Raw genomic sequence first — 288,358 nt, forward strand, 5'->3', positions numbered from 1 at the left:
TTAGAAATAAAAGGAAAAACAATGTTAGCTCGTTTTGGTGGCAATCCCCTCACTTCGCTCCACACAACCTCTCTTTTTTCCAATCTCAGATTACCACCTTGCACACCCTTACTCCTCTCAATTTTTTGTATCTCATAAGCATTTGGTTTGGAGTAAGTATTCACTTTTCTTTGCGGCTCGGGCAACATGTATGTCACGAGGTGATTTCCCCACCGGTCTCTTATAGCATTAGGCCAATTTGCACATTTGGAACTCTATGTTGTGCAAATCAATCGGCACCTAAGCATACATGACCGTATGTCAATGAAAGAATATCGTACCACACCTCCTCATGGTATTCAAATTGGGAGAAGACAACTTTGACCCTTTTGGTAACCTTAAACCCGTCCAAGAAATATAGAACAAGTAAAGACTCGCGAAACAACCCCAAGTAGTCAACCATGGATGGAACGATGTAGTTACTATAGTACCTATCATTTAACACAATGAGGCAGCTCGGTATCCCACAAATGGTTACCTATCCGGAGTGTACACTCCTTGTTGGATCAACATTGTAAAGAACATGAGTACCCCTCAATTTTGGAGATGCATACCCTCTTTTTCTCGTTGGACAACCTCCACTAGAGCTAGTATAACCATTCACACTATATCGACCTTGATAAGAAGTACTACAAGGTGGAGAATATGAATCTTCACACTCCTTACGTGAACTCTCATCATAGCTCTCATAAGCTTGGCAAACGAAAGGGTTATACCTAACACCAAATCTAGGTTTGGAGTGAGAAGTGTAAGACTCCTCATATGCCTCAATGTCATCATAAGATCCATCACGAGGTCATACATCATCTCTAAGTTCACCATAAGCACTAGGCACTTCATTCACCTCATTTTCTCTCTCAAAACCGTAACTCTCAAATCTTTCCAAGTTTTGATCATGGCTATTTTCATAGCCTCGGCAATCTCCCTCAACTTCATAGCTATAAAGCCCCTCACTACAATCATAGTCTCCCATGTTGTAGTCACAATAATCCCTGGCTATCAAAGACATGTTCTCGTTATATAACCTTTGTACCTACACAATAAACAAACAAGATTAGTAGAAAAAGCTCCTCACCAACACTCGTATACACCCACCTTTGTGATTCTCACAATTGGAGCGGCGAATATTGAAAGTTGCTTATACTCCGGTCAATAGGATGTCAATTCTACTTGGCGGCACGAATAGATTCTTGTTTGATCGACTCAAGACACAAAAACAAAATTTACTTACAAACTTGAAAAAAAGAAAATACTATGACTTATAAATGAGAAAAGCACAAAATACAATGCTTAACACGAAAGAAAACATACTCAAAAACTAATCTACAATCTAGAAGGTGTTTACTAGTTTGCTAATTAGTATGAGAACTAACAAAATGGAAACCAATAGAATCAAAAAAGTGAAACTAGGAATTCCAACGTTCTTGAGCTATTGATGATGTGGTACTCGACTATTGGTCGATGGACAAAAAAAAATATTGTTGAAGTTGAAAAATTTTGTTCCACAATTTTGGTTGTTCAAATTTCACAAAGATGGGGGGAATTTCAATTTTGGTAGGTTAACAAACAAGACTCTAAGTCCTTTTTTTCAAAATTCAAACCTTGACCAACTTTCACCTTTTTGGCAAGACAACCTTTTAGAGGTCTTGTCCCCCTTTCCTCTTTTGTCTTGTCTAGAAAAATGAACTTACTCTTTTTTGGTATTAAGACTTTTGGGAGGTATTTTGTTCTTTTTCATCTTTGGTAATGTCTTGAAAGTTGTTTCAATACTAACAATAACCCACACTCTCTTCCCTTTGAATTTGGATCAAACAATAACCTTTTACAAGACTTCTTCAACACAACACAAGAACTTTAACAACAACAACAACAAAACCATCCGCTCTTCCCACAACAACTTGCAATTTTTTTTGCTCAAGAATTTGGATTAGACTCAAGTAGTGTTAGAGAAAAAGAAAAAAAAACACAATAAAAAACAAATACAATAAAAAAAACACCTAAATCTAGACACAAATTCGGCCAAACAACAACAACACTTAAGCTAAGACACCAAACCCGTAGAATAACTTTTTTTTATGAGATTTTTGACCTTGGACACCTCTTCTAATGTTAGGAGACAAAGATCTAACACTAGAACACACAAAACACATAAAAATCACAAGAAAACTAGGCTTCAAATTTCGGCCTAAACACAAAAACGTGGACAGATTACTATTTTTGAGTTTTTTGGCTTTTCAATAATTTTTTTTATTTTTGAGCGAACAAACCTAAGATTGATCTCGTAGGAACGAAATCAATGATGAATATGATACCAAATGATACAAAAACAGCCTACCAAGATGCCAAAACAGTCCACTTAATGTGTGAAGAACAAGCAACACAAAGGGATACAAGATGACAAACACAAAAACACATGGAATTGCAAAATAATGAAAGGATAGACAGTGAGACCAAGATCATTACAAGATTAAGAACCAAGTGTATTTCAACACTAACCATAATTAATGTAATAATAAAAACCACACTCTTACGGTGACCACCAAGGAAATCAACTCACCTCAAGATCCACCATTTCCAAGCAAAGCTCAATATTGGCTTTTCCAAGCCCTATACTAAGGATGGATTTTCCAAGCCCTAACTAAGACTACACTAAGGTGGTCTACTCTCAAGAGAGATGATTTTCAAGTGTTTCATACATTCATCCTTCAAAAAATAAAGATAAAAGACCTAATAAAAGGCTATATAGCCTAGCTTATTACATAGTATAATGGACCAAAATACCCTTAATGAAAGGGGAGGTCATGGATTGTTTCTTTAACATGTGAAAACCCCAAAATACCCTTAATTAAGGGTGCTTCTTCAATGCTACAAAACCATGGGGTCACACTTCAGAACTTGTAGTCTCGAATTGTCAACAAATGTAAGCCCCCATACAATCTTCCACACATGGATTTGTTTAATGGCATGCCCAAATGGGTCCTCCATGCATGTTCTCGTATCCTCAAGTTGACCAAGTCTTAAGCCTCTATGTATTGGCCTCTAAAGATGTCATGGAAAGATAAGATGGCCATTTGTCCCATATCAATTCCACCATTCGGATTCCATTATCAATTTGAATTGATTTCATTGGAATAGGTTCAACATCCTTAGGTAAATAGACGAGTGAATTTAGACTCGCAACATTAAAACTATAATCTAGAGGTTTCAAAACACTCTTTCCATGATTATTAATAGGAGCGACATTCAGAGAAAGTGTTTGAGAAGGGGGATTAGAAAATTAACCAGCCAAAATAGTTGGCGGGTTGGAGACCTAACCGCCCATTCAAACGTAGATGAGACCTAGGGTTTATCGGTAACCATAAGTGACGTTTTCTCCTTTGTTTATTATCCGTTCTTTCAAATGTTTTATTAACCTGGTATCTATGTGTTCTATCTAATGGTATGTGCTTATAGATCTGATAGTTTCAACAACAAACTTTATTTATTTATGTGCTTATGGTTGTGAAATTTGTAGGTCTATCCAATTTTTTCTTTTGTATTAAAGATTTTCATCAAAAAGTTGAAATGGTTGAAACATTTGTGTTAAAGTTTTTCTCCGAAAAGTAGAATTGTGAATTTTGAATTCCTTTACTTTTCTGTGTACTGGTGTTTGTACTTTAGCTTTGGTAGCTTCAAAGGTGAACTTTGTTTCTTTATATGATTATTGCTATGAAATATCCGGGTTTGTTTTAGAATTCTTTTTAAGCACATATATGTCAAAAATTAGTTAAGAATAGACGAACTACAGAATAAGGGTATCCTTATCTATTATTTATGACAATATATCAACTAATGATTTAGCATCTGTACCAAATCACTGATAGATTACTTAGCATTCAAACATTCCCATGTTGGGGCATGGAACAAAGTAAATTTTTCCTTTTTAGAGGGATCTTGAGTTTTATTAACTATGTATTAGTAACAAGATTGGATGAGTTATTTTAGTATTTAACTTCATCCTTCCAATTTTTTTACACAACACTAAAGCCCCGCAACTTATTTTTTTGCGTGGTGAATTCTTCCCCTTATGTAAGCCCTTTGCAATTGGTAAAACGCCAATATCGACAAACTCTCCCAGTTTAGTTTTAATTGCAAATATTCCATTAGAAGTTTTTTCATTACTTTACTCTATCACGTGTTGCTATTTAATCTGTACCTTCTCCTACTATAATGAAACAAAGGTTGCCATAATAGATAAGAGGCTTCTTGTGGATGCCATCACAATAGAAACTAAAGACTGGACCTGTAAGGTTCAGGTAGTAGACAAGTTCTGGCCTCACGAGAGTAGATACTAATTTGTCCATTTTCAAACAATACTTGTGCAGGATGAAAGTGTAAGTTTACCTTTAAATGAAGTTGATACCCTAGACGTTATTATCTATGACAACTTTATAAACTACAAGAAATTTGTTACGACTTCAAAAGTATAATTGTGAGTACTGAGCAAATTAAGAAAATTTGAATTCATACCTCATAAAAAGAACAACTAAAATTTCTAACAACTTCCTCTGTAAATTATACTCGCATACATAAAAATTTTTCTCCTTTACTTGACTATAGGAACAACAGGTTTTGATAGTACTATTCGGTGATGACATACAGTGACAACATTTCCAAGTACAAGAAGTTGTTTGTCCTTTATGAGACATATTTGGTTTTCTATGTGAAAGTTATATAGCCCTGTGGTTACTCAATATGGGTCGGTATGTATGAATTGGTGGTTGAAAAATGCAGAATCGTTGAGGTAGTTACCAATAATGATGGATTGGAGGCACCACTGCATACTCTAAGAAAGTTGAATGCATTTCCTTTTTCAACTATTGAACACCAACATCCAGGTGTTGAATTTGGTAAGCTTTCAATTTACATCTTTGTCTTTTTCCCTATCAATTAACTAGACCCTATTAATTAAATTAACTACTAACATTTTATTTTTCACTACACCAGACTTACTAGCAGTAGTAGCTAATTGCAGCGCCATACAGTATATGACCGATCAAAGAAAACACTTTCAGAAAGCAGTTGTGATAGACTATAGGTGAGTTACTCACCCCTTACATAAAACTCACCTAACTTTTTATTTACTCGTTAAAATATGCCTGTACTATAATAATTTCTGCATCGGTTATATTAATCAGCAAGAAACCCTTCCTATTTACTATATGGGACGACTTAGCAGACAATGAAGGAGCTACATTATTACTTCACTTGCTTAAATATACTATCATTCTTGCCAAGCATATAGACATTACTGAATTTCATGGTGGTATGTTGTTTACACCATCCTCTGCAACTCTTCTGTTTTACTTTTTACTTTTCTATATTGAATTAAAAATTCTCTCCACCTTTCACGTACACAGCTCTAGATTGTCAATAAGATATCAATCAATGATCTTAACAAATCCTCAGTACGTGTAGGCTACTACACTGATGAACTGGTATACATTGGCTTACTCCCCCTTAATAACGTTGTATAAAAATATTTTCACTATTTAACCTAATCTTTTCCAGGGTGAAGAACAATGAACAAATATTTCTATCATAAACTTTAAGAAGCTCATCGTCATCACCCTCCACTGAATTTTGCACCTATTGAAGATTAAGTACTATCTATATCCACTATTCTAGAGTTGTTATCTATGATTAATCTATTCCACAATATGTACATATAGGTATTAATTATTTTTGTACCCAAGAAAAAATGACTAACCTTACTTATACAACACACACACAAGAAAAAGTCTATCTCTACAATAGCGTACACATAAAAATCAATAGAAGAAACATCAATCAACCAACTAAATTTTGGGGTTACCACCCCTTCTAAAAAAAATCACAAACCAAACCTGAACATATGGGTATTTCAAAATTGTAGTCCAACGTCTTATCACAATACCTTCAAAGAATTTTCTAATGTTATTGTACATTAATGCTGCAGGTACAATCTTTTATGTGGAAGCCAAAATATGACTTCTTGACCATTCCTAGTTATTTTGCTTGATCGCTTGCTCACACTGAAATCACTTTATACGTACCAAAACAAAAAAATTGGTTTGGTGCTTCAACTGTAAGCTACACTAGGTATTAGTCCATAGGTAACAACTACTTTTACTATATCTTATAGACTCTCTATTGTGCACTTTTTTTTTCCTCCCTTCTATAAAAAATTTAAAAATTGTTATTTAAATTAGGAGTGATGTAAATCAAACTAACTCAAAACAAAACCATTTAGGATAATTTCATGAACTATTTTAGAGTTGTATGTTTTTAGGTTAAAACTGTTGAGTTCTGTCCAACCCGTCGGTCTTTCCTTGACAATTTTTGTAGTTTTATTTCAAAAACTACTTTGATGTTATAATCCAAAAATTATCAATGGGGCCTCTAATTATGTATATAGAAAAACAAATGAAGAATAAAAAAGATTGAAAATACTTAAATACTACTTATTGTCAATACACATTCTGTCATGGGTGGAAGTTGCTTATTTGTTGCACCGTTATGTTGAATGAAATATATGAGAACCTTCTTCACATAATATTCATATAAAGTTGTTGCCAACATGATTGTAGAAGCTTCAAAATATGAAAATTCATCAACTATTTGTTATTTGACTAAGGATAAATGTACCATCTATTTTTCGTAAGGTTAACAAGTAAAGTGGTTCAAAGGGACTAACTTGTCACCCTCTGATTGTGCTACTATGAATAAAAATACAAATTATATTATTATCTAGGTAATAAATAATAGTGGACTTGAATGCGCCAAGGAAGCACTGTTTTCTGAATTTAGTGTTGAATTAGCTGGCCACCAAGTTTTAATAATAAGAAAATCATCTTTTATTACAAAAGATGATTAGCTACCAAAAAAAATAATTGAAGTATTCATAAGGTATAATCTTTCTCAAAGTAGAGAGGTCTATCAGATGGTAGTAATGTCCATTGATATTTCTGCAAGATTTCTTTGGTAGTAAACCGTATGTCCTACTCTTAACTGTGAATTTGTTTTTGTTCCATGTTGGCATTCATATTGGAGAAAACTCTCTAATAGTTGTTTAAGTTATTTGCTTAGATATCAGTGAATTTGAACTATGATCTCTACATGTCATCTACATGTTGTTCTTGGGTTCTCTTGATATTGAAGTGCTTGTAGTTGATGTAGGACATAGACACATTCTTTCTTAATCAAGTAAATTCACTATGTGAATGTCTCTACACGACTGAAATTTTGGTCCTGCTACTTTTTACCTTTTTATTTTAAAAATCTGCTACGTATTTTAGTGTGCTTCTATTTTAATCACAGGTGCCACTTTAAGCTTAACATCATGGATGCCAGCGATACAATTACAACAACAATCTCAGAAATATTGGGAGAAATAATGTTGTCCCTAACTACTAAACAAATATTTTAAGGTGTTTCTATCTAGGTACACAAATACATACTACTAACAATAGGAAAAACGCATTTTCTTAGAATCCAATTCTATCGGTAAATAAAAATACCACATTGCGTTGACTCCTACTTAATGTGCTATCTTTTTTCCCTTTTCACTTATAAACAACCACTGTCTATTGCCCGGATAAATCACCAGTTCTCTCATAAACTTTTTAAGCTCCAGCTACAAAAGCTAGTCTTCAGATTTCCAGCCCAAAAACTTGGTATGCTAGCTGTTGCGTCCTTTATTGAAGTAGAAACCCTTGTTTTTGCAACACCAACATTATCCACGGCTCCCAGAGAAGCATTAAAGAAGAAAACAATTACACCACCCACACCAACGAAAAAGATTAGAGGTAACAATACTTTCAAGTTTTGTTTGCTACTGTACTCTACTTTCTCTTAATTGAGCTCTAACAGTTATTCAACTATTTACATAGAGGTAACAAATGTTGTAGTCATCATGCCTATTTATGTAAATTGATTGTCTTAGCATTATTTCACATTTCAACAAGTTACATGGAAGTCTCTCATTTTCTTCATAATTGAAATCTAATACTGGTAGCAAATAGGCAGGTCTAAAATATAGATTATACGAAATTCCAATAACTACTTTGAAATTTCCTAATGAGGTGAAATTTATTGAAGTATGTATAGTTTCAAGAAATTACATTTTGTTTCCTACATCCATAGCATCTCAATCTCAATAGGTAAATATAATGCTCATGATCCCATTTGTTACATCTATCTACTCAAAGTAATTAGATAAATAGAATGATCATGCTCCCCTTTATTACACCTTCTCAATGTACTTAAATTTCTATCAAAGGTGGTAACTACCCAAACCTGATTGCGGTCGAATTCACTCAGGTGGTGTGACATGTACAACTTGATTTTGGTTGCTTGTACTAGCGTCATCACATGGTATAGTATGTACAAGTGGATTTTTCTTTCCTATACCAATATCATATAGTCAGCTGCATCAACAAACTTTTTGCATTTTGATGTAAATGATAATCGACATCCCCATTTACAGCCAAAGTTTAGCGTGCCAGACCTACATGCTGATAGTTTTTGTATGTAAATAGCTCATAAATGAAAATTAGCTATGTTTCTATGAAACACTTACATATTATTATTTAACGTCTTTCTTTCAGTGATAAAAATGATGGATTTCACGCTTATCATTGAGTCTGTGCTTACACGGGCTTCTCCATCTAGTGTTATATATAAGTGTGATTGGGTGAAGAGTCAAAAAAATATCCAACATATTTATTTTTAAAAATTTTTGAATTGTTTTTAAGTTTCTTACTTGAACTATCAAAAAATGTGAACTTGAATTATTGGTTATTAGCGAAACAACAACAATAAGAACAATAACATATACCAATGAAATGTCACATGAGGTCTGGGAAGGGTAGAGTGTGCGCATACCTTACTACTACTTGATGGAGTTAGATGGACTGTTTTCAAAAGACTCTCAGCTTAAGTGCAGCAAATCCGGGTACAAAAAAGATGGAAATACTGAAGCAAATAGAGCGACTAGAAAGGAAACCAGTGCAAATTCTACAAGAAGAAAACAAAAACAACAACAAAATAATGCGACAATTGAAACACAAAAACAATATACTATGATAGATTACAAAAACTACTAATACATATAAATATCATAAACAATAACTATAATAATACAAGTACAGTAACAAACACCAACCAACCGGAGCAAGATAACACTTTACTACCTACTAATCTTCACACTTTACTACCTACTAACCTTTACCCAAGTACATGTCCTACACACCCTCCTATCTAAGGTCATGTAGTCGGCAACCCAATGCTTCTCCATATCATGTTTAATCACCTCTCTTCAATGCTTCTTCAACCTATCTCTACCTTCCTCTCACCTTTTATAACAAACCTCTTACACCTCCACATTAGTGCATCTATGAATCTCCTTTTCATATTTATTCAAACTATCTCAGTCTCACTTTTCTCATCTTATCCTACACGGAGGACACTCCCACCTTTTCCTAGATATCCTTATTTCTAATCTTATCGCTCCTAGTATGATCATACATCTACTTCAGCATCCTCATCTTCATAATATGATGGACATAGAAGTTGTTAACTGACCAACACTCTACCGCATACAATAAATAAATGTCTAACCAACGCTCTATAAGAGTTATCTTTGAGTTATGCAGTACTATTTTATAACATGAGACTCTAGAGGCAATTTTAAATTTCATCCACGTTGCACTAATAGGATAGATGATAGCATCAGAGATATCCTCACTTCCCAAGATTATAGACCCAAGATACTTGAATATGTCTCTCTTGAGATAGTCTGTTTGTCAAGCCTCACTTTCACACCTACCTTATGCATCACATCACTAAATTTTCACCCCAAATACTCTATCTTGGTCCTTCTCAACCCGAACCCTTTAGTCACTAGATTTGTCTCCACAATAAACCTCTAACTTGGTATTAGTTACACTGTGTCTCATCAATCAATTTTATGTCATCTGGAAATAACATACACCAAGGCTCCTCATATTGAATGTCTCACATTAATTTATCTATCTCCAAGGTAAATAGAAACGGACTAAGAGCTGATTCCTAGTTATCCCCATCATCGAGTCTCCACCCCCCTTCTAACCCGTACTTTAGCTCCTTTATTCATGTCATTTATTGCCTTAATGTATACCATCTATATAACTCTTTCCCCCCAGAAATCGACATAGGACTTCTCTAGGGACTTCGTCGTAAGCCTTCTCAAGGTTAATGAACACCATATGTAAGTCCCTCTTTCTTTTTTGATATTTCTCCATCAGTCTCCTCACAAGATGGATGACTTCTGTTATTGATCGCCCTGAAATGAATCCAAACTATTCTAAAAAATAGGCATACCCCTTCCGACTCTCATCTCCATAACTCTCTCCCAAACTTTTGTAGTGTGGCTTAGCAACTTAATACCCTAGTAAGTGTTGTAAGTTTGGATATCACCCTTATTTTGTACGACGGGACCATTCTACTCCACCTCTATTACTCAGGAATATTAGCTGTCATAAAGATGGCATCTATTTCAAGTATGAATAAACTTAAACAACTGATATTTCATGTGTATTTTGCTATACATTATGATAATTTAGGTGGGAAACTCTAACAGTTGATAGTTTAGACACGAAACTCGAAAAATGATACTTTAAGTATATTTTACACTTCTTTATCAAGTATTTTAAGGAAAAATAAAAGTGATTATTAATCTTTTATCAATTTTTATTGTTTTGAGTTCCTAAATAAGTGATGTTTTTAGCTTAGGCACACCCTTTATTAAACTGTTCATTCCTAGAAAACAAAAGGTATTTTTACTAACTTTCCATTAATAAATACTTTGAAAAAAAATAAATTCTTTAGTAGTTTCTTGGTTACCTATTTATTTAAACAAGGGCTAATATTGAACAAAAAAGCTCTTTAGTTTCTTCTTGATTATCTAAAACACCATTTATTTAGGAATAAAATAAAAAAGCTAAAACATCTCTTATTTTGAAACACAAAAAATAACTAGTAGAGTATTAATTAAGTGAGACATTTAATTTGTAAAAAATAATTTAGATAAATAATATTATAATAAGATTATTAAGTCTTTTTTAATTAAGTGATGTGCAAAGATTATAAAATAAAATTAATACAATCAGACGAAGTAATAAATAAGTACTCCTTCCATTTTAATTTGTTTGACATATTTTAACTTGGTACTTCATGATCCAAATTACTAGATCGTGCCGACATCTATTTAAATCTAAGTCGATAGGAGAACCCCTTACTACTTAATTTTTTTTAAGCAGAAGTTCTTGCAACAACATTATTATAATAGGCAATTATTGTCATGACACTTGTCGCTGTAAGCCTTGAAAAGTAAGCCTATCACCCAAACAGATATAAAAAGAAAAATCAATAATAAGAACCCAAGGCAAGGCTTCTAGAGCAAAGCCGAACCACACAAACATGATAATAGCAAAATACAATCAAGATACAAAATCAAATCCCAAAACCTGGTGTCACAGTATAAGAACTACTAAATACATCTCGAATTTCAAAGGTATAATAATAGTCCAAAAAGGAACAAAATTTGTCTCAGAATATTAAATAAGACAAATTTGTCAACATAGGCATAGGCCCATATCTCCTCTGTGCACATACAACAGATTGGATATTGGATATTGGTTGTACGTGGTATTGAATATTGGTTGTATTGGTCTTCATATTGCCAAATATTATCAACATAGGCCCCCATACGGGCACATAAATTACCTAAACACATTTTCCATGATACAACCCCATACCCATATCATGGTTTTACATTATTATTAACTACCCAACCTAGTCTGAAGTAAGCCATAACCTGCCTCGAATGCTAAAATTGGAATAAATAAGCCTTTATCACCGAGCTTTCACCTCATGCACGGCCCAGAATCAGCTAAAATACACAAATATAGAATCTACGTGTCAAAAGAAAGTCAACGAAACCCATACTGCCTATTTTTTAATCGGGGTCAAATGGACCCCCGAAACAGTTTTTTCAAAAAAGAAGGGTAAAACCAAAATTTTTGTCCAAAAACATATTTTTCAAGATTAAAGGAACTCATAGAAGAAAACCCAATTGAAAACGGGGTGAAATTGGGGTTTGAATCAAAGAAATATTAATTTGAGCCTTCCGAGCCAAAACCCCCAATTTTCACTTTTAAATTCGAGTTTAAATAAAATTTAAATGATGAAATCGAAGAAAACTAGTTGAAAAAGGAGTTTGGAGCTTATCCAAGCTTGGAAATGGATAAAATTGCCTAATACCCCTAAAACTCGAAGCTCCAAGTCTAAAAAATATTGAAAAAAACAAGAAAAGAATTTATATACCTAGGTTCCAGGTGCCGCTAAAGTGGTCAAGTGGCCGCTTTAGTGGTACCCATTTATTATGACAGTCTGCTAAAGAAGACAAGGGCCTCTTTAGCGCCCTCCACTAAAGCGGACGAGGTTCGCTAAAATGCTCTTGCCTAGTTTGTAGACAACCTCTAAAATGGCCAAGTGGCGCTTTAGCCCTATTGTTAAAGCGGCCAAAGTGACGCTTTAGCAACTGCATCAGCTGAGTCGTGCACCATCTGTGGAGACATGAAAAATTTCAAGTCTCCGCGGACCCTTTGAGATTCATCCAGAACCCCAGAACGCAAACTAACTATGCTACCCTATCAATTTCGATGCTCCAAACTTAATAGCGATATCAAATTTTTATAAAAATATTGTTTTCAGAGAATTGACCCCTAAGACCTATTTTCACAACATCTTGAATCAAAGGTCAAAATAAGATATAAAAGTCGTAAAACCACACCGACTATGTTACCAACCTAAAATCCACGTTTCGGATCTGCTGGCACAGTTCGTTTTGCCATTTGATGCACAGATCAAAAGATGTTGATCAAAGTCATGTAATAAGCAATTTATACCACTAAAGATCACAATCTTGCATAAATCACACCAAAATATATTGGGAACTATGGTAAACATCCACATACCCCAGAAGTACCACAATGCAATCATCGAGAGGGGTAAAATAGTTAAATAACATAGAAATGATTATTTCACACAAATCACCAGTAATCAGGTCATTACATCATCCACCAGTAAGAATCCAGTTTGTCCTCGAACTAAGGGCAGTAAAAATATTAGAAGCAGCAAAAAGTTGGGGATAACTACTATGCATATCAGACTCGACCTCTCAAGAAGATTCATCTATAGGTCGATGCCTCAACTGGACTGTAACAATGAGAATAACACTAGAACGAAATTATCTAACATTCCTGGCTAGAATCAAGATATCCTCCTCAATAAAAGACAACCGCTCATCTATGAACTGAATTCCAACTAATGATATGAGCCTTATCTGGCATATAATGCCGAAGCATAGAAACATGAAAAATGGGATGAATAACTGATAAATAAGGAGGTTATGCTAACTCATAAGCCACATCCCCAATGGCAGGAAGGATCTCAAAAGGTTCAATATACCTGGGAAAAAGTTTGCCCCTCTTCCCAAACCTTATCACGCCCTTCATGGGTGACACCCAAAGGAAGAAACGATTACTAACAACGAATCTCAGGGAACAAAGTCTTTGATCCGCATAGCATTTTTGCCTACTCTGAGCCCCTCGAAGTTTATCCTGAATGACCCAAACTCTATCCAAAGACTCACGAAGCAAGTCTGTACCTCGAGGTCTAGTCTCTAAAACCTCAAACCAACCAATTATATAGCGACAATGCCTACCATACAAAACCTCGAAAGGATCTATATTACTACTGGAATGGTAGCTATTATTATATGCAAACTCCACCAAAGCTAGATGCTACTCCCATTGACCTCCAAAATCCATAATGCAAGCACAGAGCATATCTTTTAAAACCTAAATAGTTCACTGTGACTAACTATCAATCTAGAACCCAACTCCTCCTAAAGAGTCTTCCAATGTTGAGATGTGAACACTGAAGCTCAATTTGAGATGATAGACATTGGTAAACCATAAAGAAAAACTATCACATGAATATAGATACAGATCAATCTCTCAGCACTGAAGAAAACCTAAACTGGAATGAAATGTGTAGATTTTCGATCAATCAATTCATGATGACCCAATTACTATCAGAACCACGAGAAGTATGAGGCAACCCAGTCACAAAGTCTATAGTGATTTGTTATCATTTCCACTCGAGAATGGTAACTTCTAAAGGAAACCACTATTCACTTGCTGGCAACATAGGAAATGAGCTACAAAGTCTGCTATATCCTTTCTCATACCACCCTACCAGTAATGTTATCTCAAATCATAATACATCTTAGTCACTCCTAGATGGATGGTATACTTGGACCAATGATCCTTCTCCAAAATTAATCTAATCCAATCACCTATTTTCGGCTCACAAACTCAACCTCCAATCCTTAAAACATCATCTGGATCAAGTGAGGCTTTCTTAGCCGCACCACTCAACTCCTTATCTCAAATCACTCTTAGCCCAGCATCATTAAACTAATGACCCCAAATTTGCTCTATCAAGAAAGACCTAGCCTCCACGAAAGACAAAACATACTCAGGTATCAAAATATCAAGCCTAATCATCTAGTTAGCCAAAGGTTAAACCTCTAAGAACAAAGGCCTCTCCTGGTTCAAAAGATGCACCAAGCTACCTATGCTTTCAACTTTTGGCACAAGGTATCCACAATCACATTAGCCTTGCCAAATGATAATAAATAGATAAGTCATAATCCTTAAGCATCTTAAGCCAATGATGCTTCCTCACATTAAGATCTCATTGGATGAAAAAGTACTGAAGGATGCGACGATCTAAGAAAATCTCACAATGGATTCCATACAAGTAGTGCCTCCACAACTTCAAAGCAAAAATAACCGCGCGTAACTCTAAATCATAAGTAGGGTAATTTCTTGCATGAGACTTTAACTGATGAGAAGCATAAGCAATTACCTTATCCTCCTACATTAACCCAACACCCAACCTAACACCAAAAGCATTACAAAAGATGGTAAAACCCATACCCTTCTAGAGCAAAGTCAAGATAAAAGCTAAAGTACAATATCTTATCCCTCAATATCTAAAGTACAATCCACAAATGATCTTCATGATCAGACTTACTCTTGGAGTAAACAAAGATATCATCTATTAATACAATGACAAAAATGTTAAGATATGGTAAAAAACACAGTTTATGCATTCCATGGATGCGGCTGGGGCATTGGTCAAATCGAAGGACATGACCAAGAACTCATAATGATCGTACCAAGTCTAAAAAGTTGTTTTCAGAATATCCCAAGTTCTCATCCTCAACTAGTGATACCCAAACCTCAAATAAATCTTTGAAAAAACTAAAGCACCTTGAAGCTGGTCAAACAAATCCTCAATATGAGAAAGAAGATACTTATTCTTAACCGTCAACTTGTTCAACTGGTGATAATCAATACACATATGCACAGACCCATTCTTTTTCTTCATAACTAGGACAGGCATAACCTAAGTTGATACACTAGGTCGAATAAATCCCTTATCCAATAACTCCTACTTCTAATTCTTAGATTCCTTCAACTCTGTTGGGGCTATCCTATAAGGAGAAATATAACTGGGCTTGGTTCCCGTCTCAATATCAATAACAAATTCAATATCATGATCTAGAGGCATACTAGGCAAATCCATAGGGAAAACATCCATGAACTCACGGATAATAGGGATAGAATCCAAAGAAGGAGGAGAAGCAACTCTACTATCACGAATATAGGCCAAATAAGACAAATATCCCATCTCTACCAAGCAATGAGCCTTAAGGAAATATATGACTCTCTTGGGACCCAAATGAAGCACACCCTTCTAAGCTAAAGTCACGGTCTTAGTATAACAATCTAGGACAACATGATAAGGAGCAAACCAATCCATACCCAAGATGACATCAAAATCTACCATATCATGGATAATCAGATATACCCAAGTCTCACGCCTAGTAAAAGTCACAACACAGGATCGGCATACCCAATCCACCACTAAAGAGTTTCCTAGGAGGTAAATATATGGACAGGCACATCAAGAGGCTCACAAGCAGAATTAAAACCCAAAGCAAAATATGTAGACACATAAGAGAAAGTTGATCCTTGATCAAATAACATAGATTCAAATTTGAAATTAAGAAAGACGATGCCTATGGTGACAATATCAAAGGTCTCTACCTCTGTCCTGGAAGGTATAACAAAGTACTGACCATGTCCACCACCCAATTAAGTAGTACCGTGATCACCACCACGGGCACCGCTACTTGTGCCTCTTGCATCCCTATTAGAACCTTTACTTTTTATAGTTGATATAGGAGTAGCTCTATAAACACGGTGGAGACAGTCTTTGGCTAAATGGCCCATCTTATCACACACAAAAAAAATCTTGTAGCCCAATTCAATGGAAGAAGGTACTACTAAAATAGGATGACCACTTAAAGCTGCTAAATTAGAAGACCCACTACCTGAACTCTATAATGCTGCCTACATTGGTCTACCATGATACATATAAAAGCCTCTAGAATCTTTACCTCGAGATATGTGACCTTTGAACTCTCTCTGACAGTTCACCTTCTGTGCACCTCCCTGAGACAATCAAAGAATAGACTCAGTCATTTATCATGATCCCTAATACTCTAAAACAATGCCCCATACACTACCATTAGAGTCGTAGCTAGATAAAGAGAAACATCCAACCCTTTCATAAAATTTTAAATCTTCTCAGACTCAATGGTAATGCTGGCATAAAAATATTTAGACAAGGCATAGAAATGTGCCTCATACTCTGTAATAGCTATGGAGCCTTTCTCCAGGTAATCAAACTCATCTATTATCTAATCCCTCACATTAAAAGGCATAAACCTATCCAAGAAGGCCTCTGTAAGCTAATCCCAAGTCATCTCTGGCAAACCAAAAGGTCGGCAACCAACAAGTGACCTCTATCAATATCTAGTTGCATCTCTCAACTTAGAAGAAGTGTAAAAAACACCATGCGACTCAAGCAAACCAAGTTTATGCAACTTTTTATGAAAATTAATCAAGAACTCATAGGCATCCTCATCTACAACACTATTTAACTAGGATGGACCCAAATGAGTGAATCTCTCAAACTTCTTCTGATCCTTAGAAGACAAAACTATACTTACGATAATAAGAGGCATAATGAATCTAACTTATTGAGATCCCACCTGAGAAGGAAGTATAGATGAAAATTAAACTCTTGATATCAAAATACCATATTCAGGTGACTATGCAGAAAGGAGTGAAACACTATTTAAAACAGAAGGCACGAAAGATCTACATGATATAGAATGAAATAAGAGAATTTTCCTAAAGATATCTTATAGCCTCTTAAAAATAGATACAAATATCTGCGTACTGATCTGTGAGACTCTACTAGACATCCTATCTTACATTAATGAGACCAATGAAAGCTAGTTGCTCTGATAGTAATTTGTCACACCCCAAAAACTAAGGTCATAATGGCACTTGTCGCGGTAAGACTTAATAAGTAAGTCTATCACTAAAACTTACATAAAATGGGAAATCAATACTAAAAACCCAAGGCATGTATTCTAGAGAAAATTTGAACCATACAAATGTGATAATAGCAAAAGTACAATCAAGATATCAAAGCAAATCCCAAAACCTGGTGTCACAGTGTAAGAACTGCTAAATACATCCTAAATATCAAAGATACAATAATAGTCAAAGAAGGATCAAAATTTGTCTCAGAGTACTAAATAAAATGAAAAAATAGATACGAAGGGGTAGTAGGTCAACTCTTGAAGCATAGGATGTCCGCTACCTTAAATATACTCCAAATACCACTTGAGTCGGCCATTCATGAGGTGTACTCATACTTGGATCTACCCAAGAGGGCATAGTAGGGATGTGTATAGTACACATGTATTCAATAGGTATCATAGATCGATGAGTAAAGTAGAAAATAAAGCCTACAAACACAAACTATGGGCATGTCACCTGCAATTAAAAAATATCTCAAACGGTAGCTCATACCGTCTCCACTAATAGTTTTATTATATACACATATAACATATACGTATAGGCAAAAGAAGAACAAATATACATGTACACCAAATACAAGTATAAAAGAATAGTACAAATGGACAGATATCAAGTCAAGAACAGAAAGACAATCGTAGAATAAGCATAATATATGGAATACAATAAAGATGATGATGTGATGCTTGAGGTCATTGTATAACCTACGTATACACCTACCATGTGGTACTCCCAAGGTAGGATCCATGGAGGGTTCATCAAACCATATACAACCAATATCAAATACCAATATCCCTATCTCTTCTCCGGCACATACACAAGTAGAGGATTTTTAAAGAAGTCATATTTTTGGTTAGAAAAAGCCAACATTTCTAGAATTTCAATGACAATACCAATGTTAAATAAATGAATATGATATGAGGATATATAGCTCACAACCTGATGATAGGCGAAATTACGCGCCTATATCAATATATTTTGCCCATATTTTAGCCTAGTTTCGAGAACTAATTATCTATTTCGTACACTTTTAGTCCTTTTTCCTGTAAATGAGCTAACAAATGTGATTAGGAAAGTTTCAGGTATAAATGATGCAAAATACAGCAATTTATGGCTTACTTGACGCAAAAGAAAGCTCACAAACGAGATGGAAAGGAGCTGGACGCATAAAGGACTAAATCTGCTGCATGGAAAATCTGTCCCGGGCTAAAACAGCATTTCTGAAGACTTTGGGACTTACAGACACAAAGCTGGATTTTTGCCATAATACATTAACCTAGTGCAATTAGGTTATGTGTTTCATCATTCTATTTGGATTATAATTTTGTAACCTTACCCTAGTACAATTGGGTCAAGGATTTCATTAGTATATTAGGATTTGGTTATTTATTTTATTAGTTTAGTAGGAGTAGGATAGGAGTATTATAAATACCCTATCATGTTAGAGATTTTAGGGAGGAGGGGAGACATTCTGACAATTCATTCATCTCCTTACAATTAAGACATCTTCCTACAACCCATTCTCAATTCTTCATTCTTCTACTCTTAAATTCCACAACAAGAGAATCGTTACTTGCTACGGAATCACTAAAACCACACGCCAAACACCTACTATTCACGCCATCCACCATGCAAAACGTGATATCCTTCGCATTCATGGGTAACTAAATCTCTTAGTTGGGGTTATGGAAGCCGAATGAGTTACTATCTATAGCTATGAGTTTGTGAGTTCAAGACAAGTATATTGCTTATATCATTATTCTCTTCATCTTAAATCTACATTCTTTGCGGTTCAAACACAAGAACACGCCATTCTAACATCTAACCTGTTCGAGAGAAAGGTTATTTGTCTAGAAAAGAAGACGCATAGACCAACGCCAGTCTAACATCTGACTTGTTCGAGAGAAAAGTTATTTGTCTGGAAAAGAGATAATGTCAAGGTAGTAGGACACCCTTTCCTATTAAAAAGCTAGTGCCGTACCTGGACTAACTTCTTGGAGAATTCGTACCGTTAGTCACGCTTTAAGCTCGAGAGAGTTAAAGTGAAATAGTCCTTGTTTAGGTCGAGAGACGCTTGGATTTACCATCGACTACAATTCTCTATAAGCAATTACATGTCAAGACTCTACACACTCATAGCCAATAGAGACGTATACCTCAGAAGGTGGACATAACCCCAACGCCTCAATTCTCATTGTTTACAACACACGTGACAATCTCTCTTTATTTTGCTATTTTCAGTTCTTACATTCTTGTTTTGGTTACATACTACAATCCCCCCTTTCCTACGAGACTTGCACTAAAAGTCTAGTAATTTCTCTTGCTTGTTGGCCAAGCTATTCTCTGTGGGATCGATACCCAACCCAGGTTGGGTTCTATATTTGCTAACGACCGCTTTACACTCCCACGAGAGCTGTAGATTGAGCGTTATCACAACCAAATAAAATGAGAATATCCAATATCCAACCATTATACCAACCATGTGAGCCAAAAATTCACTCAAATCAACCGACCATCTAAGATCCAATATAATCAATAAATCATCAAGTGAAAAATGCAAGGAAAAGGTCACCGATACCACATAAATCCTACAACTAGGATTTTATACCAAAAAAAAGTGGAACCAAACATTCATATATCAATACCAGTCTAACAATATCATATAAGACCAACCACGATCACACATAGAAAATAATGTCTCAAAATTGCAAAATATTATTCACATAGGCCCTTTTATGGGAACATAAATTACCTAAAGACATTTTTAGTATTACAACCCCATACCCATAGCATGGTTTTACATTAATATTAACTACCCAACCCAGTCTTAAGAGGTTAAGCCATAACCTATCTCAAATGCAAAAACTGGAACAAATAAGCCTTTATCACTGAGCTTTCATCTCACACACAAATCTAGAATTAGCTAAAACACATAAATATAAAATTTATATGTAAAAAAAGTCAGCGATACATATATTGTGCACTTTCGAATTGGGATTTAAATGGACCCCATAAATGGGTTTTGAAAAAGAAGGGTACAACCAGAATTTTTGTCCAAAGGCATATTTTTCAGGATTAAAGGAACTCATAGGAGAAAATCCAAGTGAAAATAGGGTGGAATTGGGGTTTGAATTGAAGAAATGTTAATTTGGGCCTTCCGGGCCAAAATTCCTAATTTCAACCTTTAATCTGAGTTTAAACAAGATTTAAATGATAAAATCTAAGAAAAGTAGTTGAAATAGGAGTTTGGAGCTTACCTAAGCTTGGAAATGGAGAAAGTTGCCTAAAACTCCTAAAATCTAAGCTCTGAGTCTCAAAATGGTGAAAAAATAAGAAAAAAATTTATATACCTAGATTCTAGGTGCTGCTAAAGCGGTCAAGTGGTCACTTTAGCGGTACCCACTTAGTGTGCCAGTCTGCTAAAGTAGATAAGGGTCGCTAAAATGCCTTTATCCAATTGATAGTCGTTCGCTAAAGTGGCTAAGTGGCTCTTTAGTGACTGCACCAGATGAGTGGTGCACCAGTTGTGGAGACTTGAAAAATTTCAAGTCTCCGCAGATCCCTTGGGATTCATTTGGAATCCTGAGAACACAAATGAACTATGCTATCCTATCAAATTTGATGCTCCAGAGTCAATAACGATATCAAATTTTTGAAAAAAATTATTTTCATAGAATTGATCCCCAAGACTTATTTTTACTACTTTCCAAATCGAGGGTCAAAATGAGATAGAAAAGCTCTAAAACCATAACAATTATGTTACCAACCTAAAATTGATATTGTGGATCTACTAATGCAATCCATTTTGCCATCCGATGCACAGATCAGAAGATGTTAACCAAAGTCAACTAAGCCTTTTAAACCACCAAACATCATAATCTCACATAAATTATACGAAAATGTATTGAGAATCCTACCAAACATCCCCACACTTTAGGAATACCACAATGCAACCATAAAGAGGGGTAAAATAGCCAAATCACACCAAAAATAAATGTTTCAGACAAATCCCCAGTAATTAGGTTATTATAATTATGTTGAAATCTATTTTTAATTCGATATCCTTCATTCTACACTAGTCTTTAGTTTAGAAATTGTAACCATTCCTAAAGACTTAATTTATATATGTACAAGAGCTTCTAATATAGAGTAATGAAAAGGAAAATAAAACACATAACTTTTGTATAAGGAAAAAGATATGCAAAAGTTGGTAAAAAATATTCATCACTTCAATCAACTTGCAACACATCTACACTCCAAAAAGGGTATAGCAAGAGTATTATCAATACACCACATGTATATTTGGTGGTCATCATCGATTGACTAAGATTAGTCCATGCAACATCATAAAATAATTAACAAAATCAACAAAAATCTCATACCATCACTTCATACTAAAGTTCACACCACCTATAATTTTTCCCAATAAATTTGAAGATATCAAATAATCTTTCTTATTTTGGTTAAAACTATGGTAAGTATTTCTAAGAGTTCTATATTATTATGATGAGTTCATAAAAACACGATTACTTACACTTAGCATCATCAAGAGTAGGTACACCCAATATCATTATTCGATAGTTTAACCATTATTAGAGATTATTCTGAATCACCTATAACTATTTATGATTTGTCACCCACAAAACAAATTAACCCAGCAATAAAAAACAGTAATGCATGCCTTAATATCAAAAGACAAGGATATAATTAATGTTTTGACCAACCAATAAAAGGCATATTCATGTAATTATAGTTACTCAGCAGCACAAGAAATTAAATAGCCTACATGACAGCTAGTAATCAAATAACCTAACACCTCAAGTCACCCAACCAAAGACATATAATTCACCAAAAAAATATATCAATATCAATAGTAAAAGGCATATAATTCATCAAATCAAACATACCAATATCTACAATAACAGACATATAAGTCATCTAATCAAACATATCAACGTTAGCAACAAAAAACATCCTATCTCATCAATTATATATATTATTGTCAACAATAAAAGATATATAAGTCATTCAGTCAAACATATCAATGTCAACAACAAAAGAAATATTATCCATTCGATCTCATCCAATAAAATATATCAATGACAATAATAAAAAATACATGATTCATCTAATCTCGTCCAATCAGATATATAAATATTAATAATAAAAGGAATATAAGTCATCATAATTTTTTTTATTATAAGAAGTCACATTATTAAGCATGGATCTTGTCCATACTAATTTCTCAATTATATAGCCTTTGAATTTCATCAGTTTTACTCAATCATATTACGACTCTCAATAATCACTTGCTTATATGCACGTACTAAAAAATATTGTTTTTGTCCAACTAGTCATGACCTATAGGTGTAATGACTTAATTTTTGTAAATTATGCATTTTTATGCAATTTGATCATTTTACCCCTCCCAGTAGTTGCTACATGATATTTTTGAGGTATGGGGACGATCAGCTTTCCAATGTATTTCTGTGTGATTTATGTGAGTTTGTGGTATTTGTAGGTTAAAAAAGCATTATTGTTGACTTTGGTCAATATTTTTTATTCTGTTCATTGAATGGTAAAACGAACCACGCCAGTAGATCCAAAATATTAATTTTGAGTTAGTAGCATGGTTGGTATGATTTTATAGATTGTATATCTTATTTGACTCTCAGTTTGAGAAATTATGAAATTAGGTTTTGGGGGTCAATTCTATGAAAGCAACCTCTTTTAAAAAATCTGATATGCTATTGAGCCTGAAGTGTCGAATCTGCTAGGGTAACAAAGTTTGTTTACATTCTCATAATTTTGGATGAATCTCGAGGTGTTGGGGAAGACTTGGAATTTTCCAAGTCTTCAGCTAGTGACATCAACTTATTTAGTTGCATAAGCGATTCTATGGTATCTTAAGCATGATCGCTTAAGCAACCAAAATGCCGCTTAAGAGGCCAACTGATGTGTTCCTAGCCGCTTTAGTGATCACCTGGTTTCTTAAGCGATGATTACTTAAGTGATTATTTAGTCTCTTAAACGATCATCACTGGGCATCTATATAACAATTATTTTTTCTCATTTTTATATTATTTTTGAGACTTTGAGGTTTGAGTGTTAGAGTTTTTGAGAGATTTCTTTCATATTCAAGATTGGGTAAGCTCTAAATCCCTATTTGAATTATTTACTTTGATTCTTGTAATCTAAAGCATGTTACTACACGATTTTAAAAGGGAAATTTGGGAATTTTGGCCCAAAAGGCCAAAAATAGTTTTCTTTAACTTTAAACCTCATTTTAACTCATTTTCAATTGATATTTATTCCATGGCTTCCTTGAATTATGGGTAATGTATTTATAAACAAAAAAAATCTGGTTTTACCCTTCCTTTTCAAAAATCTATTTGGAGGTCCACTTTGACCTCGACTCGAAGATGGTCAATATAGGTATCATTGGCTTTCTTTTGATGCGTAGATTCAATATTTAAATATTTTAGTTGGTTTCAAGGTCATTCGGGAGGTTTTCTACATTTGAAGTAGGTTATGATTTAACTTTCTTTAGATTGGGCTAGGTAGTTAATACTGATATAAAAGCATGTTATAGGTATGAGTATTAATCATAAAAAAAGTGTCATTCCTGTTATGTACCCGTGTAGGGGACTATCATGTTGTTATTGGTGGTTTGAAATATTATTTTCTATGTGTGACCCTGTGGAGTCTTATATGATGTTGTTGGCTTAATATTTATATATTTGATTGTTTTCTTCTTGGTGGAAATTGCCTAAGTTGGGATTTATATGGTATTAATGACATAATATTACATATCTTACTCTACTGGTACATAGACTATATTTGAACATGAATGGTTAGCTTATTGAATGGATTTTTGACTCACGTGCTTATGTATTGGTAGTATTTTGAAAATTCCTATTCTTTTTAGGTTGTGAGCGTTATATCCTTATATCATACATACATTTATGAGACATTGGTACCACTATGGAAATACAGGTTTTTCTAATAGAAATGTGGCATCCTTAAAACCCTCTGCTGAAGATCATATTTGGAGAGGAGTTATGGATATTACATTGGTATTGATGGTGGTTATTGGATTGTTTAAGGGTTGAGGAGACCCCCATGGGTCCTACCTCGAGATCAATGCTCGATAGGTGAATATGAAGGTTATGCGACAACCTCAGACTTATCACACCATCATCATCACCATCACCATTATTATTTGTATTGTATTTCATACTTTATGCACCTCCTATATTGTAATTTCAAATTTGATTTAATGTCTATTTTTGGTGCTTCTTTTTTGTACTTGTACTTGATATATGTGATGATATTTAGAACTATTGTGGAGACGATGTGGGCTATCATTTTGGAAATTTTCTAATTGTAGTTGACGAGCCCATAGTGTGTATTTTATATATTTATTTTCTACTTTGCTCAATCGTCCCATGATACCTACTGAGTACAAGTGGATAGTACTCATTCCTACTGTGCTCTTTGGTACAGATCCAGGTATAAGTTCTCCTACGACAATTGATTTTTGATGGTGATTGGATACTTTCAAAGTACTGGTCGTTATATGCTTTTAGAATCGGTCTCCTTCCCCATATTATCTAGTTTATGTCTCATTATGTTTCAGAGACAAACATATGTTATCTTTCAAAACTATCCTTTGTATATTTTTGACTTCGAAATGTAGTTAATTGGTTCTTACACTATGACATCGGATATTAGGGTTGATTATGGTATCATTGTTATGTATGCTTATGCTATTCTTGTATATGTATGGTTTAATTTTGTTCTAGAAGTCTTGCCTTTGGACTTTGGTATTGTTTTCTCTTTTTATATCAGTTTGGGTGATTGAAGCCTTGACAAGTGCCATTATGATCCTTAGTTTTTGGATCGTGACAAATTGGTATCAGAGTATCCAGGTTCATTGGTCTTATTAGAGTAAGCAAAGGGTGTTTAGTAGAGTCTCATGGATTGGTACGTAGACATCCATATCTATTTTCAAGAGGATATAAGATATTCTTTGAACACTCACTTGTTTTGCTCTTTATCATACGGATCCTTTATACCTTGTGTTCTAAACTATATTTTACCTTTTTTTACACATATGGTGAGGACTAGATCTCAAAATATTAGAGATGCTGAGCCATCATCCAAGAAGAGTGCCCAAGCTAGGGTGTGAGTTACAAGTCGTGGATGGACTCAAGGTAGAGGATGGGCACAAGAATTTGCCCTTTGTAGAGGTACTACTATGGGTGACACGATCTGCTTGAGGCCTTATTGTAATGGGCATCCCAAGTCTGATATGCTAAACCTTAACTTGTTGACACACCATGCACTTGGCTACAAAATCAGCCACATCCCTCTTCAGACCATTCCACCAATAGATCTCCTTGAGATCATGATACAACTTAGTCGAGATAAGAAACATAGTGTGACTCATGCGCCGCAGCCAAAATCCTTTGTCGCAAACCGTCGACATCAGGAACACCCAGCCTTTCTTGGTACCATAAAGTACAGTCACCACTGATCTCAAATACTACTACCTTTTGTCCACCAAAATCACTCTTGATTTTAATTAAGATAGGGTCTAGCACTTGCTTCTTCTTAATCTCCGCACCAAGAGATGATTGACCCACTTTTTACACCACCATACCACCATCCTTGGAGTCCAAGAGGCGAACTCTAAGATTAGCTAAACAGTGAATATCCTTCACTAATTCCTACTTCCCTTCCTCCACATAAGCCAAACTCCCCATGGATAACCTGCTAAGAGCCTCAACAACCATGCTAGCCCTACCTAGGTGGTAGTGAAGACTCATATCATAGTCCTTGAGAAACTCAAGCAATCTCTTATGCCTAAGGTTAAGATCTCTCTGAGTGAACACATACTGTAGACTCTTATGATCAAAAAAGATATCAACGTGAACACTATACAAATAATGCTACCATATTTTCAAAGTAAACACAATAGCCAACAACTCCAAATCATGAGTAGTATAATTTCACTCATGAACTTTCATCTGCCTGGAAACATAGGGATTACCTTTCCATGCTGAGTCAAAACACAACCAAGCCCTACCCGAGATGCAACACAATAAACCACGAACCCATCATTGTCTTTCGACAATGCTAGAATTTGAGCCGAAGTTAACCTATTATTTAACTTCATAAAACTCCCCTCACAAGCATCTGACCAAGAAAACTTGCACTTTTTCTGAGTTAACTTAGTCAAAGGAGTAGCTATCGATGAAAAGTTTTCTATAAACTACCTATAATACCCTGCTAAACCCAAGAAGCTCCGAATGTCGAATGGAGTCATGGGTATAAGCCACCTCTTCACCACTGCAACCTTTTGTAGGTCCACCATGATCCCCTCACTAGAAATAATATGACCCAAGAAAGTTACAGTTTTGAACCAAAACTCACACTTGGAGAACTTGGCATACAACTGATGTTCCTTTAAGATCCGCAACACCACTTGGAGGTGATTAGCATGATCCACCTTACTTTTTGAATAAACTAGAATGTCATCAATAAAAACAATAACAAAGAGATCCAAATACTGATGAAAAACCCTATTCATCATATCCATAAATGCCGTCAAAGCATTAGTAAACCTAAATTACATCAGCAAAAATTCAAAATGCCCATACCAAATATGAAAAGCAGTCTTAAGGATATCCACCTCCCTAACTTTAGCTGATGGTACGTAAACCAAAGATCTATCTTAGAAAAGAACTTGGCACCTTGCAATTGGTCAAAAAAATCATCTATCCTTGGAAAAAGATACTTTTTCTTGACTGTCATCTTGTTTAACTGCCTATAGTAAATGCACATCCGAAGGGAACCATCCTTCTTGTACAAAAACAACACCGGTGTACCCAATAGAGATACAGTAGGACCAATAAACCCCTTATCCAGAAGATCCTTAAGTTTCTCCTTGAGTTCTCTCAACTCAGCCGAAGCCATTCTATACGGAGTAATAGAAATTGGATGAGTGTACGAAACTAAGTCAACACCCAACTTCGTTTCCTTATCCTGAGGAACACCAAAAAGATCAATTAGAAATACCTTTGGAAAGTCATTAACTGCTGAATTTGACTAGAAGGACCTTCCGAGTTAGAATCTTTAACCCAGACCAAGTGATAAAGAAAACCTTTGGAGATTACCTCTGATCTCTAAGATAAGAAATAAATCTCCCCTAGGAGCTAAATAACCACCCTCTGATTGTGTAACCAGTTCACAAGGGAACCTAAAGATAACCCTACAGGTCCGACAATCCAAATATGCATAACAAGAGTGTAACTAATCCATCCCTAGAATGACATCAAAATCCATCATACCAAACTTAAACGGATCAACCAAGATCTGCTTGCCACCAATAGATAACACACACCCCCTATAGACTTTCTTAGCAATAATCGAGTCACTTACTGGGGTAGAAATAAAAAGAGATTCGAAATAACTTCCGAATCGAAACCAAAAAATACAGCGACATAAAGAGTCACTTAGGAGAGAGTGGACCCTAAATTAAGTAAGCAATATACGTCATAAGAAAAAAGTTATAGCGTACCAGTAACGACATTAGGCGATGACTCAGATTCTTGTCAGGACGTTAAAGTATACAATCTATTTCGACTAACACTAGAACCAGGAGCAGTAGCAGAAGTACATGCAACACCACCAGGTGTAGAAGCAGAAGATAAAGCCACAAGAATCTTATTCGCCCTGTAGCAACCTTATTAACTGGACAAAACCTAAGCTAATGGCCTGTCTTGCCATACTTGAAGCATTATTACCTTCCTTTATCCTAATAACCTTGATGAGGATAACTACAAAACCGACAAGAAGGGTATGAAGAAACTGATTGACCTCCACTTGCCTGAGATTGGGCACCCTGTGCCCAAAAATTATCACCACCTTGATGACACTCGTCGCCCAATTGGTAAGGATAACTAGTAGGAGAGAAAGAATAAGAACTCCCCCATGTCTTTTTTTGCCATTTTCCATTATCTCGACCACCCAGAGACTGAGCATCTCCCTGGTCAAAAAATTAGTTTCTCTTACCCTGTGTATCTCCAAACTCTGCCTATTTTCTCTTGTCATACTCTACCTGCTCCATATGAACAATCAACCCAGAGATGTCCATCTTTTTAATCATCAAGTCAGTCTTGCTCTCTAAAATCAAATCGCGATTTAACCCAGGAGTAAACTTCCTCATTCTCACATGTATGTCAACCACTAAATTAGGAGCATACCTTGACAATTGGTGAAACTTTAAGGCATATTCCTTGACAGACATCCTTCACTGCTTGAGGTTCACAAAATCCTCTATCTTTGCTTCCCTCAACTCTTAGGGAAAGAACCGATCTAAGAAGGCCTTTGAAAAAGCATCCCACAAGGCTGATTCTTCCACATCCCCCCTATCCTTGTCCCACAATTCATACCAATGATATGCAACCTCTTTGAGCTGATAAGCTGCAAAGTTTACACCTTCCACATTAGTAGCCTGCATCACCCAAAATATCTTTGCCATTTCATCCAAGAAGCCTTGTGGATCCTCTCCTACCATCACTCAAGAAAATTTTGTTGGAACCATTTTCATAAATTGGCCAACCTTTTTGGCCTCAATAGACAAAGCACCAGTCGCACCCCACTCAGCCTAATCAGTGACCATTTGAGCAATAACATAAATTGACTGACAAAATTCTTCATTAGTTACCTCACCTTAAGGAGGAATAGTAGAAACTGCTGAAACTCTAAAACTATTAGGGATTGGACTATTTGATCAGAGATAAACCCAAGAAATAGGATACACCCTTTCAGCATTACCCCCAGATGGGATAGAAGAATTTTCTTGTGTTCTAGATCTATGAGGGATGATTTGAAAGATAACCAAACAAGGATTAGAGAAAACTCCAAGACTGAGACTCCAAACTTAAAAATAGAATACCAAGAAAGTGAAACATTCCTAAATGCCTTGTAGACTCTCCCTTATGAATGTGGCATGCTACACACCCTTAAAAGAGACTCTACTCCACACAGCTTTGTGGTCTTCTAATTGATCATGAATCTAGGCACTGATACCAACTTGATACAACTCGATCGGGAGCCTTGTCTTAATGGGAATCCTAAGTTTTACTAGGACTGGAACCCACCCCCATAACCCAAATCAACCTCTAGTCGCCTACCCTGAGTGGGAAGAATTTTGAATATGTAACAAGATACTGTAATAGCTCACAAGAAGACTCTGGGATAGGATCATAATCGTGACCAACCCAATCGAGTCCAACCATCCCATACCAAAAATCCAACCATACCAAACCAATACCAAAATAAGGGCCAAAAATCAAGCTATGGACAAAGGTGTTCCAAAACATAGTATATTTAAACCCAAAATAAAATATAATGGAAGAGTGAGAAATTTTTTCCGATGATACGAGCCTCAATACAAATACCAATGCTAAGGCGGACACCTATATCGATCCTGCCCATTCCAACCCATAGAAGTACCACAAAGACTCTAACCAAAAGAGTAATAAAATCTGGTTGGGACATTGCCCTAACCATGGCCAAAACCAATATCTAAAATAAATCAAAGTGTCTAAAAATATCCATAACATGAAATGGATCCTTTCAAAAGGATGGAAGCTTACCACTTTAGTACAAATATTGTTCCCCGAGTCAATCACTATGTAGGAGGAGTAGAATGGTCGATTCCTTATAGTGTGGGTATTCAGCCGCTAGTAGATGCATTAGCAGGTTAATGCTAGCATGATCTCAGGATTAGGATAAAATAATGCCATTTATAAAACCAAGTAAAACCATCCATATGCACATAACCATACATATATATATAACCATATCGGCAAAAGGGGATCGAGTTTAGCTGCCATTAAAGCCTTTACCTGGGTTGTATAACTTTGCCGTTCTGAACCACCCATGGGCTATATGGGTTCATCTCCACTACTGAAATAGCCCCATTGTGTGTAGCCACACGACCAAGGAAGAAAACCTCAGATGACTAGTACATCACCTAAAATATAGTGTGACATCATGCATACGGTCACCATGACCAACTTCACATCAGCAAATATGAGTTTCTAATTTTGGTCCCCCTCAAACCTCTACCTTCCATAACTTTGCTACACATCCTGCCATTATTGCCCAATTAAAAACATTATCAAGCCACTAACCAATCCATGTACCATTTATTAACAAACGCCATTTAGTGGTAGTATTTTCATACTAACCATACTTGGAAAAACTATCCATAGCCAACCACATATAGGTTTAAGGAAACTTTTGAGTGCCCTTCCATTTACCATATTAAAACACTTGGAGAATTCCATGTACCCCTAAAGCATAACTATTTAGCCATTTACCTTTCCAGTCCATTTAAACCACACATAATTCCTTTACCAATTTTGAAACAAGCAAGAGTTGCATTAAAATACTCAATGCAATGAAACTATTATTATAGGCATTTCGTCAAATATTTAGGGGGCATAATATAACCAAAACCAATTTCTATTACCATTAAACTATTCCCATGCAATCCAATTATCCAAAATCACCATTAATGCACTTAAGACATAATTAAAACCATGGAAAATCATAATCAATCATTTAATACCAAAACCCCAATTCATATTTGGAAACAAAAATCATACAGTAAATGAAGTCATGAAAATATTCAAAAAACCCATGCTTCTAGTTAAAATTAACAATGAAAGAAGAGAGCATTCCTTAAACCAAGATTATGATGGAAGGAAATCACCAAGACAAGCCCCAAATCAATTCTCTAGTTAAAAGCCTAGCTTTCCTTACCTAAAAGTTGTTGAGAGAATTATAGAGTATTTTAGAAGAGTTTCTAAGTGTTAATGAATGGAATAATAAGGTAAATAACCTTCCAAGTAGGTTAAAAGTCGTGGGACCTTATTAGTATAAGTGGGAAAATATATAGAATACCCCTACTTAAGTTGCATAAAATATCATCCCAGGGGTATGACTGACCCTCATGAGTCGTACCCTCCAATACTATTGGTGCCCACCAATCGTATCCTAGCCCCAACCTTTGGATCAAATACTATCTAGCATATGACTTATCCAACCAATTTGTATCTAAAGAATACGATCCGTACTCTTTAACCGTACCCCTGGTAGATTTAAACCCAAGTAGAATTTAGACACTGTCCACCATACGAGTCCTGGGTCCAACTCGAACCCTGGCTTATGGCTTATGGTAAGAAACTCATACTTAGATCCAACCTAAGTAACCAAGTCTATGATTATGTTAAGGAATCAAATGAGTCGTAACCATTGTTATGAATCGTACCTCTAAGTCGTATCCATTCTAGTAACAAAAATCCATCCTACCAACCAACACTGCTCGACATATGATGGGACCTTACCATTCGTACCCCAACATATGGTTCATTCCTTTAAGTCATATTAGGTCCAAAGACTAGAATTCCAAGAAATTTTCTAAGGTCCAGAAACCAGGATGTTTCACTTGGGAGGCATTTTTTGTAAATGGGTTGAGGATAAGTTAAAAGAAAACTTTTACACTCTATTGTATGACATGAATAATGAAAGAGGTGAGACTTTTCTAAAATGTTTCATAGCCTCTCAGTCATAAGTATGGCATACTTCACACCTATAAACAAGACTCTACCTAACACAGCATTTAGAAAACCTATGGAACTTTAAACCTGATGCTTTGATACTAAGTTTGTCACGATTCGAGGTCGTCCCTTAGTCATAACACAGTGTATAGAGTTACAAGTGACCCCCAAGGTAATCCATGGCCTAGAATAACAATATGAGTACTGAAAAAATTAAATACTAAGCAGAAGATAAACTATAATAATCGGGTAATAATGAAAAAAAATTTTATAGTGAATAAGAATATCAAAACTAGAATTGTCTAACAAACCAACATACTGAAACATAACTAATTGTCTATTCAAAAGCCTCTACTCATATAATTGTTGGTACATTCCCCCAACTAGCTCCTACTGACTAAAACTAAAGAAATATTGAAAATAAATATTGATAACTAGTTGTCAAATGATGGTGACTCACCAAACACTGATGTTGAATAAGGTAACTAATGTGCTATAGAAATATAACACTTTTAATGCTTAAAATGATGAAAATAGGCAAGTTTCTTAGGTTGTTTTGTTAGATATGATGTGTTTTGGGTATGTTTTGTAGGAAACTAGGTTTTGGATGCTATGTTCAAGAAAAAGATGAGAAAATGGAGCTTTTGGCTACTTACTTAAGCATTTTTTTGGCATTTGTGGCTTTTACCAAGTGTGTGTGACCAAAACATGTACCATAAGTTGAAGTCCAGAAGCTTGCTTGCAAGAATTTAAAGATCGGAACTTACCTATGTCCACATACAAACCATATATAATAGTTATGGTCTGTATGTGACTAAGGTAAGTACCAAAATTAAAGATCCAGAGAGTGCAAGAGCTGTAGGAAAATTTTGGCACTTACTTATGCCTACATGCGGATTGCATCTAGTACTTACAGACTACATGTGGGTAAGGTAAGCACCAGAAGTCCAAAGTCCAGAGAATGAATAGTGCTGGAAAATTTTATGGCACCTACCTAGGTCTAATACGGATCACATGTGGTACTTGAAGACAACATGTGGCCCAAGTAAGTGGCCATCGACCCCCTTTATCCTTTTTCATTTGGGCTTTGATTTTTAGGGTTTCCTCATGTACTATAAATACCCTTTACGTGTTTTTAGTAGAAGTTAGGAACTCTATATATTTACCAATATATTTCATGATTCTGAGATCCCATTTTGGTCTTGGAATTATTTTTGTATTGATTTTGATTACTAATTCAGTTGAAGTTATGGGTTTTCAATTGTGATTTTATCTAATTCTTTCAATTATGAATATCATTGATTACTTCACAAGAATGAGTGACTAAAAAACCTTAGCTAGGGCTGTGGAAACCTTGGCGTATTGATAAAGCAGGGGAAGTGCTATGTTGTTCCAAACCGATACCTATGCATGTATTGTATTATATTCACTTTAATAGATGTCTTAGCGTTTGCAAACTTTACGATCCCATCTACATTATTGCCACTTACTCCAAAATAGGAGTAGTGACTAACAAAAGGTTATTACAATAATAATTTGAAATTTAACTATCGATCCATGCTAATAAGTATTATCTAAGTAAGATGGTTAACTGTTGTCTAATAACTAGAGACTCAAAAATTAATAGTTAACTGAGATCTAGGATAAGGGTTAGTAAGGAAACATCCCAATACTCAAAAGGTAAAGAGTGAGATCTGTCATATAGTCCAAAAGATAGTTGGTTTTACATAACTTATCAGATTCATGCATATAGGGTATCAAGTTGGTTCAATAAATCACGATAAGACTACTGAGTTAAGAAAACAAGGGGAACACAATCCTAGTGTTCACTTACGATTGATTACGACCAAAGTTGATATTAGCTGCTTGTTCGATATTGTTACTCTAAGCCCCCAATTTACTTTGCTAGTTCTTCTTATTGATTACAGTAACTGAGAGCCGTAATTCCACGTATTCCCTTGGGATTCGACCCTAAACTTTGTTGGGTTACTATATTTTATAGAAATTGCATAATATTTAGATTGAAGGTATAACTTAGGTGTTATCAAGTTTTGGCACCGTTATTGGGGAGTAAGATGTTAAGTTGTGAATCAAAGTTGTTACTGTTTATAGGTATTTGTGTTCTTGTTCTAAGTTGGGTATATGTCGGTGTATGCCTAGCATACGGAGTAGAGGCAATTCCTTACTCCTACTAAATCTGAATCTAGAGAAGATCCTACAAATGCCTAGTAGGATGTTAGAGTTGAAGAGAGATAATATTTCTTAAGGGGTTCAGAATAATACACATCGGGTGCCTCCCCCTCCTCCTGAAGGAGTGTAAGATATTGTCAACTAGTAGATTGGGGTGCTATTAGCACAAGTGTAACACCCTGCATTCTTAAGCTATAAATCAAACCATCGTTTCTATGTGTGTAAACTCTAATTCCATGTATAGTAGAATAAATGTGTCATGATATTTATCCTAGTTTTTAAAGTGCTTATAAGGTAAAAAATCTTCATAGGAATCACTTAGAGTAAGTTTGAGCTAAGAGCCTTTGATTCAGCCAAAATTTTGTATTTAATTTTACAAGGGTGAAATTTGAACATGTCTAACTTTTTATATATATGGAATTTTTTATATCAAGACCCACAAAATTATAGATAATTGAATTAGCTTTCTAACGATACCATATTTATCTTTATCTGATACCCGAGCAAAAAGTTATGATTATTTTTGTCAGAACTAGTAAGCTACCGCGATAGTGCCATGATGCAAGACTAAGTTACTGTGACTTGCTCCATGACATGTAACACCCTGAATATCTATCCCGAGACATCACACAGTGCTTGGAACTATAAATGATCCCAAGCTAACCTATGAACTAGCATACTGTTAAGCAACTGAATTATCACATAATAAATAACTGTTTTGTTGTGCAGAAACATAGTCATACTAAAGATCTAAAATAGATACAACATTGATGAAGCTTTACAATCTGATAAATTTGAACAATGAAATTGAAATTTACATAACTGACTTTGACTGACATCTATGAAGCCTCTACTATACTGACTATAGATAGTTGGGATATGCCTCCAACTACCACTAATTAATACACATAAAAGTAAATAAATTGTACATGAACTAAAACTGTCTGGAGTTGCCAAAGTAGGAGAACTCATCACCTGCTGGCAAGAATTTGCAACTGTTTGATCGGGATGTGTAACCTATAATTGGTACCTACATTATTAGGAAATATATCCACATAGACATATATATAGATCAGTACTTTTGGAATGTACTGAGTATGCAGGGGTGAATGCAATAAGTAAAATTGATTTCATACGTAATCGTAAAATATGCATGCTAAGTGTAAGTGGACACACTAATAATCTGGAATAAACTAAAAGATGAAAACATCTTTAAACATGAGAAATAAACATGATCTGATAAGCTGGTGAATCTCTACACTTAGTTTCTATAAAACTTACTTTAATGATATAAGTATAACTGAAGCTGAATACTGGACATGTGGAACTGGACTGTACTTAGTCTGAATAATTGGACTGAAACTGCAGAGTATTATGCATATGAGAAAGGGACTGACTAAGTAATATGATGTAACTGAGTATGAATTCGTGAAGACTGTATTATCTGAGAATGTAAGACCAAGTGTATAACATGACCCTAAAAACGTTTGTAAACTGAGCTACTGTAATACTGATAACTGAATAACTGATAACTGTACGCTATGGTCAAGCAAACTTAAAACTTAACTAAGTTACTGATCTGATTATCGAATTGGGAATGGGACTGAGACTATAACTAAGACTATAATTGAGACTGTATACTGAGTTCTAATAACTGATTAACTGATATTTGAGTTTACTAATACTATATTACTGATAAATGGGAGACTGTATCTAACAGTCCTATTTCTGTGGAACTATACTGAGTTCCATGCTAAGCTGAGTGATTGTATCTGCAGTCCTGAATATGTAGAATTGAACTTAGTTCTGTACTGAGTTTGAAACTAAAACTGCAGGAAGTAATTATCCAACCGATATGCCCCTCTTTGAACTGATTAGGGTCTAACCTATAACCTTAGTTGGAAGGTGTCAGTATCGTGCCACGGGTAAAAACAACTGAAGAGATACCTTCATCTGGAAGGTACTCTAATAAGAATGGTGAAACCCTCAACTGACAGGTTAAAACACCTCATCAACCCTCATCTGGCAGGTTAAAACACCTCATCAACCCTCATCTGGCAGGTTTGATATCTCAACCTACGCTGGCTATTTAGTTTTGTAATAAAAGGATTGCTTCTAAGGATCACACCCTCTACTGCTGAGTGAGTCCCCATCCTTGGGTTCACTTATTGCTGAATCCTACTCCCAACTGAATAGTCACTAAATTTTCCTAGTTTACACTAGGCTTGACTGAACTATTACTAATCATACTATTTAACTAAGCTAAACTGAGTTCACTAATTTCCATTGACTGATGAAAATATTACTGAATTCTGTTAACTGACTGAACACTACAGAGGTCTGAACTAAATAATGAATATTATTGAGGTCTAAACTGTATACTGATTGCTACTGAGATCTGAACTGAATACTGAATGCTACTGAGGTCTAAACTGAATATGAATGCTGACTACTGAGGTCTAAACTGAATACTGAATACTACTGACGTCTGAACTGAATACTAAACTAGACTGATATTGAGTTTATTGAGTTTTCTTGAGTTCTATAACTGGTTGAGTTCTATTGAGTTTTATAACTGACTGAGAATACTACTGATCGTGACATAAATGAGACTATTCTTTAACTGACATTGGCTCTAGGTAAGACGCTAAATTGCTGGGTATTAAATACTCCCAAGACTCGATAGCATGAAAGTAAAACATGGCATGATCATAATAGTATAACAATAGTCAATTGTCAACAATGCTTTTGTTTAGACATTTTGTCAAACACTTGGAGGTTATGGACTTGTACATTGATGAGAACACATGGTAACATGTCATGATTACCCTATTCAATTCATATGGGCATTCTATCAACCACATGGAGATTAATACTTGGACATGGGAGTATCTTAAAAACATAGGAGCATAGCATGGTTTCATAACTAACACCGTGAATTAGGGAAATTACATGAAATTCACTTGAAATATGACGTGCATTTCATCACAACATGTAAGGATCAAATATGTAGAAAACATGAACTTAAAATAAGGAGTTGTTTCTAATTACCTTGAATATAGGATCAGCCATGGAATCAAACTAAAACTCTAAGGACATGATATATAAGCCTTTGTTCAAAATTATTCTTGTAGGCATTTCATCAAACACTTGTAATTTATGGTTTAGGCTAAGCATGAGAGTAGTTAATAATAGTAGTAATAGAATGATTCCATCTCTAGAATCATCAATTAGGATATAAATTTAGCAAACAATACCATTCAAACATGTGAGGTTTAATATCACCCATAATTTCATGGAAACATGATATAAGCTTGAGATTCATGAAAGTTTATAAAAATAATTCATGGGAACATGTAAAGATTGTGACTTTAAACTTGAAATTTGAGTTTTGGGCTCCATGGGTGAAAGAGGACCCATGGATGAACTCCCACATACCTCAATTTTTCTTGAATTTTGAAGAAATCTTGAATCTTGGAATCTTGAATGATATAATTGTGAAAGAAACTTCATTCTTGATTTTTCTTGAAGGTTTATTAAACTAGGAAACTTTAACCCTTGGATTCTTGAAGAAATATTGAATTCAAAACTTAAATCTTTGTGTTCTTGAGAGAAAGTTGATCTTTGTTCATGTTAGAAAAAGAGGAGGATTTATGTGAGTTTTGATGATGAAAATTGGGCAAATAATGCCCTTTGGGGTGTTATAAATCTTCCATTGGACGTTTGGGGTTGAGGGGAAAGGACCAAAGTGTCCCATACCTTTTAGGAACTTAATTAGCATAAAAACAGCTTTGGATTTGCGTCAGTTTTTTCGTGTTAGGGGGCAATCGACGTGACACGTTGAGATAGCATCGGCTTACTGCCTCACACAAAAAATGCCATAGCTTTTTACTGAGTTATTGGATTTTGGCAAAATTGATATCGTTGGAAATCTAATTCAATACTACAATTTGGGGGGTGGGGGTGGGGTATTGAGATGTAAAATTATATGTATATAAAAATTTATACACATTTAAAGTAGATCCTTATAGAATCAAATATCAAATTTTTGATGAATCAAATGATCTTAGCTCAACTTGGCTCTAAGTGATTCCTATGAACATTTTTAACCTCAAGAGCACTTAACACACTAGGATAAAGATCATGCACTTATATTTACATGGAAATCACTTGGATTATAGCTTATGCACGTAAGAATGATGTTTCATAGACTAGCCTAAAAATGCAGGGTAGACGCAGAGTAATGTTTTTTCTTGCATCCATAAATACATTCCCAAAGGGTGTTTTAGGGAAACACCAAAAGGGAATTATTTGCCAACTTTTCATCATCAAACCCTTATGTAAACTCTTCCCTTCCCAAGAAAAAAAACCAAACCCTTTTCCCCAAGAATCCAAGCTTCCAAGTTCAAGAATCTTAAATAAAACATCAAGAATAGGGCTCCTTTCACAAGTTCATCATTCAAGTCCTAGGATTCAAGCTTTCTTCCTTGATAATTCAAGGGTTCAAGTTCCAATTTTAAGTTTCTTCAAGAATTTGTTCAATTAATGTATGTGGGTTTTCATCCATGGATCTTTCTCACTCATGGAGCCCAAAAAACTTTTTTTGATTCAAAAATATGAGTTTTCCTTTATTATGAAGACACATAAGTTCAAGATGAGTTTAATTCATGTTTCTCCTGAGTAGATTCCATAGAATGTTTCTCCTGAGTAGATTCCATAGAAAGTTAGGTTATATCATGTTTTAAGTTTCAATTTCCCATGTCATTTTCAATTGAATTTCATGTTTTATATTCAAATTCACATGTCATAATCAATCGATTTCATGTCACAACCTCAAATTATGAGATAAACTATGCCAAGATATTGTTTTCCCATATTTTAAGACTTTCCCATGTTCAAGTTTATGATTCTTATATGTTTGATGAAATATCTATATTTTGGGTCTTTGAACCATGATTACATACTATAGTATTTCAAGTAGATATTGTATTTTTATAATCATTAAGTACTGGCTGGTTATGAACACCTAATACCTATATATTTGATATGATTTCCATTTTTCAAGTAACAAAGTCAAACCATGGTTTTAATATAATATTCAGAACACTATGGCCATGTTTAGCATTATCAATTTATGTGTTTATAATTACCTTAAAATTCATATGCACTATTATTTTTAGAATACCGTGACCTGATCTTATTAGTTATCAGTTATCAGTGCATGCACTAGTTAATATTTTAGTGTCTTTCAATTAGGAGTAGGGTTTAGCCCCGAGTGGGAAGTGTGGGTTCAGTGCATCCTACTTTCCCAGAAAATATGTTCCACCATATGTTTAGGGGCCTCACCCAAGGGTGTTTTTCCTTGACTATTATGGGCTTAATTTAGTGATCACTCTAGTTCAGTTTAGGTTCTATTTTGATGGCAAGTATAGAACAACCCTACTCAATATGGGTCAGAAGTTGGAATCCATGATAGCTCATATGGTTAATGTCGGTTACATGATAGCTCCCACAATTTCAGTTAGTATTCAGTATGTCTCAGCTCAGGTTTTCTTGACTAAAGCATACAGATTTTTAGTTATTCAGTTGTACAAATTTTAGTCTTTCAGATTATAGATTATCTTAAAATCATGTTTATTCTTGGTCGTGCATTCTCATTTTTATATATTTATGTTATTTTTCACATTTAGTACCCATGCATGATCCTCAGTTCAGTTTTACACTCTACTCAGTTTTATATGAGATTTACATACAATATTCATGTTTGAACACTTCCCATCTCTAGTTCTACTTGTTCTACAAAAGTAAAGATTTAAGTAACTAAGTAAAGTGATTCACCATCTTATCAGATTATGTGTGTTACTCATGATTTAAGATACTTCACCTTTCAATTTATTTCAGTCTCTTAGTAAGTCTACTTGTACTTAGCATACATGCTTTAAGGTTATATATGAAATTAGTTTAACTTATTGCACTCACCCCTAATTAGTCAGTACATTCCAAAGTACTGATCCATATATATGTCAATATGCTACATTACCTCATAATGTAGGTACCTGTTGTAGCCTACACAATATAATTAAATATTTTACAGCTTCCAGCTAGTAGGTGATGAGTTCTCTTGTGTTGGAGACTCTAATTAGTAGTAGTTCATGCAATTTTGTTTGATTATTCATATGTATTGAGGTGTGGTAGTTAGAGGCATGTCCCAGCTATCTACAGTTAGTATAGTAAAGGCTTTATAGATAGTCAGTTAGAGTCATAGAATGTAATTCACGTTCTTTCTATAGATTTTATCAAATTGTAAACTTTATCAGTTATATACTTATTCAAATTTCCTTATGATCATGTTTCCACTCATTTAAAAATTTAGTTTTTACTATGCCAGTTCATGGGTTAGCTTGGGATCACTTATGGTTCCAAGCACCATATTACAACTAAGGGGTCATATCGGGTTGTGACAAACTTGGTATCAGATCCCAGAGTTCAAGTGTCCTAGGGTGTCTATGAAGTCGTGTCTAATAGAGTTTTGTGGAACAGTATGGAGACATTTTTACTTTTCTTCGAGAGGCTACAGGGTATTTAAGAATTGATTCCCTTCTTTCATGTCTCAGATAGTGCAGTAAAAGTTTTCTCTAAGAAACTTATATAGATTCTTATGTTTAATCCATTTGTTCCATCTCTGCCTTATACTTAAGGCAATAGATATAACCAGCTTAAATTCTTACTGATAGAATTTTCTCAGTCAGCCCCTACATATAGTTTTGGGATTACATGCAGGCTCAAGAGTATCCCATCTGTGGTTTTATGTTCCAAAGTTTGAAAGATATCATTCATGTTCATGAAAATCATGCCCTAAGCTAAATTCATATATGCCCTCAGATCCCTTCTTAGTATCCTATGATAGTATATGATATAGAGTTAGAAGCATGATCTTAAAAGTTTAGCAGCAGTAAAGTGGGGATAGTGTTTATCTGGATATAGTAGATTATGTATCCATGGGGCTAGTTTTACGAAAGGTGAATCATTAGGCTTGAAATAGTGTATGTAAGAATTTAAGTTGTTGATTTGAAATTAAGTAATATGATGTGTGTATAATCTAGAGGTGTACCTAAGGTGTTATGGGACTGTATTATTTCTAAGTTTTAATAGTGTGTGTGCTTAGATAGTACCCTTGAGTTGTTAAGTGCGAATTAGGCTATATAGTATATGATGTTCTTATCAACTAACTTATGGGTTATAAGTTGATGATGTTGGGTATGTTGGTGTAATGATATTTCTTATTGTTTAGGGAAAATATAAGTTTAGAGATGTGATATTAGTAGGATATGAAGGAAGTTAGTATGGTTTATTAAATATTTGGGGATATCCATGTTAAGTGTTAGAATCTAAGTTTGAATTATGGATGGTTGAGCTAATAGAAAGGAGAGTTGCAATTCTAGATAGTGTGAACTCATGGTATGGTGATACTCTTGAAAATTCTAAGTTATTAGTGTTTAAGTTATTGTATAGTGACTATTAGGTCTATAGAAAGTTAAGAGTTTATCTCAAAAGGAAGTATTAGCAGTGGGTTTTACACTTTCAAGTTTAGTCTTTTAGGGTGATTTTATTATTTATGTGTATTGTTATATCTTGGACTCTAGAGTACATTGGTTGAAGTTCAGTTCAGAGTTTATTTAAAATGGGTCCACAAACTTAGAATGATGGCTTAAATCTAAGAAGGAGATGATAGAACTAGTAACCAAGTCAGGCTCTCAGATTCTAGTAGTGAGGCTAGTATGTTGTAGAGCAACAGTAGGGGAGGAAGATGTCCGACTCATTCTTATCTCAACGTAAAGTTTTGTACTTTGGTCATCATGATATCTATTCATGTCTTACATGTCAACTTAATGATCATAGCTCATATTCACGCACTTTCTATAGAATCATGTATGCTCCTAGTTCCTAGTATAAGGAGTTCTAATTCAGTCAGCAGTACAAGTTATATTCCCTGAAATTATGAAATCCAAACTCAGGTCATGCAGCTCATGACTCATGTACTCATTCTTTACAGAATGTTCAGTTCCAGGTACTCATGCTACACCCTTAATGACAAGTGAAATTCAGATTATGTCATGTATATCCTCAGTTTTGATCTCTATAATTAATTCATCTTGTTGATATTCTATTCCTCGGGCCTTAATTAAGTGTCAAAGTTATCCTTTTATGCTTCAGGTTCTTATTTTCTAACTTCCAATGACCTCTCCTTATGTAAAGAGAGTGGTGATGGACAATTGTTTAGATGGGAGAGAGTAAATGTTTCTTGTGGAGGAAAAATTATTGTATGTTTGTTTTATGTAAGGCTATAAGGTTGAAGAAAGATTGGGGCAAAAGTTTTGGTATATGTCATGGTTAGTTAAGAATTCTAGGTGCGCCTTCTTAAGAATAGTGCAAGAAAGTTATTATTGATATACGTTTAGAGAAAATGAGAAAGATACTTTTATGGGTATTTTCCTAGAAGTTCATAGGTGGTTATAATGATAGGCTTGAATGTCATGTTGGTATATATGTGGATGAGTGCATTGTGCACTAGTAAATTCCTAGTAAGAGGCTGAATTTAGTTGTTGAAGTGGTAAGAAGAATGATTCTTGAGATGAGAAGTTATAAAAATGCATGGGGTATTGAATTCATAGTTCAGAATACTACTATGGTGTTATGTACAGTACCTTGTAATTTTGAGTTAGGCTTGAACATGGTGAGAGTAGGTAGTTTAACTCAGACTTTGGCTTGAGTAATTATATGTACCCATGCGAGTATTTAAGAAGTGAGGCTAAGCTTGAATTGGATAGTTGCATTGCCTAAGGCCTAGAAATACTATCCTAGTTTATGTTTCATAGGCTTGTGTTCCATGTTACAGAGTTATAGCCGTATCAAGAGTCCTTACTCATATATCTTATTCAGATCATGCCCAAGTTCTTTGCTCCCTACTATTATTAGAACTTCTTAGAAAGAGAGTTAATGAAATACTCTAGTTGACTATAAGCTTTCAACATAATTCAGTTCGTATAGCTATCAATTCAGTTTAGCAGTCAGACAAACCAGTTCCTATGTTTTTTTCCATCTTTCAATCTAGTCTTACTATCTCAAGTTTCATGAGTATGGCCATTTCAAGAGGTAATTTGTTTGCATCCATGTAAATTTTGAATTCAGTTCAGTTCATGCATCATGTTTTAGATTTAGATATTCAGTCATGAGTCAGTTCGTGTCTCGTGCATCATCTTGGTCTATCCTTAGTATTTCAACAAAGTCAGTATCATTCAGGGGATGAATGATCGTAAGGGGGAGATATTGTAATACCCTAAGTTTTCATGTCATAAACCTCGTAACTTTTCTTCACAAAACTAGATCCAGCCTGAGGTAATGGTTACTCATTAGTTAACTCTCTCATTTATATCTCAACCTTATAGCCATTCTCATGTCATTTCATGTATGCCCAAAATTAGTTCAGTTTATGTTTCATGCTTAGACTCAGTTATCCGATCATGTTCCAAGTCATGCTTGTTCAGTATATGGTCACAGTTCCCTTAGTATTCTCAGTCTAACAAATCTTATTCTAGGATAAATAATTCCAAGGGGGAGATAATGTAACACCCCATATTCTTGAGATAAAAATCAAACCATCATTTCTACATGAGTAAAATCTAATCCCATGATTTATATTAGAATAGATGTGTCATGATTTTTATCCTAGTGTGTGAAGTGCTGAAGAGGTGAGAAATCTTCATAGGAATCACTTAGAGAAAGGTTCAGCTAAGAGCCTTTGATTCAGCCAAAATTTTGTATTTGATTCTACAAGGGTCAACTTTGAAAGTTTATAGATTTTTATGTATGTGAAATTTTTAAGCTCATGATCCACCAAATTAGATATTTGAATTATCTTTCCAACGATATCAATTTTGCCTTAATCCGATACTTGAGCAAAAAGTTGTGATTATTTTTGTTAGAAACAGTAAGCTGCCATGATAGCGCCATGACGCGGGACTAAGTTACTACGTATAGCTCTGTGATATGGAGCAATGTTTTTCTGCATTCATAAATACAAGCCCAAAGGGCGCTTAGGTCATTTTTCCCCAAGCACCTAAGTGATGGATTAAAACACCAGAAGGGCATTATTTACCCACTTTTCATCTTCAAATCCTTATGTAAACTCTTCCCTTCCCAAGAACAAACAATCCAAACCCTTTTCCCCAAGAATCCAAAAATTCAAGATTCCAAGTTCAAGAATCTTAAAGAAAACATCAAGAATAGGGTTCCTTTCATAAGTTCATCATTCAAGTCCCAAGATTCAAACTTTATTCCTCAAGAATTCAAAGGTTCAAGTTCCAATTTCAAGTTTCTTCAAGAATTTCTTCAATTAAGGTATGTGGGTGTTCATACATGGATCCCTTTCACCCATGGAGCTCAAAAACCTTTCTTTGATTTAAAAATATGAGTTTTCCTTTATTATGAAGATGCATATGTTCAAGAAGAGTTTAATTCATGTTTCTCCTTAGTAGATTGAATCAATTCATGTCCTAGTATGATTCCATAGAAAGTTAGGTTATCTCATGTTTCAAGTTTTGATTTTCCATGTCTTATTCAATTGAATTTCATGTTTTATATTTAAATTCCCATGTCATGATCAATCGATTTCATGTCACAGCCTCTAATTATGAGTTAAACTATGTCAAGATGTTGTTTTCCTATGTTTTAAGACATTCCCATGTTCAAGTTCATGATTCTCATATGTTTGATGAAATGTCTATGTTTTGCGTCTTTGAACTGTGATTACATACTATAGTATTTCAAGTTGATATCGCATTTTTATAATTATTAAGTGCTGGCGGGTTATGAACACCCAATACCTATGTGTTTTACATGATTTCCATCTTTTAAGTAATAAGTCAGTCAGACCATGGTTTTAGTATCATATTCAGAACACCATGATCATGTTGAGCATTATCAATTTATATTCTTATAATTACCTCAAAATTTATACGCACTGTTATTTTCAGAATACCATGACCTGAGTTTACCAGTTATCAGTGCATGCACCGGTTAGTATTTCAATGAATTTTAGTTTGGAGCAGGATTTAGAACCAAGTGGGAAGTGTGGGTTCAACGCATCCTACTTCCCCAAAAATTATGTTCCACCGTAGGTTTAGGGGCCTCGCCAGAGAGACTTTCCCCTTGCCTAATATGGGCTCAGTTTAGTGATCACTCTAGTTTAGTTTAGGTTGTATTCTGATGGAAAGGATAGAACAACCCTCCTCAATATGGGTCAGACGTTGGACTCCATGATAGCTCACATGGTTTATATCGGTTACATGATAGCTCCTACAATTTAAACTAAAACTCACATTTAGAGAACTTGGCATAAAAGTGCTGTTCCTTTAAGGTCTGCAACACCACACGGAGGTGATTAGCATAATCTACCTCACTCTTCAAATAAACTAAAATATCATCAATTAATACAATAACAAAGAGAACTAAATACTAATGAAAAACCCTATTCATCAAATCCATAAATGCTGTCGGAGCATTAGTCAACCCAAATGACATTACCAAAAACTCAAAGTGCCCATACCAAGTACGAAAAACTATCTTAGGGATATCCACCTCCCTAATATTTAGCTAAAGGTACCCAGACCAAAGATCTATCTTAGAAAAGAACTTGGCTCATTTCAACTGGTCAAATAGGAGGATAATTGTTCTTGACAGTCACCTTGTTCAACTGTCTATAGTCAATGTACATCGGAAGATTACTATCCTTCTTGTACACAAACAACACCGTGCACCCCATGGAGATACACTAGGATAAATAAACCCTTATCTAGAAGATCCTTAAGTTGCTCCTTCAGTTCCCTCAACTCATCCGGAGCCATTCTATATAGAAGAATAGAAATTGGACAAGTGTCTAAAACTAGATCAATACCAAACTCGATTTCCCTATCCCGAGGAACACCAGGAAGATCATCCCGAAAGACCTCTGGAAACTCAATAACCACTGGAACTGACTAGAAAAAAAGACCTTCTGAGCTTGAATCTTTAACCCAGACCAAGTAATAAAGACAAATTTTGGAGATTAACCTCTGATCTCTAAGATAAGAAATAAATCTCCCCCTAGGAGCTAAGGAACCACCCTCTTATTCTATTATCGGTTCACCAGGGAACCTAAAGATAACCCTACGGATCTGACATCCAAGGATGTTTAACAAGAGTGTAACCAATCCATCCCTCGAATGACATCAAAATCCACCATACCCAACTCAAACAGATCAACTAAGATCTTCTTGCCACCAACAGATAAGGCACACCCCCTATAGACTCTCTTAGCAATAACCGAGTCACCTAATGGGGTAGAATTACAAAATGGATTTGAAATAACTTCTGGATCGAAACCAAAAGATACAACAACATAAAAAGTCACATAGGAGAGAGTGGACCCCAAATCAAGCAAGTAATATACGTCACAAAAAAGAAGCTATAATGTACCAGTAACGATATCAGGTGATGACTCAAATTCCTATTGGGACGTAGAAGAAGAAGAAGAAGAAGAAGAAGAAGTAACAAAAGTACATGCAACACCACCAGGTGTAGGAGCAGAAGATGAAGCCACAAGAATATTATTCTCCTCCATAGTAACCTTATTAACTGGAAAAAACCTAAGGCAATGGCCTGTCTGACCACACTTGAAGCATTTGTACCTTTCTTCATCATAATAACCCCAATAAGGACGACCATAAAACCAAAAAAGAGGGTATAAAGAAAATGACTGACCTTTACTTGCCTGAGGTTGGGAACCTTGCACCCAAAAATTGTCACCACCTTGATGATGCTTGTTGCCCGACTGGTAAGGAGCACTAGCATAAGAGAAAAAACAAGACTCCCCCACTTATTTTTCTGCCATTTACCATTATCCCAACCACCCCGAGACTGAGCATCTCCCTGGTTAGAAAACTAGCTTCTCTTACCCTGTTTTTCTCCAGACTCTGCCTATTTTTTCTTGTCATTCTCTACCTACTCCATATGAAAAGTCAGTCTAGAGATGTCCATCTTTTTAATCAGCAAGTCAGTCTTGCTCTCTAAAATCAATTCGTAATTTAACCTAGGAGCAAACTTCCTTATTCGTGCCCGCATTTTAGCCACTAAATCAGGAGCATACCTTGACAATTGGTGAAACTTCAAGGAATATTCCTTAAAAGACATCCTTCCCTGCTTGAGGTTCACAAAATCCTACATCTTTTCTTCCCTCAACTCTTAGGGAAAGAACCGATCTAAGAAGGCCTTTGAAAAAGTATCCCACAAGACTAATTCTTCCACATCACCCCTATCCCTGTCCCACTCTTTATACCACTAATATGTAATATCTTTGAGCTGATAATATACAAAGTTTACCCCCTCCACATTGGTAGCCTGCATCACCCAAAATATCTTTTCTATTTTATCCAAAAAGCCTTATGGATTTTCCTCCACCTTCACTCAAGAAAAGTGGGAGGACCCATCTTCATAAATTGGCCAACCCTTGTAGCCTCAACAGACAAAGCACCAATCACATTTCACTCATCCTGAGAAGTGACCATCTGAGCAATAACATAAATAGACTGACAGAATTTCACATTAGTCACCTCTCCCTAAGGAGAAATAGTAGCAACCGGTGAAACTCTAGAATTATGAAGGATAGAACCATGAGATCAAAGATGAACCCCAGAAGTAGGATGCACCCCTTCAACATTACCCCTAGATGGGATTGAAAAATTTCCTTATGTTCTAAATCTAGGAGGCATGATCCAAAAGACGAACAAACAAGGATTAGAGAAGATTACAGGACAGAGACTCCAAGCTTCAAAATTGAATACTAAGAAAGAAAAACATTCCTAAATGCCTTATAGCCTCTCCATTTTGAGTGTGGAGTGATACATACCCCTAAAAAAGACTCGACTTAACAGAGATTTATGGACTCCAAATTGAACATGAACTTAGGCTCTGATACCAACTTGACATGACCTACCAGGGGTCTTTGTTGTAATGGGTCTCCTAAGTCCAAATAAGACTGGAGATCACTATCGTTACCCAACCCAACCTCTAGCCGCCTGCCTTGAATTGGCTAAAGTTTGTGCATATTATAAGATAGTGTAATAGCTTATATGAAAGACTCTGGCATAGAATCACAACCATGACCGAACTAACCGAGTCTAACCATAACATACCAAGCATACCAAAGGCCATAAACTAGGCCATAACTAAGATTATTCTAAAACATAATATAATTAATCCCAAAATAAAATATGATGGAACAACCAACAATATCTTCGAAGGGTGTAATCCCCAGTATCAATGTTAATGCCAAGGCTAACACTCATACTGATCCCACCCATTCCAACCTATAGCAGTACCATAAAGTCTCTAACCAAAAGAATAATAAAATCCGATGGGACATACCCCTAACCATGGCCAAAACTAATATCCAAAATAAAATCAAAGCATTTAAACGTATCCATAACATGAAATGGAGCATTCCAAAAGAATGGGATCTCTCCATTTCAGTCCATATATTAATCCCCAAGTCAATCACTATGTAGGAGGATTAGAACGGCCGGTTCCTACATAGCATAGGTATATAGACTCTAGTAGAATGCTAGCTAGATGGTGAGTAGAATACTACCATCTATATGCACACAACCATGCATACACACACACATACATATATATAAAACCATGTCAAGAAAGTGGACCGGGCTTAGCATGCCATTAAAATCTTACTTGGGATGTGTAGCTTTGCCATCCTAAATACCCAGGGGCTATATGCGTTCAGCTCCCCCTACTGAAAGAGCCCCAGTGTGTGAAGCTGAACGGCCTGGGAAGAAAACCTTGGGATAACTAGTAAATCCCCCAAAATATAGTGTGACATCATGCATATGGTCACTAAGACCAACCTCACTTCGGCAAATATGAGTTTCTAGTTTTAGTCCCTTCGCGACCTCCTCCTTCCACGACTTTGCTATATATCCCGCCATTATTGCCCAATTAAAACCATTACCAAGAAATCAACCAATTTATTTACAATTTATTAACCAAGGACATTTAGTGGAGGTATCATCATACTGACCATACTTGCAAGTACTATCCATAGTCAACCACATATAGGTTTAAGGGGACTTCCAAGTACCCTTCCATTTACTATATTAAACAACTTGAGGGATTCCATGTACCCCAAAAGCATAACCATTTATCCATTTGCCTATTTAAGCCATTTAAACCATGCATAATTCCTTTACCAAGTTTTAAAACAAGCAAGAGTTCCATTAAAAGTACTCAATGCAATGAAAATATTATTATAGGCATTTTGTCAAACACATTGGGACATAATATAACCAAAACCAATTCCAATTACCATTAAACAATTCCATACAATCCAATTATACAAAAACACCATTAATTCACATAAAGCATAATTAAAACCATGGGAAAACATAACCAACCATTTAATATCAAAACCCCCAAATCATATTTTAAAACCAAAATTATACAATCAATGAAGTCTTAAAAACATTCATAAAAATCATGCTTCTAGTATGAATTTGAAACAAGGGAATAGAACATGCCTTAAATTAAGATGATGATGGAGAGAAATCACTAAGACAAGCCCCAAATTAATCCTCTTGTTGAAACCATAGTTTCCCTTGCCCAAAAGCTTTTAAGAGAATTATAGAATGTTTTGAAAAGTTTATATGTGTTAATGAATGGAATAATAGGGTAAATAACCTCCCAAGTAGGTTAGAAGTTATGGGATCTTATTAGGTAAGTGGAGAAATATCCTGAATACCCCCACTTAAGTTGCACAAAATCCCATCTCAAGGGTAAGACTGACCCTCATGAGTCGTACCCTCTAATATGATTGGTACCCTTCACTCATATCCTAGTCTCAACCTTTGGATCAAACACTCTCCAACATATGACTTATCCAACCAATTCATACCCTTCATTCGTACCCCTGGCAGATTAAACCTAAGAAAGATTTAGACTCTATCCATCATACGAGTCCTGGATACGACTCGTACCCTAGATTATAGCTCATGGTGGGCCACTAATACTCAGATCCAACCTAAGTAACCAAGTCTAAGATTACATTAAGGAACCAAATAATGCGTACCCACTAATATGACTTGTACCCCTAAGTCGTATCCATTCCAGTAATGAAAATCCATCCCACCAATCAACACTGGTTAACATACGAACAAACCTTACCATCCGTACCCCAACATATGGCTCTTAACCATGAGTAATATTAGGTTTAGAGACCATAATTCCAAGAAATTTTCTAAGGGTCAAAATCTAAGGTGTTATAATAGGTAATTCCCTTGAGCCTCGAGTAGAGAATGCTAGAGATATGAGACTTACTCAAGTTTTATAGAGTTTATCTACCTCAGTCTTAGAGGGCTTGTTGATTTGTTTGTTGACTTATTTTGAGGGTGTTCCTTTAAGTGCACTTGGTGTTCCTCTATATCCAAGTATTATACCTCCATATATGTCAAAGCCTACTTATTGTGTTTCTCTGGATCTGAGTGTGGATCCTCCAGTGATGCTAAAAGTAACTTATGGTACTCCAAAAACTCTGAGTGTTGTTTTTCTTTTTGTGCCTGTATTTGATTATGGTATTTTGAGATTAGGGGTTCATCCTTAATCTATGTTAGCCCCTCAGGTGGTGTCTCGACCAGCCATATTTACTATGCCTCATATTATTATGAGTATAATTATGTCTTATAAGGATTAAATGAGGTTTGAAAGATTCATTCATTTGGGCCCACCCAAGTTTAGTGGTACTATAGGCAAGGATACTTATGAGTTTTTAATTAATTATAGTGAGAAATTGCATAACCTTGTATCGCTTGAGTCGCATGGGATTGCTTACACTACCTACCAGTTAAGAGATGCAGTAAGAGATTGGTGGTGGTCACTTGTTAGTTGCAGAATAATGGATTCTCTAGAGATGACTTAGGATTAGTTTGTTGAGGCCTTTTTGGATAGGTTTGTGCTATTCAATTTTAGGAATCATATAAGAGATGAATTTTATCACTTGGAGTAAGGATTCATGACTATTACAGAGTATGATGTATATTTCCATGCCTTGTTTAGATACTTTTTTTCTAGTATTGCCTAAGTCTGATAAGATTTAGAAGTTCATGAAGGGATTGGATGTTTTACTTCAGTTTGCTATTACCCAGATGGTAGTGTTAGGGACATCATTTTTAAGTATAGTAGATCATATAAAGATGACAGATTCTATTCTTTGAGCTTCTTAGGGAGGTTCCAAGAGGGTATGTTGTTACGGAAAGTTTAGTAGTTGCACTCTTGAAGGTAGAGATTTTAAATGTTCTTGTAGGTATCATGGTAGACCAGTTATAACACCCCATATTTTTTAGGCTAGAATTTGAACCATTATTCCTATGCATATAAACTCGAATCTGATAAATCCTATGTAAATATAAGTGTCACGATTATTTACCTAGTGTGTGAAGTGATTTCGAGGAAAAGAATGTTCATAGGAAACACTGAGAGCAAAATTAAATTAAGAAATTTTTATTTGACCGAATTTTAGTATTCGATCCTATGATGGTCAACTTTGAATGTGTATAACTTCTACAATATATTGAATTTTAGGGCTTAAGACCTACCAAATTAAATATAATTGAGTCCTCTTTATAACACATCTAATTTTGCATTAATCTAATACCCGAGAAAAAAGTTAAGATCATTTTTGTGAGAAACCAGTGAGGGTCTGTAATTTTGACGTGGCACGGACCTTGTGCTCCACGAATTTACTGTGGCATAGACCTATTTTCAAAAACTCTAAAATTGACATTTCTATTTATTTTTCAAGGGTAAACTATCCTATAACTGATAGTAACGTGAATTCATTATCCCATAACCTTAAAACATACCAAATACATAATCCCTCTTATCCTAAATTCTCAAGAACACAAATTAAGGGTTCTTATCAAAAAATTCAACTTCCAAGGCTTCAAATTCAAGTTTCTTCCCAATGTTTTCTCCTTATTTTTTCATCAAGGATATAGTGAATGAACTCAAGTGTTCATATCAATCCCAAGCTAGGGTTCTAGCTTCAATGTTTCGGATTCAAGCTTTTCTCTAAATTACTTTTGTTAAAAGGCATGTTACTCTTCCCCAAATCTTATTTTATTAAAAATAAGTGTTTTAAATAGTTATTCATATGGTTTTGGATCATGGGTAGAGAGTTTTGAATATTTGTTTTTAAACAATATTTCCTATGGTTTACATATGATTGTTCATGCTTTATTCATGATTTTAAACTTGTGAGGTGCATGGGTATGGTGAATAAACTAGGGAATTGTGATTTTCCCTAATTTGTGACTATTGACATTGAAGTGATAATGACCTTAACCCAAATTGGTTTTGAAGATGGAAAGTATGCATATTGAACTACTCTTGAACTATTGCTAATGTGAAAAGCTAATAAAGCATAATGATTTTGAATTGGACCTTATAGGGTTCTGTAATTCTCCAAGATAATGTATAATTGAACCCATAGGTTGTGAATTTCCTAAGGGATGATAATTGGTTTGGCATGTTGATGTTACCTTGCAAGTGTAGTTGCTATGACAATAACAATAGTGTATGCCTAAATGTGTATTATGGTTCAATGAATGGAAATATGTGATAAATGTTTTAATGGGCCTTAAAAGAGGGTTGTATAGCTAGGCCATGTAAGTGGAGGTCCCGAGGGATCAATATTGGAAACCGTGTCTGCCGATATAGGGGTCTAAATAGCCAGAGGTTCGAGTCCCCTTACTTATGGTCGAGTGGTTCTAGTCCCCCTTATTATATGATTGGGAGGTTCGAGCCCCCCATATTGCATTACTTAATTGGGTGCTTAAGTTACCTTAGTATATGATTGAAAGGTTAAGTCCCCCATGAATATATATATATATATATATATATAATTATTCTCTATTTTGTTTTTTGGCTATACGTGCAGGGACCCAACCCGAGGGTGAGAGCTGGGGTCCATATAGCCTGTGGGTACTATATATTCGACGGTTAAGCTACAAAATCCAGGATAAAGTTGTAAAGTGCATGTTAATCCTTGTTCCTTATCCCGACATATGATATGTATATATATCCATATATGTATATGTATTAATTATGTGCATTGGATTTGAATGATTTTGAATTGACTAGATCATGGAATTAGTTTATGCCTTTCCTGAGTTACATGATAGTGCTCATCCCACTAACCTTCTTCGTACATTGTATCCCTATGCGATGTAGGGTACAAAGGCACTTTTGTTTTTCTTGCATAGTAATAGATTTCTGGGTTGTCATTTGTCATCTTTAAAGTGGTGAGCTTTCATTCTACGAAAGGGTTATCATTTTAAAGTCATGTTTCTTTTGTTTCATAGACTACCATTTGGTTTTTATGGGCTATCGCCAGGGGCATGTATCAAACTAGATTGATGTTGGATTCGTAGAGGCTTTGTTGATTATTGTAAACTTGGATTGGTTGTTGAATTCTTTGACTTATTTTGAGTCATACTTATCTATCTTGTTTTTGTTTAGAATTCCGTTGCTATACTTATATTGTGTTCTATTTGACTAGGCAAAGGGGTGGTATCTGGTCTTTGTTGGACTTGATTTACCTATCACGGCTAGGCCCTAGTTCAAATCATGTTAAAGTTAGTATCAGAGCCTAGGATAATGGTCAATTGGGTGTCCATAAAGCCGTGTCAAGTAGAGTCTCTTTTATGGTGTGTAGCTGAGATACTATAGAAATATAGTACATTCAACACCTAAAACAAGGAAAATATACATGTTTGTGAGGCCTTTTGTTAGATATGATCCATTTTGGGTATGTTTTGTTGGAAACCATGTTCTGAATGCTAAGTTCCTGAAAAAGGTAAAAAATGTGTTTTTGGCCACTTTTGGAGCGATTATGAATGTTTGGGATGTTTTTCAGCTTAATTGTGATCAATCCATGTTTGAGAGTCGATGAAGAGTTGAAGATCTGACTGCCGACACTTACTAAGTCAATATACATGTCGCATATAGACAAAGAAAGTGCTAGAAACCTAAAAATCTCGAGAGCTGACTTGCAATAAATTGTCCATCCGCAACCTGCGCTCTGCACCTGCGCCCTGAGCCAAACCGCATATACTACATGCATTTGTGCTAGACCGTAGGTACAGAGAGCAGGTTCCTCTGATCCAAATTTCTCCTATTTTGTTTGGTCTTTATTTTAATAGATTTTTCATGTACTATAAATATCCCTTATGTACTTTTTAGTAAGAGTTACATACTTTTAACACTTAGAAATATATTTTGATTTCAAGATCCATCATTGATCTTGGTATTTCCTTGTATTGACTTTATTGATTATTCAGTTACTGTTGTGGATTTTTATTCATCTTATCATTGTGATTTGATCTATGCTTTGTATTATGAATGTTAATGATTTTTTCATAATCATGAGTGGCTAAAATCCATAGCTAGGGTTGTGGAAACCCTGGAGAATTAACAAAGTAGGAGAAGTGCGATTATTGATTTGAACCAATACCATTGGCATGCATTGCTTTATCTTCGTTATGATTGATTTCTTAATGGGTGCACACATTATGATCCCGCTTAGATATTGATACTTTCTCCAAAAGAAGAGTAGTGACTAGAAAAAGATAAAGACAACAGTAATTTCGAGTTTAACTATTGATCCACGCTTCTAGGTTTTATCTATGTAAGATGGTTAGGTTTCATCTTATAACTAGAGACTCATAAGGTAATAGTTAACTGAGGTCAAGATAAGGGTTAGTAATACGACACCTTGAGACTCAAAAGGTAATGGGTGAAATCCTTTTACTTGTCCAAAAGACTATTGAAGGTACTTAACTTATCAATTCTGTATGCAATGTATTAGATTGGTTTAATAATGCACGATAAGCCTATGGAGTTGAGAAGCCAAGGGGAACACAATCCTAGTGTTCACTTATAAATGATTTTAACCAAGTTAATAATTTTATTGGAGTACCTCCACCTGAAGGAGTAAAGGATATTGTTGATCATTATACTGGTAAACCATTAGCTCATGCTAAAGCTGAAAAGAGGGCAATAGAAGAAGCTCAAAGAGTAGATAGAGAGGCAGATCTTGTTGAGCAAAGACAATCAACAAACAGCCAAGCAGCACTTGGTGGAAACCATAACAATGCTAGAGGTTCTTGTGTTCAATAATCCCAACATACCAGTATATACAACCCCATATATATATATGATGAAGAAGATCTGGGATATGTTAAGCCGACTGAGACTAGAGCCTTAGTACCTCTTTTTTTGCCCCTTAGCATCAAATTTGACATTATGAGTGCCATGATCCAACTTTTGAATTTGAAGGGTGTATTTGCAGGATTGCATACCGTTGATGCAAATTATCAGTTGTAAATTTCCTTGGGATATGCACTTTGGATACTATTCCAGGGGTAGACTAGGAAGCACTTAGATTGAGGCTTTTCCCCTTTTCACTTATAGGAGAAACATCTTTATAGTTGGGGGAATTTCTAAGAGGATCTATTATGACTTGGAAAAAGTTCTACAGGCAGTTCTTAAATAGGTTCTTTCCTCTATCAAGGATGTTGTAGCTCAAGGATGAGATCTATAATTTCAGGCAACTGCAGTTAGAGTCCATGTACGAGGCTTGGTTTTGATTTAAGAAAATGCTAAGCATGGTGCCAAATCCTTAGTTTTCAGGGATGAGCTTATTAGAGATATTCTATAGAGCCCTGACCATCTGTTCTAAAGCCATGGAAAACACCTTCTCTTAAGGAGATTTTATGAGACTATGTTGGGAGGCAGCGTTAGAGATGTTAGATAGGATCTCACTCACTAATTGAGGGTGGAAAACTCAGGAGGATGAGAAGGGATTTGGTACTAATGCTATTGGTTCCTACCGTGACCAGAGAGTAACTGATAATACAATAGTGCAAGAAATTACATTATTAAGGATTGATTTAGGGGTTCTATAAAAGAAGTTTGCAGCAGCGACTTCTAAGAAAGCAAATACAGTAGCAGCACAAGGGTCAGCTTCCAAAGTGTACGAGTTAGAACTTGAAGAGAAATATAATTATCTGGATTGTTAGATGGCAGGTTTTTGAGCCCAAGGTAAGGGGAACCAAGGTTGAAACTACTATGATAGATACATAGATCGTAATAGAGAGTAAGATAATGACGGAAGGAAGAAGGATGACTACAAAGAGAAGGTAGATAGGTACATTCCACTTGGTATACACGATGCAGAATCCAGAATAGAGAAGATACTAGATAAGCTTGTAAAGGTTTAAGAAAGTTAGGAGACCAGCCTTATGGAGATTAAGGTTGACATTTCAAGGGAGACCTAGAAGGTTTAGTCACATGCCACTGCTATCAAGCAGTTGGAGCACTAGTTTGGGCAGATGTCAACAACTCTAAACCAAAGGTAGCCAGGTACCCTTTTGAGAAGCATAATACAAAATTTGAGAAACGATGGTCACATACTTGCTATTACCACGAGGAGTGGTATCATTTTTATGAATCCCCCACTACCTGTTACTGAAGTTGTTGATAATGAGACACATGCTATTGAGTCTGAGAAGGTAACACATGATAAAGGTGTAGTTTCTGAAGATAAAGGTAAGGATCCAGTCATTGAGCCAGAAGTCGGATGAATTCTGAGACCATCCCGACCTTTTCCTCAATGATTGTGGCAAAAGAAAGAAGAAGGTAAGTTCAAGCAATTTATTGAGATTCTAAGATAATTGCGTTTGAACATACCTCTTCTTGAGGAATTAGAGCAGATTCCTGGATACGCCAGGTTCTTGACATAATTGGTCACAAGAAATAAAGGACCAATGCTTGAGGATATTGCTGGTGTGCATCACTGCAGTGCAGTCACGACTAGGTCCTTGGCACAGAAAAAGGGTGATCTTGGAGCATTCACTATATAGTGCACCATTGGGTCATCCTAATTTTCTCAAGCCTTATATGATTTAGGGTCTAACATTAATTTGATATCGCTGACCATATTCAAGCAATTAGGCTTGAATCCTCCAAAATCGACTTTGATGCGACTATTGATGGATGACCGTACACTGAAAAAGCCTGTGGAAATCTCATTTGATATGATCATGAGGGTGGATACTTCATTTTTCTGGATGACTTTGTCATCTTGGACTGTGAGGTTGACACCGAGATACCCATTATATCGAGAAAACCATTTATAGCTATAGGTAGAGCTATGGTTGATATGGAAAAAGATGAGCTAAAATTACGAGTCAATGATTAGGAGGCAACATTTAATATCCAAAAGTCAATGAAGTAGCCAACTGATATGAGGGTAGTATCGGTGATTGATTGTATTGATGACACTGGAAAATATTCTTATGGGTATCTTGATGAATTCTGAGTAGTCGATATACCCGCATCATGCTGCAACGTTAAATCAAGGGCTGTATGGGAGGTAAACCATGGGCTTCTTGGTGAGTTTGAGTAACCAACATAGCCACGTCATTCTGCAACATTAAATCAAGCTCTGAGTGGGAGGCAACCCACTATTTTAGTGTTCACATTTTTGTTGTTTTTGTCTTTTTAAAGGTTTTTAGCTTTTGGACCTTACCCAGAACATAGTAAAAATTGCTACATTCATTGATTTTCAGGTAAGGGGATTGTGTGATCAGCCTATCATGGTCACAAGTCCCATACAATAAGTTGAGTAATAAGTTGAAAAGTTGAAAAGTTGAAATTTAGAGGATACAAAATGCTAAGTTATGGACTGTGGCATTTAATTTTACTTTCGAGACTTAAAACTTAGGTTGCGGGACCATATGTATTTGGAAAAATATCAAAAATTCAAGTTTGGGTTGCAGAAAGCGAGCCAAAAATTTTTGCCCGATACCTGTACCCGCAGCCAAATCGTATGTATGGAGGCACGGGTTAATACCCCGACTAAGTCACTTTGTGGGCCTAATTTTTAATTTAAATGTTGGGCTCACCAATATTTAAATATGAGCAAAAATAGCCCCCCATCTATATAAAAACAATCTTATCCACATTCTAACTTATTCAAATCCTCAAAACTTCACTTTTCTCTTTGAATTTAAACTTCCCGGCTAAAATACCAACTAACCCGACACTTGAGTAAAGTCTAGATTGACACTTATTTGTGTACCAACTTGTCCCAACACGCTAAAAACAAGTTTCAACCTTGGTTTTTCTTTAGTTCTTCATTATTTTATTTCGGCTATTCCTATAAAAGGTAAATTTTTCGGTTTCTAATGGTTATAGATTGGTTTATCTATTGTTTAAATAAGTTGATATATGTATTTCATTGAAATATATATATAAAATATCATGCTTGTATGTGGGAGTCTTGAAGTAGCCTAAAATCATAATGTAGGGCCATGTTTTGAACTAGAATTCTAAGTTTAGGCCCTAACCGAAAGTTAAACTTGAATGAATAAAGTAATACCACGGGTTGAATATAATTTTTTGCTTTGAAATTCATGATTATTGATTAGTCTGTACACATTGGATTTGTTAGGATTTCAAATAGGTTATAGGGATGAGAAAATTGAGAAATAATTTGAACTTTTTGAATTTTTAGTTTTTCTTTGACTTTTTCTATCCCTTTTGTTGGAAACTGACACTTGGTTTCTTAGTTACATATGGAACTTAAAGCAGTCAAGAATACGAAGGACGATACTTCAAGGAGACGGGCAAAGTCTCTTGAGCCTAGAGGATTAGTGGAGAAGTACCTAAGGCACAATGTAGAGACACTGTTATTGGGGTCATGTAGAGTCACGAGAGGACATACTCACTGAGCTGCTTAGTCAGCTGCAGCTTGATCGAGGATAATGTTCACACGGATATTGCACCCATAGACTCCTACACCCAGTGATGATGATGATAAGGAGGCAGAGTCTGAGACTACTCCACAGGTTGCTACTCAGGAGCCTTAGTTTGAAGAGGGGTCCCAAGATTCATTAGATGAGTTTGAGCATGAGCAGTTGATGAGTTGTGAATTTACCACTAATTTGCACTAGATATTCATGCACATTACCATGTTTTGAATGAATAAAAGAGACATATGTATGATTAAAAACACTAATAACCATATTTTTCAGGCATATAGGTTAAGATATGGAAAGATGTGGACTTGAGCTAAAAAGGATCAACTAAAGGGAAAGAAAGGGCAGCTAGAAAACCTGGAGCAAAAATAGGCCCCAGTTATCGCAATCACGCCCAATTAAGATGATTAATAACCGTGATCGTGGTAGCTACGATCATGGCGAATCTGGTATATCTGAACTAAGTTGTAAATTAGTTGTAGGTTGTGATCTATTTGTGTACATGCTAGTTAGATAATAATGGGTTATACTATTACTTGATTAAATTAGTTGGGATTCATGGGTGAAAACCCCAAATACCTATATGGGTTTATGGGTGAAAATCCCATGCTCTTGAAAGCCTAAACCATCCTTGGAATAGGGGTTTGGGTGAACTTTAGGAACCTTCTTCATCCTTGAAAAAGGGATGTAGGAACCAAGGCATTAGTATATAATTATTAGGTTTAGTTTTCTCATTTTCACTATCTTATACATGAAGGGTGACTTTATAGTTGACTTTACCTTGGGTATCATCCTAGAAATATGGATGCCTATATTAAGATAGTGGGTGAATATGATTCACACTTGGTAGGTAGCCTAAAGGGTCAACAGGTGAAATCTTTGAGGTTTTATTGACAAATTAGCCTCAAGGGTCCTACACCTAGCCTACCACATTAGTAACTTACTAGAATGTGCATCAAATCTTACACACCCATACCTAAGTTGCCCTTAGGTAGACATGATCCCAAGATTCTTCAAATATCAAAGTTAAATTAAAGTTGTTGCTTAGTTTGTGAAATCAAGTCACTAGTGACATACATTCTCCCTTAACCAAGAACCCCATTTTTAATTATGTCATTTACTTTACTAGCATTTGGTGTATTATCTTAGCAGGATGTAATTACCCACAAGATTAGAACTTTATCTTTCACTCCTTGTGGATTTATCCTCAATACAAGTTGGGATATTGACAATGATCGTCCTCTACCACTTTAAATGGTATAGGCAAATGTTATCAAAATGGAGCCGTTGCCGGGGAGTGAAATTTAGTTTTCATTTGTGTGGTGTTGGTTCTTACTTAGGGTATATCCATAGTGTGGGTATTTATTTTGGCTGTTGATTTTGTTTCTTTATAGGTGATCTATGTAGCATACACGGAACCATGGACGACAATTCTAGTCGAGCTTTTGAAGTCCCTCTTGATGATGAGGGGCAAATAAATGACGTTGGTCATTCAAGTGCCAGCCAGATCCCACCTACACACGGGAATTGTGTCTTTCATATCATAAGCATCATGTTGAAAATGAATGGACCTTTTTGGAAGCAAGTTTATGAGGACCCCAACCTTTATTTAAAGAATTTTGTAGAGGTGTGTGCACCCTTTGATATCGCACACATAACCCAAGAGTCTTTCCAGCTTTGCATCTTCCCATTTTTTCTAATGGGAGAGGAGGTATTATAGCTTCGATCTCTTCCGACTGGGTCTATCACTTCATGGGATAAACTTACCATGACCTTTCTTGACCAGTATTTCCCACTATCCAAAATGCTTCAATTGAGGGATAAAATTATCAACTTTAGGCAATTGAATAGAGAGCCTTCATATAAAGTATGGGAAATATTTAATGGAAAATGAATACAATGTCCAAACCATGAGGTCTCGGAGAAGATGCTTCTCTAAATCTTCTACCATGCTCTTTACCTACTCAACAAAACTATGGTGGACAATACAACGGGGGGCTCTCTTGTGAAGTTGCATTATCATGCAGCAAGAAATTTGCTTGAGGAGGTTACTAAGCAAACTTGAAGATGGCATACCTAAGATATCAAGGTTCTTAAGAGTTCTCTTACTACATCCTTAGTTGACAAGGAACAAAGGAAACAAGATGAAGAAAGAGAGGACAATATGGTTAAGATAATGATATAACTAGAGCTTTTGACAAAACATGTGATGGGTGCACCCACAAAAACAGTGAATGTCATGGAATGAAAAGCCTATGAAGATAATGAAGAGGATAAAAATTATGATGAGGAGATTCAGTACTTGGCAAACTATCTTGGGGTTCCCATCCCGCCCATCAAAAGCAAGGTGGAACCAAGGTTGGATAGACCGTAAACATGACCGTGATTGGAGGGATAGAGATCGTGACTGTGAGTGCTATGTGACTCCCTACGATCAAGCAAAGAACAAAGAGCCGAGTTCCATTGACATCAACAGGTACAAGTCTAAAGATATTTTGGAAAAGATCTTGATAAGAGTGGAAGGAATAGAAAAATAGTTCGTGAAATGAAAGGTGATTTTTCGCAACTTAGTTAAACCGCGGTGTCTCACTCCGCCTTTATTAAGAAATTGGAGACTCAAATTAGGAAAATTTCCACCCAATTGAATGCTAGGCTAAAGGGTGGTCTTCCTAGTGATACTATTGTGAACCCAAAGAATGAGGTTTAAGTTTTAGCAATAGTTACTAGGAGTGGGAAAACCCTTTGTGATCACTTAAAAGAAGAGTTGGGTGACAAGATGCCTAGCTTAATTCTAAAGAAGCACCAACAAAATCTCAAGATGAAGATGATAAAAAGGAACTTTGGAAGTTGATGAACATGTGGTGGAAAATGAGAATCACAAAGCGATGTGATGCTTACAATACAAGTCCCTCCCCCGTTCCCTCAAAGTCTTCAAAAAAAGAAGAGGGTGATAAATTCAAGAAATTCATCGCCAATCTTAGCATCCTCTCTATTAATTTCCCATTGCTTAAAGCAATCCAAGAAATCCCAAGATACGCTAAGATTATGAAAAAGTTTATGTCAAAGAAAAAGCTCATCGAAGGTGATAAAATTTAAGTCACCCATAGTTATAGTGCTATCATAAGTAGTAAATTTGCAGAAAAAAGGGAAGACCCCAAGGATTTCACCATTCCTTGCTCCATCAAAATGCATATGTTCGCAAAACCTCATGCTTTCTCAGTGCAAGTATAAACCTAAAGCCTTTTTCCATCTACACAAAGCTTGGATTGGATACTCCAACTGCAACATCTATGAGGTTGTTAATGGCGGATTGATTTGTGAAGAGACTGGTCAGGATTTTTTTTGATGTTCTAGACAATGAGGACAAATTTATACTTCCAGAGAGCTTTGTGGTTTTGGATTATGAAAAGACCAAGAATTTCCAATCATTCTAGGTCGACCTTTTTTGTACACCGAAAGGGCCATTGTTGACTTAGAGTTGGGTGGAATAAGGTTTAGAGTTCATAATGATAAAGTCTATTTTTGAGTATGCAAAGCAAAGAAGTAACCTTGGAACTTCAAGTAATATCCATGGTTGAGGTTGAAACTGAAGAAGTGAATAAGGAGGGCCTAGAGGACCCATCTTAAGAAACAAAGAAGGAAGACGCCATGCCACAACGATATCTAAGGCACTATGTGAGAGGAAACAGATAAATTCCACAAAAATGGATCGTGTACTTTATTTCTGATTTTGTAGTATAGATTTTAGTTTTGAAAATTGAATAACCCATGAATTTGTGTCACTATTGAGTGTGTTAGAGAAGCTTGGAAAGGGGAAAGTGTGAAATTTTTTCACTATGAATTGAACAGAGGAAAATCTGTCAAATTATGAAATGAGCTGAATAGAGGTGTAGAAATGCCCTCAGTTACTGCAATTGTGGGACCTAGGATACGATCACAGTCACCTGCGTGTCCGTGATTATGGGAGCTTAACCGTGATCATGGTCGCCTTAGCTACATAACCATCTGATTCCCCTATTGATGTGTGAAAAGATGGTAACACATTTGAGGCTTTTAACTGAGAATAATTATAAAGTCTTAAGCAACTTTTGTCATTTTTGATTGTTTTCTTTTTGATACTGCAGTAAAAGTTGAGATACAAGAGAATCAACAATTATGAGAGTAAAAGAGTTGATTTCTGAGCAAGTAGAGAAGGAAGAGTAGCTGACGACTTGTCTGATAAGTCGTTAGCCTTGTGATAAGCTATCAATGTTACTGACAGGCTTAGATAGAGAATGGCCTTGAGGTAGAATGTATGAAGGCATCTATGATAGGCAGTCAAAAGTGTGACAAGCCGTCAGCTTAGGCAGGGAATGGATTTTGAGGTAAAGAAGTGATGACATCTCTGATAAGTTGTCATATGTTTGATAAACCATCAAGCCTTATCGTCATCCCAAGGAAGAGATTATCAAAGGGAAGAGGAGCTGACGACATTCCTGATAAGCCATCAGACTCCTAATAAGCCATCACACACGTCGTCACCTGTCTAAGAAAATACTGCGATCTATGATTTTGTTTCCATAATTAAACAAAAGTATTTAAAGAATATGTTAGGGTTTTCATTGAGGATCTTAGACATCTGGAACTCACTTTTTGAGCACTTTTCTCTCTATCTTCTGACTTTAATTCTTTAGAGAGATTATTACAATTGTTTTGGGATTTTTGTACTGGATCAAATTTGAGAAACACTTGTTGCTATTCATCTTGCTTTAAGATCATCTATCTAATCATGAATGCAACTTGTTGTCTTATTTATTTTATTATGAGTAGCTCAATTCCCTTAACCCGAGTTGTGGGATCAATGGGTTTGGGTTTGTAACGTAACTAAGTGTTCAAGATTCGAACGGTGGTAGGAACTTCTTATTAATTCCATTATTTTTCATGCTGACTATTGGTTGAAAACAATAGACTTTGCTTATATGTGATTTGCTTGAGATAAGAAATCAACCCTAGAAAGAAGTGATTTATCAACGAGGACTTGGAAGCATTAAACTTCCATTTAATAATTAATGCTATAACAAAATTAATTAACTTTTGGATAACATCTTGTTATGAAATATAAATTCCCTAAGTTCAATAGAATTAGATAATTAAATGTCTAAATAGGTTGAGAAACATTTAGACATAATTTTGATAAGGATAGTCTGTTGTTCCTACCTACCACAAAAATCTTGAACCGTTCTAGCATCTGTCAAATCCCAATACCCATAGTGAACATAACTCTAGTTTTCCTTAGCATATTGATTTCAAATACTGAACTGAGAAGTAATTATTTGTTACACTTCCAAAAATCCCATTCATAGGAAACTGGTAACTATCAGTTGTTTAACTCCCAGATAACTCAAATTCACACCCTATTCCCTGTGGGATTTGACCCCAACCTAGTTGGGTTATATATTGACAATGATCGCTTACATTATCATAAGAGAGATGTAGTTCGAGCATTATAAAAAATGACACCGTTTCCAGGTAATACAGTTGTAAATTGAAGTTTGTGTGCGCTAATTGACTATTAGTCAAGTTTCCTAGTTTTATGTTTATTTGTTATTTTTATTTTCTGCAGGACTTTATGGTGTATGCCAAGAACCAGAAGTTCCAGAGGACCTTTATTACCATTTAATCCAGAACTGTAATTAATCAGCAGAATGGCAGACCAGTAGGAGACTGACAGGTTAGCAGCCTTAGGTAGAGCTCAGGTGAATGTGCAGAATGTCGATCAACAAGTACGGCATCCAAATCCTGAGGATGAAGATTTGGGAGATGAGGAGTTGCTGAACCCTGGTAATCCAAGGCGTGCAGAGAAAATAGCTGCTCCAGTGCAGCGTAATGCTAATAGGAACCGTCTATTCCGAGGAAGGCAAGATCTCCAACCGATCCAGTATGACCTCAATAATGATGATGATGGAATGGATGGCACAGGTGCAATTAGTATAATTATTTTTCCACCGTTATCATCTGGGGAAAAATTCAACATTACGAGTACCATGATTCAACTCCTTAATCTAAAGGGGTTGTTTGGTGGCCTTCCTGGGGATGATCTAAACTTGCATCTGGTGAACTTTGTCACTATTTATAAATCTATTGATAACCAAGGAGTGGGTTAGAATGCTATTCGTTTGAGATTATTTCTGTTGTCTCTATCTAGGGAGGCAACATTGTGGCTTAATGAGCTGAGACCCGATTCTATCACCAACTAGAGGCAGTTGAAAGGAACTTTCTTAGAAAGGTTCTTAACACCTTTCAGGAGGGTACAATTAAAGGATGGGATCAGTAACTTTAGACAGCTCCCAATTGAAGCTTTGTATGAAACCTAGGAGAGATTTAAAAATAAGGTGACACAGTGTCCGAACCATAATATGATGGATATACACCTGATATAGACTTTGTACAGGGCTCTTAACTCGGTGACAAAATAAATTGTAGATAATGTTGCTAGTAGTTCATTTGTTGATCTTACATTCCCAGAGGCTTCATAAATACTAGATTGAATGACCAAATAGAGTCGGGCATGGTATACCTGAGACTCTATGGTAGAAAGCCCCACAATTTCTGTGGGTATGACTGCAGAACAACGCAGAAGAGGAGAGGAGCATGATCAAGACATGGCTTACCTATAAACACAGATGGACTTGCTAACCAAGTATTTACTATTATGTAAAACTAAGAAAGTAAAGGTTGTGGGATCATAGAGCAAAGTGGAGTCTGACTTAGAAGAGGAGGCAAACTATGTAAATAATCAGGGGGTTTCCAAGGCAATAGCAAAGGAAATCAAGATCGAACTTACTATAAAAAGGCTGGATATAAGAATCCAGAGCAAGGAAGTTAAAGGAGTAATAATGATAGGAACGGGCTATACGTCCCTCCTAGAAATCGTGAGGCTGCTACAACAAGTTCTGAAAAGATGTCCATGGAGGACATGATGGCTAAATTGTTAAAGGGAGTGGAGGCTACCAAGTCATGGGTGACTACCATAAAGACCAATCTATATTCTATTAGTCCATTGGTAAACTCGCACTTCACTGCGATCAAATAACTAGAACAGCACATGAGCCAACTCTCCATAGCGCTAAACCATAGGAAGAGTGGAACATTACCTAGTGATATGGTCCAGAATTCACGGAATAATGGCTCATGTATGGAAATTACCACTAGAAGTGGTAAGATATTACCTGGACCTTCTGTGGGCAAAAGTTTGATTGAAGATGTGATTGAAGCAGAAATGAACCCCAAAAAAAATGTCTGGTGGAGTCTGAGAAATAGGATGGTTCAGATAATTCTATGGAAAAAGAAAAAGAGATGGAGAAGGAGGTAGTGGTTACCACTATTCCAAAACCATCACCTCTCTTTCCACAACAATTGAAGAAAAAAACTAATGATGTAAAATTCAACAAGTTCATGGAAATGCTCAAGCAATTGACAGTGAATGTGCCATTGGTTGAGGCACTGGAGCAAATGCCAAGATATGCTAAGTTTATGAAGGATCCGTTGGCGAAGAAAAGGGCAGTAAGCTATGAGCCGGTGGATAATCTCCACCAATGCAGTGTCATTTCTACACTATCCTTAATGCAAAAGAAGGCCGACCCTGGAGCTTTCACTATTCCATGTACAATCAGGCCTCTCAATATTGCTAAGGCCCTATGTGATCTGGGGGAGAGCATAAATCTGATAACACTAGCCATGTATAGAAAGCTGGGTTCGGAAGAGCTGACCCCGACAAACATACGGCTGGTGATGGAGGATAGGTTTGTAAAGAGGACAATAGGAATACTACATGATATATTGGTAAAGGTGGCCAACTTTATACTTCCTACTAATTTCATAGTCCTTGACTGTGATGTGAACTTTGAAGTACTCAGTATTTTGGGTAGACGATTCCTCGTGACTGGGACAATGATAGTAGACATAGAGCTAAATAACCTGAAGTTCAGGCTGAATGACAAAGAAGCAAGATTCGGAATGCACTCACCCATGACATAGCAAAAGGAGATGAGTATTTTCTCAATCATGGATGTATTTATGAAGATGGTAAAGAGGTATCAACAGGTTGTCTTGACGAAGTCTGAGTAGTCAAGATAACCGAGTCGTGCCACGACACTTAATCAGGTGCTATTGGGAGGCAACCCAAAATTTTTATGTTTTCAAGAAAAGTATTTTTATTTTTGTAGTTAGGTTCTAGTACAAAAAAAGTGAAACTGATGTAGTCAGCTTAAGAAAGTTGAGACATGTTCTGTTAAGGTTAACAACGTTTGTCATGGGCTATCACACCTATGATAAGCAGTCAGAGATGGTGTCAGAGAATTCAAAATGAGGTAACATACTGCCTTGAGCTGACGACATCATCAATGACTTATCAAACTTCTGATAAGCTGTCAGGTGAAATTCGGGCCCAAAATTAAAAAAGGATCCAACCCAGCCCAGTCAACCTTTTCACCTTCCCGCATACTCCTTTTTCTCTCCTTTAAGTTTTATTTCCTTCTATAGATAGTTTATTACCTTCCTTTTTCAAAAATATTTCCAAGTAAAATAAGAAAAATATCCTTTTTTGTGAGAGTGGGTTTGAATTCAAACAAATCAAGGACCGTCTTTCATCTGCGAACTCTTCTTCACTTGAGTAACCAAGTGAAAATCGTTCATCAGGTATGCTCAAAACTTAACTCTTCTATACATTTGGTAAGTGATACAACTAATGTAATTCTTAGTTTCAAAGGGATTGAGGCAAGCATAACTTGATATTGTGTGAAAAATAACATCTAGGGTTTATAGCACTGCATTGTGCGAAAGAACCCAGGGCTTAGCTTAAGAAGACAACTCTATGTGATTCTAAAAAGAAAATGGTTTGATAATCAAGACTAAAACTGAGCTAGAGGTTACATTTTGATCTAACTACGTGTTTGATAAGTTATTGCGCATGTGATGGCTTGGCAAACTATGTCGTCGCAAGCCGAAAAAAATAGGCCTGTTCTATTTAAGGCTAGCGATATTCCTGATAAGCTATCATGAATGTGATCACTTATAAGACTATGTCGTCACAAGTTAGGAAAAATAGGCCTGTTCTATTTAAGGCTGATGATATGCAAGATAAGCTATCAGGAATATGATGGCTTATCAGACTATGTCATCATAAGTTAGGAAAAATAGGACTGTTTTATTTAAGGCTAACGATATGCCTGATATATGCTTGGTAAGCTATCACATTTGTGACAACTTATCAGAACACGTCATCACATATTTTCTCTAATACAATTGTGAACCTCTTTTGAGGGATGTGGAATTATAATAACTGAACTTCTTGAGTTGTATGATCATGAGTGCTAAATGATTGCTTTATTTTGTTACAAGTCTTATAATGGCACCTAAAGGAAAGAGCATCAAGCCTATAAAGAAGGAAGTATACCTTATATACTCTTCGACGAGGGATCCAATTACGAGGAAGAGGAGCCACTACCCAGGAAGAAAAGGAAAAAGAAAAGCCCATAAGAGCCTTTTCCACCTCCACCAATTGAGGAGGAAGAGAGTGAAAAAGGTGATATTGAAGCAACAACACCACCTGACAGTATGGCTTCTGAGCAACCTAAGTCTGAGTATTCTGAGTTTGGGGAGCCTGAGTCAGAGCATACTGATTCTGAGCAACCTGAATTTGAGGGACCATTATCTGAGTCCCTTTCTTCTGAGCAATTGGATAATAAAGAATCTCCAATTCGGGAAACTCTGGTTAAATGCAAGAACCTCGGGGTTCGAAATAGTTCTAGGTTGCAAATTCCCAAGGCATAAAAAATCTTTTATGATGGGCTTCTCAAAACTAAAAGAAGAACTGTTAAAATGCCCATTTTTGAAGAAAAGAAGATCATCACTACTGGGTCGAGAAAATATCCTGAAGTGGAGAAGAAATTCCAAGATTATGACTTGGGATGGCCCGCAAAAGTAGGAAGCTCATTTTGGCCTACACTAGTTTGGGAGTTCTATACAAACTATTAGGCTCGACTGGAGAACTTGTGCAAAGAAGGAGAGAAATCAGTGGATCAACCTTTTTTGGATAAAGTTCCAGTACGGGGTATGATGGTGGATCTCTCAGAAACAACAATCAACAGATTTCTTTATGGCCCCAAATTCACTCCTCAGGCTACTTCACCTACATTCTATGCTCGATTGAAGCATCGTGCAAATCAGCGGTCTTGGTTAGCCACTCTCATAGCTGAAGGAAAACCTGAATGGATGACTAACCCAAATGAAAGGATTTTTAAAGACTCCCTAACTCAAGAGGTAAGGTTCCGATGGGGTGTAGTGCACACCCATTTGATGCCTACTGAGGGAGATAACATCATTAGAGATGATAGAGCAATACTGGTACAATTCTTGTGGCTAAACTCGGTTTAAACTTTAGAGAGATCATTACTAAGGATGTTTGAATGATGTTGTGTCAGGATAAACTCGGCTTGAATGAGGTTGTGTGAGAAAGCCAATGTACCTGAAGTTGCAGCAATAGACAATGAATTTCCTGCCAAGAAGACCCATAACCCTATCTAATGTGATAAAAATCAGCCAAGGCTAACAGTTGATAGAGGAGCAGGGGTTGAAACAGATCTGCCAATTATAGGTACCATCTCAGCACCTAATGTAGCGGTGCCGAATTCTGAAGCTGCAGCACTGACATCCTCAGCAATAGTAGAATCAGTGCCTAGAAATGAAATAAATCCATCAGCTGCTGTGTATACCACAAAATTTGCCTTTAACCCGATGAATTTTAGGAGAGTGGCAAAACAAGTCAAGTGGTGCGAGGCTCAACTGCAACTTTTTTTCCAAATAATTTTCCTCTACGGTAGACAAGAGGATTAAGGTTGCACTGGAGCCCTTCTGGGCCTTGCCCCATCAGATTGATGAGTTAGAAAACTATTTCAATACATGGGTACAAGAAATTTTGTGCTCAGACCTTGCACAATTTAGAGAAGCCCTAGACAAGGTAAAGATAGATGTTGGGGTATTATAACAGTACTAACTTATGGTGTCGGCAGATCCAACTATTGATGAGTCTGAAGATAAAATTCCATTAGTTGATCTCATGGGGAACCAGTAAAGAAAAAAAAAGAAGAAGGGTGAGAAAAAAAGTAAGGGTAAGAGAGAGAGGCCTGATAGTGATGAAGAAAGAAAAATAGAGAAAAGGGCGAGAAAAAATACTAAAAAAGAGGAGACGAAAAAGGCAATAATCGAGTCCTTTGTTGACAATGAGAAATGGGAGGCAACCATCCAAGCAAGAGCCATAGGTGCCTCAACTAGTAGGCCTCCAACAACTGCTGGTCCAGATGTGTCAGAACAGAGAGAGACTCCCGATAGAGATAAGGCAGTTGAGGATACAGTAGCAGGGTCAGGGACCCATGATCCCTAAGCTTAATCTACTCCAGGTATACCCTAACCCTTAGTTCAATTTTTCTTTGATGTTAAGTTGAGGGTGTAGGATGAGTTGTTATTATAACATTTATAGTTGACTATGAGAAATACAGGTACCTAAGGCAGTTAACATGGTTTTGTTATTTTATGAACACCTCTCAAATGGTCTAATTCTTTAACTATGTGATTTGCATCTAATTGTGACCACTGTGTATCTTTGTATGGTGTTAGTTCTAGTGACTTGATAACCATTGCTAAATAATTGCATGAACTGGATGAGTAGTAATTGGTGATATACTTGTGTGCCATGTGCGTGTGAGATTTTACTTAGTTCTCTTTATATGTTGAATCCAGAACTTGCCTGGTTAGTCTTACCTAGGTTGAAGGATAGGGGTTAGGAAAGGATCATAGGCCATTTTGATGTTAGCCCACTTTAGCCTAAATGACCTTCCCTGTATGCAATATATCCCTTGATCTCTGTTTTAAGCCTGAATAGCCTATTTCATTTTAGGATACCTATCACCGTCCCATTTATATCATAATGCACCTATTTTGGACTTGGTCCTCCTTGGACATTATGTACCTTGACTTAGAAAAATGGCCTAAGTTGAGGATGGCTATCATAGGGGTGCATGATGTAAGATGAGTATGAAGAAATGTAGAATAAAAAAAATAAAAAGTTGGGTGCGGTGGAAAAGAACAAGAAAAGAAAAGTTGTGAAAAAAAAGAAGTGATTGTAGAAAGGACCGCACCCACCCTGAATATGTGTGATCAATAAAAGAGAAGAATAGAGAAAGGCTAATGAGTGAGACCACAACAGCTAGTATAGTGTCAAGGAGTATTAGTCACTTTAAATATCATCGAGTATCATACCATCCCCTAGCCTACATTAAAAGCCAAAGAGAATACCTATAGTGATCCTAGATGACCTGTCTAGAAATCTTGGTAATGAAAATAAGGGCAAGCCTATGGTATTTGGCATACACTGATTGAAACCACATTTTGAGAGTGAGTGCCTTTTTATAGTCCCCATGGTTACATAGGTGATTTCTGATATAAGTGAAGTGCGACTTCTTTGCAGTAAGGGCATACTGGTTACATTATTAAGTGCTAATTTGTTTGGATAGTGTAGTCTTGGTACATGCATGGTTGTTGTTGCTGAACTGATGCCATCTCTTGATTCCTGTGTGTTACATTGTGTTCTTCAATAACATACACAATTGTTTTTAAATTGATTGACCTTAGAGATAGTGAAAATGTTTTGAGATAATATGGATGGTTGACTGTTGAATGTACATTGTATCCTCTTGGTTGTGTTTTAGTTGCTTGAGGACAAGTAATTGTTTTAAGTTGAGGGTGTTTATGTATGAGCAGATGCTAAAACATTTGAGGCTTTTAACTGAGAATAAGTACAAAGTCTTAAGCTAATTTTAATTGTTTTCTCTTTGATATTGCAGTAAAAGTCGAGATATAAAGAATCAACAATTATGGGAGTAAAAGAGTTGATTTCTGAGCAAGTAGAGAAGAAAGAATAGCTGATAACTTGTCTGATAAGTCATTAGCCTTTTGGTAAGCTATCAAAGTTGCCGTCAGGCTTAGACAGAGAATGGACTTTAGCTGAAATATGTGACGACATCTGTGATAGGCCATTAAAAGTGTGATAAGCCATCAGGCTCATTGTCAGGATTTGGCAGGGAATGGATTTTGAAGTGAAAAAGTGATGACATCTCTGATAAGTCATCATATGTTTGATAAACCATCAAGCCTCATCGTCATCCCAAGGAAGAGATTATCAAAGTGAAGAGGAGCTGATGACATTCCTGATAAGCCGTCAGATTCCTGATAAGCCATCACACACGGTGTCACCTGTCCAAGAAAATACTGTGATCTATGATTTTGTTTCCATAATTAAACAAAAGTATTTAAAGAATGTGTTAGGGTTTTCATTGAGGATATTAGACATCTGGAACTCACTTTTTGAGCACTTTTCTCTCTATCTTCTGACTTTAATTCTTTAGAGAGATTATTACAATTGTTTTAGGATTTTTCTACTGGATCAAATTTGAGAAACACTTGTTGCTATTCATCTTGCTGTAAGATCATCTATCTAATCATGAATGCAACTTATTGTCTTATTTATTTTATTATGAGTAGCTAAATTCCCTTAACCCGAGTTGTGGGATCAATGGGTTTGGGTTTGTAACGTAACTAAGTGTTCAAGATTCGAATGGTGGTAGGAACTTCTTGTTAATTCCATTATTTTTCATGCTGACTATTGGTTGAAAACAATAGACATTGCTTATAGGTGACTTGCTTGAGATAAGAAATCAACCCTAGAAAGAAGTGATTTATCAACGAGGACTTGGAAGCATTAAACTTCCATTTAATAATTAATGCTGTAACAAGATTAATTAACTTGGGATAACATCCTGTTATGAAATATAAATTCCCTAAGTTTGAGAGAATTAGGTAATTAAATGTCTAAATAGGTTGAGAAGCATTTAGACATAATTTCAACAAGGATAATCCGCTTTTCCTACCAACCACAAGAATCTTGAACCGTTACAAGCGTCTGTCAAATCCCAATACCCATAGTGAACATAACTCTAGTTTTCCTTAGCATATTGATTTCAAATACTGAACTGAGAAGTAATTATTTGTTACACTTCCAAAAATCCCATTCATAGGAAACTGGTAACTATCAGTTGTTTAACTCCCAGATAACTCAAATTCATACCCTATTCCTTATGGGATTTGACCCCAACCTAGTTGGGTTATATATTGACAATGATCACTTAAATTCTCGTAAGAGAGGTGTAGTTTAAGCGTTATCACCTATTTCCCTCACACTCTCTTTTCAAATTTACTCTCTGATTAGACCCATTTCTGGCTAAGATTGTGAGCTCTCCAACAATGTCCTTGCATCCTTCTTGCATCACTACCTGATAGGTGTTTGGAATCTATCCTTTGATTGTTGAAAATAGGCCATCAAATGTATGTTGTAGAGAAGGCCTGAATCTTTGATTTTAATGCTTTATTATTTCATAAATTGTGCTTGTGTGGTGTTTAACTTCAATATTATGGTATGCACATAAGTGAGGAAGTCTTGAGTACCCAAAATATGTGTGGAAATGGAGACAAATGAAGAGTACACACCAATTTCTCATTATAATTCCCAAATGAATGCTCATTAATGGTTTCACATTTTAAGGGGTTTATTAAGTACCTTGTAGGCTTGTTTCATGCTGTTAATGTAGATTCTTCATATTGAACATGCTCTTGGCCTAAATTTTGAAAATTTTGAACATGGAAAATGGGTTTTCAACTAGTTTCAATTACTGTAATTGTTGCTCCATGACCCGCAATCGCGGTAACTGAGTGTGATTTTCTGCCCTGCACAAAAATTCTGCACATCAAACTCTTGCGTAAAAACACCACCAAGCAACTATCTAATGGTATTTGGTAAGCAACATAACATACCTTGTGCATAGAAATGTCAATGATGATTGTGTGTGTTGTATGTTACTTTTCAGGATAATCTCATGGACAAATATGACCACATCCGATTCATGGCATCTCAGATCCACCCTTAAAGAGGCATATGTTTGGATAATATGCTGGAAAAGATCTCAAAATTGCATGACAGGCTTGAGGCTATAGGGTGGCGGTGTTTTGCCCTAAATTCGTGCAAGGCAAATGAGTAGTCGGTCCGTGAATTATACTCCAACCTTAGCATAGTGTCTTTCTTGGACCCATCCAACATGACTATTAAGATTTTGGGGAAAATAGTGAATTTTAGGTATAGAAAATTAATGATATCTATGGGCTCCCAAATGCAAACATGGGTAAGTTTGAAGAAAAAGGGTGTGAGCTGGAAAGCTGGTTAGTAGAAAGATTGTGTCCCGAAAAGAAAATATCGTGGGTGTAAACAAAGAGTAACATCCACATGAATGATTTCAGTTCTGAGGCTCGAATTTGGTCGAACATAATATGTTGCCGAGTCTCCCCTTGCACCCATATGACATTAGTCCTAGATTTTAGGGCCCAGATGATCGCTTGCATTCTAGATGACATTTCTTTAAATGTTGGTTAACTTGTGGGTTCTGATATAAAATTCTTCAAGAACTAAGGTGGTACACATCTCTTCTTCCCCTCTGTGATTACTGTGCTTTATAGGAGATCTGGGGTTGAAGAACACTTTAGAGATACTTAGGTGCGCCCTTGTACCCCCATCTATCCTTTGAGAATTCAAGGAGAGGGTGAACCAGGTAAAAGCAAGAAGAGAAAGATCAACTTGGGAAAGTTAACATGTGATGAGCCTGAGTCTTATAGGCTATCCACCACTAGGCCTCTTGAGGAAATTTGAGTAGATATTGAGGCCATGAAGGATCTCATGTCAAGTTTACCCCAGGGATCGGGAGAGCCCTCTACCTTGCAAAGTATCAAGAAGACCAGAAGAAATAGGGAGATACTATTACAAGGATTAGGAAAACCTACTCATCCTTAGCAGTATCACATCGTGATCTCTGAGTTGCACATGAAATGATGGTCATAGGGGAAAAGAAGAGAGAGTTTCTTTAATAAGATATGGCAGTGGGTGAAAGGACTTTGGAAGGTCCTAAAACACTATGATTGAATTTTTTCATCCCAAGTGAAGAGTGATGATGAGGCCCCAGTCGAGTGTTCTGGTCTTGAAGAGGTCGATGATGATACAGAGTCTGAAAGTGACAACAACTCTTGATGTGGTTTCATGGAGCACCCTTATCTCTCTTTATGCTTGATTAATTATGTAGTGAGGACACTGCCACCTTTTTAGTTGGGGGGTGCCTTTCCTGATATTTATTTGATATGGGCCTGTATTATTGATATTTCTTAATTTGATATTTTTTTTAATGACTTTTATTTTTTTATTATTTGGGTTGTAATATTCGGATGCTCTGATGGTGCCCATATTTGAATGGATAAGTTATTTTGTTCTTAGATTTCTACTTTTTCCTTAGATTAGATGAGTTTTTTCCAATGATAGATTGAGTGATGACATTCTTAAGGGGAGAGCGTCGTGTTTGGATTTGGAGCCATGGATGTAGGGGAAGTTAGAGTACTCGTGGCATCAAAGTGACAAATGCTAGGGAAGTCCGAGGACCTGTAGCATTTTGGATTTTGGGATCGCATTTATACCTAGAGTGAATATCGAGTAGCCATATGCTGGTTGGCTCATACGAAAACCACAATGTGATATTAAGGCTTGGGTTGGTTCCATAATTAGAAAATTATGCGTGGTGCCCATTAAAATTGAACACCCCCTTTTGTCCAAAATTTTCCAAAAATCAAGGGCATGGACGTGAGTATCCTTGTAAAAATTCTTTTTCTCTTTCTGTCTCTGAAATTTTGACTTGTGAAAATGGGGAGATACTCCATTTTTTATTTCTTGAGGAAGGGGAAATCTAACCTCCTTGGCAAATTTACTTGCCGTGTGTGGTGAGCTTATTTTTCTAAATCTCATATGTACTTGTACCATCTATAGCTTGCCCCATTAGTCTCTGAAGGCTAATTTTGATTCTACTTGGTTGGGGAGATGATCTTTAACAATCTTTGTGACACTAGAAATCCATTTTAGCCTAAAAAGCCTACCCTTGCATAGATGTTATCCCTAGTCACCTATTTTGAGCCTTTATACCTTTCTTTGGCAAACACATTACTAGCTCTGAGCCTTTCAATCTTTATCCTTTTTTTAAACCCTACCCTCCTTGAACTTAAAATCATAACTTGAGGCTAAAAGCCGAAGTTAGGGGTGGTGATGATTGAAAAAGGTAACTTTGGGACAAGCAGTTATGAATGAGTGCCTATTAGTTTAAGTATTGAGAACACATAAATAAGAAAAAAATGATTTAACAAAGGAAAGAGAGTCACAAAGGGTGCAAGAAAAAGAAATAAAAATAAAAATGGGTGAATGAAGAAAATAAAAAGTAGGTACATGTGTAAAGAGTGAAAACAAAAGAAGTGTCCCATGATCAAAAGTTGGATGGAATAGTGTGATGTAGATATTCAATAAGGGTTTAGCTATGTTGTTCCTAAAAAGATATCCTACCCTACCCCGAACCTACGTTACAAGCACAAATAGCCCTTCGTGATTCCCAACCTAGTATTTTCATTGTAGTAACAATTGAAAAAGGGGCAATCCTATGGCATGATACTGTAGCATTGATAGTTCTTGGAAGAGTAAGAGTGTTCTACACTTAAATTCCTTGTTGCTTCATTGATGACTTGGCGTGTGAAATTTTCTTTCTTATGAGGATTTTTATAAATAAGTCAAGGTGGGTAATTATGTCATGTCCCTAAAAATGGGGCAAAAAGGAGTATAATGTAGTTGGGGTATAAATGGAGTTAATTTTGAAGTATTAGTAATTATTACATAGTTTCTCTTTAAAGAGTCTTGCATCCTTGAAAAATCATATTTTATGTTGAGGGGTGTTGTGAAAATAGTTTTGTCCATGTTTGAAGAGCTAAATTGTGGTATCAACTAAGCTTGAAGTCATTATGATCATTTAAGTCATTCAATATGGGCATAAATGTGCATAGTCTCATGGTAAAGGGCAGTGTTTCTTGAGGACAACCAAAGCTTTAAGTTAGGGGTGTTGATGACCGGTGAATTTACCACTCATTTACACACAAAAATCTTGCATATTACCATGTTTCAAATGAATAAAATAGACATATGTATAAGTAAATGCACTAATATCCACATTTTACAGGCATATAGGTTATGATATAGAAAGATGTGGACTTGAGATAAAAAGGATCAAATGAAGAGAAAGAAAGTGCAGTTGGAGGACTTGGAGCAAAAACAGTTCTCAGTTATCATGTTTGCGGATTAAGGGCTGCGATCATGGCCAGTCAAGATGGTTAGCAACTGCGATCGTGGTGAATCTGGTGCAATCGTGAATTTGGGAGAAGGGAAAGCCTACGAGATATATTTATTAGGATCGCTGGATCGACTTATTGGGGCTAGAGCGAGTGCCACAGCTATAGGTAGCATTTGATAGATATCAGCTAGAGTGGATGACCAGACCACTCAGTTCATACAACCCGAATATGGTACAGAAGTTTGATGCTTCCTATAGAGCTACTGTAGTCCTTTCTATGTTCCATTATCTAGGCTTTATCATATTTACATGGCAGCCATAGATTGATCATACACTGGTTAGAGGGGTAAGAGTTGACATATCTGTAGAGGCTATTCATAAAGTTGAATTTGACACTCTTGCATCTATATCTAAGTGCGACCACAGACTGAGGATCATATGGAATCGACATATCATGCAGGATGCTGAGTATCATCTAGAGAGGGTTGTGATGGCTAGGTGGATAGGAAGTTATATTTCACCACTGGGTGATGTGACTCCATGGATTGAGGGGAAAGCTGTGATCAAGAAAGCTTTTAAATTGAAGGCTAAGTTCTGGTGGTTGTTGATTAGAGATAGAATGACACCCATTACTTCAGATAACACATTGACGAAGGAGGGAGCAATACTGGTTGCCTTTTTGATGGTCGATTATGACATTAATTTTCCTGCTATTCTGACACATGAGTTGCATGACATAACCTTTGATGATCTAACTAATTTTCCATTTCCTTCCATATTCCAGAGGCAATATGATGAGGCTGGAATGCCTGAGTTACTAGGTATTGATGAGAGGTTACCTGCGATCGGACTGCACAAACGAGGACCTTGAAGGGTCAAGCATCATCAGGTACTTCTAGGAGATCGAGACAGTGGGAAGAAATACCACAGGCTAAGTCTGAGGGGCCAACAGTTTTTTTACAGAGCCTGATGAGGTACATACAAATGATGTAGGTATTGGTATTGACTTGGAGATAAGAAAGAATAGATATTCTCCAGATTTGAGTACACATAGAGAGGGGACATATGCTATTTCTTCTTCAACCCCTGCTTCGACCTTAAAGCTAGTTAGTGCATCTACAGAGCCTGCTTACCAATCTGCTATAGCTTCTGCAATAGGTATGATTACTGTATCCAGTGAGTTTTTTAGAGCTTAGTGGATAGCCAAGGGTCACATCTACTTGGTTGAAGGTTATCGAGATCACAAAGACCACCCTCTTCGGGCAGATGAGATTAGGGGTTAAGATGAGATTTGAGTAAGTTGAGGCTTGATACGAGGATACTCTGAGGGCCACACTATCAGATTTACATAATGATTTTTAGACACGGATAACTAAGATGGAGAAATGGGTTACATCCTGATATGAAGAGATAGGTGCACCAAATCTAGTTCAGATGGCAAAGGATATTAATATCCTTTGAGAAGTGGTGCACTTTTTTGTAGAGAGACGTTTAGCAGTTACTCCCTCGATTATACCCTCTGTGGTCCAAATATCACCTCTACATGTGTTGAGAAACTTTGAATTCTTTATGAAGGATGATGAGGAGGTCTCAGTAGTTGGGACCAAGGGAGGTCACTTAGACGATTTACAGGATCATGATTGACAAAGAAGAATGTCATTAAAAAGGCCCAACACGATTCTTTAGAGACTATATTCATAGACATACAGAGGCGTGCATTTATAGAATAAGGTGCATTAACTAGTAGTACTTCACCACCACCGCCGCCTCTGCCAACTGATATGCCTCCATCTAGGGATGCTTCTGACTCCGGTGCCTAGTACATCCCAGGTGTGTTCTCACTTCCCTATGTTTTGCTTTGTTTTAGTTCATTAAGGAAAGTGTGTATTTTTTAGTTGGGGGTGGGCATACCATGCCTCTATGGGTTTTTATTGCCGTTATTCTTTTCTTGTTGGTCGTGGTATGATTTTAGAACCGACATGTCTAGCATAATTATGTGTCACATTGTGTTTTTCTTCATATTATGTTGTGTTTTGTGTAATTAGGAGATTTTAAGTATTTATTTTTTGACTTATTTTTCATACCCCTAAAAACTTTTAAGTTTTTAGAAATGTGTTGATGTATATATATATATACTTTGTGGATCTCATTATGGCATTAGGATTAGGGACATGATAACCATTTGCTGACAATTGCATTAACTGGATAGGTAGTACTTGGTGATATTGACTCTGTACTTTGTGTGTGTGAGATACTACCTACTTCCCTTTGTATGTCGAATTCAGAATTTGCCTGGTTAGTCTTGTGTAGGTTGAAAGATAGTGGGTTGGGAAAGGATCGTAGGCCATTTTTTATTTTAGTCCACTTTTAGCATAAATGACTGACACGACCCGAAATTAGGCCTTGTCATATGGGCATCTCGAGCCTAACATGGACCGAATATTGCCACGTTAACCTAACCCAATTATCACATCATTCCATAAGTGTCAGATGAACCCCGACTATATAACAAGATAAGGAAAACAAGATGAATAATAATAACATAAGAAACGCTGAATAAATCCATTAATATCAACATACCGAACTGACATACCCAAGTCCACAATCATCCATGAGGCCTCTACAAATCCGATGTATAAATATGTCGGGACATGGCCCCAACAATAGCAAAAAATCAAGTCTAAAACAAATCTATCACATAAGATAGACAAACCATGAAAGGAATGCCTTTCAAAGTATGGAAGTTCACCACTTCAAAGTCTACTCACGAACTTCTCGAACACTTGGTTACTGCACAAAAAGAGAAGAAGAAGCTCCGACCCTTGTGTCATGTGGGGACACAACGTCCAAAGACAATTAGCAGTTAGAGTGCTAGCATGTAACTCAAGGGTAAGGATAAATGTAACGCCTCAAGTCTGGTACCTGGAATGCTACACGGTGCCCATGACCCCAAAGGACCACAAGCTAACCTATGACTGATATCTGTAACTGGGCACTGCATGATTTACTGTATAAATGCAGAATATACGTTTTAAGGCCGTAAGGTTCAAAATTGTAACATGTCTGATAAAATAATATCTGAACGGGGTATAGAAATACCCAAAACTGAAATAAACTGTATGAACATACTGTAGTCTGAAAACCTCTAAACTGTCTGAAAACTGTGGAGTTAATGGGACATGTGCCCAACTAACTCCGAACTACTAAAATAAACTAAGTACTGAAGGAATAAAATAATCAAATAATAACATCCTCGAATTATGAGGACTCACTGTTGACTCTGACTGCTAAAACTGGAATGCTACTAATACACTAGAGCTTGGCTTTTGAACCTATGGTATAAAAACACGATAGCACAAATGCGTCAGTACGATTGAATATACTGTTATGCAAGTGAAGAAGGCTGAATGTAAAGGGTTCATATGCATGAACAATACTAACTGACTGTATAACATGAACATGAGAATACATGCATGGATAAGTAACTGAAACTGAATATGTGGTAATATTGACTACTGAGTTTGAATACTGATAACATGAGCTGCTGATAACTGAGATAACTAATATTGAGTGACTATATCTGACAGTCTAGATTCTGATTAAACTAGCTGAGTTCCGTACTGTACTGAGTGACTGTATCTGAAAGTCCTAATTTTGTAACTGAAACTGTGGGAGAATTCATCTAACCGACATGCCCCTAATAAGATATTATAGATAAGTTGGGGTCTAATCTGTAACCCCAATTGAAAGGGTGTTAATACCGCACCACTGGTAAGGACAAGCTGTGAGTGATCCCTCATATATCAGGTACTCAAAGGAGAATGACGGGACCGTCATATAATAGGTTAAGCCACCCCATCTACCCTCAAAATAGCAGGTTTGATGTCTCAACCTACGCTAGCTACATAATTCTGGAGCACAAGGACTGCTTCTAAGAATTACACCCTCTAATAATAGGTGATTTCCCATCTTTGGGCTCACTTGGTGCTAAATTCTACTCCCATCCGAATAGACACTGAACATAATTAAATGAACTGAACTGGACTGAGTTCCTTGGGTTCCGTGGCTGATGGAATACTACTGAGATTTACTAAATTACTGAGCTTTCTAAGATTACTGGGTTACTGAGTTTTCCTAAGTCACATGACTGACTGAGTTCTATGGTTCATGGCTTGATTGAGAGTATCTTGAAAAACTGACACTGGCTCTAGGCACACAACTAAATTTTAGGGTACAAGTACCCCCAGGACTCGATAGTATAAAACTAGCAAGACATGACACTTCTTGACATATGACCATAGTCAACAATTCATAGTACAATTATTGGGGATTTCCATAAAGTATTTGCATGTCATAAGCTTACACATGAATAAGAATTGCATGTTATCATAACGTAATTTCATGAATCCATACTTATGAACATTCCACTAAATCAGTACAAGTCAAAGATTTAGCATGGGAGTCAATTTGAACATGTGGTTGTATCATAAGTTCATCATATAAATCACAAATAGGTCATAAAACACAACTCTCATTCACTTAAGCATTTTAACAAACACATGGAAGGCATAACCTTTTTGAGGACATAACTTGACAACTAACACATGATGGCTATATCAAATACTTCAATTTTTAAGGATTTCAATCCACATACTAACATGATGTCATGAGAATTCAATAAAGATTCAATATTGGAAATCATATCATAACATAGACATGCGTACAATCAAACCCACAATATGAAATTCAAAATTTATAATTGAAAAAGGTTTGTTGAGCTTCATGGGTGAAAAGAACCCATGAATCAACAATTTACATACCTTAGAACATAAATCCTTAAGGGTTCTTGAAGAGATTTCTGAGCCTTGCCCTTGAATTTTGAAACTAGGGTTTCCTTCCTTTTGAGAGAGAATGATGAACTTTGAGGTACCTTGAGTAAAGAATGAGATATTTAGGTCATTTAGGGATTAATTTCGTGTTTGGGAGTGACCTGGCTCGTGGGAAAATAACCTCTTTACCCTTAAAGATGCGACTATTTAATGACTAAAAATCAGGCATCGACGCTATAAGCAATGCGGCACGTTAATGGCATCGATGCGATACCTAATGCGTCGCACCATGATCGAGCCGAGCCTTAGTACTTTTTGCTCTAGCAACCTGCACCAATGTTACCCAATGTGATTGGCAATGCGGTGCCACCCAGATCGCGCTGGTCCACTTTTTTGGGACTCCGAATGTGGTTTATATGAGTTTAAAAAAATCCAAAACTTGTTCGGGGACACTTATTGACCTTCTTGATCATGAATTCTGCAAAATATAGAACATTTAAGAATATTAAGGTCGCAAAATGAGATTGCAAACTTTTGAAGGCTAAAATAAACTAAGTCTGGAAACTTAGCTAGAATTTTCTAAGTATGGGACCCCCTTTACAAGCATAAATGGACTGAATCAAGCTTAGGATTTTGCAGGGTCTTACAATAAAATAATGTCATTATTCAAAATCTAGTCAAACCGTCATAGTCACCCATATTTATATACATAGGTACATATATAGATATATAGATACATCAAGTATCAGGAAAGGGAACAAGACCTTAGCATGCATCTCAAAACATCCAATCTTGCAAAATCAAGTGGAGGACTCTAACCTTCCATTCGTGTACCTTAGGAAGTTTGAACTTGCCAATCATATTAGAGGACTCAAATCTCAAGTTGTCTTACAAAGAATGTGGACTCTAACCACAAGCCATTTTATTAGACATGGGACTCTAATCTCAAGCTGTTTCATTGGGCAAGGGACTTTAACCTCAAACCATTTCAATAGGAAAGAGACTCTAACATCAAGTCGTGGCGACTATTTTCATTGACATAGGGACTCTAACCCCTTTTCCATGCATTAACATCCATTCAATTCAACACGTGGGGACTCTAACCCACTCAACCAATTCAAGACGTCAAGGCTATAACACACCACACATGACCAAAAGGTCTTCACGAACCCTTTATCAATCAATCACTTTAGTAGGCCAAAACCTTTCTTTCAAACATCCTTCAAGTCAATTTAATGTCATTAATACCTATACAACACCACTCATTCTTCATTAGCATTCATATACCAAACCTTAGTTCAAGACACAATTTATTAGTTCAAGATACAATTTAACCTTATGTTAGTGAATCTAACCCCCTTTAACCAAGCAAAACACCAAAGTCATCAATTCACTCCTTACATAGCCAATAAGGCGTTTAAAATACCATTTACCAAGCATTCTTGCTCATTAAGCGATTTCCATAGTTCAAAACACTATTAGCATGTAACTAGTTATTTCTCTTAGGTATTTTCACAAACACCTTGAGGGCATATATTTACCATGACCAAAACCCAAGTTAAAACCATAAAGATTAGGGTTAATCATGATGCAATTGTTAAACCACAATCAACAAGCACCGACATATGCAAATCATCACCAAAATATGTATACACACAAGGTTAAACAAGAGTAAACAATACTCATCACTATGTATCAAAACCCTCAACATTTGATTTCAAAACCACCATTTACAAATCATAATCAAGGTTAAAAACACATGATATTTGAGAAATTACAATAAAGAAAGAGTCACATGCCTTATACAATGTGGTTCATGGAAAGAACTTGCCCGATTCTAGCCTCCAGATAAACACTTGTGGAATCCTAGCCTCCAATCTTCAAGAGTGAGAAAATATTTTTGGGTGAGTTTTGATCTTCTAATAAGTGTTAAGAGAGGCCACAACCTAGTATATAACATGGGGACTTGAGGGTTCTAGGGTGGGAAATGTTTGGAATACCATCAACTAAAATCTGAAATTTGAACCCAAGAGGGTACGACCACCCTATATGAACCGTGCCCTAAGGTATGTGTAACTCATTCCCTAGACGTCACTAGGACCCCCATACTGACCAACATGTGAACATACATGTCCAAGTCATACCCTAAGGTATGAGAAGTACCCTTGGAGTCGTACCTTGGTCAGAATCAACAAGATCTCCTCAAAATATCATAGACTTGGAAACATACGATTGGTACGCTAACATACAACTACAGAGAGGTAAAAACCATACCTTGGATAGAATGCTATCAACCTAGACTAATCAACATACGAGAGAGTCGGTACTAGTTGTAACTTATCATACAAGAGGTATACTCAAACCATACCTTACTCAGAACCTCAAACTTAGGAAATTCTCTAAGGGTTCAAAGCCAAGGTGTTTCAATTTTCCCTCACTTGGAACATTCATCCTCAGAAGATGGGTAAGGCAAGCACAAGAACAATTTAACACATAATATCGCGTCATGCTAACCTTAAAAAAGTAAGAAACAAAGACATACAACAAGGACAAGGCATATGCCATGATCATTATCACTCAACTATTCATCCAATTGACTTTAGGGCTCGAACCCATTATCTACCAAAACACTTGCTCAATTCAAAGTTTAGGGACTTGAATCCATTGCCTATCAAAGACATAAATCAAGGTAAAAGTATTAACATATACCTTAAGCACGAGTTTCTAGAACTGAAAATAAATATGGATACTTGGATTTCATATTCTCTTTTGTCCCCCAAATAGCTTTCTCAAACTTTTGGTTCCTCCATAGAACCTTTACCTAAGCTACTTATTTTGTTTGTAACCGGTGAAATTGTCGATCCAAGATCCTCACCACGACCTCCTTATAGGACAAAGAGTTCGAAACACCAACACACTCTAAAGGAACAACCAATAAAGGATCGCCCATACATTTTTGCAACATGGACACATGGAATATGGGATTGATGGAGCTCAAAGCAGAGGGTAACCTCAACTCATAGGCAATATTACCAATTCTCTTCGAAATCAAAACCAAGGAATAAGTTTCCCCTTCTTACCAAACTGCATCACTCCCTTCATAGGAGATACCTTCAAGAATATCCAATTGCTAACATTAAAGTCCAAATCCCTATGCCTCATATACACATAGGACTCTTGGCGACTTTGAGCAGCTTTTAACCTATCACGAATCACCTTTACCTTTTCCAAGGCTTAGTGAACCAAATTAGGGCCAAGCAACTTACCCTTACCAACTTTATACCACCCAATAGGAAAATGACATCTCCTACCATACAACGCTTCAAAAGGAGCTATACCAATGCTAGAATAATAACTTTAATTATAGGCAAATTCAATCAAAGGAAAATGGTTGCACCAACTACCACCATAATCAATCACCTAAGAACAGAGCAAATCTTCCAATGTTTGGATAGTCCTCTCCGCTTGTCCATTTGTATATGGGTGGAAAGTGGAACTAAGCTATACCTTAGTTCCCAAACCTTTTTGAAATGACTTCCAAAAATGAGATGAGAATAGAGTACCACAATCTGAGATGATAGAAATCGAAGCACCATAAAACTTCACAATCTCTGCAAGATACAACTAAGCATAATCTTCCATCGAAAAACTAGTCCTTACTAGCAAGAAGTGAGTGGGATTGGTCATTCTATCCATAATGATCCAAATAGAATCACATTGATTCCTAGACTAAGGAAGAGTGGTGATAAAATCTATATTAATTACTTCCTTCTTCCATTTAGATAACTCTATCTCTTGATACAAACTGCTGGGTATCAGGTGCTCAACTTTCCCTTGTTGACACACCATACACATAGCCACATAGCTAGTCACATCTCGCTTCATATTTTTCCACCAATAAAACTCCTTAAGATCATGATAAATCTTCATAGAACCGGGATGAATAGACTAAAGAGATCCATGAGCTTTGGCCAAAATCCTTTCCCTCAATCCATAGACATCTAGAACACATAACATACCTTGGTACCTCAAGAGACCATCAACACCAATTACAAAATCAATAACCTTTTTGATTACCCATATTACTCTTAATCTTCATCAAATCAGGATCTAACATTTGTTTTTCCTTTATTTCAACAATAAGGGATGACAACGATACCTTATGCACTAATACTCCACTATCCTCAGAGTTCGTGAGACGAACTCCAAGATTTACAAAATGGTGAATTTCTTTCATTAAATCCTGCTTATGCTTGTCCACATGTGCTAGAATCCTCATGGATAACTTGCTAAGAGCATCATCAACAATGTTAGCTTTACTTGGATGGTAGTAGAGACTCATATCATAGTCTTTTAGAAACTCAAGCCATCTCCTCTGTCTGAAATTGAACTCTTTCTGAGTAAAGACATACTGAAGGCTCTTTTGATCCAAAAAGATGTCGACGTGAAACCCATAAAGATAGTGACACCAAATCTTCAATGTAAATACCACGGCTAACATCTTTAAATCATGAGTAGGGTAGTTCTTCTCATTAATTTTCAATTGCCTAAAAGCATAAGCTACCACCTACCATGTTGCATCAATACACAACTGAGCACAATAAAAGAAGCATCATAATACACTGCAAAACATCATTACCCTCGAGCAAGGTCAAAATTGGAGCTGAAGTCAAATTATCCTTCAACTTCTTAAAACGGCCATCACATACATTTGACCATAAGAACTTGACCTTTTTTTGGGTCAATTTAGTCAATGGAGTAGCTATCATAAAAAACTCTCCACCAATCTCCTATAGTAACCAGCTAGACTCAAGAAGCTCCAAATATCAATTGGAGTCACAGGTCTAGTCCACTTCTTAATCGCCATAACCTTTTGTGGATCCACCATGATCCCTTTGCTAGAGATAACATACCAAGAAAAGTCATAGACTTCAACCAAAACTCACACTTAGAGTACATAGAATACAAACGGTGATCCTTCAAGGTTTGCAACACAGTACAGAGGTGATTGATATGATCCACCTCATTCTTAGAATAGACCAAGATGTCATCAATGAAGACAATGACAAGCAAATCTAAAAATGGATGGAAGACCCTATTCATGAAGTCCATGAATTTCATGGGAGCATTGGTCAATCCCAAAGAAATAACTAGGAACTTAGAGTGACCATACCTAGTCCTGACGGAAGTCTTAGGGATATCCAGTTCCCTAATCTTATGCTGATGATAACTTGAACTAAGATAAATCTTAGAGAAATACTTCGCACCCTGAAGTTGATCAAACAAATCATCGATCCTAGTAAGAGGACATTTATTCTGTATGGTCACCTTGTCCAACTAATGATAATCAATGCACATTTAAAAGGAACCATCCTTCTTGCACAAAAACAATATCGGAGTACCCCAAGGTAACATACTAGGATGGATAAAACCTTTGTCTAAGATATCCTTTAATTGCTTCTTAAGGTCCTTCAATTCAGTCGGAGCCATTCAATATGGAGGGATGGAAATAGGATGAGTATCAAGAACAAGATCAATCCCAAAATCAATTTTCCTATAAGGAGGAATACCAGAAAGGTCATCAGAAAGTCCTTGAGAAACTCATTATCCATGGGAACAGATTTTAGAGAAGGACCTTACGAGTTAGAATCTTTAACTCTGACCAAATAATACAAATACCCTTTAGAAATTAACTTTCAAGCTTTAACATATGAGATGTACCTCCCATTAGGCATGAAATAACTCTCTTCCCATACAATGATCGACTTATTAGGAAATTTAAACATGACTGCATGAGTTCAAAAATCTAAGAAAGCATAGCACTAATGCAACCAATCCATCCCAGAATAACATCAAAGTAAACAATGCCTAACTCAATCAAGTCTACTAGAGTTTCTTTACTACCAAAAGCTACCACACACCCTATAGACTCTCTTAAAAGCCACAGAGTCTCCTAATGGGGTAGACATAACAAAAGGAATCAATAGATATCAAGGACCAAACTAAAATGAACAGCCATAAAAGGGGTCACATAAGATAGGGTGGACCCAGGGTCAAGTAAATAGTACACATCACAGGAAAAAAGTTTCAACATACCCGTAACAACATCGGGAAATGCCTTAGAATCCTGGTGAGATGCAAGAGCATACAAGATTTTTTTGGCCAATGGGTACCGGTAACAGAAGAAGAAGCAAAAATAGAACCTTTCGGTGCAGGAGCAGATAAAGTAGCAATAGGGGCTTTATTTTCCTGAGAAACAACTAGAGAAGGATACTCTTGTTGTATATGCCTAATTTGACCATATCTAAAACATCTATTCCTCTCTTTCTCATACTAGCCACAATGATGCTGATCACAGAATCTTTAAAGAGTGTAGGATATAGCAAACCGAGTCCCACTAGCCTGATATTGGGTACCCTATGCCTGGAACCCACAATCAAACTGAGATCGACGATCAACCAATGGCATCGGGTAAGGAGACTAACTTAGGATAAAAAATTAAAGCTCCCTTATTTTTTCCTTGGCCACTTACCACTATCTCTACCATTTTTATCAAAAGGCCAAAATTTCTTTCCTTGCCTTTCACTAAACTTAACCTGCATCTTTTTCTCTTTCTCTACTTCTTTTATATACATAACTAATCTAAAGATGTCCATATCTTTGATTAAAAAACCCACCTTGCTCTCAAGGATTAATTCATGAGTCAATCCTTAATCAAACTTATGCATTCTATCCCTCATGTTAGAAATCATCTTCGGAGCATACCAAGATAATTAATGAAACTTCAAGGCATACTTCTTTACTGACTTCTTTCCTTACCTTCCTCCGCCTTTTCTTCCTTCAACTCTTAAGGAAAGAAGCAATCTAGAAATTCATTAGTGAAATTTTCCCACAAAGATGAGTTATCAATATCACCCCTCGCCTGATCCCATTCTTCATACCATTGGTACACTATATCCTTCAACTAATAAGCCACAAGCTCCACCTCTTCCATATTTGTGGCATGCATAACTCTGAAAATCTTTTCCATCTCATCCAAAAAACCTTTAGGATCCTTCTTTACCTTAACACCAATAAAGGTCAGAGGACTCAACCTCATGAACTTGCCAACCCTTGAGGCCTCAGAAGATAAAGTAACAAAAGCACCATGCTTAGCCTAAGAAGCTACCAATTGAGCAATCATATGAATCAACTAACGAAACTCTATATTTATCACATTATCCTTAGGAATAAGAGGAGGACCATAGGGAAATGGTGAAACTCCAGAACCATCTAGAACTAGACCCTTAGACCGAGTATGGACTCCATAAGTAGAGCAAGTCCCATAAATATCATCCCAGTTGGCATAAAAGATATTTGGTAAGCTTTAGATCATCGAGGTGGCATGATTTGAAAATAAGCAAATGAAAATCAGAAAGATCCAAGACCTTAGACTCTATTTCTCAAAATAAGACAACAAGAAAGTGAAATATTCTTAAATTCCTCTTAAACTCTCTCTTATAAGTATGACACTCTACATACCCTTAAAAGAGAGTCTACATAACATAATCCAGGCTCTAATACCAACTTGACATAATCTAAAATCAAGCCTTGTTGTATGGTCATATCAAGCCCAACAAGGACTAAAAATTACCCCATTAACCTAACCTAATCATCACATTAATCCATAAGTGTTGAATGAACCCCGACCATATACAAGATAGTGGAAACAAGACTAATAATCATAAATTAAGAAGTGCATAATCAATCCATTAATATCAATTTACCAAACCAACATACCCAAGTCCATAGTCATCCACAAATCCTCTACAAATCCAATGTCTAAATATGTCAGGACATGCTAGCCAAAAACCAAGTCTATGACATAAGTTAGAAAGATCATGAAATATATGCCTTCTGAAGTATGAAAGATCACCACTTCAATGTCAATAAATGAATAGCTCAAACACCTGATCACTGTGCAGGAAAAGAAGAAGAAGCTCTGGCCCCTTTGTCACATGGGGACATAATGTCCAGAGATGGTTAGCAGTTGCAGTGCTAGCATGTAACTCAAGGGTAAGGATAAGACAATGTGATTTTTCAAAATGAATTAAAACCATTATAAGCACCCACATTTATATACATAGTCACATATATGGATATATAGATAGATCAAGTATCGGGAAAGGGAACAAGACCTTAGCATGCATCTCAAAATATCCAATCATGAAATATGAAGTAGGGGACTCTAACCTTCCATTCACGTAGCTTAGAAAGTTTAAAAATACCAGTTATATTAAGAAAGAAGACTCTAACCTTAAGCCATCTTACAAAGTATGTGGAATCCAACCACAAGACATTTTATTAGGTAAGGGACTATAACCTCAAGCTATTTCTTTGGGTAAAGGACTCTAACCAAAAGCCATTTTATTAGGCAAGTGACTCTAACCTCAAGCCGTGGTGACCATTATTCTTCGACATAGGGACGCTAACCCTTTGTCAATGAATTAACATCCATTTGATTAGTTATTAATTCAAAATCTCAAATTTTTGAAATTCTCTAAGGGTTCATAGCTAAGGTGTTTCAATGACCTTCATGTGTGAATGATATCCCTTGATTTCAAAACCACTATTTACAAATCATAATCAAGGTTAAAAACACATTATATTTGAAAAATAAAAATAAGGCAAGAGTCACATGCCTTATAAAAGGTGGTTCAGGGAAAGAACTTGCCCTCTTCTAGCCTCTAGATGAACACTTGTGGAATCCTAGCCTTTAATCTTCAAGAATGAATAAGAGAGTATTTTTGGTGATTTTTGATCTTTTAATAAGTGTTAAGAAAGGTCACAACATAGAATATAATGTGGGGATTTAAGGGTTCTAGGGTGGGAAATATTTGGAATACCCCTCAGCTTAAAAGCTAAAATTGGAACCAAGGAGGGTACGACCACCCTATATGAACCGTACCCTAGGGTATGAGTGATACCCTAAATCATACCCTAGAACTCACCTAGGACTCCTATACTGACCAATATATGAACATATAGGGCCAAGTCATACCTTATGTAGGAGAAGTACTTTTAGAGTAGTACCTTGGTCAAAATTATCAAGATCTTCCTCAAAACATCATATGACTTTAAAAAATATGACTGGTACCTAATATACAACTAGGGAGAGACAAAACTATACAATGAATAGAATGTTATCAACCTAGACTTATTATCATACGAGAGGATAGGTACTAGTCGTACCCTATCGTACGAGAGGTATACTCAAACCGTATCCTACCCAAAATCTCAAATTTTTGAAATTCTCCAAGGGTTCATATCTAAGGTGTTTCAATGACCTTCATGTGTGAATGATATCCCTTGATACCTTTTTTGAGCTTTGTAAGCCTATTTTTCTTATTTCACCATTCATGTTCTTTTTTGTATTATAATTTATCAATTTTGGCCTAAGTCCTCCTTGGACATTGTGCACCTTAACACAGGAGAAATGACTAAGTTGAACATGGCTATAATAGGGGTGCGTGTGTAAAATGGGTATAAAGACGTGTAAAATAAGAGAAAAATTTAGAAGGGCTGGGTGTGGTTGAAAAAGAAAAGAAATAAAAGAAAAAAAAGAGAAAAAAGAAAAAGAAAATAAAAGAAAGAGTTGAAAAATAAAGAGTAAAGAGTTAAAAAATAAAGAGTAAAAAGACCACACCCAACCAGAATGTGCACAAAAGAATAAAAGAGAGAAATAAGGGTGGAATAAAAAGGAATTTGGTTAGTAAGTGAGAACCAAAAGTTAGTGTAGTGCCAAGGAGGCTTAGTCACTTCATATGTCCATATGTACTATACCAGCCCCCAAGACTACATTACAAGCCAAGAAAAGTCCTATAGTGATCCTAACTTGACCATCTGAATGCTAAGGTAAAGAAAATAAGGGCAAGCCTATAGAATTTGACATGGATTAATTAGAACTTCTTTTTTGAGTGTGAGTGTCTCTTGACCATCCTTGTATTGATATGCATTATTTCATATAAATGAGTGATATATCTTTGTTGTGAGAGCACTTGAGTCATATTTCTAGTTTTTTTCTTATTTGGGTAGTGTAATTTGTATATATAAGTGGTTGTCTGTAGCTAATGTAATTGTCATAACATGATCCCATTGTGTCACACAACTGTTATTAATGTTCGTTCATAGTTGTTTTGAAAATTGAGATTAGAGGGGGAGGTTGTGTTTTGAGTTTAAGTGTTGACTGAATGCCTTGAATAACTTAGTTTTTCCTAGTTAAGCATCATTTTTGTTTTGTTGTGTTTTTGTTGTTTGAGGAGATACAGATATTCTAAGTTAATGGTGTTGCTGTTCTATAGAAATATAAAACTTTCAATGCTTAAAACAAGGAAAATATGTAAGTTTCTAAGTCCTTTTTGTAAGATATGATCCATTTTGGGTATGTTTTACAGAAAACCATATTTTGGATGCTAAGTTCATGAAAAAGGTGACAAAAGGTGTATTTGGCCACTTTTGGAGTGATTATGGATATTTGGGATATTTTTTGGCTTGATTGTGATCAATGCATGTTTGAGATTCGAAGAAGAGCTGAAAAACTGATTCCCGGCACCTACTAAGTCAACCTATGGACCACATATAGACCTACAGATCATATGTAGACAAAGCGGGTGCTAGAAACCTAAAATACTGAGAGCTGACTTATAAGAAATTGTCTATTCATAACCTGCAATCTGCACTTGTGTCCTGTACCAGACCGCAGGTACTACCTGTATCTGTGCCAGATCGTAGGTATAGAGAGCAGGTAACCACCAACTTGGTTTTATCCTATTTTGTTTGTGCTTTGTTTTTAGGGTTTTCTCATGTACTATAAATACCCCATATATACCTTCTAGTAAGAGTTACACACTTTTAACACTTACAAACATATTTTGATTTCAAGATCCATCGTTGATCTTGGGATTTCCTTGTATTAACTTTGATTGATTATTTAATTATGGTTGTGTATTTTTATTCATATTATCATTGTGATTTCATCTATGTTTTCTATTATGGATGTTATTGATTTTTTCACAATTATGAGTGGATAAAACCCATAGCTAGGGTTCTGAAAACCCTAGAAAATTAAAAAGGTTAGGGAAGTGCGATTGTTGATTTGAACCAATACCAATGGCATACATTGCTTTATCTTTGTTATGATTGATTTGTTAAGGGTTCACACATTAGGATCCCACTTAGATAACAACAACAAACCCAGTATATTCCCATATACTGGGGTCTGGGGAGGGTAGAATATACGCAGTCCATACCACTAACTCCGTATAACTAGAGAGGTTATTTCTGATAGGCCCTCGGCTCAAGACACATGACCGTATATTTACATCGCCAACATGCAACATGATAAGAATAACAATGATACAACAACCACAGAAATGCAGTACATTAACCATCCAAAGACACCCTTATCCCCCAATCCTAGCATTACCAATGAAGCTACACCAAACTCTCCTAACTACAGCCTATGACTTGACCACACTACCCTAATACTCTTCCTCCAAACCTTCCCAATGAGGGTCATGTCCTTAGTGAGCCATAACTACTCTATGTCACGTCTAATCACTTATCTCTAGTATTTCTTCAGTTTACCTCTACCCTACATGAAATCATCCAGAGCCAACCTCTTATACTACAAATCGGGGCATCTGTGCCCCTTCTTATAACATGCCCAAACCATCTCAACCTTACTTTTCTTATCTTATCCTCCACTGATTCCACTCCCACTTTCTCCCAAATAATCTCTTTCCAAACCTTGTCAGCCCTCATAATCTACACATCCAATGCAATATCTTTCTTTTCGCCACCTTCAACTTTTAGACGTGAGAATTCTTAACATGTTAGCACTCTCCTCCATACAACATAGCTGCCCAGACTGCAACTATACAGAATTTTTCTTTAAACTTGGGAGGCACTTTCTTATCGCATAAAATTCTTGAGGTGAGCCACCATTTTGACCAACCTGCCCCAATATGGTAAGAAATATCCTCATCAATCTTTCCATTCCCCTGAATCATAGACCTAAGGTACTTAAAACTATCCCTCTTATGAACCACCTGAGACTCCAACTTCACTACCACCTCATTCTCTTACCTCGACTCACTAAACTAGCACTCCATGTACTCTATCTTGATCCTACTCAACCAAAAACCTTTAGCTTCTAGGGTTTGTCTCCAAACCTTCAACTTATCATTAACACCTCGACGTGACTCATCAATCAAAACTACATCTTTCATGAAAAGTATACACTAAGGCACCTCACTTTGAATACTTTGTGTCAACACATCCATCACCATATCAAATAAAAATAGACTAAGAGTTGATCCCTGGTGCAACCTTGTCAAGACCCAAAAATGCTCAAAATCTCCTCCCATAGTCCTTACCAAGTCTTTTCCCCCTCGTACATATCCCTAATCACATGAATGTATGCTACTGGGACCCCTCTTACCTCCAAGCATCTCCAAATAACCTCTCTAGAGACTTTGCCATACGCCTTTTCCATGTCAATAAACACCATGTAAAGATCCCTTTTCCCCTCTCTATACTACTCCACTAGTCTCTGCACTAGGTGAATTACCTCAGTCATCAAGCGACCAGGCATAAAACCAAATTGATTTTCTAAAATAGAAACTATCTTTCTCAACCTCCGCTCCACCACCCTCTCCTAAAATATTTATTGTGTGACTCAACAACTTAATACCATGGTAGTTGTTGCAAATCTTAATGTCACCCTTGTTTTTATATAAAGGTATCATTGTTCTCTATATCCATGCCTCAGGCATCTTAGCAGACTTAAAAATATTATTGAACAACTCAGCCAGCTACTGTAAATCGGCCCCACTAGAAAACTTCTAAAACTCCATTGGTATCTCGTCGAGCCCCGTCGCCCTGCCTCTTTGCATTTTGTGAATAGCCTTACAAACCTTATCTACCTTAATACGCCAATAATAGCCAAAATCATGACAACCTTCGATGTGCTCTAACTCTTCTAACACAATGCCTCTGTCCCTCTAATCATTCAAGAGCCTATGAAAATACGACTGCCATCTTTTCTTAATAAGAACATCTTTCACCAAAACTCTACCGCCCTTCCTCTTAATGTACTTAACCTGGTCCAGATCCCGACCCTTATGCTCCCTAGCTTTGGCAAGCCTAAACAACCTCTTTTCCCCGTCTTTCTCCTCTCCCGTATATAATCTCTTAAACACTACAGTCTTAGAAGCTATAACTGCCAACTTAGACTCTTTCCTATCTAAATTTTACTTCTCCCTACTTACCCATCTCTTCTCTTTATCCTTACACTCAACCAACTTAATGTAAGTCGCCTTCTTCGACTCCACCTTCTTCTTAACTTTTTCATTCCACCACCAATCTTTCTGATGCTGGCTAGACCAACCCCTTGAGACACCTAAAACCTCTCTATCCATCTCCTTAATGCAACCCAAAATCGTATCCCACATGCTATCCATGTCCCCCTACACTTCCAAGCCCTCATCTCCTCCAACTTTGCCCTAATCTCTAAAGCACTAACTGGGGTCAGGCCACTCTACCTAACTCTACGTCAACCCTCCCTACCTTTCTTTTCTTTTCTATCTTAATAACCAAGTCCATCACTAGAAGTCTATGTTGGGTCATAAGATTTTCACTCGAAAAGACCTTATAATCCTTACATAAGGCTCTATACCTCTTCTTAAGCAGCAAAAAGTCAATCTGAGTCATGGCTAACCTACTACAGAAAGTAACTAAATGTTTTTCCTTCTTCAAAAAGCATATAAAAAGAGCAGTAGTGACTAGGAAAAGATAAAAACAATAGTATTTTAGAGTTTAACTATTGATCCATGCTTCTAGGTTTTATCTATGTAAGATGGTTAGGTTTCATCTAATAACTAGAGACTAAAAAAGTAACAGTTAACTAGGATCAAGATAAGGGTTAGTAATATGACATGTTGAGATTCAAAATGTAAAGGATGAAATCTTTTTACTTATCTAAAAGACTGTAAAAGGTACATAACTTATCGATTCTACATATAAGGTATTGGATTGGTTTAACAAAACATAATAAGTCTGATGTTGAGAAGCCAGGGGGAACACAATCCTAGTGTTCACTTACGACTGATTTCAACTATGTTAATATTATTCTTTGCTTGAGATAACTACAAACAAAACCCTATATACTTTTGTTATTCTTCCCATTGACTACAACTACTGAGATCTTCTACGCTAAGTGTTCCCTTGGGATTTGACCCTAACCTTAGTTGGGTTACTATATCTTGACAATGACCATATCATTATGTAAAAGGAGATATTGCCCATACATTATCAATAGCGTGCCACACTTATAAGGGAAAGGATATTAGATATTTAGGAAATGTTTTTTGTTCTTCCATACTCTAAATTGTGCAATTGTGTTATCTATATGAAAGTTGACCAATTTATTTCCTTGCTCTAATTTATGGGATATGTCTCATTGTTAAGGCAATACGAGTGTGAAGGCTTAGCTTCATAACAGTGTGGTCCTTTCTGAATGAGTTATCAAAAGTTGTAAATTAGTGCAAGGACTTAAAAGGCATCCATTAGTGCATCAAGGCATATTAATTCATGCGTATACCTCTAACTTCATGAATCATGCTTGTCAGCCTGAGTTAAGATGTGTAATTTATCCATTTTAAGAACCTTATTGTAGATGTCTCATTGAAGGAGAAAGATTTGTATTCAAATATTTCTATCCTAGAGGTAGTATAAATTAGGGTGTTATTACCTATAAATAGTAAGGTAATTCTAAGATTAGTGGTATGAAGTTTTATATTTAGGAGTCCAAGTGAGGGTAAATTTTAGTAAAAAGAGATAATTGTAATTGCATGACCTTTAAATGAGTGCTGGGGTTAGTATGTTTTTATGGTGTTGGTGAAGTAATATGCTATGGTAGTCGGTAAAAGAGAGTGGTTAGTTACAATATTTGCATCTTTAGTTGAAATAAAAAAGGATCTCATGAGGACTAGATATTATAGTAGTAAAATAAATCATAGGTTGTGAATGGATGGATTGGTCGACTAATAATTTACTAATTTAGCATTCACTTAGGGAGATCATAGACAGAGGGAACTCGATGGTGTTTATAGAATTTTAAAGTTAGTTGGGGTGTATACATGGGTAAGTGGATGTAGTATGAAGAAGTGAATGTTCTATAAACCATAATGGTTTAGGTTATAAGATTAAGATCAACTATCTTTGTTATGTAGCTATACCCATTAACAATTTTTCTCTAGTAGTTGTAAACTAGAATAGTATGAGAAGATGTGCAATGGATCTTAAAGTATAGTAGTAACGTTCTAAAGAGGAATGTACTTATGATCCGTAGTTAAGTTAAACAAGAAATTTAGGTGGATTTCTCTATTTGATAGACTAGTATATTATGCGGGATTTTCGTTGGTGGTACCTTATTATTTCTAGACCCTAAGTTTGAACTTAAGATGCTAATTGTGGTCATGAAAATGTTAGCTGGACGAGAGTGATGCAAGATTTATGGGAGTGAATTAGTAGGTTTGATGTAATCTGTGAAAAACCTTTGGTTGATTACTTATGAAATATTAGAGTGTGTGATTTTGATATATGTATAAGGTCTAGTGTCGATCTAGAAATGGTAACTAAACCATTAGATGGATAAGAGCCTTAGGTTATAAGGATAAAGTGTACTCAACCATGAGTTATGAGTTCCATGTATGCCTAGCTTATGTTCTTAAATTTCTTAGTATGGATAAGTATATGAGTTGTTATAAGGTGTTATATATAGCTAAATTGAGGGAGAAATAGATGGACTATGTGAATTCTTGGCGCATTTTTAAAATTTGATTAAGCTATAAGGTTCTGATGTAAGAGGTGCATTACTAGCATCCTAAGGAGTTTAAAATGGAGAGTTAAGTGTTTAGAAGCACAAATGTCTATACCTAAGAAGTGTTAGCTATAGTGCGATGACTTTGAGGGTTGGAGGGAGTTTAAGATTAGTATCCCTGAAGGAGGTGTCCTAGAAAGAATTTAGTGTTTTTATGTTAAAGTTGTCAAGAGGAGTTTGTGTTCTTGTGCATAGTGATACCCCCCAACTATGAGGAGTCTTGTGCGATATATAGATTTAATAAACGGATATACTTTAAAAATTGGGATAGTGACCACTGAGCTAAGGGGGAGATGATGCAAATATTAAATTTTCTCATGGTGGTGAGTTTCAGGGATGAGTCAAGATACATCTATTCTTTCTCTAGTAAATTCCACCAATTTTTGTCTAATAGGACATTCTACCAATATCTTACATATTTAAATAGTGTCTATGCCTAAGTTTCTAGTTCTCTATACAATCTATATCCAATTTCGACCCACTAATTATGATCTAAAAGTTTTGATGTATGAATTCCTTCATACTTAATGGACTTATCTTATGTCACAGACCCACCTTGAGTAGTACAAAAAATATATGTTAGAATTGAATACTGTCACTCCTATTTTTGAAGCTCAACTCTGGTCCCTCAATTACTCTCTTTGCGTCAGTACAATAATAGTTATGGAAGAATAGTAATGTTTTACATTAGAGAGTGGATGATCTTTACTATAAAATTTTGGTGTGTCTTCTCGAACTAAGGTTATAGATAAAAAGGGAGGAGTGAGATAAAACTTTTGTTATGTGAAATAGTTAGGAGAAATATTTATGGTGAAAATCCCTCTAAAGGAAATAGAGGTTGCTGGATTTTGGTAGAGGGATCAGTAAAGTGGGTGAAGTAAAGATATACTTGAATGTTGCGATTGATAAATACACAATCCATTGTGTTATATGGATAATACTCATTGATTAAGACATTATGTTGTTTGACTATTGTGATAGGACAGAGTAGTTTTCTTGAAAGTATGCAGATCATAGGGTCCCATAGCTTAAACTAGTGCCTTTTAACTCTGGATTAGGCTTTAACATGTAAGTAATGTATAGTTAGACTCACTCTCTTGTAGTGATACATTTTGTGAGGAAATTTTAATATTGAAATGGTAAATATGTTATTTGAAGATGAATTTATAGTTAAGGAGTATTGCTATATTTAAGGGATACTAGATGTATCATTGGAGGTGGAGAACGCTTTTATTTTTATGTCTTGATAAATCTTATTTCGTGTCTTGTATCAATATCAATCAAGCTGAGGATTCCTAGAATAATTCATGTCTTATGTTGGTATGATAATATTTTATATAACTCATGCCCATTCGGGATGTTACAAAAAGAGTGTCTTGCAAAAATTTTGGAGTTTTTGGAGGGGGTTCAGAGCTATTTTTGGATTTCAAAGAAGTAAGCCTCCATGATAACGTCGTGTCAAGGAAGCTACTCTCCATGATAAGAGGCGTGGCACATAGGTTTGCCTCCGCAATAGGGGGAACACCATGCGGAGGTGTAAAATTTCATCCAATTTTGATTTTCTCACTTGAGCTGAGGGTCTTTGGGTCTTTTACCCCTTGTACGACCTTAGTCTCGTTGTCTCATGATTCATGCTTTCATAATTTACTTAGTGATGCCATAAATCTCTTTTTTATTCTTATACGTGTTTTGCTGAGGGAGAATTCTTAATGTGAAGTTACATACTTTTTTCCATACTTCTAATGCTTTAAAAGATTCCTATCTATCATTTGAGCACGAATGATTCCAAGGGAGAGATAATGTAACACCCCACATTTTTGGGCTAGAATTTAAACTGTTATTCCTATGTTCATAAACTCGAATCCAATGATTTCAATGCAAATATAAGTGTCATTATCATTTACCTAGTGAGTAAAGTGTTTTTGAGGTGAGGAATTTTCATAGGAAACACTTAGAGCAAAGTTGAGTTAAGAATATTTGATTCGACCGAATTTTGGTATTTGATCATACAAAGGTCAAATTTAAACATGTATAACTTCTAGAATATATTGAATGTTAGAGATTAAGACCCACCAAATTAAATATAATTGATTCCGTTTTCTAACACTTCAAATGTTTCCTTAATCCACTACCTGAGCAAAAATTTAAGAGCTATTTCATGAGGAAACAGTGAGGATTTGTGATTTCGACGTGGCACAAACCTTATGCTCTGCGATATCACCGTGGCATAGACCTATTTTTATAAATTCTAAAACCAGAATTTCTTGTTAATTTTTTGAGGGTAAACTGGTCATTTATGTACTAAACTATCCTATAATTGATAGTAACGTGAATTCATCATCCTATAACTCCGAAACACACCAAATACACAATCCCTTTTCTCCCAAATCCTCAAGAACACCAATTAAGGTTCTTATCCAAATATTAAACTTCCAAGGCTTCAAATTCAAGTTTTTTCCCAATATTTTCTCCCTAATTTTGTCATCAAGGGTATGGGGAATGAATTCAAATGTTCAAATCAATCCTAACCTAGGGTCAAGCTTTAAAGTTATAGATTCAAGCTTTTCTCTAAATCACTTCCATTAAAAGGCATGTTACTGTTCCCCAAATCTTATTTTATCAGAAGCATGTGTTTTAAATAGCTATTCATGTGGTTTGATGATGGTTTTAGATCATGGTTTGAGGGATTTGAATGTTTATTTTTGAACAATGTTTCTCATGGTTTACATATTGTTCATGATTTATTCATGGTTTTGATCTTTTAGGGTGCATGGGTATGGTGAATAAACTAGGAGAATATGTTTTCACCTAATTGGTGAATTGACCATTGAAGTGATAAAGACCTCAACTCTATATTGTGAAATTGGTTTTGAAGAAGGAAAGTATGCACATTAAACTACTCTTGAATTATTGCATATTAATTTTGAGTTGAGCCTTATGGGGTTGTGTAATTCCCCAAATAATGTATTATTGAACCTAAGGGGTTGTGAATTCCCCGAGTGATGATAATTGGTTTGGAATGTTGATGTTACCTTGCAAGTGTAGTTGGTATAATAATACAAACAGTGTATGCCTAAATGTGTATTACGATTTAATGAATGGGAATATGTGATAAATATTTTAGTGGGGCTTAAAAGAGGATTGTTGTAAGACTCCGCAAAATTTCTAATCTTAATTCAGTCCTTTAAGATTGTCAAGGGGTCCCTGACTTAAAAATAAAAAAAATTCTAACTAAGTTCCCAGACTTAGCCTATTATTGGCCTTCGAAAGTTGGTAATCTCATTTTGCCACCTTAAAATCCTTTAATGGTCTGATTTTTTTTAATTCATGATCAGAGAGGTCCATAGGTAGTTCCAGACAAGTTTTGGGTTTTTCGAACAATGTTTAGACCACGTTTGGAAGCCCAAAAAGTGGACTAAGGCAATCTTGGCGTGCCGCATCGCCAATCACGTTGGTTGATATTGTTGCACGTTGCCAGGGTCAAAGTACTGAGACTCAACATGATGATGGCATGACACGTCAACTATCACGTCAATGCCATCGCCGCACCGCATCGATAATAGCATCGATGCCTAGTTTTAGCCATTAAATATCCATATTTTTAAGGGCAGAAGGGTCAATTTCCCACCCCTATACAAGTCGAAAACATGGGATTTAGCCCCAATCCAACCAAAATATAGTGTCTCTCTCAAGTTTCTCTCAAGAACAAGTTAGGGTTTTCAGTTAAGGATTCAAATTCAATATTCAAATTCAAGAATCTCTCCATCAATCATCATAAAATCATGAACTAACTTATGTCAAGTTTTGATTTATGGATTTCTTTCATCCATGAAGTCCAAGAACCCTCTTCCAAATTATAAAATATGATATTTATGTTATGGACTATTTGTGACCATGTTTATCTTGTTGTATGATTCTCAAGTTGGAATCTTTATGTGTTTCTTATGAAACTACGTTAGCATGCAAGTTGAAATCCATGAATTGAGTTGTTTATGATGTGTAAGTTGATGATTGCACCTATGACTTAAGTTATGTATGTAAGGTGTTTTACTAAATGCCTAAGAGAAAAGAAATTGTGTATTATAGCTCAATTGTGACTCAAATAATTAATGCATGCTTTACCCTTAAGATCAAGAATGACTTCCATGATATTTTGTACATTATGAGTATTTGATGGACTGTTCATGAGATTAGGTTGATGAAAGTATGACATGTCTATATGCAACTCCATCCATTTACAACATTATTATAACCATGTGCTTCATGATATCCCCAACTTATTGTATTATGAGTTATTGATATTGGTCACGTGTTCAAGAAGCGTCAAGTCTTGTCAGTTTCATGCTATCGAGTCCTGGGGGTACTTGTACCCGACAATTTAGCTATGTTCCTAGAGCCAGTGTCAGTTTCATGATACTCTCAGTCAAGCCATAATCATTAGAATTTAGTTAGTTACATGACTCAGAAAAACTCAGTAATCTTAGTACCCTCGGTAATCTCAGTAACGTCAACAATCTCAGTAATCTCAGCCAGTTATCAAATCTTGGTAGTATTCCGTTAGTCAACAAAAATTTGGTGAACTCTATTCCAATCAACTAAAAAATACTATTAGTAATAGTTCAATTCAGTTTAAATCAGTTCAGTGTCTCTTTAGTTGGGAGTAGGATTCAGCACCGAGAGAACCCAAGGATGGGGACTCACCTATTAGCCAGAAGAGGGTGTAATCCTTATAAGTAATCCTTGCATTCTAAAACTACGTAGCCAGCATAGGTTGAGATGTACCCTACGATTTTAGGGATTATACACCTCATCTGAGTTTACCTAGTAGGATGGGTTGACAGAAGAGCTCCCTATCAGAGAGGGTTTACTCACAGCTTGTCTTTACCCGTGGCATAGTACTAACACTCTTCCAGCAGGGGTTACAGGTTGGACCCTACAAATTCAGTTTCGGGGCATATCGATTAGATGATTACCTCCCATAGTCATAGTTTTAGATCCAGTATCAGTAATAAAACTCAGTTCAATTTTGTTGTTTCAGGACTGTCAGCTACAGTCACTCAGCTCAGTATAAAACTCAACTAGTTCAATCAGAATCAGGACTGCCAGACACAATCACTCAGTTAATAGTATATTAATTATATGAAATTCATGTTGCCAGTATTTAGATTTTAGAACAGTCAGATACAGTCAATCAAAACTGTTAGAAACAGTCATTTCTTTTCTGTAATATGATATCAGTTCCTCAGTACTTAATAGACTTATTCATTCAATATCCCAGTATTAGTGCTCAGATATCAGTAAATCCACATTATCAGAATTCATGAGTCAGTGTTATCATGATATCAGTTACAGTTACGTATTCATGTGTTTATTCTTACATTCATGTTATTTAGTTAGTTAGTATTGTTCATGCGTATTAACCATTACATTCATCCTACCTCACTTGTATACCAATACATTCAATTGTATTGATAAATTTGCGCTATGGTGTATCAGTAGCATTCCAATTTCAGCAGTCATAGTCAGTAGTGAGTCCTCATCATTCGAGGATGTTATTATTTGATTATCTCATTTTTTTAGTACTAAGTTTATTTTAGCAGATGGAGTTAGTTGGGGGATTGCCCCATCAACTTTTTATTCAGATAGTTCAGTTTTAGAGGCTTTCAGACTACAGCATGTTCAGATAGTTATTTTAGTTATTTTGGTAGTGTTACACCATATTTTCAATTATGTATCAGTATTGAACCTTATGTCCTTTCAGTTTATGTTTTTGTATTTACGATATTATTATTATTATTATTTAGTGCTTAGTTACAAATATCAATCATAGGTTAGCTGATGGTCCTTCAGGATTATGAGCACCGTATAGCATTTCGGGTACCAGATTTAGGGTGTTACAAACTTATTATTATAGCCTAAGGTTCAACAATGTCCTAGGAAGTCTGAAAAGCCACATTTAGCAGAGTCTTGTTCATGGGTGTGTTATGCACCACACTTATATGGAGGAGGCTATGAGATATTTTAGGAACAATTTCCCTTCTTTCAGTATTTATGTCGTGTGAGTGAGCATGAGCTCCAGCCAAACTCTCAGTTCAATCTCTTATTCTCTTCCGTTTATAGAACATGCCTCCAAAGGGGACTCAGAAAAGAGGAACGGGAGATCAGCCAGCCCCTCAGCCCGATCATCCTAACCCTTTAGACGAACTTGTCTCTCATCCAAAATTTAGGAATGCATTCACTATTCTATCCAATTCAGTCATAGCTCAGAATGACCAGCCAGCTGCTGTTTCGGCCAACCTAGTGGCCAATTCTGCTGCAGTCAGGATTCAGGACTCTACCCGAATAAATCCTCCTCTATTCTCTGGTTCTAAGTCCAAAGAGGATCCACAGGAGTTCCTCGATCAAGTTAGAAAGTAACAGATATCATGGGAGTGACTTTCAGTGAGAGTGCAGAGTTAGCTACCTATCAGCTACAAAATATAGCCCATACGTGGTTTAAGCAGTGAAAGGTAGATAGGGGTGCAGATGCAGAGCCCATAGAGTGAGAAGAGTTTGGTACGACCTTCTTTGGTAGATTCTTTCCCCTGGAACAGAAAAAAGCCAATGTGTTAGAGTTCATCAACATCAGACAAGGTAGCATGAGTGTAAAAGAATACTCCCTCAAGTTCATTCAGTTACCCAGGTATGCTCTCCATGTAATAACAGATAGTAGATCTAGAATTAATAAGTTTGTGTCTAGGATATTAGGTAGAGTGTTTAAGGAGTGCAGGACTGTTATGTTGATTAAGGAAACGGACATATCTTGGCTTATGGTCCATGCTTAACAGATTGAGGAGCATAAACTTAAAAAGAACGAGAAGGAAAATAAGAGAGCCTGAACTGGTAGTTATAGTTTTTCTCAGCTTGGCTCATAGGGAAGTAACCATTCTCAGCATAGACAGAAGTTTCCAACCTCAATTCTATCTTCAACTAGTGCACCATTACCAAAGATTAGAAATGATCATAGAGATAGGGTACCAGTCTCCAAGGCCCATGGTAGTGAGGGCAGGGTTTTTACTCATCCACTTTACAAAGAGTGTGGTAAGAATCATAAGGGTATATGTAGAGCTAGAAGTGATGTGTGTTTCAAATATGGTAAGGTAGGTCACAAGGTTTGAGATTGTCCTAAGCCTGGCCCTAGAAGCAATCACGGTCATCCTTCGGCTCAGTCCGATCGCCCAAATTAGCAGGGTGCTAGTTTCAGTGCTATCAGTGAGCAACGCCCAAATAGAATCTATGCACTTCAGTCCTGACAAAATCAGGAAAGTCCTCCTGGTGCAGCCACCGGTATGTACAGGTCCCTCATTTATATGTTCATGTTCTTTCAGATTCAGGAGCTTCTTTTTTCTTTTGTAACTCCTTTCATAATAGTCAACTTTAAGGTCAGACCAAATATTAATAGGGCCTTTTCTAGTTTCTACCCTAGTGTGTCAGTCTAACACAGCCCGACAAGTATTCAGTAACTGTCCAGTTATGATATCTCAGAAAGTCAGGCCTTCAAATTTTAGTAGTATTGTCAGTATGTGTAGAAAATCAATAAGGGAAGATGATTACCGATCCATTCCTACCTCAGTTCAAAGTTTTGTACTTTAACTCTCCTGATAGTTATGTATGCTTTACATTTTAGTGTCACGAATACAGCTTATATCTATGCACTTTTCATAGAATAGTGTATATTTCAAGTTCCTCGTATGAGGAGTCCAAGTTTATCTAATGTTGTGGATCATGTTCCATGAATTCATAACTTCTAAACCCAGTTTGTGCAGCTCATGACTCATGCACTCATGTCATGCTTTACAGTATGGTTAGCCCACACAATTCATGACTTCACTCCAAGTGTTTAGTCAAACTCAATTATGCCATGTATAACCTCAGTTTAAATGCCTCGGTTAATCTGATAGAGTTAATGTACCATCCCGCAGGCCTTAGTTATAGTGTCAGTTCAGTAATCAATATTCAGTAAAGGACTCAGATAGTCCTACAGAACCATGGCTTTCAGCTATTAGTTACTTAGCCATCAGAATTCAGTACTCCCATACTAGTCTAACCCTCAATTATAGAAAACTAGTATTCAGTCTTAGTTACAGTCTTAGCTACGATTACAGTCTTCATTACCATCTTAACTACAATCTTAGTCCTAGTCCATGTCTAGTCAGATCAGAAACTCAGTCTAGTTTCAAGATTTCCCAACCATATCATATGGCCGTCAGTCACTCAAATATTAGTATTTCAGTACCTTAGTTTACAGAATGTTCTCGAATCATGTTAGATGCCTGGTTTTGCATTCCGTAGGTAATACAAATTTTCCTTACTCATGTTTAATTACCTTATGTTACCCAGTCAGTCATTACCTTCTATGCATAACACTCTATAGTTTCAGTCTAGCTATCCCAAATCAAGTGCAGTTTAGTTTTACATGTCCAGTATTCAGCTATCAGTCATTCAGTTAATCAGATAAATTAGTATATCCATGCATTCGTGCTCAGTGCCCATGTGAATCTCTTTAGTATTCTTAGTTGCAGTGCATAAGGTTGAGTCACCTTGTCTTAGATGATGTTTCATAGGCCTCGCCTCCTAATACAAAAAAACCCCAGCCATGTTTTTGTGATCTCCTATTCAGATGTCTTACTCAATATGTTCTTTAGTTTATCGTTTTTTCTCCCCAGCCAATCTCATTCAACGATGAATATTCCCAAGGAGGAGATATTGTAAAATCCTACAAAATTGCTAAGCTTAATTCTGTCTTTTAAGCTTGTCAAGGGGTCCCAGACTTTAAAAAAAAAGTTCTAACTAAGTTTCCAGACTTAGCTTATTATTGGCCTTTGAAATTTGGCAATCTCATTTCACCACCGTAATGTTCTTTAATGGTTCATATTTTTTTAATTCATGATTAGAGAGGTCCATTGCTGGTCCTAGATAAGTTTTGGGTTTTTCAGACCATGTTTAGACCACATTTGGAAGCTTAAAATAATGGACCAACGCGATCTTGGCACTCAGCATTGCCAATCGTGTTGGTTGATATTGTTGCAGTTGCTAGGGTCAAAGTACTGAGACTCGACATGATGATGGCGCGATGCATTGACTATCGCATCGATGCTATCGACGTGCCGCATCAATAATAGCATCGATGCTTAATTTCAGTCATTAAATGTTCACGTTTTAAGGCCAGAGGGGTCAATTTCCCACCCCTATATAAGTCTAAAACATGGGATTTAGCTCCAATTTAACAAAAATATAGTCTCTCTCAAGTTTCACTCAAGAACAAGTTAGGGTTTTCAATTAAGGATTCAAATTCAATACTCAAATTAAAGAATCTCTCCATCAATCTTCATAAAATCAAGAACTAAGATATGTCAAGTGTTGATTTATGGATTCCTTTCATCCATGAAGTCCAAGAACCCTCTTTCAAATTATAAAACATAATATTTATCTTGTGGGTTATTTGTAACCATGTTTATCTTGTTATATGATTCCCAAGTTAGAATCTTTATGTGTTTTTTATTATGAAACTACGTTAGCATGCAAGTTGAAATCCATGAATTGAGTTGTTTATGATGTGTAAGTTGATGATTGCACCTATGCCCTAAGTTATGCATGTAAGGTGTTTGACAAAATGCCTAAGAGGAAAGAAATTATGTATTATAGCTCAATTAAGACTCAAATAATTAATGCATGCTTTACCCTTAAGATCAAGAATGACTTCCATGATATTGTGTACATTTTGAGTATTTGATGGAATGTTCATAAGATTAGTTTGATGAAAGTATGACATGTCTATATGCAACTCCATCCATTTACAACATTATGATAACCATGTGCTTTTTGATATCCCCAACTTATTGTATTATGAGTTATTGATATTGGTCACGTGTTCAAGAAGCTTCAAGTCTTGTCAGTTTCATGCTATCGAGTCCTGGGAGTACTTGTACCCGACAATTTAGCTATGTGCCTAGAGCCAGTGTCAGTTTCATGATACTCTCAGTCAAGCCATGATCATTAGAATTCAGTTAGTTACATGACTCAGAAAAACTCAGTAATCTTAGTACCCTCGGCAATCTTGGTAACATCAGTAATCTCAATTAGCTACCAGATCTTAGTAGTACTCCATTAGTCAGTGGAAATTTAGTGAACTCTATTCAAATCAACTAAACAATAATATCAGTAATAGTTCAGTTCAGTTTAAATTACTTTAGTGTCTCTTGAGTTGGGAGTAGGATTCAACACCGAGTGAACCCAAGGATGGGAACTCATTTGTTAGCCAGTCGAGGGTGTAATCCTTAGAATAAATACTTGCATTCCAGAACTACGTAGCCAGCATAGGTTGAGATGTACCCTAGGAGTTTAAGGATTATACACCTCATTCGAGTTTTCCTACTAGGAGGGTTTGACGGAAGAGCTCCCTGTCAAAGAGGGTTTACTCACAGTTTGTCTTTACTTGTGGCATAATACTAACACCCTTCCAGCTGGAGTTACAAGTTTGAACCCTCCAGCTTAGTTTCGGGGTATGTTGATTAGATAATTATCTTCCACAGTCTCAGTTTTGGATCCAGTCTTAGTAATAGAACTCAGTTCAGTTCTACAGTTTTAGAACTATCAGATACAATCGCTCAGCTCAGTATAAAACTCAGCTAGTTCTATCAGAATCAAGACTGTCAGACACAGTCACCCAGTTAATAGTACATTAATTATATGAAATTGATGTTACCAGTATTCAGATTTTAGGACTGTCAGATATAGTCGATCAAACCAGTTCTTCATAATCAAAACTGTCAGAAACAGTTATTCCTTTATCAGTAATATGACATCAGTTCGTCATTACTCAATAGACTTAGTCATTCAGTATACCAGTATTAGTACTCAAATATCAGTAAATTCACATTATCAGAATTCATGAGTTAGTGTTATCACGATCTTAGTTATAGTTACATATTCATGCATATATTCTCATGTTCATGTTATTCAGTGATTTAGTATTGTTCATGCATATGAACCATTGCATTCAGCCTACCTCACTTGTATACCAGTACATTCAATTGTACTAACGTATTTGCGCTATGGTGTTTTATACCATAGGTTTAGAAGCACGCGCTCCAAAGTATCAGCAGTATTCTAGTTTTAGCAGTCAGATTTAGCAGTGATTCCTTATCATTTGAGGATATTATTATTTGATTATTTCATTTTTTTAGTACTTAGTTTATTTCAGCAGATGAAGTTAGTTGGGGGATTGTCCCATCAACTTTTTATTCAGATAGTTCAGTTTTAGAGGCTTTCAGACTACAGTATGTTCAGATAGTTATTTTAGTTGTTTTGTCTTTGTTATACCATATTTTCAGTTATGTATAAGTATTGAACGTTATGGACTTTCATTTCATGTTTTCACATTGACGTTATTATTATTATTATTATTACTATTCAGTGCTTAGTTACAGATATTAGTCATGGGTTAGCTTATGATCCTTTAGGATTATGAGCACCGTGTAGCATTCGGGGTACCAGATTTGGGGCATTACAGTTGTGTAGCTAGGCTATGGCAGTAGAGGTCCCGAGGGACCAATACTGGAAATTATATTTTTTGGTGTAGGGGTCTAAAAGGCATGGGGTTCAAGTTCTCTTGCTTATGATCGAGTGGTTTTAGTCCCCCTTATTATATGATTGGGAGGTTCATTTCCCCAATATTACATTACATAATCAGGTGATTTAGTCACCTTAGTATATGATTGGGAGGTTCGAGTTTTCCATGCATATATATTTGATTATTCTTTGGTTCGTGCAACTACACGGACTGGGGCCCAACTTGGGGTGAGAGCTGGGGCCTATATATACCATGGGTACTATTAAATGATGGTTAAGCTACATAATTCAAGATAAAGTTTTAAAGTCCATGTTAAGCTGATATGAGAATAATCAAGGATATGGAGTTGTGAGAGTGCATGTTGGACCCTGCCTTGGTGTGTGCAATTGAAGTGTAAAAGGGGCCCAAAATTAACACTAAAACCGTCCAAACATCACACTTAATCTACACTTGATGGGCGCCCTTAATAGAGGGGCCTTTCGGTTTTTTTTTGTTTCTATCATGCAATTTACTATTTAAGAAACATTCTATGGTTTCTTTAGTTAGATTTTTGAGAATGTTGTAAGTCTTAAGACACCAAAATCACACAAGTCCTCTCTTTAAAGAGTCTTGGCCAAAACTAGGACAAGATCTAGTGTGGACTCACTAGTCATTGTATTTTTCTTGGAAACGTAGATGCTAGAGAGGTGGAATCCGATCTTATGTCACATAAGAGATAGGTAAATCATTTTGTGTGATGTTAAGTGTCCAAGAGTGTAATAAGCTCTTATACCTTTGTGTATTCTATCTATCTATCCCTTTAACTTATTGTAATCTTGTAATCATGTAGTTCTTGTTTTATTGTAACTCAAGCCGTGTCTCTTGTTGTTGTTATCATATTGTTCTTGTTTCTTCATATTAATGTTGTAACTTAGTTTGGTTGGCTGATTTGGTGTCCAAACACCTTGTTATTCTTTCCATATTCTTGTTGTTCTTGTCTTATTGCAAAGCTGAGACTTATGTGTTGTTTAGCTCTCGGGTTTGGCTTGAATTAGTGGACTATTTTTGTGCTGTTTTTTGTGTTTCCAAGTTTATAGTATCATTTGGCATCAGATAATGGCTTAATCTTGTCACTACAAGATCAATCTTAGGCCTTCTTGTTAGAAAAATAATAAAAAAGAAGTGTTCTTGATCTTAATCTTGTCCGAGAAGCTTGTAGTGTTCTTGTTGTAGTCTTGACCAAAATTAGTCAAGTCTAGGTCTAGTATTTCCTTGTTGTTATTGTTGTTTCTTGTGTTAGTTTCTTGATTCACTAACACTAAAGGTATCTAGATCTATATTTGAGCTTAAAGTTGTTAACGTTGTGTTATGAATAAAGGTCTAGGCCGAAATTTTGTGGTTTGTTGTGGTGATTGGCTCTTGGATGTATGGATATTATTTTTGTTATTGAAGGTTATTGTGAGTTCTTGTTGTTCTGCATCCTTTCATCTTGTGTTAAAGCAAGAAAAGTGAACTTTAGATCTATAAAAAGTGAAAGACAAGTTGTAATATTTGTTAGTGAAAGGACTAGTTCACATCACTCATAGACCTAACATCAACTTTTCAACCACTTTTCTATATTTCAAGGACCTTGTTTTGTGGAACAGGTGCAAGTCAAGTCTCACTTTTGAGATTTGGATTTGAAAAGGATTCAAGACTTGTGCTTTTTTGCACAAAATCTATTTCTTCCATTCCAAAATTGTAAGGACAAAAAAATTTCAAAATTGGTGATTAAAACTTGTGGGACTGTGGCCAATTAGGATGTGACACATCATCAAATTACTGTTCACATGATAATTTTTGGCTCAAATTTTGATTTCTTAGTTTCATTTTGTGTCTTTAGTTTTGTTTGTTGATTCCAAATCTAACTTACAAGCTAGTACTAGATTGTAAGGTAGTTTTGAAACTGTTCTTCTTGTATATGTTCCTTTGTGTGTCTTATTCTCTTTGAAGTCATTGTAAACATTGGATTCACGTCTCAACATTTCTCGAAGTACAAGAAAGCTTACAACATTTGTGAGATTGAGTGCCAGGGATCCGAGAGATAAGAAATAAAATGAGAGAGTGAGGATATTTTTGTACAACTAACGTGTTTTTGTTTTGTAGGTAACTTCTTGGCCATAATGGAAACCATTTTGGTCCACCTTGATGCTATTTCCCAAGACATGTCTAGGGCAAATGCGGATCTTAAAAAATTATGCTTGGATATGTCTACTATACTTGAGAGGTTGGAATGAGTGGAGAGTCAAAGGAACTCTCGTGTTTCTACTCTTGAAACTTTACCTCAAATGATCAATCCTCCAAGACCACCACCAAATGGCATAGACATAAGCCAAGACACCAAAAGTCCTCAAACCCGAGACCAACATAGGTCAATCCCTTTTCAATTCGATCAAGTCCAACAAAAAAGATTTGGAAGACAAATCCCTCCCATCCAAGCTCCATAACCAAAGCATTACTTTACCAAATCAATCCTCTCAACTGAAACTCTACTTTACCAAAGCCGATATTTCCATATAGAAGAGAATGGTAGAAAGAAACATGATGGATTGAAGTCTACGACGATGCTTGTATGATGGTAGAAGACTTGTTTCGGATGAGATTAAAGACTAGGCTCAAGATGGATAAGAAGGTGAGGTTCAAAATAAAGATATTGGCTGAGACTTATGTTATGGAGATCTCAAATTTCTATTATTTTTTAGGACTATTTTATGCCATCTCATGTTTTACAGACTTTTTTGAGTGGTTTCTTTTGAAGTGGCCAATTGAATGAGGTGAAGCCGTGAATTTGTGGACAAATTCCTCTCAAGATGGAGAGGATAATACGAGAATAATCACGGATATGGACTTATGAGAGTGGTTGTTGGAATCGAATCTTTGTGTTTGCAATTGAAGAGTAAAAGAGGCCCAAAATTCACACTAAAACCGTCCAAACACCACACTTAATCTGCACTTGATAGGCATCCTTAGTAGAGGGGCCTTGTGGTCATTTTAGTTTCTATTATGTAATGTACTATACAAGGAACATTTTAGGGTTTCTTTAGTTAGATTTTTTAGAATGTTTTGAGTCTTAAGACACCAAAACTACACAAGTCCTCTCTCTAAAGAGGCTTGGCCAAAACTAGGACAAAATCTAGTGTGGACTCAGTAGTGATTGTTTTTTCCTTGGAAATGTAAATGCTAGAGAGGTGGAATCTGATCTTGTGTCACATAAGAGATAGGTTAATAATTGTGTGTGATGTTAAGGGTACAAGATTTGAATAAGCTCTTGGGTTCTTAAAATTATACCTTTGTGTATTCTATCTATCTATCTCTTTATCTTATTGTAATATGTAATCGTGTAGTTTTTGTTTTCTTGTAACTCAAGTTGTGTCTCTTGTTATCATATTATTGTTGTTTCTTCATCTTATTGTTTTAAATTAGTTTAGTTGGATGATTTGGTGTCCAAACACCTTGTTATTATTGCCTTATTCTTGTTATTCTTATCTTGTTGCAAAGCCAAGACTTGTGTGTTGTTGAGCTCTTGGGTTTGTCTTGAATTAGTTAATTATTTTTGCGTCATTTCTTGTGTTTCCAAGTTTATAGTGTATCATAAGCCTTGTTCTATATCTCGGCATATGATATATATATATACATGCATTGATTATGTGCGTTGGAGTTGAATGATTTTTAATTGATTTGATCATGACATTAGTTTATCCCTTCCCTGAGTTACATGTTAGTTCTTATCCCACTAATCATCTCTAAACATTGTATCCTCATGCGATGCAGGGTCTGAAAGCATTTTTATTTTTCCTACTTAGTGATAGATTTCTGGGTTGTCAACTATTAACTTTGAAGTAGTGAGCTTTCATTCTCCATAAGGGTTATGCTTATAAAGTTATATTTCTTTTGTGTCATAGACTACCATTTTGTTTCTTTTGTGCTATCATTGAGGTCATGTCCTGATCAAGATTGGTATTGGTTTCTTAGAGGCTTTGTGGATTACTATAGACTTAGGATTGGTTATTGAATTCTTACACTTTTTTTGAGTCATATTTATCTATCTTGTTATATATTTGGAATTCCATTGCTATACTTATATTGTGTTCCATTTAACTAGGCAAAGAGGGTGGTCTCTGGTCCTCATTGGACTTGAGATACCCATCATAGTTAGGCCCTAGTTTTGGTTGTGTCACCCATGCAGGCAGCCTTATAGGGTTCAGATTATAGGTTTTCTTGTTCAATGTTTAGGGTGGTTATTCTAGCTCAATCGTACCCCCTCCTATTGAGTCAAGCTAAAAAGTTTGCTATGCATGTGATGAGCTTGTCCATTTAGAAATAAACTATCCTCGCCATGCTCTCAGGCCTACTCTATTATCGATAGTGAGAAGTGACCCTCAAAGAGGTAGAGGTACTTCTAAAGGTGTATCAGACAAAGGTAATAGTACTTATGGGAGTACTTCTGGTTCTGTTCAGTCAAGTAAGAGATATGGATGGTGCTATTCTATACCCAACATAACAGAGAAAGAGGCTTTTGACGTTGTAATCACAAGTATCGTCCCTGTTTATTTCAGATTTGTATCTATTCTATTTGATCCAGGATTGGCTTTCTCCTATGTATGTGCATATTTTTCTTTGTGTTTTGATTCTACTAGTGAGCATTTTGCTAGGCCTATTCATATATCTACCCTTGTAGGAGTCTCTTTAGTAGTGGATCAAGTGTATCGATCCTGTGCTATGACCTTAGTTGGGGGTAAGACTAGGGCAGATCTGATCATCCTAAATATGGTAGATTTTGATGCCATCTTGGGTATGGATTGGTTAGCTCCTAATCATGTTATCCTAGATTGTTATTCTATGATCACGACTTTAGATCCATCGACCGTCCCAAGAATAGCTTGGAAGAGTGCATTTCATTTGTGTCCCTAGAGAGTTATATCTTTCTTTTAGGCTCATCTCTAGGTAGAGAGAGAATGTTTGTCATATTTATCATTTATTTGTGATACTAATGTTTCTTCACCTCCTTCTTTGGAGTTTGTACGTATTGTCCGTGAGTTCAGGATATTTTTCCCATATATTGCCTAGTATACCTTCAAATTATGATTGACTTTATTATTGATGTTGAGTCGAGCACCAAGCCTATTTTAGTTCCTCCCTATTGGTGGCCTCAATAGAGTTGAAGAAATTAAAGAATCAGTTATAGAAGTTATTGGATAAGGGATTTATCTAACCTAGTGTATCACCTTGAGGTGCACTTGTCTTGTTTTTGAAGAAAGAGGATAGGTCTATACACATGTGTATTAATTATCGACAGTTGAACAAGGTGACATTTAAGAATAAGTACCTTCTTCCTGGTGTTGATGATTAATTTGATCAACTTTAGGATGCTTTGATGTTTTCAAAGATTGATTTCAGGTCCAAGTATCACTAGTTAAGGATTAGAACTTCAAATATATTGAAGATAGCTTTTGGAACTCTGAAACACCACAGATTTTGGTCCTTAAAAATTTCTTGAGCTTTAATCTCTCAGCCTGGGTATGACTGGAGCCCACGAGTCGTAGGTTGACTTGATGAGTCATTGGGATGAGTCATAACCAATCCATTAAGTTTGTGGCTTGATTATGCTCTGAGTAAGAGGGGGTCACTTAGAGTCGTAATGGGATGTTATGAGTCATTAAGTTTTATTGTAGGGTGTCCAGTTTATGTCCTAATTTATGTTCTGTGTTGAATCCAACTGGACCCTATGAATCGTAGGGTCCCATTATGATTGGGGCCATTGAATTGTTAGGATAACAATGTAGGGTGCCTTGGTGGTACTGCCTTGGTTACGACTTATGGTGACGAGTCATAAGGAGTGGTTACGAGTCAAGGGGTTAACTCGTAATCAAAGGCAACACTTTTCAGCTTCTATGTTGAGGGCTTTCTAGACATTTCCCTCTTGACCAGATAGAAACCCACGACTTATAGCCTCTTATAGGGTGTCATTATCTCTTAGAAACATATAAGTAACTCCTCAAATACTCCCAAATACTCAAGGTCAAGAACACATAGGGTTCTTAAAAGGTTAATCAATTAGGGCTCTGAAGGGTGATTTCTCTCCATACATCTTAGTATTATAGACATGTTACTCTTCCCTCATTGTTAATTTTGTAAAAACATGTGATTTAAAGTATTGTTCATGAGATTATTGTGATGGTTTTGAAACAAAGGTTGGGGGTTTTGAATGATTATGAATTGAACAAAGTTTCTCATGATTTATTTGTGATTTCCATGCTTTAAATATGGTTTTGAACTTGTGGATGAATGGGTATGGTGAATGAACTGGGGAATTGTGATTTTCCCAAACTTGTAGCTTTTGAAGTGGTTATAACCCCAACCCCATAATGTGAAATTTGTTTTAGTTATGAGAACTGTGGGAATTTGTAAAATTGAACTAGACTTGAAATATTGCATGATCTAAAAAGGTATTCGAAATACAATGGTATGATTTAATAAACAAAGGGAGTCAGTGTTCCCCAGTGTGTATTAATGAACAAAGGGAGTTGTTCTTCCCAAGTTAATGGGAATTGTTTTGGCATGTTGCTATTACCTTAAAAGTATAGTTGGTATGATGATACCAACATTATATGCCTTAGTGTGGAATATGGTTAAATGAATGGGAATGTGTGGTACTTGTTTTAATTGGGTTATAATAAGGGCTGTGTAGCTAAATCTTGAAGGTGGAGGTCCGAGTTACCAATACTAGAAATTGTGTTTACCGACGCGGGGGTCAAAGTGACTAGGTAGGTTTGAGTCCCCCTTATTATTATTATTTCATGATTAGGGAGTTTCGAGTCCCTCATAAATCATTTATATGATCGGGTTCTTAAGTCACCTTGGTATATGTTAGAGGTTTCGAGTCCCCCATGTGCATATATATGAGATTATTCTTCGATTCTATGGCTACATGCACTGGGGCCCAACCAAGGGGGTGAGGGATTGGGCCCATATAGCCCAATGGGTACTATTACATGATGGTTGAGCTATACATTCCAGGCTAAGGTTTTGAAAAAGGATGTTAAGCCTTGTTCTATCACGTCATGTGATATATATATCTATATATATATATACATATATATATATATATATATGCATTTGATTGAGTGCATTGGTTTTGAATGATTTTAAATTGTTGATCATATTATTATGTTATCTTTATCCCCGATTTTCATGCTAGCATTCACCCTGCAATCGTCTTCGGAAGTTGTATCCCCATGTGATGCAGGAACTGGTCATACTTTTACTCCTCTAGCTCAGTGACTTGGATTGGGATCAACAAGTGAGTAAGATTGAAATGGTGAGCTTCCATACTTCAGAAGACCCCATTTTATGATTATGGTTTCCTTTGCATTTTGACTATTCCTTTGGATTTGATTTTTGGCTATTGTTGGGGGTATGTCCCGACTCTTTATTAATATTCACTTTTGGATCATATTTTAGAAGGCTTCTTTTGGACTGCTGTGGCTATTGAGTGGTATCAGTCGGTCGGTTGGCGGGTCATCGGTGGTTGTTATGGACATGCATTTAAACTTTCTTAGACTACTGTATGCTATCTTGTTATATGCTCGAAATTCAGCCGACCTTGGGGTATGGTGTGTTTGGTTTGGTTCGCTACAAGGGGAGATCTTCGGTCCACGTGGGACTTGACATACCCGTTACGACCATGAAACGACCCAAAACTGGGCCTCATCATATAGGAGTCTCAAGCCCCAACTAGGACCAAAGATTTCCCCATTAACCCAACCTAACCATCACGTCAATCCACAAACATTGGATGAACTTTGAACATATAATAAGATAATGGAAACTAAACCAATAATCATACCATAGGAATGTCTAGTCATTCCATTTATATCCACATACAATATCCAACCTAGCTAAGTCCATAGTCATCCACAAGAAGCCTCTACCAATCCGATGTCTAAAATATGTTGGGACATGCCCCCGAAAATATCCAAAAAAACCAAGTCTATGACATAAGATGGAAAGACTATGATATGTATGCCTTCCGGAGTATGGAAGCTCACCACTTCAAAGTTAACACACAATCCGCCCAAGCACTTGGTCACTGTGCAGGAAGAGAAGAAGAAGTTGCGGCCCCTGTGTTGTGTGGCGACACAACGCTCGAAGACGGTTAGCGGCTGGAACACTATAATGTAACTCAAGGATAAGGATAATGCCAATAGTTTAAAACCATTAAATTAATGCATATAACCAATGCAATACATAAATAGACATACTATGCCAGGATAGAGAATAGGATTATCATGAACTTTGAAATCATTAACCTGGGATGTTTAACGTTGCCGTTTAGAATTTCATCCATGGGATATATGGGGTCAGCGACACCTGCTAAAAGGGCCTCGACGCGTATTTGCTGCATAAGCCAGAGATAATATGAGAAGACTAGTACATATCCAAGAATATAAGTGTGACATCATGCACACGGTCATCATGACCAAGCCTCACATCAAAAAATCATGAGTTTCCAGCTTTTCCCCCCAGGACCTTTACCTTCCACGACTTGGCTAAACATCCCGCTTTAAAGCCTAAATTAAAACCATTCATACACAAATAACCATTTAGTCATTTTCATACCAAAGGAAATTTGTTGTTATCATCATATCAACACTACTAGCAAGTATACACATGCTATTACCTCTATTAGTCAACCATTCATATGACTTTTGGGGCTGTAGCCATTTTGATTAATTTAACCACCAAGTTTTCCATTTAATCTATTTTATGGCCAATAATGCCTTTATAAAACAATTTATAAGCCATTAATACTCATTAGGCCATTGCCTTAGTTCAAAACACCATTAACATATGACCAGTGATTTCCTTTAGACATTTTCAAATACATCTTGTGAGAACACCTTTAACAAGACCAAAACCAAGGTAAAACCATTAATATGAGGGTTACCCATGACCCATGTATTACACCCCAATCAACAAGCACCCACATATGCAAACCATCACCAAAAACATGTGAAAGCATTATTTAAATCAAGAGTAAAGAATTACTCAACAATAAGCATCAAAACCCTCAACATTGGATTTCAAAACCACTATTTAAGAATCAAAATCAAGATTTAAGCACATAATATTTTTGAAATAACAATGAAGAGATACATTCCTTATACAAGATGATTCACAGAAGGATCCTTGGTCTTCAAGCCTCTTGAAGGACACCTCTTGAAACCTTAGCTTCAATCTTGAGAGAGAAGTTTTTGGAGAGTGTTTAGAATGTTTTTGATCTTGTTTTTGTGAAGATTAAAGGGCCAAAAGATGTTATATGTTAAGCGTTTTAAGGGTTTAGGGGTGGGAAAATATCTAAAAAGTCCTCAGCTAAAAGCTGTAAAAGTTAAACCTAGAAGGGTACAACCACCCTAAATGAATCATACCCTAGGGTACAAGTGCTTCCCTAACTCGTACCCTAGACTCCACCAAGGACCCCTAATATGACCAACATATGACTTCCTATGCATAAATCTTACCCTAAGGTACGAGTGGTACCCTACATCCCGTATCCAAGTAAGAATTCTTTAGCCAAGACTTCAAGCATCATACGACTAGGTATCCCATGACTCGTACCCTAAGGTACGACTAGTAAGGTGTCAAATCATACCTTGAACAAAATGTACCCAACAAACATTGATCATCATACAAGAAAGAGAGTCTTAGGTCATATCCTAGGGACAACTAGTACCCATGAATCGTTCCCAGCCCAGAAACTTCAACTTAGGGAATTTTCTAGGGGTTCAAGGCCAAGGTGTTTCAATTCTCCCCCATTAGGATCATTCATCCTCGGATGATAGGTAAGGAAATCACAACCACAAGCTAACACATCATTACATATCAAACCAAGCTTTATCCAAGTTAGAACACAAAGACATACAATAAGAACAAGACATATTCCATAATCATTCACTCACCCATTCATTCGATTGACTTTGGGGCTCGAACCCATGGCCTATCAAAACATAATTCAAGTTAAGAAGATTGACACATACCTCAAGCATGAGTTTTCAGAACAAAAAACAAATGCGAATACATGGACTTCATGTCCTCTTCCACCTCCTAAGTAGATTTTTCAGACTTTTGGTTTCTCCATAGAACCTTCACTGACGCCACCTCTTTTGTTCCCAACTGGTAAACTTGGCGATCTAAGATCCTCACCAGGACCTCCTCATAGGACAAAGATTCCATAACACCAATGTCCTCCAAATGAAAAACCAATGAAGGATCACCTATATATTTCATCAACATGGAAACATGGAATACCGGATGGATGTAGCTCAAACATAAGGGCAACTCCAATTCATAGGAAACACTCTTCAAAATCAAATATGGAAAAACATACCAGGGGCTCAACTTCCCTTTTTTACCAAACCGCATTACACCCTTCATGGGAGATACCTTCAAGAATACCCAATCGCCAATATTAAACTCCAACTCCCTATGCCTCACATCTGCATAGGACTTTTGATGATTTTGAGTAGCCTTCAAACTATCACAAATCGCCTTTACCTTTTCCAAGGCTTGGTGAACCAAATTAGGGCCAAGCAACTTACCCTCAGAAACCACGTACCTCCAATAGGAGAACGACATCTCCTACTGTACAATGCCTCAAAAAGGGCCATGTTAATACTAGAATGAGACCTATAGTTATAGGAGAATTCAATTAAAGGTAAATGGTCATACCAATTACGACCATAATCAATCACACAAGCACACAACATATCTTCTTATATTGGGATAGTCCACTCTGCTTGACCATCTGTCTATGAGAGGAAAGCGGTACTAAGGTACACCTTAGTCCCCAAACCTTTCTAGAACGACTTCCAAAAGTAAGATAAAAATAGAGTACCACAATCTGAGATAATAGAAACTGGATTACCATGCCACTTCACAATCTCTATAAGAAACAACTTAGCATAATCATCCTCCGAATAACTAGTCCTTACCAGCAAGAAGTCTGCAGACTTGGTCATCCCATCCATGATAACCCAAGAATCACATTGATTTCTATATTAGGAAAGACCGATGCTGAAATCCACATTAATTTCCTCCTACATCCATTCAGGAAACTCAATCTCTTGGTACAAATCTCTAGGCCTCATGTGCTCAACTTCACTTGTTGACACACCATATGCTTAGCCATATCTCATTTCATATTATTCCACCAATAGAACTCCCTAAGATCTTGATACATCTTCATAGAATTGAGATGAATAGCATAATGGGATCCACGAGCTTCAACCAAAATCCTTTCCCTCAATCCATCGACAATGGGAACACATAACCTACCTTGGTACCTCAAGATACCTTCACCACTAATGGAAATATCAATAAACTTTTGTTGACCCACATTACTCTTAATCTTCATCAAATATGGATCTAATATTTGCTTTTCCTTTATTTCAACAACAAAGGACGACTGCGATACTTTATGCACGAATACCCTACCATCCTCAAAGTCCATGAAATGAACTCTAAGATCAGCCAAATGGTGAATGTCCTTCACCAACTCCCGCTTATGCTCATCCACACGCGCTAGACTCCCCATGGATAACCTGCTAAGAGTATCAGCAACAATGTTAGCTTTACCTGGATGGTAGTAGAGACTTATATCATAGTTCTTCAACAACTTAAGCTATCTTTTTTTCCCAAGATTCAACTCCTTCTGAGTAAACAAATACTTTAGGCTTTTATTTAAACCATATCATCCAGCCTTATAAACCTCATTTTCTCTTACGCATGCAATGTATTTAACAATTATGCCAAGGTAATCTTAGATAGGTCTTTTGTGTTTTCTAATGTTGTAATTGATACTTTGTATCTGTAAGGAACCGTAACAAGAAATTTTTCAATTGTTTATGAATATTTAATTTTTTGTGCCAAGCAATCTTACCTTGTTAAAAATGCCAAGAAGTTGGTTTGAGTAATCTTTGACAGTATCAGATTCCTTTATCTCTTGCAATTCAAATTCCCGTATTAGAGTCAATACCGTCATGACTCGTATTCTTTTATCTCCTTTATATTCTTCATTTAGATTATCCCAAATTTCTTTTGCTAATTTAAGGGTCATAATTCTCGTAAATTTTTTTACAGAAACACTAGCAAAAAAAATTACTTTTCCCTTTGATTTTTTGGTTTTTTTTCTTTTGACTTTTGATTTGGGAAACCGTGGGATTATCGAGCAGCAGAAGAAGATCATAATCCTCCTCCACGGTCTTCCAAATATCTAAAGTTTTAAGATAAGTCTTCATTTATACTGTGCAAAGTTGATAATTCATACCAGGATGATTTATTTGGTAAAATTTATTTTTAGAATTCATATATCTCACAGATCCCTCTAGAAACTGCCTCTAATACCAATCGTTATTTTTATCTTTAAAATTTAGGAAATAACAGAGAAAGACTTGGCGAGAAAAAATACTGCAATTGTATCATCAAAGGGAATTTATTTTATTAATAACTCAAAGTTATATATTTATAGCTGAATTTCTAACTAGACTTCAATTTAAATTGAAATAACAAAAGATAAATAATTCCTATTCAACTAACAAAGGGATAACTAATTCCTAAGTCTAAGCCACATAGAATTCTAATAATTGAAAACCACTAAAATTATCTACTCCTACTTTTTTTTTGAGACATATTTTTAACACTCATCCTTGGATAAAAAATTATTGATTTAAGTCTCTACTTCGGCAGAATTTGACCTCCTTAGTAAATTTGTGAATTCATCTTTATTCACTCATGTCTTTGTATGCATCTTCTGTTGGATTAAATAAGAAACTTTTGCCTCTTATATCAACATGTAAAATCTCATGATTAGTGAAATCAATGACTCCACTATATTTATCTGCAAATAATAATTTAAATCCTTCTTCCATTAGTTGGCCAATACTTAAAAAAATTATGTCAACATCGTGCATGTAATGAACCTTTGAAACTATCTCTGTACCTCAAATTGGTTTGATTGCAACATTCTCTTTTCCTTCTACACGAATATAGTCACTATTCGGAATTCCAATTTTCTTATTTTTTGAAGGTAGAAACTCTTTAAAAGGATATTTATCATATGTCATGTGGTTTGTTCAACCACTATCAATCATCCAAATATCAAGTTTCTTTGTTGAAGAATATGTTGCCACAAATAATTGATCTTCATATTCTTCTTTGGTGACTTATGAATCTGCTTCATATTTTTGAGATTTGTTTTTGCAAATCACAATTTCATGGCCAAGTTGATTGCATATCATGCATTGTGCATCAGATCTCTTCTAATATTTAAATGGAGGATGGCCTATTTTTCCACAGTGTTGGCAAAGTGTGCAGTTTTTTCTTGAATCATTACCCTTGCTTTGAGTCTTATGGTTGTCTGCCTAAGGTCCTTAAACCATATCATCTTGCCTTATAAGCCCCATTTGCTCTTGCGCCTACAATGTATTTAACAATTATGCAAAGGTAATCTTGAACAAGTCTTTTGTGTTTTCCAAGGTAGTAATTGATACTTCATATCTTTCAAGCACTGTAGCAAAAAAAATTTCAAAAATTTTTGTATCTTCAATTTTTGTGCCAAGCAATCTTACCTTGTTAACAATGCCAAGAAGTTGGTTTGAGTACACTTCGACGATTTGGTATTCCTTCATCTTTTGCAATTCGACTTTCCTTATTAGATTCAATACCCTCATCCCTCGTATACCTTCATCTACTGCATATTCTTCATTCAGATAATCCCAAATTTCTTTTGTTAATTTAGGGGCCATAATTCTCATAAAAATTATCACAGACACACTATCAAACAAAATTACTTTTGCCTTTGATTTTCTAATTTTCTTTTCCATTTGACTTTTGATCTGGGCAACCTTGGGATTATCAGACAATGGGATAACATCATAATACTCCTCCATGATCTCCGAAAGTTGTAAAGCCTAAAGATAAGTCTCCATTATTGCTGCACAAAGTTGATAATTTTCATCATCAAAGACAGGAGAAGTTACGTGGAAAAAGTTATTTTTAGAATTCATCTATCTCACAGATACCTTTAGAAACTGGCTCTGATACAGACTATTGTTTTTTAGCCATGAAATTTAAGAAATGAAAGAGAAATACTTTGAGAGAAAAAATAAGGCAATTGTACTGGCAAAGGAAATTAATTTTATTAATAGCCCGGACATAAATTTATAGCTAAATTTCTAACTAGACTTCAATTCAAATTAAAATAACATAAAGACAACTAATTCCTAATAAAATAATAAAGGGTTAACTAATTCCTAAGTCTAAGCCATATAGAATTCTAATAATTTAAAACTACTAAAATTACTTACTCCTACTTTATTTCTGAGACGTATTTTTAACACTCATCCTTGGATAAAAAATTGTTGGTTCTCGTCTTAGCTTCAGCTGAATTTGACCTTTTGAATAAATTTTCCAATTCATCTTTATTATTTCATGGCTTGTGCGCATCTACTATTTTATTAAATAAGAAAATTTTGCCTCTCATATCAACTTGTAAATTCTCATGATTAGTGGAATCAATGATTAGACTATATATAAAATTTAAATCCTTCTTTCATTAGCTGGGCAACATTTAAAAAACTTTTATCAACATCGTGCATGTAAGAGACTTTTGATGTTATCACCGTACCTCAAAATATTTTGATTGCAACATTCCCTTTTTCTTCTGCAAGAATATAGTCAACATTCCCAATTCCACTCTTCTTATTTTGTTGAAGGCAGAAACTCCTTAAAAAGAGTTTTGTCATATGTAATGTGGTTTGTACAACCACTATCAATCATCCAAAAATCATATTTCTTTGTTGAAGAATATGTTTCCACAAATAAGTTATCTTCATCATCTTCTTTGGTGACTTAGGAATCTGCTTCATATTTTTTATATTTCTTTTTGCAAATCACAGTTTCATGGCCAAGTTTATTGAAGATCATGCATTGTGCATCTGATCTATTCCACTATTTAAATGGAGAATGGCCTATTTTGTCATAGTGTTGGCAAAGTGGTTAGTTTTTTATTAATTTATTACCCTTGCTTTGGGTCTTATGGTTGGCTGCCAAAGCTCTTTTAACCATATCATCCTGTCTTATAATCCTCCTTTGTTCCTGCACCTACAGTGTATTTAATAATTATGCCAAGGTAATCTTAGACAGGTCTTTTGTGTTTTCCAAGGTAGTATTGATACTTTGTATCTTTCAGGCACCGTTACAAGATTTTTTTCAATAATTCTTTAATCATTAATTTTGGTGCAAAGCAATCTTACCTTGGTAACAATGCCTCGGTCTCGGATTCCCTCATCTTTTTAAAATTATAATTCCCTTATTAGATTAAATACTGTCATGCCTTATATTCTTTTATCTACTGCATATTCTTCATTCATATAATCCCAAATTTCTTTTGCTAAGTTAAGGGCCAAAATTCTCACAAAAATTGTCACAGACACACTAGAAAACAAAATACTTTTTCCTTTGATTTTCTAATTTTCTTTTCCATTTGACTTTTGATCTGGAAAACCGTGGGATTATTAGGAAATGGAAGAACATCATAATCATCCTCCATGTTCTCCAAAAAATCTAAAGCCTCAAGATAAGACTCCATTCTTACTGCACAAAGTTGATAATTCTCACCATCAAAGACTGGAGAAGTTATTTGGAAAAAGTTATTTTCAAAATTCATCTCTCACACAGAGACTACTATACACTGGCTCTAATACCAATTGTTGTTTTTTAGATTTGAAATTTATGAAATAACATTAAAAGTCTTGGAGAGAAAAAATATTGTAATTGTATTGTCTAAGGGAATTTATTTTACTAATAACTCAAACACATATATTTAAAGCTAAATTTCTAACAAGACTTCAATTCAAATTAAAATAACAAAAGACAACTAATTTCTATTCAAATAACAAAGGGATAACTAATTTCTAATTCTAAGCCATATGTAATTCTAATTATTTAAAGTTACTAAAATTATCTACTCCTACTTTATTTTTGAGACGTATTTTTGAAACTCCTCCTTGGATACAAAATTATTGAATCCAGTCTTATCTTCGGCTGAATTTGACCTCTTGAATGCATTTGCCAATTCATCATTGTTCTTGCATGTCTTGTGCACATCTTTTGTTGGATTAAATAAGAAAATTTTTCTTTTCATATCAACTTGTAAAATCAAATGATTAGTTGAATCAATGATGCGACTATACTTATCTCCAAGTAATAATTTTAATCATTCTTCCATTAGCTTCCAACACTTAAAAAACTTTTATCAATATCACACACGTAATGGACATTTGAAATTATTTTTGTACTTCAAATTGTTTTTATTGCAACATTCCCTTTTCCTTCTACAAAAATATAGACACCATTCCTAATTCTGATTTTCTTATTTTTTGAAGGTAGAAAATCTTTAAAAGGAGGTTTTTCATATGTCATGTGGTTTGTACAACCCCTGTAAATCATCCTAAAATCAAATTTCTTTGTTGGAGAATATGTTTCCACAAATAAGTGATCTTTTTCTTCTTCTTTGTTAACTTGGGAATATGTTTCATATTTTTGAATTTTTTTTTGCAAATCATAGCTTCATAGCCAAGTTGATTGCAGATCATGCACTGTGCAACTAGTCTCTTCCAAAATTTAAATGGAGGATGACCAATTTTTCCACAGTGCTTGCAAAGTGGGTTGTTTTTTATTGAATTATTACCTTTGTTGTGAGTCTTGTGGTTGGCTACCAAAGATCCTTCAACCATATCATCCTCCCTCATAAGCCTCTTTTGCTCTCGCACCTGTAATGTATTTAATATTTCTACCAAGGTAGTCTTGGACATGTATTTTGTATTTTCCAAAGGTAGTAATAGATACTTCGTATTTTTTAGGCACTGTAACAAGAATTTTTTCAACAATTCTTGAATCTTTAATTTATGCCAAGCAATCTTACCTTGTAATTAATGCTAAGAAGTTGGTTGAGAACTCTTTGACGGTCTTAGATTCCTTCACCTATTGCAATTCAAATTCCCTTATTAGATTCAATATCATCATGCCCCATACTCTTTTATCTCCTGAATATTATTCATTAAGATAATCCCAAATTTTTTTTGCTGATTTAAGGGCCATAATTCTCGTAAAAATTTTTATAGACGTACTAGCAAGAAAAATTACTTTTGCCATTGATTTTCTGATTTTATTTTACTTTGACTTTTGATCTGGGCAACCGTGGGATTATCGGGCAGTAGAAGATCAGTATAATCCTTCTCCACGGTCTCTCAAAGATCTAAAGCCTCAAGATAAGTCTCCATTCTAACTGTGCAAAGTTGGTAATTTTCACCATCAAAGAAAAGAGGATTTATTTGGAAAAAGCTATTTTGAGAATTCATGTCTCTCTCAGATCCCTCTAGAAACTGGCTCTGATAACAATTGTTTTTTTAGCTTTGAAATTTAAGATATAACAGAGAAAGACTTGGTGAGAAAAAAATAATGCAATTGTATTGTCAAAGGAAATTTATTTTATTCATGATTCAAAGACATATATTTATAGTTGAACTTCAAACTAGACTTCAATTCAATTTAAAATAACAAAAGACAACTAATTCCTATTCAAATTACAAAGGGATAACTAATTCCTAAGTCTAAGCCACGTAGAATTCTAATAATTTAACACTACTAAAATTATCTACTCCTACTTTATTTTTGAGAAATATTTTCTACACTTATGCTAGTGATTGATGGTACCTCATATTTTTATGGTGAGTCCATATCATTGTTGATCTCAAATCATAAAGAATATGTCAATTTCTGCATATGGTGGTGCAAAGTTAAGCTTCCACAATTGGTATCGGTCTAAATCTGTGATTCCAAGATGACTTTCAACTAGTGTGCTTTAAAAGTTACCATTTGTCATTTGATTTTTAGTGTGTGGATATGAAGAATAGGATTCTAATTTTTATATAATTAACAAATAAGGCGAAGTTTACATTCTCCAAGCTCATTAAATATGAAATTCATGCTGAAATTCTATATCATTTGCACTATATAGCGGAATTCCCTTGCCAAGTTGTCTCTATCTTTTTTTCATCCAAAAAATACTTAAATTACTTATGCCAGTCATACCAGTTCATCCTTCCCCTAGCATCCCTTTCATACCGAACCTTCTTTTTTGGCCTCTAGGAACAAGTGAGGCTGGATCAATACGATCATCAGATGCGAATCCTCTTTCTTCCCCACTCCTCTCACATTGTTATATGAAGATGACTTGGTAACTATCCAAAAAATATAAAAAACTCCAACTATTCCAAGGTTCAAAATGCTAGCCAAAACTATGTTAGGAGTTCTATAGGGGATACCCCACACTTAGTTGCTAGCTCGAGCTCACTTGTCTTGATTTTAGGGTACTCAGACTTCACCTATTTACAAGTATCATTGACTAGTTAACATAACTAGTAAGAACACAAATATTTTTTATCAAGTTCAAGCATGAACATATATACATAGTCTTGGCTTCACAAACAAACAACAATTTAGTACCAAGTTTATGCATTAAGTCCATACATGCATAATGGTATTGTACTAGTGTGGCCATTTGTGATTCCTTTATTATAGTTATCGATTTACATTCATGTTGTTTTACACAAAATTCAAACAGTCTTAAGGTGCCTAATAAAACAACTTCTTTTTCAACAATTCAACCTTCAAATCCATCCAATTTTGGTTAAAATAATTCCACAGAAACTAGTTCAAGAATGTTAGAGAAAGAAGTATTCTCTTGCATACATTATTCATAGGTAGCACAAATAACATGTAATTTCATCTCTACTATTCAAACTTTACACTTCAAAATTAACTCACTGCCACCAAAAACTCACATCTTCAAGCAAAATGTTTACACAATTATCAACTTTCATCATCATCCCAATCATAATCTACTCAAGAATTCTAACCTTAAAATGACCCATAATAATTTACTTTTTGGCAAAACACAAGCACACAATAGTGAATTAGTTATAAGAAGCACAAGCTTAAAGCATAAAAATTATGACAAACACAATCCTAATTCCACTACATGGCATTTAAGCTAGATCAAAGCACTTAAATAATTAAAGAATCAGAATTTTGATAGAGAAGAATGGTGAAGTTAAGATCTCTTACCTTTGATAGTGAACAAGAGAAGAAAAGGACATCAAAGTGAGTTTATAGGTGTGGCACAGCTACTGTTGTCGGAGAATTGAAATGTGGTGCCCTAGGTTGATAAAGTGAAGAGAAATTTAGGGTTTTGATATTTAAATAAGGGGTTTGGATTGGGGTTTACATGATTTTTGATGAAATTTTATGCAAAAAGATACATCAACATGGCAGTCCTTTAGCGTGAAGAAAAGGCTCTGCAGCACATTACCTTCGTGGAACCAATTCTTGTTCGAAGCTACGCATGGGATTTTAAAACCCCCCAGCCTAGAAAGTTGGGTTACATAGAGTCTAAGCTACGTGACACATTAATATCATGATGGTCACTAGTTTTTACCATTGGAGACTTTCTGATGCTCAACCATCCCTTGGAATATTTTGTACTTGATATATCTTCAAATACTATATTACTTATCAAAAATTTCCTTTTTTGGATCCAACAAATCCTTCAAATTACAATAAAAACAACAAAATGAGTTAAAAGGTGTATTGCCTCCCACAATGTGCCTTAGATATGTTCGTGGAATGACTCATAATTTTGAATTTTCCCATTTTATTCAAATTATAATTCCAAAATAATTGAAATACATTCACAGGTTGCTCCTAAGTGTCACTTGATTTACCATTGCAGCACAACACAACTATAAATCATTTATTTGATAATGTGATGCACACTTTTTATCGATCAATGTCCTCAACCTACTAATGTTTTACCCTTGATTTATTAGTAAAAAATACAACAAATTTTTCCTCTTTCCATAATTCTACTACCCCAATTGGGGTCATCAACCCAACCTCAAATGGCCCAAGTCGTCATAACCCAATTATTGCATCATGATTGCGCCTACTTTTTTTTGCTGATAGGTAAGCCAAACTATATCTCAGAGCTATAAGCAATGGGCTAATTTGGTGAAAGATGGCATAAATGTTGAGAGATGCAAGTAAAAAACTTACAAGAAAATAAATTATCGAATGACAATGTTATCAAAAGATATCCAAGTAGTGATAGTACAAGAGGCACTATTCGAGAAAGAATACGAGTACTATAATTGTCAACTATACATCAGTCTTAAAAATGGAAAGACTAAGAAAAATATAGAAGATAGAAAAAAGGTCAACTCTTGTCCGAGAGCTCACCCTATCTCTAAACTTTAGCTCACATAATTGCAACATCAATGGCAATAAGTAGTACTTGGATCTACACCGAAAAGGTATAGAATTGTAGTATGACTACCAAATCCACGGGTACTCAGTAGGCATTATTGATCGACTAAGCTAAATCTTAATATAAATATAATAAAAACGCTAGATAAATAAGCTAAGTGAAGTTAAGAGGGAAAACCTGGAATGATGCTCCAAACACTATAAAAATAACCAAAACATAATATTAAAGGAAAAATACATATCACTACTAATTGTGGCTCCTAGAAACAATTAAGTGTAATAAAGTAAATAACCCTATGCAGGCCTCTTAAGCCTGAAAGGTGCAATCAAAGAGAAGAAATAAAAAAAATTATACTAATTAACAAATTCTCTGAATCATAACCATAGATCCTTTTCTACCAAAAACACCAGACTCGAAGCATCTCCATAACCGGCATACAGAACCTCTCAAGACCAAACTTGAATCGAAAGTCAAGAAATCATTGATCGAACTTGAGTTGGAAATTATATCACCATTTATCTTACTGGATCTCATATCCTAAATAATGTCTGAATTGAATTGCTCTTAAGATCATAAATCATCGAACTTAAACATGAACTAGTATCATTCTATCCGAACTATCCTATGGTATATAATTACATTTATAGATATTTAATAAGACGCATTTTTGTCCTAAGATAGGAATTCTACTTAATGAATGAGTAACATAGTCAATTATGTCTAACTTATATTACTTATTAGTCTAGATAATCCAATTCATTATAAATGTACCTCTATGTCCTAATTTTTAACACACATCTAGCACATTAAACATAAATATACTACAATTTGTCAAAATCTATGATAAAGGTACACCTAGACTACCTAGACATTGAAGAAAACCTAGTGAAATTCGCAAAATCAGTGATTTCCCCTTAGAGTAGATTCTATAAATTCCAGGCTATCAAAATGATAATCCATTCATCAGTATAAGAACAACGGTACCCATATTGAATGTTTATGCTTTAGGTTTAAAATTACATAAAAATGCCATGTATGATCCACTTGCATAATCGCACTTTCAAAGCTGTCAACATGTCCCTCAATGCACAAGGAACATTTACCCACAAAAATGGGTAAATGTCGATCTCAAATTATGTTAAAATAAAATCAATAGAAATCTGTGAAATTTGGAATAATTTTATAAATTAACCATGAATTTAATGAAAACATACAAAGAATTCGAGGAAGAAGCGAGTCATCCAAGCTCAAAAACACCCTATAATCTCTTAATAAACATTTTCAAAATTTTCCACACTCTTTAGGGCTCCAAGATCTTGAATTTATGGAAAATGGTGAGAAAATTGGGTTAATGGTAACTTAAGGCCACCCAAGTGGTGCTTAAATAGACACTTGGACACTTAAGGAGTACCCTCAAAGTCTGCACCCTTCTTCTTAAGTCTGGAACATTTAATTTGATAGGGTAGTATAGCTCATTTTCATAAACAAGATTTAGGATGATTTCTTAAGGTTCGGGGAAGACTCAAAAAATTCAAAGTCTCCAGTAGGTGCATTACAGCTGGCGTGACTTCTAAAGAGGCCCTTGAGCACTTTCGTGGAGGGTGATTTAGAGATGCTTAGGCACTTTACCCACCTTTCCAGCATAACAAGTGTTGTTTTAGTGACATTTTAGCTACTAAAGTGCAAGCCGCTTTGCTGCCAACTTGTCTGCTTTAGTGGTCTAGCAACAATAGACAGGTTCCAGTTAAGTGGTGAGCTAGGCGCTTTCCACTGACCGCTGAAGTAGACCATTAGAGCGGTCTAGTTCCCTCTTTATCAGCACCTAGTACATATAAAATCCCTACTTAGCCTATTTTATATCATTGTTATGAGAGTAGAACACTGAAAAGACTATAATGGGTCATTTTGGAGTGTTCTTCTGCTCGAGTAATGTGTGTTTTCTTCGAAGTCTTTGTAAGCTCCCATCAATTTCATGATTAAATCCTTTATCATTTTCTAAATTCACTATATTGGTGGATTTATTGTGGCACCATTTTTGCTCAAAATTCACTCATTATTGATGGTAAATATTCCTTTAGAGTAGAAGGATGTATTGTTGGCTTCAAAAGTGTGAGTTTGCAAATGGGCCGTACAAGGGACTTTTATGCGATTTTGGACCCAAAGTAAAATATTTCAATATGGGTATCATTGTTCTTATTTTAGTGAGTAGATGGTAATTGTTATAGTGTGGCATCTTGCGAAAGATTTTTAGAAGGGGAAATCATTATTTTAGCATATTATTTGGGCTTTCTTTGACATTCAGGTATTCTAGGTTTACCTTCCTTATAGTTTGAGCTAATCCGTACTATATTGATGATGTTATGATAGATATGGGACAATAATTGGGTCTTAGAGGTACGATTGGTATAATTAACATTATTCGGACTATTTAGGCTATTAAGGAATTATAAATTAGGTACAATTGACATAGTTTATCATGATTTAGGTAGAATGGCTATCATTGGAATAGTTGTGGATTATTGACATCTGGAAGTCAATTTAGATAATTTAGCCTTGTCCGGGGTAAAATTTTCTTAGTTTGAATTTTCAGGGATTTTAAGTGGGCCCCTCTGACCTACCTTAGTCTAAGACTCATGTTAGATCATTGTAGACTTAAAGTGATGTAATATATCCTTAAAGTTACATATTTTGTAGTTTGTATAAATGAAATACTTTATAGTTATGCTAGTTTGGTACTTGGGAGTTATACTAGTTCTAGTTCCAGTTCAATGATTTGTGATCTTGAGACCGGTTCGATTTCAACATTATTGATGGCATGAGTCTGGTTCAAGTCTGATATTTGATTATAAGAGTTCTAGTTTAAGTCTAGTATTTGATTATATTTGTTTTGATTCAAGTCTACCTTTTGGCTATATGAGTTTTAAATCTTGTTCGGCATTTGATTATATGAATTTTTGTTCAAATTTGGATTTTGGCTTTATGAGTTTTGATTCAAGTCTGGCATTGATGGTATTCTTATAAAGGTTATGTATTTGGTTCTAATCCAAGGATTATGGTGTGGACGGTTTCTTAGTTATTGCTTTAGATACATATTATAATGAAATTCTAGTTATTTACTTTCTTGATTGCACCCTTAGGCCTTATGGTGGCCTGTATTGCATTATTCATTTTTACTGCACTTACTAACTTATGGGGGATAGTCTTGGAGTATATATTATTTGTTCTTCCATATTATATAAATTTTGGTTATTTTTTACAGTAATGGAGCATTATTCTAAGTTTTCCCTTTTAACATGACTTAGTTTATTTATGTTGCATATTATTTTACTTATATCATGATTTTGCTTCATCGACCGATGATTACTATTGAGTACATGTGTCTTTTGTTATCACACTACACTGCTGTAATTTTTAAAGTAAATCTAAGTAATAGTGGCCATCATTGATGCTGTAATTGTGCTTAGTTGAGTTCAGAGATAGGGTGAGATCTTGGAGTTAGAGTTACCCTTTTCCTTCTATTATTTATGTCTAGTCTTTCACTACTCGGGACAAATTGGTAGCTTTCTATTTTAGTACTTATGTTCCTTTTGTTAGTAGCTCTTGTGTTGACACTACTAGGTCATGGGATGGTTATTGATATTTTATCTATCTTTTAGACTATTATTGTAGCCTTATTATTATTGTAAGTCTTTACTTGAAAATTTCAATCTTTTACACCTTTTCGCACAAAATTAGCCTAGTGCTTATGGATTTAGGATATGTTTTGGCTTACCTACTAGTGGGATAAAGTATCTGCCATAATGACTTAAACTCAGGCATGATAAATTAGTATTAGAGCCTAGGTTCACCGTATTGTTGGTATAAGAGAAAGTGTCTAGTAGAGTCCCATAGATCGGAACGATGACGTCCATCTCTTACCTTTTGAAGGCTATACGATAACTTAGGAGTTCTTCACATATTTCACTAATTTTTGTGCTATGATTCTATGTTGGTTTTTACAAAATTCCTTTTGATGAACTCCTTTGCAGATGGCTAGGTCACATGCTATTGCTACACGATCTGAGGACCCTGAGCGTACACCTGGGATCCTATTATAGTTTTTGGATGACTGATAGGTCTAAGTAAACATAGATATGCATTCCTAGCTAGGGAATAGGATAGAAGGCCTTTACCAAACCCTATTCCTACTTTCGAGCCTAAGATTCATTCACCCTAGCCATGGGTGGGCTAGGGACTAGACTAGAATCAATCGAGTTTTGTTTCTTATTTAGTGATAAAGGATTCATTGGTTTATCTTTCGGAATTATTTATGGGTGCACCATCTGATGGAGCACAATTTATAAATCAAAGAGGTACTAAGGAAGAGCCACAACTTGTACCTGCGACTCCCAGAGTTGAGGTCCCTCCTTTGTTGGTGATTTCCTAAATTGTAGTTACTTAGATAGTTGTTTCCCATCCTTCTATGTGTGTTAAGGAGCAGAATATGTTGGGTAGAGTCTTGAGATTGGCTCTACCTAGGTTTTTTGGTGCACCGGGTGATGATGCCTATACTTTTTTAATTGATTGTGAAGATAGGCTCTATAATTTTTGTCTAGTTGAGACTCTTACTATGGATTACACTACTTTTTAGTTGGATCTAGAAACTCGACATTGGTGGAGAGGTCATCTTGATTCCAGGCTAATTGGATCTCACCCACTGATATGGACTCATTTCTCCAAGGTCTTCTTAGAGATTTATATGCCTTGTAGTCTTATTGATTATCTAAGAGATAAATTCTCAAGGATGGAGCATGGATCTATGACTATGGTAGATTGTGAGGCTTAATTTCACGAGCTAGCTAGGCGTGCTACTTCTAAATTGACAACTAAGTAATAAAGGGTCTAGTTCTTTGTTTAGTGATCGAGACTCCCTCTTCCCTTATTGGTTGCATTAAATAGGCCTATAACTGAGGTTTTCATACTCCTCAAGTTATTGGGGAGATGTATTATGATGACCAAGTGGGAAGTGATAAGTAGTTATATTGTCAAGGTATTTTAAGTAAGAGTCATAGCGGATCACGTTCACAGACATTATTTCTTAGGTTTGGTATCCTCTATGTCAGTCGTATTAGTATCAGGGTCTGTCTAGTAGGCGTGTTTATTCCTTACTTGAGATTATCGATAGAGGCTAGTTTAATTATAGTGATCAACTTATCCAGAGTAGTTATGAAGCTTTAAGGGGATTTTCTTCTAGTTATTCTAGCTGTGGTGGTTATTTTGGGTCACAAAATCTTTTAGGTTTAGCATAAGGCTTGGGATAAGTTATGGTTGTGGGGATTTTGTCCAGTTCTCGAGAGAGTACCCCAGTAAGGAGCGATAGTTACTTTATCATAGAGTTTTCCATCGATTATTATAGTACATATCAGAGATAAATATGGTTTTCCTAGATATCGAGGTGATTTCCAAGGTTCTTGCAGAGGTTCTCAGGAGGGTAATATTGGAGATTAGTTAGAAGCCTAGCCTGGTGATGAGCGTGGCCTATTTTATGCCCTACCTGCTAGACCCGAGGCTTAGTCTTTTGATGCTATTATCATTGGTATGGTCTCAGTGTGCCATGAGTTGTCTTTTGGTTTATACATTCTGGATCCACTTATTTGTATGTGTCTACTTATAATGCCCCACTGATGTGTGAGAAAATGCTAACACATTTGAGGCTTTTAACTGAGAATAATTACAAAGTCTTAAGAAAGTTTTGTTGTTTTTGATTGTTTTCTCTTTGATATTGTAGTAAAAGTCGAGATACAAGAGAATTAGCAATTATGGGAGTAAAAAAGTTGATTTCTGAGCAAGTAGAGAAGGAAGAATAACTTATGACTTATATGATAAGTTGTCAGCCTTGTGATAAGCTACCAAAATTATCGTCAGGCTTAGAAAGATAATGGCCTTCAACTAGAATATGTGATGACATCTGTGAGAGGCCGTTTGAAGTATGATAAGCTGTGAGCTCATCGTCGGGCTTAGGCAGGGAATGGATATTAAAGTGAAGGAGTGACGACATCTCTGATAAGTCATCACATATCTGATAAGCCGTCAAGCCTCATCGTTATCCCAAGGAAGAGATTATCAAAGTAAAGAGGAGCTGACGACATTCCTAATAAGCCGTTAGACGCCTGATAAGCCATCACACACGTCGTCACCGTCCGAGAAAATACTGTGATCTATGATTTTGTTTCCATAATTAATTAAAGTATTTAAAGCATATGTTGGGGTTTTTATTGAGGAACTAGGGGGAACATATGGAACTCACATTTTGAGTATTTTTCTCTCAATCTTCTGACTTTAATTTTTCAGAGAGATTATTATAATTGTTTTACTGGATCAAATCTGATAAACACCTGTGGCTATCCATCTTGATGTAAGATCATATATCTAAGTACGAATTCAACTTGTTGTTTTACTTATTTAATTATGAGTAGCTAAATTTCCTTAACTCGAGTTGTGGGATCTATGGGTTTGGGCTTGTAACGTAACTAAGTGTCCAAGACTCTGATGGTGGTAGAAACTTGTTGTTAATTATATTATTTTACATGCTGACTATTGGTTGCAAACAATAGACTTTGCTTACTGGTGATTTTCTTGAGATAGAAATCAACCCTAGTAAGAAGTGAATTATCAAAAGGAATTGGAAGCATTAAACTTCCATTCAATAATTAATGCTATAAAAAGTTTTGTTAACTTGAGATAACATCCTGTTACGATATATAAATTCTCTAAGTTCGAGAGAATTAGGTAATTAAATGTCTAAATAGGTTGAGAAACATTTTGACATAACTTTGACCAGTATAGTCTGTTGTTCCTACCTACCCTAGAATCTTGACCCGTTACTAGCGTCTGTCGAATCCCAATACCCATAGTGAACATAACTATGGTTTTCCTTATCATATTGATTTCAAACATTGAATTGAGAAGTAATTATTTGTTACACTTCCAAAAACCCCCATTCATAGGAAACTGGTAACTATTAGTTGATTAACCCATAGATAACTCAAATTCACACCCTATTCCCTATGGGATTCAACCCCAACCTAATTGGGTTATATATTGACTACGATCGCTTACATTCTCATAAGAAAGATGTAGTTTGAGCATACTAAAAAATAGCATCGTTGACAGGGAATACGGCTGTATATTAAAGTTTTTATGTGTTAATTGACTGTCAGTAAAGTTTCCTAGTTTTATGTTTATTTGTTGTTTTTATTTTCTGTAAGACTTTTGTCCTATAAGCCAAGAACTAGAAGTTCTGGATGACCGTTATTACCTTTTAATCTGAAACTGAAACTAATCGGCAGAATGGCAGACCAGCAGGAGGATGACAGGTTAGCAGCCTTAGCTAGAGCTTAGGTGAATGTGCAGAATGTCGGTCAACAAGTACGACATCCAAATCTTGAGGATAAATATTTGGGAGACGAGGAGTTGCTGAACCCTGGTAACCCAAGGCGTGCAGAGCAAATAGCTGCACTAGTACAGCGTAATGCTAACAGGAATCTTTCATTCTGAGGAAGGCAAGATCACCAGCCAGTCCAGTATGATCTCAATGATGATGATGATGGAATGGATGGAGTAGGTGCAATGGGTGCAATTATTCATCCACCATTAGCACCTAGGGAAAAATTAAACATTACGAGTACTATGATTTAACTCCTTAATCTGAATGGGTTGTTTGGTGGCCTTCCTAGGGATGATTCAAACTTATATCTGGTGAACTTTGTTACTATCAGTAAATTTTTTGATAACCCAAGAGTGGGTCAGAATGCTATCCGTTTAAGATTATTTCTGTTGTCTCTGTCTAGGGAGACAACATTGTGGCTTAATGAGCTGACACCCGATTCTGTCACCAACTAGAGGCAATTAAAAGTAGCTTTTCTAGAAAGGTTATTTCCACATTCCAGAAGGGTACATTTGAGGGATGAGATCAGTAACTTTATACAGCTCCCAACTGAAGCCTTATATGAAACCTAGGAGAGATAAAAAAAAAGATGACATTGTGTTCGAACCACAATATGATGTACATACACTTGATGGAGACTCTGTACAAAACTCTTAACTCTATGACAAAACCAATTGTAGATAATGTTGCTGGTGGTTTGTTTATTAATCTTACATTCCTAGAGGCTTCAGAAATGCTAGAAAAAATGATGAAACAGAGTCGGGCATGGTATACTAGAGACTCTGTGGTAGTAAGCCCCACTGTTTCTATTTGTATGACTGTGGAACAATACAAAAGAGATGAGGAGCATGATCAATACATGGCTCACCTAAAAACGCAGATGGACTTGCTAACCAAGCATTTCCTATTAGGTAAAACTGAGAAAGTGAAGGCTATGGGATCGCAGGCCAAAGTAGAGTCTAACTCAGAAGAGGAGGAAAACTATGTAAACAATTAGGGGGTTTTCGAGGCAATAGCCAAGGAAATCAAGGTTGGACTTACTATGACAAGGCTAGATATTAGAATCAAGAGCAAGGAAATTGGAGGAGAAATAATGATAGGAATAGGCTATATATCCCTCTTAGAAATTGTGAGGCTGCTACAACAAGTTCTGAAAAGATGTCCATAGAGGACATGATGGCTAAATTGTTAAAGAGAGTGGAGGTTACCAACTCAGGGGTGACTACCATGAAGACCGATCTGTCCTCTATTAGTCAGTTGGTAAACTCGCACTCCACTGCAATCAAACAACTGGAACATCAAATGAGCTAACTCTCTGCAGAGCTGAACCAGAGAAAGAGTGGAACATTACCTAGTGATACAGTACAGAATCTATAGAATAATGACTCATGTATGGAAATTACCACTAGAAATGGTAAGATATTACCTGGCCCTTCTGTGGGCAAAAGTTTGATTGAAGATGTGATTGAAGTAGAGAATGAACCCAAGGAAGAATGTCCGGGAGAGTTTGAGAAACTGGATGGTTCTGATGATGCTCCAGAAAAAGGAAATGAGAAGGATAAGGAGGTAGTGGTTACCACTTTTCCCAAACCATCACCTCTCTTTCATTAACTATTAAAGAAAAAACTGATGATGCAAAATTCAGCAAGTTCATGGAAATGCTCAAGTAATTGACAGTGAATGTGCCATTGGTTGAGGAATTGGAGCAAATGCAAGGATATGCTAAGTTTATGAAGGATCTATTGACAAAGAAAAGGGAAGTAAGCTATGAGTCGGTGGATAATCTCCACCATTGCAGTATCGTTTCTACACGATCCTTAGTGCAGAAGAAGGCCGACCCTGGATCATTCACTATTCTATGTACAATTGGGACTCTCGATATTGCTAAGGACCTATGTGAACTGAAGGCAAGCATAAATCTGATGCCACTAGCCATGTATAGAAAATTGGGTTTGGGAGATCTGAACCCGACAAATATGCGGCTGGTGATGACGGATAGGTCTGTCATCATTATTTTAGGTAGACCATTCCTCGCGACTGGGAGAATAATAGTAGACATGGAGCTGAATGAGCTGAAGTTCAGGATCAATGACAAAGAAGCAAGATTTGCAATGCACTCACCCATGACACAACAAAAGGAGATGAGTATTTTCTTAATTATGGATATATTCTATGAAGATGGTTAAGAGATAACAATAGGTTGTCTTGATGGAGTCTAAGGAGTCACGATAATCGAGTTATGCCGCGACACTAAATCAGGCATTATTGGGAGGCAACCCACAATTTTTATGTTTTCAAGAAAAGTGTTTTTATTTTTGTAGTTAGGTTCTAGTATAAAGAAGGTGAAACTGATGTAGTTAGCTCAAGAAAGTTGAGACATGTTCTATTAAGGCTAACGTTGTTTGTGATGGGCTATCACACCTGTGATAAGTCATCAAAGATGATGTTAGAGAATTCAAAATGAGGCAACATACTGCCTTGAGATGACGACATCATCATCAACTTATCAGACAACTGATAAGCTGTTTGGAAAAATTTGGGCCCATAATTAAAAAAGGATCCAACCCGGCCCAATCAACCTTTTCACCTTCCTGCGTACTACATTTTCTCTCTTTTAAATTTTATTTCCTTCCATTGATAGTTTATTACCTTCCTTTTTCAAAAATATTTCCAAGTAAATACCTTAAAGTGGAGAATAAATTCCGAGATTATGACTTGGGATAGACTGCAAAAGGAGGAAGCTCATTTTGCCCTACACAAGTTTGGGAGTTCTATGTAAACTATCAGGATCGATTGGAGAACATGTACAAAGAAGGAGAGAAATCAATGAATCAACCTTTGTTGGATAAAGTTTCTCTACTGCATGTGATGGTTAATCTCTCAGAGACCACAATCAATAGATTTCTTCATGGACCCAAATTTACTCTTCAGTCCACTTCACCTATATTTTATTCTTGGTTGAAGCATCATGAAAATCAATGGTCTTGGTTAGAAACTCTCATAGCTAAAGGGAAACCTGAATGGCTGACCAACCCGAATAAAAGGATTTTCAAGGCCTTTCTGACTCAAGAGGCAAGGTTCTGGTGGGGTGTAGTGCACACCCATTTGATTCCTACTAAGGGAGGTAACATCATTGGAGACGATAAAGCAATACTGGTCCCAAGTCTTATAGCTAAACTCAGTTTGAACTTCGGAGAGATCATTACTGAAGAGATGAAAATTTAGGTCTCAAGACCCTACATGACATATCCTTTCACTTGTCTAATCACGAGGTTATGTCAGGCAGCTAATGTACCTGAATTTTTAGGGATAGACAATGAATTGCTTACAAAGAAGACCCAAACCCATCCGATATGATGAAAATCAGCCGAGGCTGACACTTGACAGAGGAGCAGGGGTTGAAACAGATTTGCCAATTAAAGGTATCAACTTAGTACCTAATGTAGTGATGCAGGATTCGGAAGCTGCAGCACCAACATCCTCAGAAATAGTAAAATTAGTGCTTAGAAATGAACAAATCCATCAGCTACTGTGTCTACCATAAAATTTACCTTCAACTCAATAAATTTTAGGAGAGTGGCAAAACAAGCCAAGTGGTGTGAGGTTCAGCTACAATTTTTTTCCAAATAATTTGCCTCTGTGGTAGACAAGATGACTAAGGTCGCACTAGAGCCATTTCGAGCCTTTCCTTGTCGAATTGATGAGTTAGAAAACCATTTCAATACATGGGTAAAAGAAATGCCGAGCTCAGACCTTGCACAATTTAGAGTATCCCTGGACAAGGTAAAGGCATATATTGGGGTATTACAGCAGCACCAACTTATAGTGTCAGTAGATCCAGCTGTTGATGAGTTTTAAGGTAAAATCCCATTACTTGATCTATTGGGGGACCTAGTGAAGAAAAAGAAGAAGAAGGGTGAGAAAAAAAGTAAGGGTAAGAGAGATAGGCCTGATAGCGATGAAGAAAGAAAAGAAGAGAAAAAGGAAATAAAAAAAGCTAAAAAGGGGGAAATAAAGAAGGAGATGTTCGATTCCTTAGTTGACAATGATAAATAAAAGGTAGTCATCCGAGAGAGAGCTGTAGGGGCTTCAACTTGTAGACCCCCAATAACTATCGGGCCAGATATGTCAGAATAGAGAGAGACTCCCGATGGAGATAAGGCAGCTGAGGATGCAGCAGTAGGGTCAGGGACCCATGATCCACGAGCTTGATCTACTCCAGGTATACCCTAAACCTTAGTTTAGTTTTTCTTTGATTTTAAGTTGAGGGTGTAGGGTGAGTTGTTGTTGTAATATTTTGTAGTTAACTGGGAGAAATACAAGTACCTGAGGTAGTTAACATGGTTTTGTTATTTTGTGAACATCTCTCAAATGGTCTAATTCTTTAACTGTGTGATTTACATCTAATTGTGACCACTGTGCTTCTTTGTATGGTATTAGTTCTAGTGACTTGATAACCATTGCTAAACAATTGCATAAACTGGATGATTAGTAACTGGTGATATACTTGTGTGCCATATACGTATGAGATTTTACTTAGTTCTCTTAGTATGTTGAATCCAGAACTTGCCGGTTAGTCTTACCTAGGTTGAAGGATAGGGGTTAGGAAAGGATCATAGGTCATTTTGATGTTAACCCACTTTAGCCTAAATGACCTTCCCTATATGCATAATATCCCTTGATCCCTGTTTTGAGCCTGAATAGCCTATTTCTTTTTATGAAACCTATCACCATCCTATTTATATCATAATGAACCTATTTTGGCCCTGGTCCTTATTGGACATAGTGCACCTTGACTTTGACAAATGGCCTAAATTAAGGGTGGCTATCATAGGGGTGCATAATGTAAAATGAGTATGAAGAAAGGTAGAATAAAAAAAAATAAAAAGCTGGATGCGGTTGAAAAGAACAAGAAAAGAAAATTTGTAAAAAAGAAGAAGTGATTGCAGAAAGGACCGCACCTATCCTGAATATGTGTGACCAAGAAATGAGAAGAATAGAATATGGCTAATGAGTGAGACCCAAAAAGCTAGTGTAGTGTCAAGGAGGCTTATTCACTTTAAATATCATTATCATACCATTCCCTAGCCTACATTACAAGCCAAAGAGAAGACCTATAGTGATCCTAGCTAATTTGTCTGGAAATCTTGGTAATGAAAATAAGGGCAAGCCTATGGTATTCGACATACAGTGATTGGAACCTCATTTTGAGAGTGAGTACCTTTTGATTGTCCCTATGGTTACATAGGTGATGTCTGATATAAGTGAAGTGGGACTTCTTTATAGTGATGGCACACTAGTTACATTGCTAAGTGTTAACTTGTTTAGATAGTGTAGTTTTGGTACATGCATGGTTGTTGTTGCTGAACTGATGCCATATCTTGATTTCTGTGTGTCACACTGTGTTCTTCAATAACATACACAGTTGTTTTTAAATTGATTGACCTTGGAGATGGTGAAGTTGTTTTGAGATAATATGGATGGTTGACTACTGAATGTAATTGTATCCTCTTGATTGTTTTAGTCACTTGAGGACAAGCAATTGTTATAAGTTGAGCGTGTTGATGTGTGAGCAGATGCTAACATATTTGAGGCTTTTAACTGAGAATAATTGCAAAGTCTTAAGCAACTTTTGTCATTTTTGATTGTTTTCTCTTTGATATTACAGTAAAAGTCGAGATACAAAAGAATCAGCAATTATGGGAGTAAAAAAGTTAATTTCTGAGCAAGTAGAGAAGGAAAAATAGATGATGACTTGTCTAATAAGTTATTAGCCTTGTGATAAGCTATCAAAGTTGTCGTTAGGCTTAGACAGAGAATGGCCTTCAGCTGGAATGTATGATGACATCAGTGATATGCCGTCAGAAGTATGATAAGCCATCAGGATCGTTGTTAGGCTTAGGCAGGGAATGGATTTTGAAGTGAAGAAGTGACGACATCTCTGATAGGTCATAACATGTCTGATAAGACATCAAGCCTCATCATCAGCCCAAGGAAGAGATTATCAAAGTGAAGAGGAGCTGACGACATTCTTGATAAGCCATCGGACTCCTGATAAGCTGTCACACACATCGTCACCTATCTGAGAAAATACTGTGATCTATGATTTTATTTAATAATTAAGCTGAAGTATTTAAAGCAGATATTAGGGTTTTCATTGAGGAGCTTGGGGGATATCTGGAACTCACATTTTGAACACTTCTCTCTCTATCTTCTGACTTTAATTCTTTAGAGAGATTATTACAATTATTTTGGGATTTTTCTACTGGATCAAATCGAAGAAACACTTTTTACTATTCATCTTGCTGTAAGATTATCTATCTAAGTATGAATTCAACTTGTTGTCTTGCTTATTTTATTATGAGTAGATAAATTCCCTTAACCCGAGTTATTGGATCTATGGGTTTAGGTTTTTAACGTAACTAAGTGTCCAAGATTCTGACGGTGGTAGGAACTTCTTGTTAATTCTATTATTTTACATGCTAACTATTGGTTGCAAACAATAGACTTTTCTTACGGGTGACTTACTTGAGATAAGAAATCAACCCTAGTAAGAAGTGAATTATTAATAGGGAATTAGAAGCATTAATCTTCTATTTAATAATTAATGTTGTTACAAGATTAATTAACTTGGGATAACATCCTATTATGAAATATAGATTCCCTAAGTTCGAGAGAATTAGGTAATTAAATGTCTAAATAGGTTGAGAAATATTTAGACATAACTTTGACAAGGATAGTCTGTTGTTCCTACCTACCATAAGAATCTTGAACCATTACTAGTATCTATCAAATCCCAATACCCATAACGAACATAACTCTGGTTTTCCTTATCATATTGATTTCAAACACTGAACTGAGAAGTAATTATTTGTTACACTTCCAAAAAACCCCATTCATTGGAAACTGGTAACTATCAGTTGATTAACCCGCAGATAACTCAAATTCACACACTATTCCTTGTGGGATTCGACCTTAACCTAGGTAGGTTATATATTGACAACAATCACTTACATTTGTATAAGAGAGGTATAGTTTGAGCGTTATCACCCGTTATTAGAATTATCTTGGGATTTCTTATCTATGCCATTTTTGTATCTACTCATGTGAGTGATTATATAGTAGCGGATCGAGTTTATAGATCATATGATATGAATTTTTAAAATTTGGATACTTATACTAATCATATAGTATTAGATATGATGGATTTTGAAGTGATTCTGGGAATGGTATAGTTGCCCCACTATCATGCACTCTTAGATTATTTTACCAAGACCTTTACCTTTTCCATGTCTGGGTATAGTACATAGCATTTAGTTGTAAGCCTATGTGGATTATTTCTTATATTGGGGCTTAGATAATTATTTTAAGGGGTTCTAAGTCTTATCTATCTTATATTTGTGATGTTAGCATGGAAAGTCCAATGCTTGACTTGGTTTCTATAGTTCTTGAGTTTTTTGATGTTTTGCCTACCGTTCTACCTAGTTTTCCTTTGAGGGTGACATTAAGTTTGTTATTGATCTTGAATAAGACCCCCATACAATTTTTATGGCACTTTACGTATGGCTCCTTCCAACCTTAAGGAGGTGAATTCCAAGCTTTAGGATCTTCTTGGTAAGTGTTTTATTAAATCGAGTGTGTCTTCTCAAGGAACGCCTATATTGTTCATCAAGAAAAAGTATTGTTCCTTGCACCTGTGTATTCATATTAGGTAGTTCAATAAGGTGAAAATGAAAAATTGGTATCCTATGCCTCGGATTGATCACTTACTTGACCAACTATAAGAAGAAACATTGTTGTTTATGATTTACTTGAGATTCGGTTACCACTAGTTGCTAATTTGGGCTAAGGATATCCCAAAGAAAGCCTTTAGCATCCAATATGTTCATTATGAATTCCTAGTGATGTCTTTTAGGTTAACAAACACCCCAACTACATTTATGGATTATATGAACTATTTTTTCAGGCCTTATTTAGAATACTTTATGCTTGTGTTCAACAATGACAGCCTTGTGTATTCAAAGAGTAGTGATGAGCATATGAAATATTTGAGGATTATGCTCCAATCTTTGAGCGATAATAGGATTCTTTCAAAATTCTCTAAGTGTGAGTTTTGTCTTGTGTCGATGAATTTTCTTGGACATATGGTATCTTAGGATGGGATTATGGTGGATCAAACAAAGATTGATGTTATTCATGATTGTTCAAGTCCTGTATCTCCTTCTGAGGTTCGTAGCTTTATTGGGTTGGCTGATTGAAATATACGGTTAGTTGAGACTTTTTCTTCTATTGTAGTGTGGATGAATCTTAAAGTTGAGATTTGGAAAGCTTAAGGGATTTCTCACTTTTGCTTCTATTTTGGCTATTCCTGTTGAGGGTGAGGGATTCAACATAAATTATGATGTTTCAGGTGTTGTCTAGGGTTGAGTATTAATACAATAGGGTCGAGTTATTGCTTATACACCAAGAAAGATGAAGGTGCATAAGTGCAACTACCCTACTCATGACTTTTAGTTTGATGTAGTAGCTTTAATTCTTATGATTTGGAGGCATTATCTTTATGGAGTGCATTGTGAGATTTTCATGGATCACCATAGACTTCAATATCTTATGACCCATAAAAATCTTAATTCTAGGCAACATAGAGGGATGAAGTTGCTTAAGGATTATGATATCTTTATTTTGTATCATCCTGGCAAGGCGAACATGGTAGCATACTCCTTGAGCCAGAAGAACGTGAGTATGATATTTGGATTCTATCTTAGTTTCTCAAAGGTCATTGGCATAGGATGTCCAGTCCATAACTAACTTGATGATGCAACTTGATATTTCAGACCCTAGGAGGATTCTTTTTAGTGTTGAGGTGAGGTATACTTTATTTGAGTAGATTTAGAGTCGTCAGTTTGAGGATATAATACTTTATACAATTTATGATCAATTATTGAATGGTGACTAAAAGAGGGCTCTATAAATTCTGAGGTTTATTGAGATTTGATGGCCATATTTTTTGTTCTAAGGGTTGGTGACTTGATTCAAGTTATATTATGTGAGGCTCATTGCTCCAGATACTATATTCACCCAGGCATAATTAAGATGTTTAGAGAGTTAAGGAAGCAGTATTAGTGGGGTGGTATGTAGAGAGATGTGGCAGACTTAGTAGCTCATTGAATATGTTTTTAGTAGGTGAAGGCTGAGAACCAAAAACCTAGTGGCTTGATACAGTAGATGCCAATTCCTAAGTGAAACTGGGAGCGGATTATGATGGACTTTATTAGTGGTTTCCCTCCCATATCCTATTTTGTTTTGTTTTAGTGTCAGCTAGCCCATATCTATGTTTGTGAAATAGTTTATCTTCATGTTGTGTCTATCAATTATTTTAGATTGGGGTTTGTTATTTACTTCTAGGTTTTTGAGAGATCCTCAAGATAAGTTTTGGTACTTAGGTGGATCATAGCACAACCTTTCACTTTCAGATTGATGGGTAGTTTGAACGGACTATTTAGGTTCTTGAGGATATACTTCGAGCTTGTGTTATTGAATAGGAGGTCAGTAGGAGCAATACTTCGCTTTGATGGAGTTTGCATATAATAAAAGCTACCATTCAAGTATTGAGATGGCACCCTTTGAGGTTGTGTATGGTAGCCGATGTCATTTTTTGATTGGTAGGTTTGAGACCTCTAAGATTAGACCATGTTGATTCGACTTGCTCTAGGAGTTGTTGGATAAAGTAATGGTGATTCAGGATAGGTTACGGGTAGCTTAGAGTAGGTAGAATCCTTATGTGGATAGTAGGCTTCATGGCTTGAGATTTGGAGTTGAAGATTGGGTATTCCCCCAAGTATCACCCATGAAGGGTGTAATAATGTTTTGGAGAAAAGGCAAGCTAGACCCTAGATATATTGGACCTTTTGTGATCCTTTGCATAGATAAAGATGTGTCTTATGAGTTAGACTTACCCCCAAATTTTGCATTTGTCTATCTAGCTTTCCATGTTCTATGTTGCATTGATATATCCTAGATACATCACGCGTGCTTAAGTCGAACTCGATTCAGTTGGATAAGCGGTTGACCTTCGTAAAGGAATTTGTGCTTTTATTAGCTTGGGATGTCAAGAGTTTTCGTTCTAGAGAGATTCAAGTCGTTAAGGTTCATTGGAGGCACCGCCAAGTAGAGAAGGATTCTTGGGAGATTGAGAGTGAGATGCAAACTCAGCATACTCACCTGTTTGAGGCTTCAAATACATCCTAATCCTTTACTTTCACCGACAAAAGTTGTTTTAGTAGTGGCTATGTAATGACCCTCTAGGTCATTTTATGCATTTAATCTCATTTTCACCGTTTAGAGCTTTCCTATAGCCACCCGAAGTCATCTATGACTTATTTGGTTGTAATGATGTTTTGTAGGAAAGACAAGCTAGGGTTGCATAAGCAACGATCGCATAAGTGGTCATTTGTCCACTTAAGCTGCCACTACTGTGTCTTATATATTTCCCATTCAACAAAAACCATTTTAAAGTGTCGAATACCCCATTGAAGCACCGTAAAATCTTGAAAACTAGTGTCAATAATCAATTTGAAGAATAGGGTCATTGAAATGCTCATTCCTCAATCATTTTCTTATCATAAACTTTTAAGTTCCTAGCTGAAAACGTGATTAATTATCTAATTTGGTTCTTGCTTTTCTTTTATCTTATGGGTTGTTTTGGACTCGGATTAGAGGGATAGTGGTTCTCATTTATTCAGCCCAAGTCCTCATTCCACGAGGAATATTAATATGGGTCAAATTTCTAAATTCCATATGTCGGTCCTATGGGCCTTTTTAAAACCGTATTTCTGGTGTGGAGTTTATTTCTGTGAAATGGGGATCATTATTTTTCTTTTGATGCCACAATTTCTATTTTTTAGCACAATTACATTTGATGGATTTTAAAAAAGGAAAGGCCTCGATTTAGAGTCTCACGTGTATATTCTTAGTCATACAGTAGGTTATGGTTTACCTACTCTTAGAATTGCATGACAAGGGTATATCGATAATATTATGCTAATTGTTGGCTGGTATTAATGTATAGGAGATTTTTATTGTATATCTATGATTTCATTAGCCTATTCTAGAATTATAGAATGTCGTGTCATTATGATGCCTTCGCATAGGAATCGTCTCTCTCTTTATATCTTTTGCGCATAGATCCTAATAACCTTAGGATGATTAGGGTATGGTAGTGATTTACTTTAACTCGGTAGAATAGAATGCCTTAGGTATTATGTTTACGAGGGTTAATTGGTTGTACCTAAGGGTAGTTGGTAGTCAATCTTCACTTCTAATATTATTTTTTTTAAGTTAGAGCTGTTACATAGGTTTCTTGTTGTTCTGCCATATATTTAATACAAAATAAAAATTACACCACCCTCTTAATGCACATTATCCTCTTGCTACCTAGTTAATTAGTTTCTTTGGCTGGGTGCTGGGTTATGGATACATAAATGAACTTTAAATGAGGTTTCTTTGAACTGAACTTTTAAGGACAATTGTTTCAAATTTTAAACTAACTTGTCCTATAAATGGATTCTACTCTTCATAATGAACAATAAGGTACTCCACTTGATTAATTGAACTTCTAATCGATAAAAAGAACTAGCTAGGTCCTAGATGGGTCTAGACACCCACTATTTGGAAGCCTCAATTAAGTCTAAGCACTGTTGCGTTAAATGTATTTTATGAGGGAGGCTCCGATCAAGTCCAAGCATATAGTACACTTTACAGAGATGGTGTTTGGAAGACCAGTAAAGTCTAGACATTGGTTGTGACTGACCTTGACTATTTCTACTTCATACTTGATCATTCACTCAGTTATTATTTAGAGAGTCATTGTGTGATTCCATTTAGGCTTATAGGGGTAAAGTTGGTTAGTATTGTTTGTTGTTTGTGCCTTTTACTCTTATGAGGATTGGGGGTGAAGTTGTATTGTTGATTCAATTCTTTACATTTGAATATTTTTTACATCTAAGCATCGCCAACGTACAGATGCTTTATTGATTTCCCTATTTAGCTCTAATCTGCTTTGTTTGCTTTACTTATCCACACTATAGCTTATTGTATCTTTTCGTGTCCAATCAGTCTATATTACCTACTAGGTATCACATATTTTTGCACTAATACTAATTTTTTTTTTATTTTTCCTTATACATATCCAATTATGACTGCCCTCTGCTAGCGTAATCATGTTGTGTTACTCTAATCAAAGATATAAGGTGAAATTCAATTGCCCAAAGTTACTTTATATCTTTCTATTTTTACACGTGTCATTATTTTCTCTACTCAGTGAAAGTTGTATCTATTTTGTATAATCAATATTTGTCATGATCGAATTTCTCAGGTATTGATGGCACCTACTACAACCCACCAGTAGGTAAGCCAGTCCATAATTCCAAACTACTAGTAATGGACTATCAAAAGAAATGGAAGAAAATAGCAAAATAAATATGGTAAAAAGACTAAAACATATATAAAGCAATCCCAAAATCTAATGAAGTTAGTAAAAGAGCTTATAATATATTTAAAGTAGAAGTGAATGCAGGGTGAATATATGTACAAGCTATCTCTAAATGCAACATAGAGATCAGTATAATCCAAAAGAGGGAGAGTTGTAATACTCTAAATTCCAGGAGCACACCCCAAATATTTAGTCCATAACTGCTTTGCACGATGTACACAACAACAATAAGAGCTCATACTATGATATACAGATTGTAGAAGTGTAGTATGGGTACTAAACACGTGGTGCTCAATAGGCATCCACCAACTAAGCTTCAAAGATATTGCAAGCATAAATTACATGTAAATAAGTAATATAAACCATAGACATCCATCCAAGAAACAAAACATGATAATGCTAGGGGAGCCATAAGGATAAACCTATCTTGCCCTAATTATAATCGGAGTCTAAAGAGCCATACCATATATGACTAGTCAATATAGAAGAGAGAGTGAAGGAAAGACATATAATAGCATCCAATGCAATGAATACATATAATACATTAATATACAAAGAAGAGAGGGATATATGATGATATCATATGTGTATATATATATAAGACTACTCAAGGTAATGACCTAAAGTAACCAACCTAACATCTCAAGGCATCCTAACAAAGTTCAAAACTAGTGTTGGAAAAATTAGGGTCCCTAACTATAATGTCTAACCATCAGGCAACTATAAATAACATAAATTACAATGAAATGGAAAGGGATAAGAATTATACCTACAACCTCAGATACTAGTCCATAATCAACCTTCCATGAACTAACCATCATAAGAATAATAAAGTAACTGTCTAGTCCAGCTAACCAATATCTAACTGAGCACCCATAAGCCCGAAAGGTCTAATAAACATTCAGGAAATAGCAATAATAGCCTATACTTATACAACCTCCATTGGGACGATAGATATAAGAACCAAAAAACATACCGGTGATAGACAATGCATGTGAATGAATAAAGGCAAAAAAATAAATAGTTCCTTATCTGAGCCAAGTGTAATGATGTACCAACTATATACACCTCCTAAAACTTAACAGCTCATAGAGGAATGCCCTACGATTACATCTCTTCTCCAACACTGTGTCTCACAAATAAAAGAGCCCCTAGGGGATTTGGAAATATCTGTATACACTACTTGGTTTCGAACTAGGATTTCTAATAATCATAAGCATCAATCTATTCCATAAAATACAATAGATATATATATATATATATATATATATATATATATATATAATAAATGCTTATACTTGAATCGTGGCTAAAAGAGTGTAAATCTTTAAATCCATTGATCGAGATCAACTTTAGGACTTAATCATTATAGTAGAGTAGAGAGGGTCAGAATCTATCATAACAGAAGTAAATGGTAGTAATAAAAGAATGGATAAACCATGAACCAAAATCAATCTCAGTGTAATTTCCTAAATCTCATCTTTAGTTCAAAAGCCCATAAATCATTAAATAAGGTGTTACGAAAAAGAGAATCTATTTTAAAGGTGAAAAATGGGGATAAACCTCTTTCTGGAAACCAATAATAAAACTATCATTTTGGCTGGAATTGACTACTAAGTGAGCATGAATGCATATACAAGTATTCTTCCTATCACTAAAATCCAAAAAATAGAACAATGGGCCCTAAATTTCCATAATCTAGAACCGCACCCCTTTCTAAGGGTAGAGTACTCACTTGGAGTACAATGGGTATCGTAACCCCAGCCTCTGGCCCAACATTATATAACTAGCATAATAATAACACTATCTTTGAGAAACTATGGCCCATGTTGCTACTCAACTGGTAAGTCTTATACTAAAGGATCTAAAGCATCAAAATATTGTCAACATGCTTATAACCTAGGGTGATAGGATTCTATAGCGATAATAAGTATTTCATCTTAAGGGTCGGTCCACACTTCTATTCCCACCCTCTAAAATTAGGATAAGTCATGATGTTCTAGCTATAATCATATCCTATAATCCCTACACACATGAACTCTACACATATAACATCTTGTAGAGAATAGTAGATTGAAGCCTACCTCAATGCCAAGTCGTAATACTTAAATAATCCATAAATTGCTTGCCTTTGTTTCACGATAAAAGTTTCTTCCACAATATCATTTTAATAATCTTTACGCCAATAGTTGTAAAATGAGACTGATATTTCCAAATAAAAGGTAGGGTTGCAATTTGGGTCAAGAATGGGCCTATAAAGCCCACAAATAGAATAAAATTGAATCTACCATGAGGTCTCTCGAAGGACAAGGATTTATGCTAGCACAAATAGGAAAAAGAGAGGCACAAATCAGACCCTAAACTATTGGGATTTATAGACCTAATTTATAAGAGTTTAAATTGCAATCGTATGGAATCCGAGGAAAATAATGGTAAATCATCAAGGAGTGTAGGTCTAACATACATTAGCTTCAATGGATTATTTCCTACGTTTCCCATGCTCCAAGCTCTTAAAATTGAGGGGACATAGTTGAGAAATGAATGGAAAATTTTGTTGAAAAAGGCTATTTAAAACACCAGATACTTGTAAAGTTGTTATTTGGTCACTTAAGTGACTACCATATAAGCAGCACACATCTGCTTAAGCATTCTGGCAAGGATATGTTGAGGGTACTAGCAATATCTTATCTGCTAAAGCATCATCCGCTAAAGGAGAAAATGATTGCTTAAGTAGTACTCGACAATTTTTTTAATGTCGCTTAAGCAGCTACACTAGCAACTTGAGGCATCAAATTTTCTAAGTCCAAAATGGAAAACTACTTGATGCTTGGGATTTTTTCAGAACACCGTGCTCCAAAATTAACTATGCAACCATTCTCATTTTGAAAATAAGGACACAATTGAACTAATCTTTGATCCGATATCATTTTGAATAAATTTAAGGTCTACACTATTGTTCTATTTTTCATAAAATCCACCTAATATCCCAAAAATAAGTTTGAAAGCCTTGGGACCATAGCCAAGGCCCCCCCCCCTATAAAAAAATCAGTATTCTAAAGCTGAAGGACCTATTGAATTCACATCCGAGGTCGTTTACTAGGAGTTTGGGTCTGATACTAATTCCTTAACAATGATAGCTCCAAATAGTGAAGTGAGCCTAAAACCCAAATGATCTGTCCGGTATTCGAATCGATGGTTCTGCCAAGTAAAAAATAACCTATAACATTGGAGGCTTGAGATATCAGAAATATGCAAAAATTTAGGAAATAAATTCGAGGGCCATTACAATATATACTACTAAAAGGACATTCATTTGAAAAAGACAATGAATAGAAGAGCCCGAAAGATCGAAAGAATAAGGTACTAGGCATACATGCCCCAAGTATGAATCCAAAGTTAATTTGTATGGAGAGAAAATTCTTCTAGGGGATTTCACTATAGGGTTCCCTTTGTAATGCCTCGAGTCTGTACCTCGGATGCTGCATGATGCTCATAATCCCTAAGGACCACAAGCTAACCCATGACTGGTACTTGCTACAATAACCAAATAATAATATGGTAAATATGCGGAAAATAGATGGAAAACTTGCCATAAGGTGAAACACTATTAATAATATTGAATATGCTATCACAATACCAAAACTGAGCATCAATACTAAAAATAAAACAACTGTCTGAAAATACTCTAGTCTGAAAAGCCTCTAAATTGTTTGAAATATGGAGTTAATGGGACAAGTCCCCAACTAACTCTGACTACTAAAAATAAACTAAAATGCTGAATTAAATAATCACTCCCTCAAACTATGATTACTCACCACTAACTCTGTATACTGAGAATCTGAACTTTTAAGGGTGCTCGGGAGCCCATGCATCTAAACTCATGATATAAGACATCACAGCACAAAAGAAAATCATGCCTCTATACTTTGAATATACTGGTATGCTCAGTAAGGTAGGCTGAAATCCATGGGTTCATACGTATGAGCAATACTAACTGAATATCAAGAGTATGACTAAATGACAGTACATGCATGAACATGTAGACTGTTACAAAGATTGTAATAACACTAAATACTAAATCTGAATACTAATTAACTGATACTGAAGTACTGGTAACTGAATGACTGTATGTGACTGCCTTGATTTTGTGGAACTATACTGAGTCCTGTAATGAGCTGAAAGATTGTGTCTGACAGTCCTGAATCTGCGGAACTGAATTAAGTTCCATACTGAGACTAAATCTAAAACTGAGGCTGTGGAAAGTAATCATCTAACTGACATGCCCCTTCTCTAACTGATTTGGGGTCCAACGTATAATCCTAGTTGGAAGGGTGTCAGTACCATGACATGGGTAAGGACAAGCTGTGAGTTAGCCTTCTCTGACAAAAAGTTCTTTTGTCAACCCTCGCTGGTAGAAAAACTCAAATGAGATATATCAACCCTAGTCTTGAAAGGAGATATCTCAACATACACTGGCTATGTAGTTATAGTATGCAAGGATTGCTTCTAAGGACCACACCCTTTACTGGAAGGTGAGTCCCTATCCTTTAGTTCACTCGGTGCTAAATCCTACTCTCAAGTGAATGGACACTGAACTGATTTCATAGTTCATACTAGGCTTGACTGAATTGTTACTAATAGTACTGTTTAACTGAACTGAACTAATTTTACTGAACTGAGCAGGACTGATTTTGAGTTCACTGAGTTTTCTTAAGTTTCGTAACTGACTGAATTCAACTTATTGAGACATATCTGATTCTACTCTATGACTGATCATGGCTCTAGACAAGAAGCTAAATATTCGGGTATTAAATACCCCTAGTACTCGATAGCATAAACTTAAAAGACATGGCATAATCCTTGAGGCATGGTAACTAACTACTTAGTCACCATTCACTCATTTAGGCATTGAAGAAAATAGTTGCATGACATGAACTTGAATACATGCCAACATGATATAATTTATCTAGTCAACTCACATGGACAATTCATCAAACACTTGTGGGACATAATATATACACATAATACTAAAACAACATATAGACATCATGATTCAACTTCAATTAACAATTACAAGAGTTTTAACATGAATTCACATGTTAAAGCGCACATATCAATTAACTCTACATGAATCTTGAAATAAATCATTAAATAGAAACCCAATTCAGTAATAATCATGAATACACTTTAATTTAAATTATGGAAATCATGAAATCACTCTACATGAGCTTTAAAAGAGTTTCTTGGACTCCAAGGTTGGAAGGAACCCTTGGTTGAAAACTTCACATACCTTAGTTGGTGAATTTTGGAAAATTAACGGTGTAATCTTGAGCCTTCAAATTGAATTTAATCCACCTAGGATTTTTGTTCTTGAGCAATTTGTGAAAGAATGATTATAACTTGCTAAAAGAGGGCTAAATTTCATGTTATGGGGGATGAAGGTCATGGTAAAAATGCTTAATTAACTCTGAGGACGCGGCTTTTTAATGACTATAAATAAAATCATCAACGTGCAGACTGACGCACCACATCATTGGCATCAATGCGATAGCCAATGCACCGGATCGAGTCTACATTTGTTCATTGGAATTGGACTCTGAGAGTTAAGGAAAACATTTATCAATATCATAGTCAACGCGATACGTCAAGATCACATTAATTCACTGGTTTAGTATTCCAAAGGTGCTTCAAACAAAGTTTAAAAAATCTGAAACTTATTCGGGAACACCTATTGACATTCCTGGTCATAAATTAACTCAGATATCAATATTTAATGGACTTGAAGGTCGCAAAAATAAGATTTGCAACTTTCAAAAGCTAAAATAACACTAAGTCTGAATACTTAGCTAGAATTTTCTTTGTCTAGGACCCTTAACAAGATTAAAGGACTAAATTAAGCTAAGAATTTTATGGGGTCTTACATTATCTCCCACTTGAGAACATTCATCCACGAATGAGACTGACTAAGCTGAGAATACTGATAAACTGAACTTACTTACTGAACGTGAACATCTGAAACATGATTATCTGATTTTCATTATGAAATACTGAATTTCATACTGAACATGCATATCAGATGCATGAGTACATGACTGAGTTAATTCATGAATGCATGACTGGGATTATTGATAAGATGAGTTTCTCATATTGAACATGCGTATCTGATCCATGAATACATGACTGAACTAAGTCATGAACATATGACTTATTATGTAATGGTAACTGATACCAAGTTTGTAATGGAAAATCTGAGCATAAAACTGAATAATCTTAAGGAAAAACTATTACTTAAAATGAAAAATTCTGATGAACCCAAGATCATTTTCGGAGTACGCATGAACGGGAACATGAGAACATTACTGAGACTGGAACGTGATACATGAATAGAATATTGTGAACTGAACTGAGCCCATTGAATACGTGGCTTACCACTGAGATTAGAACTTGAGGGTCAACTTATGAGTACCCACTACTCCTAATTAGATTCGTTACATGAAAAGAACTGGGAGGTTTTGGACTTGAATGATTGGGGTTATAATGTATCTCCCTCTTGGGACATTATGCCCCCTGAAGAATACTGACTTGGCTGAGATATAGAGGAGAACTAGGATGATGTACAAGGCACCTATGAACTGAATCATGACTGAATATTTGGGGCCTGAAACTGAGACATGATACATAAACTGACCTAAACACATAACTACCTGGTTGGTCTATCTTTGAATAGTTAATTCATGAGACTTCATATAGTGTGACTAGATGGAAAGATGGAAAACCACACCACACGAATTTGTCTGTCTGACTTCTAAACTGAATTACTGGCTTTACGAACTAACTCATACTGAAAACTTATTCTCGACTAGAGCTTTTCTATTACAATATTTTTATGAGTTCACAACAACTTTAGGGAGCAAGCAAAGCTTGGCATTGTCTGAATAAGACACCATAACATGCCTAGAATTATGTAATATAAGGCGAGACCTATGAAACATTATCTAAGATAGAGTGACTAAGACACATGCACTTGTAATGCCTCGAATCTGGTACCCAAAATGCTACACGATGCTCATGACCCCAAAGGACCACAAGCTAACACATAACTGATATCTGTAACTGAGCACTGAATAATACATTATAAATATGCAGAATATAAGTTGTAAGGCCATAAGGTTCAAAACTGAACTAATACTAATTTTAAAACAATGTTTGTAGTGGGGTATGACAATACCCAAAACTGAGATAAACTATCTGAACACTTACTATAGTCTGAAAGCCTCTAAACTATCTAAAAACTGTGAAATTGATAGGACATGTCCCCAATTAACTCCAAACTATTGAAATAATAAAGTAATAAAATAATCATGTTATTCTCAAATAATGAGGACTCACTGTAAGTCTGGCGCTAAACGTCTAATCTACTATGGATGCTCAGGAGATCGTGCTTCTAAACCTACGGTATAAAACACCATAGCATAAATACATCAGTACATTAAATATACTGGTATGCAAGTGAGGTCGGCTAAATGCAAGGGTTCATATGCATGAACAATTATAACTGACTGTATAACATAAATGTAAGAATATAAGCATGAATGCATAATTGTAACTGAGATCATGATAACGCTGAATTTTGGATTCTGATAATGTGGATTTACAAATATCTGAGTACTGATACTAGGATACTGAAAGACTGAGTCTACTAAATACTGAGGAACTAATGTCATATAACTAATAAAGAAATAACTATTTCTGACAGTTTTTGTTATGAAAAAATGGTGTGATTGACTGTATCTTATAGTCTTGAAACTAAAAACTTATAACATGGGTTTAGTATAATTAATATAATATTAACTGAGTTCATGATAACATGATTACTTAGCCTGCGTACTAATAACATAAGTAACTATATCTGACAGTCCTGATACTGATGGATCTAGCTAAGTTCTGAACTATTATGAGTTGACTGTATCTGACAGTCTGAAATATAAAGAACTATGTGAGTTCTAGTACTGAGATTGAATGAATGTATCTGACAGTCATGATTCTATAACTAAAACTATGGGAAATAGTTATCTAACCAACATGCCTCTAATACACCATTATGGCTGAGTTGGGGTCCAATCTGTAACCCCAATTGGAAGGGTATCAATACCACTCCACTAGTAAGGACAAGCTCTGAGTGACCCTCATATGACAGTGTCCCCAAATGAGAACAGTAAGGCCCTCATCTGATAGTGCTTATCCACCTCATCAACCCTCATCTGATAGTGTTGATGTCTCAGCCTATGCTAGCTACATAGTTCTGGAATACAAGGAGTACTTTTAAGAATCATACACTCATCTGACAGTGTGTGTTCCTATCCTTGGGTTAAGTCGATGCTAATTTCTACTCCCATATGAATAGACACTGATCATGGATTACTGAACTAAAATAGATTGAATTAACTGAGTGTCATTGACTGATGGAATTGTACTAAGATTACTGTATTACTGAGCTTTCCTGAGTCACATGACTCACTGAGTTCTATGGATCATGGCTTGACTAAAGATATCCTGAAAACATGACACTGGTTCTAGGAACACTGCTAAATTGTTGGGTACAAGTACCCCCAAGACTCGATAGCATGAAACTGACAGGACATGACACTTCTTAAACATATTCCAATATCAATGATTCATAATACATTAATTTGTGGATTTCATGAAGCACATGGTTATCATAGTCTTGTAGATAAATGGAATTGCATATAAGCATGTCATACTTTCATCAACCTAATCTCATGAAAATTCCCTCAACCATTCATAATGCACACAATATCATGGAAGTCATAGGGTAAAGCATACACATATCACTTGGGTCATAATTAAGCTATAATGTATAATTTCTATTCTCTTAGGCATTTTATCAAACACCTAGGATGCATGACTTAGGGCATAGGCATGACCATCAAACGAATAAAACAAAACTCCATATTTTAACTCAATTTCACATGTTTCAGACCATATACTGGCATAAGTTCATGAATAACACATAAAGATTCCAACTTGGGAATCATAAAACCATAATCACATGAATATAATCATCCCCCAACAAAATATTCATAATTCAAGATTTAAAACTTAATTCTTGGGCTTCATGGATGAAAGAAATCCATGAATGAACACTGTACATACCTTAGTTCTTGATTCTACTAAGATTGACAGAGAGATTCTTGAATTTGAGTCTTGGATTTAAATCCCCAATTGAAAATCCTAGCTTGTTCTTGAGAGAAACTTGAGAGAAACACTATGTCTTGGATGAAAAATGGCTGAATCACATGTTATTGGGTTTAAATAGGGGTGAAAAATTGTCCCTTTTAACCCTTGGATGCGTATTTTAATTCTGTAAAAATTTCTTAATTTTCATCCTTGGCGCGACGCGCCACTGTCACACCAAGTCATTAGAACTGAACAATTGGGAATCGGCATAGTGGCACAACGTGGGGCTATCGTATTGCCACTTTGTTTATGACCTAAAAGTTTGGCGCGACGCAGACACATTGCTCTAAGACACTGGAAAAAGGACAATTCTAAATTTTAGCCTTGGCGAGACGCACCATAATTGAGGAGGCTCACTGGATTTTGACGAATGCCATTTTGGCCTTCTTCGTGATGCATTGATGGTTCAGGTGGCACACTGCCTTACTAAAAAGGCTCTAACTCTTCGTACGAGTGTCGAATTTGGCTGAATTTGGTATCAATGAAAGGCTTATTCAATTTCCCAGATGAAAAAAGTGAAAATCATGAAATTACCTCATGTATAAAAGTAGATTCATCTTTGAAACAAGTCTTTAATATTTCTGGGATGATTTTAAACTAGGTAGAAGTATGGGGTATTACAATATATCCCTCTTGGGAACATTCGTCCTCGAATGAGACTGATTTCGATGGGATAAAGGATAAGGTAAGTACATACTAAACGTGAAAAGCTAAAACATAGCTACCTGATTGACACTACTGAGATTCATACTGAGCATGCATATCTGATGCATGATTTTATTACTGAGCTAATACATGAATGCATGAATGAGAGTACTGGTAAGTTGATCACGCATATCTAATGCATCAATACATGATTGAACTTACTCATAAACATAGAACTAAACATGTAAGGGTAATGATACCAATTTTTAAATAAAAACTGAGCATGGAACAAAATACCATATTTGTAAATGAAACTTGAACATGAAACTGGATAAGCTTAAGAAAAGCTATTACCTTAGGCTGATTCTAAGCTTAATTACAAAATATGCATGAGCAGAAACATGAGAACGTAACTGGGTCTGAAACGTGATACATGAGTTGAATACTATGAACTGAATATCATAAACTGAACTTATCCCCTAAATACATGGCTCATGGCTGAGATAGAAACTTAAGGGTCAATTTATAAGTACCCCCTATTCCTAAAATGGATTCATTACATGAAGAAAGAATGGGATTTTTTTTCATGAAAGTTTGGGGGTTCATAGTGTATTTCCCCCTTGGGATACTATGTCCCTCAAAGAATAATGACTTGACTGAGTCGCTGAGGAAACTGAAGAGATGCATAAGGCATCTATGAGCTGAGTCTTACCTGAATATCTGGGATCTAAAAATAAAGCATGATACAAGAACTGGGCTGAGCTTGCATCTATCTAGTTGGTTCATCTTAGAACAGTTACATTCATGAGGCTTAAGATAGTACGTCTAAATAGAAGGGACAGAAACTAATAGACTTACTTTTTGGTTTTATGGACTAACTCGTGATGAAAACTTATGGTCGACTGGAGTCTTTCTTTAACACTGTTTCTATAGAGTTCTAGTGGCTTTAGGGAAAAAGAAAATCTTGGCCTTGTCTAAACAAGATAGCTGAATAAGAAAATTATCACATGGCTAAAGTTCGGTAAGATAGGTTGAAGCCTACGAACACCATTTAAGATGAAATAACTAAGTCTCTTGCACTGCAACTGAGACTACTAAAAAAATTAACATAGGTAATAAACATGAGTGTGTAAATACCCTAACTTATCTTATTAAATGGATAGTTGATAGCTGAATACTGGGAGTGTAAGACTTAACTGTACTTAGTCTTGAATAAATGGACTGGAACTGCAGAGCGTTAAGTATAGGAGATAAGGACTGACTGGTTGACATGAGATACTGAGCATAAAGTGAGGGTAATTGTATTATTTGAGAATGTAACACCAAGAGTACAATATGCTTCTAGAGCAGTTTTGTAAACTGAGGCACTGAAAGGCTGACAACTGAGTAGCTTATAACTGTATGCTATGGTCGAGTAAACCCAAAACTGAACGAAGTTACTAACCTTATTACTAAACTAGGACTGGGACTGAGATTATAGATAAGATGGTCATTGAGACTGTAACTATAACTAAGAATATAGATGGCAATGAATACTGGTTTCTGATAACTAAGGTTTAGACTGGTACTGAGGTACTGAATTTTGAGACTTGACACTGATTACTAAGTACTGAATATTGAAACTATAACTGAGATAGAAACTAAATTTTGATAGTTACACGATGGGGGTTGACATAAGTCAAAGATCTGAATGCACACTCACACTTTGTACTTTCCTAACTTCTAAATACAGCCTCTTGCTAGTAATTTAATTGAACACTAACATGAAATTCAAGCCTATCTTCATAACTACACCCTCGTGTAAAACAATCTTGCAATAATCTTCTATTAGCATATAATATTTACTCTCTGCCCTTTAAGAAACTGCCTATTACTACACTATTTTCATAAAAAGAGCTCACTAAAGGGTTAAATCAGGAGGACCTGAAGTATGAATAGACACTAACTGAAGTTGACACTTAACTGAAGCCTGAGGAATAGAATATAAATATTATGGACTCACTAAGGAGTCTAAACTGAGGATATACATAACATAGTATGAATTTAAATGATTAGAGAGGCATAGAATAAGCCATGGAAGCTGAGTATACTCTAAAGCATGATATGTGTACATGAGTCAAGAGCTGCATGACCTGAGTGTGGAGTTTTCTGTATTCGTGGCATATGATTTGTATTATTAAGGGGAATAGAACTAAACTCCTTATGCTGGAAATTGGAATCATACATGATTCTATAAAAAATGTGTGAATATAAGTTGTGTTCATGGAACTGAGATGTGAAACATGCGTAGGCATCATGATGATTAAAGTACGAATCTTTACACTGAGATAAGGATGGGTCGGGAATCATCTTCCCTTACTGTTTTTCTATATGTACTGGCACTAATACTAGAATCTGAGAGCCTAAATTGATCACTTGATCTATCTTCTCCCCTTTAGCTTTAAGCCATCATCATAGGTGTGTGAATACTTTACTAAACTCTGAACTGAACTGCAATCATCATCACATACTTACACTCTATTCGACACATGCTTGCTTAACTAAACACATTATCTGCTTCTATTTCTTTATATACTACTAATATTGCATCTCCTAATTCACATTCATACCTTCATACTTAACTTTAGATCAATAATCTTAAATTCTTGCTTGCACTATTCAAGCCTACTGCTCTACCTTGGTAAAACTATCCTAATGAATATATAGTCTACTCAATTTGGATAATGTTATCCCAAATCTACTACTACTTAACTCCTAGGTTTATGCCTCTAACTCTAGGTCATATACTTTCATAGGAATCTAAGAAGGGATCTGATGGAATATCTAATTTTGCATTCATGAATGAGTTCTCATGATCATGAATGATAGCTGTATAACTTTGGAATATAACAGAACTGATGGGATACTTTTAAGCCTATGGGCAATCACATAACTGTCTGTGGGGACTTTTTGAGAAAGCCCTACCCCTAGAACCTTGAGCTTCACTGTTTCTGTTACCTTGAAAGTAAGTTGGATTTGACATGAGTGGAGCATGATGAGAACCTACATAAATTTCTTAACGAACCTTTCTATTGCATAAGCTGAAAGATGAAAGAAGGGAAATAGTTCCTAAAATATCTCATAGCCTCCTACACATAAGAATGGTGCACAATACACCCATGCACAAAACTCTACTAGATTCGGCTTTTTAGACTTCCTAGGACACTGTTGAACGTTAGGCTCTGATATAAAGTTTGTAATGCTCCAAATCTTGTACTCAAAATCCTACACGGTGCTCATGATCCCAAAGGACCACAAGCTAACCCATGGCTGAATCTGTAACTGAGTATTGAATAATACATTATAAATATGTGGAATATAAGTTGTAAGGCCATAAGGTTAAAAACAAAACTAATACTGAATTTAAAACAATGTCTGTCATGGGGTATGATAATACCCAAAACTAAGATAAACTATCTGAACATATACTGTAGTCTGAAAGCCTTTAAACTATCAAAAAACTGTAGAGTTAATGGGACATGTCCCCAACTAACTCCAAACTATTAAAATAATAAAGTAATCAAATAGTCATGTTATCTTCGAATGATAAGGACTCACTATAAGTATGGCTGCTGAATGTCTGTTCTACTAAGGATGCTCGAGAACTCGTGCTTCTAAACCTATGGTATAAAACACCATAGCACATATGCGTCAGCACGTTGAATGTACTGGTATGCAAGTGAGGTAGGCTAAATACAAGGGTTCATATGCATGAAAAGAATAACTGACTGTATAACATGAATATGAGAATACATGTATAAATACATAATTATAACTGAGATCGTGATAATGGTGACTCATGGATTCTGATAATATGGATTTACTAATCTCTGAGTAATGATACTATGATACTAAATGACTAAGTCTACTGAATACTGAGGAACTAATGTCATATTACTAATAAAGAAATAACTATTTCTGACAGTTCTGATTATGAAGAATTGGTCTGATTAACTGTATCTCACAATCTTGAAACTGAATACTAATAACACGAGTTTTATATAGTTAATGTCCTATTAACTGAGTTTATGATAACATGATTATTGAGTTTGAGCACTAATAACATGAGTGATTGTATCTGATAGTCCTAATACTGATGAAACTAGTGAGGTTTTGCACTATTCTGAGTTGATTATATCTAACAGTCCTGAAATCTGAAGAACTATCTGAGTTCTATTACTGGGACTGAATGACTATATCTGACAATCCTGATTCTATAATTGAAATTGTAGGAAGTAGTTATATAACCGATATGCCCCTAATATGCCATTATGGCTGAGATGGGGTCAAATTTATAACCCCAATTAGAAGGGTGTCAATACCACGCCACTGGTAAGGCCAAGCTGTGAGTGACCCTTATCTGATAGTGTCCCCAAAAGAGAACGTGGGGCCCTCATCTGACAGTGCTTATCCACCTCATGAGCCCTTATCTAACAATGTTGATGTATCAATCTATATTGGCTACATAGTTCTAGAATACAAGGATGACTTCTAAAAATCACACCCTTATCTGACAGTGTGTTTCCCATCCTTGGGTTTACTTGGTGCTAATTCCTACTCCCATCTAAATAGACACAGATCATGGCTTAGTGAACTGAACTGGACTAAATTAACTGAGTTTCATTGACTGATGGAATTGTACTAAGATTATTGTAATACTGAGCTTCCTTGAGTCACATAACTGAATGAGTTCTATGGATTGTGGCTTGACTGAGGATATCATGAAAACATGACACTAGATCTAATCACATAGCTAATTGTCAGGTACAGGTACGCCCAGGACTCGGTAGCATGAAATTGATAGGACGTGACACTTCTTGAATATATGACTAATATCAACAATTCATAATACATTAATTTGGGGATTTCATGAAGCACATGGTTATCATAGTATTGTACAAGAATGGAATTGCATATAAGCATGTCATAATTTCATCAACCAAATCTCATGGACATTCCCTAACCATTCATAATGCACACAATATCATGGAAGTCATTCTTAGTCATAGGGTAAAGCATACACTTATCACTTGGGTCATAATTAAGCTATAATGCATAATTTATATTCTCTTAGACATTTTATCAAACACCTAGGATGCATGACTTAGGGCATAGGCATGACCATCAAATTAATAGAAAAAAACTTTATATTTCAACTCAATTTCACATGTTTTAGACCACATACTGGCCTAGCTTTATGAATAACACATAAAGATTCCAACTTGGGAATCATACAACCATAATCACATGAACATAATCAACCTACAACAAAATATTCAAAATACAAAATTTAAAACTTGATTCTTGGCGTTCATGTTTGAAAGAATTCCACGAATTAATACTATGCATACCTTAGTTCTTGATTCTACAAAGATAGATGGAGAGATTCTTGAATTTAAGTCTTGGATTTATATCCCCAAATGAAAACCCTATCTTGTTCTTGAGAGAAACACCATGTTTTGGATGAAAAATCGCTGAATCACATGTTATTGGGTTTAAATATAGGTGAGAAATTGGCCTTTTTAACCTTTGGACGTGTATTTTAATTCTGTGAAAATTTCCTGATTATCATCCTTGGCACAACGCGCTACTATCACGCCATGTCACTGGAACTGGACAATTGAGAATCTGCATAGTGGCACAATGCGAGGCTATCGCATTGCCACTTTGTTTATGACAAGGAAGTTTGGCGCGATGTAGAGACATTGCACTGAGATACTGAAAAAAAGACAATCCTTGAAATTATCACATGTATAAAAGTAGATTCATTTTTGAAACAATTCTTTAACATTTCTAGGATGATTTTAAGCTAGGTAGAAGTACGGGGTATTACAGCATTGCAACTACAAATTTTCAAGCTTAGACCTATCTCTTGAATACTCTCTCAACTATACTCTTTACCTTAGTACGACACTTCACTTGTGACTACTGAAAAATATTTGCCTGGGCGCTGCACACGAATACATAAGCATACCAGTTTATCTGATTAACTGAATGACTGATGGCTAAATACTGGTTCTGCAAGACTGAACTGTACTTAGTCTGAATAATTAGACTGAAACAATAGGGTATTATGCGTATGAAGAAGGGCATGACTAAGTAAAATGAGATAACTAAGCATGAATTCATGAAAACTATATTATCTGAGAATGCAAGACCAAGCATATAACATGGTTATAAAATAGTCTGTAAACAAAGGAACTAAAATACTAATAACTGAGTAACTGATAACCTAAAACTGAACTGAGTTTCTGATCTAATAACTATAACTAAGACTATAACTTAGACTACAATTCAAATGGTAATTGGGACTGAACACACTGTAAGGCATGATTGCAGAAGTCATGAGCTGCATGACCAAAGTTTGGAGTTTCCATTATACATGGAACATGATTCGTACTATTGAGTGAACTGGAAATCCTCATACTAAGAACTAGAAATGCACATAATTTTATGGAAAGTGCGTGAATATAAGTTCTGTTTATGTAGTTGAGACGTAAGGCATGTGTATATATCATGATTACTATAGTACAAAACTTTGAACTGAGGTAAAGACAGGTTAGGTATCATTCCCACCCATTACTTTTCTACACATACTAATATTACTACTGAAATCTGAAAGCCTGACTTCCTTAGATATCATAACCAGACAGTTCATGTATACCCATCGGGCTATGATAGACTGACCCACTGGGGTAGAGTCTAAGAATGGTTTATTACTAGTTGGTCTGACCTTAAATTTAACTGCTATGCAAAGAGTTACAAAAGATAGGGAAGCTCTTCGATCTTATGAGACATAAATATGTAAATAAGAGATCTATAATGTACTAGTGACCGCATCAAGGTAACTTTCCTAATCTCACCTAGACTAAAGTGCATAAAACCTAATTGGGTGTGACCCACTAGCGACACTGGATATGGAACCCATCTAATTCGGGTGATCAGATTGAGCTGAAAGATGACTATTTTGACTTTGTAGACCAGCCTTAGGATATTGTCGTACTCTATAACCTGACTTGCCACATCAAAAACACACATCACTACCGACTCTACACATAGCCTTATGATTCTTACCACATTTTCACAAAGCAGGTTAGTACGAACTTCGTTTGCACTACTCTGGGTTTTGGAGCCTGGCGCCTCATCATGACTGTCATTGCTTAACCTTAGTATTGTTGTACTAGATGAAGATGGAATTGGGGATGAAAACTTCTGACTAAATCAAGAATGGTTACCACCCTCTGACCTTAGCTGGGAAAAACTAAAGCTACCTATTCTAGCTCTCTTATTTTCTCTCTTCTTCTTCTTAAGTTTTTGTTCCTTAATCTATTGAGAATGGACCATAAGACTAGATATGTTCATTTACCTAATCAACATCACAATCCTTTACTCCTTAACTACTCTACCCAATACCCCAAACATAAACTTACTCATTTTGGATCTATTATCTGCTACTACATGAGGAGCATACCTGGCTAATAGAGTAAACATGAGAGGATACTCTTTCACACTCATACTGCCTTGCCTAAAATTGATTAACTCTAACACCTTGACTTTTGTTAGCTCTAAGGGAAAGAATCTATCTAAAAAGGCCGTAGCAAACTCTTCCCATTCTATGGGCTCTGCATCTGCACCCCTTTCTACCTTCTATTGCTTAAACCAAGTATGGTCTATATCTTGTAGCTGATAGGTGGCTAAATAAAAAATTTCACGGAAAGTCACTCCTAACATAACTATGACTTTTTGAACCTGATCAAGGAAATCCTAAGGATCCTTTTCAGACTTAGAACCTTACTATAAGGGAGAATTTATTCTGATGAAGTCCCGAATCCTAGCTGTGGTAGTATTGGCCACTGGTTTGGCCAAAATAGTAACTGGCCATTCATTTTGAGTTGTGACTGAATTGGATAGAGTAGAGAATGCAGCCCTAAATTTTGCATGAGAGACCTGATCGTCCAAAGGATCTGCCTGAACGAGCTGAGGTTCTGACTAGTCTCCCGTTCCTCTTCCCTTAGTCCTCTTTGGAGGCATATTCTGTAAATGGAAGACAAAGTATTAAACTAATAATTTAACTGTAGCTCATGCTCACTTGCACGACATGAATACTGAAAGAAGGAAAACTTTTCCTAAAACATCTCATATCCTTCTGTCCATAAGTGTGGCGCGCAACACACCCATGCAAAAGACTCTACTAGATATAGCTTTTAGACTTCCTAGGACTCTGTTGAACCTTAGTCTTTGATATCAAGTTTGTAACACCCCAAGTATGTAACCCAGATGCTACATGGTGCTCATAATCCTAAAGGATCACATGCTAACCCATGACTGGTACCTATTTCAATAACTAAATAATAATATAGTAAATAGACGGGAAATAGTTGGAAAGCTGGCCATAAGGTTCAATACTATTAATAATATTGAATATGGTATCACAATACAAAAACTAAACATCAATACTAAAAACTGAAAAACTGTCTGAAAAAGCTCTAGTCTGAAAAGCCTCCAAACTGTCTAAACTATGGAATTGATAGGACAAGTCCACAACTAACTCTGACTACTGAAAATGAACTGAAATGATGAAATAAATAATCACGCCCTCAAACTATGAGGACATACCACTAAATCTTTATGCCAAAAATTTGAACAGCTAAGGGTGCTCGGGAGCCCGTGCGTCTGAACCTATCATATAAGACATCATAGAATAAAAGAAAAACATGCGCCAGTACTTTGAATGTACTGGTATGCTTAGTGAGGTAGGCTGAAATGCATGGGTTCATATGCATTAACAATACTAACTGAATATCATGAGTACAACTCAATAAGAGTAAATGCATGAACACGTAGACTGTTACTAAAATCATAATAACACTAAATATTGATTAACTGATATCTGAGTATACTGATGCTAAAGTACTGGTAACTGAATGACCGTATTTGATAGTCTTAATTTTGTGGAACTATATTAAGTCCCGTAATGAGTTGAGTGACTATGTCTGACAGTTCTAAATCTACAGAACTCAACTGAGTTCCATACTAAGCCTAAATTTGAAACTGAGATTGTGGGAAGTAATCATCTAACATGTCCCTTCTCTAACTGATTTGGGGTCTAACCTATAACCATAATTTGAAGGGTTTCAATACCGTGCCATGGGTAAGGATAAGCTGTAAGTTAGCCCTCTCTGATAGAAAGCCCTTTCGCCAACCCTCGCTGGCAGGAAAACTCAAATGAGATATATCAACCCTAGTTTTGTAGGGAGATATTTTAACCTATGCTAGCTACATAGCTTTGGAATGGAAGGATTGTTTCTAAGGACCGCACCCTCTACTACCAGGTGAGCCCCCATCATTGAGTTTACTCAGTGCTAAATCCTACTCTCAACTGAATAGACACTAAATTGATTTCTAGTCTGTACTAGGCTTGACTGAGCTGTTACTGATTGTACTGTCTATCTGAACTGGACTGAGTCCACTGAGTTCCATTAATTATTGGAGTACTACTAAATTCTATTAACTAAATACTATGGAGTTTTGTTAACTGACAGAGTTTACTTAGGTCTGAACTGAATACTGTACAGGAACTACGACTGATTTCTAAGTACTACTATTCGTGACACTACTGAGGCTATTTTGTAACTACTATATCTTTAGTTAAACAGCTAAGTTTTTGGGTATTGAATACCCCCAAGACTCGATATCATGAAAAGTAAAACATAGCACAGACTTGAAAAGTATAACCATGTGCACTTGTTCATAACTCATTCATAGACACATTTTATTAGACACTTGCATGATCTAACTTGGACATAAGCTATGATGACATGAATTCCCCCTTTTTAGTTCACATGAGAAATTTATCACGCACTTGGAGAACAAAATCTATGCTCATGATACTAAACAATATGTGGGCACCATAACTTCAATTCCAATTTAACACATTCAAGGGTTTAACATGAATTCACATGATACTACACATATATCAATTAACTCCACGTGAAACTTGTAGTGAAACATGGATTTAGAACCCCAATTAACCATTATCATCACGAATATAATCATATCCAACATGGAATTCATGAAATCAATAAACTTGAAGTTTTAAAATAGTTTCTTAGACTCCAAAGGTGGAAGGAACCCTTGGATGATCACTTCATAAACCTTAAAGCTTGAATTCTAAAATATTGATGGATTTTCTTGGAACTTGGATCTTGAATGTGATGAACTAGGATTTGATCTTGAAAAATTTTAGAGAGAATAAGTAAATTTTGCCTTTTTGATGGCCTAATTATATGTTTTGGGTGGCTGATATAAGATGGGAAAAGACCCATTTACCCCTTTGGACGCTGGTTTTAATTACTGAAAAATGGACTAGCGATGTACAAGTCGACGCACTACGTCGATGGAATCAATATGATGGCCGACGCGCCATGTCGAGTTTGCGTTTGTTCACTTTGAATTGCCAGTGGAAGCCAAGAAAAATCTTTATGGATGCGATGGTTGATGCGGAGCATTGATATTGCATCGATACACTATTTTGGGTTCCTAAATATGGTTCAAATGAGGTCCAAAAAATTCAAAACTCATCCGAGAACACCTACTGATATTCCTGATCATGAATCAACCTAAAGATTGATACTTTAAGGCCATAAAGGTCACAAAATAAAGTCACCAACTTATGAAGATTAAAATAACACTAAGTATGAATACTTAGCTAAAATTTTCTAAGTCTGGGACCCCTTAACAAGCTTAAAGGACAGAGTTAAGCTAAGGATTTTATGGGGTCTTACAATATCTACCCAATGGGAGCATTATTCCTCGAATGGGGCTGACAAGGCTGGGAATACTGATAGACTGAACTTGTTTACTAGACATGAATAACTGTAACATGATTTCATGACTAACACTACTAATATTCTGAAATTTCATACTGAATATACATATCTGATACATGAGTACTTGGATGAACATAATTTATGAATGCATGACTAATATTACTGATAAGCTCAGTTTCTTATGCTAAACATGCATATCTGAATCATGAATACATAATTGAAAAATACAATTGGCAACTGATACCAAATCTTTCAAAGGCAAATCAGAGCATGGAACTGCGTAAATTCAAGGAAAAACTATTACCTTAGGCTGAGTCTGAATTTGCGGAGAAGAGGTGAGGATACTTGGTCTGCATGTTTGCTTCTGCTTGCCAAGTATCTCCCTCAATGGATTGATTTCGCCAAAGAACTTTGACTAGAGGGACTTCTTTGTTCCGTAGTCTACAGATTTGATAATCAAGGATTTTGACCGGAATCTCTTTATAAGAGAGGCTATTCTGAACATCTATGTCCTCTATAGGGACTACGGCTTGTGGGTCACCTGTGCGTTTATTAACCAAGGAGACATGAAACACTGGGTGTACTGAATCTAACTTTAAAGGCAACTCAAGCTCGTAAGATACCTTTTCGAAATGGCTGAAAATTTTCTAATGATCGAAATATCGGGGACTGAGTATCATCTTCTTGCAAAACTCTTCACTCTTTTCATGGGAGAGATTTTCAAGTTCATAAAATCACCAAACTTATACTCAATATCCTTTCTACTCATCAACGTATGATTTCTATCGGCTTTAAGCTATCTTAAGCCTTTCTCTATTCAACTGAAGTTTTTCTAAGGTTTCAAATACCAAGTCAGGCCCTACCATGGTGGCCTCACCCACTTCAAACCAACCAATGTGAGATCTACACCTCTTCCCATAAAGCACCTCAAATAGAGCCATCTTAATGCTGGAATGACAGTTGTTGTTATATGCAAATTCAATCAAAGAAAAGTGGTCATCCCAAGTACTTTTAAATTCTATCACACATGCTCATAGCATATCATATAAAGTCTGAATTGTCCTTTCTTCTTGACCATCTGTCTGAGGTGAAAGGCTGTATTGAGGTGGACTTGAGTACCAAGACTCTTTTGGAAGGCTTTCCAGAAATAAGAGATAAACTACATACCTCTATCTGAAATAATAGACAATGAAACACCATGCAATCTGAACAACTCTCTAGCATATATCTTGGTATAATCCTCAGCTGAATAAGAGGTATGGACTGGTAGAAAATGAGCTGATTTGGTCATCCTATCTGTAATGACCCAAACTGAATCGTGCTAACGACGGATATGAGGCAAACCCATCATAATGTCTACGTTCACTTCTTCCCATTTCTAGTTGGTAATACTGATCTTTTGCATGGACCCACTTAGCTTTTGATGCTCAATCTTAACCTACTGACATTTTCAGCACTTAGCCATAAACTCTGCAATATCTCTCTTCATCCCACTCCAGCAATAGATCTCCCACATATTATGATACATCATAGTGGCCCCTGGATGAATAAAATAGTGCATACCATGTGCTTCTACTAGAATTTGCTATCTCAGATCATCTATACATGGCATACATAGCTGACCCTAGTAGCGCAAAACACCATCTCCCCTTTGGGAGAAAATCTCTACCTTCTGATCTCTGACTGATTTTGTTAACTTGACTAGACTGGGATCCCTATCTTACTTTTTTTCACCTTGGAAACCAGGGATTATTTTAAACTACTCTGCACCCATACACTACCTTCAAACTAATTAACTAAGCGAACATCTAGTCCAGCTAGCTGATAAACTTCCTGAGCTAACTTCTTCTTACCATCCTCCATATGAGAAAAACTACCTATAGACATCCTACTAAGAGTATCAGCCACTACATTGGCCTTACCCGTATTGTACAAAATACTCATGTCATAGTCTTTTAATAACTCCAACCACCATCTCTGGTGGAGGTTCAGGTCATTCTGAGAATAACACTGAATGTAGGCTTTTATGGTCAGCGAACACATCAATGTGTAGTCCATATAAATAGTGCCTCCAAATCATTAGGGAAAATACTACTACTATTAACTCAAGATCATGAGTCAGATAGTTCTTTTCATGGGGCTTAAGTTGTCTAGAGGTGTAGGCTATGACTTTACCTCTCTACATTAGAACACACCCTAAACTAATTTTGGAAGCATCACAATACACAATATGAAAACTAGAGCTGTAGTGAGTCAAGTCTTCAACTCCTTAAAACTCTTATCAAAAGAATTTGACCACTAGAATTTGACCTTCTTCTAAGGCAATGTGGACATAGGGGATGAAATAGATAAAAATCCCTCAAAAAACCATTGGTAATAGCCGGCCAAGACCAAGAAACTCTTGATATCATTCAAAGAGATGGGTCTACGCTAGTTTCTTGATGCTTTACTCTTTTGGGGATCAACTCTAATTCCCTCACCAGAAACGATATAGCCAAGGAAAGCTATTGACCTTATCCAAAATTTGCACTTACTGAATTTGGTGAATAGCTGATGGTTTTTGAGGGTCTGTAATACTATTATAAGATGGTCTACATAATCATGCTTATTGCAGAAGCAGACAAGAATTTCATCTATGGAGACTATGATGAACATGTCCAAGTACTGCTTCAACACACGGTTCATCAAGTCTATGAAAGATGATGGGGCATTAGTAATACCAAAGGACATGAATAAGAATTTAAAGTTATTTTACCGAGTTCTGAAAGCTATTTTTGGGATGTCACATTCCCTGACTCTGAGCTGATGATAACCTGATCTGAGGTCTATTTTACAAAAGTAACTAGCACCCTAAAGTTGGTCAAACAAGTCATCAATTCTGGGAAGGGGACACTTGTTCTTTAACATTACTTTATTAAACTGATGGTAGTCAATACACATTATGGGAGAACTATCTTTCTTACGCACGAATATAACTGGTACGCCCTATGGGGACATACTATATCTGATGAATCCCTATTCTAGGATATCCATCAACTATTCTTTTAATTCTCTAAGCTCTGTATATTCCATTCTATATGGCAGAATAGATATGGGCTGAGTATTTGGAAGAAGGTCTATACCGAAGTCGATTTCCCTTTCGGGAGGAACTCTAGGAAGATCTTTGGGAAATATATCTGGAAACTAACATACTACTAGAACTGACTCAAGACTAGGGGTTTCTAATCTATAGTCTTATACTTAGATAAGATAGTAGACGCATCCCTTAGATATTAATTTTTCTTGCCCTTAAGTAAGATTGAAGTTGACCCCTAAGTGCTGAAGTACTACCCCTCCACTTTAGGTCGGGCTTATTCGAAAACTAAAATTGGACAATTATGTTTCTGCAGTCGACTGAGGCATAACATGAATGAAGCCAATCCATGTCGAGAATGATGTCATAATCAGTTATCTCTAATTCAACTAAATCTACTAAAATGACTTTCTGAGATACCATAACCGGATAGTTCATGTATACTCACCGGGCTATGATGGATTTACCCACTAGGGTAGAGACTGAGAAAGGCATTGCTAGGATTTTAGGACTAACTCCGAAGCTAATAGCTATATAAGAAGTAACAAAGGACAAAGAAGCTCTTGGATCTAGCAAAGCATAAACAAGTAAATAATAAACTTGTAACGTACCAGTGACCACATCAGGATAACTTTCCTAATCCTATCAGGACTGAAGTGTATAAAGTTTGTTTGGGCATTGCCCACTGGTGGCACGGGAAGTGGCACCTTGTTGATTTTGGCAATTGGGATAAGCTGAGGGACAATTATGCTAACTCTGCGAACCCACCTGAGGCTATTGTCTAACTTTGTAGCCTGTCTTGTCATATCCAAAACATACATCACTGCTATCTCTGCAGATACCCAAATAATTTCTTTCATACTTTTGGCAGAGAGGATTTGTTTAGGAAGTACTAAAACTACCCTGGGGTTTAGGGCCTGATGCCTTATCGCTATTGCCATCTCTGAATTTTGGCACGAGAGCACTGGCTGAGGACAGAGCTGAAACTGAGGATTTTAGGTGCAACTGAGAATGATTTCCACCCTCTGACTTAGGCTAGGCAAAGTTAAAGATACCTGTTCTAGCTCTCTTATTCTCCCTCTTCGTCTCTTTATTTTTAGCCTCCTCTATCTGTTGAGCATGGACCATAATGCAGGATATGTCCATTGCCTTAATCAGCATTGCGGTCCTACACTCCTTGACAACACCTTTTGACACACTAGACATAAACTTAGTTATCTTATATATATTATCTGCTACCACATGAGGGGCATATCTGGCTAGCTAAGTGAACTTGAGAGAATACTCTTGCACTATCATCTTTCCCTACTTCAGATTAATAAATTCTAAAACCATCAATTCCCTCAACTCTAGTAGGAAGAACCTATCCAGAAAAGCAATAGAAAACTCATTACATTCTATGGGCTCTGTATCTACAGCCAGCTCTACTTTTTACTACTTGAACTATGAGTGAGCCATATCCTACAACTGATATGTAGCTAACTCAGCACTCTCACTAGCTATCACCCCCATAATATCTGTAACCTTCTACACCTGATCAAGGAATTCCTGTGGGTCCTTATCTATCTGCGACCCAATAAAAGATGGAGAGTTCATTCGGGTGAAATCCTAAATTTTGGAAGTAGCAGTATTGGCCACAAGGTTGGCCAGAATGGCAATTGGGAATTCATTATGAGCTGCCACAAAATGAGCTAGAGTGGTGAAAGCTGCTCTAAATTCAGCGTGGCAAACATGTTCATCTGGAGGATCAAGTTGGATGGGCTGAGGTGCTGGCTGGTCTCTCATTCCTCTTCACTTAGTCCTCTTTGAAGGCATATTCTATAAATAAAAGAGAAACTTGGATTAGAAAAAGAGTTTAACTTTAGCTTGTGCTAACTCTCATGTCATGATTACTCAAAAAAGGGAAACTATTCCTAAAACATCTCGTAGCCTCTTGTCCTTAAGTGTAGTTATGCTCAACACCCATACATAAGACTCTACTAGATGCGACTTTTAGACTTCTTAGGACTATGTTGATCCATAGGCTCTGATACCAAGTTTGTAACGCCCTAATTCTGTACCCCAGATACTATACGGTGCTCATAGTCCCAAAGAAGCACAAGCTAAGCCATGACTGGTACCTTCTGCAATAACTGAATAATAATACTATAATTATGCAAAAATTAAGCAAAAACTTGCCATATGGTTCAAATCTAAAATAAATACTAAAAATAAAAATCTATCTAAAAATTCTCTAGTTTGATAAACCTCTACTGTATGAACAATGAGTTGATAGGACAAGTCCCCAACTAACTCCGACTATTGAAATAAACTAAGATACTGAAATAATAATCTTGTCCTTGAACTATGAGCACTTACCACTAACTTGACTGCTGAGAATTTGAACTACTAAGTATGATTGGGAGCTCATGCATCTAAACCTTTGATATAAAACATCATAGCATAAAAAAATAGTATGCATCAGTACTTTGAATGTACTGGTATGCTATGTGAGGTAGGATGATATGCATGGGTTCATATGCATGAACAAATACTGACTTGGTAGTATGAACATTACTAAATGAGGGTATATGCATGAATACGTAAACTATAACTATGATCATGATAATACTAGCTATTGTGTTCTGAATACTAATTTACTGATATCTGAGTTTACTAATATTATATTACTGATAACTGAGTGACTGTTTTTGACAGTCTTGATTTTGTAAAACTGAACTAGGTTCTATACTGAGCTGGGTGACTGTGTTGAACAGTCCTAAATCTATAAAACTGGACTGAGTTCTATGCTGAGACTGAATCTAAAACTGAAACTGTGGGAGGTAATCTTCTAACCAACATCCCACTTCTATGAACTAATTTAGGGTCCCATCTATAGCTCTAGTTGGAAGGGTATCAGTACCATACCACGGGTAAAGATAAGTTGTGAGTTTAACCACCTCTAACAGGAAGCTCTTCTATCAACCCTCGCTGGAAGAAAAACTCGTACGAGATGTGTCAACCCTAGTCTAGTAGGAAGATATCTCAACCTACGCTGGATATGTAGTTCAATAACACAGGGATTGCTACTAATGGTCAAACCCTATACTGACAGGAATTCCCCTATCCATGGGTTCGCTCAGTACTGAATCCTACTCCCAATTGAATAGACACTGAGCTAATTTACAGTCTATCCTAGGCTTGACTGAGCTGTTACTGATTGTACTGTTTATCTGAACTAAACTGTGTCTACTATGTTTTGTTAATTGATGGAGTACTACTGAGTTCTATTAACTGACTGAATACTACAGATTTCTATTACCTAACTGAGTTCACTGAGGTATGAATTGAATACTGTACTGGAACTATGACTGATTTTTGAGTACTACTGTTCGTAACACTACTGAGGGTATTCTGTACCTACTGTAGCTTTAGATAAATAGCTAAGTTTTTAGGTATTGAATACCCCCAGGACTCGATAGTATGAAAAGTAAATCATAACATAGACTTGAGAAGCATAACCATGTGCACTTGTTCATAACTCATTCATAGAGATATTTTATCAAATACTTACATGATGTAACTTGCACATAAGCTATCATGACATGATTTTCCCCGTTTAATTCAAATGAGCAATTTATCAAGAACTTGGAGAACACCATCTATGAACATGATACTAAACAACATGTAGGCATCATAACTTCAATTCCAATTTCATACATTCAAGGGTTTAACATGAATTCACATGTATAGCACATATATCAATTAACTCCAGATGAAACTTATAGTGAAACATGGATGTAGAACCTCAATTAATCATTAACTTCACGAATATAATCAAACCCAACATGGAATTCCTAAAATCAATACACTTGAAGTTTTAAAATAGTTTCTTAGACTCCAAGGGTGGAAGGAACCCTAGGATGAACACTTCACATAGCTTAAAGCTTGAATTTTGATAGATTGATGGATTTCACTGGAACTTAGATCTTGAATATGATGAACTAGGGTTTGTTGTTGAAATTTTTTAGAGAGAATAAGTAAATTTTACCATTTCGATGGCTTAATTATATGTTTTGGGTGCTGATATAAGATGATAAAAGACCCAATTACTAAAAACTAGACCAGTAACGTTGGTCGACATATCATATTGATGGGATCAATGTGATGGCCAATGCACTGCATTGAGTCTATGTCGATTCACTGGAAATTACCACTGAAAGACAAAGATAATATTGATCAACGTGATGGCCAACATGGCGCATTGAGATCGCATCGATACACTATTTTGGATTCCCAAATGTGGTTTAAATAATGTCTAAAAATCCGAAACTCATCTGAGAAAACCTGCTGGCATTCTTGATCATGAGTCAACCTAAAGATCGATACTTTAAGGCCATAAAGGTTGTGAAATAGAGTTTCCAACTTACAAAGTCTAAAATAACACTAAGTATGAATACTTAGGTGAAATTTTCTAAGTTTAGAACCCCTTAATAGGCTTAAAAAATGAGTTAAGCTAAGGATTTTATAGGGTCTTACAAAGGGTACATTGTTAGTAGTACATGATGGTTGGTAGACACTAGGTTTTAATCTTAGGTATTAATTTTGATGAAGGTAGTATATTATTTTAAGGATAGCAATGAAAGATTTGTGGAGGTAGATTGGTAGGCTAGTGGGGTGTGCAGAAAATGTGAGGTTGATGACTTGGGAGATATAAAAGTTAGGAAAGTAGTGATGTATAGGCTAGGAGACCAGTTTTAACTAATGGAATAAGAGCTAAGTAATTGAATGGGTTAGGGCATGAAGTTTGTCACACTGTACAAAACTTTAGCTAAAATCTTGATAGATGAGGTTTTAAGTATAAGAAAGGCAAGTGTCCCTATTAAATTTCTATAATGATTACCCTTAGAGTGCGGTGTTGTGTTTATAGGTGTAATACGATAGATATCAAGGGCTAATCTAAAAATTTCTCCTAGCGGTGGACTATAAAGGAAAGTCGGAGTGAATTTACTCCTGTTCTATAAATTCCCTCCTATTTTAGGTAAGAGGATACTTTACTGGTGTTTTATAAATTTAAATAGTTCTTATGCCTAAGGTCTGCATTCTATATAACATCCATGTATATATTCAAGCCCTGGATCAAAGAAAATAAGGCTTCTCAAAAGAATTTGAGCTTCTAAGTGTTCAAGCTCTAAATCATGATACTCATGATCTTTATATTCATGTCTAACGCTATTCCTGTATCTATGAAATAATAGTTCCAAATGACAACCTCGCTTTGTTCCATGAATATGAATCTCAGTTTTATGATACGTTACCCATGATTTATGCAGTCTTATTTCTTTCAATATTTACTCCTAAGGACTTATGCCATGATTATGGTAGGATGATCCTTATCCATAACCTAGGTGGTTGCTATGGAATAGCTTATGTGTTATTTCATGGGTCTCACCTTGGGTAGTGCGAGTAGTTTTTGTGCTTTAGTTCCTTAATGACTCTCTTATGTTAGGGTAGTAGTGGTTATGGAGGTGTAGTAATATTTTGGATGATGGAGTAGATATACTTGGTTGTTAAATTTTGGGGCAACTATTAGAGCTAAGGTTATAAAAGTAGATGGAAGATTAAGATGAGCTTTGTCATATGAAATAATTAAGGTGGCAAGGTGAGGTGAAAAAAACCTTTGTAATAGTGATTAATGTTTCTAGCTTTTAGGTAATAGGATCATAAAGCAATCGTGGAGAGGAAGGCTTGAATATTGGTAGTTAATGGATACCCAACCATTTGTTATGTGAATATAGATTCTTAATTTGGACTTGAGAATTCTTGGTTGTAGTAATAGAAAGGGGGTATTATTGAAGTGGTGTAAAGTATAGGGCTTTGCGGCTTCCACTAGATCCGTTAACTCTCAGTTAGTCTTTAGTATGGAATGGGTGTGGTTATACTCAAACCATCATAGTTATGTATTCAAGGGGAGGGAGTTGGGAAGTTTGAATTGAGGGGTGTTGTCTTTAAAATTGAAAGCTTGGTGGGTAAGGTAGACTTATTTAAGGAATATTAGATGCATTGTTTTGGGAGAAAAGAGCTCTATAGGGAGATAGAGGGAACATGGAGTCCGACTACCCATTTTTGGCTCTCTGTTCTAGATAATGTGCTTGGAGTATGTATGTGTTCTTTATCACATCTTTGTTTTCTAACTTAGTATGAGGTCAGAGTTGTGGTGTTGTAGTGTAATCGTGCTTGTACCACCTTGTTCCATCATTCGGGGATGAATAATCAAAGTGTGAGAATTGAAACACCGTATGTTTGACCATTAGAAATATCCTAGATTTTGAACTCTCTGGCAATCATATGACTTAAGCTTACAGTTGTATGATGCGGGTATTACTTAGTTCCCAAGTCACATGGTAATGAATTTATGGTAGGTCATTCATTGTCCATGGTACGAATAGACTCCAAATGAGTCAAATGGAGTGATACAAGACGAATTAGGGCAAATAATATGAGTAATAGTCTGAAGCCTTTAATAACTTCCTGGGGTATGAGTTAGGGGTACTACTCATATAATGGGGTACAAGTGAAGTGCCCAAATCATACCTACCTACATTTATTTTTTAGGTTTTAAGATGAGGGTATTTTGGACATTTCCCCTCTTAGCTTATTTTGATCCCACTACTTGAAAACACTTTTAGGGCTTTCTTAACCTAATATTATCAATCAAACATACTCTAAACACACTTAAATCTATCTCAAGCACTTGGCTCAAGAATGAAACACCTTGGGTTTTGGAATATTAGAAAATCTCCCTGATTTTTGGTTTCTGGTAAAGATACAACTAGGGGGTATAGGTCATATACTGAGGTACGATTGGTAAGGCTTGGTCATACACTAGACGATATTGGTTGGTGGGTTGGATTGGTATGTGGAATATGTTTGACTTGGAGGGTATGAGTCATATGGTTGGATAGAGGCGTATGGATTGGGTTTTTCCATTAATTAATCTGAGAAACAGTTGTATGCCAAATTCTCCAAGTGTGTGTTTTGGTTAAACATTCTCAATTTCCATGGTTATTTTATTTCCAGTGAAGGGATCATGGTGGACCTGCAAATGGTGGCGGTGGTTAAAATGTGTTCTAGACCGATAACTCAAATTGACATTTGGAACTTCTTGGGTTTGGCTGGGTATTATAGGTGGTTTGTGGAAAGTTTCTCGATGATTGCTGCCCTATTGACTAAGTTGACTCAAAACAAGGTAAAGTTTTCTTGGTCAAATTATTGTGAAGATAGTTTCAAGAAGCTAAGGATAAGCTAACTTCAGCTCCAATTTTAACAGTTCCTAACGGTAATGAGGGGTTTGTGGTTTATTATGATGTATCTCGGGTGGGAATTGGTTGTGTTTTGATGCAACATAGGAAGGTGATTACCTACTCTTCTAAGACGTTGAAGTTACACAAGAAGAATTATCCTACTCATGATTTAGAGCTTTTTGCAGTGGTTTTTGCTTTGAAAAACTGGCAGCATTATTTATATGGAGTGCACGTGGACATCTTTTCTAATCTTAAGAGTACAAAGTATGTGTTCACTCAGAAGGAGATAAATGTCAGGCAGAAGAGATAGTTATAGCTTCTTAAGGACTATGATGTGAGTCTTTACTACCACCCAAGTAAAGCTAACCTGGTTGTTGATACTCTTAGTAGGTTGTCTATAGGGAGTTTAGCTCATGTTGATAAGGAGAAGCAGCAATTGGTTAAGGATATTCACCACTTGGCTAATATTGAGTTCATTTCTTGGACACCAATAACGGTGGTGTGATGGTATAGGAGGTGGTTCAGTTGTATATTTTTGCAGATATCAAGGAAAAAAATGCTAAATCATATCTTGATAAAAATAAAGAGTGATATTTTTGGGCAAAGGGTAATGGTGTTTGAGATCAGTAGTGATGGTTCCTTGAGGTACCAAGGATAGTTATGTGTTCCTGACGTCGATGGTTTACAATAAAAGTTTTTGTTGAGGTGCATGAATAACACTACATTCTTTACCTCAGTTCAACAAAAATGTATCATGATCTTAAAAAGATGCTTTGGTTGAGTGGCATAAAGTAGGATGTGGCTGATTTTGTGGCTAAATGCATGTTGTACCAACAAGTCAAAGTTGGACAAATAATGCCTAGAGGGTTGTATCAGGAAATTGTGCTGCCTGAATAAAAATTAGAGTTAATCATTATGGATTTAATTACAGGTCTTCCTCGGTCTCAAAATCAATTCAATTTGATTTGGGTCATCGTGGATAGGATTTCAAAGTCCACTCACTTATTGTCGGTGCAGATTAAATTTTTAGCTGAGGACTATGCGCGATTGTATATTCATGAGATTTTAAAGCTGCATGGGTGCCTATTTTGATTATCTCTGATTGTGGTACACACTTTTCATCTTATTTTTACTTTTTAGATTTTAAAGTTGTGAGGTTGTCAAATTGAGTACTACTTTTCGGATGGAGACGGATGGGCAAGCAGAGAGGACTATTCAGAAATTAGAGGACATGCTTCGTGAATGTGTGATTGATTATGGTGGAAATTGGGTTTAGCATCTACCTTTGGTAGAGTTTGCATACAATAATTGCTATCATGCTTGCATTATAATGGCCCCTTTTGAGGCATTATCTGGTAGGAGGTATAAATCTCTGATTGTGTGGTTTGAGCTTAGTGGGGAGGATTTGTTCCGCTCATATTTTGATTATCAATCTATGGAAATGGTAAAGGTGTTTCAGTATATGATTAAGGCTTCCCAAAGTCATCAAATGTCCTATACTCATGTAATGCGTAGGGACTTAGAGTTTGAGGTTAGGGATAAAGGGTTCTTAATGGTATCACCCATGAAGAGAGTGATGCGGTTTGGTAAAAAGAGGAAGCTCAGTCCCCGGTATGTTGGTCGTAATGGTAATATATCTTATAAATTGGAGTTTTCTTCTAGGTTGACTTCCATTCATTCGGTATTTTATGTCTCTATGTTTAGAAAGTGTCTTGGTGATCCTTCTTCAGTAGTTCCTTTGGAAGGATTGGGTATCTTGGATCCTATGGCTTATGAAGAGGTCTAGGTTAAGATATTGGATCAGAAGGTTTATTAGTTACAGAAAAAGGATCTGGCCTCGATTAAGGTCCTATGGCAGAACCATTAGGTGGAAGAGACTACATGGGAAATGAAAGTAGGCATGAAGTTCAAATATCCTAATTCAATTTCTTCTCCAAATATTCGTGCAGAAGGCATGCATTCTTGATCACATTTTTTTTTCTAACTTGGTTAAAGGTTTCATTGATATTTGATAATTAAATGAATCATGCTCGTGTTTGACCTACCATTTCTTTCATTCCTGGTCGAATGATCCTTGTGGGGGAGATTGAAACACCCTGGGTTTTGAAACCTTAGAAAATTTTTTGGATTTCTTATTTTTGGTCACAATACGACTAGGGGTATAGGTCGTATACTGGGGTATAGTTGTTAAGGCTTGGTCGTAAACTTACGAATGTTAGTTAGTGGGTTGGATTGGTTTGTAGAATGGATACGACTTCGAGCGCACAATTCGTATGGTTTAATACGAGTCGTATGGTTTGGATTTTTCCTTAACTTAATCTGATACTTAGTAACTTAACTTAGATCTGAGTATGAGTGTCTTACCATGAGCAATAAGATTGGGTATGAGTGATACTATTTATTCGTATAATAGAAAATGATCAAACCTTTTTTGATTATATTCAGCTAGGGATATGGTTTAGAGGTGTAATAGTCATATAGGTGGGTACGACTTAGGTTAGATATGTCATATAGTGGATAGTGTTGGGTCTAAGGGGGAGGCCTAGGGTACGAGTTGTGGGTACCACTCGTATTAGAGGGTACGACTGGTATGGGTAGTTGTACTATCTGACGAAAATTTTGAGAAGTTTAACTTGGGGGTATTCTAGACATTTCTCCACTTAACCACTTAAGGCCCCATGAATTATATCACACTTTGGAGGTTATTTACCCTATTATTATAATCTTAAACATTTATAAAAAATCTATAACTCTCTCTAAGGATCTTGGGTAAATGAAGGCTTGAGTTTTATCTAGAAGATCAATTTGGGGCTTGTTTAGGTGATTTCTCTCATTCCTTTTCGTAATCTAAGGCATGTACTCCTCCCTTATTGTTAGTTCCAACTAAAGGCATGTTTTATACAATGTTTTCAAGGCATGACTATTATATGGTTTTAGTTTTTTCAAATATATGTTGGGATTTTGGTATTAAGTTAACTTGATAATATAATCTATGGGTACATTGGAATCCCTTTACATAAATATGTTGGGTAAGGACATTGCTTGGAATCTATAGTCGGTATGATGATTCCACTACTCACAGCCGTGGTTAATAAAAATGGAATACTGGTTTAGTCGGATAATAATGGTTTTAATTGGGCAATTATGGCGGGGTGTGATAGCTAACCATGAAGGTACGAGTCCAATGGATGGACAATGGAAACTCATATTTACCGATATGAGGGTTTGTCATAGAGACCTTATGTTACACGATAAGGTACATGGGAATCCTTTAGGTAAACTATACATATGTATCATGAATACCCTACTGTTTTGGTATTTCTATTTGGTGTGAATACACATATCGGGGCCTGTTCAAGGGGTTACACTGGACCCATTAAACCCATGGGTAGTTCTTGGACGGTTAAGCTACACATACCTAGGTTAATGATTTTAGATGCATGATAAACCCTATTCCCTTTCCCCGTATGGTGTTATATATATATATTGATGTGTGGTTTGTATTCATATGGTTGGTTTACTTGGTTCATACTGGATGACATTACTTTATACTTATTTTGAGTTCATTGTAGCATTCAACCGGTAACCCATCTTGGGGTAGCTGTATCCCCAAGCGATGTAGGAACTGGCCATTCTACTCTTGCTTAGTGATTGGATTTGGGGTTAGGTATTGGATTGAAGTGGTGAGATTCCATATTCCAGATGGCTCCATTTCATATCATGGATGTCTTTACATACTTTGGTTATTTTCTGGATATTGGTTTTGGCTATGGTTGGAGGCATGTCCCAATCATATATCATTTTTCTTTTGGTTAGAGGCTTGTGTGACTACTATGAGTTAGAATGGGTGAGATCAGTATTGGTTTCCGCCTTAGTATTGCCATTAGTATTGGGGATAATAACGTTTGCATGAATTTATGATTGTTCTATCCTCTTAGATTATGTTATAAATAGGAACTTAGTTATCGTCTTAGTTGTTGACTTATGGTTTGGTTCAGTAATTTGGTTATTAGTTGGGTTTGGAATAGTTGGACTCGTTTGGGTGGGTCACAGTCATACGCCTTTACAGAGTCTGGGTTTCTACAAATACACTATCTTTTTATATGTTTGGAATTAATCCTACTTAGGTTGTGCGTTTGGATGGTTGGGTCGGGTATTGGGGGAGGTTCACTTTGCTGGTTGGATTTTTGATGCCCATTACAACAAGGCCTCCGGTAGTGTCTTGTAAAAGAAAGGCTAGGGTTCTCTTCCAAGCAATCAATTAAGGCTTTAAGGGATGGTTTCTCTCCATCTTCTTCGTTATCTAAGGTATGTTACTTCTCCCTCATTGTTAGTTCAAACTTAAAAAATGTTTTCATGGTTTTATTTATATATTGTTTGGATTTTTAAATATGTGTTGTGGGTTTTGGTTACTAATTGTTGGGTATTGTTTTCCCATATTTTTACTTATGGTTTTCAAGTAATAATTGCCGTTTGGACTTGTGGTTGCATAGGAATGGTCAATTGGTACTTGGTTTTGGTTTTGGAAACTATATGCCCCCAACAGGTTTGATAAAATGCCTATGAGAATAGTTTGACTTATAATGAAACTTTGCATTTCATAATATCGTAATGGAACCCAAATTGCTTTGGTTTGTTTAAAATAGATGACAATAGAGGTACAATGGAATCCCTAAATTTATTGTTTTGGAACGAAAATTGGAAATAAACTTAGCCTACTTGCATAATTGATTGTGGTTTATGCATTATTACTTTGTTTGGTTAGTTTTCTTGAAACTAATGCATGGTATAAATGGTTAATTGGTTATGGTTTGTTTTGAAAATCTTGTGGGGTACATGGGTATCCCTCAAGTGGTCCTATAATGAAAACCTTATGGGGTACAAGGGAATCACCCAAGTGATTTTAATGCTGAAGACTGTGGGGTACATAGGAATCACCTAATTGTTGGCTAATGACATTGCTTGCAAGCTATAGTTTGTATGATGATACCACTAATTAGTTCCTCAATAATTGAATTTGGAAATTGGTAGTTTGGTTGTGCGCTGGAGGTTTTAATTAGGAAATAATGGCAGGTTATGATAGCTAGCCGTGAATGTAAGAGTTCGAAAAGTTAACACTGGAAACTCAAGTTTTCCGACATAAGGATTGGACTTGATGACCACAAACTTGTGGAGTACAAGGGAATCCCCCAAGTATATAAACATATATATGTTTCATAGATGGAGAAGGGTACACAGGAATCCTCGACCCCTATGATATCTCAACATCATACGACTACACATATTGAGGCCCATCTAGGGGTAATACTGGACCCATATAGCCCATTGGTTTATTAAGACGATAATTCTACAATACCCAGGTTAAAGGTTTTAAAATGAATGCTAAACCTGGTTTCGCATCTCTCCATGGATTATATATATATATATATATATTGGATGGATGCGATTGCATATGGTTATTTACTTTATTTTAAAATCAGGGAATTATTTTATCCTTAATCCTTAGTTAATGCTAGCGTTCACCCGCTAACCCGTCTTCGGGAACTATATCTCTACACGATGCAAGAACTGGTCATAATATCACATTTCCTACTTAGTGACTTGGTGATCCAGGAATAGCTTGAGTCAGACTGAATTGGTGAGCATCCATTCTTCGAAAGTCCCATTCAGAGTTATGGTTTATCTTATGTCTTTGGTATTCCTTTGACATTGGTTTTGGCTATGGTTGGGGGAATTCCCCGAATAGGTATTCTTTGGCATTTTTTAGAGGCTTGTGTTGACAACTTTGGATTTGGGTATATTATGGTCGTTTGGATTGTTTTGGTTGCTAGGTCTTGGTTGGGTTGGTCTCTATTTTTGACTTATCGTAAAGTCGTTGAAATTTTAATACTCGATCTTCTTATATGTTTAGAATTAATCCGACACAGGTTGCATATTGGTTGGTGGAATTGGGCATTTGGGGTGTTTTCCGGTCCTGGTTGGACTAGAGATACCCGACACAATAGGTCCTAGGTTCATCCGGGACGTGTCAATAACATCTCAATATCCTCAAGCCACACTGGGTATGATCATATCATCACAACATCATCCGTCTGCACTAGGTATCATCATATCATCACAATATCCTCCGACCATTCTAGGTATTAATGTATCATTATTATATCCTCTGGCCTTGCCAGGTATCATCATAACATCATCATATCCTCCGCCTGGATGGGAATCTCCATAACATAACAATACATAAATTTATATCATTAATAAAGAACAAGCCCCATGAGGGCGAAAGTAAATGAAAAGCCCCACGAGGGCTAAAGTAAATGACAAGCCCTACCAGGGATAATGTAAATGAGTATAAAGAAGAGCGTAGAAGAACATTCCTATATAATCCAACATTCATCATAATTGTCTATTTATCAATATATTTATATGTATATGTGCCATGAATAACATAAACTTTCATCAGGTTTTCCCCCAAAACCTAAATCTTTAATACCAACATATTGCCTCTGTCCCATACAGGAGAGATAGGTATATAGATATGTATAAGAAGTGGTAAAAGAATTAGTATAACTAATCATATAAGGAAGTGTCATGAATAAAAAGTGTCATGAATCAAATCATAGCCTATAGAATATCCTTGCATATAGTCAGTGAGCGTGCCTTATAGCACCATTAACATCATCATAACCGATATTGACTATAAGGAAGATTTCCAATATGGTTTATTAGCGTAATTATTAAGCATGATCATCACTTGGGCAATAGCATAGTTAACAGCCCGAATGCAAGCCTAATAAATGGCTTAATCAATTTCTCACTATTACATATTCCTTAATCTAGTCATTTAAACCATATGCATAGCCATAAGCAATATCATAAATAATGGCCCATTAGTAGTATATTCATTCGCTATAAGTGGTCTAAAAGATAACTTATCACTAGTATGAGCAATAGCTAAATCATGACATAATCTATAGCTTTTTTTAATCATGGTCATTAACATTCGTTTATGGCATACACCGTATTATAGTCAAGGGATCATTTAATAGCACGCCCATTAGCCCAAACAATGGCTAATCACAATAACATAATTAATAACTTAACATAAGCTTTAGCCAATAAGGCATACAAATGCATAATCACTTGGGCATCATTTCGAGGGCCATTGCACATAAGCAACAAACACCAATAATCATCAATATTTCTTCAAAAGGACGCTCTCTAGTTAATTACAAAGCGTAAGGGTTCAAGGGAGATAATCCTCAATCTTGCCTTATGGTGGGTCAACTAGCCCACTTCTAGATCCCCGAAATGAATTCTAACTCAATTTCTACTCCGGACTAGGCTAAGGTATCTAAATCAACTCTTAAATGTATTTCAAGCCACCGTAAACCCTAATGTAGATATTCTGCTTGAGCACTTTCACTAAGCCCAATTGAACGAAGGCAACCTTCTATAGTATAAGCAACTAATGTCAATTTACTCTAAGTTTGTGCAACTAGAGCATTTCACCAATGGTTGGGCATTCTAATACAGCCTCATTCTAAAAATGAGTAATGAAGTTTATTCCACCTAAGATAGAGGAAAACAAGTTGAGCTTTCCAACTCTAAGATTCACATAGCCTAATTGGTCCAACTAACCCAAGTCTTGCATTTCATCAATCTAATACTTAAAACCCATCCAAATCTAACAAGATATCACAATTATATTATGACATAGCTCAATTTAATAAGGAGTAAGCCTAGCCTACCCCCAATTAGAAGAATGCTCAACAATCTGTTAAACCCTTGCTTTTCCCTTTCGAGAAGCTTCTTCAAGGTGCCAAGCTATCAAAAACACAATCTGCACATTATTATGAGAACATCGGTACCTATATTGACCCTTTGTGCTTCGGGTCCAAAAACGATATCAAAAACCTTAAGTGGGTCCCACTTATGGAAAACATGTTTTTGATATCAACCTAATGTAGACACATCATTAGGGAGTCATAAACCTCAAGAAAATAGGTGAAAACTAAGCTTGTTTGAGCTAAAATCATGCCTTTAAGCTATTTGAGTGTTTTGTCAAATAATCAAGAAATTCAATCTAAAAATGAAAGATTCATACCTTAAATTCATTGTTAATCATGGAAATATATGTTATTCAAGCTTCCAAGTAACACCGAAGGCCCAATTTAAGGTTGGCACTACATTTTAAGGCTCCTTAGTCCTAAAGATTTTTCGAAATGCCTAAAATTTCAGCCTAAATGCCTTTTTATAACCATACCAAGCCCTCATCTATTCCTATTACCATCTAGGGATGGCTATCACTCAAAGACGATAGTGGACACTCACATGGCGATTGTGCAAGCGCGATCACGATGCTCTTTGTACGATTGCATCCACCTTAGCATCAACAACTTGGGAAATTTCCATGTTTTCCAACGACGTCTGGGGAATCATTTGGAATATGATTTATGCAAATGAACTATGTAACCAAACTAAATTCAACATTCCAAAAGTGATGGCGATGTAAGATTTTCCAACTGAGGTAGTTTATATGAGATGTGGGTTCCCACACCCAATATTTTGACTTTTTAAATTTTTGACCAATAAGTCAAAATGAGCTCGAGTTTGTTGGGATAAAAACCGAAGGTCTACCTAGACAAAACTCGATACCCAAATTCATGATTAGTTTCCATCCCCTTAACATGAACTCTGTATCAATATAAACTACCCAATCCAGTTTGAAAGAGTTAATCCATAACCTACCTCGAACGCCGAAACTTGTCTGCTACACTACAAACTGCAACCTTAATTCTCACGATCAATCATAAAATCTACAAAAAAATAAGAAATGTAGAATCTATGTGTCAAAACAAAGCCAAAGATACCAAAATTGCCTACTTTTTGTTCGGGGTCAAAATGGACTCCCAAAATGGGTTTTCAAAAAGGAAGGGCAAAATCTTAACATTACATCAAAAACGTGACGTGAATACCTTTCGAAATATACAACCAAAAACCCAAGTCAAATTGAGTTAAAAATGAGGTCCAAATCAAAGGAAAATCATTTTTCAACTTTATCGAGTAAAACCATTGAAATCCATTTAAAATTCAAGAATCGAGGTTGTTTTGAAGATAAAATTGAGGGAAAAAAAATTATAAGATTAGGAACCTTGTTCAAGTGAAAAGGAATGAAATTGCAATTTAAAGTCAAGCCCTAAGATTTCGGAGTTTTGAGAAATTAATCTAGAATTCAACTAAGAAAAGTATGATTTTTTACCTTAAATCCATAAGAGAATCTAGAAATGGATGTTAATCTATCTTCCAAAGCTCCCTTTAGATTCACTTTTAAGATCTCACCCTATTTTAGGGTTTAGCTCTCAAGAGGGAGGTGGAAAACGAACAAAATCATGACCTAAAGGGTCATTTTGCTTCCCTTCCAGGTCCTCAGATGCTGCAATCACGGCATATAGGCTGGAATCGCACTATCTAGTGCCAGAACCGAATGATGTGATGGAAACAAAAAGTAGTGTGGTTGCATTATCCTCTGCACATGAGGTGAGATTCTGGGCACACAAGAAGACAACTAAAACTTTGAAAATTTCTAAGGTCTCACCAAGGGCACAAGATTCATTCGGAACTTGATATATACAAATGAATTGTGTAACCAAACTGAATTCAGCACCTAAGACACAATAGCGATATCAAATTTTTTAAAAGACGGTAATTTAACATAGTGGACCTCCAAAATAAAAAATCACAATTTTCCAAATTGAGGGCCCGAAATGTGATTTAAAATTCATAAAACCAGACAATGCATACCACCCTAAAATCAACGTTTTGGATCTACTGGCCCAGTACATTCATGTCACGAACTGATCTTGGGCCTGGCTGTGATGGGTATCTTATGTCCCAAGTGGATTGGAGATCACCCCCCTTCATCTAGCTTAACCAGTACAAAAACCTCAAGTGTCGGATGAATTCTGAACATATAAAAAGATAACATAAAATAAATCTAATAACAATAGATCAACACCGAAACAATCAACCAAACCAAAACACCAAAGTCCACAATAATCCAAAAAAGCCTATAATCAACTGAACGCCAATAAAATGCCTGTACATGCCCCCGACAGTAGCCAAAATAAAGTCTAGTCAAGGTCTAACACATAGGAAATAAGGACCTTATAAGAAAACCGTCCAAAGTATAGAAGATAAACACTTCAATGTCATCTCACGAACAAACTCGAGCACCTTGTCTGTGCATAAGAAAAGTAGAAGAAGTTCTGGTGCCTGCATTGTATGGGAATACAATTTTTAGAGACATTTAGTGGTTGGAGTGCTAGCATGTAACTTTGGGTTAGAGGAATAAAATAATTCCAATATCACATTTAAGAACCAGTACAACATCTAAAACATAATATCATATGAAATACTTATGCATATATATAAATATAATATCACATTCCGGGGTAGGGAACTATGCTTAGCAGGAACTTTGAAAACCTTAACCTGGGCTGTGTAGCATAACCATCATATAATAAGGCACCAATTGGCTATATAGGCCTAATTCTCCCCTAGCTGGAAGGGCCCCAGTGCTTGTAACCACACAAACAAGAGATTATCCATATCGGTATATTCCATTATAGGGGACTCAAACCTCCCGGCATAGTCAAGGTGACTTAAGCACCAATGTATACAATTTACTTGTGCATACAATATGGGGGACTCAAAACTCCCATTCATATATTCATTCAGGGGACATGAACCTCCCAGTCATATGGACAGCCATACCAGCTAGCACTGTTTCTAGTGTTAGCCCTTCGGACTCCACTTTCATTGCCAAGCTACAGATCTTACTTTAAAGGACAATTAAAACATTCATTACACATACACAACCATTAATCCAGTTACTTACCAGAGGTATTTCGTTGGTATTGTCATACCAACCCCACTTGCAAGCGTAAAACATCCTATAACTATTATTAATCAACTTAAGACTCGAACCAATTGTCTAAATAAAGACATATATTCAATTCAACATTTATGAAATCAAACCCATGTAGTGTTTCAAATCAAATTATGGAAAACAAGTCATTAATAAACGCATTTACCAACTATTAAAACTCTTAGGCCAATGTCTTAGCTCAAACCACAATTCATCATGTGACAAAATCGTTCTCATTGTCAAATACACAAATAGGTTGAGGGCATAACATTATCCAAAGAAAAACCCATCATATTTAGGGTTAAATATGAACTTTTAGTTAAACCACAATTCTTAATACACTCGCATGTGAAAAACCATTATAAGAACATGCATAATCGTAAATTATATTATAAGGAAGCAATACCCAATAACATCCATTAAAACCCTCAACCTCGGTTTTCAAAACCACCATTAAAGACTAATGAGCAATGTTTTAAACATGTATTCTTAGGGAACTAACAATGAGGGAAGAGTCACATGCCTTCATTATGAAGTTTCACGTAGAGAATTTGATCCTTAATCTCTTAGATAACAACTTTGAAGAAACCCTAGCCTAAACTTTCTTGCAAGGTTTTAGAGAGAGTTTAGAGACAGTTTGATCTTGTCAAGGGTATAATGACTTATTAAAAGGTGCTATAAGACATGGGGTCTTAATGTATTAAGGTGGGAAATATCCAAAGTACCCCCTGCTTAAAGTTGTAAAATCCCTTCTTTGGTTACTAGACAAGCCATTGACTCGTCACCATAACCTATGACTCGTACCACTGAGTCATCACCAAGATAAGGAATTGGACACCACACAATGTCAAACATACATTCCCATTTTTTACTAGACCGTATGACTTGTATTGTCTTGTCATGAACAACATAGAACACCAGTGGCTTGGACACTGGACAGTAAATGATTGGACCCTAACCACTCGCCACATGACCATAAAACTCATGGGGATTCCTATTAACAAGGACAAAACATGGCTAATAACACATTGGTTATCTTATGACTAGGGTAACCTGACCCATAACTACACCATATGACTCGTGCTGTTAGTCGTAAGAAGGGAAGAGAGCCTAAAGCTCAAGATATTTACAAAGGACAAAGTCCATGGAATTTTAGTATCTCCCTTTAGAATCATTCATCCACGAATGATTGGAAAAGGGAACACAAGAATGATTAAACTACAAACTCTTCTCTTACATCTAACTATTTTAGAAAAAAAGGTACCGAGGAAATCAATCTTTCTTTTAACAAAGACAGAAAACAAAGACATTAGGAATACAAACATACTGCAAGCATAAATTTCTAGAATAGGGAATAGGAATGGATACTTGGACTTTATGTCCTCCTTATCTTCCTAAGTAGCTTCCTCGAACTATTGTTTCCTGCATAGAACCTTTATGGAAGCCACATCCTACTTTCGCAATAAAAAAATATGCCGATCCAAGATCCTTACTAGGACCTCATCATAGGACAAAGAATCTGAAATACCAATGTTCTCAAAGAAAACAAACAATGAAGGGCCACCCACACATTTCTTTAACATGGACACATGGAATACCGAATGAATGGAAATCATGCTAGAGTGAAAATCCTACTCATATGCAACATTACCAAGCCTTCTCAAATAACATACGGGCCCACGTACCTGGGATTAAACCTCCCCTTCTTCCCAAATTGCATTACTCTCTTCATGCAAGACACTTTCAAGAACACCCAATCTCTAACCTCAAATTCCAAGTCCCTTCGCCTCATGTCTGCATAGAATTTTTGGCAACTTTTGGCGACTTTGGACGATCTTAAGCCTATCCATAATCACTTTTACCTTTTCAATAGCTTGGTGAACGAATTCGAGAAAAACATCTCTGTTGTACCAACCTCAAACCACCCAATAGGAGATGTAAACCTCCTACCATACAATGCCTTAAATGAAGCAATGCCAATGATAGAATGATAACTATAGTTATATGAAAATTCAAACTAATGCAGGTAGTAGTACCAACTTCCACCAAAATCAATTACACAAGATCACAGCATATCATCCAAAGTCTGGATTGTTCTTTCCGCTTGCCCATCCGCCTGTAGGTGAAAGACGGTGTTAAGGCACACTTTAATCCCCAAAACTGATAGAAAAGAGCACTAGAAATATGATGTGAACTGAGTACCATGATTCGAGATAATCAAGGCAGGCACACCGTGAGACTTTATGACCTCCTAAAGGAACAAATTTGCATAGTCCTCGATAGAACAATTAGTCCTCACTGGAAAGAAGTGAGTAGACTTAGTCATCCAATCCAAGATGACTAAATAGAGTTACACTGATACTATGATAGAGGAAGGATCCTTCGAGTTAGAACTTTAACCCAGACCAAATGATAGATATATACTTTGGAAATTAATTTTTGGGATCTAAGATACGATATGAACCTGCCCTAAGGTTCTAGGGAAAATCCCTCCCATTAAACAATTGGTTCATTAGGGAATTTAAAAATGACCTTACAAGTCCGACAATCTAAAGAAACATAGCACGAGTGCAAGCAATCCATCCCCAATATGACATTGAAATCAACCATGTATAATTCAAAAATATCCACCAAAGTCTTCCGACCACCCACAGATAGAACACAATCCCTATAGGCTTATCTACCAGCCATAAAGCCACCCATCGAAAAAAACACAAAAAAGGATCAGAAGTATACTTAGGACCAAAACTAAAATGCATAGCCACAAATAGGGTAACATAAGAGAAATTGGACCCTAGATTAAGTAAACATAACACACCATCAAAAAAAAGTTCCAACATACAATTAACGAAATTGAGAGTGCCTTAGAGTCCCATCGTGAAGCAAGTCCATATAAGTGTTTGCGACCAGTGTTGGTACCAGAAGTATAAGCAACACTCTTTGGTGCAGGAGATGATAAAGAGGAAACAAGAACCTTATTGTCCCCAAAAGAAACCCTAGAAGGACAATCGTGCTGCATATGACTAATTTGAAAACAATTAAAACATCATTTTTCCCCTTATTGTACTGGCCATGGTACGACTGAAAAAAATATATAAAGAGGATATGATGGAGAGGACTGAGCCCCACAATCCTAATATTGGGCACCTTATGCCCTAAACCCTCCATCATGCTGAGAAAAACCAATCACCCGATGGCTTCGGGTAACGAGTACTAGCTATAGAGAAAGAACCATAACTCTCTCACTTCTTCTTAAGACACATTCCCCCATCTCTACGACTCTACTGTTGGCCTCTACCCTTATCAAAAAATCTAAATTTCTTACTCTTTCTCTCACCAATCTTATCCTGCTTCTTCTTTTCTTTCTCAGTCTACTATATATAAACCATAAGTTGAGAAATATCCATATCTTTGAACAATAGGAAAGACTTAATCTCCTGAATAAAATCACGAGATAACCCAGAAGCAAACTTATGCATTCTTGTTGTCATGGTAAACTCCACTCAGGAGCATACCTGGACAACCGATGGAATTAGAAGGAATATTCCTTGACCGATATCCTACCTTGTTTCAGATTAACTAATTCTTATAATTTTGCCTCTTTAAACTCTTGAGTAAAGAAGCGGTCAAAAATGGCACTAGAGAAAACAGCCGTAGTGTAGAGTCAGCATCATCATCCTTAGATTATTCCCATTCTTCGCACCACTAATATGACACATTTTTCAATTGATAGGTAAAAAACTCTGCACCTTCAACATTTGAATCATGCATAATCCAGAGGATCTTCTCTATCTCATCTATAAAAATTTAAGTATCTTCCTCAACCTTAAAACCAAAAAAAGTTAGAGGATATGGAGCACTATTCACAGATTGAGAAGCTACCAGCTGAGCCAACATATGAATAGACTGACAAAAATAAACGTTCATTACATAAGTCTAAGGAGTTAGAGGAGGGCTAGAGGAAACCGGTGGAACTACAGGAGTGAAATGAAGAATCCAACCCATAGATTGGCCCTGTACCCTATATGTAGGACGTGTCCCATCAACAATATCCCTAAGTTGAACAGAGAAGTTTCCATGAGCTTCAGATTGTCTGGGAGGTATGATATAAAAAAGTAAGCAAACAAAAAATTAGAGGAATCTAAGACCTTACACTCTATATCTCGAAGTAAGGCAACAAGAAAGGGAAACATTCCCAAATGTCTCATAGTGTCCCTCTTATTAGTGTGGCACGCTACACACCCATAAAAGAGATTCTACTTGACAAGACTTTATGGACACCCAATTGACCATGAACCTAGGGCTCTGATACCACCTTTGTTATAACCCGAACTAGAGCCTGGCCAAGACGGGTATTGCAAGTACCATATGGACTGGAGATCACCCCCTTTATCTAGCCTAACCAGGACAAAAACCACAAGTTTTGAATGAATTTGTAATATATTAAAAGATAGTATATAATAAATCTAATAACAATTTTTTATGTGTCTATACCATCCACCGATAACCAGAGAACCGTCCGTCACCAAAACAATCAACAAAACCAAAAGACCCAAGTTCATAATAATCTAATAAAGCCTCTATAAAACTGAACCCCAATAAAATATTGGGACATTCCCCCAACAGTAGCCAAAACAAAGTCTAATCAAGGTATAAGACATAGAAAATAAGGAAAATCAAATTAAGCCTTCTAAAGTATTGAAGATCACCACTTCAATGTCACCACATGAACTATGTCAAGCACCTGATCACTAAGAAGAAAAAGTAGGAAAATTTTGGGTGCCTTCAATTCTTATGGATACAACATCTAGAAATTATTAGCAGTTGGAGCGCTAGCATGTAACTCAATGATAGAAGAATAAAATAATAGCAGGATCATCGTTAAGACCAACACAATAACAAAAGTATAATAGCGTATAAAATACTTTTTCATATATATAAATATAATGTCATATGTCGGGGTAGGGCATAAGGCATAACATGAACTTTGAAAACCTTAAACTGGGGTGTGTAGCATAACCGTCATATAACATGCACCCACAGGCTATATGGACCCAGATCTCCCCTAGTTGGAAGGTCCTAGAGCATCTAGATACATCAACCAGATAATATCCATATCTGCATATGCCTTTATAGAGGACTCTAACTTCTTCGAATAGTCAAGGTGACTTAAGCACCAATGTATACAATATGGGGGACTCGAACCTCCCATTTATATATTTATTTGGGGAACTCAAACTTTCTAGTCAAATAGATACCTACACTGGCTAGCGCGCTTACTAGTGTTAGTCTTTTGGACTCCAGTTTCACAACCCAACTACACATAATATTTTAAAGCCCAAATAAAACTATTATTACACATACATAATATTAATCTAATTACTTACAAAAGGCATTTTGTTAGTATCATCGTACCAACCCTCTTTGTAAGAGTACAATATGCAATAACAATTTAACCTACTTGGGACTCGAACCTATTATCTTAACAAAATCATCAATTCAATTCAATGTTTAGGGACTCTAACTCTTTAAGTGTTTCAAATGAATTTATGGCCAATGAGGCCTTGATAAAACAATTTACCAACCATTAAAATTTTTAGGTCAGTACCTTAGCTCAAAACATAATTCATTATATAACAAGATCATTCTCGCAGACAAATTCAAAAATAAGTTAAGGGAATACCATTATCAAAACAAAAAGCCATCATATTTAGGGTTAAACATGACCCTTTAGTTCAACCAAAATTCCCAATGCACCCACATGTGCAAAACTATTATAAAAACATGCATAGTTATAAATTAAATCATGAGAAAGCAATACCCAAAAATATCTATCAAACCTTCAATGTTAGTTTTCAAAACCACCATTCATGACTCTTGAAAAATGTTTTAAACAAGTGTTTTTAGTGAGATAAGAATGAGGGAGAGTCACATGCCTAAGTTACGAAGATTCATGGAGAGAATTTGATCCTCAAGCTCTTAAATGACCATTTTAGAGAAACCCTAGCCCAATATTTCTTGAGAAGTTTTAGAGAGAGTTTAATCTTGTAAAAGGTATAATGAATGAGCAAAAGGTGTTATAAGACTTTGGGTATTAAGGGATTGGGGTGGAAAATATCCAAAGTACCCTCAACATAAAGATGTAAAATCCTGCCTTTTGTTATGAGTCAAGTTATTAGTGTGTCATCACAACTTATGACTCATACCATTGAGTCATCACTAAGACAGAGAATTGGAAAACACATTGTCCAACTTACAACTTTAAAGTCCCACTTATCACTAGACCATATGACTCGTATGGAATAGTCGTTAAACACAAAGAGCACCAAGGTCTTGGACACTGGACAACATACTACTGGTCCCTAACAACTCGTTACATGACCATATAACTGTTGAGGAGTATCTCATACCAAAAATAGAACTTGTCCACTAACACACTAGTTCACTTAAGACTATGGTCACCCCCATAACCAAACTATACAACTTATGGTATGAGTCATAAGAAGGGAAGAGAGCATAAAGCTTAGGATATTAACAAAAGGACAAAGTCTAGGGCATTTTAGTTTATCCATCAATCACACAGACAAAAAGATTACATCTTAAGTCCCTAATAAGTTTCTTGAAGACTCCAAAAATCTCAATGTCACATAAAGGATACCAAAATACATTGAGTCCACACTGCAACTAAAGAGAGTGGTAAAAAGGACAAATCACATAGAAACACATATTATAATATGTCATCAAATTTTTAGGTTGTTACATCATCCACTACTAAAAATCTTATTCGTCCTTGAATGAAGGAAAAGAAATACCTGAATCAACAAAGAGATAGGGATAAGAACTACACATGTTAGACTCGACCTTCTAAGTATCCCTATCTTTAGTTCGATGTCACCACTGGAACTTAACCACAGGGATAACTCTAGAATACAACTATCTAACATCCCTATCCTAAATTGAGACCAGTTCCTCAATGAAAGTCAACTACTCGTCTAACTTAACTAAATCCTACCTAATGATATGAGATTCATTAATAATATAATGGCGAAGCATAGAAACATGAAAAATTTGATGAATAACCAATAAATTTAGGGGAAAAGCTAGCTCATAAGACATATTACAAACAGTCCAAAGAATCTCAAATGGACCAATATACCTGGGTATAAGATTTACCCTCCTCCCAAACCATATCACACACTTTATGTGTAAAATTGAGGAAAATATAATCACCAACAGCGAAACTCAAGGCATAAAGTCTATGAACAGCATAACACATCTACTCACTCTGAGCTACTTGAAGTCTATCATAAATTTTTTGAACTCTATCCAAAGAGTTACGAAGCAAGTCTATACCATAAGGTCTATCTTAGAAACATCAAACCAACCCACTAGAGAGCGACAACGCCTAACATACAAAGACTCAAAAAGAACCTTATTGATACTAGAATGGTAGCTATTATTATATGAAAACTCCCTTAAAGCCTAATGCTACTCCTATTGGACACCAAAATCCATCACACACTTATAGAGAGTATTCTCTAAAGCCTGGACAGTTTGCTTTGTCTGACCATCAGTCTGGGGTGAAATTTTATGCTAAGGTCAACCCATGTGCCCAATTTATCCTGAAAATCTTTCCAAAAGTGCAAAGTGAGCACAAAACATTGATCGAAAATGATAGACACTGGCATACCACAAATTTGCACTAATTTATAAATATAGATACGAGCCAACCTCATAGCACTAAAAAACCTGGAATGGAAAGTAATGAGCAGACTTGGTCAATCAATCTATAATGAGCCAAACACTATCGATACCATGATAAGTGAGTGTCAAATTGGTAATAAAATCCATAAAGATCCATTTCTGTTTTAACTCAGGAATTGGTAACCGCTGAAACAATCCACTAGGCCTCAAATCCTCATCATTTACCTATGACAATAAAGGAAACAAGCTAAAAAGTCTACTACATCCTTTCTCATACCACCCAACCAGTAATGTTACCTTAAATGATGATACATCTTACTCACTACTGGATGGATAAATATTGTAGAATGAAAATAACCATCAATAAGCCATAGTTCCCAAAACTAGGTGTAATAGTGGAATAACAACTAATATAATCCATGCGACAAATATATCAGTAAGGCAAAAAGAGTAATGTTTTATTTGAATACTAGTAAAGATATAGACTAATGCAGTAAGACAAAAGTGGACCCCAGATGCAAGTAAGTCCAACCGCTACCTTAGAAATTCTAAAAACACTTGAAATCAAGCTATGTAAGGTACACCTAAACCTGGATTTGCACTAGAAAGGTATAGTAGGAGTTAGTATGGTCCACTTATACTCTATAGATATCATAGGCCGACCGAACAAAGTAGAAAATAAAGTATAATAAATACACACTAAGGGCATATCACCTACAATCTAAAAATATCCCACAATGATAGATCATACCCCTTGCACTAATAGTACTAACATATATATATGTTGCATATACTACAGAAACAACACCAGATAGAGCACAAATATCATTATGTCATGTATAAGTAGAAATAAGGAAGAACATGTATATAAAACTGATGGATATATGACAAGTAAATATGGCAATTCACTCACAACATAAGCATAATAAATTAAGTACACTGTATAAGATATAATAATACTGATGATTATGCATGAGACCATCACCCCCTTTCCATACACACATACAGAGCTAAGGCTTCCCAATGTAGGACTCATAGGGGTTCATCAAGTCGTATGCAATCCATATATCATATCTCCTAAAGAGCTATAAATTTTTGATTTAGGACTGATAGGGGATTCATCAACCTTTACTCAATCCATATTCCATATCACACTGAATATTTCCACAAACAACCACATGATGTATTTTTCTAGTCAACCACAATGATATGATTCCATAACCATATAAGCCAACATCCACTCATTAATTCTAACCATTCATAAATTTCCACATTTTTTGTATGCCAACATAGTAAGAATACATCACAATACATAAATGGTACCACAATAGACATTTGAACAACATGATGCAGTTATTCACATGTATTTCAGGCTATCAACATCATCTAAGATCCTACTCGATCACACAAATGAAATAATATCTCAAAACCATGAAATATATCGCATATAGTCCCCTTACTTGGCTCAACACATTAAGATAGCCAAATTCATGATTAGTTCCCATCCTCTTAACATAAATTTTTTACAAATATTTATTACCCAGCCCGGTCTTAAAGAATAAAACCATAACCTAACTAAAATTCCAAAACTGGTCTACTACACATCAAATTGCAACCTTAATTCTAATGAACTATAATCAAATCAAACAAAAAGTATAGAATTTGCACATCAAAACAAAGCCAACCATACCCAAATTTCTTACTTTTGGTTTGGAGTTAAAACGAACCCCTAAAATATATTTTCAAAAAGGAAGGTAAATTTGTATGTTTACATGAAAAATGCATTCCCTATACCTTTAGAAAACTAAAGATGAAAATCCTAAGTCAAATCGAGTTACATACGAGGTCTAAATCAAAGGAAAACTATTTTTTAACTTTATTGGGTAAAACATTTGAAATCCATTTTAAAATCATGAATCGATGTTATATTAAAGCTGAAATTGAGGAAATACAAGCAATTATTGGAGTAGGAACCTTATTCTAGTGAAAAAAGTGAAATTGGTGTTTAAAATCAAGCCCAAAGATTTTGAAGTTTTGAGAAATAAATCAAGAATTTAACTAATAAAAGGGTGTAATCTTACCTTAAATCCATAAAAAAATAAAGAAATGGATTTTAATCTAGCTTATCAAGCACCCACAAACTTCACTTTTAAGCTTTAATACTATCTTAGGGTTTAGCACTCAAGACGGAGGTGAAAAATAAGGAAAATAGCAGGCAAAGGGGTCTTTTTATACCCCTTCTAGGTCCTCAGATATTGCAATCGTAGCATACAGTGTGCCATATCACTATCTGGTACAAGAATCAAATGATGATATTGTAACAAAAATTAGTGCTATCACACTACCCTCTTCACATTAGATGTGATTTTGGGCACACTAGAAGACAATTGAAACTTGAAAAAATTCCAAGTTACCATCAAGGACAGGATTTATTCAAAACACGATATACAAAAATAAAATATGTAACCATACTAAATTCAACTCTTAGAACTCAATGGAAATATCAAATTTTTGAAGAGACATCATTGTTACAAATTTGACTCCCCAAAACCTGAATTCTTAATTTTCCAAAACAAGGGTTGAAATGAGATTTAAAAGACATAAAATTATACCAAACATGTTACCGCCCTAAAATAAATGTATTGGATCAGTTGGCATAGTCTGTTCATCCATTCACCGTACGGATGAAAATATAACCACATAAGTTCATAATAAGTCTCCCAAAGCCTCCAAAAATTACTATATTACTTAAAACTTACAAAAATGCATTGAGAATCATATGAATAACCCCACACCCTAGAAATACTACAATGCAACTATAGGGAGGGTAAAATAGTCAAGTCACATAGAAAAACATATTTAACACATTTCATCAAATTTTCAAGTTTTTAACACATATATTACTAATGCTTATAGATGATTAATTAATTTAAATATGTGAATATTATAGATCAATAATGGATTAAAGAGAAAGGAAAGGCAAAATTATTGTTTTGAAGTGATACGAGAAGGGAATTGAGGTAGGTTATAGATTATTTATGGCAATGTGAATTATTTGACTTTGTGATTATATGTACATTATGCGTTTGCAGTTTCTTTCTTGCACTACTTTTGATTATTGGTTATAATGACTATTCATTGATATTAGTGGTCGATATAGTGATGTTCTGGAGATGAATGTATAACATTGACAATGATAATGAGATTATGATTTGGTAGTTATTTTTATGGTTTTAATTTGATGATAACATTGAGATAAGGTTAGATGATATATAAATATTTCATATATACTTTCATCATATATATATTTCAATGTAAATTATACCTATATGTTGTGTTGAACATTGTAGAAGAATTGATTAATTGTAAAAAGTGTAATTATGAACTTGTATTCATCCTAGATTGAAGTGTCAATTTTTATTTTATTATCTTTCATTATAATTTATATTGTGATCGTTGTTACTCATACTGGGTTAGCTATTTGCATGTTGTTAAATTGAGTACCCCATGTAATGCCACATATTTTTCATAGCTCAATTCAGCTTATCGTGCATACATAAGAGGCTTAGAACGTAAAATTTTCACTAAGTGTTGGGGACTTAGTCTTATTTTTGTCCTCTTAATTTCCATGATTTTTAAACCGACCTTCCAGACCTTGATATGTAAGTTTTAGAGTTAATTCATGTTCAAGGGTCTAAGGAGCATTTCTCGAGGAAGTTTTAGATTTTTCAGATGAGGTTTGGGGACCATTTGGATTTCAATTCCATAACATCATTGCGATAGTAGCGTGTCGCGGTGAGCATAGTGCTAAGGCCTTCATCGTGTTGCGGTGATATGTCAATCAGTATTCTAGTAAAGAATTTAAATGTATGAGGGGAAGTAACATCTTTTCCCCATAATCCAAGTAGTCAGAACCTAACTTAAATTAATAATTTAGGCATTATTTTCCCATTCTTCTCCAATTTTCTATCAAAGAAACCCTAACCCTCTGCCAAGAACATCAAATTCAATTAAATTCTATTCAAGAAAAATAAAAAATTCAAGTGTACAATCCAAAAACTCTAGTTTCAGTGTAAAAAATTCTATGCGGGGGGTTATGAATACCCAAAACTTAGTTGTTTACATAGTTTCAGTATTTGCAGAATAATTTCAGATAAACCTTAAGCATTATCATTTAGTTAGTTATTATGATTAGTTGTTGGTTCAGTTAATATCTTTTCAGTACAGTAATCAATGTCTTTCAGTTGGGAGTAAAACTTAGCACCGAGTGAACATAAGGATGTTGTCTCCCCATACAGTTAGGCCTGAGGCATTTGTCTCCCCCGTCTATTAAGCATGAGATATTAGTATAAGTCTCTAAGTTCTAGACATACGGTGCCACCATAGACTTTAAGGGGTCTTCGGTCAGTTAGGCCTGACACCCTAGTCATACGAAATATTAGATTAGTGGATCCACACAGCCAGTGTTAGTACCTATGGCATGGTACTAACACCCTTCAATCAGGGTTACAAGTTGGACCCTAATAATAAATTTAGGGCATGTCAATTTTTGCTAACTCCCACAGTCCTAGCTAAGTATTTAGTACAAAATTCTATTCAAGTTTACTTCACCATAGCATATAGTTTATCAGTTATTCAGTTACCAGATTTTAGTATTTTAGTTTACAAACTACTTTAGTATCATATTATATGCTTTGTCATGAATTCTTAGATTTTACAACTTTTATGCATATCCTGCATCAATTATCTCATGTTATTCAGTTAGTCATTATCTCATGCTATTAAGTCAGACAGTATTTTATGCATACTAACCTGTGGATTTCAGCCTAACCTTATCTCATATACCAATACATTCAAAGTTTTAACCGCATACTTTCTTCGCACTATAATATCTTATATTATAGGTTTAGAGGCTCAGTTTCCCAACTATGCATAGATATTTGAGCTTATCAATATCATCAATGATGGTGAGTCCTCATATATGAAAGAACTATTAGGTTATTTTAGTATTTCTATATTTCCTTTTTGTTAGTCTTGTTTAGATCTAGTTAGGGCCTATCCCATTAACTAGTCAATCATATTTAGAGGCTTTCAGACATCTTGTCAGTCAGTTAGATAGTCAGTTAGTTTTTATTAGATGTTTTATAGATTCCGACATATTTTGATACATATTTTAGCATTCAATTTTATATTTTCTTATTAGTGTTCAAACCTTATGGCGTTTCTAGTTTACTTCCCTATATGTGTATTTTGTTATTTTATACAGTGCCTATAGTAGGTGCCAACTCATGTGTTAGCATATGGTCACTAATGACCGTAAGCACCATTTTCGTGACTAGGGGGTAGCCTTGAGTCATAACAAAACTTAGTATCAGAGCCTATAGTTTACAATGTCCTTGGGAGTCTGAAATTCATATTGAGTGGAGTCTTGTGCATAGGTGTTAAGCGCGCCACACTTATGGGAAAAAGGCTACAAGACATTTTAGGAAAAGTTTTACTTCTTTCATTATTCATGTCGTGTGAGTAAGAATGACCTCTATTTAAACTTTTATTATAGAAAATGCCTCCCAGAAAGAATAATGAAAGAAGAAATGGAAAATTAGCTCGCACCTCCACCTGTCCAGGAAGATCCCCATAACGGGCATGTCTTTCATGACAAATTTAGATTTGCATTCACTAGATTAGTTCTCTTGGTAGTATCTCAGAATAATCAGTAGCGTGCTACCCCAACCAACCTAGTTTCTAGCATAGCTACAGTTAAGATTTAAGACTTCACCCAAATGAACCCCCTTTTGTTTTTTGGATCTAAGTATGAGGAGGATCTGTAGGAGTTTCTTGATATGGTTCAGAAGGTGACTAATATCATGGGTGTCACCTTAAGAGAGAGTGCATATTTGGCTGCTTATCAGTTTTAGGATATTGCCCATATGTGGTATAATCAGTAAAATGAGGATAGAGGTGTTGAGGCAGGGCCTATAAAGTGGGAAGAGTTTGTTATAACCTTTTTAGATAGGTTCTTTTCATTAGAGTTGAGGAAAGAAATGGTTTTGGAGTTTATTAATTTAAAGCTTGGCATTATGAGTATGAAGGAGTATTCACATAAGTTTACTCAGTTGGCAAGGTATGCTCCTTCAATGGTTGCTGATAATAGATCTAGAATAAGTAAGTTTTTTTCTGGTGTAGATAATAGTGTGGTCAAAAAGTGCAGGACTGCTATGTTGTATAAGGATAGGCATATATCTAGGCTTATGGTTCATTCTTATCAAATTGAGGAGCAGAAGCTTAAGGAGAAAGAGAGAGATAATAAGATGGCCAGAACATGTAGCTTTAATATTTCTCAGCCTAGGTTAGAGGGTGGTAACCATTCTCACTTCTATTAGAAATCTTATACCCAGTTTTGACATTGCCATATGGTTTAGATGGGTTTGTTTTTTACTGTGATGCTTCCCGAGTTAGTCATTGTTGTGTGTTGATGAAGAATGGTAAGGTCATAGCCTATGCCTCTATACAACTTAAACCTTATCAAAATAATTATCCTACCCATAAACTTGAGTTAGCAGCTGTTGTTTATATTTTCCTTAAAAATTTGGACAAACTATTTTTATTGGGTTCATGTTGATGTGTTCACGGATCACAAAAGTTTGCAGTATCTATTTTCACAGAAAGATTTAAATCTTTGTCAAAGAAGGTAGATAGAGTTGTTAAAAGATTATGATATGAGTGTGTTGTATCATCCGGGCAAGGCCAATGCAGTGGTAGATGACCTTCGTAGATTATCTATGGGCAGCGTTGCTCATGTAGAGAATTATAAGAAGAAGTTAGATCAAGAGGTTCATCAGCCTGCTGGATAAGATGTTCGGTTGGTTGATTCAGCTGAAGGTAGTGTATGGGTTTAGAATAGTTCAAAATCTTCTGTAGTTGTCAAAGTGAAGGAGAAACAAGATAGGAATCTTGGTGTAGTTAAGTTGAAAGACTTAGTTAGATATCAGAAGGTAGAGGTTTTCTCCCAATAGGGAGATGATGTGTTACAATGTTAGGGTAGGTTGTGTGTGCCATGTGGTGATCATTTGAGACAATGGATTTTTGCAGAAGCACATGATATGTATTATTCTATTCATCCAGGAGCTACTAAGATGTACTATAATTTATGGGAAATCTATAGGTGGAGGGATATGAAGAGGGATATTACAGAGTTTGTTGCTAAGTGTTCTAATTGTAAGCAGGTTAAGGTTGAACACCAAATGCCTACTTGTACATTTATGGAGTTCAATATTCCTACTTGGATGTGGGAAGAAGTGAACATGGATTTTGTGACGAGTTTGACTCATATACGTCGTCAACATTATTTGATATGGGTTATTATTGATATAATGACCAAATCAGCTAATTTCTCTTAAGTTCATATCGCTTATTTTGCCAAGGACTACGCCAATCTCTATGTTAAAGATTTTGTTAAGTTGCATGGAGTCTCTTTATCTATCATTTTAGCTAGAGGTACTCATTTTACCTCTCAGTTTTTGAAAACTTTTAAGTAGGGTCTTGGTACCCAATTTCATCTTAGTACAACTTTTCATTATCAGAAAGATGGTCAGGTATATAGTCCTCTAAGGTTGTTAAGTAGTCCCAAACTTAGAAAATTCTAGCTAAGTATTCAGACTTAGTATCATTCTAGCCTTCAAAAGTTGGAGATCTTTTTTCATGGCCTTTACGTCAATTATAGATGGATATTTAGATTGATTCATGATCAGGAATGTCCGTAGGTATTCCTGGAAAAGTTTTGGATTTTCTTGGACTTTATTTGAAGCTCTTTTGGAATCCTAAAATAATGGATCAATGCGATCTTAGCGTGCTACATCGACAATCACATTGATAAATGTTTTCCCCATCTCCTAGCGTTAATTTCCAGTGACTCAACACAAACTCTACGCGATGTGTTGGCTATTTCATCGATGCCAATGACGCAGTGTGTCGGTCTATGCATTGATGGTACAGTTTTTCAATCATTAAAACACTGTATCCATGGGGTATTTGGGTCTTTTTCCCTCAATCTTCATCCCTCAAAACACAAAATTTATAACCTTAGAGAGCAATTAAACTCATCTTTTTTCAAAATTTGCACAAGAACAAAACCCTAGAAGATTTAATTTCAAATTAAGAACTCAAGATTTCCACCATCAATTTTTAGAAATTCCTTACCTAAGGTATGTGAAGTGTTCATCCAAGGGTCCCTTCCACCCTTGGAGTCCAAGAAACTAATTTTAGACTTCAAGTATATGAATTCCATGTTGGATTTGATAATATCCATGTTTAAAAATAATTAATTGCATTTCAAATCCATGTTTCATGATCAATTTCATGTGGGGTTAATTGATTTACATGTGTTGCAATGTAAAATCATGCTAAAGACTTCAAATGGTGAATTTAATATTGCAGTTGTGTGCTCACATGTGTATTAGTACTATGTGCATAACTTATGCCTTTCAAGTGATTGGTGAATTAAACATGTGAGTTGAATTGTACAGTTATATCATGTTAGCATGTGTTTAAGTTCATGACATGCAAGTGTTTGTTAAAGTGCCCCAATGAATAAAGAATGATGAAAAGCTTAGTTTACATATTTGAAGTTTATGCCCTGTCTCTTATTTTGTCCTATCGAGTCCTGGGGTACTTGTACCTGACAATTTAGCTGATTATTTTGAGATATGGTTAGTCATAGTACAGTAACAGTTACATCACTATCATTAGTACTCTCAGTCAGTTACAGAACTTAAGAAAAATTCAGTAGACGCAGTATTCTTCCAGTCTAGTTCAGTACTCAGTCCAACCTTAGTAAACTCAGTCAGTTAATAGAATTTAGTAGTTTCTGACAGTCCACAAAACTCAGTGTACATAGCACGGTTCAGTTAAATAACAATATCAATAATAACTTAGTCCATCCTAGTACAGACTAGCAATCAGTTCAGTGTCTATTCAATTTAGACTAGGATTCAGCACCAAGTTAACCCAGGGATAGTGGCCTTCTTGCCAGTAGAGGGTTTGACCCTTATTATAAATCCCTACATTATAGAACTATCTAGCTAGCATAGGTTGAGATATCTTCTAGCCAGATATATTCAGGGTTGGTATATCTCAGCCAGCAAGGGTTGATAGAAGAGCTTCCTGTCGAAGAGGGTTAACTCACAGCTTGTCCTTACCCGTGGCACGGTAATGGCAACCTTCCGAATGGGGTTACCAATTGGACCTCATTAATTTTAAGAGGGGCATGTCAGTTAGATGATTACCTCCCACAGTCTTAGTTCCAGTCTCAGTCTCAAAATAGAACTCAATTCAGTTTTACAGATTCAAAACTATCAGACGCAGTCACTCATCTCAGTACAAAACTCAGTATGGTTCCACAATATTTATAATTGTTAGATATAGTAATTCAGATAATCGGTAATAAAGTATTCATAAACTTAGATATTGGTTATCAGTATTCAGATTCAGTACTCGGTATTAGCACGATCTCAGTTACAATCTATGTATTTATGCATGTACTATTACTCAGTCACACTCATGTTATTTAGATTTTATCGTGAATGCATATGAGCCCAAGAATTTCAGCCTACCCTACTGAGCATACTAGTATATTCAAAGTACTGACGCATGCTTTTCTTTAAGCTATGATGTCTTATATCATAGGTTAAGATGCACGGGCTCCAGAGCACCCTTAGCAATTCAGGTTCTCATCTTTCAGGGTAGTGGTGAGTCCTTATAGTTTGAGGATATGCTTATTATTTATAGTACTTCAATTTTATTTCAGTAGATAGAGTTATTTGGGTGCTTATCCTATCAACTCCACAGTTTAGATAGTTAGAGGCTTTTCAAACTAGAGTATTTTCAAATAGTTGTTCATTTTTTTAGTACTTATTTTTTGTTTTGGTTATTTTGATACTACATTTATATTTAATTATCGACGTGAACCTTATGGCATATTTACAAACGTATTTATTACACAGTTATTGCAGTAGGTACCTGTTATGGATTAGCTTGTGGTCCTTCAGGATTGTGACCACCGTGTAGCATCCAGGGTACAGACTCAGGGTGTTACAGTCATTGACTTTAAAGCAAGTTGGGATGGCCACTTGCCATTTATTATGTTTGCCTATAATAAAAGTTATCACTCTAGTATTCTCATGGCTCTATTTGAGGCTCTTTATTAGAAGGAGATGTAAATCTCTTATTGGTTGGTTTGAGGCATAAGAGGCTACTTTGGTAGGGCCAAATTTGGTGTTTGATACAACATAGAAAGTTCAGTTTATTAGAAAAAGGCTGAAGATAGCCCAAAGTCATCTAAAATCCTATACAGATGTAAGGAGATAGGATCTTGAGATTAAAGTTGGTGATTTGGTGTATTTAAAAATCTCGCCCAAGAATAGAGTGAAAATATTTGGCAAGATGGGGAAACTCAGTCCCCGATATGTTGGCCCTTACAAAATTTTAAGTCATTTTGGGAAGGTAGCTTACGAGCATGAGTTACGTACTGATTTGGAATCAGTGCATCTAGTGTTCTATGTTTCCTTATTAAAAAAGTATATTGGTGATCCAGCTATTGTTGTTCCCTTAAAAAGCACAGATGTTGAGGATATCCCTTCATACGAAGAAATCCCAGTCGAGATGCTTAATCATCAGATTCGTAGACTAAGGAACAAAGAAGTTCCCTTGGTCAAAGTTATTTGACAAAATCATTTTATTGAGCGAGCCACTCGGGAAGAAGAAGCAGATATACGTACCAAGTACCCTCATCATTTCTATGTAAACTCAGACTCAGCTTAAGGTGACAGTTTTCCTTAGATGGTTTCTTTTCCATTGTTAGTTCCAGCTATATAATCGCTCTCATGTCTTTGCATTCATTCACCAATTCAGTTTAGTAAAGTATAATGTTTTAGTCTCGGTAATGTAATCGTGTTTTTAGTTATGCATGTTTAGTGTGTGATTTCAGTTTGTTTAGTATTCTCATTTTAATTAGTCCCATTCAAGTATGAATGTTCCCAAGGAGGAGATATTGTAATACCTTATATTTTACTTACCTTAGTTCAACTCATTGTGCATGTATCAGAGTCTTAGAACCTAAAAATGCCACTAAGTGTTGGGGACTTAGTCTTATTTTTGGTCTCTTAACTTCAAGGATTTTTAAACTGGCCTTCCCGACCCCAAGATGTAAGTTATTGAGTTAATTCATGTTTAGGGGTGTAGGAAGTATGTCTCGGGGAAGTTTTGGATTTATGGATAAGGATTGGCGCCCATTTGGATTTCAATTCTAGAACCTCACCGCGATAATGGTGTATTATGGTTGGTATAGAGGTGAGTTTTTCATCACATTATAGTGATGTGCTTACTTAGCATTCCAGTTAAGAATTTAACTATCTGAAGGGCAGTAACATTGTAATTCCCCATATGAGTAATTCAATATGAAATTTTTGAAATGATCATTATTTTTCAAATTAGAGCCTGCCATTGCATGGGAAATTCAATCAAATTTCCAATGATATAAAACTTGCCTAAATCTGATAATCGGATAAGAAGTTATGGCTATTTTAAATTTCAGTTGTTAAACACTGTCATTCAGGCCAGTAGTGTATCGTGGAGTAAGCCAAAATGGCAATTGTCAGTTTTCAGTAAGGTACCGCGATACCGACGTGTCACACCAAATATCATTTTTACATTTGTTAATTTTCAGTAAGACAACATGATTGTACCACATCACATTGAGCATCCAAGTCCCATCCAGTATTGTAACGCGATTCTGCCACATCACGCCACCAGACACATTCCCACTTGTCATTTTCTAGTGGCTTTGCGCGATAGCGGTGCATCGCGCTAGGGCCCAAAATCGGGGTTTTTAGTATGAATTTTTAAGTCATTATCAAGGAAAATGTGTATTTTTCCATGGCCCTAATCAGTCTAAACACGAAATTTACCCCTAAATAACCCATTATCTCATGATTTGTTCAGTTTATTCAAAAATTAAGTCATTCTCTCTCAAAAGGGGCTAAACTGTAGATTCAAGAAACAAGAGAAAAAATCAAGAGTCTGACCAAGAAACTTTAAGAATTAACAAATTAAGGTATGTTAGGTGTTCATCTATGGGTTCCTTTCACCCATAGAGTCAACAAATCGATTTTCAAAATACAAAATTGTTGAATTATGAACTTCTATTCTTGAATTGAATTGAATTCATGTTCATGTTATTGTTGGGTCTTAGTCCATGATAAAATTACATGCATTTATGAAAATAATCATTGTATGTGTTGAATTACATAATCGTCATGATAAACCCTTCAATTTGCAAGTTTATTATTGAAACGATGTCAACCCTAAGTGTTTATGATTTGATGATTCAGTTATGCTCCCCATGTGTTTGATAAAATGCCTATGTGAATGAAATAGTGTCATTATAACATGATAGCATGTATTCCCCATTCATTAATAAGTAGATGCATTACAAGTGTTTGATTAAATGCCTTCATGAGTGAAATATGGACAAGTATACATTGTTATGATTTTTAAAAGTATATTATGCTTTATTCTTCATGCTATTGCATTATGGGGGTATTTAATACATGAAAATTTTGTTGTGTTCCTATAGCCAGTGTCAGTTTTAGAATCTCAGTCATTTCACGATCAGTAAAACCCAGTCAGTTAAAGAACTCAGTAGAACTCAGTCAGTTAATGAACTCTAGAAAACTCAGCAAACTCAGTATCAGTCCAGTCCAGTTTAGTATACTCAATTTAGTGTCTTTCAGTTGGGAGTAGGATTAAGCACCGAGTAAACCCAAGTATGGGGGCTCACCTACCAGTAGAGGGTGTGATCCTTAGAAGTAATCCTTGTGTTCCAAAACTACGTAGCCAGCATAGGTTGAGATATCAAACCTGCCAGTTGAGGGTTGATGAAGTGGTTTAACTTGACAGATGTGGGTTCCACCATTCTCATTAGAGTATCTGTCAGATGAGAGTAACTCTTCAGTGTCTTTACCCATGGAACGGTACTAACACCCTTCTAACTGGGGTCATAGGTTGGACCCCAACTCAGTTATTTTATCTTAGTCTTTAGAATAGACTCAAAGTGTTACAAACTTGGTATCAGAGCCTAAGGTTCAACAGTTTACTAGGATGTCTGAAAGCAGCATCTTATAGAGTCTTGTGCATGGATGTGTAGTGCACCATACTTATGGACAAGAGGCTATGAGATGTTTTAGGAAATAGTTTCCCTTCATTCAATATTCATGTCGTGCGACATAGCATAAGCTCAAGTTAAACTTTGTGTAATGTGTTTCCTCCTTTTCATTTACTGAACATTCTATACAAAAAGACTAACGAAAGGAAAAATAGAAATTATTTAGCACCTCAACCCATTAAGGCAGGTCCCCTAGACTAGCATGTCTCCCATGCAGTATTCAGAGCTGCATTCACTACTCTAGCCAACTTCGTAGCAGCTGAGAATGAACAAACAGTTGTTGTTCTAGTCAACCCAGTGGCTAATACTACTGTAGCCAGGATTTGAGACTTCACCCAAATGAATCCTCTCATATTCTCAGGATCTAAGCCAGAAGAGGATCCACAGGAGTTCCTCGACTAGGTATAAAAAGTCACAGATATTATGGGAGTGACTTCCAGTGAGAGTTCTAAGTTACTTGCCTATAAACTACAATATGTAGTTCATATGTGGCTTAAGCAGTGAAAGATAGACAGGGGCACATATGCAGAGCCCGTAGAGTGGGAAGAGTTTGCTACTGCTTTTTTAGAGAGATTCTTTCCCGTAGAGCTTCGAGAATCAAAGGTGTTAGAGTTCATCAATATCAGGCAGGGCAGTGTGAGTATGAAAGAGTATTCCCTTAAGTTTACTTAGTTAGACAGGTATGCTCCCCATGTAGTAGCAGATAGTAGGTCCAGAATGATAAAGTTCATATCTGAGGTGTCAGATAGTGTGGTTAAGGATTACATAACAACGATGTTGATTAATGAGATGGAAATATCCAGGCTCATGGTCCATGCTCAGCAGATAGAAGAGGCTAAGATTAGAGAGATAAAGAGAGAGGTAGAACAAGAGAGCTAGAATAGGTAGCTTCAATTTCAATCAGCCTAAGTCAGAGGGCGGTAATCGTTCCCAGTTTTATAAAAAATCTTCAATTTCAGCTCCATTCTTTGCAAGTGCTCCAGTACCTAAGTTTAGAAATGGTAACAGCAATAGGGCGCTAGGCTTTAAATCTTATGATAGTGTTAGTAGTGCTCGAACAAATCCTCTTTGTCAGACATATGGTAGAAACCACAAGGGTATCTATAGAGCTGGCAGTGATGTTTGTTTCGAGTGTGGAAAGCCAGGCCACAGAGTCAGATATTATCCTCAGTTAGGTTCTCAGGGTCATCATACTCGTTATTCAGCTCAGTCAGATCACCCAAATCAGCAAGGCGCCGCTTCCAGTGCCACTAGTAGGTAACACCCAAATAGGCTTTATACACTTCAGTCCAGACAAGATCAGGAAAATTCTCCTGATGTGGTCACTGGTATGTTACATATCTTTCATTTACATGTTTATGCCTTACTAGATCGAAGATCTTCTTTATCTTTAATAAATCCTTATATAGCTATTAACTTCAGAGTCAGTCCAAAAATCTTAGAAGAGCCGTCTCAGTTTCTACCGAAGTAGATAAATCCATCATAGCCCGATGGGTATACAAAAACTGTCCGGTTATGATATCTCAAGAAGTTAATTTAGTAGACCTTGTAGAGCTGGAGATGACAGATTTTAATGTCATTTTTGGCATAGATTGGCTCCATTCATGCTATGCCTTAATTGATTGTATAAATAGATTAGTTCATTTTCAGTTTCCAAATGAACCAGTCCTTTAATAGAGGGGTAGTACCAAAACGCTTAAGGGTTAGTTGATTTCATACCCTAGAGTAAGAAATATGATATCCAAGGGATGTATCTTCTATCTTGTGCAAGTCAAAGACTCTAACTCAGAAACTCCCAGTCTTGAGTAAGTTCCATTAGTAAATAAATTCTCAGATATATTTTCCAAATATTTTACTAGAGTTCCTCACGTTAGGGAAATTGATTTTGAAATAGACCTTCTACTAGATACTTAACCCATATCTATTCTACCATAAAGAATGGATCCAACGGAACTCAGAGAGTTAAAGGAATAGCTAAACGATCTCCTAGATAAGCGATTCATCAGGACTAGTGTTTTCCCGTGGGGTGCACCATTATTATTCGTGCATATGAAAGACAGTTCTCTTAGAATATGTATAGACTGTCATCAGTTGTACAAAGTCAAAGTCAAGAATAAATACCCACTTCCTAGAATTGATGACTTGTTTTACCAACTTCAGGGAGCCAGTTACTTTTCTATGATAGACCTTAGATCAGGCTATCATTAGCTCAGAGTCAGAGAATGTAACATTTCGAAAATAGATTTTAGAACTCGGTATGGTAAATTTGAGTTTCTAGTCATGTCCTTTGGTCTTACTAATGCCCCAGAAACTTGCATGAACTTAATGAACTATGCGTTCAAGCTGTACTCAGAAATATTTATTATATTCTTCATCGATGACATTCTTATCTATTCCTGTAGCGAAATGATCATCTAGATCACCTTAGAACCATACTTAAAACACTTAGAACTCATCAGTTGTGCGCCAAATTCAGTAAGTGCAAATTTTGGCTATGGTCAGTAGCATTCTTGGGTCATATTATTTTCGATGATGGCATTAGATTTGATCCTCAAAATACTAAAGAGGTGATAATCTAGCCTAGGCCTATCTCTCTATTAGATATCAGCAGTTTCTTAGGTTTATCTTGCAATTACCATTAGTTTATCAAAGGGTTTTCATCTATTGCATCCCTCATGTCCAGATTGGCTCAGAAAAATGTCCAGTTTTAGTGGTTAGATTTTTGCGAGAAAAGTTTTCAGGAGTTGAAGACTCGACTCACGTCAGCCTTTGTTTTTACTCTACTAGATGATTCAGACGAGTTTGTTGTGTACTGTGATACATACAGAGTAGGTTTAGGTTGTGTCCTTATGTAGAGAGATAAGGTCATAGCCTACGTCTTTAGATAGCTTAAGCCTTTAGAGAAGAATTATCTAACTCATGATCTTGAGTTAGAAGCTGTAGTATTTGCCTTAAATATTTAGAGGCATTACTTATATGAGGTACATGTAGATGCGTCCACAGATCACAAGAGCTTGCAGTATGTGTTCTCTCAGAAAGATTTGAATTTGCGTTAGAGAAGGTGGTTAGAATTAATGAAAGATTATGACATAAGTGTTCTTTATCATTCAGGAAAGCCAATGTAGTAGCAAATGCTTCCTGTAGACTGTCTATGGGTAGTGTTGCTCATGTTGAGGATAGTAAGAAGAAGTTAGTTTAGGAAGTTCATTAGCTTGACTGACAAGGTGTCCGCTTAGTCTATTCTGGAGAAGGAATTGTATGGGTTTAGAATAGTTCAATCCTATCTAGTTTTCAAGGTGAAAGGAAAAAAAGGATATAGATCCCAATCTTGTTAAGATAAAAGAGTCAGTCAGAGATTAAAAAGTGGCAGTTTTCTCCAAAGGAGGAGATAGTATGTTGCATTACCGGGGTCGTTTATGTGTGCCAACTGTAGATGACTTGAGGTAACGAATTCTTGTAGATGTGCATGGTGTGCGTTACTCTATTCATCCTATGGCCACTAAGATGTATCGCGATCTATGGGAGATCTATTGGTGGAGTGGGATGAAGAAAGCTATTGCAGAATTTATAGCTAAATACTCTACATATCAGCAAGTTAAGATTGAGCACCAGAATCCTAGTGGGTCCATGTAGGAGTTCAGTAATCCCACATGGAAATAGGAAGAAGTGAACATGGACTTTGTGACAGGTTTGCCTCATACTCATCATCCACATTATTCGATTTGTGTTATCATAGACAGGATGAAAAAATCAACTCATTTCTTACTAGTTCATACTTCCTATTTAGCTAACGACTATGCCAAACTCTATATTAGGGAGTTGGTAAAGTTATAGGATTTCCAGTATCTATTATCTCAGATAGAGGTACCCAGTATACCTCTTATTTATGGAAAGCATTCAAAAAGGGGCTTGGTACCCAAATTCATCTCAGTGCAGCCTTCCACCCTCGGACAGATGGTTTAATAGAAAGGACTATTCAGATATTAGAAGATATGGTAAAAGCATGCGTTGTCTATTTTTAGGGTCGTTGCGATGACCACTTACCTTTGATTGAGTTTGCATACAATAATAGCTATCATTCTAGTATTCAGATGGCTCCGTTTGAAGCTCTTTATGGTAGGAGATGTAGATCTTACATTTCTTGGTTAGAGGTAGGTGAGGCCTCAGTAGTAGGGTTCGAACAATTATTTGATGCCTTAGAGAAGGTTCAGTTAATTAGAGAAAGACTTAGGGCCGCCCAAAGTCGACAAAAATTATATGCAGATGTGAGGAGAAGGGATCTCAAGTTTGAGATCTGTGATTTTGTGTTCTTAAAAATCTTTACCATAAAAAGAGTAAAGAGGTTTGGCAAGAAGGTAAATTTCAATCCCTAATATATTGGTCCATACAGAATTCTCAGACATTTTGGAAAGATAGCTTATGAGCTTGTGTTGCCTTCAGGTCTAGCCTCAGTGCATCCAATATTCCACTTCTCCTTACTAAAGAAATACATTGGTGACCAAGCAGTCATATTTCCCTTAGCGGATGTAAATATATAGAATGATCTTTATTTCGAAAAGGTTCCAGTCCAGATCCTCGATCACCAGATTCACAGACTAAGGAACAAAGAAGTTCCCTCAGTCAAAGTTCTTTGGCTAAATCAGTCCATTGAGGGAGCTACTTGGGAAGCAGAAGCAGATATATAGACCAAGTATCCTCACCTTCTCTCCGTAACCTCAGATCACGCTTAAGGTAACAGTGTTCTTAGATTTACTCAATTTCATGATCATCTATAATTATAACTTGGTATACATTACCATTGCATATTCGGTCATGAATTCATGAATCAGTTCAATCATGTACTCATACATCAGATATGCATGTTCAGTATGAAAACCCAGTATGCCAGTAGCTTCAGTCATAAATTCAATGCATTAGATAAGCATGTTTAGTGTGTAAACTCAGTATATCAGTGTCTCAGCTTAATCAATCTCATTCGAGGACGAATATACCCAAGATGGAGATATTGTAATACCCTGCATTTCTCAAGCTAAACTTAACTCTCATTTCATGAGTTATCCAATATGAAATTGTTAAAATACTCATTATTTTTAAGTTTAGAGTCTGCTATTGCATAAGAAATTGAATCATCTTTCCAACAATATAAAACTTGTCTAAATCTGATAACCGAGTAAAAATTTATGGCTATTTTAAGTTTTAGTCATTAAACACCATCATTTAGGCCAGTAATGCATTGAGGAGTAAGCCAAAATGAAAATTGTCAGTTTCTAGTGAGGTACCGCGATACTGGTACATCGCGCCAAAGCTTATTTTCACATTCGTCAATTTCCACTGAGCCAACGCAATTTTACCGCGTCGTGCCGAGCTCCCTAGTCCCATCAATTATTGTAATGCAATACCTCTATGTCACAGCACCAGCAACATTCCCAGTTGTCATTTTCCAGTGGTTTGACGTGATAGTGATGCTTCACACCAGGGCCTAAAATTGGGTTTTTCAGTATGAATTTTTAAGTAATTCTCAAGGGTAAATGGGTATATTTCCACAACCCTAATCAGTATAAACATGAAATTTACTCCTAAATAATCCATTATCTCATTATTTATTCACTTTATTCAAAAATTAAGTCATTTTCTCTCAAAAAGGGCTAAACCCTAGCTTCAAGAAATAAGAGCATAAATCAAGAGTCTCTCCAAGAACCTTCAAGAATTAGCAAATTATGGTATGTCAGGTGTTTATCTATAGGTTCATTTCACCCATAGAGTGCACGATTCTATTTTCAAAATACAATATTGCTGAATTATGAACTTCCATTCTTAAATTGAATTGAATTCATGTTCATGTTATAGGTTGGTTTTTGTCCATGATAAAATTACATGATTTTATCAAATTAATCATTATATGTGTTGAATTACATGATCTTCATGATAAACTCTTGAATTTACAAGTTGATTGTTGAAACCATGCCAACCCTTAGTGTTTATGAATTAATGAATTAGTTATGCTCCCCATGTGTTTGATAAAATGCCTATGTGAATGAAATAGTTCCATTATAACATGATAGCATGTGTAATTAGATGCATTACAAGTGTTTGATTAAATGCCTCTATAAGTGAACTACGGACAAGTATACATTGTTATGATTTTCAAGAGTATATTATGATTTATTTTTCATGCTATCGAATCCTGGGGGTATTTAATATATGATAATTTAGATGTGTGCCTAGAGCCAGTGTTAGTTATAGAATCTTAGTCATATCACGATCAGTAGAACCCAATCAGTTACACAACTCAATAGAACTCAGTTAGTTACACAACTCACAGAAATCAGTAAACTCAGTATCAGTCCAGTCCATTTCAATCTACTCAGTTCAGTGTCTTTTATTTGGGAGTAGGATTCAGCATCGAGTGAACCCAAGGATGGGGGCTCAGCTGCCAGTAGAGGGTGTGATCCTTAGAAGCAATCCTTATGTACCAGAACTATGTAGCCAACATACTTAAGACATCAAACCTGCTAGTTGAGGGTTGATGAGGTGTTTTAACCTGCCAGATAAGGGTTTCACTATTCTTATTAGATACCTGTCAGATGAGGGTAACTCTTCAGTTTCTTTACCTGTGGCATGGTACTAACACTCTTCCAACTGGGGTCTCAAGTTAGATCCCAACTTAGTTATCTTATCTTATTTGGGGCATATTGGTTAGATGATTACCTCCCACAGTCTCAGTCTCAGTCTCCAAAATAGAAATCAGTTTAGTTCTATAGAATCAGGACTGTCAAATACTATCAATCAGTATTAGTAACCTAGTTATCAATAACTTCAAATATCACTTACTCAGTATCAGAATTCAGGACTTAGCTTCAGACAAGATTAGTGAAATTATTTATTTATATTCACATTAGTGCATACTCAGTATTTATAGCAGTATCAGTTATCCATATACTCTCATGTTCAGTTACTCTATATCATAGAGTCAGTTATTGTTCATGTATATGAACCCTTGCAATCAACCTTACCTCATCTAGCATACTAGCACATTTCACGTATAAATGCATTCTCTTTCTTTGTGCTATGATGTCTCATAACATAGGTTTGGACGCTCAGGTTCTCAACCGCACATAGATACAATAAGATTCAGCCAGCAGTCATAGTTTAGTAGTGAGCCCTCATCATTTGAGGATATTCTTTTATTTCATTATTTCAGTAGACTCAGTATTTCAGTAAATGGAGTTTGTTAGGGGATTGTCCCATCAACTCCACTTTTCGAAAGTTTAAGTTAGAGGATTTTCAGACTAGTTTTTAGAAAGTGTTCAATTTTACAAATTGTTATTTCAGCCTATATAATTTATCAGTATTTCAGATGTTTCAAACTTTATGGCATTCATCCTATTATTCTGCATTTATTACAGTATCATGTTTCAGTGCTCACAACAGATATCAGTCATGGGTTATCTTATGGTACTTCGATTCGTAAGCATCATGTAGCGTCCGGGGTATAGAATCGGGGCATTACAAGCATTTTTTCCCCTCAGTCCAAGTCATCATAACCCGAATTATATTAGCAATTTGGGCATTATTTTCCCATTTTCTCTAATTTTCTACGAAAGAAACCCTAACCTTCTCCCAAGAACACCAAATTTAATTACATTCCCTTTAAGAAAAATCAAGAATTCAAATATCCCAACCCAAGAACTTCAAGCAAGCTTTCAAGATTATGTTTCCCTTTAAAGCTTAAGGGTTTAATGTATGTGTGATTTTCATCCATGGATTTGTTTCACCATGGAATCAAAGAATCCCTTTTAATGTTAAATTATGAGTTTTTCCATGTTTTAAATGAATTATCTCCATGAATAACTTGTTATTTTGACTTTAAGTTAAGATTACAATTGTTTTCAAGTGCAATGGATGTTTTGGATGTTGAAGTTCCCATGTCATGTTCATACAATTCTGGATAACCCTTAATTTATGGTTTTTGTCATGTAACTATGATATCTCATCTTGTTTAAAAGCATCTCTGTGTTAAGAGTTAATCTTCATTTGTTAGATAAAATGCCAAAGAGAATGATTTTGTAGAATGATTCCCCATTATGGTTTTGAAGCTTTTACATGCCTTTATTTTATTTTTATTCAGTGTTGGGGGTTATGAATACCTGAAACTTAGTTGTTTACATATCTTATATAATTTTAAAATTATTTTATAAAAACAAAAGCATTATCATTAAGTCAGATATTATAATTTGTTGTTGGTTAAGATCAGTTCAGCCCAGTAATCTGTGTCTTTTAGTTTGGAGTAAAACTTTGCACTGAGTGAACATAGGGATGGAACCTTCCGATTAAGTTAGGCAGGAGTCATTTGTCTCCTCCATCTATTAGGCATGAGATGTTAGTAGGAGTCCCTAAGTTCTAGACCTTCGACACCATCGTAGACTATGAGGGGTCCCTCATCAGTTTGGAATGACACCACGGTCCCTTGGGATATCAGATTAGAAAATCCACACAGTTAGTCTTACTACCCATGGAACGGTACTAACACCCTTCAAACTGGGTTACAGGTTTTCCCCAACAAATAATTTGGGGCATATCAGTTATAGCTAACTCCTACAGTCTAAGTTTCGTATTCAGTATAGAATTCAGTATAGGTTTACTTGACTATAGCATACAATTTATAAGTTATACAGTTACCCAGATTTTAGTTTTTCAGTTTACAAACTATTTTAGTATCATGTTCTATGATTGGCCATGCATTCAAAGATGTTACAACTTTCCTGCATATTATGCATTAGTTATCTTATTTTATTCAGTCAGTCATTATCTCATGCCATTTAGTCAGTTAGTATTTCATGCATACGAACCTATGCATTTCATCCTAAACTCATCTCATATACCAATACATTCAAAGTACTAACTACAAACTTTATTTATGCTATGATGCCCTATATCATAGGTTCAGACGTTCAATTTCCCGACTGCTCATAGACAATTAAGCTTATCAGTAGCAATAGTTATGGTGAATCCTCATATGTTGAAGACCTGTTTTGTTATTTTAGTATTTCCATATTTTCTTTCAGTTAGTTGGGGCATGTCCCATCAACTCTTCTGTTATATTTAGAGGCTTTTAGGCATGCAGTCAATCAGTTAGATAGTTTGTTGATTCTTGTTAGATGTTTTCAATCATTTAGACACGTTTTGATACATTTTCAGTATTCAGTTTTACATTATCTTATTTGTGTTAAAGGCTTGTAGCATTGCCAGTATACTTTCACACATGTGTATTTTTTTAATTTTATTCATTTCTCACAGCAGGTACCAGCTCGTAGGTTAGCTTGTGGTCACTTGTGACTGTAAGTGACCGTAAGCACCATTTTTGCAACTAGGGGGTAGCCTCAGGTCATGAAACCCTATGATTCCTACAAGTACTTGTTGATTTACTAATTCTACCTGTGCTCGCCTTTTTATTGAGCGTAAAGCATCTACAATATGTGTGATGAGACCTTAACTCTAGTCAACAGTTGCAGACTTTGGCTCAAGGGTAAGCACCATGACCGCACATCCTTTGAATCTTCTAACTTGTGTTCATTCCCATGTTTCGAGATTAAGACATTCTCAAATTTAATTTCATATATAATGTATAATCTTTTACCCATGGTTTTGGAGTTTCTTTGTTATTCTTTTATGGTGATTTCAGGCCCCTTGGTAGTAATAAATTGAGATATTATGCCCTTTATTTCTATTAACTATGGCATTGTATTTAGTTTTAGGTTTTTTCTATAATAATAATATTTGTGCTAATGATTTGAATAAGGTCTTCATAAAACTAACTTGTGAATTGTTTGACACGGTGGTCAAGGAATGGATTAGATGGTTCTCCCACTTTAGTGTTAAGATGGGTGTCAATCGTGACTATTTGGGACATGAAAAATAGAAACTTCAACTTTACACACACATAAGGCAAGTTGTAGATGCAAGTATGCAAGAAATATAGGAAACACTCACCACACATGACATTATGGCTCGAAAATGGAAAACTTATACTCCATTGAAATAATACACTCGTATTATTTGATACATCAAGGGTTATCAACTTTTATTCCATTCTCAAATGAATCACTGTTGAAACCTAGCATATATGCAAGAAGAATAAATATCTTCTCAATAGTGATGGGTCTATTACCTACTCAGCACCTATGACTAATTTTCCATTAAGACAGGCGTCCTCCATCCATAGGGAAATTTCCCTAACTATGATAACTAAGATAAACTTAATCCTACAAATAATAAAACAAAATTAAAAAAATATAATCCTAGAACCTAGTATCTTACTCTAAAGATAAAAAATCTTTTTCTATTATGAGGGACTATCCATAGGAAAAGCACTGACAACTAAAGACGAGGAGCCCAAAAAAAATAGAAATGCCAAAATTACAACCCCAATTATGATAGCAACTAAAAACACTCTAAATAATGATTACTAACTATTATAGACAAACTAAAAATTCTTAGCAACATTTACCCATCATCGTAGTAATTACAAATTATTACTAACTAAATGTCATTAGGAACTTTTTTCCTGCGCAAACTAAAAACTAGCATTGATGCTAGTGCTTGTATCAAACAAAATAAGAATAATTATGGTGTTTTAAAAATCTCCCCAATTAGTCCTATGTGAAGTCATCCTCATTAGAATTGTAGGCCCCATCACCTAATTCGGGATGATTCTCATCCTTCATCAAACACAATATTAGAGTATACCCAACGTCTCTCCTCATCGGTAGCTACTTTATAATCCACTATCTCCACAAAGTTGACCCAATCCTACATATTACTATGGCATGGTCATTCAATGTGTAATCCTGCTCCACTCACCATAGCTCATTCATGATAGCTGGCCTAGAACTATTCTGTAGTTGCAACATCTACAAACCAAACTTACAAAAATTAAAAGAATCATTTCGAGTATGTCGCTCTTAATGTCAATATGGGAACATAAGAAGTATTAGGTTCCTTAGTCTTCATTAGATCAATAGTGAGCTCTCTAGTAGTGGTTTGTTTTCCAATGCCTCAGCCTAAACTCCTTGTTTTCTCAATAATATCATCAACAATCCTCCAAACCCATACTAGTGAATCTTGTAAAGCCTAACCTTTTTCATGGATGACTAAATTATCATACCAACACTAATTTTCAAATTGTGTATAAGTGCATAGACTAAAAAAACCCTATCTCGAATAACATCTATCTTGTGAGTTCCTAATTTGATATATCTACAGACTATATTTGGCCATACATGAGATTTTTGACTCATGTGAGCTTATACTTTATTTTTATCTTTAAAATTTAAGAAAGAACAGAGAAAGACTTGGAGTGAAAAAATACTGCATTTGTATTGTCAAAGGTAATTTATTTTATTAATAACTCAAAGACATATATTTATAGAAAAATTTCTAACAAGACTTCAATTCAAATTAAAATAACAAAAGACATCTAATTTATATTCAACTAATAAAGGGATAACTAATTCCTAAGTCTAAGATACATAGAATTCTAATAACTTAAAACTACTAAAATTATCTACTCCTACTTCATTTTTGAGAAGTATTTTTAACAATCCTCCTTGGATCAGAAATTTTTGATTCCATTCTCAGATTCTGGTGAATTTGACCTCCTAAATAAATTAGCCATTTTATCTTTTTCATGCATGGCTTGTGTGCATCTTTTGATGTATTAATTAAAAAAAAAAATCCTCCCATATGAACTTGAAAAACCTCATGATTAGTGGAATCAAAGATTCGACAATATTTATCTCCAAATAATAATTTAAATCCTTCTTCCATTAGCTAGCCAACACTTAAAATTTTTTTATCAATATCGGGCACGTAATGGACTTTTGAAATTATTTTTTTTACCTAAAATTGTTTTGATTACAACATTCCCTTTTCCTTCTGCAAGAATATAGTCACCATTCCCTATTTCGATTTTATTATTTCTTGAAGGCATAAACCTTTTAATAGGAGTTTTGTCATATGTTATTTGTACAACCACTGTCAATCATCCAAAAATCAAATTTCTTTGTTAAAGAATATGTTGCCATAAATAAGTGATCTTTTTAATCTTCTTTAGTGACTTGGTAATATGTATCATATTGTTTAGATTTGTTTTGGAAAATCACAGCTTCAAGGCCTATTGGATTGTAGATCATACATTATGCATCTGGTCTACTCCAATATTTAAATAGAGGATGACCTATTTTTTCACAATGTTGGCAAAGTGGGTATTTTTTTTAATTATTACCATTGCGTTGAGTCTTGTGGTTGGCTACCAAAGCTCCTTAAACCATATCATCCAGCCTTATAAGCCTTATTTTCTTTTGTGCACGCAATGTATTTAACAATTATGCAAAGGTAATCTTAGACCGGTCTTTTGTGTTTTCCAGGTAGTAATTGATAATTTGTATCTTTCAGGAACTGTAACAAGAAATTTTTCAATAGTTCTTGAATCTTTAATTTTTGTGCCAAGCAAGCTTACCTTGTTTAAAATACCAAGAAGTTGGTTTGACTAATCTTTGACAGTCTCAGATTCCTCCAAATTTCGTTTGTTGATTTAAGGGCCATAATTCTCGTAAAAAAATTTACAGACACACTAGCAAACAAAATTACTTTTGCCTTTGATTTTCTAATTTTCTTTTTCTTTTGACTTTTGATTTGGAAAATCGTGGGATTATCGAGCAGTGGAAGAACATCATAATCCTCCTCCATGGTCTCCCAAATATCTAAAGCTTTAAGATAAGTTTTCTATTCATACTGTGCAAAGTTGTTTCACCATCAAAGACTGGATGAGTTATTTGGAGAATGTTATTTTCAAAATTCATATATCTCACAGATCCCTCTAGAAACTAGCTCTAATACCAATTATTGTTTTTAGCTTTGAAATTTAGGAAATAACAGAGAAAGACTTAGAGAGAAAAAATACTGCAATTGTATTGTCATAGGGAATTTATTTTATTAATAACACAAAGACATATTTATAGCTGAATTTCTAACTAGACAAAAATTTAAATTAAAATAACAAAAGACAAATAATTCCTATTCAAATAACAAAGGGATAACTAATTCCTAAGTCTAAGACATATCGAATTCAATAATTTAAAACTACTAAAATTATCTACTCCTACTTTATTTCTGAGTCGTATTTTTAACTCTCATCTTTGGATAAAAAATTATTGATTTTAGTGTCGGCTTCGGCTGAATTTGACCTCCTTAATAAATTTGTGAATTCATCTTTATTCTCTCATGGCTTATGTGCATCTTCGGTTGGATTAAATAAGAAACTTTTGCCTCTTATATCAACATGTAAAATCTCATCATTAGTGGGATCAATGATTCGACTATATTATTTATATGCAAATAATAATTTACATCCTTCTTTCATTAGCTGGCCAACACTTAAAGAACTTTTGTCAACATCTCGCATGTAATGGACTTTTAAAATTATATCTATACCTCAAATTGTTTTAATTGCAACATTCCTTTTTCCTTCTACAAGAATACAGTCACTATTCAGAATTCCAATTTTCTTATTTTTTGAAGGTAGAAACTCTTTAAAAGGAGTTTTTTCATATGTCATGTTGTTTGTTCAACCACTATCAATCATCCAAAAATCAAGTTTCTTTGTTGAAGAATATGTTTCCATAAATAAGTAATCTTCATCTTCTTCTTTGGTGATTGTTTTGCAAATCATTGTTTCATGGCCAAGTTGATTGCAGATCATGCATTGTGCATCGGGTATCTTCCAATATTTAAATGGAGGATGACCTATTTTTCAATAGTGTTGTCAAAGTAGGCAGTTTTTTCTTGAATTATTAACCTTTCTTTAAGTTTGATAGTTGGCTGCCAAAGCTTCTTCAACCATATCATCCTACCTTATAAGTCTCATTTTCTCTTTCTCCTACAATGTATTTAACAATCATGCCAAGGTAATCTTTAACATGTCTTTTATGCCTTCCAAGGTAGTAATTGATACTTCGTATCTTTCAAGCACTGTAACAAAAAAAAATTCAACAATTGTTGTATCTTTAATTTTTGTGCCAAGCTATCTTACCTTGTTAACAATGCAAAGGAGTTGGTTTGAGTACTCTTTGACGGTTTGGTATTCCTTAATATTTTGCAATTCAAATTCTATTAGACCCCGTAAAATCCTAAAGCTTAATTCATTCCTTTAATTTTGTCAAGGGGTACCAGACTTAGAAAATTCTAGCTAGGTTCCCAGACTTAGCCTATTATTGGACTTCAAAAGTTGGCAATCTCATTTCTCAAGCTTAACATCATTTAATGGTCCGTATTTTTATTAGTTCATGATCAGGAAGGTCAATAGGTGTTCCCAGACAAGTTTTGGATTTTGAGGAACACATTTTGATCATTTTTAGAATTCCAAAACAGCGGACCAACGCAATAATGACGCACCGTGTTGCCAATTGCATTGGTCAATATTTGTGCAAGCTTCAATAGCCAAAACTTTTGAGGCTCGACGTGATCATGACACGGTGCGTTGAGTATCATATCACATCCATCAATATGTTGCGTCACTTGTAACATCGGAACCCAATTTTTACTTATTAAATGTCCGCACTTTTAAGGGAAAAGGGGTCAATTTCCCATCCTTAGATAAACTCAATAACACGTGATTAAGCCATATTTCACCCAAAATATATAGTTTCTCTCAAGAACAAGTTAGGTTTTTCAATTAAGGATTCAAATTCAATACTCAAATTCAAGAATCTCTTCGTAAATCTTTGTAAAATCAGGAACTAAGGTATGTCAAGTGTTGATTTATGGATTCCTTTCATCCATGAAGTCCAAGAAACCTCTTTTATATTATAAAACATGATATTTATTTTGTAGGTTGTTTGTAACCATGTTTATCTTGTTGTATGATTCCCAAGTTGGAACCTTTATGTGTTTTCATGAAACTGTGTTAGCATGCAAGATGAAATCCATGAATTGAGTTATTTATAATGTGTAATTTGTTGATTTCACCTGTACTAAGTTATGAATATAGAGTGTTTAACAAAATGGCTAGGAGGATAGAAATTAGGTATTATAGCTCAATTGTGACTCAAATAATAAATACATGCTTTACCCTTATGAACAAGACTGACTTCCATGATATTGTATGCATTATGATTATTTGATGGAATGTTCATGGGTTTAGGTTGATGAAGGTATGACATATCTATTTGCAATTCCATCCATGTACAACATTATGATAACCATGTGTTTTATGAAATTTTCAACGTATTGTATTATGAATTGTTGATATTGTTTATATGTTCATGAAGTGTCAAGTCTTGTCAGTTTCATGCTATCGAGTCCTGGGGGTACTTGTACCCGAAAATTTAGCTGTGTGCCTAGAGCAAGTGTCCGTTTTGATGATACTCCCACTCAAGCCCTGATCATTAGAATTAAGTCAGTTACATAACTCAGGAAAACTCAGTAATCTCACTCAATTATCCGATCTCAATAGTTTCCTTCAGTCAATGGAATTTAGTGAACTCAATTCAAATCGCTAAAAGATACTATCAGTAATAGTTCAGCTCAGTTTAAATCAATTCAATGTCTCTTCAGTTGGGAGTAGGATTCAGCACCGAGTGAACCCAAGGATGAGGACTCACCTGTTAGCCAGTAGAGGGTGTGATCCTTATAAGCAAACCTTGTGTTCCACAACTACATAGCCAATGTAGTTTAAGATGTACCCTACGATTTTAGGGACAAGAAACCTCATTTGAGTTTTTCCTAGAAGAATGGGTTGATGGAAGAGCTCCCTATCAGAAAGGGTTTACTTACAGCTTGTCATTACCCGTGGCTTGTTACTAACACCCGTCAAACTAGGGTTACAGGTTGGACCCTACTAGTTCAGTTTTGGGGCATGTTGGTTAGATGATTACCTCTCACCTTCTTAGTTTTGGATCCAATCTTAGTAATAGAACTTAGTTCAATTCTACAGTTTTAGGACTGTCAGATATAGTCGCTCAGCTCAGTACAGAACTTAGCTAGTTCCATCAAAATCAGGACTGTCAAACATAGTCACCAAGTTAATAGTATATTAATTATACAAAATTCATGTTACCAGTATTCAGTTTTCATGATTGTCAGATACAGTCAATCAGAATAGTTCTTCATAATCAGAACTGTCAGAAATAGTCATTCCTTTATTAGTAACATGACATCAGTTCCTCAGCACTCAATAAACTTAGTTTTTCAGTATCCCAGTAGTAGTACCCAGATATCAATAAATCTATGTTATTAGAATTCATGAGTTAGTGTTATCACGATCTCAGATACAGTTACGTATTCATGCATGTATCCTCACGTTTATGTTATTCAGTCAGTTAGTATTGTTCATTCATATGAACCATTGTATTTAGCCAACCTCACTGGCATACCATTATATTTAATCATACTGACGCATTTGCGCTATGGTGTTTTATACCATAGGTTCAGTAGCACGCGCTCCAAAGTATCAGTAGCATTCCAGTATGAGCAGTCAGAGTCAGCTGTGAGTCTTCATCATTCGAGGATGTTATTATTTGATTATTTCATTCTTTTAGTACTTAGTTTATTTTAGTAGATAGGTTAGTTGGGGGGTTGTCCCATCAACTCTTTATTCAAACAGTTCAATTTTAGAGGCTTGCAGACTATAGCATATTCAGACAGTTATTTTAGTTGTTGTGGTATTGTTATACAATATTTTTCATTTATGAATCAGTATTGAACCTTATTGTCTTTCGGTTTATGTTTCCGCATTTACGATATTACCATTATTATTCAAGGCTCAATTATAGATATTAGTCATGGGTTAGCTTATGGTTCTTCGGGATTATAAGCACTGTGTAGCATTTTGAGTACCAGATTTTGGGCATTACAAACTTGGTATCAGAGCCTAAGGTTCAACAGTGTCTTAGGAAGTCATAAAATCTGCATTAATTAGAGTCTTGTGCATGGGTTTGTTGTACACCATACTTTTGGACAGAAGGTTATAAGATGTTTTAGGAATTGTTTCCTCTTTTTCAGTATTTATGTCATGCCGGTGAGCATGAGATTAAATCTAACTCCCAGTTTAATCCGCTCTTCCTTTTATTTACTGAACATGCCTACCAAAGTGGCTAGCGAATGGAGAACTGGTAATCAGTCAACATCTCAGCTCGTTTAAGCAGATCCCTTGGATGAATATGTTTCCCAAGCCAAATTTAGGACTGCATTCACTACTCTAGCCAATTCAATGACAGTTAAGAATAAATGGCCAGCTATTATTCTGGCCAAACCAGTAGCCAATTCAGCTGCAGCCAGGATTCGGGACTTTACCCGAATAAATTCTCCCCTATTCTCCAGTTCTAAGTCTGAAGAGGATCCATAAGAGTTCCTCGACCAGGTTTAGAAAGTCACAAATATCATGGGAGTGACTTCTAGTGAGAGTGCGGAGTTAGCCACCTATCAGCTACAAGATATAGCCTATACGTGGTTGAAGTAGCGAAAGGTAGACAAGGGTGTAGATGTAGAGACCATAGAATAGGAAGAAGTTACTACGGCTTTCTTAGGTAGAAAGAAGCCAAAGTGTTTGAGTTCATCAACCTCAGACAAGGCAACGTGAGCATAAAAGATTACTCCCTCAAGTTCACTCAATTAGCCAGGTACGCTCCTCATGCAGAGTGGATAAAGAATGTAGGACTGCAATGTTGATTATGGAGATGGACATATCTAGGCTTATGGTCCATGCTCAACAGATTAAGGAGAAAAAACTTAAGAAAAAAAAAGAGGGAAAGTAAGAGGGCCAAAACTGATAGTTATAGTTTTTCTCAGCCAGGGTCGTAGGGTGGTAACCATTTTCAGCATAGACAAAAGTTTTCAGCCCCAGTTCCATCTTCAGCTAGTGCACCAGTACAAAAGTTTTGAAACGACCATAGAGATGGGGCACCAGGCTCTAAGGCCCAGGGTAGTGAGAGCAGGTTTTTACTCATCCACTTTATGTAGAGTGTGGTAAGAATCATAAGGGTATATGCAGAGCCGGTAGGGATGTGTGTTTTGGATATGGCGACACAGGTCACAAGGTGTGATATTGTCCTAGGCCTGGCCCTAGAAGTAAGCACGATCGTCCTTCAACTCAGTCCGGTCCCCCGAATCACCAGGGTACCAATTCCAGCGCTAGCAGTGGGCAATGCCTAAATAAACTGTTTGCACTTTAGTCCTAACAGGATCAGGAAAGTTCTCCCAATGCATCCACTATTATGTTATAGATCCCTCATTTACATGTTCACATTTATTCATATTCAGGAGCTTCCTTTTTCTTTTGTAACTCTTTGCATAGAAGTCTACTTTAAGGTCAGACCAAATATTAACAGGACCTTTTTCTAGTCCCCACCCAGTGAGTCATTCTAACACAACCCGATAGGTATATTGGAACTGTCCAGTTATGAAATCTCTGAAAGTCAGGCCTTCAGGTTCTGGTAGTAATACCAGTATGTGTAGGAAATCCTTAAGGTAAGATGATTACCAACCCATTCCTATCTCAGTGCAAATTTTTTTACTTTAACCATCACGATACTTACGCATGCTTTCTGTTTCAGTCCCACAAATACATCTTATATCCATGCACTTTTCATAAAATAGTTTGTGTTTCAACTTCTTCGTATGTGGAGTCCAAGTTCATCCAATGTTGCGGATTATGTTCCACGAATCCAGAAATTCTAAACCCAGTTACTGTAGCACATAAGTCATGAACTTATGTCATGCTTTATAGTATGTTTAACATACATGATTCATGACTTCACTCTTAGTGTTTAGTCAAACTCAGATTATGCCATGTATACCGTCAGTTTAGATCCCTCGATAAATCTGCAGTGTTAATGTTCCATCCTATAGATCTCAGTTAAAGTGTCAGTTCAGTAATCAATATTATGTAAAGGACTCAAATAGTCCTACAGAGCCATGGCTTTTAGCTATCAGTTACTTAGCTATCAGAATTTAGTACTCTCGTACCAGTCGAATCCTCAGTTATAGAAAACCAGCATTCAGTCTCAGTTACAGTCTTAGTTATGGTTACAGTCTTAATTACCGTGTTAGATACAATCTCAGTCCCAGTCCTAGTCTAGTAATCAAATCAAAAACTTAGTCCACTTATAAGATTACCCAACTATAGCATATGGCCAATAGTTACTTAGTTATTAGTATTACCATACCTCGATTGATAGAATAGTTTTGAATCATGATTAGACATTTAGTCTTGCGTTCCTAAGGTAATACAGTTTTCCCTCACTCATGCTCAGTTACCTCATATTACCCAGTTAGTCATTACCTCCTATGTATAATACCCTATAGTCTCAGTCCATCTATTCAGACTAAGTACAGTTCAGTCTTACACGCCCAGTATTCAAATATAAGTTATTCAGTTAATCAGATAAAGTTAGTATATATTTATTCATTCATGCTCAGCACCCACATAAATCTTTTCAGTAGTCTCAGTTGTAGTGCTTAAGGTCTAATCACTTTGTCTCAGCTTTAGATTCCAGATATCCAGTCGCAATTTAGTTTTTAGGTGCCTTGTGCATCACCCTAGTTTTCCTCAGTATATCAGCAAAATTAGTATTCTTTGAGGGACCTATTGTCCTAAGGGGGAGATATACGATAATTCCCCAACCTCTCATGACATAAAACATGTTATTATCTCTTCTCGTTAATGAATCTAGTTTGGTGTAAGGAGGTACGCTGTAAGCCGCATATTCAAGGTACTTAGTTCAGATCATGATATCAAGCTTATGTATCATGTTCTAGACCCAGTTACGCTCATGTGTTTCCGTTTGTTCATACCTAGTAATTAATTTCAGGCTTATTAGCATTTTCCATTTAAGGAAATAGTCTCCCGTGAACTTATCCAGTTTCATGCATAGATTTCCATGATAAACTTGGTATTAATTACCATTGTACATTTATCCATGCATTCATGGACCAGTTAACCATGCATCAGATATGCTTTTTCAATATGATACATTCAGATTATCGATCATGTCATTCATGGAATTATGTTCTAGTTGTTTATGTTTAGTATGTACATCATTTTATCTTTTCTTCGCTCTCAGTCAGTCTCATTCGAGGATGAATGTTCTAAGAGGGATATATTGTAAGACCCCAAAAAATTCTAAAGCTTAATTCAGTCCTTTAAGCTTGTCAAGGGGTCCTAGATTTAGAAAATTCTTGCTAGGTTCCCAGACTTAGGCTATTATTGGCCTTCGAAAGTTGTCAATCTATTTTTGCCTCCTTAACATCATTTAATGGTCCATATTTTTATTAGTTTATGATCAGTAAGGTCAATAGGTGTTACCGGATAAGTTTTAGATTTTGCGGAACATGTTTAGATCATCTTCGAAGTCAAAAAATAGTGGACCAATGCGATCATGGCATGCCGCATCGCCAATCGCGTTGGTCAACATTTGTCAAGGCTACCATATCCAAAACTGCTGAGGCTCGATGCGATCATGGCGTGATGCATCATGTATCGCATCGTTTCCATCAACGCATCGCTTTAGTGTCAGCACCCAGTTTTTAGTCATTAAATGTATAAATTTTTAAGGGCAAAAGTGTCAATTTCATCCTTAGATAAACACAATAACACGTGATTCAGCCATATTTCACCCAAAATATAGAGTTTTCCTCAAGTTTCTCTCAAAAAAAGTTAGGGTTTTCAATTAAGGATTCAAATTCAATACTTAAATTCAAGAATCTCTCCGTTAATCTTTGTAAAATCAGGAACTAAGGTATGTCAAATGTTGATTTATGGATTCCTTTCATTCATGAAGTCCAAGAAGCCTCTTTCAAATTATAAAACATGATATTTATGTTGTGGGTTATTTGTTACCATGTTTATCTTATTGTATGATTCCCAAGTTAGAATCTTTATGTGTTTTCATGAAACTATGTTAGCATGCAAGATGAAATCCATGAATTGAGTTATTTATAATATGTAATTTGATGATTTCACCTATGCCCTATGTTTTGCATGTAGGGTGTTTGACAAAATGGCTAGGAGGATAGAAATTGGGTATTATATCTCGATTGTGACTCAAATAATAAATGCATGCTTTACCCTTATGACCAAGACTAACTTCCATGATATTGTATGCATTATGAGTATTTAATAGAATGTTCATGGGATTAGGTTGATGAAAGTGTGACATGTCTATTTGCAATTCCATCCATGTACAATATTATGACAACCATGTGTTCCATGAAATCCCCAACTTATTGTATTATCAATAGTGAATATTGGTTATGTGTTCACGAAGTGTCAAGTCTTGTCAGTTTCATTCAATCGAGTCCTGGGGGTACTTGTACCGAACAATTTAGCTGTCTACCTAGAGCCAGTGTCAGTTTTCACGATACTCCCATTCAAGCCATGATCATTAGAATTCAGTCAGTTACATGACTCAGGAAAACTAAGTAATCTCAGTCAGTTATCCGATCTAAGTAGTATTCCATCAGTCAACAGAATTTAGTGAAATCTGTTCAAATCACCTAAAAGATACTATCAATAATAGTTTAGTTCAGTTTAAATTAGCTTAGTATCTCTTTTGTTGGGAGTAGGATTCAACACTGACTGAACCAAAGAATGGAGACTCACCTGTTAGCCAGTAGAGGGTATGATCCTTAGAAGCAATCCTTGCATTCCAAAACTACGTAGCCAGCCTAGGTTGAGATGTACACTATGAGTAAGGGATTAGATACCTCATTTGAGGTTTTCCTACTAAAAGGGGCTGACGGAAGAGCTCCCTGTCAGAGAGGGTTAACTCAGCTTGTCTTTTCCCATGGCACGATACTGATACCCTACCAGCTGGGTAGGTTGGACCCCATAATTTTAGTTTTGGGGCATGTCCATTAGATGATTACCTCCTACAGTCTCATTTTCGGATCCAGTCTCAATAGTATAACTCAATTTAATTCTATAGTTGTAGGACTTTCAAATACAGTCGCTCAGCTCAGTACGGAACACAGCTAGTTCTATCAGAATCAGGACTATCAGACACAGTCACCTAGTTAATAGTATATTAATTAAACAAAATTTATGTTGCCAGTATTCATATTTCAGGACTGTCAGATACAGTCAATCAGACCAGTTCTTCATAATTAGAACTATCAGAAATATTCATTCATTTATCAGTAATATGACATCAGTTCCTCAGTACTCAATATATTTAGTCATTCATTATCCTAGTATTAGTACCTAGATATCAGTAAATCCATGTTATCAAAATTTATGAGTTAGTGCTATGATGATCTCAAATACAGTTACGTATTCATGCATGTATTCTCACATTCATGTTATTCAATTAGTTAGTATTGTTCATGCATATGAACCATTGCATTCAGCCTATCTCACTTCCATACCAGTACATTCAATCGTACTGACGCATTTTGGCTATGGATTTTTATACCATAGGTTCAAAAGCACGCGCTACAGAGTATCAGTAGCATTCCAGTTTCAGTAGCCTGAGTAAGCAGTGAGTCCCCTTAATTTGAGGATGTTATTATTTGATTATTTCATTCTTTCAGTACATAGTTTATTTTAGCAGATGGGGTTAGTTGAGGGATTCTTCCATCAACTCTTTATTCAGATAGTTCAGTTTTAGAGGCTTGCAGACTACAACATGTTCAGACAGTTATTTTAGTTATTATGGTATTGTTATACTATATTTTCAGTTATGTATAAAAATTGAACCTTATGGCCTTTCAGTTCATGTTTCTGCACTTACTATATTGCTATTATTATTAAAGGCTCAGTTATAGATATCAGTCATGGGTTAGCTTATGGTCCTTCGGGATTATGAGCATAGTGTAGCATTTCGGGTACCAGATTCTAGGCTTCACTAATTCCCTTATTAGATTCAATATCCTTATCCCTCGTATACTTTCATCTACTGCATATTCTTTATTCATATAATCCCAAATTTCTTTTGTTGATTTAGGGGCCATAATTCACATAAAAATTATAACAGACACACTAGCAAACAAAATTACTTTTGCCTTTGATTTTCTAATTTTCTTTTCCATTTGACTTTTGATCTGGGAAACCTTAGGATTATCAAGCAACGGCATAACATCATAATCCTCCTCTACATCTCCCAAAGATGTAAAGCCTCAACATAATTCTCTATTCCTGCTATGCAAAATTGATAATTCTCATCATCAGACAGGAGGAGTTATTTGGAAAAAGTTATTTTTATAATTCATCTATCTCACATATACCTCTAGAAACTGGTTCTGATATAAATTATTGTTTTTTAGCCTTGAAGTTTAAGAAAAGACAGAGAAAGACTTGGAGAGAAAAAATAATGCAATTGTATTATCAAAGGAAATTAATTTTATTAATAGCTCGGACATAAATTTATAGCAAAATTTCAAAGTAGACTTCAATTCAAATTAAAATATCAAAAAGACTACTAATTCCTATTAAAATAACAAAGGAATAACTAATTCCTAAGTCTAAGCCACATAGAATCTAAAAGTTTAAAACTACTAAAATTATATACTCCTACTTTATTTCTGAGACGTATTTTTAGCACTCATCCTTGGATAAAAATTATTTGTTCTAGTCTTAGCTTTGGCTAAATTTGACCTCTTGAATAAATTTGTGAATTCATCTTTATTATTTCATGTCTTTTGCGCATCTACTGTTGGATTATATAAGAAACTTTTTCCTCTCATATCAACTTATAAAATTTCATGATTAGTGGAATCAATGATTCGATTATATTTATCTTCAAATAATAATTTAGATCCTTCTTCCATTAGCTGGACAACATTTAAAAAACTTTTATCAACATCGTGCATGTAATGGACTTTTGAAATTATCTCTGTACCTCTAATTATTTTGATTGCAACATTTCCTTTTCCTTCTGCAAGAATATAGTCAACATTCCTAATTATTCTTTTCTTATTTTTTGAAGGCAGAAACTCCTTAAAAAGAGTTTCAACATATGTAATGTGGTTTGTACAACCACTATCATCAATCATCCAAAAATCAGGTTTGTTTGTTGAAGAATATGTTTCCAAAAATAAGCGATCTTCATCTTCTTCTTTGGTGACCTTGGAATCTCCTTCATATTTTTTATATTTGTTTTTGCAAATCACAATTTTATGGCCAAGTTGATTGCAGATCATGCATTATCCATCTGGTTTCTTCCAATATTTAAATGAAGAATAACCTATTTTTCCACAGTGTTGGAAAAGTAGGTAGTTTTTTCTTGAATTATTACCCTTGCTTTGAGTCTTATAATTGGCTGCCTTAACTCCTTCAACCATATCATCCTGACTTATAATCCTTATTTGCTCTTGCGCCTACAATGCATTTAACAATTATGTCAAGGTAATCTTAAACATATCTTTTGTGTGTTTTCTAAGGTAGTAATTGATCCTTCGTATCTTTCAGGCACTATAATAAAAAAAATTCAAAAATCTTTAATTTTTTTTTCCAAGCAATCTTACCTTATTAAAAATGCCAAGAAGTTGGTTTGAGTACTCTTTGATGGTATGGTATTGCTTCATCTTTTTCAATCCAAATTCCCTTATTAGATTTAATACTGTCATTCCTCGTATATTTTCATCTACTGCATATTGTACATTCAGATAATCCCTAATTTTTTTTGTTGATTTAAGGGCCATAATTCTCATAAAAATTGTCACAGACACAATAGCAAACAAAATTACTTTTTGCGTTTGATTTTTTTATTTTCTTTTCCATTTGTCTTTTGATCTAGGCAACCTTGGGATTATCAAGCAACAAAATAACATCACAATCCTCCTCCACGGTCTCCCAAAGATGTAATGCCTCAAGATAAGTCTCCATTCTTACTGCACAAAGTTGATAATTCTCATCATCAAAGACAGGAGGAGTTATTTAGAAAAAGTTATTTTCATAATTCATCTATCTCACAGATACTTCTAAATGGATCTGATACAAATTGTTGTTGTTTAGCTTTCAAATTTAAGAAATGACAGAGAAAGACTTGGAAAGAAAAATATAGGAATTGTATTGTCAAAGGGAAATAATTTTATTAATAGCCCAAATATAAATTTATTGTTAAATTGTTTACTAGACTTCAATTCAAATTAAAATAACAAAAAGGCAACTAATTCCTATTAAAATAACAAAGGGATAACTAATTCCTAAGTCAAAGCCATATAGAATTTTAATAATTTAAAACTAACAAAATTATCTACTCCTACTTTATTTATGAGACATATTTTTAACACTCCTCCTTGGATAATAAATTGTTGATTCTAGTCTCAACTTCGGCTGAATTTGTCCTCTTGAATAAATTTGCCAATTCATCTTATTCTTTCATGACTTGTGCAAATCTACTGTTGGATTAAATAAGAAACTTTTTCCTCTTATATCAACTTGTAAAATCTCATGATTAGTGGAATCAATGATTTGACTATATTTATCTCTAAATAATAATTTAAATCCTTCTTCCATTAGATGGCTAACACTTAAAAAACTTTTATCAACATCGTGCACATAATGGACTTTTGAAATTATTTGTGTACCTCAAATCGTTTTGATTGCAACATTCCTTTTTTCCTTTTGCAAGAATATAGTCAACATTTCCAATTCCGGTTTTCTTATTTTTTGAAGGCAAAAACTCCTTAAAAGAGTTTTGTCATATGTAATGTGGTTTGTACAACCACTGTCGTCAATTATCCAAAAATCAAATTTCTTTGTTGAAGAATATGTTGCCACAAATAAGTGATCTTCATCTTCTTCTTTGGTGACTTAACAATTTGATTCATATATTTTATATTTCTTTTTGTAAATCACAATTTCATGGCAATGTTGATTGAAGATCATGCATTGTGCCTATGATTTATTCCAACATTTAAATGGAGGATGACCTATTTTGTCACAATGTTGGCAAAGTGGGTAGATTTTTATTAAATTATTATCCTTCCTTTGAATCTTATGGTTGGCTGCTAAACCTCCTTGAACCATATCATCATGTCTTATAATCCTCCTTCTCTCTTGCACCTACAATGTATTTAAAAATTATGCTAAGTAATCTTAGATAGGTCTTTTGTGTTTTTCAAGGTAGTAATTGATACTTCATATCTTTTAGGCACCGTTACAAGAATTTTTTCAACAATTCTTGAATCTTTAATTTTTGTGCGAAGCAATCTTACCTTGTTAACAATGCCTCGGTCTCGAATTCCTTTATCTTTCTCAATTTGAATTGCCTTATTACATTAAATACTGTCATTCCTCGTATTCTTTTATCTTCTGCATATTCTTCATTCAGATAATCCTAAATTTCTTTTTCTAAGATAAGGGCCAAAATTCTCGTATAAATTATTACAGACACACTAGAAAATAAAACACTTTTGCCTTTGATTTTCTGATTTTCTTTTCCATTTGACTTTTGATCTGGGCAACCGTGGTATTATCAGGCAATGAAAGAACATCATAATCCTCCTCCATGGTCTCCCAAAGATCTAAAGCCTCAAGATAAGACTCCATTCTTACTGCACAAAGTTGATAATTCTCACCATTAAAGACAAGAGGATTTATTTCAAAAAAGTTGTTTTTACAATTCATCTCTCACACAGAGACCACTAGACACTGGCTCTAATACCAATTGTGGTTGTTTATCTTTGAAATTTATGAAATAACATTAAAAGTCTTGGAGAGAAAAAATATTCCAATTGTATTGTCTAAGGTAATTTATTTTATCAATAACTCAAGGACGTCTTTTTAAACCTAAATTTCTAACTACACTTCAATTCAAATTAAAATAACAAAAGACAACTAATTTCTATTCAAATAATAAAGGGATGACAAATTCCTAATTCTAAGCCACATAGAATTCTAATTATTTAAAAGTTACTAAAATTATCTACTCCTACTTTATTTTTGAGGCGTATTTTTAAAACTCCTACTTGGATAAAAAATTATTGAATCCAGTCTCAGGTTTGGCTGAATTTGACCTCTTGAATGCATTTGCCAATTCATCTTTATTCTTGGATGGCTTGTGTGTATCATCTGTTGGATTAAATAATAAACTTTTGGTTTTTATATCTACTTGTAAAATCTAATAATTAGTGGAATGAAAGATTCGACTATACTTATCTCCAAATAATAATTTTAATCCTTCTTCTATTAGCTGCCAACACTTAAAAATACTTTATCAATATCGCACACGTAATGGACTTTTGAACTTATTTTTCTACCTCAAATTATTTTTATTGCAACATTCCTTTTTCCTTCTGCAAAAATATAGACACCATTCCCAATTATGATTTTCCTATTATTTTAATGTAGAAAATCTTTAAAAGGAGTTTTTTCATATGTCATGTGGTTTGTACAACCCCTGTAAATCATCCAAAAATCAAATTTCTTTGTTGGAGAATATGTTTCCACAAATAAGTGATCTTTTTCTTATTCTTTGTTAACTTAGGAATATGTTTTATATTTTTGAGATTTTTTTTTGTAAATCACAACTTCATAGCCAAGTTGATTGCAGATCATGCATTGTGCATCTAGTCTCTTCCAATATTTAAACAGAGGATGACATATTTTTCCACAGTTCTTGCAAAGTGGGTTGTTTTTTCTTAAATTATTACCCTTGTTATGATTCTTGTGGTTGGCTTTCAAAGTTCCTTCAACCATATCATCCTGCCTCATAAGCCTCTTTGCCGGTCTCAGATTCCTTCATCTGTTCGAATTAAAATTCCCTTATTAGATTCAATATCATCAAGCCTCGTACTCTTTTATCTCCTGAATATTGTTTATTCAGATAATACCAAATTTCTTTTGCTAATTTAAGGGCCATGATTGTTGTAAAAAATTTTACAAAAACACTAGCAAACAAAATTACTTTTGCCATTGATTTTCTTATTTTCGTTTACTTTGACTTTTGATCTGGGCAACCATGGGATTATCGAGTAGCAGAAGAGTAGCATAATCCTCCTCTACAGTGTCTCAAATATTTAAAGCCTCAAGATAAGTCTCCATTCTTATTGTGCAAAGTTAATAATTCTCACCATCAAAGACAAGAGGATTTATTTGGAAAAAGTTATTTTCAGAATTAATCTCTCTCTCAGATCCCTCTAGAAACTGGCTATGATAACAATTGTAGTTTTTTAGCTTTGAAATCTAAGAAATAGCAGTGAAAGACTTTGGTGACAAAAAATACTGCAATTGTATTGTCAAAGGAAATTTATTTTATTAATAGCTCAAAGGCATATATTTATAGCTGAATTTCTAACTAGACTTCAATTCAAATTAAAATAACAAAAGAAAACTAATTCTTATTCAAATAAAAAAGGGATAAATAATTCCTAAGTCTAAGCCTCGTAGAATTCTAATAATTTAAAACTACTAAAATTATCTACTCCAACTTTATTTTTGAAACATATTTTCAACACTTATTCTAGTTATTGATGGTACCTCATATCTTTATGGTGAGTCCATATTATTGTTGATCTCAAATCATAAAGAATATGTTCAATTTTTGCATATGGTGGTGTAATGTTAAGCTCCCACAATTGGTATGGTTCTGAATCTGTGATTCCAAGATGACTTTCAACTAGTGTGCTTTAAAAGTTAGCCCTTGTCATTTGATTTTTAGTGTGTGGCTATGATGAATAGGAATAGGATCCTAATTTTCATATAATTAACAAATAAGGCAAATTTTACATTCTCCAAGCTCATTAAATATGAACTTCATGTTCAAACTCTATATCCTTTGCACTATATAGCGGAGTTACCTTGCCAAGTTGTCTCTATCTTTTTTTTCATCCAAAAAATACTTAAATTACTTATGTCATCCATCCTCAAGCATCCTTTTCATACTGAACCTTTCCTTTTGGCCTCTATGAACAAGTGAGGTTTGATCAATACGATCACCAGATACGAATCCTCTTTCTTCCTTTATTGAATGACACCACTCCTTTCATATTATTATATGAAGATGACTTGGTAACTGTCCAAAAAATATACACAACTCCAATTATTCTAAGGTTCAAAATGCTAGCAAAAACTATGTTAGGAGTTTTTTAGGGGATACCCCACACTTAGTTGCAAGCTCGGGCTCACTTGTCTTGATTTTAGGGTACTCAGACTTCACCTATTTACAGGTATCATTGACTAGTTCCCATAGCTAGTAAGCACACAAATATTTTTATCAAGTCAAAGCATGAACATATATACATAGTCTTGGCTTTACAAACAAACAACAATTTAGTACCAAGTTTAAGCATCAAGTCCATGCATGAGTAATGGTATTATACTAATGTGACCATTTGTGATTCCTTTATTATATTTATCAATTTACTTTAATGTTGTTTTATACAAAATTCAAAAAGTCATAAGGTTCCTAATAAAACAACTTGTTTTTCAACAATTCAACCTTAAAATCCATCCAATTTTGGTTAAAAAAATTCCACAGAAACTAGTTCAAGCATGTTAGAGCAACATTTATTCTCTTGCATACACTATTCATAAGTAGCACAAATAACATGTAATTTTATCTCTACTATTCAGACTTTATACTTTAAAATTAAATCATTACCGCCAAAAACTTACATCTTCAAGCAAAATGTTTACACAAATATTCACTTACATCATCATCTCAATCATAATCTACTCAAGAATTCTAACCTTAAAAAGACCTATAGTAATTTACTTTTTGGCAAAACACAAGCACACAATAGTGAATTAGTTATAGGAAGCACAAGCTTAAAGCATAACAATTATGACAAACACAATCCTAATTCCATTACATGACATTTAAGCTAGTTCAAAGCACTTAAATAATTAAAGAATCAGAATTTTGATAGAGAAGAATGGTGAAGTTAAGAAATCTTACCTTTGAGCGTGAACAAGAGAAGAAAAGGAGATCAAAGGGAGTTTACAGGTGTGGCACAACTATTGTTGTTGGAGAATTGAAATGTGGTGCTCTAGGTTGATAAAGTAAAGAGAAATTTAGGTTTTTGATATTTAAATAAGGGGTTAGGATTGGATTTTACTTTATTTTTGATGAAATTTTATGCAAAAAGATACATAAACATGGCAGTCCTTTAGCACAAAAAAAAGGCTCTGTGGAACATTACCTTCATGGAACCAATTCTTGTTAGAAGATATGCATGAGATTTTAAAATCCCCTAGCCTAGAAAGTTGTGTTATATAGAGCCTAAGCTCCGTGACACATTAATATCATGATGGTCACTACTTTTCACTATTGGAGACTTTTTGTGCACAACCATCCCTTGGAATATTTTGTACTCGATATATCTTCAAATTTTATATTACTTATCAAAAATTTCCTTTTTTTGGCTCCGATGTATCCTTCAAATTCTAAAAAAAAAGAAACAAAATGAGTTAAAAGGTGGGTTGCCTCCCACCATGTGCCTTAGTTATGTTCGTGGCATAACTCATATTTTTGAATTTTCCTGTTTTATTCAAATTATAATTCCAAAATAATTGAAATAAATTTACAGGTTGCTCCTAAGTGTCACTTGATTTACCATTGCAGCACAACACAACTATAAATCATTCATTTGATAATGTGATGGACTTTTTTTATCGGTCAATGTCCTCAACCTATTAATGTTTGACTCTTGATTTATTAGTAAAAAATACAACACTTTTTCCTCTCGCCATAATTCTACTACCCCAATTGGGGTCATCAACCCACCCTCAAATGGCCCAAATCATCATCACCCAATTATTGCATCATGATTGCGCCTACTTTATCTTGTTGATAGGTAAGCCAAACTATAGCTCAAAGCTATAAGCAATGCGCTAATTTGGTGGAAAATGGCATAAATGTTAGAGAAATACAAGTGAAATTTACAATAAAATCAATTATCAAATGATAATGATATCAAAAGATAAATAAGAGAAATAACATATCCAATAACATAGTAGTGATAGTACAAGAGACACTATTTAAAAAAGAATACGAGTACTATAATTGTGAACTATACATCAGGCTAAAAAATGGAAAGACTAAGCAAAATATAGAAGATAGAAAAAAGGTCAACTCTTGTCCGAGAGCTCACCCTATCTCTAAACTTAAGCTCACATAATCGCAACATCAATGACAATAAGTAATACTTGGATCTACACCTAAAATTTATAGAATTTTAGTATGAGTCCCAAATCCACGGGTACTTAGTAGGCATTATTGACCAACTAATCTAAATCTTAATATAAATATAATAAAAATGCTAGATGAATAAGATAAGTGAAGTTAAGAGGGAAAACCTGGAATGATGCTCCAAACACTATAAAAATAACCAAAACATAATATTAAAGGAAAAATAGATATCACTACTAATTGTGGCTCCTAGAAGCGATTAAGTGTAATAAAGTAAATAACCCTATGCGGGCCTCTTATGCCCAAAAGGTGTAACCAAAGAGAAGAAATAATAAAAATTATAATAATTAAAAAATTCACTGAATCATAGCCTAGATCTTTTTGTACCAAAAACACCAGACTCGAAGCATCTCAATGACCGTCATACATAACCTCTCAAGGCCAAACTTGAATTGAAAGTCAAGACATCATTGACCGAACTTGAGTCAGAACTTTTATCACCATTTATCTTACTGGAACTCATATCCTAAATAATGTCTGAATTTAATCGCTCTTAAGATAATAAACCATCAAACTTAAACATGAACTAGTATCATTATCCAAGTACCAATCAAGCGTGAGAATCATATATTTAACCATCTTAAGATCTAGAATAGACACGTAGGTGATATTCAAATCTATTGAGTCAACAAGGAGCTAGTAATATTATTGACCTATGGTAGGCCGAAACGGCCCATTTCTAATTCCTGAAATCCATTCTAAGTCAAATTCTATCCGAAGTTTGATATGGTATATAATTACATTTCTAGCTATTTAATAAGCGTCATTTTTGTCCTAAGATAGGAATTCTACTTAATGAATAAGTAACATAGTCAATTATGCCTAACTAATTATTCCTTTAAAGGATAGATAATCAAATTCATCATAAACATACCTCCATGTCCTAATTTTTAACACACATCTAAAACATTAAAAGTAAATATACTACAATTTGTCAAAATATATGATAAAGGTACACCTAGCCTACCTAGAAGTTGAAGAAAACCTAGTGAAGTTCACAAAATCAGTGATTTTCCCTTAGAGTAGATTTTATATGATTCCAGGCTATCAAAATAATAATCCATGCATCAATATGAGAACAACAGTGTCCATATTGAATGTTTATGCTTTAAGTTTAAAATTACATAAAAATGCCATTTGTGATCCACTTGCGCAATCACACTTTCAAAACTGGCAACATATTCCTCAATGCACAAGGCATTTACCCACATTAATGGATAAATGTCGATCTCAAATAATGTTAAAATAAACTCAATAGGAATCTATGAAATTTGGAATAATTTGATAAATTAACCTTGAATTTAATAAAAACGTACTAAGAATTCGAGGAAGAAGCGAGTAATCCAAGCTCAAAAAACACCCCATAACCTTTTAATAAATATTTGCAAAATTTTCCACACTCTAGGGCTCCAAGATCTTGAATTTATGGAAAATGGTGAGAAAATTGGGCTAATAGTAATTTAATGCCACCCAAGTGGCACTTAAACAGACAATTGGACACTTAAGCAGTACCATCAAAGTCTACACCCTTCTGCTTAAGAAATTTAATGACCGCTTAAGTGACTTTTTTTAATTAGACAGATCTTCACATAAGCATCCCTTAGCTAGCAATCCTAATTACTTAAGAAACCTAAGATTCTCTTAAGAAGATGCACCCACTGAGTGGTTGTAATGACCAACTAGGTCATTTTCTGCATTTTTGCTTATTTTTCTATATAGATTTTTCTTATAGCCGCCCTAAGTCATTTATGACCTACTGGATATAAAAATTCAGTTATCTATAATTTGATTGGTTTTTAGAGCCAATCCTATATTTTAAAGTCTTTATTAGTTTAAATTAGCTATTAGGTAAAAACTTCAGTAAATTAACCTCGTTTGCAAATTCTTACAATTTCAATAGCTCTTGAACAACAGTTTTAGGCTAGGTGGACCCTAGTTCTAGGTCCGGAGGCTTTCAAACTTATTTTGATCCTTTAGCAGGAAGTTAAGATAAATGACATATGGGTGTGGGATCTACTTATCATCGAAACGACCTTAGATGGAAATTTCAACTACTCCATTGAGTCTGGAACATTAAATTTGATAGGGTAGTATAGCTTATTTTCATAAAAGAGATTTAGGATGAGTCCTTAATGGTCGAGGAAGACTCAAAAAATTCAAAGTCTTCAGTAGGTGCATTGCAGCTGGCGTGACTTCTAAAGAGGCCCTTGGGCACTTTAGTAGAGGGTGATTTAGAGATGCTCAAGTACTTTACCTACATTGATAGAATAACAAGTGTTATTTTAGAGACATATTGACTTCTAAAGTGCAAGCCTCTTTGTCACCAACTTGTCCGTTTTAGTGGCTTAGCAACAATGGACAGGTTCCAGTTAAGTGGTCAGCTAGACGCTTTCCACTGACTGCTAAAGTGGACTATTAAAGCTGTCTAATTCCCTCTTTAGCGGCACCAGGTATATATAAAATCCCTAATTAGACTATTTTATATCATTATTAAGAGAGTAGAATACTAAAAAGTCTTTAATGGGTCATTTTGGAGTGTTCTTATGCTCGAGTAATGTGTTTCTTCTCAAAATTCATTGTAAGCTCCCATCAATTTCAAGATTAAATCCTTTATCATTTTCCAAATTCCCTAGAATATTGGTGGGTTTATTGTGGCACCATTTTTTCTCACAATTCACTATTATTAATGGTAGATGTTCCTTTAGCATAGAGGGATGTATTGTTGGTTTCAAAAATGTGAGTTTGCAAATGGGCCGCACAAGGAACTTTTATGCAATTTTGGACCCAAATAAAAATAGTTCAATATGGGTATCATTATTTTTATTTTAGTGAGTAGATGGTAATTGTTATAGTGTGGCATCTTGCGAAAGATTTTTAGAAGGAAAAATCATTATTTTAGCATATTATTTGGGCTTTCTTTGACATCCAAGTATTCTAGGTTTACCTGCCTTATAGATTGAGCTAATCTGTACTATATTAATGATGTTATGATAGATATGGGACAATAATTGGGTCTTAGAGGTACGATTGGTATAATTAACATTATTTGGAATGTTTAGTCTATTAAGGAATTATAAATTAGGAATAACTGACATATGTTATCATGATTTAGGTTGAATGACTATCATTGAGCTAGTTGTGGCTTATTAACATCTAGAAGTAAATTTAGATAATTTAGCCCTCTCTGGGTAAAATTTTTCTTATTTTGAATTTTCTGGTATTTTAAGTGGGCCCCTCTGACCCACCTTAGGCCAAGACTTTTATTAGATCATTGTAGAATTAAAGGGATGTAATATAACCTTAAATTTTCATATTTTGTAGTTTGTATAAATAAGATACTTTATACTTACACTAGTTTGGTACTTGGGAGTTGATACTAGTTCGAGTTCCAGTTCGATGGTTTGTGATCTTGAGAACGGTTTGACTTCAACATTATTGATGGTATGAGTCTGGTTCAAGTCTGATATTTGATTATAAAGGTTCTAGTTTAAGTCTAGTATTTGATTATATGTGTTATGATTCAAATCTGCCTTTTGGCTATATGAGTTCTGAATCTTGTTCGGTATTTGATTATATGAATTTTGGTTCAAATCTAGCATTGATGGTATTCTTATAAAGGTTATGTATTTGGTTCTAATCCAAGGAATATGGTGTGGACGATTTCTTAGTTATTGCTTGAGATATAGATTATAATAAAATTCTAGTTATTTACTTTCTTGATTGCACCCTTAGTTCTTATGGGGGCCCATATTGTGTTATTCAGGTTTGCTGCACTTACTAACTTATGGGGGATAGTCTTGTAGAATATGTTAGTCTTTCTTCCATATTATATAAATTTTTGTTATAATTTACAGTAATGGAGCATTATTCTATGTTTTCCCTTTTAACATAACTTATTTTATTTATGTTGCATATTATTGTACTTATATCATGATTTTGCTTCATCGACCGATGATTCCTATTTAGTACATGTGGCTTTTGTTATCATGATATACCTCTATACATTTTAGTGTAAATCTAAGTACTAGTGGCCATCGTTGATGCTGCAATTATGCTTAGTTAAGTTCAGAGATAGGGTGAGATCTTAGAGTTAGAGTTACCCTTTTTCCTTCTATTATTTATGTCTAGTCTTTAACTACTCAAGAGAAATTGGTAGTTTTCTATTTTAGTACTTATGTTCCTTTTGTTAGTAGCTCTTATATCGATACTACTAGGTCATAGGATTGTTATTGATATTTTATCTATCTTTTAGACTATTATTGTTACCTTATTCTTTTTGTGAGTCTTTACTTGAAAATTTCAATCTTTTACACCTTTTCCCACAAAATAAGCCAAGTGTTTATAGATTTAGGATATTTTTTGGCTTACCTACTAGTGGGATAAAGTAGTTGCTCTCATGACTTAAACTTAGGTGTGACATATTGGTATCAGAGCCTAGGTTCACCGGTATTGTTGGTATAAGAGCAAGTGTCTAGTAGAGTCCCACAGATTGGAATAATGACATCCATCTCTAGCCTTTGGAAGTTTATAGGATAACTTAGGAGTTCTTCACATATTTCACTAATTTTTATGCTATGATTTTGTATTGTTTCTTACAAAATTCCTTTTGATTAACTCTTTTGTAGATGTCTAGGTCACGTACTATCGCTACATGATCTAAGGACCCTGAGCATGCACCTGGGATCCTATTATAGTTTACAGATAACTGATTGGTCTAAGTAAACATATATATGCATCCCTAGCTAGGGAACTGGATAAGGGGTCTTTACCATACCCTATTCCTACTCCCAAGCCTGAGATTCTTTTTGCCCAGGCATGGGTGGGCTAGGGACTAGACCAGGATCAATCAAGTTTTATTTCTTATTTAGTGATAAAGGATTCATTGTTTTATCTTTTGGAATTATTTAATAGTGCACCATCTAATGGTGCACAATTTATGAATCAAATAGGTACTAAGGAAGAGCCACAACTTGTACCTCTGACTCCCAGAGTTGAGGTCCATTCTTTATTGGTGGTTTCCCAAATAGTAGTTACTTAGATAGTTATTTCCCATCCTTCTACGTGTGTTAAGGAGCAGAATATATTGGGTAGAGTCTTAAGATTGGCTCTGCCTAGGTTTTTTGGTTTATCGAGTGATGATGCCTATACTTTCTTAATTGACTGTGAGGATAGGCTCTATAATTTTGGTCTAGTTAAGACTCTTACTATGGATTACACTAATTTTCAGTTGGATCTAGAAACTCGACATTAGTGGAGAGGTCATCTTGATTCAAGGTTAATTAGATCTCACTAACTGGCATAGACTATGTTATCTAAGATCTTCTTATAGATTTATATGCCTTATAGTCTTATTGGTCATCTAAGAGATAAATTCTCAAGGATGGATCATGGATCTATGACTGTGGTAGAGTGTGAGGCTCAATTTCATGAGCTGGCTAGGCATGCTACTTCTTAATTGACAACTAAGTAGTAGAGGGTCTAATTCTTTGTTTAGTGATTGCGAATCCCTCTTTCCATATTGGTTAGGCCTTTAGCTTAGGTTTTTTTCCTTATCAAGTTATTGGGGTAATGTATTGCGATGCCCAAGAGGGAAGTGATAAGTGGCTGCAATATCAAGGTATTTTAAGTGGGAGTCAAAGTGGGTCAAGATTTAGAGACATTGTTTCTTAGGTTAGGTATTGTCTACATCAGTCGTATTAGTATCAGGGTCTGTCTAGTAGGATTTTTTATTCCTCACTTAAGATTATCGATGGAGGCTAGTTTAATTATAGTGATTAACTTAGCCAGAGTAGCTATGAAGCTTTAAGGGGATTTTCTTCTAGTTATTCTAGCTATGGTGGTTATTTTAGGTTACAAAATCTTTTAGGTTCAGTAAAAGGCTTGGGACAAGTTATGGTTTCTTCTAGTTATTCTATACCTTGTTGATGTATATTCGAGAACTAGTGGACTTCATTGATACGGAGATTAGGCTGGGTTAAGTTCAGAGATTCGATAAGCTCTTGGAGTTGGAGTTTCCCTATAATTACCCTCTTAGTTATTTCCTTGATGTGTATGTATTTTTGATATTTTAAGCCTTTACATAGTGATTACAGTTATTTTTGAATTGCCAAAAATAGTTGATTTGATTATTGGTCAGTTTGTTTGGATTTTAGGCTCATTTCCCTGTTTTGAAGCTTATGTCATTTAGGATTAGGTCTCAGGACAAAAATACTAGTAGATGACCTTGGATAAGGATTTCAATAGCACCATTAGCTCTGGAACATTGAATTAAGTCTAGGAAACTTTTAGTTTAGGTTATTAGTCTTCTAGACTCATTTTGAGCTATATGGATGATTGTATGAAAAATGGAGCAACAATTATGGGCCTGAAACTTAGTTGAAATAATCTGGGATGAATATTCTGATAGTTCTATTGAGTCTGGAACGTCGAATTTTGTTTTGTAGAATATTTTGGTTGCACGTACGGGGTTCTGAATGAATCTTGACCACGTCATCAGAATCTATTTATACTCAGACAAAATTTGATGTATTAGGTTGCTGATGTCACTGCTAAAGTGATCATAGAACCTCTTATGTTGTATCCATGAATTAGATATAGTGTCTCTTAAGTGACCTTGTTTATTTCATCAAAGGATGCTTAAGCAATGGTGTGTCTACTTAAGCGAACCTCGATTAAGCTGCCTGAGAGTCTATTAAGCGATACCCAGCCTATAGTGCCAAATCTCTTAAGCCATCATAAAGACACTTATGTTATTTTTGCCTATGCGACAGGCTAACCACTTAAGAGGGACCTGGTGGCTATGCATTCTTTTCTTCCCCACCCAATTTTCCATAATTTTCACACCAAATTTAGAACTCAAATAGTGGAAAAATGATAAATCCTCCATAGAAGCTAAGCTAAGCTATAAAAAACAATCTTTGGTGATTTTTCATTAATTTTCCCTTTAATTTCCTTCCTAATTAATGGTATATCCTTTGAAATTAGGTTACTAATTCCTAAATTTCAAGGGTTGATTTGACACTTGATTTGTGCTTAATTTTTTTCACCTTTGGAGCACATATTCCTTATCCTCTAAGGGATCTCATAAAAGATTTAATTTTTGATTTTTTTAAGGCCTCATGGCCCATTCTTGAGTCGAATTTTAACTTGTCCCTTAATATTGTAATATGGGTCTCGCTTTATCCCTAACAACATGTAGATTGCTATTTTTATAGTGTGACGACATTTTAGGATCATGGAGAAAAATCAAATGATATGTGGGTGATTCAAGAAGTTGCAGTTTTGCATCTAAGAGGGCTTTTGTGTACTCTTTTTCATGAGAGAGTGCACTATACATCTCTCATGTTAGATGAGAAGTTAGCACATGATTGCAGGTAGAACACCATGACTTATCCTAAATTATGAGTTTGGGGATTAGATGGGTCAATTGACCCTTAAGGTGAAATACCTATTATTCTTCTAGAATTATAAAATCCTAGGTTGCTAGCATATTAGGCTTAGTTGAAACTAATGAAACTTTAGTATAATGTTTATTGAGATTCTAGGTGGATTGTGATGGTTTTCCTAGATTGTGATTTTATTCATAAAGGATATACACATTATTAGGCCTATGTTCTTGATTATGATATTGGTTGGATTTTTAAAGTGTTTTATCCTTGTAATGGGCATGGCCATAATTTATAGACATTTAGATAATTAAAATTGTATTGTTTGAATGATGATGATAGAATGCATAGATTCGGTACATTAATGCTCACTAAAATTTAAATGGTAGGATTCCACTAAAATATGGTTTTACTACAGTTTTTGCAAAAAATGGATTTATTTCTCCTTTTTTACTTTTAAAATGGATTCTTTGATAATGGTAATTTTACCATCTTAATGAACAACTTTTGAGACATTTAGACTAAAAATAATGTTTTAGAGATTTGACCGAGATAGATTCGGGTTCATAATTTTCTATTACTATTTACCTAGATCGGGAGAGAGATTTCGACCATTTTTACCCTTCTATTATGATTTAATCTTAGAGTTTACTCCAGGGAATGGATTTATGGATTTACACATGGTTCTAGCTATTGAATTTATATATATAGTACTAGATAGAGTATATTGATAATAATGATGAATATTGGAAATCCTTGATTAGGACCAGGTTAGTATTTATGGGTACTCATAAAAGCCTTAGTGGCCTCTTTGTTCGTAACCATCGTATTGGAGAAAGAGGTCGTCATATGTTCTGCCTTTGTTGGAAGAGGTGTATACACTATATAACTTTATGATACATGGATCAATTATGGTTTATGGATTCACTTTTCATTCATTATTGCATGTGCATTACCTATCACCAGTATGAGCCTAAATCTATCAGCCTTATATGGGGTTTCATAGGTATAGGTGATAAGTATTGCTTAGGATGTGTTGTGAGCTGATTGTACCTTTTGGGTTCTGGGGATCAGTTTCACTTTTATTTGTTAAAGATAGAAAATTATTTTATATTGTTATTGCTGATATGGTTAGTTCATGGATGGTTTATGATATGATTGGTACTGAGATTCGAGGTATGATTCTTATTCTGATTCCTTTTATTATAATTGTTTTATTCTAAATAATTATCTCATGTTTAGACGTATAAATTAGAAACTCTATTATGTTAGCATTAGTTCCTACTATGATTAGGGGGCGTTAATATTGTAGTAAGACTTCTCTAGGTTGAACATTTGAGTTAGCCTTGGTTACGTATGTATAAATCTATACGTAGTTATGGTATTGTCGTATAACCTTCATTTGTTCTTATTATATATCCATTTCTTTGCCTTAGTTACTACTATATACTTTTTCTACTCTTATTTGTATATTTTCCAGCGATATATGATATAGTGCTTAGATCCCAGAGTATGACTACAATAGGATAGTGTATCTTTATTCTCCCATTAGTTTCACTATGTTAGTTCTCAACTATATGGGAATAGTTTACATTTCTGATTGTATGTTATTTATAATTACATTATGTTTGGAACTTATTCAGCAATTCCCTATTTAGCACCACGTCTTTTATACTTATACTGCACATCTATAACCATCATAGTAGGATTCCTATCATTATTATGAGTATCATGTGGAGCAACTATGTCTTGGAGATATAGGGTTGCTACTAGATTTAACAGTACTACTATTATCCTCTTATATATTAGACTAATCCCTGTTTTAGGACTATTTTGTGAATTTTAGACTTTTTACTATATTTATATTACATCCTTCCTTCATTTCTCTTGGTAATTCATTGCTAGTAGTTTTGGACTATGAGTTGGCTTATCTACTGGAGGGTTATAGTAGGATCCATCATGACCTAATATTGGTCCGTGAGAAATTTATATCATAGCCTTGGTTTATTGATGTGTTTTCACAAGAACTAAGTGTCTAATAGAGTCCTGCGGATCGGTACGGAGACATTCATAACCTATCTTTAAAAGGCTACAGAGCATTCTTAAGAAATTTTATTCTTGACTACTTGTCGTGTTTCCATATTATATGAGCCTCAAGTATATTCCTTGACTCTATTCTATCTTAGATAGACAATGAAAGGTTGTCAAAAGATACAGATGGGACTTCAGCCTTCCACAACTTTAGTGCAATATCAGACTAGGGAGTTTGGGATTGATGTCAAAGATTTTCAACCTTGATTATAATATTTAGGGGCGTCTCAGGATTTGATGAATCTCGTGACTACTTTATCCTGTTGTGATTCAGCGTTAGGGATTTTTAGTATTTTTGTGGAACTCACATAGATAAGGATGACATTCGGTTTATCAAAGAATTCTCAGGCCTGTGTTGTGTTTGTAGGTGTTCATCAGGGTTCATTTTTGGTTTTAAAGTAAAAAAATTAGGTTTCTTGAATGGGTCTTACATATTCCTATGCTATATCAACCAGAACATAAAATAATGCATGGAGTTATTAGAGGATTAGAATTTACAATCCATTTTGCATTTGAGCACATGATATCAATTAGGTCTTCTTTCTTTTAGTTTGTTGGTCACATGAGGGCCTTGACATTTAGACTTATGTAGGTTGAGGTAAGAGGTCATGTTATTAGTACAGTGCTATTGGTAATTTATTCGGGAGTAATGATCCTCTTAGAAAATGTGAACTTCACTTGTAACCTATTGGCTCTATGCAAGTGGCTCTCAAATGAGTCATGTTTATCACAATGGGTAGTGTTCTTGTCATACCTCTCGTAGTATTTAGTATGGTTCTTTAGGCCATAGAGGTCATTTTGGATTAAGAGGGCCAGAATCTCAGAGTGTTTCTTGAGCTTATCATGAATGTGGCAGAATTTGTCATTAGTGAGAGAGTTCCTTAAATGTGAGTTAGCTACCTAGACAAGGTTAGCATATGCTCCCCACCAGCCTAGAACTCCTAATATGTGTATGAATGTAGGAAGGATGGTCATTTTAGTAATGATTTCCCTTTGCTTAAGTTGGTTAGCCAGTTAGGGGTAGCTTATATTTCTCTCTAGGTTAGGGCTTTTACTGATTTTTACGATTATAGAGAGATCAGTTACTGGTCTGGAGATTGTCCCCAACATAGTATTATTAGTCATTAGCTCATTCAAATCACTTTTGTAGTATTGTGGTACCTTTGTTTATAGAAAATGCACTTAGTACCTTAGTTCGTGGTTCAGATCCTCAATTTAATTTTAGAACCACGTAGGTTTACACTACCTCGGACACGCCAGTCATGTGACTTTGGATTCCATCGTGATAGGTGCATTTTTATTTTCTCCATTTACTTTTTTGTGTGTGTTGCTTTACTTATACCCATCGATGATTGTGTTCCTTGGTAGGTTTATATCATTTCTTGTGTCCATTAATATAGAGTTCATGATTATATGAATACCCCTTAGATGTTTTCTTTTAATAGTTGATAGAGTGGATCAGTGTTGATATTTCCCGGGGTGTGTAGCATTTGGGTTTGTAACCGATTTACCTTTGTTTATTGGTCTTCTTATGGCCCTAGAGTGGTACTTATTATCAATTATCATTTTTGGGTACCACCAACCTTTATATAGATGTTTATATTGCACTTATTATTATTGTCATTTTTGATATATCTATCATCATTTGGTAGACAACTAGGCAAACATTATTGGTCTAGAATTCCCTTCCTCACAGTTCTATTCATTGGCTTTGGGAAACTAGCTTGGTTTGATAATTCTCCGTTCTAAAGAGGTGAGGTTGGACATTTTCCTCTTCTATTGGGTATGCTAGATCAGGTTTGGAGTGGATTATGGCACTAAAGGTAAGTCTATCTTCCATGGATATACCATGGTTCTATAGTTGATGATCTGGTTATTAGCTCGTTATTGAGGTTAACAAGTTTTGGGTCTAATCTTCCAATTTGACTATTTTATCGCTTAATGGTTGTTCTAATAGACATGTTGAGAGGTCTGGATTCACATTTTAGGTTTATTGAGTCCATCTCTTGGTAATTGCTTTGATATTAGTATTAGTATGGAGTTGGATACTCTGTTCTTACCAAAATGTGGTTATTGTTTTAAGTGGAGTTAGAGAGTTAGAGATAGGTAATTTTACTGAGAATATTTCATATGTTGGTAAATTGTGTATTCTTTATCGAGATGGAGCACTGGATTGATTAGTTTATGGCTAAAGTTGCTTTTCTCCAAGTTGCTAGAGTTTTTGTTATCTCTAGTATAGTTTGCAGCCTTTGTGAGTTCTTGAGTATAGTTTTGAGGTTCGTGACCAATAGTAGATATGGTGTTGATTACTTGTTCTTTTAGCCAGTTATTTATCCTTCTTGGTGATTTTATTCTTCAGCTATATTTTGGTTTCTGCTGTTATATGATCCAGTTAAGATATGTCTGATTTGGATAGTATAGTCTATTGGGTATTTGGCCTTAGATTAGACTCGTTAGCTCTGTTTTGGATTATACACCTTGGAATGGTGGCTTAAAGGTAATGATAGATTTAGAGCAGTACCCATCTTCTGGTATTATTTTGGTAGTGGAAATCGAGCGATTCAGTCTTCGTGTTAAGATTTTAGCGGGAAGTTGTAGAGCATGGGTGCAACCTTTGTTTTTAGATTTTGTCTCAGTTAGGGTTATTTCTATAGGCTGGTTAAGACTACTCTTTGACAACATACTTGGTCATCTTCAGTTCAAATGTATTATTCTTGATAGGTGTTTAGATGATAGTCTATGGACATAATTTTTGTTCCTTAAGCTTTAACCTTGGATTTCAGTTTTATTTGTGATAATGGGATGATCTACTCTGTAGGAGTAGTATGTTTGAGTTGGATTTGGTAGTGTTTAACCCTAGTTGGCGGAGCACTCTTGAGTAACTCATTCGGTACTAGGCACTTGTACTTTAGAATCCTGGCTGGTAGTTTTAAAGATCATCCAAACCATTTGTCGCTGATTTCAGATCATTGCTATCTAAATTTGTGTTCCCAAGTATCAAATTATGGGCTTATTCTCATGCTTTCCATTATGGATTTCTAGTGGATCAGCTTCTGTTCTTTGAAGTTAGTTTGATAAGATTACTCGAAAAGGACTTAGATGACTTTATTCTTGGATCAGAGTGGATAACAGGTTTTTGAAAGGATAAAGAAGGTTATATTTTGACTTGGAGTTGATTGCATGACTCATTCCTTTTTTTGACTTTGGATTGGATGAGTTTCATTTGATTGTGCTTGTATCAGTGTGGTACAAATGTGTCATAAATTGAATTTGCATGCATTAGCCTTTCTCTATTAAGTTGGAAGCTAGTTATTTGTTGAGGTTGAGTTTTGGTTATTTTAAAGTAAAGTGCCAAAGTTGGTTGGAAAAGGTATACTTGTGGAAAAGTCCCTTGGAACCATTATTTCATCTTTGATATTATTTGGGATGTCATGCTCGGAGCATGTGGGCCAGTACAACATCCCTTCGAGCTTTCGTGATCAATCTATACATTAACTTCTAAGGACAAAAGCCTCTTTCATAGTGGATATTATAATAATACTCTAGGTAATTTGCTTGATTTTCATGCATTTTTGGCATTTTAAGACTTCTGATTGTGGCTACATCTAATTTATGACTTTCCATAACTATCTATTCGATTATTGAACAATTTGTTTTGATTATAGGCCTATTTTGTTATTTTAGGGCATTCACCAATTTAGATTTGGTCTCATGCCTAAAACTCCTAGTAGATATCATTGGATGAGGATTCCAATTGAGTCATCAGCTCTAGAATATCTATTTTAGGCAAGGGGACCCTTATTTTATGTCCCAACAACAACAACAAGCCTAGTGTATTCCCATACAACGGGGTCTAGGGAGGGTAAAATATATGTAGTCAATACCGCTACCCCCGAAGAAGTAGAGAGGTTAATTCTGATAGACCCTCAGCTTAAGATAAATAAATAAATAAAAAAGTCATAATGAAACGTGAAGCAGAATGGGTGGCTTAACAGAAGTAAAGAATCAAAAATAGTAAAATAGAACTCAGAGCAATATAGGATAGGGGAACTAAGAGCCATAAGTTATAAGAAATAAGAAAAACGAAATCTGGAATAGGGTACTCTCCTAGTAGTAACCTACACTCACAGACCAAAGCCACCTACCACACCCAGTCTCTCCTGACTAGTGGCTCCTACCTATTGATACAGTCCTACGCTTACTACCTCGGCTAAACAGGAAATCTCCTAATTACTTGCTATAACTCATGTACTCACCCTATCCTTCTACCCTTATCCGCGACTTCCACACCTTCCTATCTAGGGTTATGTCCTCAGTAAGATAAAGTTGCTCCATGTCATGTCTAATCACTTCCTTTTAGTATTTCTTCAGCCTCCATGTACTCCTTCTGAAGCCATCCAAGGCTCGCCTCTCACACCTTCGAACTGGGCATCCGCGCCTCTCCTCGTCACATTCCCAAACCATCTCAGCCTTTCTTCCTGCATTTTGTCCTCCACTAAAGCTACTCCACCTTCTCTCAAAAACTCTCATTCCAAACTCTATCCCCTCTTTTAAGCTCCATATATCCAGCACAACATTCTCATTTCTGCCACCTTTAATTTTTGAATATGTGAGTTCTTGATAGGCCAAGACTTCGCTCCATACAACATGGCTGGACGGATTGCCACTCTATAGAATTTCCCTTTAAACCTAAGGGGCACCTTCCTATCACACAACACTCCAGAGGTGAGCCTCCACTTCATCCAACCAGCTCCAATATGATCAGAGACATCCTCGACAATCTCACCATTCTCCTGAATCATAGACCCAAGATACTTAAAACTATCCTTCTTACATACAACTTGGGAATCCAACCTTACCACCACTTCTTCTTCCTGACTTAAGTCACTAAACTTGCACTTCAAATATTCCATCTTGGACCTACTCAACCTGAACCCCTTAGATTCTAGGGTTCGCCTCTATACCTTTAATTTTTATTCATTCCCCCTGCGTCTCATCAATTAGCACTACATAATATGCAAATAACATACAACAAGGCACTTCACCTTGAATACTCCACGTCAACACATCCATCACCAGCGCAAGTAGGAACGGACTAAGAGTCGAACCCTGATGTAACCCCATCTTGACCAAAAAGTGCACTTAATCTCCTCCCGCTATTCGCACCTGCTATCTTTAATAGCTCTGGTGTACGCCACTGAAACCCTTCACCTCCAAGCATCTCCAAAGAACCTCCCTAGGGACTTTGTCATAAGCCTTCTCTAGGTCGATAAACACCATGGGAAAATCCCTCTTTCTTTCCCTATACTGCTCCACTAATCTCCTCACCAGGTGGATTATCTTTGTCGTCGAGCGACCAGGAATAAAACAAAACTAATTTTCTGAAATGGACATAATCTTCCTCAATCTCCTCTCAACCACCCCTCCCAAATCTTCATAGTGTGACTCTATAACTTAATACCCCTATAGTTGTTGCAAATTTGAATATCCCCTTTGTTTTTATATAACGGAATCATCGTACTCCATCTCCAAGCCTCAGGCTTCCAAAATTATTTTGGGCTATTGGACGTATTATATAAAAAATTGAGCTATAGGTGTGGGCCCTATACTTAGTTCAAACAACCTAGAATGAAATCTGTGATTGTTATATTGAGTCTGGATTATCAAATTTTGTACAGAATCATGCTGTCTCGAGCCCCAGTTCAGAGGTTGTTTGGATTTGAAAAAAATCAGATGTGTCAGGTTGTCGTTGTGACAGCTTGAGTGATCATATGATCTCTTATGTGGACTCTATACATGCGACATTGTGTCTCTTAAGAGACCTTGGCCATTTTGTGAAGGGCCGCATAAGAGATAATGTGGCAACTTAAGCGGGCATTGATTAAGCACCCTACGAGTTGCTTAAGTGATACCTAACCCAAGGTGCGAGATTGCTTAAGTTATTGTGAAGTTTCTTAAGCAATAAGGTGACCGCTTAAGTGACACATTTTTTCTATCTATCCCCTTTTATCCCATATAATATTCCTTCATTTTCACAATAAATTGAGTTATCCAAAAGAGGAAAAAGTGATAATCATCCATTGAAGATAAGGTAACCTATCCTAACTCTCATTAATCATTTCCCACTAATTTTTCCTTCAATTTTTATTCCAAATTTATGATAAATACTTTGAAATTTGGTCATGAATTCCTAAACTCTAAGGGTTCGTTTGCACGTCCCACGACCCCATTCTTGACCAAAATTTTACCCGACACTTAATACAATAATGTGAGTCTCTTTTTACTTCTAACGGCATTTAGATTAGTATTTTGACAGCATGATAACATTTCGGGATCGTGGATTGAAGACGGATAATTTATGGGTGATTCTAGGAGGTGTAGTTCGACATCGAGGAAGGCTTTTGTCTACACTTTTACATGAGATATTGTACTATATATGTTGTATGTTATATGTGTATTTTGGGATGTGATTGGGGATAGAACACCGTGACTTAGTTTAAATTATGATTTTGGGGATTAGATGGGAGAATCGACCCTTAAGGTGAAATGCTTATTATAATTGTTGAATCCAATTACCCTAGGTTACATGTTAGGAAGAGTTAAGACTAATAAACCTTTAGTATAATATTTACTGCGATGATCAGTGGATTGTGATGGTTTTCCCTGATTGTGATGTTTAGTCATATTGGGTAGATGCATTATAGGGCCTAAGGCTGCGATTATGATATTGGTTGGATAACAGTGATGGCATGTATAGATTTGGAACATTTATTCTCACAACAACTTAAATGGTACAATTTCACTAAAAACATGGTCTTACCACTATTTTTCCTAAAAACTAATTGATTCCCACTTTTTATTATTAAAATAGATTCTTTCATAATGGGAAACATACCATCTTTATGATAACTTATGAGCCTTTGAGACCAAAAATGATGTTTTAGAGTTTTGACCGAGAAATTTTCTGGTCCATGACTTTGCTACTACTATTTACCTCGGTTGAGAGAGTTATTTTGACCCTTTCTATACTTTTAGAATAATTTAGTCCTGGAGCTAACCCTACGTCATGGATTTACGAACATACACTCTTTTAGCCACGGTTCTAGACTAGGTATACATACACACACATAGACATACATTCATATATATAAATATGGTACTGGACAGAGTATAATTGATGATGATGGTTATTAGAAATCAAGGATCTAAACTAGGTTAGCGTATACGGGTACTACGAAACACTTTAGGGGACCCTTCATTCGTCACCCATCATATTGGAGAAGAGAGGTTGTTGTAGGTCCTGCCTTTACAAAACAATGAGCAGAAGCAGATGTATACACTATGGTATATTATGGTACTTTGATTAGTTATGGTTTAAGGATTCACTTTGCATTCATCCATATATATGAAATTCCTATCACAAGTATGCACCTATATCTATTAGCCTTATGGAGGGTGACATAGGTATAGGTGATGAGTAATATTTGAGGTGTATAGTGTATTAGAACTTTTCAATTTTGGGGCGTAATTTGGGTATTGTTCATATGGGATCAATGGCTACTTTCAATTGTTATTGCTATTATAGTTATCTCATAGAAGGTTGATTATTGGACTAGTATTTATATTTGAGGTATGGTTTTGATTCTAATTCATTTCTTTACGATTGCTTTACTATGGATAATTGTACCAAGTTTAGATGTACGGAGTAGAGACTCCAATTATGTTAGAATTAGCTCCTACTATGATTAGGGGGCCATAAGTTGCTAGTATTACTTCACTAGGTCGTACCTTTGAGTTATCCTTTTTTATGTATGTATTTATCTATGCGTAGTAATGGTATTACCATCTACCGCTACCTTCCCTAATTTTTTTTAGTTATTTATCCATTCCTTGGCCGTGTATACTACTATATATCCTTCCTTTACTCTTTTTTTATAAATTGGCTAGTGTTAGTTTCTTGGCCATTTCGTAAAAGTTTACATTACAGATTGCATGTTATTTATGTTAGCATTATATTTAGAGCTCAGTAGGTAGTTTCCTAATGAGTAACATGTGCTTGGTACTTATACTACACTTATGTAGCCTGCAAATCATAGTACTGGTTCTTGCCATTGCTCTATGCATCCAGTAGATCAACTATTATTCGGAGACGTAGAGTGTGATCCAAGACTTCGAAGTATTACTATTCATTTTCTTGTGTACTTGACTAATCTCTATGTTGTATTAAGAAATGAGTTGTATCTGTATGTTCATTTAATACTTTATTTTGTTGTCATTTTATATGAGAAGTTCTTATATCGATTTCACTCAGTTTTGGGACTATCTTGGGAATTTTTTTCCTTTTTACTATCTTTATTCCATATTCTTCCTCCATTCTCTTGATAGTTCATTCCTTGTTATGGGTTGGCTTACAAACTAGTGGGTAATAGTAAGTGCCATCATAACCTAATAAATTAGGTCCTAACACTCCCATTTTCCTTTTATTATTTATGTCTAGTATCACTATTCCAAACAGATTAGTATTTATCTATTTTCGTACATATATGGCTTTTGTTAGTAGCTCTTGTACCAATACTACTAGGTCATAGGATGGTCTTTGATGCTTTATCAATCCTTTATACTATTATTATTGTGTAATATAATTGCCTAATTTTTAGTAATTTTTGTGGAAGATTTATTTCTTTTTATTTGACCATTTTACCTCTCACCATGGTTGCATTATGGTATTTCTGGGGTATGGGGATGATTGTTAATGCATTTCGGTGTGATTTAAGAAAGATTGTGATTTCTAGTTGTCATAAAGGCTTATTAGTTGTCTTCGGTCAACATCTTTCAATCTATGCATTAGATGACAAAATGGACTATGCAAGCAGATTCAATGTGCTAACTTTATGTTAGTATTATGGTTGTTGTGGTATAACAGGTTTTATAGCTAATTTTGATCCTTGTTTTGGGAAGTTATGAAAATAGCTCTCCGGGTCAATTTTGTGAAAACAACTTTTTTTAAGAATTTAATATTGCCAGTGAGTTAGGAGCATCAATTTTAATAAGGTAGCATAGCTCCTTTTTATTCTTTATATTTTGAATGAATTTCGAAGGGACCACTCTAAGTCTCCACAACTAGTATCACTTAGTTGTTGTAGCCGCTAAAGTGCAACTTTTGCAACTTAAGCACTTGGCACTATAGCGCCACTTGGCTGCTCTAGCAGTCAGCTACAATTTGCTCAAGGGTGTTTTACCCGCCCTTATATATTTTAGAGGAGGGAGCTAGAACGACCCTTATTTGCTTTAGTGGACTGGCTAGCTAAGCGGTACCACTAAAGTGGTACTTGACCGCTTTAGCAATGACCGATAAAGTGGCCACTTAACCGCTTTAGCGACACCTAGCATATTGGTATATAAATAATTCCTTTCTTGATTTACTTCATCTTTTAGACTTGGAGCATGGGGATCGAATTTTTGGGAGTTTTCATCCATTCTTAGCTTGGGTAAGCTCCAAGCTCCTAATTTAACTACTTTTCTTTGATTTCATCATTTAAGTATTATTTAAATTTAGAAATTCAAAGGTAGAATTTAGAGAATTTGGCCTAGAATGCCTGAATTAAAATTTCTTTGGTTCAAACCCTAATTTTACTCTATTTTTACGTGGATTTTCTCTTTTGAGTTCATTTAATCTTTGGAATATATTTTTGGACAATTTTTTTTGTTTTACCCTATTATTTTTGAAAACCCATTTTGGGTGCTCATTTTGACCCTTATTCAGAAGTGGGAAATATAGGTATCTTTGTGTTTCTTTTCATGTGTAGATTCTATTTTTATGTGTTTTAGATAATTCCTGGTCCATGCATGAGGTGAAAGCTCAATGAATAAGGCTTATTTGTTCACTTTTGGCATTTGAGGCAGGTTTTGGATTAACTTACTTCACACTGTGATGTATTGTTAATAATAATGTAAAAGTATACTATGGGTATGGGGTTTTATCTCGGAAAATGTGTTTAGGTGATTTATGTGGCCTTGTGGGGGCCTTTGTGGATAATATTTTGTGGTTTTGAGACATTATTTGCCATGTGCGACAGTGTGAGGTCTTATATGATTTTATTGGCTTGATATTGATATATATATATATATATATATATATTTGGTTGTACTCTTTTTGGTGGGAAAAGACTATATTTTTGGATGTATGTGGTATAAATGGCCTTTTCCTTGAATATTGCTTGTAATGGTTTATGGACTATGTTGAATCATCGATGGTTGGTTGACTTACATAGATTTTTGGATCATATATTTGATATATTGGTCAGATATTAGAAACTCTTATTTTTATTGGTTGTGACAATTACATACTCATATCAGATTCATTTATGAAACATTGATATCACCGTAGAAATACTGACTTTTTCTGACAGAAATGTGACCTCTTTAAAAATCCTTTACAATGTATGTGCCAGAGAAAATGTATGGATATTTGTATTGGATATTTGTTATATATTGGTTGATGAACCCCTCATATATCCTACATAGGAGTAGAGCTCGATAGGTGTATATGAAGGTTGTACGATGACCTCGTGCATCATAATCATCATTATTGCACCATATATATATATATGTATATCATGCTTATTATGTGTTGTATTTTTTATCATGATGTGATATCTAACTATTGGTATTCCTTTTCCCTACTTGTACCTGTTATATGTATATATCTATGTTTTTTCCTTGTACCTATATTTATTATATGTGTATTAGAAAAAGTGATAGTGGAGATGATGTGGGCTACCATTTGGGACATTTCCTAATTGTAGGTGATGTGCCTATAATTTGTGTTTACATAATTTATTTTCTACTTTGCTCAATTGGCCTATGATACCTACTAAGTACAAATGGAACTTACTCATCCATACTGTGACTATTCAGTATAGATCAAGGTATGAGTGCACCGCATGAGTCATTGATTTGGGGAGGAATCTATTCTAGATTATGGTTAATCTATGAATCAGGAGTTAACCACTACCTTTTATTATCTAGATTAGGTCTTATTGTATTTACAGAGAGAGTTTGTTCCCTTTTAGAACCCTATGTATATTTTTACTTGAATTAGTATAGTGTCTTTGACACTCTAACTCCAGATTTTTGTATTTGTTTGGTATCATTGATTAGATTTATGTTATTATCATATTTGTATGGCTTGACTTCACTCTAGAACCATTTTCTAGGGTTTTGGTATTAATTTTACTTTTTATATATCAGTTTCGGTGATTGGCTAACTTCTTCAGGCTTTCCGCAACTAGTTCGATCTTGACCTTTGGCTTTTGGGTGTTGACAAATTAGTATCAGATCATCTAGGTTCATTGGTCTCAACAGTGTAAAAATAAGGGGTCTAATAGAATCTTGTGGATCGGTACGTAGACATCCTTTTCTATCTTCAAGAAGCTATGAGATATCTTTATAAATGTTCCCTTAGGTTTTCCTCATTATGCAGAACTTTCATGCTTCTTGATATAAATAGTGTTTCACTCTTTCCTGTACCTGTATTCATGTATGGTATTTCAAGAGAAAGAGTTCAACATTTATTTATGTTACCTCTTCATATGGTGTCTCATATAAGCAGATTCACTATGCCTCATCATATTGTGAGTATTGTTATAATTTCTGTGGATTAAATTTTTTTTTGAGATTTAATCATTTGGTTCCTCCTAGGTTCGGTAATGTTATAGGTGATGATGCTTATGAGTTTTTGATGTATATTCATGAGAAGTTACATTATCATGGTTCATTACATTCACATGGAGTTTTATAGTACTTATCTGTTAAGGGATGTATCCTGAGATTGGTAGAGTGTTTGTCGGCCGCTAGGTTTTCTAGAGATAACTTGGAACTAAGACGTTTCTAGATAGATTTATGTCTTTCAATTTTAGGGATCTGATGAGAGATGATTTTTATGTCTTAGGGTAGGGCTCCATGACTTTGGTGAGTATAAAGCACATTTCTATTCTTTGTCTTGATATTTTTATGCTAGTATTGCCTTCTAGTCTGAGAAAATTGTAAAGTTTGTAAAGGGGTTTGATGTTTCCCTACAACATGCTGTGGATTATATTGTAGTGTGTGGAGCATCATTTGATCATGCTAAGATGGTTGAATCTGTTCTTTGAACATCTTAGGGAGGCTCTATGAAGATAGACTATTAGGGAAAGTACAAAGGTCACACATCCTAAGGTATAGGTTTTAGAGGCTATCATGGGTATCATAGTAGACCATTACAGGCATCCTTTCATAGTTTAATTAATGGATACTTTGGTTCAAAAACACTAAGTAGTCATTCTTGTTCATTTGTAGCTCCTTCGATTAGATTAGGCCGTAGGGTTTTCTATGTGTATGATGAGATTGGCCATTTAGCCAAGGACTACTACTGCCATGTTTTCAGAACAAATCCTATATTAGTTGTTGGAGGTAAAGGTTCTACTAGTGGTGCAGAGGCATAGGTAGTGGTGCTTGTGGTGGTGGTCATGGGGATACTCAATTAGGTCGTGGATGTGGTTAGTGATATGCTATACCTGTTAGTCCAGAGGCAGAGGCCTCTAATGTTGTCATAACATGTATAATCCTTATATGTTTTAAATTTGTATTTGTGTTATTTAATCTGAGATTGACTTTCTCCGTTGTGTTTGCATATTTTACTTTGGTTTATGTTTTTTTTTAGCCTCTTCATATACCTATCTGTGTGTTTACCATTATATAAGACTCTTTAATGGTGGATCTACTGCATCGATCATGTGTTATAACCTTTTTGGTCGAGAGACTTGGGTAGATCTACCTGTAATAGATATGGTTGATTTTAATGTCATCATGGGTATAGATTTGTTAGCTCCTAATTATGTTGTCCTAGACTGTTATGTTAAGATTGTGAACTTATCTTTGTTGAGTGTACCTAGGATAACTTTAAAGGGAGTGCATAATTTGTGGCCCTAGAAGGGTATATCTTTCCTTCAGGATCGTCTTTTTGTTGAGTAGGTATGATTGTCTTATTTTGTTCATATTCATGATTCTCGTGTTGCTTCACCTCCTTCCTTGGAATTTTCTTATATTGTCCATGAGTTCATTGATGTTTTTCTGTGGATTTCCTTGGTATGCCTCTGAATCATGATATTAACTCTGCTATTAATGTTGATCCAGACACAACGTCCACTTTTATTCTTCCTTAGGATGGCCCTATAGTGTTGAAGAAATTTAAAGATTAGTTGTAGGAGTTGTTCGATAAGGGATATATTTGATGAAGTGTATCATCATGGGTGCGCCTTTCTTGTATGTGAAGAAAAAAAGATGGGTCTTTGCATATGTGTAGTGATTATCAGTAGTACAACAAAGTGGCGGTTAAGAATAAGTATCCTATTTTTTGTATTGATGATTTTTTCTATTATCTTAGGGTGCATCGATGTTTTTTAAGATTAATTAGAGGTCTGAGTATCACTAATTGAGAAGTAGAGTTTCAAATATTACAAAGATAGCTTTTCGGACATGGTACGGTCATTATGAGTTCTTGGTCATGTTCTTTGAGTTGACCAACTACCTGGCCATATTCATGGAGTTGATGAATAGGGTATTTCAGCCATATCATAACTCTTTTGTCATTGTATTTAAAAATGATATATTTGTTTATTCTAAGAGTAAGAACGATCATGAGACGTATTTGCAGGACGATCATGAGAAGTATTTGCAGATTGTGCTTCAGAGATAGATAGATGAGAAGTTTCATACAAAGTTCTTCAAGTGTGAATTTTTTTTAGACTCTATTTCTTTCTTGGGTAACAAGGTTACCAAGGATGGAACTAAGGTCGATCAAGCGAAGATTATAGTATTTTGTGATTAGGCCAGGCCTACTTCTCCTACCGAGATTCAGAGTTTTATTGTTTTAGTGGGGTACTATCAGTTTTTGCCGAGGTTTTTTAATTTATTGCAGCTTCATTAACAAAGTTGAATTTGAATAAGATTTTCTTTTTGTAGCATGATGCTTGTGTGGCAAGATTCTAAAAGACCATTGATTTCTTAACTTGAGCTCCTATCTTCACTTTTCTTGAGAAGGGCATGGATTTTACCTTCTTTTATGACCTTTTTGTTTTGGTCTAGGTGTTGTGTTAATGTAGGAGGGTAAGGTGATTGCGTAAGCTTATCGTTAGTTGAAGAACCCTGAGAGGAATTGCCCCACCAAATATTTGTTGTTGTGTGTGGTCATGTTTTCTTTGAGGTTGTAGAAGCTCTACTTGTAAAGAGTCGATTGTGAGATTTTCTCGAATCATGGTAGCCTTCAGTATTTCTTCATCCAGCAAGATCTTAAAATAAGGCAGCATCATTGGTTTGAGTTCCTTAAGGATAAAGACTTGAGTATTCTCTATCATCAGAGCTAAGCTAATATAGTTGCAGATATCATGAGTCGAAAGTTAACTATCACAGGTAGCTTGGTATATCATTTTACTAAGGAGAGGTTTTGGTCCTTGGAGATTCTTTCTTTGTATAACTAGGTAATCAGGCTTGATTTTTAAAGACCTAGGTGAGTTTTGGCAACTATGGAGGCTAAGTCTTCCTTGATAGAGAAAATTCTAGCTCGTGAGTTTAATGTATTTTTGTTATGAGTTATATGAGATAAGGTTCTGAGCGGTATAGCTAAGGAAACGTCTCTTGGGATAGATAGTGTCAAGAGAATTGGTGGATGAGTTTTTCTATCGAGAGTAGGTGATTGGATAGATCTTAAGAAAGTTCATTGTTCCAAGAATTCCATTCGTCTGGGAGTTACTAAGATCTATCATGATTTATGAGAACATTATGAGTATGGAGGTATGAGGAAGGATATAGTGGATATTTTATCTTGTTGTCTATGTTACTGGCATGTGAAAAACAAGCATTTGAGACTTGGTTTTTGCTATAAAAGCTACCCATTTCCGAGTGGAAATGGGAACAAATCAATACGGATGTTGTGACTAGGCTGCCTTGTATTTCTCTTGGTTCTTATAGTCTTTTGGTATTTATGGATCAATTAACTAGATTTTCTTATTTCATTTTTGTATAGATTTTTTCAATGCTGAGAGGTTGACCCGTATCTATATTCATGAAGTAGTTCATCTTCATGGTGTGCACGTGCCTATTATCTCGGATCGATGTTCAGTTTTCACATCTCACTTTTGAAACACTCTTTAGGAAGCATTAGGAATCCAAGATAATCTTAGTATAGCTTTTCACCCCTAGATTGATGGTCAATTGGAGCGGACTATTCAATTTTTGAAGAGATGCTCATCACTTATTCCATGTATTTTTGAGATTAGTGGGAGTAACATCTAGCTTTGGCGGATTTTAATTCTAATAATAGTTAGCATTATAGTTTTGAGATGTCTCATTTTGTGGCTTTGTATGGTAGGTGTTCTCGCTCTCCAATTAGTGGTTTGAGGCTTTTGATATTAGCCATTGAGGTACAGACTAGCTTTGTTATTCTTTGGATAGAGTTTAGGTTACCCAGGATAGGCTTCGAGCAGCTCAAAGTAGGAAGAAGTGCTATATAGATAGTATAATTCATGCCTTGAGATTTAGTGTTGGTGATCGTGTCTTCCTTCATGTTTCTCCTATTAATGAATTGATGAGGTTTAGGATGAGAGGAAAGCTTAGCCCCAAGTATATTTGACTTTTTAAGATCCTTCGGACTATTGGGGATGTGGCTTATGAGTTAGCATTACCTAAAGATTTATCAGTTATTCATCCAGTTTTCTTATTTCTATGCTTCAGAGTTATATGTCTCATGTCATTTATTGGATTCAATTCAGTTTGCTGAGCGGTTAACTTTTGTTGAGGAGCCTACGTCCATTCTAGCTAGGGATATCAGACAGTTACGTTCTATGGTTATTTCTGTGGTTAAGTTCTAGTGGAGACAACGACGTACAGATGAGTCAAATTAGTAGGTTGAGTGTATTTTGCGTATTAGTTATCCTTAAATTTTCACTGATTTAGGTATTTCTATTGAACTTGGTTCGGGGACGAAATAGATTCTTAGTGGTGGATGATGTATTGACCTGATTTTTGGTGATTTGTGTGAAATATTTATTTCTGTTTAACTTTACCATTGAACCCTTCTTTATAGTTGCATTGTGGTACTTCTGGGGTGTGGGAATATTTGGCATGGTTCCCAATGCATTTTGATGTGATTTATCCGAGATTGTTATTTTTGGTGTCTTATTAGCTTATTAGTTGACTTTGATCAAAATCTTTAGATTTGTGCATTGAATGGAAAAATAAACTGTGCCAATAGATCTAGAACATAATTTTAGATTGGTATCATGGTTGGTATGATTTTATGGTTTTTATGTATCATTTTCACCCTCCATTTGGGATGTTTTGAAAATAGGTCTCGAGTGAATTTCTTAAAAACAATGTTTTTTGAAATTTTGATATCTCCATTAAGTCAAGAGCATCAATTTTAATACAGTAGTATTGTTTGTTTGCATTCTCAAGATTCAAGATGAATCCTGAGGGGTCTGCGGAGACTTGATATTTTCCAAGTCTCTACAACTTGTGCACCACTTAACTGGTGCCGCAACTAAAGTACCATTTTGGCTGCTTTAGCAGAAGGCTCTAAATACCCACATGGCCATTTTAGCTATCGACTACAAGCTGGGCAAGGTCCTTTTAGCGGCCCTCATCTGCTTTAGCATAGAATGTTAAAGTTCCTCGTGTTTGCTTTAGCGCACTGGCATGTGAAGCGGGTACCGCTAAAGCGGTACTTGACTGCTTTAATGGTAATGAATAAAGCGGCCACTTGACCGCTACAGCGATACCTGGCTCCTAAGTATATAAATAATCCTTTTCTTGGTTTTCTTCACCATTTTCAAGACTTGGAGCTTGGGGATTGATTTTTGGAATTTTATTCCATTTCCATGCTTGGGTAATCTCCAAGCTCCTACTTCAACTACTTTTATTGTATTTCATTATTTGAATCTTGTTTAAATTCAGATTTAAAGGTATAATTTGGAGATTTTGGCCCAGAAGGCCCAACTTAGCATTTCCTTTATTCAAACCCCAATTTCACCTCATTTTCACTTGAGTTTGTCCTATGAGTTTCTTTAATCCTGGGAATTATATTTTCATATAAAAATTTTGATTTTACCACTCATTTTTGAAACCTATTTCAGAGGTCTATTTTGACCCCATTAAGAAGTGAGCAATATGGGTGTCATTGGATGTCTTTTGATATGTAGATTCTATATTTATGTATTTTAGCTGATTTCCGATCATTGCGTGAGCTGAAAAATTATTGATAAAGGCTTATTTGTTCCAGTTTCGGTATCCAAGGTAGGTGTAACTCCCCAAAAAAGAACCCCGATCATCACACGATGCTTGAAACTACGAGTAGTCCAAAGCTAACTCTATAAGCTTTCTACAAATTTTGAAAATCATAATAAAGATTAACTAGGCATACAAAATATTTAAATATGAATTACTATCTGAACTGAAAGTATTTGACCTAGAAATCTGGTCAACAACACTTTAAATCTAAAACAGGATAAACAGTCGTACAAGCCTCTACTACTACTACTACCTAGAGAGCCCCTAGGACAGACCCCAGTTGACTCGAACAAAACGGAAAAACAACTTAATGAAGTACTTCAAAAGCTGGAAACTAAATTCGGGAGGTGGTCCTCGAACTATGAGGACTCACCAACTTTTGAGATGTCGGTAAGGATGTTCGTGGTCAATCACGTTGCTGGAACTGAGCACCTAAGCTACATTATAAGACAATGTAGCACATAGACGTCTATGTTGATTAGCACTTTTTGAATTTACTAAGCATGTGTGGGAGAATGCATAAGTAAAAATAGTAAGTAGATATTCATATAACTTTTAAAGAATGCATCTAAGTGTAGATAACTACCTTTGACTAGACTAAAGCAAAAGCTGCGAAAAATACAAATAAGATAACAAAGCATAAAGGCATTCTTTTTGAGCTATCACACTTTGTTCTTAAAAATACTGTTCTTTTATACTTCCTATTAGTGAAATGACTAGGACTGAAGAAGAGTTTACTTTCAAATCATGCAGGCTAAGTGTAAAAGACTCACCTTTATCATATGTAAACTGAAATCACATAACTATCATCTAATGTAAAAACATATATGTATAATATTGTGAGCCTTTTCACTTAGTTTCTAAAAGTTGTTCTTTTATTCGATATTAGGGAGGTTCTTCTAATGGACATACACCATGTGAGCTATCATGTTGTCAAACGTCTGGTTCCCCTGTGGGGAAAAGCTCACGTTAGAGAGAACTGTCATATTCGTGCAATGGAGTAGGACCTAAGCTAAGTGATAACAATCTGTATCTACATCCATATAAATGTAATCTGAACCTACGTTGGCTCGTAGTTCTAGGGCATGTGAACTAGGACACATACCCAACTCGGTGCTAAATATTACTCTCTTACTTATATGCTCAATTTGTAGGAAATCCACCTTAAGAGAGCATAAGGGCTTATAATGAAAACTAGTTATGCATCTATTTTCTTTAAACTGTAATCAAAGCTAACATGTGTGGATTCCATATCTTAACTAAGGATCAAGAGATCAATTCTTGCTTAAAAGACTGAATACATTCTTATCAAAGATTTCTTGAAATCTCAAGACTTAAACTTAGGGCTCAAAGACCCATGCTTTAAACTCATGTCAATTCATAACAAACTGTGTGCACAATAATAATAACCTTGAAATACTTTAACAATTCCAGTCAAGATAATGAAATTCAACTCTTAACATAAGATATCAAATCACACGCATAAATAGGTGAAAGTAGTTATAAGATTCAACACTTAAATCACTTGGTAAATTCATAAACTTCAAACAATGATACTTGTGTATGAACCCTAGACTACAAATCATGTAAATTTATTTTTTAAAACTAGTTTTGGGCACAAGGATGAAAGGAGTATCCTTGTTCATAAGCCCACATACCTTATTAGGCCTAATTTATGTAGAAACTTAACTTTGAACTTCTAAATATGTTCTTGAAGGCTTCTTATAGAAGTTCTTTGATGTGGAAGTTTAGATTATGGACTTTCTTGAAGATGGAGTAATGGAGTTTTGTTGTTCCTGAGAGGAGGTTAGGGTTTTCTTGGAGAGGAAAAGTGATTAAAGATTTAACTAATGCTCTTTAGGGCTAAAATCTTGTGTTAGGGACGGATTTGGGTGAGGTGGAAATGACTCAAATACCCGTGTCGACCCTTAATTTAAGAAGATAAACTGGGTACCCAACGAGATAAGGGATGTGTCGTATCGTGTCAACGCTACTAAGGACCGGGTGAAGAATGAAAAACGTCCACTAAAGCCAATGGGTATGGTTTGCATATGCGATCGTGAGTAGAACCTGATCAAAACATTCTGCTATTGATGGACGAAGCCGATATGTCAACTGCAAATGAAGGATGGCCAAGCCACGGTTCCCAAGGTTAGTGTATTCTCTAATATGATCCTACTTATATCAGAGCTAAACTAGTTGATTCTCTTTGGTCGGCTAGCTTGTTGCAACCTTCGCATTTCCTGTTGAGATCCCAATTCTCCAAGTGGGCCCTCATGGCCACCCACGACCTTGGCTTTTTAGAGAATCCTGCTCCAGTGTCGTAGCACTTGTAGCTCAGCAGTCTATCGGGTGGGTTTATTTATCCTTCCAGTTTTGAGTATCTTCTTGGATAGTTATAGCAACCCATAGTTACGAGATGTACCTTGTGGGGAGGGGAATACTCCTGACGTGATCACTAACCTCACGGCCATATCGTAGAGCCTCTCTATTATGATAACCCAAACATTCCCCAACCCTCATCAAAAAAATCCGAAACTCACTTGGAATGTACTATTAAAAACCCCGATCATGAAACAACTTATAAATTGACATTCTGAGGTCGGAAGGGTCAAAATTAAAATCATTAAACTTTAGAAGCTTTAGGAATGACTAATATCTAGAACTTGATGAAATTTTCTAAGTCTTAGACCCCCTCCCCCCCAATTAATAAGCACTAGTAAGCTGAATTAAGCCAGAATCTTGCCAGGTCTTACACTAGGTTATGCTTAACATTCTTCAGACTTGGTTAGGTTGTTAACAATAATACAAAGCATCCTGTACGTAAAGGTTTGTATCATAGAAAATGAGTTTTGGTGATTCATCTGACCGTGTGGGGGCCTATGTGGACATTATTTTGTGGTTGTAAGAAATTATTAGCTATAAGCAACCGTGTGGGGTATTATTTGATTTTGTTGGCCTGATATTGATATATGTTTATTTGGTTGTAATATTTTTAGTGGAAAAGATTATATTTTTTGATTTACGTGGTATCAATGACCATTTTCTTGAATATTTTTCTTTATGGTTTATGGACTATGTTGAATCAGGGATGGTTTGTTGACTAGAGTGCATTTTTGGCTCACTTTATTGATATAATGGTTGGATATTAGAAAAATTCATTTTGATTGATTGTGATCTTTACATCATCATAAAAATTAGTACCCTCATGGAAATATAGGAAATACTAGATTTTCCTAATAGAAAATGTGACATCTGTAAAAACCCTCTCTCGATGTATGTGATAGATAGAAGTTATGGATATTGTTATTGAATTTTTTTATATGAGTTGACGAATGCTCCATGGGTCTTACCTAAGAGTAGAGCTCAGTAGGTGTAAACGAATGTTGTGCGACTTCCATTTCATTATCATCTTCTTCACACCCCATATATATATTGTGATTATTTATTATTGTATTTTTTTCTTAATTTGATATCTTCCTTTTTGTATTCCTTTTCCCTACTTGTACCTGTTATGTGTGTATATTTATGTTTTCTTCTTGTACATGTATTTGTTATATTTATATATAGTAGAGCTATTAGTGGAGACAATGTCGACTATTATTTGGGATATTTTCTGATTGTAGGTGACGTGCCAATAGTTTGTGTTTGTAAGCTTTATTTTATACTTTACTCAATTAGCCTATGATACCTACTGAGTGGACCGTACTCATCCCTACTTCAGACTTTCGGTGTAGATCCATTTATGAATGTGCCACACGGATAGCTGATTCAAGCAGTATTTGGAGTCTTTTTGAGTTAGGGGTTGATCTATACGTCCAGAGTTGGCCACTACCTTTTCTTATCTAGACTATGTCTTATTATATTAAGATACAGAGTTTGTATCCTTTGGGATACCCCATGTATATTCTTACTTTGAGTTATATTAGTGGTTCTTACATTTTGGCACCCGATTTTGGGATTTGGTTTGGTATATTGGATTATAATTTCGCTATTATCATGTTTTTATGGCCCTACTTCGCTTTAGAAACGTTGTCTTGGGTTTTTGTATTGATTCGCTTGTTGTGTCAGTTTGGGTGATAGGCTTACTTGTTAAGTCTTGTCGTGACAAGTTCCATCATGACCTTTTTTTTGGGACGTGACCCCTTATTATTATGTAAGTCCTTGCTTACAAATTTTCGACTTTTATGTGATTTTCCTCTAAATTAGCACATCTTTTTTGTTTTTTTTTTTAAAATGCTACATAAGAAATTAAATATTAAAATTAATTTAATCAAATAAATTCTTTTTATAAATTATAGAAATTCTAATACACAAACATAATAAATTTTAAATTTAAATTAATTTAAATTTTCAACTATATATTCTAATACACAAACAAAATAAATTTAATTAAACATCAAATTTGTTCCAAATAATTAAAATTTCGATCAATTAATTTAAAGTTTTAATTACAAATTCACATACTCAAACATAATAAATTTTCAATTTTTATTTAAATATCTTTAACAATTTGTAAAAGTTACAAAATTAATCCTAAACAAAATGAACAATTAAAATTGAGAAAGTGAATAAAAAAAATTTAAAAATAAAACAACAACAATTTTTTTGGACATCATCATCATCCCAATAATCTTCCCATTGTTATGTTACTTCTTTGCCTTTCTCTTTGTCCTCTCACTCATGATTAATTGTAAACTGTTCAAATTCATCGTCTCCTCGAATAAATCCATCTCCAAATCTTCAGCAGCTGGCTTTGGTTGCTTAGTCGCCATTGTCAATTAAGATATATGGAGAGATTTAGAGAAGAATGATTTTTCTTATTGCTAGGTTTTGATTGGAAACTTCTTCAGGGATATATGATGATGATGAAAAAGAAAATGAAGAGACATCATTGAGGGCTATGGGGGTAGGGGCGTTAATGGTGATATCCATGGCAGCCATGGTTGGATAGGGGAATGAGGGTGAGTTGTGGGGTAGAGGTGACTGAATGGGGTGAGGGGTAGGTGGGGGTAGCTAGAAGGGGGTGAAGGGTGGTGTAGGGATGGATGGATGGGTGAGGGGGGCTGAGGTAGGGGGCTAAAGGGTGGGGTGGGGTGGGGGTGGCTAGACGGGGGGAGAGGGCTTTTTATTTTATTTTTTAAATTTTTACAAATATTTTTAAATTAAAAAAGATGGAGGGAAAAAATAACCTTTTTTAATTTTAATATTATTTTTATTTTTTCAAAATTATTTTAATATAAAGTTGACCAAAAATTGACCCACTCGTACTATAGGCGCGTGCCTAGATGCATGTCATCCTCATCAGCCATTTTAATTCCATATGGGTTTGGTCAATGGTCAAAGGGATTATAATGTTTCTTTTTAATGGATTCAAGGGTCCAGATGTCAAACATGTAAGTAGGAGTATCCACATTACAAAATGGTCATAGTAAAGGATCCACTGAACCATTTTGCCTATCTAAAATAATAAGATCAGCATGAGTATCAAACTCTTGCATAGTAATGACACATGATCTATAAAATTGATCAACCACCAAAGAATCACCCATGAGAGTAGATATATATAACAGAACAAATAAAGAATTCCAAGATAACTTTAACTGTTGCGTATAATTAAAAGATACATAAGAATATATGGATCTCAGATTAAATAAAGAAAATTCTATCTGATGGCATACTAAAATTTTTCCTGTAATAATAAAATACAAAGACGTCACCTAGGGGCTAGAAAATATGACATACAATAGATCACGCCCACCATCTTGGTGAACTCTTTATCGATCTCCTTTCCTATCTACCTGAGGACTTCATTGAGCACCCTAGGAACCACCTCGAGGACTATGAGTACAACTTTTATCTAAGGCAGTGCTTCCATAATTGTTTGAACACACTGAGATGTTGGAACAACTTCCCCATGACTTGGACACTCCATGAAAAAATGGCCAAAGGCCTTATAACCATGACACATCCCTGGTGTTGTGCTAAAACGAAAATATTTATCTAAACTTGAGTAACCACCATGTATGGAATACCTAAAAGATGAACCCCTCGGAGGGTGACCATGATCATGGATCGGATAATCTTTTTAACTAGAATAGCCTCCACCGTTAATTGAATATGCGGTGTGAATGAGCCGACTAGATTTACCCTGATACTGATAAGGTTGATACAATGGGTACCTACCCTGAGAACCACTGCCTCTAAACTGTAATGCCCAGAGTCTGGTACCCCGAATGCTACATGGTGCTAATAATTTTAAAGGACCACTAGCTAACACATGACTGATATCTGTAATTGAGCACTGGATAATAGTAATACTGTAAAAACAATATAACTGAAATAAATGTGGAAATTTGGCGGAAAACTTGCCATAAGGTTCAAATACTAAGCAATACTGAATAAAATAACTTTTGAACAAGGTATGATAATACCAAGACTGAAATAACCGTCTGAACATGGTATAGTCTTAAAGCCTCTAAACTCTCTGAATAAGTAGTTGATGGGACATAATCCCAACTAACTCCATCAACTGAACATAACTAAGTACTGAAATACTGTAAGCATAAAATAATCATGTCCTCGAAATATGAGAAATCACCGCTAACTCTAATTGTTGATATCTGAGCTGCTAAGCACAATCGAGAACTTGAACGTTCGAACCTATGATATAAAAGACCATAGTGCAAAGAAAAGTATGTGTCAGTACATGTGAGTGTACTAGTACACAAAGTGAGGTAAGGTCGAATGCAAGGGTTCATATGCATGAACTAAACTGACTGGATAACATGAACATAACTACGTGAGGGTACATGTATGAATACATAACTTTAACCAAAACCATAAGGATCTGAATACTGAGTTTACTAATAACATTAATTACTGATAACTGATATACTTAATAACTGGGTGGCTGTATCTAACAATCCTGACTCTAATAGAACTAGCTGAGTTCCGTACTGAACTGAGTGACTGTATGTGACCGTCTTAAAATCTGTAGAACTATATAAGTTCTTTACGGAAGACTAAGACTAAGACCATAGGATGTAGTCATCTAACCAACATGCCCCAAATAAGATATTATAACTGAGTTGGGGTTAAATCTGTAACCCTAATTAGAAGGGTGTCAATACGGCACCACTGGTAAGGATAAGTTCTGAGTGACCCTTATCTGTTAGGTACTCTAATGAGAATGGTGGGACCCTCATCTGAAAGGTTAAGACACCTCATCAACCCTCATCTAACAGGTTTTAATGTCTCAACCTACGCTGGCTACATAGTTTTGAAAAGCAAGGACAATTTCTAAGAATCATAGCCTCTACTGGCAAGTGTGTTCCCACCCTTGGGTTCACTCGGTGCTGAATCCTACTCCGAATTGAATAAACACTAAACTGAGTATACTGGAATTAACTAGATTTATTTCACTAAATTTCTTCGACTGATGGAATATTACTGAATTCTGTTAGCTGACTGAGTTACTAAGGACTGAACTGAATACTTTTGAGTTTTTTCGAGTTTTGAGACAGACTGAACTCTACTGATCATTGGTTGACTGAGGTTATGTTGAAAACTAACATTGGCTCTAGGCACACAACTAAATTATCAGGTATTAAATACCCCAGGACTCGATAGCATGAAAATGAATGAGACAAGACACTACTTGAATACATGACCATAGTCAATAATTCATAATACTATCATTGAGGGATTTCATGAAGCATTCGCAAGTCATAAACTTACATATGAATGGGAATACAAGCTAAGGTAATATAGTTTCAGAAATCCTAACGTATGAGCATTCCACCAAATCATTACAAGACATAACTTTAGTATGGGAGTCATTTTGAACATGTGGGTACATCATAAGTTTGTCATATAGCTAAAAAATAGGTCATAATGCACAATTTTTATTCACTTAGGCATTTTAACAAACACATAGAAGGCATAACCTTTTCTAGGGCATGAATCAACAACTAATACATCATGGCTATATCAAGCACTTCAAATTTAAGGATTTCAATCCATATACTAACATGAAGTCATAAGAATTTAATAAAGATTAAACCTTGGAAATCATATCACAACGTAAACATGTGTACAATAAAACCCACAACATGGAATTCAAAATTCATAGTTTGAAAGGGGTTTCTTGAGCTCCAAGGGTGGAAGGGACCCTTGGATGAACACTTTACATACCTTAGTTGACAATTTCTTGAAGATAGATGGAAGAAACCTTGAGTTCTTAAGGGCTAAATTTCATCTTATGAAGGTTGAAAGTCATAGTAAAATAACCTAATTACCCTTAAGGACGCGGTCATTTAATGACTGAACCTAGATACTAACACGTTTGTTGGCGCAGCACGTCGATGCGTCACGCCATGATCGCATTGTGTCTCAGGACCTTTGACTAGCAGTCTAGAAATAACATTAACCAACACGATAGGCGATGCAGCGCACCAAGATCGCATTGGTCAACTACTTTAGACTTCCAAAAATGGTCTAAACGAGGTCCAAAAAATTCAAAACTTGTTCGAGAACACCTATTGACCTTCCTGATCATGAGTTAATAAATATATAAACCATTAAAAGACATTAGGTTGCAAAATGAGATCTCCAACTTTTGTAAGCTAAAAATAAACTAATTCTTGAAACTTAGCTGGAATTTTCTAAGTTTAGGACCCTTTGACAAGATTAAAGGGCTAAATTAAGCTTAGAAATTTTGCAGGGTTACAGAAACTAAAAATGCCACTAAAACTATCCTAGTATCACAGCCTCTTATCACAACCCCTTGGTCCTCGCAATGTATCTCCTCCATATTCTAGGCATGATAAAAAACCCCAGCAAAAAATCTCACAGTAATAACAAAGCTCTGTGTAGCCATATGGAAATAAAGTTTCAATCTCAAACAAAATACCAAACCCGCTCATGTTCAGTTAGTAAGATAGATGTGACATTCCTAGCCAAGTTTTAAAACTAACCCTAATACTTCATAATAGTCATGGAGCCCTACTTTAACCTCGATAACAGGTCCATCAAGTGATCCCTAAGGCTACGGGACATATACTTCTCTTATGAAATCTCAGAGAACTAAGTCAATGTCAAAGGAAAAGATGGAGATTGATTTGAATCAAGATAACTGAACCACTAATGTTAAGCTACCAAATCCAACTGGAAATTAGTGCAATCCACATCATAAACTCATTGGCATCCTCTCCCAGTGCACCAGAAAACCTAGGTAGAGTCAATCTAAACAATCTACCCAACATTATCTACTTCTCAATAAATATAGTATGCTGGGTGATTACTGGTTAAGAAAATACCGATACTGGAGGAATCTCAATTCTTGGAGCCCTAACTATAAGTTGCTCTGCTGCCTCAATACCCTTGTGATTATACAGATTGAGCACAATCAGAAGGTGCACCAACAACTAATACCAATATCTAAACCAATATATCCATGAGCAGTAAATAATAACTAAATCCTAATGGAGATTGTGTTGGTTCTTTACCCACCACAGGCTAGGGTAGAGAAATATCTAGTGTTGTACGGGAATAGGGTCTGGTGGAAGCTCCCTATCCAGTTTTATAGCTGGGGCTATATCTCCCGAACATCCTCAACCCCTAAGTCATCCACGAACTGAGATAGGATTCCTAGTCACAGACTCGTGGTCCACATCTCGTGTAGTAGTAGCACCCGTCCTTGCCATCGGCAAAATAGTGAAATAATTAAATATCTCTGAAGAATGCCCTATACCATTTTGAAGACAAGGAACATATGTCATTATTCTGATCTGTGGGACTTTACAAGACGCTTGATCATGTACCAACAATGGTGAACCTAGCACTCTTAAATAAATTTTTGACAACCTGGTTTCTGATTCATGATAGCACCAACTTTATCATACCAGCTGATAAGCCAAACCATAGCTCAAAGCAATATGCAATGGGCTAATTTTATGTAAAATGGAATAAATGCTAGAGATATGAAAGTAAAATACTTATAAGAAAATAAATCATAGAATAATAAAAATATCAGAAGATAATAAGAGAAATAACATATACCATAACCTAGTAGTGTCAGTACAAGATATGATCCAAAATGAATACATGTACTATAATAGTCAAATATATATATCAATCTTGAAAATAGAAAGTATAAGCAAAATATATAAGATGAAAAGAAGGTCAACTTTTGCTCTAAGAGCTCACCCTGTCTTTGAACTCTATCTCACATGATCGCAACATCAATGTTGGGAACTAGTACTAAATTTACACAAAAAGTACTAAAGTGTAATATAAGTACCAAAGCCATAGGTAATCAGTTGGCATCATCATCTGACTAAGATAAATCATAATATAATTATAATAAAAATATGAGATGTATAAGCTAATTTATGGAAATAGTGCAAGCACAAAATAACGCTCCAAACACTATATATAAATAACTAGAACAATAATATTAAAGGAAACAAAGTAATCACTAAAAATTTTGGCCCCCATAAGCCAATAAGAGCAATAAAGTAAACCCCACATGGGCCCCTATGAGCCTGGAGGGTGAAATAAAAGAGAGAAAATAAATGTAATTATACTAGTTAACCAAATCTTGAAATCATTAATGCGGATCCTTTCATACAATAAACATCGAACAAAAACTAGTTCCATAACCATCATACATAGCCTCTTTGGACGGACATGAACCAAGACTCATGGAATCAGTTTATAGACATAAACTAGAACTTTTATCACCATTTTTCAGACTCAAATCGAAGCACATATCATGAATATTTCCAGAATTGAACGGATCTCAAGATCATAAATTGGTAGAATTTAGCTAGAACTACTATCATCATCAAAGTACCAATCTAGCGTAATCATCATATATCTAACCTCCTCAAACTCCAGAATATATAATTAGGTGATACACGTGAATATTGAGTCTAAAAGGAGCTAGTAATAGTCTTGGCCTAAGGTGCATTATTAGGCCCCACTTTTAATCCTTGAAATTTATTCTAAGAAAAATTATAGCCGAACTATGATATGATATATAATTTCACTACTAGATATTAAATAAGCCATATTTTATACCTAAGATAGCAATTCTACCTAAAGATTAATAACTAAGTCAATTATGATAATTTATGGCTTCTTAATATGCAAAATAATCCAATTCATGCTAAACATACCACCAAGACCTAATTTCAGACACTCATCTAGGACATTATCATATATATATACTACAATTTAGCCCAATCTATGCAAAAGGTAAACCAAGCCTACATGAACGCTGAAGAAAACCTAGTGAAATATACTAAATCAGTGATTTTCTTATTTGAGAAGTGTTTGCATGATGCCACACTATAGGAATGATAATCTACTCAATAAATTAGAAAAAGGTACCCATATTTCTTTTTTATGCTTTGGGTTAAAATTACATAAAAATCCTATAAGGGGCCTATTTGCAGAATCGCACTTTCGAAATCATCAACACGTTCCTATATGATCAAGGATAATTTACCCTCAAGAATGGGTAAATTTCAAGCTCAAATAGAGCTGAAATAAACTCGACAAGAATATAGGGGCTTTGAAAATAAATTGAGAAATTAACCATGAATTGAATGAACACTTATGAAGAATCTGAGGATGAAATAAGTAATCCAAGCTCGCAAACACCCCAATATGTTTTAATAAATGTCTCCTGAGTTTTCCAAACTCTATTGGTATCTATTCACTTGAACTTGTGGATAAATAGGGAGAAAATTATGGTAATAGACCATTTAAGTCCACCCAAGTTCCGCTTCTGCGGACAGTGGAGATCGCTTAAGTATCCAAGTACCACTGAAGTGGTACCTACAAAGTTCACACTCCTCTACTTAAGCAAACCAACAAAAACTTAAGTGGATAGGGCTCCAGTTTTGTGGCCCTCAGCTAGAAACCTAGTAACTTAAGCGATCGGCTAGCTACTTAGGTAGATGCACTAGCTGAGACATTGAAAAATACAAATATCCACCAACACTTTGTGATTCATTCAAAATCTTATGGTATAAAATTTTGCTATCCTATAAAATTTTACATCTTGTACTTAATGGTGTGGTCTAAATTTATGTCTAAGGTCATTTTGGAAAAAAGTGGGTCCCACACCCAAGGTCCATTTTGATCAACTTCCATTCAATCGGCCAAAATGATTCTAGTAGTCTTAGGATCAAAACCAAAGGTCCTTCTAGATTAAATTTAATATTTTGGAGCTGATGGAACTATCAAAATTGGCATACGAGGTCGTTTGACCAAAGATTTTGCCCAATAGATAATTCTTACTAGCAATTATTTTAAAATAAGGAATTGGCTCTAAAAATCTAATAAACTGTACGGTAACTAAGCTGTCAGCTCCAACAAGTCACAAATGAAAGATCTAAATAGCCAAACTATGTGGAAATATAGAAAATAATCTAAAGGGTCATTAATTGACCACTTTGACCTCAGCATCCTTGGAAAGATTTTTAATATTTAATTGAACAACACCTTCTACACAATATCAAAGACTTGGGGTACTATATGCTTGTTGTTACATCTTTTAGCTTGAGAACTCATCACGATTGTGTGATTAAAATATCAAATTTTTCCCCTACTCAAGCTAAACATTCAATTTTTTTACAACCCAATAATCTCGGTGCTCAAGTTCAACTTGTAAATTATAGACCTTTTCGTAATTTACCTTTATAGTGATACTCCACTGGGATTTTGTGGGTTGTACTATATTCCCATAGAGCGTCAACTATTTAACAAATCCATTTTTTTAAGAATTCATTATTTTTTTGTGAATATATTTAATCTCACAATTCGACTCTTCGATTTGACTGCTAGTCTAGATATTTTACACTATGGCTACCATATGCCTCACTCCACACTTTGCTAAAAAAATTATGAACCAATTTTTTGCAAAGTGTGTTCCTCCATCATTGATAATATCTCTAAGCTTCGTAAACCTTGAGTTCTTTTTTATTAGTTTAAGCACCACCTTTACATCATTAGTAGGGGAGGGCTACAACTTTTACCAACTTTGATATATAGTAAAATCCAACTTAGAAATATAGATAACTGTACAATAGAGGGAATTAACCTATGTAGTCAATTCCCCAAACATAAAAAATCTCCTCCATCAAAATATTAACAATGTCATTTCATGTTTTCTATATATAGCTTCCATACTTTGACATTGGACAAAGTCTTTTACTTATGAAAAGGTATCATTGACAAGGTGGGCCAAAAGATTACAAACAATAACACTTTATGATTTGTACGCTCTCTTCCATGATGACTTCCATAGAGTATGAGTGATAGCTCTTTATAACCTATTTAAACAATGTTTTGGAATACATATTCTAAAAACTCGATTAGGGAACTACTATGAAAGTATGTAATCCAATACATATGACAGAGAATCGTAGAGCTATATTTGCTTTTGCTAATTTGTTGCATTCCATGTGTACACACCAGTAACAAATAAATTCACTATGTTTTTATACCACGGTAGCTCATTTTTCTGAGTGCTAGGAGTTGTTCATATGGAAAATCCTCCCTAATATGACTGTCTTCACCTATATGCGACCAATATTCTAGCATAGATAGATGGTTTACTACCTGATTCTCTGTTACCTTCCTATCATTAATCTCATGATCAAAATGTTATAATAGAAAAACCTAATGGATGAGTCTAGGTTTAGCATATTTCTTGTTGAACAAGAACCTAAATGCAGCATGGTCAGTGTACAAAATCACCTTTGTCCCCAATAAATTGGATATTTTCAAAAGCAAATATTAGATCCAACATCTCATTCTCCATCACTGTATAGTTGCTTGGGACACAACTGGTATTTTATTGTTATGTTACATAGAATAAAAACTATTTTCTTACCACTAACACAAAATTGCTCCAACAAGCTATATTACTACCATCACATATCCACTTCAAATGGAGCTCTTAGTCAGGAGCAATCATGATCGGATCTTTAGTTAAATTCTTTTCTCAGATCATCAGACTCAAAAACATAGTCTAGCCGAAAATCAAATTTCATCTTCTTTCCAGGACTCTACACATAAATCTACATATCATTGAACAATCTTTGATAAACCACTCATAAAACCAAGCATGTCAAAGAAAGATATTGATAACCTTCATAAATACTAGTGGTGGTAACTTCTCTCTGACCTTTATTTTGCTTGATCCACCATTAGTTCTCTTTGCGATACATTGTAGCCAAGGAAAATTCCTTCTTTGACTATAAAGTGGCATATGTCCTAATTCAGCACTAGATTGGCATCCTCACACTTTGCCAAGACACTATTAAGATATTGAAAACACACTTAAAAAGAGTTAAAAAATAGTTAAATCATCCATGCCTACTTTTATGAAGCCCACAACTATATAATATAATATGGCCATCATGTAATGTTGAAAGGTAGTCAATGCATTACTAAATCTAAAGGGTATATGTCGAATGTCTAAGTCCCATTTGGATAGGTAAAAGTAGTCTTCTCTTAATCTTTGAGAATTATGTCTATCTAAATATATCCAACATAACCATCCAAAAATTAATAATTTTCTTGACCAACAAGTTGATCCAAATTTTATTTAAAAAATGAATTCGATAGTAGTCCTTATGGCTTCCCTCATTCAAATTTTTATAATCCATGCAAATCTACAACCCTTTGAATGTATGGGTCGCGATCAACTTATCCTTTTGATTATTAACGAATGCCATGCCTCTCTTTTAGGAGACAAGATGAATTGGACTACCTCATTCTCAATCTAAAATTGGATATAAAATTTTTGCATATAACCACTTTATAACTTCATTTCTCACTACATCTTTCATCACTAGATTTAGTCTCCACTGGTGCTATACACTAGGCATGTACCCCTTCTCCTTGTAAATTTTTTCATGTAGATGGTAGGATTAATTTTGTGTATGAATAGCATTTTTTATCCAGTGGATTTATTTCACCCTTTGAGAACTACCAATGCCTTTTTAACCTATTTTACTAACAAACCAGCAGAGAGAATAATAAATAATCTATTATTTTCTCCCAAGAATGCATATTGAGGTATGGAGCTAATGTATTCAATTCCAGTTTGGGAGCTCTTTAGTAGATTGTTTGAGAGGTGGCCCAATACGTCTATTTAAATTGTCGAATTCATCCTTGACAATTAATATACTTGCGACATCTAAAATCTAAACCATTTTATGAGTATCTGCATCCCAAAAAACATAATTTCCTACCAATTATATTTCCAAAGCATCCTTAGAACTGATGAGTCGTGGCTCTGACTTAAGATCAGTCATGATGATAATAATAAATAATTTCTCTTAAAATGGGTGCCAACTTCTTAGATATATGCACATCAAATGCCTCAACCTTCTCACGATCGTGCATTATTAGCTATCCAAAAGTTGCATCTGTCAAGTCTAGCTCAATAACAATAAACAAACATTCTAAAGAAATAGGACTTCTAGATCTGGCTCAAAGTCATGAATGATGAAATCCATAGGGAAAATAAGTGATTCCACTTATGCGAATGCATATTCAACTATTCCATACAGTCTTCCTAGTTGTAACACCCCAAAAATCCAATCTAAGATTAGAATCATACGTTTAGTACATGTAGAATCAAACAACATGTTTTGGTTTAATTTGAAGTGATTTAGACATGTATTAAGGTTACAATTAACTCCTAGCTCTTAGCCAAGTCAAAACCTTCCTTGTCAATTTATTTCTTGAGAAGGATATTGCCATTGTCAACTTCAAATGAGAGTAACTCCTAGTTTACAAAGTATTTTGAGTTCATGAGCCACCATATAAAAGGTATTTAAGACCTTTTACCACCGCATCAAGTTTCGCCTTAATCCGATAGCATAGTAAGATGTTATTGCCATTTTACTAAAGCACTATCTATGTCACGACCTAGTTTATAGGTCATGGTGGCACCTACTATAACCCCCTACTATTTATGCCAATACCATAACCCAGAGCCAACATAATGGGTTAATTATGTAAGAAATGCCAACATAGGCCAAAATCAATAAACATAAACTAACAATATATAGTTATCTAACATAGATAAGAAGACAAACCTGAATGCTAATCTCACAAAGTGGTATAATTTGTACAAGAGCTTCTTATAAAAATAATAATGCCCAATGGTTTAAAAGTACCCAATACATCTATCTCAAAATAAAATACTGAATGATTATAATATAAAATAAAACAGACGACTCGAACTCCAAGAGCTCAACTTATCTTTAAAATGTTAACACCGTACGAACTTGAATTAACAACGACAGCTAGTACTAGAATCTGCACCAAAAAGGTACAAAATTGTAGTATGAGTATAAAAACAATAGGTACTCAGTAGGAATCATCGGCCAACTGAGCTAAGTCATAATATAAAGATGATATAATGATGCAAGATAATCATAGCTATGTAAAGGTACAGAATTAAACCTGAATCAACTCTATCATCGTTATAAATAAATAATCACACCAAAACAATAGTATTACATAAGGTATCGTCACATGCCAATACCGTCGTATATAAGAAATAACAATTTAGAAACATAATGCATCATAAGGTACAACTACAAGCAAACACAAGTACAAAGTTATCTTCCATGCACCAACTAGTGTATAAAGTAATTAGCTTATCACGACATCCCATACTACTAGAGAGTACAACCAAGAGAAATAAAGAAATTAACCAGCAACCATCGTTACTTAACCATTATTTCACGACTCACACATATTATTCAACCACTTAGCAATTACCAAATGATGTGCCATAATCAACTAATTGTCCGCTAGTCATTTCAATCACTATAATTATCCATCAGATAGCCACTATTTGTTCATAATTCACTATTTTTATCAACTTGGCATCTTTAATCATTAACCATCAGGGTATTAACTAAACACCATATTTATATCTCCTTTTACTCAGCAAAAATTTTGCACACTTATACACAGATACATAAATATCCTAAATTGAACCAATCATTAAAAGA

The sequence above is a fragment of the Capsicum annuum genome, chromosome 7 (assembly GCF_002878395.1).
Source record: "Capsicum annuum cultivar UCD-10X-F1 chromosome 7, UCD10Xv1.1, whole genome shotgun sequence".
Taxonomy (NCBI): Eukaryota; Viridiplantae; Streptophyta; class Magnoliopsida; order Solanales; family Solanaceae; genus Capsicum; species Capsicum annuum.